Source organism: Eleginops maclovinus, chromosome 6 (assembly GCF_036324505.1).
Source record: "Eleginops maclovinus isolate JMC-PN-2008 ecotype Puerto Natales chromosome 6, JC_Emac_rtc_rv5, whole genome shotgun sequence".
NCBI classification, from domain to species: domain Eukaryota; kingdom Metazoa; phylum Chordata; class Actinopteri; order Perciformes; family Eleginopidae; genus Eleginops; species Eleginops maclovinus.
In genome coordinates, this window is record NC_086354.1 from 14,018,943 (window position 1) to 14,298,697 (window position 279,755).

General features: G+C 39.0%; 6 protein-coding genes across 9 annotated transcripts; 1 reads left to right on the forward strand and 5 right to left on the reverse strand.

Annotated features, from left to right (window-relative positions):
- The first annotated feature begins 4,906 nt into the window (after positions 1-4,906).
- Positions 4,907-35,275, forward strand: tnn (tenascin N). Of its 3 annotated transcripts, XM_063886786.1 has the most exons (19): positions 4,907-5,061; positions 10,849-11,046; positions 11,439-11,639; positions 11,974-12,348; positions 15,984-16,117; positions 16,223-16,352; positions 17,964-18,146; positions 18,826-18,915; positions 24,414-24,677; positions 26,422-26,685; positions 27,407-27,670; positions 29,105-29,368; positions 30,463-30,593; positions 31,154-31,292; positions 31,764-31,915; positions 32,264-32,360; positions 32,445-32,609; positions 33,106-33,269; positions 34,570-35,275. In XM_063886786.1, exons 2-19 carry the CDS (start codon positions 10,851-10,853, stop codon positions 34,717-34,719), a joined length of 3,363 nt encoding a protein of 1,120 aa, XP_063742856.1. In that variant the 5' UTR covers positions 4,907-5,061; positions 10,849-10,850; the 3' UTR covers positions 34,720-35,275. The 3 variants fall into 3 exon arrangements, with proteins under 3 accessions (XP_063742856.1, XP_063742857.1, XP_063742858.1); XM_063886787.1 differs by lacking the exon at positions 26,422-26,685; XM_063886788.1 differs by lacking the exons at positions 26,422-26,685; positions 27,407-27,670; positions 29,105-29,368.
- Positions 35,276-39,735: 4,460 nt separating this feature from the next.
- Positions 39,736-47,338, reverse strand: LOC134866019 (uncharacterized protein KIAA0040). The gene is made up of 2 exons (XM_063885910.1): positions 47,029-47,338; positions 39,736-43,785 (listed from the first exon to the last, which is right to left on the reverse strand). Exon 2 carries the CDS (start codon positions 43,168-43,170, stop codon positions 42,853-42,855), a length of 318 nt encoding a protein of 105 aa, XP_063741980.1. The 5' UTR covers positions 43,171-43,785; positions 47,029-47,338; the 3' UTR covers positions 39,736-42,852.
- A 10,792-nt stretch (positions 47,339-58,130) lies between these two features.
- Positions 58,131-205,339, reverse strand: tnr (tenascin R (restrictin, janusin)). Of its 2 annotated transcripts, none has more exons than XM_063885018.1 (30): positions 205,122-205,339; positions 157,929-157,982; positions 138,084-138,137; positions 122,223-122,343; positions 119,885-120,107; positions 119,641-119,741; positions 118,707-118,869; positions 117,503-117,979; positions 112,860-112,979; positions 112,583-112,726; positions 111,317-111,432; positions 108,263-108,413; positions 104,637-104,815; positions 104,192-104,282; positions 103,620-103,702; positions 102,312-102,414; positions 101,425-101,514; positions 99,261-99,394; positions 98,963-99,092; positions 93,111-93,230; positions 92,621-92,764; positions 85,003-85,122; positions 83,011-83,154; positions 75,306-75,436; positions 71,791-71,923; positions 70,297-70,448; positions 69,990-70,086; positions 65,651-65,812; positions 64,877-65,040; positions 58,131-62,294 (listed from the first exon to the last, which is right to left on the reverse strand). In XM_063885018.1, the coding sequence occupies exons 4-30, from the start codon at positions 122,304-122,306 to the stop codon at positions 62,172-62,174; spliced, it is 3,879 nt and encodes a 1,292-aa protein (XP_063741088.1). In that variant the 5' UTR covers positions 122,307-122,343; positions 138,084-138,137; positions 157,929-157,982; positions 205,122-205,339; the 3' UTR covers positions 58,131-62,171. The 2 variants fall into 2 exon arrangements, with proteins under 2 accessions (XP_063741088.1, XP_063741086.1); XM_063885016.1 differs by having other exon boundaries at positions 103,620-103,720.
- A 37,138-nt stretch (positions 205,340-242,477) lies between these two features.
- Positions 242,478-246,721, reverse strand: LOC134865535 (zinc finger protein with KRAB and SCAN domains 7-like). Its single transcript, XM_063885114.1, has 4 exons — positions 246,254-246,721; positions 245,038-245,183; positions 244,691-244,949; positions 242,478-243,958 (listed from the first exon to the last, which is right to left on the reverse strand). The coding sequence occupies exons 1-4, from the start codon at positions 246,542-246,544 to the stop codon at positions 242,876-242,878; spliced, it is 1,779 nt and encodes a 592-aa protein (XP_063741184.1). The 5' UTR covers positions 246,545-246,721; the 3' UTR covers positions 242,478-242,875.
- A 2,624-nt stretch (positions 246,722-249,345) lies between these two features.
- Positions 249,346-254,737, reverse strand: LOC134865660 (zinc finger protein 184-like). The gene is made up of 5 exons (XM_063885321.1): positions 254,341-254,737; positions 253,407-253,497; positions 253,201-253,297; positions 252,851-253,109; positions 249,346-252,329 (listed from the first exon to the last, which is right to left on the reverse strand). Exons 1-5 carry the CDS (start codon positions 254,620-254,622, stop codon positions 251,220-251,222), a joined length of 1,839 nt encoding a protein of 612 aa, XP_063741391.1. The 5' UTR covers positions 254,623-254,737; the 3' UTR covers positions 249,346-251,219.
- Positions 254,738-259,111: 4,374 nt separating this feature from the next.
- Positions 259,112-266,779, reverse strand: LOC134866124 (angiomotin-like 2a). Its single transcript, XM_063886108.1, has 10 exons — positions 266,594-266,779; positions 265,235-266,033; positions 264,591-264,759; positions 263,057-263,201; positions 262,860-262,949; positions 261,885-262,180; positions 261,605-261,780; positions 261,206-261,504; positions 260,938-261,069; positions 259,112-260,451 (listed from the first exon to the last, which is right to left on the reverse strand). The coding sequence occupies exons 2-10, from the start codon at positions 265,951-265,953 to the stop codon at positions 260,366-260,368; spliced, it is 2,112 nt and encodes a 703-aa protein (XP_063742178.1). The 5' UTR covers positions 265,954-266,033; positions 266,594-266,779; the 3' UTR covers positions 259,112-260,365.
- Positions 266,780-279,755: the final 12,976 nt, after the last annotated feature.

Genomic DNA, 279,755 nt, shown 5'->3' on the forward strand with positions numbered 1-279,755 from the left:
ATGTCCATTCTTTAAGGTAAAGTTCTCTTTGATAACACCCATTTGTTATAAAGGACAAACAGTTGGCGTTACTGGTAAAGTATCCCAGTATCATGTTGATTATAGCGGGACGTTATGTAGCTTAAATTCCTTTTTAAACAACACTTCTACCACTTCTCACATGTGGTAATTCTAAAAATATATGAGTATCACGAGGGCTGCTATTTATCTAAGCTGGCCGAAAAAACTAAATAGCAAAGAGCTGTAGCCGGCGATGAGGAGTTGACAATAAACTACTTCCTTTATTTAGAAAGCATTAAAACTCAAATCCAAAACATACTGAAGAGCATATTTTGGGAAGGAACATCGAGGTATGGTAGTAATGCTCTAAGGTACATTTATTTAATAAGATAGTGAGTTGGAAAACAGGAATGGACTGGTAAACTTTTAAACAACAAAATGACCAAGAATGTATTGAAATCATTTGAAAATAGTGTTGACCTTTTATCGTGAGGTTGTACAATTACAGTAAAGCGTTTAATTGAACTCTACCTACAGTACTTATGTTGCTCTCCTCTTGCAGCCTCATAGGAAAGAATGTTGTGTGTGGAAAATTGTAACAACGCTTTTAAAATGAGCAACACTGTAACTGTTGTTTCACAACCACAATGTCTTGCCTGCACTTTGTAGGAGGCTTCCTAGTCTGTAGCACAGCGACCAAGAGCAATGCCCAAAGACAACCTTGGTGATAAGCTGTCTGTGCTTTGTATTTACTGAGGTCAATAATCAGCAAATAAATATAAAACACGGTGATGAACATTCGATTACAACTAAACTCCTACCCTGATAATGATTTGACCGTCCCTGTGTTTGAAGCTTGTGACTACACTTAAAGTTTAAAGAACATGAGAAACAATGCAAACCACATGACATGGCCAGCCCTACTAACCAGATCCCAACCTAATTGAAAAGTAGATGCTAAAGTCTACAATGTCTACCACAATATGTTCTACTGTCATCCAGAGAACACAAGAAACAAGGGAATGAATCATAACAAAGTCTGGTTGTTATTGTGCAGCCCATCAGCAATTTCCAGACAGTTCCCTATATTTTTGCATTGTAAATCAGTCAGTATCAAATACCACAAGTTTTGTTTGTTTTTGTTTAGTGTGTTAAAATGAAACAAGACGGCTTTATCTATCAGATAGAGTAGAAGAAGGAGACTGCTTATGCTAAGGTGCTTCAAATCTAGGTAAAAAAAACATCACAGGGGAGAGGAAGCAGATCCACTTTTCCCCACATACAGTAATTATAGTTATAACTTTGCTTAATGAGGATATAAAGGCAGCAATAGACTAGTAAAAAGGAAGGATGAGGATGGTTAAAATCACCACCCAGCTTTTCACTTACAATTGGCGTGAACCAGATATGAAGCAGATTTTTTGACCTTTTATCTTGTCATGGTTTGCATTTTAAAAGTGTAAACTTCTTGTCTGGTAGTAAAAGAACAGGAATAACTCGAAGGGGAATTTAAGGTGCGTGGAAACTTCCATTAAGAGTTCAGCGAAACAGAGAACAGACATTGCATGACATTAAAGGAAACATAATTTAAAATGTGCCCCGCTGTGACTCCTGTGGGGGAGTTGTTGCATCTGCTGCTAATATGGGGTAAATTTCCCGACATGAGCTGAGACCGATACGCTCTTACAATGAGAAACAGTCACATTTCCCTAGAAGTGCATGCATCAAATAGTCTCTCATGAAGTGCAGTAAACGTCATAACAGCAGACCAGTGCATGAAGTTCAATGTGCCGATTTTACAATCTGTGTATCTGAAACCTTTTTCCACTGAGGAGTAGAATGCCAGGTGTTCTGTTAGGTTTGATTAAGAAATGTGTTAAATCTGAAAGATGAGGGAGTATGCATAGAAATAGTGGGAGAGTTTAATATGACGCCCTAATACATTCTTACTTTTAAAATGTAATGCAAAGTTACTACATTGCATTAAACTGTGGTTGAAGTTGTAACTCCACAGGAAGGTTGTTTTTTTGTTGTTATTGTGATTGGTTGTTATTTTTAACCAAACTACAAGGGACCGAAGTAACATATCTTTTTTTAAATGTTCCTTAAATTTGTAAAAGCACTTGGACGAGTTGTCAGCCGAAATGGAGACTTAACACATGTTGACACTTATGACAAACATGTTGGCAACTTTGTTATTTTGTGTGTGTGTGTGTGTGTGTGTGTGTGTGTGTGTGTGTGTGTGTGTGTGTGTGTGTGTGTGTGTGTGTGTGTGTGTGTGTGTGTGTGTGTGTGTGTGTTTGTGTTTTACTGCATTCCTCTGTGCTAGTTTGGAATCAGTTTGGCTCTATCCAGATCAAAAGTAATTGGCTCCAAACATTTGAAGCTGATGTCAGATAAGCAACCAACAGTCTGCTCTCATATCTACTCCCCGGACACAAACATGAAAGACACAAGTATTGGCAAAAGACATGCGGACTATGATACCAGTAAAGGTTATATGTGCGTCTGTTGCATCTAGTGTCGTATGTCTGTGTCACAGAATTTATGAGAAATGTTTCAGACTTCTATAAGTGTACCGCCTGATTCTCATTTAAAGACAAAGGTATTTCTTTAAATGCACTGCCCTATGACACTTTTCTTCAGTCATTGATTTTTGAAGTATAACCAATTTGGTGAATTATAATGCCTTATTGAGGCTGATGAGTTTTGGGGATATCATATCAGTGTTCCTTTCTTTCAAACAAACCTGAATCCAAATCATTTTACTCTCCACTCAAAGTCAAAGTTAATCAATACATCAGATTCCTCGTTCTTATGACAAAGCCTTAAGAGCTTTGTTTATGTTGAACACTATCTTTCATCATGATAAAATAAAAAAATCAAGGCCTCTTAATTATTTTTTTGTATTATTTATTCTGTCAGCATAGTATCTTTGAAAGAGTCCTATAGTTTCAAAGCTCTCTGATCATGGAAATAAGATGGGTAAGAAGCTCACCAAATCTGCTGCTGGACATTACTTGCACTGATGTTCCAAGGTTACTATTTTACTTTTGGAGAAAGTATTACGTTATGTAATGTCTGTTATGTCATTATGGAGCATTCAGGGATTCATCCATCTTTGTCCTCAGTCCAAGGAGCAGTTTGCTTCTGTATCTGAAAGACAGATATTATCTTTCAGGAGTTATGTCTCAGTGATACAAATATAATACCTGGTCCTTTTGCTTTGTTTTCTAAAGATTGGCAAATATATGATTACATTTCTTTGCCTCCTAAGAGGCAAATACTCAGTAATATTGAACAAAAACATAAATGAAATTAAAGCTAATGTTTCAGTGTTTGGCAGATGTTTAACAAGCAACCATTTACCAACAAGTTCGCGATATGGGTATCATATCAGTATTACATGTCTAATATATTTAATATAATGTAATGTAAAGCGCTTTGAGCACTCGGAACAGCGCTAAAATACATACCTTTAATTATTATTACATTAACTTGGGAGTGTCAATATTTGAATAACATCCTGTTCCCTTATATAATTTAAATTCCAGCACTTTCTTTCTCTTTATGTCTATTTTCAAAAACTGACATTTTACTTTCACCAGCCTTTCAGCTGCTAAACAGGTTCACTGCTATATCTCAGTATTGATTTAATTTTTAAATTCCTTCCTGGTTACTGAATGCTATGGTCCATCTTATCAGATTATGGGTCAAGACAGATTCATCTTTAGTTGTCCAACATGTAAAAGAGTGCAACTAAACATTTAAGCAGCGTTTTCTTTACAAACAACCACACCAGGCCCTGCAGCCTCAGCTCTAGTTTCACTTGGACAATCCCACTGTCCCCTTGGTTCCCACAGAAATTTGAACCCTTACTTATATATTTAGAGACAAACAGCCGCTGTCAGTGTAAAGTATTGCCAACCTTGACACCTGGGGTGATGGTCATGATGGTATATGGAGATGCTTGTGATCTTTTTGTATACATTAACTTAGTAATCTGCCTACTTAAACATTTCAGAGCATACATACAAACTTACCAGAAATTGAAACTGGAACTTTTTCTTTGTAACTTTAAAGTGACCATAATGCAGTCTGAGGGGATTGTGTGGTTTTTCTGTCAGCTTGAAGGAATTATCCTGCCATGTGTCCTCAAAGCATGCTTACTGGAGGTTTGTTTTCACAGAAGGAGGAACATTTTGGAGAGAAAAGTCTGTAAATGTCAGATCAAATCAAAGCTTTTGGTTGTCTTACTGCCAGTCATCCAACCAATAATAATAAATGCTCAAAAGGACAGATTATTATCACCATTGTCAAACACAATCACATGCAGGATGTTTCATTCCGGTGGTGTTTCTTGTTCTTTAATATGATCTACAGGGCAGTAGATGTACTCACGTCATTAACTATAATGTGCCCTTTATTTTAAGTGTTTTCTTTTTATAGAATTTTAAAATGTATTTCTTTATATCAAAAACCTCTCCCCTGTGTTTCCTTCTATCCGTATCCGACTCTACATTTACTTTGGCTTCTGTCTTGCTCCCTTGATTTCTACTTTTAACGTTCAAGTCCCCACACGCCTTCTGCTAAAGTGATTCCTTTCAGTAACCAAACGCATACAGGCAGAGGAAACGATTAAAATAAATTATTAAAATAAACTAAGGTGTTGATATGATGAATGAGCCAGGTTAGAGGTATGATTAAACCACAGGGGAAACAAGTATTAAGAGCTGCTCATTATCTCTGCTCCTCCTCCTCCTCCTCCTCCTCCTCCTCCTCCTCCTCCTCCTCCTCCCCCTCTCCCTTTTCTTCAATCACTTCAGGAGAGGAGACCCTCCCAAACTAACTACTCATTGGCCTATAGGCATTAGGGAGAGATTTGAGCAATTGAAGAGGGAGGGAGAGAGCAAAAGTAACAGGCAGTGTTGAGGTTTTTCAATCATTGGCCAAGGCCTGTCAACAGGTGGCAGAGGGAGAGGCTTTGTGACGCTCAGTCCTTCAGAGAAAAGGAGAAAGAAAGAGAGTAGAGGAGGAAAACGTTAAAGAAAACTCTCAAGGGTAAGGCAACATTTTAGTATTAGCCTTCTCTGTCATTCTTATTGATTTAAGCATGCCACTTAATGTGTACTGTCCTCAATATGTCATGTTTTTGCAAATGATTTAATTTAGTGGTAGTTATAAGTCTAATTAACCTGTAGGTGTGTTTCTGGTTCAGAATCGTTTTAACATATATGATTACATTCAAGCTATTTTCATCAACAGAAGAAACATGCTGTTAATTTCAAATTGTTATTTTTGTTGTGCTCTTGAAAATTCTATATCATCTCAGCTCCATTATGTGTTAACGCTTTTGGTTGTTAATCTTTTTATACATCAAAGTTATTGTTGGTAATGTTTTAGACATTCTAAACAAATGGACATTGATTTTTGCCCAATTGTTCAGCTTGTCTTCCTCTCCTATCTCCCTTTCTTCCTCTCCATCTAAACTCCCTGTCTTTCTCTCACTACCTCATTTGCACTTTATCCCTGTCGCACCTCTTTTTCTACATCTACCAGTCTATGATCAGATGGATGGTAGGACTTTGGTTAAACAGCCCACATATGCAACCTTTCATCTGAACTTTGCTTGAAGTTGCATGACATTTTAAAGTTGAACTTGACACCTGGAATTTATGAAGTTTCACCCGACAGAAGCTGTTCCCGTGTTTGTTTGCATGGCAACAAGAAAGAAGTGGAAATCTTGGTCAGTGATGAATATTTATGTGATGGGGTTTGGCACACTTGTAAGTAAGTAATATAAGCATTCAAGTGTTGTGAAGTTGTGAAGCCATGTTTTTCTGCATTTATAAGGAAGGGCTGTTTTTTGTCCACTGGTGGAAAGTAGACCTGAAGTACAAATGTGTAGTCTTTATATTTGTATTTCATGCTACTATCCAGCTAGCATTCAAAGGAACATGTTGTTATCATGTTGTTAGTCCAGCAGTGGCTCAGTAAGTAGGGGCTTGGACTGGGAATCGTAGGGTCACCGGTTCAAGTCCCCGAACAGACTTGAAATATGGAAAGTGGACTGCTACTTGGAGAGGTCCCAGTTCACCTCCTAGGCCCTGCTGTGGTGCCCTTGGGCAAGGCACCTCCAATCCCCCTCCCCATTGGGTTAAATGCAGAGGACCAATTTCACTGTGTGTGCTCTGCTGTGTGCATGTATGTGACCAATAAAGAGGGTTTCATCCTCCGATTCTATCTATCTTATCAGTTACTTTAAAAATGAAGATGTTATCTATAAAACAAATAACTATTTAATTAAAAATATCCATTCTCATAGATTTAATTATTAATTACAGCACTACCTGTTAATGCATTAATAATAAATCTTACAAAATGTATCCAGTTTTATGATAATGTTCAACTGAGCATTTTCCCTTAGGTAACATTTTGATGGCATGACTTTTTTTACTTGTAACGGAGTATTTTCATAATGTTGTATTGCTACTTTAACTTATGTGTTTTGTTGACTGAATAATGATTAAAGATGAAGAAAATAGAAATACTTTATTAAAACACATTATATTAAATTAGCTTCTCTAAAAATATTTGTACATTTTGATCAGTTCAAAGCTAGTCTGAGCTTTTGTAAATGTAAACATAATTACAAAAATCTGAGTTTTTCCCTTCAGAGCTGCTGTAAGCTTTTATTTCTGCATTTATTTATGATTTGTAAATCTAGTTCCCCATTGTTGTACATAATCCTACTTTATATGTCAACATAGCTGCCAGCACAAATGTTCTTCTATGATAATAACATAAATATTTATAATAACTATGTGCAGGGTTGATGGATATTCTCACAGGGTTGTCGATCCAGTAGATTTACCTTTAATGCTACTGTGCTGGCTCAGGGGATACACAGAAGCCCCCAGAAAAAAGAGCTACAGATGTTGGCCCTCAGCCATGCAAAACGATAGAGGGATACAGAGAGTGAAGGAGGGAGAAAGAGAGAGAGAGAAAGACACACACAACCACGAGTGGGTATAGCTAAAAGAAAATGTTCATATTGCATAACGTGACTGCTTTCATGGAAACCTCACAACTCCAGTTTTTTTCATTAACTTTCACTGATTGAAAATAGCCCCTGGGCTCATGAAAGCTACTCAAAACACGCTTTATTATTACAAAAATGTATCTCTGTCAGAACTTAGGCTTAGGATTTATTAATGCTCGGGTTATGTTATTTTTCTTTCTGCTCAGTTGGTTAGGTTTTCATCTGACAACCCCACAAAGGGGATTAAAGCCTCTATGTTTCTGATAAAGTCAAGGCCTTATCAAGGGCTACTTGTGGTCAGCAAAGCAGCGGGAGGCCGACGGTTTCGTGACGATTTGAGCTTTGCTCTCAGACGATAATTGCTTTCAGCTTCGTTTTATTCATTTTCCCCTTTCTGTCTGCAAGCTGGGGAGAGGAAAGCAAGGGAAAAGGAACGTCTACAAGTTTGTGACCGCACTTAAATGCAGGACCTAGCTGCTGGTATATTTAAACCCTCTGCTATTCTCTCCTGAGGCTTATTGGTTTGGCCTAATGAGACTCGCCTTGAGTTGAGACTTGGTGAAAAAGTCTACCTTCTGGCTGAAGCTTAATGTCCTTCTACAAAGGATATGAGCCTTTGCATATCTCTTTTTGAGTGTATCTGCATTCCCAAAACTATACTTTTCTACGGCTGTTGATCTATGTTTCACCTGTTGACCTCCGATCCATATCTAGAGTTATAGAAACACAAATATCGCTTGACAACAAGCCTTTATTGAAGGTGTCTGTGGCTCCAGACAGCATTGTCTGCTGGTGATTAAAGTGCTGTTGTTACAGTACATGTGGAGGCAATCCCCCCTTGTCTCTCTAAGCTATAAATAACATGTTTTACTCACATACTGTACACACATGGTCGGAGCCCCACGCACTTCTTTCTTCATATAAAAGAGTGAACACACATCACAGGTAGTGAACAAACATTTTACAGGCCCATTGACATAGCTTTGCTTTGACATGGAGAAGTTATTGTCAGGAAGGAATTTTTACCAGTATTTATGGACATGTTGAATTTTACTTGAGGGTTTGAAAGCCAGACTGAAATGCTATCTGGATGGCGGATATGCTGAGTGAGACTGCCACTGGACTGAAGCGATTCTGTCTTCCTATTTTGTGTATTGACTTACAGTGACTCATGACAGTCAACTGCTTTCAGATCATGAGCCCTGGATTTGATGCCAACCCTGAGTTCAACATCTTTATGTTACTGGTGGTTTGGAAAATACCCATCAAGTACTTTATTATATGTGATGTAAAATCCTTACAATATTGGAGGATATAACTAATTCAATCAATCCACGGATCGATCCATCCATCCATCCATCCATCAACCGACCAACTATTTTTTCACCTTAATCGTCCGGCAAACCCCCAAAATCTCTCTGGCAGTAACTCTCAAATGTGACTGCCCCACCTTCTTCTCTATTCCCCCATTTCCTCTCTCCATTAATCCCTCCATCTGTCTCTCTTTCCCTACACCGGGACATTCTTAGTCCTCAGTAGTGGCCGTCTGCTATGCTTGGAAGGTCACAGTGCTATCTCTTCCAAAAGAAATAAGGAAAGGGCCTGAAAATGGCAAGCATCAAATAAAAACCTTGACAGGAAGCTATAAACATGCTTGTTAAGCATCTCAATGTGCCAGTTCTCAGTGCATTCCACAGGGCTATAGCATAGTGCCGGTAATGTGGCTAACTGCTAGACTGTCACTGACTCAAACACACTCTCTTCATCATTCCCTCTCTTACCTGTTCACTCTCTCTCACTCACTAAATCTCTATCAATCTATTTTTGTTCATGTTTCCCCATACTTTCCTTTGTCGCAGTCCATCCCCTTCTCCTAATATATCTTTTACCTCATCGCTGGTTTGGTCTCCAAAGTCTTGGCCATTGATAAAACATCCACTAGGCTGTGGCCCTCACATTGGGTCATAAAAGCAATTTCCCAGTGAAGTCATAGCTTGAATTTCTTGCACAGGCACCAGTCTCCAACCTCAAGCTTTTGACCAACAGCAACCAAATACAATAAAATAACCAGACAAGTTCAGCTGTATTTCATTTGGAGAGGTAAGAAAAAAAGTTCATGGTAATTGCATGTCTTTTTAAAAGCCTGGAGACTTTTTAATCGCAGAACTACTTGAGTTACAACCTGTGTAAATCATTGGAGGAAGGATTCATGCAGTAAACCAAAGATTATTTTACTGAAAACAAATTGAGTCCAATTGAGTAAGTGAAGTACCTTTCCATCTCTTACATATTTAAAGGTTCAGGTTTTCTCAACCACTCACAGTCTCACTTAATCTGATAATGGTATCATTGGATCTGCAGGATTTAGATCTACTTGTTGACATTTTAATTTTCTGGCAAATGTTCCCAGTGTCTTCTGGGAATTTCAGGATCTGTTTCTCTCCCTGCTCATTTTCTACTTTTCCATCTGTTTCTGTCTTTGATGCTCAAGAGGCAAATGTTTAGGTTTCCTTTTGGTTGATGTCTCCCATTCAGAGTTGCGCTTAACAAACATATTTAAAATCAGCATCATTAAACTAAATTACATAGATATTTCACTTTTATAGTCTTTGCTCAAAATAACAGTGATTATTGTTTATCACAATATCATGCTTGTAAAGTCTGGGATACTTTTTTGTGTCTTTTTCCTATTGCTGTCTTTTATGGTTATATGCAGTATAAGTGCAGTATTGTTTCAACACTTGGCTTTTGCAGAGCATGCATATTCCATTGAATAATCCTGTATCATTTCAAATAAATCCAACGTATTTATTTAAGCATGAAAGATATAATATAGCAGTGCGGTCATACAACACAGCAGGACCCACAACATTTTATTACTGGGTTTTCTTTTCTGTCACTCCATTATAGGGTTTGTGTTTCCATAGACCACACACACTCAGCAAAGTTAGATCAAAAGTTTATTCGGCAGCAATTCCAACTTTTACATCAGAATGTTAAATTAAGATCAAAGTTTTATATGGCTTACTATTTTGAAAGCATGTAATTTGGTTTTCCGGGGAAGCCTCTTGCTGCTACAAGGTTTAAGTTCACATGACATCGCTGTCATTAAACACAATTACATCATCACTGAGGGCACGTTTCTGAGGCTCTGAAACGCCTGACTGAGCACAATTTATGGTTTAGTGCGAATCTCTGAGCGATCTTTGGCAAAGTCATAACTGCTTACTTTCTGCTGCTATACTGTGGAATGAGGGGCAGGACACACATACACACAAACACCACAGTGACACAATGGTTCAGGTTGCCTGAAATTAAATATACAGCAGCGTACCTCACTAAATGTAATATAACTTCTGCATTCTACAGATAGTATTTTGGCCCTCCGCTCTGTAAACACTGTCTGGAAAACACAAATGTGACCCTCTTTCAACCAGGAGACTCAGATTCAAACAGCTATAATGACTAACATCTAAAGTTTCAGAAGTCCTTGCCATAGATGCAATCTCTTTGAGGCCTATGAACTTGCACCTAAAAAACAGATGTGATATATATTTCATGATGGTATCAAGAATTGTGTTGGGTCCCACTGTTTGAGAATCTTAAAAGTGTATTTGATTTGAGGACTTTAGTTTTAATTCTATAGTTGTTTCTATAATTTAAGACAACAGTATGCTCATATACACATGCATAGAGGATCCCTAAGTGATGGTCCTTATAGACCCGTATCATTTCTATGGTAGAATGCAAAATAAACAACAACAACAGTGTGGCAGATCACATTATGCTCTTATCTCGTCCTCTAGCCATGACCACCAGTCTCCTGTGGAGGGCCCCGTGCCTGCTGGTGATACTCTGCACTGTGTCACACTTCAGCGCCGCCACTAACCACCCCGGCCCCTCAGCTCCAGAGCAGGGAGTCACCTTCAGCCACGTCTATAAAATCGACATCCCTGGGACTTCCAGTTGTAAAGTTGAGAGCCTACCAACCGAGGACAAAACAGGTCATAAACAATAATAAGAATTACAACGAGAAAGTATGCAACTGAGAATAATTACTGAAACATGAGTGGTGTATGAGTGTGTATGTAGAAAGCTAAGTGAAAAGGATGAAAATCTGTAAACGAGAAGAGCTGAAGAAACTTTTTCTGTAAGAAATATGATATGAATTTGAACCCTTTCAACATAGGGATAGGAAATCATGTATTTAATTGAAAGAGTTGATAAAGGTTACACTACCCGCATTATTTAACCTCACACTCAGGTTCGAAATGACAGAAGTAAGAAAGGTTCACCTTCTTGTTTTGTTTTTATGCTGAATAAACCGTATCATTGTGTGTGAGGATTGTGACCCACCGTAGTATCTAAAGTATTGAATTTATGTTGGATTCTGTAGGTCTGCAGACTGAGACCACTACAAATGGAGAGAATGACATCACCTTCAGACACAACATCAGGCTGCACACACCGAAGTGTGACTGTGAGGAGTCTGAAAGCTTCATGTCACTCTTGTACAGAGTCAATGGGCTGGAGGAAGAAGTCAACTACCTAAAGACCCAATGTACTCAGGGATGTTGTGGAAGTGGTGGAGCTGCAGGTAAGCAGTGCCACATCCATGGATTATATACAGTTTATAAAAACCACAACCCAATATTGACCCACAAACCATAGTCCATGGACAAGAAGTATAATCATTAACTTAAGTAAAAGTAGCAATACCATTTAGAAATAGGCTAGAACCAGTAAAAGTCCTGCATTCAAGATTCGGCTTCAGTAATAGTAGGTGCCTACATAGTTAAACAGAGGATTTGATATATTGATTGTTGTCAGGATGTAAAATATTTATCAACAAACATAACAAAGCACAGTTCTTGAGGATAAATGTAGCCTACTTAGCTGTATACTTTCTTATATCTCTTATCTTTCTCAAGGAGTGGACACAAGCTGTAGTGGGCATGGTACCTATCAACCGGAGACCTGCAGCTGCCTCTGTAACCCAGGATGGGAAGGCCCAGATTGCTCCGTGTCCTCCTGCCCTGACGAGTGCAATGACAATGGCCGATGTGTTGATGGGAAGTGTGTGTGTCTTCAGGGCTACGCAGGCGAGGACTGTAGCCAGCTGATATGTCCAGACGATTGCAATGACAAAGGGGAATGTGTGGATGGCAAATGTGTGTGTTTCCCACACTTCACCGGTGAGGATTGCAGCATCCAGAAGTGTCCCAATGACTGCATTGGTAAAGGCCAGTGTGTGGATGGCCAGTGCATCTGTGAAGAAGGCTTTTATGGCGAAGACTGCTCGTTAGGTAAGCTATTAAAATGCCTAACAACACAAATGCTATCAGGCTGGGAGTCTTTCCTGGGCTTAGCCTGCATTACTTTGTGAACTAGTTAACATTAAAACGGTGAAGTGAGATTTAGATTAGATATTCAAAAGACATTTACTCCGAACTGTCAGTGTTTAAAGATACTGAAGATCATTCATACCTGTTTTGTTCTAAATCCCATAGAAATAAATGGCATCTGAGTAAGCATGTTCCACTAAAACCTTTTTTCAGGGTGATTTGTATATGTAGGGTGCAGCTTAATGACCCAGGTTTTGATCTGTGTTTCTTGTGAGGATTAGGATTCCCACCTCATCTTTTTTTTTAGTCACCTCTACAGCTCTGCTGACATTAAGCTGTGAATGTTAACTGCCATCTTATGGTAAACACAGATGCTACAAGGAGCTATGGGACCATTAAAAATATAGCACTTGCCCCTAAAGCCCAGTTCACCCTCAAATACATTTCCTTCCTATTGCATTTAATGAAAACTTTTAGTATGACACTGAATACATGCTTAAGGATTGCTATATTCATTTGGTTCATTCTGCACCATCCTTGACTATTCAACATATGTGCAATAAGTCTTTTTTTTTTTAATTGAACGAAAAGCTAGCCAAGTGTTACTAATAACTTGATAATGGCTGTTTAGTACAGTAAGCCATAGCAGTGTGCCAGTGTGCTAGCATGAACTATACCAGGACCCTCAAACCAAAGTAGCTAAATGTGATTCATCAACCATTTATTATATTTTCTGTAGAAATTTGCCCCCTGCAACGCTCAATCCGAACCTTACTGTACCAATGACATTGGTTTCTCAACCAACACTACTTTTTCTTTTGTTATGAGGCTTTTTATACTGTTGACTTTTCAATTATATAATCATTTATAACTTGTTAGCCAAATTGATATCCTACTTATTTGTAATAAATAGTGACCTAAACTAAAGTAATATAAGTTATTATGATGGCCACAGTGACCTAGTTGTGGGGAATTTAAAGCATCTCCCCAACAGTTATTTCAGATAGAGCAGCTGATGGGGCCTAACCAGTGGGCTGACCGTGTGACCACTGACAGCTATGGCCTCTAGACAACATATGACATAAGGTCACAAACTGTATTACACTACCGCTGGAAAATAGGAACACACATCAGTCTTTTAGACCGCCACCTTGCAGTGACCCCCATGAAGAATGATCACCTTTCCTGCTTAATGCACTGTTTACCAAAACGCTATTACTGTACGGCCTCAGGAGCAGAGTGCGAAATTGCATTTTATGGCAATTTAAGGCCAGGCATGCAGAAAGGTGCACAGCAGCAGCCAGGTCAGTTCAATCTACTCAGTTCATACCGTGACAGCCATTTCTAAAGATATCTTGAAGAATCAGCCTCAGAGGTTTTACTCAAAATGTAGCTTTTTACAGTGTTTATCTCTGGGACTGCAAACAAAGTTTCAAAATAATATTCATTGAAACTTTTAGCTATGTGTCTATGGCGTTTCATCCTCTACATTTAACTCAGATCACATACTTTAAGCAGGAGATTTTAATGTAAGCTACACGTGGATCGACCACAAGAAAAGCTTAACAACCAATTACAGGTCCTGAACCACAGTCTTTAGATTAGCCGCCAGGTCAGCTATGTCAAACTATTCATGGTTATTTAGTTTCGCCACATTGTATTTGGCTCGGCAGGCTCATACGTAGGTGATGTTGATTGGAGTCCAACATTAATAGGGAAGCCGTGTCAGAGGAAAAATCAGGGAGGAAGAGAAAGTGGGTGGTAAGAAAAAAAAAATAGATAATATTGTTTTTAGCTTATGTAATAACAGTGGTAATACGCCAAGGGAGAAGAAGAGACATCCTTTGTTTTATTTGGCTACTTGCCATTTTAGAACCAGAATGATGGATGTCAATCTGCTCCATGGGTGAGGACATGACTTTTGAAGTGTGGATTTAAAAATACTTATCATCCGGTAAAGCAGCGGTAGTTCCTTGCCGTCAATGTTAATATAGCTTCTACATTATTATTTTTTCTTGCCATAATCAAAGGCAGATGCCACATGGTTTAGAGAATCAGTGGTGCTTCAACAATGAATATAATAGTTTTGTAGCTTAAACTCTATCCATCACGTTAGATTTGAAAAGTGGGAAATTTAGCGACCACATCCAATAAGATAATCTTTACACAAAGCGGTTGAGATTATGAAAAGTGAAGAGAGTAAATTCTGTAGAGCTATTTCAACACAATGCAGATGCTTTGGATTTAGGATTCTTACTGTGGCTCCTTTGACTGTCTCAAAAAAAGAAGAAGATTACAGTCCACATAATGTACCCTTTGAGTTAGGTTCTCAAATCAAAACCATATTTGGCAATTTTTTCGTGTTCAGTGAATAAAGGAAGTTTCTCAGAGTCTCTTATTTACAAATGGATGCTAATACTACACAAAGGTCCAGTAGTCTGAACTCCTATTTCATTTGTCCCTCACAATATTACCAGTGATACTGCCTTAGGGCTCACTTGCTGCAGATTTATAGCCTTTACAAGAAGTACAAACATGTTATTCTAATATTTTTTTCCTCAAAAGAGACCCAAATCACTATTAGTTTCCACAGTTTACAATGTTAATATGTTAATGTATCCTCCCCAGCTGTTCTGAAATATTATTCTAGTGTAAAGCCTGTTGATAGTCGAGCCTAGAGTAGCAACTGGGGGGATATTAACTGCTACTGGATGGAAAGGATTGCTGCATTTGAGAAGAAAAAAAAACATTTGGCTTCCTGAAGGTTTTTTTCAGCCTTGTGGAATGGCATTTGAACCTGTTGTGAAATCCTTCCCTGCCAAAGTTATGGTTGCTTCCTTCAACACCCATCCCACTTGTATGTTGAAAGCCTTGTTCCACAACACTGCTGACTTGCTGTCTTTTGCTTTTGGCAGCTTTTTGTTATTGTACTCTACCGTAGTTTAATACGATGTTATTCACACCCTGCCATATTTTTCTTCCATCATCACCTTCTCTTGGGCCTTTTATAACCAATGAAAAATGATTTCTTTGGATTTCCATCTGAGATTGCTTGTTTATGGTTCATGATTCCTTGGTTTAATTATAATTTTATGGATTTAAATGTGTATGTGAAGCCTGAAGTGTCCAACCAGTAAACAATACGGACTAAACTGTCACCAGAAACTGAATAATTTATTATTAGATATTTTACCTCCAATATTTATTACATAAAAAGTTCACATATATAGACTGTGGTATGCAGTAAAAAAAGTTCAGCAGTTAAGTATTAAATGGGTCCAAATATTTAAAAACATATACATTTCTCCTATCAAAATGTTAATATTGTTGCATTGTTTGTTTTTTTGTTTGTTGTAGTTTGATAGATAGGTATGGGGGTTAATATCTCGTACTATTACAAACAGAAATTTTCATTTTTTTGCTTGCAACTGTATTATGACCATTTTTTCTCACAAAAGAGGGACTTCAGGTGTTATAGAGAAAAATTACAGAAGATAAAAGTGAAGCAGTCAAAGATGTGATCAAAGTGATAGAACAATGCATTACAATGTGCTTCAACCTCTGTTAAACTCTTCCTCTCTGTATTTCTCTTTCAGTCCTCGGCCCTCAGGGTCTGCAGCTGGTCCAGGTGACGGACACATCTCTCCTGGTTGAGTGGGAGTCAGTTCGTGGGGCAGAGTATTACATTCTGACATACCATCCCAAAGATGATGAGAGTGCCCTGAATCAAGTATGTTGTAGATGTTCTTTATCTGTATAGAGTTGTCAAATAGATACAGTAGAACCATATTATCTCACTTCTATAACACCTTTGCTTCAACCCACTGTATCTTAGGTTAAGGTTCCCAACACAGAGAACTCCTACCTTATTACAGGGTTGAGTCCCGGGGTCACATACATTGTCCAAGTTTATGCCGTCATCAAAGAAATCCAAAGTGAAGCAGACAAGATCGAGGCTACCACAGGTAAGCACAGTGCACTAGAGTACATCTGAAAAAACAACAATGAGGCCTTAAAAGTTTTTTTAATTAAATGAACATGACACAGATTGAGATCCATGACTGGTGAAGCAGAACTGGGCTGGATGCAGCATGTTGCCCTTTAAATGTGTCTGTGGTGTAGCTTTAAAGTCATATGTGACCATTTAAAAACCGATGTGCCTGGGCAGATTTAGATTTTCTAGAGTTACACATTGCAAAATCATTTAAATGTTTTAGTTAACCGGCCACTATACCACATTTGTAACATTATATTTCCAGATTAAAACAATAATAATTAGTTTTGACTGTTTTTATCACTTTGTAATGTGGACGGTCACATGATTAGAGTATATATCCAAGCTTGGTTAAACAGTCTGTTCCATTTATGCTAAATAATTTGCAGTGATTTGTGCAAGATGTGAAGTTTCCTGTATTTAAACCTACCGTAAAGGTCTTTTACGGAAATGCTTTGCTGGAAAGTAATGAACAAGCTAAAGCCTGTCATTACAACGTGTTTCATTAAGCATTGGTTTGTTCGCCATTAAATTGAAAGGTAATTACAAGGAAATGGCTACACGGATGTGTTTAATGGAAATCGGACTTGATTACAGATGTGCTGGAGACAGATGTGAAGAGCAACAGTTTACTAGACCGGATTGGTGGGCAGGAGCGAGAAAGACAGACAGAGGGAGAGATTGAGTTTAACTCTGATGTGTGGTTAGCCTGGTTAGCCATTAAAAAAAAACCGCACAAAGCATGGGATTCCCAAATGGGCCTGAGAAAACACGGCCTCATCTGGCTTATGGTTGTAGTAGTACATAGCATGAGGCAGAATGGTTGCATAGTTTTCAACTTCAAAAGATGGTCTACTTCAAAAGAGGGTTTAAGTGAATGTTTTTCTTTTTCCTTTACAAAAACCCAATAGCTGGCATCAAAAAATTCTAACACTTTTCATTTGGTTCAATTTTTTGTCACTTTGTTCTGTGTATTTTCACCATATGCTATGATTTTGACGTCCCTCCTGGGTATATTAATATCATAAATGGAACATTTGTATTTCATATATTTTTATCTAATGGCATATGTGTGAAAAAGCCTTTAATGCTCCTAATCTTTTGAAAATACCTCGGTCTAGGAGTGGTATAGTTAGTATAGTACAGTCACAGTATCATAGAGGAGAGTATCATGTTCAATGAGTATTGCTAACATATCATTTCTATCTTACTCAGAATGTCTCCTGATCAACATTATTTATATATGTGCTAGTATTTGTTTATTCATACATAGACAACAGTGGGCCATTTTTATACCATTTAGGGCAGACACTGTATGTCGTCGGACAAGGTGTGATTTTTTTAGCCAAGCACAAATGTGCTTATATCACGTATTATATTTTCCTGACAGCAAAAAGAAAACATTCTGAATGACTCCCTCACATTTCAGGGTAAAATGGATCCATTATCTAGCTCAAGCACATGGCAGTATAGTAAAGCAGATGCTTGTGATTACAGGGGCTTTAATTTAAGCTTTCCAGTGTAAGGGTCACGTCTGAACTCCCTGTTCCACCTTGCTGTCCAACACTTGTATCCTTCCCAGATGTCTCCACTATTGATGGTATCAGAGTTCTTGGCCAGACAGAAGTCTCCATCAACGTGGACTGGAAGAACCCACGATCTGAGGTGGATCACTTCAGGCTCACACACATTGACCCAGCAGGACAGGAGGAGGAGCTGAACGTCAAGAGGAGCCAAGAGGCGCGCACCAAACACACTATTGTCGGTAAGTGTTGTAACAGACAGAAAAACAAGCTTGAAAACAAGACTTAGGAGGCTGTGCCTTTGCTGCGCCAGAATTAGGTGCTAATTTACCTCTCAATATCCGATTATCCTATGCAGAAATATAGAAACAATGTATGCTCTACTGATATTTTCCCCCTGTTATTATACAATTTATGTTCCTCTGTTTTGTTTCTCTAGTGTTTGTAACTATCCTGCTGTTTGATATTTGGTGTGATGTGCTTTTAATACAAATAATTAAAGTTTTGAATGTCGCTACATTTTTATACTATCAATATAGTATAACATACAGAATCACAGGAAATGAAGCATGTAATGCAAATGTATTAAATTGCAGAATGCATCTTATCATTTGCTGGTCACTTTTCATCATACCAGATATACATTTAAATACAGATAATTATCTATTACTATAGGTAAATAACAGCTGCTCCCCAGTATTTTGCTGTGTAAGTCTCTAAAATTAAACATTTCTGCTTGAAAAGTTCCATCAGAGAGTATGGCTTTAGCTTGGTTTAACCAAAAGTTATTTCCCTCGCATATGACACAGGTAAGGGATTTTTAGGCCTAGCAAAATTCAAGTAATCAGTCTTAGTCAAAACAATAAAGAGAATAGTTTGACTGAAATATTTTAGAGATTAAAAATGTTTTTCTTTCTGCAGGTCTGTTTCCAGGAACAGAGTACCAGATATCAGTGCAGGCCTTCAAAGGAACCTCTGAGGGAAAAGCTTCCTCTATCAAGGGAGCCACAGGTCAGTGTCAACACAAACCCTCCATGATCCATTTAACCTAATCTGTAACTGAGGGAGAATTCTGTAAGTTATCAGTAAGCACAAAATGGGACAAATTGTCGACTGCTGGATGGAAATTGCAGAGATTTGTGTTTGTGCTTACACCAAGTGTCTGAATTGGATGACACTTAAAATGATGGATCAGCCACTTGTTGAACTGAAACACATTAAAGAAAAAGTGAGGACATCCATATTTCACTTCTTCATTGGGTGAAGCATCAAATACAGCTCTTACTTCTTGTCAAGCAACGAGCAATTCCCTACTGGTTTAAACGTGATAGGAAAAACACATAATCTGTCATACACAATGAGATATGATACAACCTGGTATTACCAATGATGCACAGCCAATGATAATGATGTAATGATGACAGCCAGCAAGAAGCGTGATCTTGGGTTAATGATGGAGTGCAAGAGTTTACAGCCTCATAACCCAGACAGGTCGTAATGGCTGTGGTGAGCCTAACACCAAGAGGAAACATGAGATGGACGGTGTTACGACCACACTGATGTTCGTGGTTTGAAGGTCCATAATTTACAGATTCCATATGGTAATGTTGGATTTTAGCGGTAAGGCATTGAGTGTATTGCATTTAGTTTAGTATTTGTTTTTTCAGGACATGAGGAGGAATTCATTTTACAGCTTTACTTTAACAGCTGGTCATATCATTCAGTTTCGTTACCGATAATATTTAAGTTACAAACAAATTGTCCACATTGGAACATCATGTTTTCAATTTCTCACAATATTCTGCTCAATATTCGTTAAATGTTTTCTTACTTTTTTTTAACTCCTTTTCCATTCTCATTCACCTTCAGAGTTTATTAGGTTCAAAAGCAGTCTCCAGGTTGATGGCTCTTCGGTTTTTACACCCTAAGGCAGCCAATTTAATGGTTTTTATTCATCAGAGTTAGCTTGGTATTTTCAAGACTCACCTTGCTCTTTTGCAGCCAGCCAGGTACTCAAGGGCCCCCGTCACTGCTAATCTTTCAATGTGGGAGTGTGCTACTTACTTGTGTTGTACGTGTGTGTGTGTATGTCTGCGTGTGTGCGTGCTTGCGTGTGTGCTAATCTACACCAGGCAGAGAGAGGCTTGTCTTCACTTCAGTAGCTACAATCCTTCATTTTAGGTGTTGCATGAAAAGGCTTAGAGGTGATTGAGGAGGATAGTCCTTAGCTCAGCTTGCCAGCGAGGATGCACTGGTTTCAGGAACCACACTCCCCTATTTATCTCTCCGAACATGCTGTTTGCCATGGGCCAGTGTGGTTGGATTCAAGAAGAGATAGAAGGAAGATGTGGAAGATGTGTAAAAAAAAGAGCAACAGTAGTTAGGTAATGAAGACAGTAAATGGTAGTTACAGCAAGACATTAGGGTTAATCAAGAGCAAGACTAAGACAGGATATACAAATGAATGAACCCCAGAGAGACAATTTCAGTATATAATATAAGATATAGCAAAGCGTAATGCATTAATGTGTAGCTACTGTTATTATATGAAACTGAGCTTATCTCCATAGAGGATATACTGTGGAAGGTCTTTTCTATATCTTCTATAGGTCTTCCACTCTTTCTCACTTTTATTTCCTTTATCTGCCTGTTTAAGTCTTTACGGACTTTACTTCACATAAAATATATTAAATAATAATGTGTTTAATGTGGAAATGCACTCATGTTGTTTCTTCAAGATAACAAAGTTATTCGGGAACCTGAACGCATGTATTTACCAGGCAGTGAATGGTGGTCATTATGGCCTTGGCCTTGTGAATTGTATGTAGAAAGGGAATGGCACTACATTAAATATTTACGGCTTGCCTGATCCACATATGTGCATCCAGTTTGGTTCTATAAATCTTCCTCTCATCTTTACTGCCATCAGTAAAGGAGAACCCAAGAGTCAAACTTGAAACGCACATTTCTCACTCACTAACCTGCCAAAAGTTCATAAGGTGTAAAACACAACATACCACTGCTGCTACTGCTGATTCTGATTCAATAAAGTAGCCACCAAGGCACATATAACCAAAAGCAGATGGACTTGGCTTTAGACGAGATGAATGCTTAGTCTTTATGTTATCAGGCCATACTAAAAAATCCCATGGGGCCCAGTGGGAGTCTCAAGTCTGCTCAGACTTGTCCATCAGCATTTTCTCCCTGCAGTAAAAGAAGTGAAAATGCTAGAAGGGAAATCTGATGGAGATAATAAACTATGACCCTTTTTTTGCAGTTTTATTAAATTGGTGTTAAAGTGACAGCTTTTTTGGCTTGTACATGTGTGTCTGTAGCGACAAGGCTCAGTTCCCGGAGATATACTGATTTCTATTGTGCAAATTCGCAGGAAGAAATGCAATTTATGCACTTATTTATAGATACTGTAATACAGCTATGGTAATAATATATTAATACCATTAGTTAAGTTGACAGCAAGTTCATCTACATTTGGAAAAAAACCTCTAATGATGAAAAAATAATGGTGTAATTTCTCAAAACGGTGAAAATGGCATGCCTATGGTACTTCTACCTCTACATGTGGTGAAATAAACTGATCAGTTCTATCAGAAGAAGAATTATTACCTGCTTGTAGAACAAACAGATTGTTGGACAACCATGAAAAGCATGTGGCAGCCAGAGGACTCAACTTCAAAACATAAGTAACACCTGATATACTGTGGTGTCTAAAAGAATGGCACCTATTGACTCATAATATCCTCTCGGCGACATCCGCTGACCTACATGGCTCTAAAGTATGGTGAGGCTGTAAATAATGAAAGGCAGCCTGTTACTGTGCACCTTGTGGTCGATGCCTCTGCTGAACATGCCGTAATGGATAAGCTGTTTTCCAAATCACCAAAGCCACAGCTCATGTTCTGCAGCCCGGTAGCCACTGTCACTGTGCAGCTAGTGAAGTAGAACGTCTGGAGAAACTCAATCCATAACACACAGTTCTAGAGCACATGCAAGGCACCCTTTAGAAAGTAGCGGTGCTTGGAAAAAGATCTAATAACATATACGCAGCTATACCGCTTATTTAAGGCTAGAATCAGAATCAGAAATAGTTTACTCTGATTCTGAACTGAAAAGTATAAAAAAACATTCAAAACTAAAACAAAGGGGCAGAGGGAACGTTGGTTTTGAAGGAGAACAAGAGGGATAAAACGCAAAACACCACTATATCTTCAGTTTGTCATTCATTAAACTAACTGCTATTGAACAAGAGGTCATCTGTTGCATCACTTTGGTTTTAAAGATAACAAAAATAAAAGCAGGGTTCATTCTCTTCTGAAGAAAATCACAGTTTGTGGTACAAATGTTACAATTTATCAATGGTTGTCAAAGAGGTCTGCTGTTTTCAGTGTAGTGTTTCCTTCACAGTGGATTATAGCAAGAACGTTCTGTCGGATGTCTGGCTGTATAGAAAAACAATACCACTATAGAGTTTGGAGGCAATATTTATTGGTGATTAAACCTTTTTTTTTTTGAACTTGGCACATGAAGTAGGTAGGTTTTGCTTTACCTCACTCTACAACTTGTCCACTGGACTATTACTGTGCATGTGCATTTTTTAGATATAATTTCTAAGCTACTGCTAGTGCCACTGAAATGAAATTTCTACCAGAATGTGTGAAAACCACTTTGCAGTTTCTGCCAAAATTACAACATGCCAATAAAATCTGCCTGGTGGCCTATGCTTCTGTTTGTGTGTCATACTCACAGTTATGTGTGTCATTCTCACAGTGTGAAATTACGAGGTGTAATAGAAAAAAGCACACCGTCTGTGTAAACATTCAGCCTGCCACAAATGTGTGGGACCTTTGAATGGAAGAAAATAAAAACTCCCTGAAGTCCAATGAAAACAAGATGAAAAGGGTTGCGTTCTAAAGATCCAGCATTGAGCTCACTTGGTCACATGACATTAAAGCTATTGAAACAAACTAAACTCTTTAATACGTTTCAATAAAATATTCCTATGAAATGGAAAAAGTGGGATTGTAACAGACCAAACAACATGTGATAGATGTTAGATTGATTTAGTAAATGCTATTAAAGTCACCAATATTGTATTCAAATAAATTAAACATATAGATGGAAGCCTAACATGCTTGGCCATTTCTACATGTGGTTTCAGATGCTTTCTGAGCTCTGTTAGTAGCACTAAGGTGATTTGACTAGGGATTGACCTCTAATTTTCTTGGCCTGGGTGAAAACACTTATAACATGGAGCTATTATAAATTCTTTCTATGGTTAAGCTCATGACAGACTGTCAAGCAGTGCAGCCACAAGGACGGAAAAGTGACAAAGGGAGAAGAGAGACAAAGAATGGGTATAGAGTTGGACAGATGCGCGGTTCCTTTCTTCTCCTGCAAGCATCATCAATCAATTTTCATGATGCAGACTGCGCACTGACACAACACTGACCTCCACTGAGCCGCTGCCACAGAAGAATCATCCTAAATGATGATTGCTTTTACATCTCCCTTCACTTCCTCTGTGTCTCTCTTTTTAGGCCTCTGTGACTCTTTTATTTGCTGTCTCCTTCCCTTTCTTTGCTGCTCTCTCACTTTGCTTTCATCGAGATCCGTCGGCAGACTAACACCCAAGCACCACCAACTGCTCCGCCTGCGCTCCCATGTGTCTCCTGTGACTCCCCAAGCTGACTGATTTCGCTAAGAGAGGCTTTCCCTGTGTCCTCATCCCTTTGCAGCTCATCCTGAGGAGTTCAATTTTCAGGACCAAACTATGGGTTGTGTGGTAGTAATGTTCTCCACAGAGCTCTTTCTTTGAGACGTTGGATCATTTTTCATCCACAGTGTCTATACAAAAACAGTATCTGGATAACTGGCTTACTGCATACACTTTCCGTTAGATGATAAAAAAATAAAACAGCAATAAGTGAAATCTTGTTTTATCATTCATTCTTGACAAACAATGCTGGTTCTGGATTTAACTCACATCACTTCCAAACACAGCGATATAATGATAGCCATACTCTACATTAAACTATTCTCATCCTGCAACATGCTATTTGATTCAAACGCACCCTGGTTTAGTTGAGGCTGTCCTCTGAAGAAGTGCCTTGAGTCTTTTCAGCTCAGAACATGTGTTTAGTTGACAAAGCCCTCTGGTGACCGTGGTTGTTATGAGGGAAGCAAAGGAGGAAGTCAGGTGATGTTATTGTAGAGCCGCAGAGGGAGGAAGGAAGGGCCAACAACTTGAGACTTTAACATGGGAGACCACTCTTCGTTTCAGTCAGTATTAAGGTTTATTTTTAAAGCTCGAACTTCATTGTTACTAAACTTAAATCAGATTTATATCATTATAAGGTCCCCAAAATGTGGAGACAGGATGTGAATAATTTGACAAGTTTGAATTGACTAGAAGGATTGATGAAGAACAATTCATTGTTTTGTTACTTGTAGGCTTGTCTCCCATTCATTGATTGCTCTCTCTTCTTCTTCAGACATTGATTCTCCTACCAACCTGGTCACCACTGAAGTAACAGAGGACACGGCAACAGTGTCATGGGATCGTGTCCAGGCAGAAATAGAGGGCTACATGTTAAGCTACACCTCTGCTGAGGGTTCCAGCACCGACATCCCTGTAGGTCGTGAGAGCACGTCATACAGGCTAGTTGGCTTGAAGCCTGGAGTTCTCCACACTGTCTACATCTGGGCCTTCAAGGGAGATAAAGTCAGCAAGAAGAGTTCAACAGAAGCTGAAACAGGTAAACTTTGAATGGTACCCTGGTTCAAGTGTCTCCAAAATCAATTCATATGAAACTTATATAAATGCTCGACAGATAAGTTAAAGGGTCATGGTATTTTATATGAAGCTTACAAAGAATTAACAGAAAGTCAGGCATGAAAGAAAAATTACTAAGTCTTTTGATTGACCACAATGGTAAATGTAAAATCAAACAGACCTGTGAATCTCAATATGTTGAGTGTACCCGGGCAACAAGTTTCTTTCTCTTTTCTTCCTTCTTTAAAGCCAGCAAGTGGAGGGAAATATATTTGAAGTATCTCTTTTTCTTAAGGACTTTTGTATGGGAAGCTTAAATGGATCTTATATGCAATTCACCAATCACTTCACCTTGATCTTCTTTCTGTAGATTATCTGCACATTTTTTTAAATTAGCACTTACTGACCCCTCTTAGATAATGTGCCAAGAGGAAATCTTGAATTTAATGGAAAAAGGCTATTAAACATAATTAGGCGTGAGACCTCAATTAATGTAGGTTAAGTTAACCAGGGGGCTGAATGTCTTTGAGAAGTTTAAGTTCATTTTTTTAACAAAGCCAGGAATGTTGTTTCTCTCATTTCTCCTGTTTGGAAGGTTAGCAGCTGTTGCTGCCTTTATGTCTCTAAAGAAAGGCAGAGGAAAAGCTCTTTTGAGTACTGACTGGTGTACAGTGTATCCACATTGCTCTATAAATTGAAAACATGTAGGACATTTTAGCAGTAAAGAAAAGAGAACGAATAAAAGACAGTCCTCGCATTTGTATTGTTTTGATTGTTTAAAGCCAATATTATAAATGTTTCTCAGGAATTAAGAGAGCAGCACATTTTAAATCTCAAAGCTCGAACCAAACTCACTGTTATTATTGGTTTATAATTTATAACATTTTGAGTTTAGACTTTTCATTCTTGCCCTTCTGCAGGTTTATGATTTATGGTAAGGCCACCATTAGTCTGGCCACATGGGGAATATTAACTCCTTTGAGTTGCTGTGTTTGTTGAACATATCTGTACACATCTACATTTTTTTTCCATTAAGGGTTCAGCTTTCAGGTTTTTCCTGGTTACTTTTGATGAGGGGAGCAGACATGTTAGCTTCAATAAGCTCACTCATACATCAACCAGCAGGAGTGCTCAAGGAATCAAATATCTGAAGTGGCTTGAAACTCACTTTGCTACCGGTGATCTTAACAATTGTAACCCCTTATTGATTTATAAAATGGGAAACATGTGAAGAGTAACTATTGATATTAGTTGTCCAAATGGCTTTGGAAAACCAACATCAATGGTTCAGGTTTTTCTTATCTGTAACCACGCTCAGTCACCATCTTTTGTTTGCAATAGTAGTTTGCATGTTCTTGAATTAACATAGATTGTAGTATACTTATAGTAGTTCTGCTTACATAACAATGTGATATGATGTCAAACTTGGATTAAGGACCTTAAGACAAAAGATTCGTCTAATGAAGACTAGTTTCTTAAGGTAAAAAGGAAATTATTTCAAACAGTAATTCATTATTTCAGAACATCTGTCATATTCTTGATAAAAAAACTATTAGTTTTGATTGAAGAACACCCCAAAAACATCAAACCCCTCCAAACACATAAATCAAAGTTTGATGTTTCACAGTAACTGAATGTGAAAGAGGTATCTGTGTTTAGTTGTTGTTATGTTTGCACTTGTATTGGTGTTTTTTAATAGTCTAAGCTAACCATAACTCCCCATGCAGAGCTGGATGCTCCGACTAACTTGTTGGCCCGAGATGAAACAGAGTCCAGTTTCAGGGTGTCCTGGGATCACACCAAGGCCAAAATCGATGGCTACGTGCTTAGCTACAGCTCCTCTGAGGGCTTAAGTGAGGAAATTCCTGTCGGGTCTGAGAGTTCTTCATACGTGCTGACTGGCCTCAGACCTGGTGTCATCTACACTGTCCACATCTGGGCCATCAAGGGGATCAAAACGAGCAGCAAGATATCCACACAAGCAGAGACAGGTTTCAATATGTATTTCTGTTCAAATTCAAAGAACTTAACTGTCTGATTAGCTATTGTCTAAAATGCTCATCTATTAGTATGTTTATGAAATATATGTTTTAAAAGCTTTTTATTTTCATAGACCTGGTTGTTGGATATAGTTTTCAACCAATGTGTAATTAGGTCTGATCCCAACTCTCTTACTTTGGCCCTCACTCTAGTTTTTGAGTACCATTGACACAGTGTTGGCTCTTCAGAGCTGAGCCATGAGAGGTTGGGGTTGAATTATTTACCTTGGAAAAGGGAAACCACTCGTTATGACATCATTAGCCGATAAACAAAGTAACTTTTTAAATATTTGTTTAAAAAGGACATGAAAATATCTTTATTCACACTCTTAAATCAGGGAATTTTCTTTGATGACTACAATTTGGGATCTGCATCTGAAAGCGCTTCGTTTCTCAGAATCCAAAAGGAAACCGGACATTTTAGCATGCATGGTGGCATGCAAAACGAAGAAGAGGGCCCAAATTAGGGGGGAGGGGAATCTAGCTTTAGTCTGTTACATAATCCACAACTCTTTATCTTAAACTACTGTGCAAGCTATCTGCAAAGGGGAAACAGAGTCCGGCTTCAGTGTATCATGAGACCTGCAGGTCTAGGAATACCTTATTGATTGGTCTTGAGGCTTTAGTTTGCCTCAGTTGTTTATTAATATCCTCTACCACCATCTTCCTCTAGACCTGGATGCTCCCGCTAACCTCTTAGCCCGAGATGAAACAGAGACCAGCTTCAGCGTGTCATGGGATCCAGTCAAGGCAGAAATTGATGGCTACATCCTCACCTACAGCTCCTCTGAGGGCTCTAGTGAGGAATTCCTAGTTGGTTCTGACAGCACCTCTCACAGCCTGACTGGCCTGAAGCCTGGTGTCCTCTACACTGTCTACATCTGGGCCATCAAGGGGAGCAAAGCCAGCAAGAAAATCTCAACAGAAGCCCAGACAGGTCTCAAATCTACAATTTTCTGTCAAACTGACCAATTAAAGCTATGCCTAGATTGAAATTGAAGTACTTAACGCACACATTTTTTTTTTTTTGGGACTGGGTTTATTTTGTATTCTTATTTTTCATACAGTTATTTAGACAAAAATACTCTCTTTTAAAACCCAAAAGAAAAAAAAAGTTCACACATGGTGGAGTAATCTGCTTGTAGGGACGTTTAAAAATGTATTCATCCATCACTTCATCCATCTACTTGCCAATTTTCTTGTGCGTTTCACAGCCAGCAAAGCAGAGCAGAAAATCTTTTTTCCCCGATAATTTACTCCAGTTCTTCAAGTCTTGTACCAGCTCAGAGGTGTGATCCTTTCTTTCCATGCAACCTACACACCTCTACCTGCTACTCTGCAAGAACCTCATCTCAGTCTCTTGTATCCAACAATGTGGTCATTTCAGTTACATCTGCCAATGTCTGTGACCACAGATGGAGGATTGAAGAGATGGAAAACTTAAAGCATTAAGACACTTCTTTCCAACTTTGACAGCCTTCTTCACTCCTGTTGTCCACCACCACCACCTTTCATGGGTCATCCCAATAAACATCAATCTACACCTTCTAACTACAGCTTTTCACAGCTGCTTGTATGATAGGGGAATGAAACAGAGTCCATTGTGTGAAGAACCTATGATTGAATAGAAGACCAATTGACTTGGAGATGGGAATTTAAATAGTCTGGCCAGGGATACCAGGCCTATTCAGCTAACTCAGAGGGCCAAATGTTGGGACCAATCAAAGTTTTCATCCTTTCAACATCAGGCTCACTAGAGTCTAGGATGGATATGATAAGATTAAGCAGTAGATCAGGCTTTTTCTCTCACAGTCCCAATTTTCCCAGTCCTTACAATTTGGCAACCAGGTATTGTCTGAAACCTTTAACATTCCTGGATGAGCTCCAAGGTTCATGCGACCACATGGGCTCTCATGTAGAAGTTTCCTTATCTCTTGCTATAACTGTGACTCCATATGCAGAACTTGGTGCTCCAACTAAACTTTTGGCCCATCATCAACATGTCGTGAGACACAGTGCGGTCAAAAATGAATAAAAACTCTGATGTAAGCTCAAGCGCAAAGAAAAAAATGGGAATCATGCTGACTCTGACAAGCTTACAGCGTCTTGTTTTCTAATGTCACTTATATCGTCTACATTTGGGCAGGGAGGATGATTTCAGTCTCATATGTTTAGAGGGTATCTTATTTGTTTTATGATGTATTATACATGAAAGTACACATCATTCTTATCCTTGTAATTCTCATCATATGACTAATGTTTGGTAGCAAATGCATGCCAGAATATTGTATGACAATGCATCTTTGCATCAGTAGATCTTGTAGTTTGCATCTGTAGTATAATAACCACCTCCACTAACATCTTCCTTTAGACTTGGATGCTCCTGCTAACCTCTTAGCCCGAGATGAAACAGAGTCCAGCTTCAGCGTGTCATGGGATCCTGTCCAGGCAGAAATTGATGGCTACATCCTCACCTACAGCTCCTCTGAGGGCTCTAGTGAGCAAATCCCAGTCCGGTCTGACAGCCCCTCTTACAGGCTGACTGGCCTGAGGCCTGGTGTCCTTTACACTGTCTACATCTGGGCCATCAAGGGGAGCAAAGCCAGCAGAAAAATCTCAACAAAAGCTGAGACAGGTTAATATGCAACCAACAGGAAGGATTTCTTATGGTTTGGGTTGTTTCCTTGGGACAGAGAGTCACCTGTGGGGCTTGCATCATCTGTGAGACATATCTAGATTAACTGCTTGATATGTGAACCCCAAAATTGCTGATTGAGTTGAATTAAATTAATGATCTACCACATTATGTTGACACCTGCTAAACAAAATTAACTGAAAAATGCTGTATTATTTATTTAATAATGATAAAAACCTTTTTTTAAATATATATATTCAACACTAAAAAGCAATACATCATTTCTCATGCCCTAAAGATGTTTAATTTATTGAACTGTAGATTTCTTACAGATACCAAAACGGGTTATTCTTAACTTTAAAACTATGAGGGAGAACCAAAACTCCTCCTCTGGCAGGAAATTTCCCGGAGGCTGAAGCCAGGTCACTGGGTATGTCTGGTATCTTAGTGAGGGGTAAAAATAGCAGTGGCAGCACATGGTGAACGGGTTACAACAGGAGTTTCTTTGTGTGAGCTAGATGATCTGTAAAATCACCTGGGAGCTTTAAGTGAAGGCGGGAACTTTTTCAATTAGGCAGAAAATGGCCAAGTTTTGGATTATTTACTTGTCTCATCGTTACTCATTTTGATACGCTTTAGTGGCTACAGACCAACACCATGCTGGGTTCAGATAGGAAAGCCATTGTGTCACCAGATATCATCTGGGACCCATAAAAGTGTGTGTTATTCCATTTGTGATTTTATTGGACCTCATAACAAGCACCATTTATCTGTCAGTTTAGACTTAAACCAACATCAGTGTGTTTCACAGCATTGCTTTCAAAAAATGATATCACCAATGGCACCCCTAAATCTGTCACTGTTTACACTTTTGTCCCATTACAATTTCATTAGCTGAATATAATAAAATATTGTATGGGTTTTTGCCCGTTCTTCTTGGGGTCTCTCCTAAGTTGATTATTACCATAAATTTAAGTTAACAAACTCAAGTAAAAGAAGCACCGAAGATAATATTCTGTTTTTAATCAAATAAAGATGTATCACATAAACCGTGTTCTCGTGCTGTAATCTCTCTGATTTACATCAAATCACAGAAATTGATGCCCCCAAGGACCTGAAGGCAACTGATGTGTTGCCAGAGTCTGCCCTTATGACCTGGGTTCCTCCTCTCGCTGATATTGAGGGGTACATCCTCACCTACAGAGATGAGGATGGCAACATGGAGGTAACTTAGATTTATTTTATCTCTCAAAAATTGTAGACACAACTGCAAAATGTATTCGAATATGCTACAACTGAGTTATACAATTGATTTGTCATACAACTGTTACATTGAGTTTCAAAGAACGTATAGAAAGCTGAATTTGACCATACGATGGTGGACAATTTTTAAAAATTCTTTATTGAATAAAAAAAGAATATGTTTTCTGCACTTCATTTCCGAAAACTGTGGCCAAATGACAACGTTCAACTTAAACATGCAGATTTAAACTCTACTTTTGTATTAACAAGCAAACAATTACCCGTTAAACATGCTGAGCTAGAATAAAAGTAAATTTAAGCTCTGTAGAACGCTGACCTCTTGTGGTCAAACATAAAATTAATCTACTGGGAGTATTTTAAACTACAGGCGGTGATCGATCTTTTTCTTGATACATTTTAAATACCTCATAATAATAAAAAATGAATCTCCTTAATGCATGTCTTTATTGAAGCTTAAGACAATGTCATCTTTCATAAAGAGAGTGCTCAGTCAGATTAAATGCAAATGTGTATTGTGTTCAGACGGTTGAAAGGCAGATTGGGGCAAGCGAGAGCAGTTTTGCTATATCCAGTTTGGAGATGGGGAAGAAATACATCGTCACAATCATCGCCTACAGGGGGAGCAAGAGGAGCAAGATGGTACAGACCTTCTTCAAAACAGGTAACTGAGTCACTACTGCTTTCTGTGTATGGTACTCTTTTTCTGTTATTTTAATATTTTATGTCAGTTTGTCTGAGATTTATGCTGTCGTGTTGTTGCGCTGTAACGTCACATTGTGAGTATTGAATAGGTAATACCCATTTGTGCCCAAAGACTACAATTGGTATAATAAGCAAAAGGCCAATTATTCAATTAGTCTAAACTTTTGAGTTCTGGTACGAACATACTCTGGTCAGGTATGAGGATAAGTAAACCTTTGAAATATTAAGATCACATGAATGATCACACTTTTATCCAGTAAAATTCAAGATGTTCGTAAAATCGGGGAAAAATGTCAACTTTGCGCCTCTATGGCCACAAATGATTAAAGATCTAATTCACTGTGACTTCACAACACATGTTTTTTTCCATAACAAATAATGTAAATGCTACTTAAGATGCGTTAACAACACCGTCACATCTCTTCTCAAGTTGGCCTCCTGTATCCCTTCCCCGTGGACTGCATCCAGATCATGAGGAATGGCAATACTAGGAGTGGCATATACACCCTCTACCTTAACAACGACCACTCCAAACCGTTTGAGGCTTTCTGCGACATGGAGACTGATGGAGGCGGCTGGCTGGTATGAATAACTTCCACTTACAAAAATACAGAGATTAGATTTAAGTCAATATTAAAGGAATATTCCAATGACTCACACAGCCTGAGAGAAGTTGTATAATGTTATTTTTTTACTTTACAAGTTCGGAAAAATGACCCTGGAAATGTCCACATTTACGATATTCAACACCTTTGATGCTTAGTTTGATTTGTGTCCCCAAACTATATAGAAATGCAGTTGTATTAATACCCATGAATTATAGTAGTTGCTGCTTCTAGAATGTTAGTGATGGAGATGGTTACCACAGAAAACATTTTGAAAGATTTGTGTAACAGATGTTAGTGATCATCCTGTGCTTGCTGCGTTCAGATGCTGCAGCGACGTAACACCGGCAAACTGGACTTCATGAAACGCTGGAAACAGTGCATAGCCGGCTTTGGCAACTTGACAGAGGAGTTCTGGATTGGTGAGCAGCGGTTCTCAGCAGAAATTGAAGCATGCACATCTGAACATTAATGGAGCATGTCCTCTTGTCTGGCTGTTCCCTCAGGTTTGGATAAGATATATGAGCTCACCAACACTCCAACTAAGTATGAACTGAGGGTGGACTTGGGACTTGGCGCTGAGAGAGCCTATGCTGTATACGACAACTTTCAGATTGCACCGGTCAAGCAGAAGTTCAAACTCACTATCGGCAAATACAGCGGGACAGCAGGTGGGCCTCTCTTCCAAACTACCAGCTATACAATTGACAGCATATGGAGCTTACTCTATGTATATTCTCTCAGACACTTCCCTCAAATAGAAAAAGGAAAGAGAACAAGCAGTATGCAGCCAACCCATTATTCTGAGGGGTGCTGAGAAAGCTATTCACACTAAGAAAAGATGGAATATTTTTTGAGAAACTATGTATATTCAGTCAGTTATAGACAGGAGCTATCTGGAGAAAGTGTTTTCTGAAAAGGCAGGGCTTTACTGGGGTTTGAAGCCGGACAGATGCAGACACACAGCGAGTGGGACGCATACCACAGTGTGCTGAAACAACATATATCTCTCTATTTCTGTACTCTTATTACATTTCTTCCATCAGGGAAGAACAAGAAGTGAGCAGAATAACTGTTGATAGAGAGCATTTTGAACTGCATGCAGACTATCCTGTATTATATAAACATTTAGACTCTAGTTACTGTTTTATTTCTAATGATCCCCAGGTGATGCTATGACCTACCACCAAGGCCGGCCCTGGACTACCGTTGATAACGATAATGACATCGCCCTTGGTAACTGTGCCCTGACCCACCGCGGCGCCTGGTGGTACAAGAACTGTCACCTGGCCAACCTCAATGGAAGATGGGGAGACACCAGGCACAGTTTGGTGAGTGAGCAATGAGGCAGTCCTGCACTGATGTACATAGGGAGCTATCCTGCCATAACTGTGGATCCAGGCTTTTGGGGTTTCAAAAGTCGAAAAAGTAATAAAAAAGACAAATCAGGAAGCTGGGGGTTCATCCAGTACCCGTAGGGACTTGAATCAGCATTCATGCACAGTATCAGTGTAATTATGTATATTGTTTGCAAGAACACTTCAAACATAACCGATCTTTTGCTAAATTGTCAAGAACAATGTGTTGACGTTAACTAGGAATATGAAATGGAGTCTATAATGTGATGACCTAAGTTACCAGTTAACTGTCTAAGGATCTTTGAAATAAGGCTATTTACTCTCATTTCTACACTATTTTCCTTAATTTGCGTTAACAAGTTTAGCCACACTGAAGTATTTTGTCCTGAATGAAAGTAGATCTTACATTGTTTATTTTCTGAGTCTCCTTCAGTTCAAAATGTCGATCAAGCAAATCCAATTTTCATTGAGCGAGAGTTTTAATTAATTTTAAAGGTTTCAATAGAGAGGCATGCTTTTCTTTTATATTTGTTTTTAATTGTGCATTTCTCTTACTGCTGAAGGAAATATATTTAGCAGATGTACAATTACCCCTTAGAACAAACTGATTTCCACTTTATACATTTGCTAGTGCTTAAATAGCTCAGCAAATACAACTTACAATCATAATACAAAATGGAATCACTTTTGGTATTGAGGTTCAATCAAAACATACTTACCAAAAGAAAATTGAAGAAAGCGTGCTTACCAGGAAGCTGTTCCCTGGTCAGCAATCAAAGACAGCTTCACCCCAGCCCTCTCTCAGTGGTTTTGTTTTAGATTGTTGAGATGAAGCACAAATGGCTTGAATCCATCAGCAGTGATGAGAAAACACATTTCTCACACCAGCTATAAAGCATAAGTGTTTTTTTACCAGGCTGATAGGATAACAACAACAGTTATTATGTTTAAGGGAGTCTGATACTGAAGAAAATGCCAGGGGAATGTTTCTGCTGTTGACGAGATTTCATCCATAACATTGTCGCTGCAGATGTCTGCCGCAATGTTTGTCGGCGAGATGCAATAACAGTCAAAACAAGTTTGTACTTACATGAAATGAAGCCAGAGGCTGGTGTTTATTAGTGTTTGTCATTCTGCCTGTCTGTCATTGTCGCCTGCCCATTTCTCTCACCCTTTTCTTGTCTCCCTCATTTCCACTCTCCCTTCTATTTCATCACTCCAATGTATACCCAGACTTAACTCTTCAATCTCTTCCTGCTCAATCTGCTTTCAGGGAGTGAACTGGGAACCGTGGAAGGGCCACCTGGTGTCCCTGGACTTCACAGAGATGAAGATCCGTCCTGTGGGAGCCATGTCCAGCAGGAAGAGGCGTTCATTGATGGCCAGAGAGAAGAGCAGAGCCACGCACCTCCAAAAGAAGTAATAATGCATCTCCCACTGAAACCACAGCCGTCATCACCAGTCCCATTAACCCCGCATCCCGCTAGACTTGGGGGTTTTTGTACATTTGTTCATACTTATGTCCCTACATGCCTCTATGTGTCTCAACTCTTGGACAATATGTTCACACACTGAAAGAAATCCGGATATGCAATAGTAACTTATTACCTCTTTGTATACAATGAGATGAATCAGAAACTCCTAGGTTTAGTGTGTTAGTGGGAAAGACAAATGCCATGGTGTTGTTTTGAGTGAACTGAAGTTGAATACATTTATCAGTTATACTGCAATTGTTATTTTTCCAAACTCCCGTTTCACTGATTCTGGTAGTAACTTCATTTATAGATCAGGAAACAGAAGATTTAAGTTGAATTGGGAGGCAAAATTCTAATTTTTCTTCAATTACTTCATTAGCTTTCTTTTTAAGCCTCAGGGCAGCAGCCCAGATTATTTGTATTATATTTGTTTATTTGATGTCCTATGAAGATTTGAGCAGCAGCCTTCAACATAAATGTAAAAATAAAACATGTGAAAAAGCCTAGTGTGGTTTGTTTTAAGATCAGCTGTGAACAGTTAGTGTCCTGAGTTTATTGACATTGAAGTTGGCTGGCTGTGTCACATTCAGCTGTCTCTGCCTAGCAAACACTGTCACATCACATCAGTCTGTGCAGGACGAGCCAGAGAATAACAATGGACGGCTGTCTTGAACGACCATACTGCTCCTGCTTTACATGAATTTGATACCGACAGCACATATCAATCAACGCAATGTACCGACATCAAACACCAATATGGATGAAGTGTCTTTGCACCATCCTGAAGGACTTAATGAACAAACTGTTGTTTTCAATCTGGAAAGCTGACAAAGGTTATTAATACTACTATGACTTTGACTTCATGTATAATTGCATTTTTTACACTTTTATTACAAACTGTTGGTTTATGAGACAGGGATTGAGCGCATTAATCAACTTTTCTGATGATTTGACAGAATTCATCTACAAGTACCCTGCTCCTCCATAAATTTTACACTGACTTAATGTCTTTTCTTAAATCCTTCATGGCTCATAAGATTTTATCTGAACAGATCTTCAATCAGGATTTTCAAGGTCAGAAATTAGGACCAATGCTAAATTATTACAAACCTGTATATGTCCGTTATGTTTTACAAATGTTTCAATCACACCAACATTACAGCTGCAAATTTATATTTTTGCCACGCGCTCACACAATAATTCAATAAATAAATAGGTTTTTGTTACAGGAAGACCACTAGGGATAAAGTTGGGACAAAACACTAATCATTTATCTTTTCACAGAGGTTAAAGTTGAACATTTCAATGGGAATATCAGTAAGGGGTTATTGATTTGAACTAGTGCTCGATTTCTGTATCAAAGCATTGATGCATCTTGAGATAACAGAAGATTTGTATAAACATGCAGCTCTTAGGCGCTTTTAACAAAATCCGAATCTTCCTCACGGAGTTTGCTCAGTTAAGAATCACATTATTCAACTCTTGTGACACTTGAGTATTTAAAAATATACTCAGTGAGTGCTGACTCTCTAGGTTCTGTAGACTGCACAATTCCCCCAGTGCAACATTTTCATCATACTCAATTGAGCAACTTGCAGGGAATGATGACTGTTTGCCGTCTGGTCTCACAACAGTTTCCCAATTCTTTATCTCATAATCTGTAGACAGCAACAGCTTACTGGCTGTCTGAGTGGGAACCCATTTTCCACTGCTGCTAAGGATATTTGGAAAGGATACAAATAGCACAACATACCATTTAAACACAAATCAAGATATCAATTTTAAACCATCACAGCACAACCTTGAGAATGCCACTCCTTCCTCAAAAGCCAAAGATATAGTGAAACGGAAATGTTTTGAGCATACATTTATCAGAATCAAATGAGTGAGAGAAGGCTCCAGCAAAAAATATTTGGCAGAAAATATTTCAATATTTCATTTCAACTTTGAAATGAATGTCACAAAAGCTCATTGATGCGAAAGGCCTTTTCAGCCACAGTGATTGCAAATTACTTTAAGGAGATTGGTTCCTGCCATTGCTCTGCAAAGCAAGTGGTTTGTTTGTTGCCAGCATAAACAGAGAGAGGAGCTTCTCTCTCTCTCTCTGTCTCTGTGTCTCTCTCTCTCTCTCTCTCTCTCTCTCTCTCTCTCTCTCTCTCTCTCTCTCTTTCTGTCTGTCTGTCTCCCCTGTGTCGCTACATACTGTACAGTATACGCTTGCACACATAACACTTACACCGGGGGTTGAGCATGATGGGCTTTTTCCATGAGAGAACTAGGTAGTGTTGTAACAAGGGAGTGTTTGTGTTAAGAGGAGGCGTGTGAGCTGTTGATGGAAAAGAGAGAAGTACAGACCAGACAGAAGAGAAGAGAGAGAGAGAATAAACTTTGAATTACAGTTACTTCTCTCATCATTTGTCAAAATGCAACTGCAAATGACTCAACCCAATATAAAAAGTGTTGCATTATTGGACACATTATGGATAAGGTGTGAGTTCACTGAAAGACACGTTTCTAAAAGCATACACTAACAGTGGCCCTTCTATCAATATGTTCTGTCTATCGAGAGCGATACTTAGCTTTATATCATAAGAAATTACAATAGATTATCAAAATATACTTTAGCAGCAGGAGTGGCGTAATATAAAAGAGGAGCATTATTTTTAAAGGGTAATTTCTATATATTTTAAAAGGTCTCTCTAAGATATTATAATTTAGTATCAGATTGTGTTTCCCACATTCTTAAAGCACATGTGTGTGCCCCTGTCTGGATTGATTGGAAACGTTTGGCTATACTACAGCCTGACTTCTGCGTTCACAGATGAACCTCCTCCGACAGTGAGGTGTGTGGGCCTTGTGACTGTCCTTGACAATGACTCCTGATGAGACTGCGGGGTACAGCCTTTATATTTAACCTGCGGAGCCTCATTCAGCTGAAAATACTTTGAATTTCATAGATTAGCGCAGTGGGACAGAGAGGCAGAGTGAACTGCTTACATCAGGCTTTGAGAGTGAACAAGCAGAGAAGTTGAACATGGAGCAGACTGTGGAAAACTTTGCAGCGCTCAAGAGTTGCAGACTGACAGGTGAGTACAAAAATAAAACCATTGCGTTGCCTAGCAACACAGGTGCTCTGCAGCTTCTCCCTTCTGTGTGATTGTGGGCTATATTCTCTATAACTTTAATATACAGTTCATCACTGTGTTTGCTGCTTTGGTGTTTTTTTCTTTTGTTTGTTATTAAATAGGCCTCAGGTTATCTCATTTATTACATTGGATGTTACTTGTGAGATACTTTTATCCAAAGCGACTTACATACATTCCATAATGTGGACAATCCCCACAGGAGCAATTTTAGGATTAAGTGCCTTACCCAGGGACACAACAACATGCTGACTTCAGTGGGACTCGAACCTACTCTCCCCTGATTCAAAGGTTTCTTGTTTGTTTGTCAATTTGTCTCAGTTATATCCTCTTTTCTGGTTAGGTGTAGTGAGCAGTGTTGCCACAGTTACTTCGAAAGAGTAATCTGATTACTGATTACTCCTTTAAAAAGTAACTTAGTTACTTTACTGATTACTTGATTTTAAAAGTAACGTAAGTTAGATTACAAGTTACTTTATTAGTTACTTTCAGCAGCTGCCAACAATAGGTGAGGGGGGGGGTGGTGCATCACTGGTAGTGAGTCCATACAGAGCAGGGCACTCTTACAGGCCTGTTTATATTTGATAGTCAATTGTTTCCAGAGGCTTCAGTGCTTTCTGCTGTTTTTAACCTCAGGGCTCTGTGGGGCTCCTCCATGGATTGTGACATTTAGTATGTAGCTTAAATGATCTTTAGTTTGACAGTGGTATCACACACACTTTCGTTTTAAGGCTTACTTTTACTGGAGTAAACATTGTTGTACTCTTTTCGTCCCTGCAACAGCACACCTTTGAGATGCCTGTAATCCCAACACAGCCAAATGTTTGGTGTTTTGTTCATTTTTCTCACAACTGAGCGAAAATGTCAATAGCATCAGTTTGGTTTACATTTAATTCAAAGTCCCGTGTGACCTGAATGTGGATATTTTCATATGCTTCTATTCTCAGTCACAAATGTGCCAATAGATAGCTGTCGTTGTCAGATGAAGCATGACGTGGTGAGCACTCAAATATCGAGAAACACTCAACTGAACGTGTTAAAAAATCAACTCATTGATTGTTGTTTAGAAATGATCTTATCTTTGCTAAGCACATCAGTGAAAAGAAAAATGTTTCATGGAGTTGGATACACCTCCTGAACGGATGAAAGATGCCTTACACTTTACGTCACGGTAAAGAGATGACAAGATGTGAAGGATCATTTTCACACCCAGACCTTTCAGTATGAAATAAACAAACCTTTGTTTATGTTTACACTGAGAGTTAAGTTATGCTAGAACTGACAAACCCAAAATATCACACACTCGTTAAGAATTACGATCCACAGGATACATTTCCCAAAGTGCATGTCAGAGCATTGATAAAGTCAAAGATGAATTGCTCCTCAGGCAGACTGATTACTTGCATCAAACATTGCTCTGCTACGGCCATCAAAGCAATAATGAAAATCACATGTTCATGAAGATCACTAGAGGCAGAAGTGCTTATTAACTGCATTGCCTCTGTAGCTTTCAGTCCTGTTTATTCACAACGTTTATGCCATAAGCAACCATCCCGTACTGCTTTTATCTACTTATTTTTAACCTCGCTGCAGTTAAAGTTGATTTTACTGTGAAAAGAATATTTTTCAGCATATGTCATGCTGTATATAGATGTACCACAAACAAATGTGGCTCGTAGTTTCCTTGTTATTCTCACATTTGTTCTATACAGCTTGTGCAATATATGACATGTTCACACACAAAGATAATGATGTTTTGTCACAACTCAAAGGCTCTGTTAACTTCAGTTTACATCAGAAACAGAAAGATGAAATTGCAGAAAAAGCTAAAAAAAATACTTTATTTTTCTCCCTGTCATCTTTCACATTGAGCTGTCTTCATCAGTGTATCTCTATGTTTCAGGATAAATAATTCATGCAAAGCCCATCGAGGCATTTCATTTGAAAAACAAAAAGAATCACTTCAGCATTTTTCAATCTGTAAAACAACAGAAAATATGCCCTGAATATACGATCATGCATAATTGGATGGAATCAAAAAAGATATGCTATCATATCTAGCCTAAAACTTTCAAGAACGGCAGGTTTGTTGTTCAAACAGATGACAAATCTTCCCTTTTCTGTTTCCTGTGATCACAGCAAACTGACAAAGGGAAAAACATACCTTTCATTTTTGCTACCTTTCGACTCCGGAAGCTGATTTACATACTTCCTCTAAAAATTATATTATGATCTGTTGAAAGTGAGAGAAGTGAGAACAGAGTGCGGCACATCATCAACAATATGGCTTAACAGGTGTTAGAGAAATGTGTGAATGGTGTGAACATGTTAACAGGAAACAAAGTGATCTCTGATTAATGCAACCAACACCTCAGCATAATATACATTCACAGCACATGGCGGTAAAAACAGCCCCAATACTGTATGATGGATTGGAAAAGAAATAATGAATATCAGTAAATTATGGTCAACTTGTAACTTATTGCAGCAGGGGGGAGACTGAGAAGTAATCAATAAGAACAATATTTGCATTCATACCTGAATAATTGATCGCTTTAAGAAGAATCAGAAAGTCATTATTTTCTTGCCCATAATTCCTTTAAAACTGTTTAAATTGTTCATTTATATTTTGCTTTAGACATTGCTTGTTAGTTTACTCTTGTTTCAAGGAGTAGTTAACCAGCAACATGTTGACATTGACATTTCCTCTAACTCTCTGCAAGAAAGCATGCAAAGTGTCACCCAAAATGTTGAACCATTCCTTTAAGAAAGATAACATTGAATGATTATCTTACCTATTTCATTTCATTGTTTGATTTTAATATGTATGCTGTTAACAAGGCTTGTGACAGTCTGCAATAATTGATAGAAACTTGGTAAACTAAACTTGTGGCTGACGTCATCTGTTGGCAGTCCTTACAGTGTGGGCGAGAGCATTTGTTAGTGATTAAGTATTGCTACAGACACTTTTATTTTGCAGGGCAGGCTTTCAAAGTACAGTCTCTCTCCGAACATGAAGCATAAGAGACAAACCCCAGCTGCCACATGGGAATGTAACTGTCTGATCAGTAATGAAATGACTTGGTGCCTGTTTGCAGCAGCACTTGAGCAAGAAGATCAACTTAGTGCCAGTGTACACTAATTCCTGAACACAATGATACTGCTGAGACCCCTCTGCTTAATTGAGCTTTGAGATGTTGTGTGCTTAAACAAAGTATGAGCCTTCCGGCACAATCCACCAGCCCAAAATCATTTGATTATTTCAAAGTGTCTTGTCTCTGAATATTTAACAGGAAATAACTTTTTTACCTCGTTTTTTTGACTCTATGCATATTGTATGATTATTACTTAGATATAACATTTTAACTTTGTTGTTTTTTTTCTGAAATTAATGTTTAAAATGCAGTATGCTGTACATGTTTTATTGATTTTGACGAAACTTGGACTGTACTTATCAAACGTCTAAGAATTACGTTACACTTTTTTTCTATTTTTTTATTAAAACAATAAACTGGCACAATTTCTAAATGTTATTACATTTTGCTCAGTGATATGTTTTCTGCAAAGTACATTTGAATGTGTAGCACTAAAATATTTTTAGTTACAACAAAAGCTAAAATGATCAGCTAAATAACAATCTTATTTTATGTAGGGATTATAAAGCACACAAATCCTAAATCAGGACCACACTGACATGCACACAATGAAGATGACGATCTCTTAAATTTTGAATATTTGTTTTACTTTGGATTGTGTATTTTGCCTCTCATTCACACTGGATCTGAATACTGCGACTGCATCTCAAAAACCAAATCTAAGAGAAGTGTCTCTCGATGGCACACTCTGTATCATATTTTTAAAATAAAGTAAGAGGAGGAAAAACAAATCTAAATAAGAGAAGTTTGAGATATCCTCTGCATCCTTTGAGTTAAACTTGGCCGTTGGTAAAGCATTTTTGAAAGCGAGAGCGTTTCATGGGTCTAGATTGAAGTATGAATGTGAAAAGAAGGCAGTATAACAGTCATGAACGCTGGGCAGGCTTTAAATTGGCTCGCTCCCCTGAATACAGACTCAATGAATTTCACATGGGAGCTCTAAAAACAAAGTGCTCTCAATAACACTGTACTTCTCTCTTACACACACTCTCTCTCTCTCTCTCTGACCTGCTCATTGACACATGCACACACACTCACGCACGCACCCCCCCCCCCCACACACACACACACACACACACACAAATGCATACACATTTTGACGTATGTATGTGCCTCTGCAATGTTTTCCCGTTATGTACCACACACTTAAAAGCTTATACAAAATGTTGTAAACCTTCTCACAAACAACATTATGCAAAATGACAAAAATCTGTACAGTGTTTACATTGTTCAACTAAATCTGTACCCATTACAATGGAGCATCTTTCCCAAAAGTTTGAAGGGGCCCTATTATGCTCCTTTTCAGGTTTCAGAATTTTATTTTGTGCCTCTACCTCGACATGTTTCCATGCTTTAATGTTCAAAAAGTGCTTAATTTCACCTCTTTTCACCCTCCGTCTGAAACCAGAGCCCAGTCTGCTCTGATTGGTTAGCTGGCCAGCTCTGTTGTGATTTGTCAACAGCTTAGAGATGTCCTGCCCCATAACGCTATTCAATAGAAGTGCGCTTGTTACATAGTGATTTCACTATGTTACGAAAATAAACAAAAGAGTCTAATGGAGGCGTTTCAGGCAGGGGGGCAGTGAGTTGGAGAGGAACTCCCACTGGAGGGAACTTTGGGTTTTAATTCTTTGCAGACAATTTACATGCAGAACCTATGTAACATTACAGGAAAGGGAAAACCCCAAAAAGCATAATAGGACCCCTTGAAACAAGGTCCTTTTGAGCTGAGTTGTTCAAGACACTCCATCAGCTCCTCTGCACTGAAATAAAGAACAGTTTCCTACTCCATGGCCAGGGCGACCCTGTCAGGCGTCATCGGCCCCGTCTTGACGGAGATCCACAAGTCCTCACTGGAGTTCTTTTTCTTCTTCGTTTCTGACCTTGCAGTTGCCATTGTGTCCTTGCAACAGCAGCAGTTGGCATGGCGACAGCAGCAGCAGTGGCAGCACACGACCAAAGTGGTAAGGAGGACGAGCAGGGGCAGAGTTAGGAGCACCACCAGGCACACTGTGTTGTACACCCCCTGGTTGTGTTTCTCTGTAGCAAAGCTCCAAAATTGGTGGAAAAAATCCCGGATGCTGTCTGTTCCCTCATCCATGGCGCTTCGGTATGGAGTCGTGGCTCCTTCTAATTAAGTTTGTCTGGCAGTTGTAAAGTTTTAATAAATCCTTTAGAGGGTTGTGAAGTTTGCAAGTCAGTTAATGTGTGTATTAGCCAGCTGGAGACACTCACATAATTACGAAATGGTGTTCATTTAAGTTGAACGTTTTTTTTTTTTATGCAGTATGGTTTCAGCTTTAAAGTTTTCAGTCTGTCGGGTTCGATTATTTTGGTGACTTGACGTTGAACTTTCATGTGCTCCTGCTTTCTACTTCTAAAGAATTTACAGCACTATCTGATGAGGCTTGCACTCAGGCTTGTTTTGTTTATGTCAAATGGAAACACTGGAATCATGCAGGGTGACTTCATGTATGTCTACTTCCTTGAAGTGCCCCAAGCATTCTTTAAACAAATCCAGAAGACCAAAAGCTCATTTGTTTATAGCAAAGTTTTCTTTGAAATATCCCAGTTGTAACAATCTTGATGTTGAAGAAAAAGCCCAAATCTGCTCTCCAGCCAAGTTTGTTTATGCTGCTTAGTATTCCTCAAAAAGTATGCCTCTGTCGCCCTTTTCAGTTACGTTTTTTAGGGATGAGGTCCAATGGGGGTGTGTCTGTGGAACAAAAGAAAGAGAAAGTAAACATGGATAGAAATGAGCTTTTCAGCAGACTGCTGTTCCTCCCTTTTTCCCAACACAGCCTTCCAATCCATCTTTCTGCCTCTGTCTTTAAACGTCTTTACTCCTGCTCTCCCCCGCTTGTCAATGTCAGCTTCAGATTTTCAGCTTCCTCTCTCATTAATACTGCAAAGGACTCATTCAGGATTCAGGACAAATCTCGCTGAGTCCTGCTGAGGGAGACCGGGGCAAAGAAGAAGAGGATAGGGAGATTGTGTCTGAGGGAAGCCAAGACAGAGATAAAGGTAACCAATCTTTCTAAGAGTCCCGCTGAGGCAGAAAGTGTCAGGGAAAAAAAGGAGAGACGTAGGCTAGAGAGACAGAGACGTGCTGCAAGAGATTCATCTGAATGTACGCAGATAATTGCTCCCATCGGAGGAAATAGATGGAGTCTGTTTTAAGTTTCATAAATGTCTGATTGTAACGCTTTCCTCTGGCCTCAGATAAAATCTCCTAAATGCTCTACTGGAGAAGAAAAAATGAGGTGAGAGCCTTCAATGGGGGAAGTAGGTCTGCAAAAGAAGAAATAAAAGAAGTAAAAGTAATACTGTTCCTTTTCTCTTTGAGACAATTTGATTAAGACTAAAGCCTTGAGGCAAAGTCTTTATTTAAATTGTGTTAAACCACCAGTTTTCACGAATAATTTCAAATACCAATCGACTCAAGTACGTCCTCTAGATTCTCTTTGCTCACGGCTTCAGAGCCTCTTTGTATTCTCGATGCAAGCGAGAGAAGAGATTTTTCTCACATTAGGCTGGAAGAGAGAGGAAGATGCACCTGCGAGTGGAGAGCAAATAGATTTGATGTGGCTGTCATCGTTCGTTGCGTCTCGTGTGAAATTGGTTTACCGGCAGAGAGCCTGCTAACTTCCCCCCTGCTCGTTTGCTCAACAGGAAGCTGAGCGCTTAAGCTAAGTAAAGCCGAAGTCATCTGAGACCTTAAAGTTAGAGATGAGAAAGACTACTTTCGCAAGCCTAGAATAAATCAGCACATTTTAAACTGTGCTGGTTACTATTTGTATGTTTGGTTATGATTTAGTTTTTCTTATCAGGCTAATTTAATAAAGGTTGAAAAAGACATTAGCTGTATCCTAATTCTATTCAACATACTTCCTCAACTGTAAACAGTACAGTTTTATTTATACTTCATAGGCCTTCTGCACTCAGAAAAAAACTAAATATTTTTGTTTGATAAAAACAGAAAATGATGCAATACTTCAAACTACAACTTCAATTGTAAATACAAAATACTGAAATTTCCTTTGTGCATTGCTTTGCGGAATAACTTTGTTCTATTATTTTTGTGTGTATTCTTCGCATGTGACCTTATTTTTGGCTCTACAGTTTTACTTTAGAGTAAAACCCTAACTACATACAAACGATCACTGTATGTAATCAGTGACAAGGGTTGGCCACTCTTGCAATTGCACTAAACGTTTTGTTTGAAATCAAACCGTAAACTGAACTAAAGAATGTACACATTGTTGGCAGCCCCAGAGTCACTTCCATGTTATTGTTGGTCTTTTCCTCTGCTGTAGGTACATCATGTTGTGATGAGCTTGGCTGAGCAGCAGCACCTTTGTGTAAACTCTGATCTCCCTCACATAATGAAAACACTGTCAACGCGACAAGCCACAGTCACTGAACAATAAGTCTGTAGGAGAGAAACAAAGGCCGGTAACAGTACAGAGCTGTGATAGCTTTGAAAGAGATGACTAATAATGCATCAGTGGTAAAGTCATTGAATGGAATGGATAAGTCATCAAGTGGTATGATAATTATAGTCTCTTGCCGATATGAATGATCATTGTGAGTTAGGTCTAACATGTACAAATTATAAAAAAGGATCTTAGATCATCAATGATAATTGAATTTGTTCTGTTTGTGCTCAAATAGAAAGGCATGAAACAGTTATATGTTATATTAAATAAAATACTTTCAAAATTTGACTTTCTTGAGGTAGACACTGTAATTGTCAGTATTACTCTGCCAAGATCCCTTTCTCAGCAGGTCATTTGTAGTATGTAATGGAGGGTGTTCATGCTGATTGTATACGTCTGAACTGAAGTGAGTTTTTGGCTTAGCAAAGGTGCAGAACAAAATTAATCATTTTACAAAGAAAAAAAGCCATGCTTAATCACTTCATTTAACTATATTTTAAATGAGGCCACATGCTTTAAATGTTTGCCTTGTTCATATGATCTCACTGAAATGCCTTTCTAAGATTGGGTACTTCACTTTCTCATGACATTGTGCTCTCAAGGAGCCATTCATATACAGGAAAAGGCCACACTGGGGCACACAAAGCCAGGAAGGGGCTGAGAAAAAATGTTATGATTGCAATTACTTAGCCCTTGCTGCTTTTTAAGGAACATGTGCGACCTAAAAGACAAAGTTGTGACAGAAGGCAAAGCAGGAATCTTTAATGACTTGCCCCGAGCACGTCAGAACACAGCCTCCATCAGTCTGTATTAATAGAAAGCATGGATGACATTTTTAGCTTAAATTTAGTCAGCCTACAACAAACTATTAAAGACATACTTGAGTTTTTTTGTTATTGTTGCTGAAAACACAAGCTACGTCACATCACTGTGTAGCCTGGGTAGCTACAGGCCTGTTGACAGCCTGGAGGAGTGCATTTCTCTGGAGTGATCAAGAACAAGTGCACAAGCCCATTACAGTTCAGACTTGTGTCAACTCGATCCTGACTGAGTGAAATGAGCAAAGTTGAGGACATTGAGAAAAGAAGGAAGAGACACTAAAACCAGCATCAGGTTAAGAGCAAAAAAAACTCCATTGAACAGGGTGACAGAAAGTTATTCTGAAAGAGGTTGAAGCAGCAAATGCAGAGATTAGAATAAATTAACCTATTTTATAAACTGGGACTTTAATCAAATGTTATATTTTAAAAAGTCAAGAAGATAACTATAAGAGAACATCATAGTGACACTTCATCACACTATATGGAAGGAAGAAATGTATAATGTTATCCTTGTAAATTAATCTAATCTCTTATAAAGAACAACACTTTTGTAATAGTCTTCACCAGGGGCAGCACTTTTGCCCCAGTTTAACCCCTGGTCATACAAGAAAACGCATCAACAGCTTATATAAACCACTCAGAACAGTTTCAAAGAATCTCAAATTGGCACTCAAGATCTCTTGGAAAGCGGCACCTTACCCCCGCAGGCACATGTGAAGTGGCAGGTCAGCTCGCCCTGCTCTCTAATCCCGTCAGCTGCTCAGACTTCAGTTGTTTCTGTTTTGGCATCAGGCTTCTTCTCTGTTCTGGTCCCCCTCACCCAGACATCTTGACAAGTCTTCACTTTCTGTTCCTGTTTCCCTCTTTACCCTTGTTTCCCTTTTCCCATTCTCCTCCTCCTCCTCTTCCTCCTCCTCTCTATGAGTGAGCGTGTGTTTTGGTCACAACGTCACTGCACCCTGCCCACTTTGTGTAAGAATGGGCCCTCTGTCTGTGCTGCTGTGTTTCCTGCATGAGAAACTGAATTCTTGTGGTTGCTTTACTCAACTCAGACAAGCCCAGGGTGATGTCAGACAGGAAGGGGGAGGTCATGTAAACTGAATACAAAATGAAATCACAACTTTATTAAACTCAAAACAACTCCTCATGTTAGGATATTAAAAGACAGTCTGCTCTACATGCACCAATGTGAGAAACCATGTACCAGCCTGAGTTGTAGGCAATGTTGTAGCATTTTACTTAATAACACTTAATCATAGTAAGAACCACTCCACCCATCTCAGAGTCCTGTTAAGGGAATAAGAAAAAGGGGAAATGAAAGCTGTTTAAGGGTGTGTGGCACCACCAGGTGTAAGAGTCGGATGCAGATATAAAAGAGTAAGGTCATGTGAACGGCACACAAACACATGCACACACATTCTTACTATGCCTGTGGCATTATGGTCAGTGCCCTTTCATTTCAGTCAGGCAAAAGAAAAGAGGATTTTTTATTCAAGTAAGAAAAAAAAGGAAAGAGGTGTTCTGCTGACATTAAAAAGCCGCAGTCTATTTACTCTCTCTCTCTTCGGAAAGCGGAAGTTATGAGTGCGCTGACTGTACATGAACTCTCAATATGATGTGTGCCTGTGAACATACAATATGTCATAGAGTGGTTTGTGTTAGCCTGCATCGTCTGACCTCAAAGACAAAAAAGAGTTTGTGTGAGAAAAAACTTCCTTTTTTATAACATCAGTTTCCCATTTCAGCTACTTAAGAATTTAGAAAATAAGAGAAATGCTGTGTTTTTTTTTCATAATAATGATTTAGAAATCGTGATTAGATATACTGTGCTGTTTTGTATTATTCTAGTGATGCTACATTCTGTCAGATACCTTCACCTGACCATCTGACTGACTGAACATGCAGAGTGTCTTTTTGTTGCTACGGGGCATGGTTACATGAAAATTGATGAGACAAGCCTCGCCATGTCTGCAGCAATGTCTGAGCCATGTAAGACAAAAAACAACCAACTGCTCGCCCACACACACACATGCACGCACGCACACACCCAGGCACACACACACACACACACACACACACACACACACACACACACACACACACACACACACACACACACACACTCACAAACAGAGGGTGCAGGCTGACTGGCAGGCCGTGTAGTTCTCCACAGTGAAGCTATATCACAGCTGTTGTTGAGGCACTACAGGGTCCAGTCACCTGGAGCAAGTGTTGATTAATGACCTCAGTGTAGCGGCACTTCCCTTGATGGAAATCCTTTTTTACAGTCGTTTATATGAGAATGATTTCATTATATTTTGTACTTGCTGCTTTTGATTGCTACTGCAGACGTTCCTGCATATAGATTGAACTATGCTGCAGGGGTCATTTGGAAATCTTGATTTTGATTCGAAAACATGAGGAGGGTCTGAAAAAGCTGTACAATATTATGCACCATGTGCTCTTCAGGTCTGAGTCTATTTATTTCTTATATTATAAGGATCCTATTATAGCTTCCCTTCCCTCTAACTATACCTTATGTTCAAATGACACTGCAGTGGCCCTTATACCCGTCCCATTTCCTCCAAGGAAACCTTATTCTCAATACATATTTCCTTGTGCTATATAGGGCGTATCTTCCATCTGGTTTATAGAAACCTTATTTTCAGGCAAGCTCAGCTACGAGGGAAACCTACAACAATATATCCCTTTATCCAGCCCGGGTCTGTAGCTGAACAAATTGTAGGAAAGACCAGTAAGTTCGTGCTGGATCACCGATCATACAATCATGGTAGCAAAGAGGTGACTGTGACATTACCAGTAGCATTAAAGAAAGCTTCATGGGATCACTGGACTGAGAGGGTATAACCAAACGTGGGGCACTCTGTGACTTCTTGAATAAGAGCGCTAATGAAAAGTGACTAAAGGTTTGCTGTAGTGGAATCTGACAAGTGTCCAGAAATAGTCTGCTAATAAATCCCGTCCCCCCAGGGGCAAACCTTAGCAGTTATTCAGTCCTGTAAAATGACGCTGTGAAAACAGGGAGTAAGAGACGGGTAAAGACTCTATTAGTCTATATAAGGTATTGCCTATTGCTCTGAAGGAAAAAGCCCTCATTGAAGAGCTGTTAGCTGGCATGTAAACTTAGGCTTTTACAGGAACACCTAATTGCACTTTTAAGCTATGAGGTCAGTCTGAGCTATTTTTACATTTATTTATGTAATAATTTCAGCATAGCTATCATATGACACAGGCTGTATTTTAAGACTGGACATTATAAAACATCTATTTCTTGGTCTGTGAGAACATAACTGTGGTCAATTCTGCTGTATAAATAAATAAAGGGCGTCTCTGTAAGCCAACAGTAAAGGAAATATTTTCCAAAGTGCTTAAATATATTCAACAGGGACTTTCTTAGTTCCTCTTTGCTCCCCAGTATATCCATATACAGAATAAGCTAAGGGAATCACTGTGGGAAAATCACTAAAGCTAGTCAACATTTTGGGTTGCCATGTCAATCAGTTGCCAAATATGAGTGTGAGGTTGGACAATAAAAGATGACTCAAAAAGAAACTGCTAAAAGCAGCTCCTGGCCTCTCAGTTCAGATAGGACAGTTAAGTGTTGAAGCAATAGTTTTGGAAAATACCCTCAATTAGATGAGCGTTGATGATGCCATCTCCCTCACCCTCCACACTGCCCTCTCCCACCTGGACCAGAGGAACACTTATGTGAGAATGCTGTTCATTGACTACAGTTCAGCATTCAACACCATTGTGCCCTCCAAGCTCATCATTAAGCTCAGGGACCTTGGGCTCAACAGCGCCCTCTGTGACTGGATCATGAGCTTCCTAACGGGCAGATCCCAGGCAGTGCGGATGGGGAACATCACATCCTCCACCTTGACCCTCAACACCGGAGCCCCTCAGGGTTGTGTGCTCAGCCCTCTCCTCTACTCCCTGTTCACGCACGACTGCGTGGCCACACACAGCTCCAACACCATCATCAAGTTTGCTGACGACACGACCATCATCGGCCTGATCACAGACGGCGACGAGACGGCGTACAGAGAGGAGGTCAGAGCCCTGACATCTTGGTGCCAGGACAACAACCTCCATCTCAACGTCAGCAAAACAAAGGAGCTGATTGTGGACTACAGGAAGAGGCAGAGAGAGGCACACACACCCATCACCATCGACGGGACTCCTGTGGAGAGAGTCAGCAGCTTCAGGTTCCTCGGGGTAAACATCAGTGAGGACCTGACATGGACACATCACACCAGGGTCATATCCAAGACGGCTCGACAGCGGCTCTTCTTCCTCCGCAGGCTGCGGAAGTTCAACATGGACTCCAGGATACTCTGCAACTTCTACAGGTGCACCATCGAGAGTATCCTGACTGGCTGCATCACCGCCTGGTATGGCAGTTGCACCGCCCTCAACCGTAAGACTCTACAGAGGGTGGTGAAAACTGCTCAGCACATCACCAGGACGGAGCTGCCATCCATGGAGGACCTCTACACCCAGCGGTGTAGGAAGAAGGCCGGTAGGATATTAAAGGACCCCCATCACCCCAGCAACAGTCTGTTCTGTCTGCTGCCGTCTGGCAGACGGTACCGCAGCATCCGGACCAAGACTACCAGACTCAGAGACAGTTTTATACCACAGGCTATAAGACTGCTGAACTCCTGAGCTCTGTGAATGTCTACTCACATCTGTTTATAGTACACACATACATATATATATATATATATATATATATTATACACATCTGCCATACATATCTGTTTATAGTACACATATCTATATATTATACATATCTGCCATATACATCTGCTATTCATAATATATGCATCTGTCCATACCTCCTCATTCAACAGTGTAAAGTATTTAAATACTTTCAATGTATTCCACATATGTATATATTTCACATCCTCAAATCTTTATTGTTGTTATTGTAAATATTCTTCTCTCTTTTTGCACTATTTTATTTATCTTATTTGCACCATGTATGTGGAGTTGTTGGAGGAGCATGCGACATAAGATTTTCATTGCCAACATATACGTTGTATCTGCTGTGCATATGACCAATAAAACCTTGAAACCTTGAAACCTTATCACTGCCATGTTAGTGTCATCTTCATTATCTAAACCTCAGCAAAAACTCAAATCATTGAATTGTAACTTTTGAAAACAAAGTTGATGACATCCATAAAAGAGAGTTTCTGACTTCAAACAGGACAGCTGAGTGTTAAAGGGGCCCTATTTTGGTCATTTTCAGGTTCATATTTGTATTCTGTGCCTCTACAGTGACATGTTTCCATGCTTTAATGTTCAAAAAGGTGCCTGCCTGTGCTGTAGGACCTCTTTTCAACCGCTTAGAGTTGTCCCGCCCCTTAGTCATGTACTCTGTGTTGGAGCACTTACCAATAGAAGCACAAGTGTTACATAGTGATGTCACTGGCCAAAGTAAATAAAGGATTCCAATAGAGAAAACTCCCTCACAACGAAACTTTGGGATTAGAGCTTTTGCAGACCATTTATACGCACAAAACGATCACACTACAGGAAAGGGAAGACCCAAAAAAGAACAATAGGGCCCCGTTAAGGCAGAATAGCATGGCCACATGTACGTATATCATTCCCATTCTATTCACTTCTATTCTATTGGAGTGAAGTGCAAATTTGCATCTTCAGGATGCGTCAAGGCAAACTTTGGTGAACTGCATCTGCACATGTTTGCCTGTGCCTTCATGCTTCATAAACATTGCTGCGTCTTTATCTCTCACTGACAGGCTTTGGCTTTTGTTTCCTAGAAACAGAAATATCTGATAGTCTTACTTGACCGACAGTGGCCTGACCTTGTATGCTCGTTAGATAGCCAAAATATGATATAGTGTATTCCGCTGTTTTTGTTGTGAGTGTTATAAATGACTTCTATGTATTGTAACAGCTGAAGTAAAAATTATATCAGATTTCAATTCAAATGTGAAACTACGGGAACATTTAGGGCAAAGAAATTACACATTTTACTGGAACACGACACGGCAAGCACGATCAATTAGGAATGCTCGCCCTGCAGTGACGAGAAAGAAAGAAAACAACTATTCTTTTAAACACGTCTCAAGCGCAATTAATATCAACACGACAGTAATAGCATTTTTTGCTAGCATTAATCTCCTCTATGTGTCACATCTCATTATTATCTCCGTAGCTATTCCCATCTCCCTTAATCAATGTCACCTGTTAACAGAATAGACTGGTGTCTCACTACAGAACACCTCAGGAGAGCATTATACTTCATAGTGGCTCCTGTAGAGAACAAGACTGTGCCAAGCAAATTACTTTTTACTCACTGAGCCAAAGAGATATAGCAAAAACACCCTTTGCTGTTGATGTTGACCCTAATGTGCCTTTTGTTTATTTGGATTTTAATAAAAGGTTGCCTGATACAAATAAAATGTTTCTCAAGCCTGAAGAAATGCATATTCTGTTATTTAAGACCTGTTTGTATTTCTGAAATAGGGTTGCAAACTACAAAGAAAAGTTAAACTGAAAATATATTTTGTTCTAAATAATAAAAAGACTTTGTTTAATTGAATCATAAAACAAGTCTCAAATAAATCCTTCTTACTACGTTTTTCATTTTTGTGTCTTTGCATCTTTTATACAGCCAATGACTGTAAAAAGTATATTTTGCCCTCTGCTGTATTAAAAGATCATTGCGATTAATTTTTCATCCCACCCATTTAAATCTTTACATATTTGCATTGCTATTTCTTGCAATGTACTGATACATCATACATGCAGTTTTCTTCACGTGCCATTACAGCATTGTTCTCATTCAAACTGTGCATCAATGCGTGTGTGCATTGAATTAAATCTGTAATGCACTCAGTGAAAGCAAATGTGGTCCTACTCTCTTACAAACACATAACACACTGTGGCTGTACCTTATGTACAAAATCCCAAATTCTTGAGCTTGTACCACTGCTGTCCCTGTAGGTGATGTAATAAAGTAGAGACTCTGCTGAGCTCGCGCCTCAGGTCACTGCAGCCCTGAGAGACACTTCCATATGTGTGTCAGCTCTCATATCTGAATGGCTCCTGAGGACTTTTGTGTAGCCTAGTTCAGCTGATGCAGGGGGTGGGGGGGGGGGGGGGCATTAAAGAGCGCTCCTGGCACACAGCAAAAATCCAACCCCATTTTCTATTTGGCCTCAAATCATGAATACAGAATGGCAAGGCATTTCGTTGGTGCAGGGAAAAAATGATTGAAGAAAAACTTTGACAACAGTCCAAGTCCAGAAAGTGCAGCTAAAGTCTCGCTAAACAAACGTGGTGTCTGTAAAGGGAGGAGACAGTAGACCTTATGTAAATCAGTGAAGCCAGAGGATGATTCTGAAGACACCCGAGAGAACATGGAGACGTTGTGGAGTTCACCTTATTTTAAAGTTGATCAATAACATAAACACCTATTTGTGTTTGTGCACAAACATAGGTCTGTAAGTGTAATTTTTTTCACAATAACTACAAACCATGAGGTACGTCTTTAGAAATGTCCTTAGAAAAAGTAATAGTTATGTATGTGAAAGACAATTAACATCTCTTGATAAAATATATAAGAAAAATGTGGAAAGATGTAATTATATGACAGTATGTCCTTAAAAATGTCCTTAGAAAACTCATAATACAGTATGTCACAAAACATCATAGCATAGTATACAATAATGTCAATAAAAACATGTGACATGTTAATATAAATGTTCTCAATAAGCCATAGAATAGTTGGTATGTAATCAAAAATGTGTACAAAAACCATAGCAATAAAAAGAGAACGTTATTAGAAATATAATTAATAAAATGCAAAAAAGTAAAAATAAAAACACATTTACAAAATGTCATAATAGAGTTAAAAAATATATATAGAAGTGGTTAATTTTTGGAGCCCAGACTGACGTCACTGTTAGAACCGGCTCACACTCACATTTAAAGTCCTGCCCATTCAGGAGGTAGAGGCAGAGTGTGGGGATTTAGTGATTGCTTTATGGGTTGCATTAGAGGACGCGCAGCTGCAGAAAGGAAAGACTTAGTTAGAGGGAAATGAAATCTAAAACATAAGCATAATTGGTGAATCAGAACATTTTCATTAAGCAGCATTGCGATTTCAGGAGCTACATTGATGCAATCATTAATTAATTACAAGTGTTCAAGAGTGCTGAAACCCATAAATGAATGCTTAGATCATTGCAACAATCTTGTTCACTTGTAATCCTCTAATTAGAACAAACAAACAAAGAAAAGGAAGACGAAGTTGTGAATCTCAAACAGCACATGAAGTCTTACCTCACATCCGACTGCGGTGATGTAGGGAACAGTTAGATCTTCTCGTCTCTGTGATCTGTGAGGCCCTGTGTAGGTTTCCCCTCTCCAACTCATGGAGCTCTGAGCATCAATAAATGGCTGATGAATATCAAGCTGCTAACCGGCCGGTTCCCAATAAGCCCTGGTGTGTACAACCCTGTCACAGAGAGACTCTAACTGGGACAACTGGGCTGTGCCTCCCTCTTATTCAGATGCCTGCCAGGGCTTGTTAACTTTCTGGATTCAGTGAGATGTAAAGAGACTCTAGGAGCGCATGGGAGGCTGGGGATGGCTCACAACGCCGCTTTTCATCAGCTTCACCACGTCACTTTCTGTGCTCAATCCTGTGGAGAGCTGTGGAGGCATTGAGTGGATGGAGTGAAGAGAGGAGGAGAGCATTTCTGACAATTATGCAGCATGTTCAGCCTTTTATTGACTAAGTATGCAAAGGGAAAACTAAGAGATTTCTATTTAAATAAAATTATGTAACAACTAGTTCTACTGAACTAAAATACATTATTTTTCATTAGTTTGTAGTTTTGGGTGTATTTTGGTCACAATAAAATAATGGTATTTGTTTGGTTCCTAATTTGCTAATGGATGAATATTGCAATTATGGAATATAATGTGGATGGATAGTATTGACAGCTCTAACTGGCAAATGAATTGATAAACGGTATTTACTTTCTGGAAAAACATTAAAAAGTTTGTGTTCAAGCTACCGGGAAGTAAGAATTTACCCCATCTGCTGGTTGGAATTAAAGACAATACTCTTACTCCACTCAATATGTATTACATTTATGATAATTTCTTCTAGCAACATATCAAAAAAGTCAAACAAGACTCTTTACACACATGCAAAAGTTTGAGATGTTCTCATCAAGAGTACCTATAATCCCAGCTGTACTGTGGCAGCAGTGTCATACACACAGCAGGGCTTGTTGTCTCTTCATTTAATCAGACAGTATAATCATGTTGTGTCTTTTTAATTGTCCAACATGACACATTTTAAACTCAAACCACGGCACCCTGTAGAGCTCTGTTTTTGGTTAAAGGACAAGTCACACACAGAGCATTTTTACGGTTTTAGATTCCCTTGTTCTGAAAGGGAAAAGCAGAGACAAGTTTCTGAAGCTTCTCTCACAAGTTTCTGTTACAGTTAAACTCAAACTTTATGACGGACAGAGAATATGTCAAACTTTGAGCATTGTTTTCATGACGCAGCCGTTCATAGGAAGTGTTTTCTTTTGATAAAGGCTGAACATGAGCTTACCTCTCTGACCTTTACCACTATAAAGTGCTGTGTTTCTCATTTATTTGTGTCTGACTCTAATGTATTCACCAACCTTATGCAGGCTCATTATTTACCAAGTGGATTCTGCTGACCAGACATTTAAATGGATAATTATTAGATAATTAGAAGAGGCCGTAATTAAACAATGAATCTCAGAAAACTGCTGAATAGAGAATTATAGTATTTTTTTCAGTATCAAATCTGTACCTTCTATTATATGCATTGTGTAGCTGTGCACAGCTTTCATGCATCAGTCAAGGTGCTCTAACTAGTGCTGTTCAAAAGTCGTGTGTAACCTATTAGAGTCCGTTTTTGTCACTGAGAGGACATTCTTTTATGACTTACTAACTCATTATTATGACTTTATGTCATTATTTTGGACTGACTGTGTCATTATAATTAACTCTCTCATTATTTACACTTATTATCTCATTAAAATGACAAACTATCTCATTTTTTGACATTTTAACTCATTATAACGACTTAATGGGAAATGGTCTTCAGCAGTTGGGCTGCCATGGGTGTGCCTGCACTTGACGGCTCTAACACATACACGTAGCCATTTGTGATCATTTAAACTGACTGATGTTAAGTAGCACATTCACTATAGTTAAATCTGAAACTGATCCCTTTTGGATCTAAAGCCATGTCCGTCTGGCTACTGTAAGTCACACATGAAGCTAACAAAACAAAGCTGTATGAAGCTGCCATTATTTATGCACAATCTCATTGCGAATGCAGGATAAGCTGTGGTTTAGGACTACAATTGAAGTTCCATTAACAGAATGTTACAAACTAAACCACAATAAAAAATGGCATCTGCTCTGCCCTTGTTGCTGAACATTTTCCCATGGTCATTCTCATATCACATGAATAATATAACAAACAGCTTCACTGTTACATTGCTCGCAGGCAATTCGTCTGCCTTTTCCCTTGCCAAGAGCCAGCTCGGGGTGAGGATTTGGCGGATTCTGGCCAGCTCTGCGTCACCGTAGGGCAGGGGTGCATGCAAATGAACGGTGCACATTTGCCAGGGTACTTGCTCTTTTTCAGCAGGTGAGGGAGGTTTATGTTCACGAAAGACGTATCTAAAGGTAAAAATATGGAAATTGGCCAAATACATGTATAAACATGCAAATACATATATAAATTGCCATTGGGGAGTACTAAGGAAAAAAGTGCTAGTATTTGCAGAGAACCCCCTTATGTGCATTTAGTACTTCAAAATAACATTTCTGATAATGTCTTCTCTGCTTCAAATGGCAACACACTACACTGAGCTATTCCTTAAGGTCCCGTGATACTGTGATAACACCATGTTTCCATTTAAACTTTGTTTTTGTGTAAATTATCTAATCAGAACAAGCTGGATGGGAAAGACAACTCCAGCAAAACTATTTCCAGAGCTGTCAAACACACTGCTGACCCTTTAGGGGAGACTATGATTAAAGAAACACATTATCCATCTTGCCTCATAAGCAAGAAATACTGTCTTAGGGCTGAAACAGAAAAGAGTCATTGCATGATACATCACCAAAAGTCATAGTATTGTCTGTCATAAGAAGTCTTATAGTATGCCATAAACTAAAACAACCATTTTAGGAAATACTTTTCATGAATTAAAATGCAGCTTTTCTGTAATCCTGACAGTCTAACCGCCTAAAATTGGGCTCTTTCTGACAGATCGCTCTCTACAACCACTTCTTTGAAGATGAAAAAATAACAAATGTTTGTCCAATATGATGTCTTCAGAAGTGTTTTCATGTCTCTGTGTGTGGGCATAAATATAAAGTCCTGGCACCAAACTGGAAGGCCCTTATGACTCCACTTTTACTGTTCATTTGTAAGTGCTGCTGGCCTGACTTCAGTCTTTAATGGCTCCCAAATTAGAGGTGAAGATACTTTGAAAGGTTAATGACATGGAGTCAGTTGGCTTTTGCTATGCACTTCATTATTTCATAGGAGTAAAAAGGGGGAGCAGTTGCAGTAATCACAGCTCTATTTTTATATAAAACTTTAAACAGATTGAACCCAGGCTTTGTTCATGCTAAGATGTTGTACATAGAGGGCCTCGTGACACACATCTTACACACAACAGCATGTAGCGAGCACACACCACACCTAAGAAACAAATAACACAGTATCAGACTATTTGAATATTTTATTAATATGTAGAAAATGTATTAAAAAAGGAACTATATAGTACATGTTTAAGTCAAACTAGAGCTAAATTTGACAGTAATATCCAAGGTTATTCAACAACAAATCCTTAGTTTCAGTATATATAAGCTTCTCGAACAGTCAACAACGCATTTTCAACATTTACATTTCATGGCAAGACTTCAAATTAATGCAGTTTGAGTTTCTGGCTCATATTGGAAACGTCAACAAACGTGGTGTTTTTATAACTTAATTGAACTTTTAAAGCAAACCCAAATATCACATTTTCTTTTTGATATCTTAGAGGACCATTTGTCATTATTAGATGAAATCGTTTTTCACAATGTTGCATCAGTAACAGAGAAATTAGAAAGTAAATACAAGTTAAATAAATAAGGGGAACATGTTTCCTGTTCTGTAGGAGGCTCAGTATACATACATAGAAATACAGTGTGATACTCGGTTTTATGTTTAAATAATGGAGAAGGTTTTCTATTTTAAAACCATTTCCCTCCATTTAAAAAAAAAAATACTGTAGTTGGCTTGAAATAAAGAAAACAAATGATTTGGTCTTAACATTAGACAGACTGTCATCATCATATCAAGAACATATTGAGGCTCTTTAGTCCATGGCAGGGGTGTCCAAACGCTTTTCACTGACTGCCACATACAGAAAAACATACGAAGGGCTGGGCCCCTCACTAGAGGTATATTGCCTTATAGGTTAAGTTATAAGTTAGAAATCAATCAAATGTTGGTAAATAATGTTTGATATTTGAAAATGTATTAAGAAAGAAAACAGCCAACATCATAGCTCTCCATAGGGTTTCATTTATTTAGGCGGCAGCTCCTTCCTTAAAACAAAAGTCTCAGTTGAATTATAATAAGGGGAAATATGAAGGGTATATTTCAAGCTTCTTATGCAAATAAGTTATTGGGATTTTTTCTCATCAACTAAGATGTTTTAGAAAATGTTTTCAACTTTAAATGACTGAATTTATTTGAGATTGGGCTTATTACCACATGATTACTACTGTGTAATATATTTTTACGTATATATTTAACAAGTACATTTTAAGACAAGCACAAGTTTCATTCCATTATAATTCTGGAATTTACTGAGGGCCAATTCAAAATGGAGCACGGGCCCATTTGGCCCCCTGGCCGTAGTTTGGACACCCCTGGTCTATGGAATTTCAAGCATTTGTTTTTTCATTACACAAGGGTTGCATTTGCTCAATTTCATAATAAATAATACAATCAATGAATTAACAAACTGAAAATGTAAGACAGGACAGGACCTTGACAATGCAAGACGTGACTTCTTTTTTCTCACTGATTGACAAAAAATGGTTGAAATGATTGGAAACATTTGCAAATGAACAATATTATAGCATATCAGCATTGCTCTGACTTAAGAGCACCTTATATTTTGCCATGAGTAAATCCCCTCACAATACAAATAACATTCTGCTCCTTTTCTGCAAAGCTTCATGACCTTTTGTTCAAAAGCACTGAGGCAAACTTCATCTAAGTAGTTAATGAAATAAGTACACGGAGAATTCCCTACGCTACTATAAATCACAGAGGGAGGTGGAGTGCATGAGAGGCTCTGAAACAGTCACTTTGACACAGAGACATAAATCAGACTGGGAAAGGTCACATGTTGAAACAGTTTGTTAATATTACATTTTAGGTTATGCTTGTTTTTATTTTACCCTTGAAGGGCAATTTTACTGTTTTTCACAACAGTTTAGAGGCCTGATAAATCTATATTATACCAACATCTACTCTTTACAAACTATTCCAAGGGCACCTACCCAGATAAGCAAAGAAATAGGTCAATACAAACACAAACGTCTTGCTATGACATTTGTTATTTACCATCAGGTTCTTGAATGCAATTCAGTCAACATGCATCAGGCTTCATCCGCCCTCGAACACAACAATGGTTAAAAATATATTTGTTAAATGGGGAAATGTTTCTGAATTAGTTTGCATCTAAAGGGGAACACATCAAAAGTCACATTATCTTCATCTCTATATCTACATGAGTATATTAGTAGTTTATAGAGGGGAGAGTCACCAATGTTTTCAAGTCTACAAGAGGAAAACAATGAAAAATGTACACAGTCGTTTAACACAATCCAGATTTCCTGGTTTGCTTAAAACAAAAAATAAATAAAGAAACTGACAGGAGTACATAAGAGATCTCCAGCTGGTAATAATTGAAATATTGAATATATACCAGACAACATGTTGCTTGCAGGGATGGTAGAATTGTTTTCAATTGATTGTAATGTAGAATAAAAACATTTATTTATCGATAGCATGAAACCAGAAAGGAGATTTAGCCTGTTAAGTGATTTGACTTCAAACTCCACAGAGATCATTTTCCTCCAACAGAGGAGGCGGGAGACTAAAATAAGTTCTGTTTCCAGAAACCGCAGTCGACTAAACTCACTGGCACTGAACGCTGTGTGCGACAGTGTGAACACTAAATAAAAAACAAAATGCTTGGTGGGCATGCTGCAGATTACGCCCGCCCCAGTAAAAGAAACGTTCTCTGTCATGTTTGCTGATTTTATTGTTTCACTGGGGAGCTTCAAAAGCGAGCTAGTTAAGAACGGCAGAGAAGAAAGAGTTGGCTCCTCTCCACCCACTGTACTGCTTCCTTTGTCAGGTTCACTTCAGTGTGCAGTGGGGGAGAGGCCAGGCAAAAATCTGCACTATGCCCACCCTGACTTTCTTTTGCATAGAATTTAGTGTTCACATTGCATAAACGCACACTGCCAGGGGACACGATTACCATAAAAGTCCCTGAAAAGTGAGAATCTATTAATGCAGGAAAATGCTGCTTCAGTGACTTTGGTGACAAAACTGACTGGCGTCTTTCCAAACTGCGGGCCGGAGCTCTATTATGCAGATCTTTGGTTACACCTCTCAGCACCATCTCTGCAAGCAATCGCTGCGTATACAGAAGGAGGGGACACACACAGATATTAAGCATTTATTGTTTGAAAATAAATTCCAGGAAATAACCTTTTAAAAGCCCACGAACGACTGAAGAATTCATTTAGTTGAATGAACAAGAATAGCTTTGCTGTGTTCCCACTCGTAGTGCAAATACTGTCTCAGTGTGGCTACCAAAAATAATATAGATACTCTTCCTGCTTCAATGATTAACACAAATGACACTGTGGTGACAGTAACACAGAGGAATATGATAAATTAAATAGGTGGTAATAAAGCTGTTGCTGGTGCACGGCTTTGTGAATGTCTGGATGTTTAGTTTAGTTTTTTAAAGTTAATTTAATCTCTTATGTCCTTTATTTGTAATAACATTAACTTAATATAGGTTCCAATACCAAGGCATCGAATCATACTAAATAGATGGATTTTGCCACAATATTAGTTATAAAAATATATTTATCTTACAGTTAAGGGTTTTAAGGGCATATACATTATATTTTTTTTGTTAAAAGTGTTATTATTTCGGTTAAAATAACGTTAGCTCTTGCAGTCTTGAGGGCATTTCTGAGCACATTTCCTCGCATCCCAGGGAAAGGCAAATCACAGCATTAAAGAAAGAAAAAAGCTTCTTGGTTTGCCTTTCCATTTTTTTTTTTTACAGCAAATCGAACCATTGTCATTCAAAGTGTTTAATAAATTACATACAGCGTCTTCTTTCATCTTAAGTACAGCGGGGGGGGGGGGTGCTAAAGCTGGGCAGAGATAAACAGAGCTCGGACAGTGTTTGTTATCTGCTATGTCATGTTCTCATTGATGGTAAGAAAGTGTTTCTGCATGTTGGATATATATTATTAATAATGGGTTTTATTATTTTACAACAGAAGATTAATAAAATATTAGTATCTTGTGTCATATCCCTTTCTTTTTCTTTGCAGCTTCACTAAAAGGCTTTAAAGGGCACATCAGTGCGGTACACAGATAGCAGAAACTCATCAGTAAACATCGTCCGACCTGCGTTTATCCGTGACTCTGGGCCGGGGTGGACGGGGTTTGTTTACAACACTGGGGCGGACCGCCTCCTCTTGCTGCTGATGCTGCGGAAGTTGAATGGCCTCATCTTCATCTCCACGGCAGGGATAGAGAACTCATGGCCTTTCCAGTGGTACCAGTTAATACCCTGTAAGAGGAGCAAGAGTGATTTCAGAAACAGCTTCAATCAACAGGGCTTTTAAGGTGAGGGCGTTTCAGAAAATGACAGAAAATGTAAAATAAAAGGAGAGTCTGAAGTCATGGAAATGTTACAAACTGAGGAAAGTGCAAAAATCCTTACTTAAGAGCTAGCACTAGCATGAATTCAGTGTAATTATAGTCTCACTCTATCCCCGCTAATCCCGCCACCGCTAAAACCTTCCAATTTGCAGCTCAACACTGAGAGGCATTTCTCCCTGCATGTCTTTCTGCCTGTCCATCTCTGCTCCCACCTGGTCTCATTTCATGTCATCACACAACAAAGACGGCGGTCAAGAGCACAGAGGGAGAAGCAGTGGTGCTCCAGGGGCTTTGTGCTTCAGTCTAATCACGGCTTCACATAACACCTCACTCTCTTTGTCCAGCCATTACAGCACTGAGCTGAAAGAGAGCTACATCACACACTCGTCAAAAAGAAATAGACAAGCACTCAACTTTCGCTGCCACATCACATGGAGAGAGCACAAAAACACCTATCAGCCTGCATGCTGTGCATGTTGTTGGTTTTCCTTCCACATGGTTCTATAATTTGAATACTTTATGCTGCAATTTTTAAACATTTCTTTAAGTCTATTTTTTGCATTCATGCATGCCTGGATTACCAAAGAGGGGTCATCTCATCATTTTGACTCTATATTCAACATTTATATTCAAATATACCCATGCATTTTGTGACAACTCAAATGTGAATTTGGTTTGTGACACTAAACTAACCTTTTTTCCTTTCATTCAACTCTTAAACCACTTTATATGAGTTGTAAACCTGCAAAATGTCCCTAAATGAAATGCTTAGGTGTTTCTTTTAGAACTAATTCTCATGCTGACCACCATGTGACTAGATAAAAACATATTCTTGTCAGTGTTTAGGCTGCAAATTGGACCTCATCAGTTCCTTTGCTTAGAAAGGTAAGGATGCCACCATGCACGTCCTGCTGGGAAGAGACCATCGGGCAGACCCAGGACCAGGTGGAGGGATTATATCTCCCTACTACTCTGACTACCTAATGCCCGAGCTTATTTTTATTGTTGTTGTTTTTAAATGTATTTTAAATCTTGTAATTGCATTGTTGAGGAACCTGTGGTGCAAGTTTTTCATTCATTACATACTACATCCTAGTTGTGTATCTGATATGACTTAAACCTTTGAATCTTAAAAAATGTGGTTGCAAATTAATACATTTAAATTTAAATAATAACATTCATATTCAGTTGTTCTTCCATAATTATAGAAGGTTAATAATAATATATTTAAAACAATGTGATTCAATTTCAGACATCTTTAAACATCTTTTTAATTTTACTGTCTGAATCAAAGCATTAACCTCCAACAGCTGACCCTCAAATTATGAGTCTCCATCTCACTGAGTTTAATCAAAATTGGTGTGACAGCATAAGCCTCTTTTGTTTTTGACCTTTCATGACAGTTCCTTGTTCAGGCCAATCAATTTAACCAAGTAATGGATGTCTACAGCAAATATCATGTAAATTAATTGTATTATTAGTCCTTTAAATTGAGAAATGTTATCCTTTCCATCACACTGCCGTAATTGTTTATGTGGATTTTGTAAATGCCACAATACAGAGCCTGTTTCAGGGGAGATCAGCTAGTTTTAAGTTGTGTGCGTTGTGTTCAGTTTTAGTGACACCATCTGAGTTTATGCTGTCTAACCTTGAATGTGCCGGCACATAATACAGAAGGGTCTCTGAATATGTGGACTGCATCTAAGACACACTTACAGTATTTAAATGTAAGTGTAGTCTAATAGAGTGCTTTCTGATCCTGTTCTTTAAAAGATTCATTATTAAAGCACTTCACTTACTTACATTACTTGCACCAAAAATCTTTAATAGGACATTTGTGGAGCTTGAAGAAACAAGGAAACACATTTAAAACACCTAACAGCAATGTGTATTTCCAGACACTGTATCCACTTCAACATGCTTTGAATAATCCTCCGAAATTGTAGTCAGCATTTCTAGGAACTACTTTCTACCAATGGAGTTCCTACCCCTCCTCAATTCCTTCCACTCAGTTCTTTAAGCTGAAATGCACCCTGGCCTCAGACACCCTGTGTAGTAATTAGATTAACACAAATGTATTTATGGATATGAAAGAGCTCAAAACTAAAATAACGATGATAGGGGCCGCCACTTTCCTTCAACCTGGACCACAAGTTTGGGTAATAAAGCTCACCCACCTCCAGGCCCTTATCATGTCATATTAATGTGCTTCGGTGCTGCATATTCCCAAACAGAATTTCAATTTAATTAGCGCAAATGAGTTTACACACAGCTACACCTGGAGTTCTGGGGCAGCTGTCTACTTTGCCATGCTGTTAATCAATCCTCGTCTTGTATCCGCCCTAGACTCAGTCCACCAAAGTGGGAGGGGTCTTTTTGTAAATTGGATAAACAAACCCTTACCTTTTCATCACAAAATCTGTTTTGACTTAACGATAAGAATATGAGCTTCTTGCTCTTTTATTGATCACGTTTTATGGGATGACTGACCTGACTGTGTCTTGACTCGCCGTATTTGCCATTGAGGTTGGCCCGGTGGCAGTTCTTGTACCACCAGGCTCCTTTGTAAGACAAGGCACAGTTAGTGACAGCGATGTCGTTGTCTCGGTCTTTTGTAGAGAAGGGCCGGCCCTGGTGATAGCTCAGAGAGTCACCTGGGATCAGAGGAAAGAGAGAGAATGAGTGAGAAACCTTAAACATCCACGTATGCTGCATTTGCATATGGCTGCAGTGAATAACGGCATGATGAGGAGACATAAACGACCAGGCAGGCATGGGGGGAACGGGAGAGACATGAGAGGAAATACATCCTGCTACAGGCACTCTCAATTTACTAAGGCAGAGAGAAATATAATTATAAACATCAGAGGGTGACGGGTGATTCTGGCATATGGTCATGTTGACAGACTGAGAGATACATGGAGAGCGAGGACTTCAGTGGAAATGTGGAGGAGTGCTGATGCAGGTTTCAGACATAAAGGAGAAGAAAAACGATGGAGGGATAAGGAGGAAGGAGATAAAATGGCAGATGGCAGAGAAGGGATGGGAGAGCATTTATACTTAAAGGTTGGAGACAGCACATTTTTGATATATACAAGTATAGTGGAGTTGTTTCGAAAAAACAGCTCAATATCACATGGAGTTGTGGATGTTGAAGTCATTACAGGTCATTTCTAAGGTTGATCACGGGGCCAAATATCAATGTATGTTAACTTAAACACATTCAATCCTGTAGTTTTCACTACGATGTATTTAACCACGTACCAGCGGTGCCATTGTACTCTCCTATCCTGAGCTTGTAGAGGTTTCTCGCGTCTCCAAGGGAGAATTTGTCATAGTTGGCGTAGACTGTCTCCTGTCCGTCCCTCATGTCAATCCTCAGCTCATAGCGACCCTGACCAGCAATCTTCTGTATGTTGTCAAGACCTGTGCAGAAACAACACACATTGTATTTATTAACTAAAGAAAGACCAGGGTTATAATCACACTGACGTTAAAGCTCCAGAGGCATATCTGAAAGTTATCACCCTCACACGGATATGGATTACGTGTATATCATTATTGAAAACTCCACAGCGAACCTTTAAAGAAAGACTCCACTTAACTGCATAATGAAGTGCTACACATGACTCTATCGGCCCAGAAATTGTATATACATGTAACATGTAAATAGTACAATTGCAATACGGATTGATAACATGACAGTATAAAGTAAATAAGATGGAAATGTCAATATTTGATTGATCGATTTGTATTATTATTATTGTGTCGCGCATAAATAACATGCCCAGCCAATACAGGCTTACAATACACAGACATTTAGAAAAAAATACTAGTATACAGGAGCATGAATTAAAAATAATAATGAATAAATAACTCATCCTGACATCCTACAAAGGTAGCCGATCCTTTAAGCATTGGAATAAATGAACCTTTCTATTCTGGGTATCAAAACATTTCTGGAGTTCAAACAAACCTTTATTTTATATAAATATTCCAAATAAATCACAATAAAGTGTAAACAGAGCAAAATGTGAAACATCTCTTTTATATTTATAAGTATTTATAAGAATATTGATCAGAGAGAATGTTAAACCATTTCACAAATAATGTAATATTGATTTCTGTGATGTACTGAATGCACCATGTACGTTCACTAAATCAGACGGTTTGTTCCCACTTGAAGCTTTGTGGGTTAAAGGTTTTAAATCCTGATAAGCACAGTGGCCGACGTCTTTGTCAGCTGGTTTTACTGAAGAGTGAGATTGACATTTTTCGAGAGCCGTGGACACTGTCACCACCGGCCCCCCTTCAAATGCCACATGCAGCAAAATTGTGCGATTTGCGGCTTTGCTCTCTATCTCCAAGGTAGCAGACATGAGACTCGTTTTAACCCTGACAGGCGATAAGACCCCACACCGACCTGAGAGATTGGTACTGCCTGCACGATCAGATTACAACAAGCACCCATTTGGAAAAGAGTCTATTTCCCTGCTTAACCTCCAGCAGGAGCATCACACACTTCTTTTTTTTCAACTCTGGGAAAATTAGAAGAAAATCCTCCATTGCTGATAAGGAGTAGGACGTGGAAATACAAGAGAGGAAGGAAACTAAGAGTGCTGTAATACATCAATGGCAAGCAAAAAAAATAAATGAAACAAACCAGAGGCATTTAAGGTGACAGGGGAAAAGTAATCGTTTCAATAAAATGGTGTTTAATTCTCAATCATTTCTAATTTCCATTATATTATATCATTGTATTATCAGCAATTAATATAGCAGCCATCATTTTTTTTTTTACTGTGTTCTCCTCCAACAGTTTTATGGGATCAGACTGCTCTATTTCAAACTGCAGCGATTAAAGAATACATTTTGACACACTATTGCACTCTTGCCTTATTATACTACCAATATTACCGTCTCGTCACATTTTATTACCAGCCTTTCTCTCTCACTTAAACAGGAGACACAGGAGGGGGGAGGGGGGGATTAAAAAAGAAAGAGTATGGGATAATGATCACAATCTGGCACACTGCTTCCCCGGATTCTCTGTTAAAACATCATCAAACTGACTTTGTGTTCGGCACGAAAACTGGCCGAGGTCAGTGAGTAGGGAGAATAGATTGCCCCAGAGCAGCAATAAAAACGTCAGTTTTTTTTAAAGTGTATCAGATAATAATGAAAGCTTCATTTTCATATTCTTTACTGCTGACCAGTTAAGCATCTCTTCTTTTCTGTCTGAGTGGATTTAATATCCATGTTTATGGTTCTATACTGTCCAATATATTACTGTTTCTGTGTGAGGGTGCGGTAATTAACTACATGGTCACAATAATAGCTCTCCACGGGCTATGACAGCGACCAACTCTGTAGAAAGAAGAGTGAAGGACAAATCGTTTCACAGTGCAGTAACCATCTGTGATAACACCATTTATTTTCTATAGGGAAAACAAGTGGACCCTTCTGGCACTGTCACTGCTAAAAATGCACTGCAAATTCTAGTCCTGATAGAAGAAATGTCTTGATTTAACCATTTAAATATACTTTATATTATGAATTTACAATATGTATGTCCATAAACAACGCCACTGTTATTAGTTAGCTATTAGTAACACTTTCCTTTTCCCCTTTGAGCAACGAGTCAGTAGTTCCCTGCTAACAGAGAACTAGTTTAACAAACTAACAGGTCAGTTTCCTATGGAAACTGGGGCTTGATATGTGTGCCGTACTCTGAGGCTACTGTGATCCCTGCTGGCTTGTTATCTGTAATCATGAGGAAAAGCTTTCACAAAGCCGCTCTTGATGCTCCACACCCTGAGGTAACATTAAGATGCTTTTATGCACTGAGAGAACAGAGTACAGTACAAGTAAAAGAAGAAGGACGCGGGAAGTGAGACCTAGGAGACACTTATAAAAAGTATAGCGGGACCTTAGAGATTGAAGGAGCTGCCCTTGACTAGCATACCTCCAAAAGTGGTGAGAGGGCAGATTACTGCTGATTCAGCTGAAGTGGAAATGGGTCAGCAGTAATATTTGGACTAACTGAACCACATTTGCTCTAGTGTTTTTGGATTTTATTGTAGGGGAAAGTCAATATATATCTGCAAGATGTGAAATATGTGCTATGATGCTGCAACACGATGCCTTCAGGTCTCAGTCAGAGACTACTAAAAGACTGACTTTATAGCTCACTATCTTTGCTTTATAGTGCACAGTATGCACAGCAGGGATTTCTTTTCTGTTTGGTGTAACCGTACAGACATGTTTGTAGAATATTTTTTATCTTGCCTCCATCGCTTCAGTGAATAATTCCCTGCACTTTTCCCATTGAAATACAGAAACAAATTATACATTTATAGCAGCAGACAGCAATCATTTTCTGCTCTGATAACAAGTTAAGAGCTACCTTTGAACACCCTCCCTGTGGTGTTGAACTAAAGCAAGAAGACCAGCTGGCATTATTATTCGTTTCACCTCATAACACTGCAAATAACTTTAAAAAATAATCAGTGAGAAATAATCTGACACTCAGGAAGAAATGCCTTTGAACCGGACTGCATTATATTGTCAGCTCCTGATTATGATGGGTTGGATTCAAAAACTCTTTCGCTTTCACCTATAACAGTGTGTTTAGTCACTAATGGACTACGGCATGCCACAAACTATCTTGTGTTATGATCCAATATGTGTCAGCTGCAGAGTAACAGCCTTCCCTCTGTGATAACGTGCTGATAATGCAACGCCATCAAATTTCCCCCCAGTGTTATTCAATTCCTCTAATCAAAAAGTTCAGAACAGATTCTTCTCAAGGTTCTGATTCACTTAATGAAATATTCATGTAATACTTTCCTTTAATCATCTGCACCAAAACAATAACACAAAATGTGGCCCATGAACAAACATGACTCATTTGCACATTTTCTAATGAATATAATTATTGTTTTCTAATGACATTTTAAGGGGGAGGGGAGAATATATTCAGCAGTTCGTCAAAACAGTGAGGCGGTTTGTCTTTGAATCAGACAGACGCTGAAACAATTTTCAACTCATTTCAGGGACAGACGAGCTTTCAGAGAATCCAGTTATGAATCGATCAGATTTTGTGAAGTAATGAAAGATGAGATGAGCAGGACAAGAAAAAAGTGCATCCTCAGGGTTCTCTGTCTTCTGATATGGGGAAAAATCCAACAAAAATGGCTATACCGCCCGGACAAGATATGGGAAAATCTTTCCCCCTGTAAAATAGATGTATCAATGAAACCAACTGAAAGCTGCCAACCTCTATCGATGAAATCCATTTCAGTCATGGAGAAGGTGTGCACATATAGTAAAGGCTTTCACAAAAATGAACAAAAAGTCTTAATACCAGCGTGCAGCCCACAAAACGTAGCTGAAATATAATGTGCATGGTGACCAAAAATGTGAATTATGCAGTAGCATACTTGACCTTACCTGTGAATTTCATAATACAAATGTTTTGCAGTATGATCATTATGTTTATCTTATCCAGTAAAATAAGCTGTTGTTGTGCCAGACCTCATAAAGTGGACATGATGCATAGGTTAATCCCTCTACATTCGTTATCTGAGATTAAGACTCTTACCAAGCCAGAATTCATCCTCGAGGTTTCCGAAGCCAACCCGATAGTCACTCCACTTCCTGGAAAAGTCTGTGAGTCCGTTCTGACGACGCTGGAAAACCTGATACCGAAATATAACAACGTGACAAGATCAGAAAAATACAATTTTCAAATATACAATTTAAGTGTTCAGACAAAATAAATCGGTACTGTGACTAAAGGGACCTTCAGTATTATGTGGTGAAACAAAACCTCCTCTTCTCTTCTTCTTGTTTTAGTTTATTGCATTATAGTAAATCAAGTGCTTTAGAAAGGCTTCAGAGCTACTTACAACCCAGCCTCCTTCATCAGTGGTCATGTCACAGTACACCTGCACGCCCTGGCTGGGGTCTCTGTTGATGTAGATGGTGTAGACGCCGCTCAGCGTCTCTCCATTCAGCAGGTGTTGGGCACAATTCTGAGGAGTTGCAAATAGACGACTCCCTGGAGATAAGCAGAAGAGGTATGACGACAGATTATAAATTGTTTGCTTTTGACCATCGTTTCTATTTGAGTTATCCGTAGACGGTACAGGAATTTGACAACAATCATTTGAATTATTGCATCAACAATCCAAATCTTAAAGCACCATGTGTTTTAAGATCAAAAGCCATGGATAATGATTTACCGCTTGCTGTTTACAGCCCATAACGTTACTTTTTAGCAGACAGTTGTTTTAGTGGAAAAGCTCTGATCAACCAACTGTATGCTATCTGCACAACCTCAAATGACAGACATACCCGTTAAAGAGCAAATTCCCCTCAGGAGAGAGGAGAAAACTAAAAGTAGAGCAAATATTGATTTAACATTCATTAGGCAAGCAGAAACACAGCTCTAAATAAAGGTTAATTTTCCTCCATTTCCATTTGATGAGTGTACTATTAAGTTTCCTATACATTTTATAAGGTTATAAATTCTAATAGTGTGCTTAAAGCTTATCCTGCTGCCTCGGTGTTAGTAATGCACAATGACTAGATGCACTTTATAAACACTTTAGATACAGAAAATACAGATTTAATATGACTATTAAAACCATTACATTTTGTTGCATTGTCAATACAGTTGCTAGACTGTTCCATGTTTTGCTGCTTGAACAGGCTGTCAAACTGAGTTTATGCATCATAAAATATGACAGCTAGAGCTTGTTGTGTGTTGATTAAACTGCAATGCTGGCATCTTACAGCAAGTTCATTAAAAAGGGAAATGCATGACCATGTTTGAAAATAAGCTGTGATTTGGAATAGCTTTTGAAGCTTTGAAAAAAAAACCATGAATTAAAAGTTTAGGATTAAAGTTAAACTGACAACCTGCAAAGCGCTCATTACACTGCTATGTCTCCAACTAACTGCTGGGTTGAAATGGTAGATATGTTTACTTTTGGGATGTTCACAGAATTTATCAAATGATTAGCAACTTCATAACTTTCTGACCCTTGTTTGAGGGACATACCCAGCATCTAATTATAGACTGGGCAGAAACATTGAAGATTAGAGCAATCTGCCCAGCTGTAGGATCTTAGACAGCCAACCTGCAGGTGCAGCCTACTGGGAAGTCTCCCTCACTTCGCTACAGGAAATGGAGATTATAATTGTGTCTGACGTTGGGAACCCATTACTGTGCAACTTGGCTATGGTGACACAGGATGTGAAATGCTGTGCAAAAAGGGGAAACAAATCGGGCCAAGAAAAACTCACCCTGTAAGAGTCTCTTTCCAAGTTTGAATCAAACAATACAAACAAATGATGTGTGTGTATGTGAGGGGATTATGTGTGTGTGTGTACTGCACCTGTAGTAAAGGTAGTAGAGACTACAGCGCTGGTGTCAAGTCCTCTTGCAGCCTGGAGCTTCACTGTGAACTCTGTCGTCTCAGCCAGACCCTCCAGTCGAATCCATGTGTCCTCTGAGTCAAGTATCAGCTCCTACCACACACACACACACACACACACACACACAAACACACACACACACACATTCATTCACATACAAAGTAAAAAAATATTAGATTGAGACATTGTTTTATATAAAAGCAATCATTTAATGTGATTTATGTGTAAACCTCAGGGTAGAAAACTAATTATATAAGAATCCCCACCAGTCACAGATAAAACATTGTATTTTGCTCGTGAGTTTTCAAAAGACTTGTGGCAACAAAGAGACCTTCAGGCTATTTTTGTTCAGGAAACACACGGCAGCTTGCTTTGTGTTCTTGTAGCACAATGTTATTTTAAACTGATGACTCAAAAAGATAAGGAGGAATTTAGGAGAATTGAAAAAAGGATATAAGTTCATTTAAATACTTTATTGGTGAATTTGTATAAGTTAGCTGTTGGTATATGAAACGTTCTTTTAATTGTTGATGATTTTTTTCCCCACATAAATCTTTAGTAAAATGGTGGCTTCTTGTACTTCTTTGTAAGATAGGCTGAATATTTGACAGGACAAATAAATAACAAAGTAGTAACTCTTGGACATGAAGAAAGGGACTAAGCCATAGAAAATAAAATAGGGGAAGACGAGATAAAAGAGTTTTATTGGACAGCCAAGTTGACACGCTATGAAGGAATCAGGGAATAAACACTTTCAATTTCTGTTAAAGAAGTCATAAAAGTACAAGACAGTTACTTCCCTCGGTTTGTGACACATGTTGTTTCATTGAGCCTGTCTAAAGGAGCCACGACATAAAGTACTTCCTGTGACACAGGTTTCTTAGATCAGACACACATTGCTTCAACTTTATGCCTGTTTTTGTATGCATGTATGTTACAGTTTGCCCTGGATACACATTAAATATGAAGAAGAATGAATGAAATATTCAGCAAGTTTGGAAAAAGAAATCACACATTTCCATGCAATGTGTCTACGTGAATTATGCATGGAAGCAGCTGGTAAATGTTGTCTCTCCGTCTCCGAGGAGCTAACATATTCCCACCATGTTTTCCAGGGTCAAGATACGATTTTCATTGAAAGCAAATCCTCCCTCCCTTTATATAGTACGCTCATTAACAATTGTTTCTGTGTGATGGACGTTTATTCATCCTTGTGTATGTTTTATTAGGGAGAACTTTATTATTCTAAGCACGAAAATAACCAACAATGATATATGCATTTACAAACTGGTAAGTAAATGTTAATCAGATAAAAAAAAATCTCAATTATCTGTAAATTGTAAGTCCATTATCACCGTCAAAGAGAAAGCTGAACAGCTGCAAGGCTGACAAATATGTGTTTAGATTACAGCCGAGGTAACGCTGCTACATATTTCCAGCCAAGACAGACCTCAAGTAAAGACAACAGGAGGAAAATCTCTCAAGGAGTTCTTCAATCTGCGGCCACAGCGGTCGGTGAAAGAACGCTATGACTCATTTTCTTTTTGAACAAAATGAGTGTGGCACTTGGTATTGATGCAGCTCACAGTAGCGAACAAAGATTTTAATAAAATCTAAAAGAACATTATCAAAGGTGGGGAGGAGAGTGAGACAAAAGAAAGATGTTCATACTGGGGTTACAGATTATTTTTTATAAATGATGAGAGCTTTATAGAAAATGTATTTATTTTTGCTTTTGTTGGTGAAAATATAAAAAATGCAATCTGTTACGAGCTATTGGCCAACAGTGGGTTTCTTTCCAGTCGTAGCGAGAGCCAACACACCAATATTATATTAACTGCTAACTTTTTGAGAATAGGTGCTTTAGATGACCAGCTAATTAGCTATCCAGCCTGCAAACTGTATTCTCTTGTTTGGTTGCCCATTCAGCTACTGGAAGTTTGCCCTCATTTGTTAGACAATTAAGCTGAATTTGATAGGAAGCATATATTAGTGACAAAGGTAATGTTTGTTGTCTGTGGCTCTTGTTTTGTGTAGCAGGCTGCTGTCTCGTTGTAAGTCAGTATGCCTATAATAAAGAAGGTGTTTATGCAGATATGTTTTATAAGAAACTACATAAATTGGCGATATGAAAACAACATTTTTTGTGAGCATTTAAAAGGAAATGACATATTGAAACCTAATAGTCTTAGATATGAATCTCTCCCTATTTGGTACTGGTTTGTATGCTACGTGTATGTGTATTATGCAGATATGTTTGTGGTAGTATATAAATAATTGTGAAAAATGTAATTTCTCTTTAACATGCAAATTTATACAGACTCTTGGAAATGGCATATAAAACGTTGATTTAAAATTATTCTTGTGTAAAAGCCATTATATTTCTAGGGAAAATGTTTCTCTTGAAACAAACCATTGTTTTGGAAAAAAGACGAAAAGGCAGAACGAGGAATGAATATCAAGATTAAGAAGAACACTGACGGCACTCGAAACAATTATAATCAAAAATGGGATACTGTTGCATTCTTTGTACATGAGTGACACCCGATGGTCAACCACAAAGCAGTACCACACATACAAGCTCAGTGTGTCTGTGTGTGTGTGTGTGTGTGTGTGTGTGTGTGTGTGTGTGTGTGTGTGTGTGTGTGTGTGTGCCTGACATTGGGTATTGAAGGGGACCATCTTTGAACATCTGGTTTCATGTGTGCGCTTGTGTGTAGGACACCTAATTGCCAATAAAAGGGAGGCTTTTGCAGGACATCATGGGAAAGGGTGCTAGTCAATTCGATAACAGGCGTGGTGCGTTCTACACAGAGCTTACTAATGGCCTTTATTACCATGAATCAGCCACAGGAAAATATTTAATCAAAATAAACAATGGCTCTACTGAGACACATTAAAGTTATATCTCCATTAGACAGTCAATTTCCCGGCTTGATTCACTGGTGTGTGTGTGTGTGTGTGTGTGTGTGTGTGTGTGTGTGTGTGTGTGTGTGTGTGTGTGTGTGTGTGTGTGTGTGTGTGTGTGTGTGTGTGTGTGTGTGTGTGAGTGTGAATCAATCTGTGGACTTGTGTGTCCCTGAATGCTTTCACACTCAACATCAAGGGATTTTAGATTAAAAGATAAAATGTGGATTTTGAAGTATGTGTCATAAAGTTCAGATTTTCTTTTCCTGAACATTGTTCAACACTGCAATAATAGGTTCAATAAACTGGGAACATTGTCTTCTTTGCAGTAATCCAAGAAGGTGTTTTCATGTGTCTCTAATATATGCAGTGTCTATTTTCAGGTGATTGGATTAGCAAAAGTACAGTTTATCTCCCTGACACATGATTGCAAATGTTTCATGGATACTCAACCGGAATTTAGAAAGTAGATAAGGAAACCTCAGATAAAACTTTAACATACATGTAATTACAGTATAGAAGATAACAGACACAGTTGAGACCGAGTTCTGCTTTGTGCACTACGTACTTTGCGGCTGCCGTCGGTTGCCTTGTAAGTGAGCATGTAATTGTCGATTTCGGCGATTGGTGGTTGCCAGGAGATGAGAGCGCTGCGGTGATTCACCTCACTGGCAGTCAGGTTCAGGGGCGCGTCCATGGCTGCCGGAGAGAAAAAGCATATCAATTAAGTGCCATACAAGGAATGCTTTCAGGACGCTTTATACATCCTCTCCGTACTGTAGTTATCAAATAATGACTGAGCTGTTGACCTGTCTAAACCCACTTTTGGCAAAAGGTTTTAATAAATGATACACATTGCAATCACGCTTTTTATAGATGCTCAGTTGTCGAGTGGATTGAGTGAATGTCTAAAACTGAAGAAGAAAAATGTTCTGTTGACTTATGGAGTTACTGTGACTTTCTCGCCATCTGAAGAGTGCCCAACAGTTCTAACATGGAGGATTCCATTAATTGTATGGTAGCAGTGGGTTGTTGTTTGCTTAAAGGCACAACAGCACTCTTCAGGTACAAGTCCACACTCCTTACTTGGAGTTGAAAAGCAGGTCTATAAAAATGTGTTTTTCTAAGAGATTTAAACAAAAATCATTGTTTCTGCAAGCCGTATCAGCAGACAGCTGACCTGAGGATCTGAGAATGCGGATTGGCTCATATGGGGTCAACATTTCTGCAATATTGCATCTGAAGGCCAAACCCTAAAATGCTTTAAAGGGATCTGTAAAGCCCGAAATAAATTCTTAATCGAACAAAGAGTTAATGTAGAGAAGCCAGGATTGGGGTTATTTGATCTTGCGAGTTAAAACCTGACCTACTTTGAGGTGAGATGTATAGTTGATGGCGGAAATGAGGCAGTTGCAGTAGTCAAGTTGTGAACATGGTTGTGTGAATGACATTTTCTAGGTCTGAGCGTGAGAGCATTGTGTCAATCCTCGTAATGGTTCTTATTCAAAGGAAGCCGGATCGGACACGTTTTTTTTTGATCTGTTGTTCAAAGCTTTCGTTTGAATGAAGTAGTACTTCCGCGTTTTGGCAAAAGACTTTTCATTAGCAAACAAACCACAGCTGATGTATGCAAACACTGATTTGCATGCAATATGCATAGCACAATTGGAAACAGAATGTTACTAAATGTACTAAATGTGCTGATAATTTATGTTCTAGATACATTTTATTCCTTTTTAGTTCTAATGTTTTATATTTTATTTGGCACTCCCTTAATGAGGCTAACTGGCAGAAAACTGAAACCTTATTGGACCTTTCTCTGAGGTTGGCACTCCTGCTGTTCTGCCTTGGCCACATTTTTCTCTCTCTGGACAGAACCAGCAAGAGATGTAACAAAGCGTCAAAGATCCCAACCTCCCCACAAAACTCTGTTGCTTAGATAAAATAAACCAGACAAATGTTATGCCAGTACTGCTGAAGGTCATCTTGAATTGATCTCTTTATTTCGATTTCTTTGCAACTTGAACCACAAGTGTGATGCTGCCTGAAGCAATCATACATATTTTTCTCCCCCTTAACAACTCTGATAAAGAGACCATGTGAACCATGTGCAAAACAAAGCATTGGCCCACATCTTAATATTTCTCCTGATTTTAGATTGTTTGCCTTTATTTGATAGTCTGAGGGACAGAGGCATTAGACTTCCACAACCTTGAAGTGTATAAAAACAAATCTATTGAAACATCTGCACACAAATCAATTGTTTGACATGTTTCACAATAGTGAGAACAACTAGGCACATATTTTGAATCTATTTCCGTTTAGCAAATGCTGCTAACGCCAGAGTTAATAGTGTAATTGGTGTAGACAATATTACTCTCTTTTTTTTAAATGTAATAATGTAATAGTTTTTGGACAATGCGAATCTATGACAAAGGGGAATTAGCTATGCTAGACTCTGGCTACAAAGGCAACACTTCTCAGTAAAAAAAAAATAATACTTACTTATTTATACTTTTGTCTTATTATGATTTGTAGATTAGGAGTATAATATTAACAATCTTATCCTTTAATGCGTGAAATCCAATGACAAACTAGTTAATATGGTCCTCATTAGGGATGAAAGCTGGACACTAAATTCATAGATGCGTGCCACAGGAACAAAAAGGAATATTTCTCATTCCAAATAAAACAACACAAAAAGAGCTTAGAATCTGTACTTTACAAGCAGTTAAAGGTGAAAACATAGGAAAGGAAAAGCACAGGTAACAAGGAATAGATTCCCTTTTGGACACTCTTGCACGTATACGGTAAATGTTCTCCATGAGAAGGGTACATTTTCTACGTCAGTTATCCTAAATCCCCACAGGACTGAGTGAGAGGAGCAGAGAGACAGTTTTCCATGTTTAGTCACACTGTGTCACCACCTCAAAAGCATTCAATCCCTTGATCGGTAAGCCCACCCAAGTTTTGCTGCACATTACATCACTCCATCCCAGTATATTCTTGGTGCCTCCACAGTTTAAACAAGGCTTGATTATAGTCTGTCTTGAGACCTTAACCACATCACAAGCACCTCAATTTCCCCACCTTACATCACCCTGCTTTAGTCAATATCTGATCTTCCGACATGGTGGCAGAAGCATTGACACGCTGTAACCTCATTTGAGAGCTTGATAGAAAATAGATGACCTTCATTTTTGAAATACCAGTTTCCAGGAGTTACATCATGGGTCTGGGGTACATTGTCAGCAAACAGCAGTCTGAGTATGGGAGGCAGGAGCTGAAACAACTGAAGTGCTGCGCTTTGTGTTATGTGCAATCCAATGTTCCCACGGTGAGTACAAGATAAAGATGTCCACAAACATTTCTGTCACTTTCTGTGATGTCAACAAACATGCACTTTTGTACACAGTTTTAACTTTTAACTTCTTAGGAGTACTCCTCCCTAACTTTTAGCTAAACAACTAACCCCTAATTGAACTCAGACTTTACACAACTCTCCACAAACTCATGCTGTCTTATTTAAATACTTGTCTGTGTGCACATTTGGAAAGATCAATGACAGCTCAGTAATTAACAGCATGTTCCCGCCTTGATAACCTCCTGAATTAAGTGGGGTGCCTTCCTTTTGGAGACAGTGATAGGCAGATTCACATTGTGTGGCGGGGGGATTTAGAGAGAGTGACAGAAATGGAACAAAGAGGTTTTTAGGAGTGCCAGGCTGAGCAGTGTGCTTGGAGATGAACACAGCACATTGCACATTGTGCTGAAGTTCTCCTCTCCTGCACCTTCTCTTTGTTGACCTCGCCTGAATCTCTTTTCTGCATTTCCTCCTCATCTTCTTTGTCTGTTCCATCGTATTCCCACATCAATCTGTGGTCTTCCTCTGCTTCACTCTCTTATCACTTGTTATCTCCATTGGTGCTTGTGTTTCTCTCTCCTTCCCATCCTTTGTCCACCTCTATTCTTGCTTATCTGACAGGCTGCCATTCTCACTCAATGTGCTAGAGAGTGAACCAGAGTTTATCTTTTTGTTTTTGTCTTCCTTTTGGCTTGATGTACACTCCTGCTACGTTATGCATTAGAGATAGGCGAGGGAAAGAATTGTCGGGAGGGGCATTTCATAAAAAAGGAAGGCCAGCAAACATCTGTATTTTCTTTACTTTCTCTAAATTAACAAATTAAACTATTTCCTTATCCTGTTCTCACTGACGCTCTCCCTCCAATTAAACCTTTGCATGGCGTGCGCCCAGGCAGGTGAGCAGGTGAGCAGGTGTCGGGAGTTACTGGCAGCTCTGAAGCTCCATTTTCAGACGAGGCGGTTTGAACAATGGCATTGAGATGAATGGGTTTGGCTTCATCTAATGTCTCATTAACACGCTGTGTAAACAATAGGAAGGTAAAAAAAAAAGAACACACACAGAGCAGCAGATGGGAAGGGCAGCACGGGCAGCAGTAATTTGTTGTAGAAAGACAGAGGGAGTTATTCTTCTGGAGTGGGAAAACACAACTCTATGCCAATTTGCAAGTGAATAACTCTGCCTGAATGATGTATAGGTAACTCCTTTGAAAACATGAAGCCCATTGAAGTTAACACAATGCTGCTTGGATGAATCTCACAGATGGTTTTTCAATGTTATACCTTGTTATTTTCTGTAAGAACACTCAAGAGCCTTGATTAGCGGCATGGACAATATTAAAAAGCCAAAAGGATCCTGACAAACCCCAATCAATGAGGATTACTTCAAACTTCTGCATACACTATTGCGTTTGAGAGCACTTCACTCCAGCAAGGTTCTTTTTGAATGTGTAGTGTGTTGAATTATTTCAACTAACCGTGTTTGTTTAGTTTTATAAGCAAAAAACACGAACAAAGGGGATGCCTTAAAGTCACAACCTTTTCTCAGCTTATCTTCAATTTGTCTCTACTCCCCTTTGCATACTCTTTTTGCCTCCTCATTCTCTTACTTCAGGGCAGACATTGACTCCTTCCATGACACCCCATAAAAACATTGATACTGCTGCTAGATAAGGATTGTTTCAACTATTATTAGTTTAGTCCATTTCTTTTAGAACCTGCTTTTAAATATATTGTAGGGACAGTACATTACTTGGCTTAACTCAATACAACTTTTTGTAATTATTAATAATGCCTTGCAAATCTAGTTCTGGATGTTTTGGCTTGATCCATTCTTCTTAATATGATATTTGAAACATCTTTGTACAAGGGATACCATATCAGAGAAGAGGAATGGTGATACGACTGATATAAAACCACACAGTTGTTACATATACTCTATTATACTTTAAATACTAAATTCAATATACCATGGTGAATCATTTTTAAAATAATAGAACCTTTTTAAATATCTTTATCCCTAAATATTCAAACTAATTCTTTAAGGTACATGAAACTGTCAAAAGGCAGCACGCTCAGTACTTGGTGAACATCTACAGCCCGAGCTCAGTAAAGCTGCCTGCAGCGAAGATCTCTGCTGTTTAAAAAACTTGCCAAACACTCTCTCAGCGGGCTCAGACACATCTGAGGCAGGAGAAAAGTCCCGGTGCTGCAGCCTGCAGGCTTATTGAGACACCCGTAGCAAAAACCCTTATTTTTCTAGCCCTGTAGCTTAGTATCAGCTGATGGAGAGTCAAACAGTCTTACTCTGGGTTGATCTCCTGAGGCATGGAGGCCAGACAATGAAACCACTCTGAGATGTGGTTAAGAGTCTTGGGAATCCACAAAGAAACTCCACCCTAAAAGAAACTGAATGGCTGAAAAGGTCTTGGACACATTTGAGCCAGACCCATTGCTTTTTCTTCTCTCCTTTTCATTTGTGCTGTGTGCAGCGGACATGTGGAGAGACCATCCGGACAGCGAGAGCCATCACTGACCCATCGACTCTTCTACATCACGCCTTTGGGTTGGCACAGTTGCTATACACCAGATGGACCATGAATGATTGTCCTCTCAAATAACCACTGTTCCAAGTGTTATAAAAATATATTTACAGTATATATGAATCTCAGAGATGTACTGTAAACTGAAAGCAGAGTTTCCAATAAATACATTGGTACGGACAAAAATGCTGCCTGTTAGATAAATAACACTGTTAGGCTTAGGCTAGCTAAGAAATAACACTTAAATAATGTTGTGTAATTTGACTGCTTTTTATCATTATTGATATCTAAGAAGATAAGAAGGATTTATCCCAACTTCTAATCAAAGTGTATACTCCACTATAAGACAAATTATGCACTATTTTTAAATGGCTTCTTAAGGCACACCCTTTTACAATTATCTTTGAGTCCCCTTATTATTAAATTATTATAATTGTGCATCCATTTATATTATTGCATTTTATTTGAAATGTCCCTGCAAAAGCACTCGCTGTTTTCTTATTTACATTTTCTAAAAAATAAATAAACTTGCCATCTCTCAGGATGGATACACCTTTTCAACCCACTGTTACCGGCTGCTTCTCAGGCCCGTCCATCTGAATAATTCTTAACACTGTGGCTCAGTAGAAAGACTGAGTGTGAGAGGCACACGCAAACAGAGCAGCAGACAGGGAGATGGTGACAACACCATACAGTAGCGGAGGCAGCAGCAGACCAAACCAATCAAGGGTCTCATCCTCGTTCACAACCTGTTCACAATGTGACATTTTCCACTGGAGCGGAACAGCCTGAGGAAAAACAAGCTGTGTGAGCGGAACTGAAACAGGCTTTAAGATTTCAATTAGGAAGTTTAATTAACGACACTAGAAGTTTCCTGTGAAGTTGGGGATGTCTAAGGCGCCCTGTAATCAGCATCTCTACAAAAGGGAAGACTCTACTGGTGTTTGTTAGTGTGTGCAAATACAGTACACACAAGATGTTTGTACACTGCACCCTCACAGCATGAATGTGCACTAGAAAGATGACATTTTAAAATAAACTGTTAATACCTTTATTTGCCAAAGAGTAGCGCCTAATTAAGTTCAGTGAAGATCCGTCAATCTTCCTTTATTTAATTTTAGTTTTTAGAAAAATACGAATAAATAAAATGTGAAAGTTATCTTTTTCGAAGGTCCTATTCTAGGACAATAAAAAAAGTAACATAAAAAAAACAGATCCTTTCATTGGAGTCTAACCGGGGAAGAAATACATGTTGTGTTTGTTCTCTGGACAAACGAGGTACATGACGTACTAGACGGCAGCATCTGTTTCCAAAATAGAATCACCTTAAACTGCCAACAATATTTGTTTATGTATGAGTTACTATATGTATTTATGGCATTGACATGGTTGTATGTATGCATAATTTTCCTTAGCCCCATTTATGTTTTGAAGTCTCTGCAGCGCTGTTCTCATACGCTGTTTGTTTCTGCTGCAGTGCAGGACAGGTAGCTCTGGTACTCCTTGGGGGATATGCCCTCCACTGCTGACTGAAAAGTTTTTTTACTGCAAGAACTCAGAAGTTTTCAGAGGTGCAACTCAGCTAAAGTGGAACAATTCCTTCACCCCTAACTTTGCTTTCGACAGATCAGCCAATAAATGTAAATATAGTTGGAGAGAGGGGTCACCTTGAGGTGAAGTAGGCAAAGTTAAAGGGCACACAAGTTTAATCCCCCCCCCCAGTTTATGTTATGACCATGTCAAAGTATCTAGGTACTGACCCTGCAGCGAGTGCTACACAGGGATTAAGGATCAAAGAATTCAAAGTGCACATACCGTGTACGTACTGTAAAAGTTTGATAATGATAATAGTACTCTGTATCTTTTTGTATATTTCTTGTACCCTTTTATCTATGTCTGCAAAATAAATTATATACTATACACTAACCACGCACACTGACACTTTTCATTTAGGTTTTTATATATAAACGCAGACATAACAAAATCACTTAGAGATGAGGGTTTCTAGACTTGTCCTGATGATGAGTAACAGGTAAAGTACATAGACACTGATTCTATTTTCTTTGAAGAGAGAGAAACACATCATCATTTGACTCATCTTGACTACTTTAGAAGCAATGTGAAGCAGCCATAGCCCTTGGTCAAGGACAATGACAGGAGAATTCCTACTTAACATACTTTTCTTTTTGCTGTGAATGAAACCCAGCACCCGGAGGAGACCCACGCAAAACACAGAACATTTTTTTCATTCCACACAGAAAGGCTCCAGCGGGGCCAGGAGGCGCGTCATGCTGTGATGCTTCAAAGCTAACCACAGAATCACGCACCTCCCACTGTACAGACACCAGCTGAATAAGATGAGCACTTACGCGTTTGGAGGTTGGTGATGACGGTGCCGCTGGTGAGGGGTCCTTTGGTGGCGTAGAGAGCTACAGAGTAGGTGGTGCTCGGCTTCAGATTGGACAGCTGGTGCTCTTGCTTGTTGCCTTCCACGAGGAAAGTGTCAGCTGTCACTGGAAAACATAAAAGGTTCATATGTTTACCACACTGCTCCTTTTATCAGTTTTCCCTGAAAAGACTGCATTCATTTGTCACTCTTTAGAAATAAGCTCCTTAGTATGGGAACAAAGTTGAAACTTAATCTCAAATGAATCCTGCACTGTTCGGCAACCTTTGGGGTCCTCTTTGAAGTTGAAAGATTTCTACACATATTATGCTTTGAGTTAAATTTGCTTTTGGGGGCCACTCTGCATAAATGAAGCACACAATAAATATCTATTGCTCTAAAATGTGACTGAATATACAAGAAATGCAAGGCTAATAAAACATCTTCTCATCTAATTTAATATTCCAGATTAAAATCAGTTTAAGGTATTTGCATGGCTCATATAATATTTGAATTATCTACACATTTAAATGTGGAGGAATTATCATTTGGTTACCACTTTATATCAATGAATGAACTGTGTAAATTGAGCAAGAATTTAATTTGACTGGAATATACATTTAATATAACGTTGTCAGCGTATATGTCCATGCCAGAGTATTAACCTATACAGAAAGTTTCAGTTTTATGAGGTTGTGCCGATAAAATTCTGTTTTGTAATGCAGGACAGTACCCGAGGAAATATGAAATTTATTGACCTTGATGTGACACACTGCCACTCAAGGGAATTGTCCACACCTTCACAATCACACTGTACTAAACCCTGGCTGGGGATGCTTTCCAACTATGTGTTCAGCATAAAGAAACTGTGTGTGTATCTGAGATGATCTGGCTGCAGTCCAGTCAGGCAGGGTGTAGGGACAAATTGAGTCAGAGAGTTCAGTTATACAGATTCCTCTGGATAACTCCAGGCTGAGACAGTGGGGTCATGTGCAAATGAGAAATATCCCTCCCATAAAATCTAATCCAGACGGCTTCTAAAAGTCAGGAGGGAAAACATTGGTTGAGTTCAAGTTCCAAACATTTAACTGGCTAGTTTAGAAAAAGAAAATGACTGAGAAAGTGGGGTTGATGTTTGTGCAAAAGACACAATTTCCTCTAAAACCTTTTTATACTTTCATATTTCAGCACCCTGGCTGTGTATGTCGAGATGTTTTATCTGTGGCTGTCTTACCTACTGTAACTTGGCAGTCATCCACATGGTTCAGGGAGCAAATTATTAACTGACTCCAATGGGCGAAGCAATATGGCTATCTGTTACCTATCTGGATATGGCTGTCAGACAGTGAATACATGGGCTGCATCAGAAACATATGCCCTGTAAAAACCACAATTTGTTTCAAGGCTAAGTACTTCAACCGAGCATAATGAACTCTCTGGAGCCAAGACAAATCGATCCATATTGCTTTCAAGGATCGTACTGATCTCACCTTCTTATTGGAAAAACCTTGACGTTACCTAACATATCACCACACGTTGCACATGAATGAACAAAAACAAATCTGCTCGCCATGCGCTGACTCTGCTGTCTGACCTTACAGCAGTCTGTGCTATCACTCTATAAAACTTAAAGCAATTCATTGTGCAGAGAGCTGCTATCAATAATAATTTGGCAAGTGCTTGAACAGTGCTATTCACAATCGAGGTCAATGAGTACTTCACAACACACAAACATGACACCTATAAATGGCAGCATAAGATAAAAAGCAATTTTTTTAAAATGTGAATCACAGTTTGAACTAAAGCAGTCAAGTGACATCCACAAAAGTGAGGCATTAACAAGAAAAGAGCGTTGATGATTTTGTGCAAATGCTTTAGTTAGTATAATTCCCAGCTATGGTGGTGCTTAATCAAGCCATTTACTCCCTGTCTAATTAACAGCAAATGCCTCTCAATGGCTGTTCAGATTACTCACCCTGGTTGTGTGTGAGGGTCAGCACGAAGTTGTCGACACTGGAAATGGGTGGATTCCACCGCAACAGAGCTCCTTGTGGAGTGATGTTGAGCGCTGTCAACTCAGCCGGCATGTCCATCGCTAGGATTAAATCACCACAAATATATACGCCCAGTGTATTGACATCAACAACAACAACAACAACAACAACAACAACAACAGTATTTTCGGTATTACCTCTCGGTATTAAGTAAACATGTTGGCTACATATCACCAAAACAAAGATATAAACATTTTTACAATTCTGAAGCTGAAACCAAAGTCTGTTTGGCATGTTTGCATGAAAAAAGTTTGAAAGTTTTTATCAATTATGAAAGTAGTTAATTGATTTAATGTTACCTTTACTTATTGATTGATCAGATATTTTATTCAGGTCAAGGCAAACAATTCTTAACTTGCCATTTTTTGATTCAGAAGGTTCCCACATTCAAATCATAAAAGATAAATGGTCTACTTCGTTATCATTTGCCAGATATTCTGGAAAACTAAATTATCAGAATTTGTTCACAAACTGTAGAGCTGTGTAATTGTCACTTTCATACATAAAGACATTGTCATTCTGTACACAATGCGTCGAAATAATTGTAAAAACACACGGAATGCCAATTACACCTAGACCATTCAGTACAATTCAAAATGGAAAACCATTATTCAGTCCACATCTTAGTTGTAATTATACAAATCGAGAGACAGAAGAGCATTGCATTTACACTGATTAATTATGACTCTCTTGCCATTTTGATCACCTTTTCCTCAATTCTTAGACACATCAAAGAGAAATTATGCAGTCAAAAGGCTGTAGAAAGTCTCAGATACTCTCCTGAGCCTGACGCTTCCCCATCCTTTTCCTAATTTCATTCTCAAACTGCTGGACATTGCAAAATTGAGTTTGAATTTAATTATACCTTTGACCTCAGTGTTTCAACCCCATTTCTCCTCAGGCATGTTATTTCTGCGCGTTAGAGACCGTGGCAGGAAACACACAACACCGCATGTGTTCCAAAGCTCTGCGCAGACGAGGTAATTAATACTGCCCTGCCCTCATCAGAGAAAAAAAAAAGTTCTGCTCATTAGCACAACGAAGGGAGTTTGACTCTTCCTTATCCCTGCAATAGATGAACAAACCTGATTAAAATCATGACTTTAATTGCAAAAAAGGTTTAAGTGAATTTAATGGAGACCTGCCAAGTCAATTAGTTTGGCAATGGAGATGGAGTTGAGATGGCCAATAAAGAAATAAATAAACAGGTCACCCACCTTCAACAGCCCCTGTGATAATCCAATCATCAGTCTCCATCTCCTGATTGCATTGCTGGATCGCAGATTGAGCCAAATACATCACTCTCGTACTCAAGGTGCTTAAGATTCAGAAAAGGAACAAAAGGCTGCTGTGGGGCATAAAGCTGCGTTGCAGTCCCATGCTGATGGGAAGCTCTGCTCAATTAAACCTCCAGAAATACAAGAAAGCCTGAGCATTGACACTATTATCATGTGAACCTGCTGTTTCCAGTAACACATACATCACTGACAGCAGAGCAAATCCAAATGCCAATTACACAATAGATCAAGTACAACCTCCTTTCATATTCCTATAAGAGCTGTGATGGTAAATGTGAGGACAAACTCAATACATTGTTCGGTTGTGCTTCTAAAGCTAATTGTAGTGTTTGCAAGGGTTGCCTTTAAGGGGGTCAAATGGGCCAACAAGTACTTTCTATAGGGTTCTTCCCAGGGGGTTAAATAAACAATACTGTAGACACTGAACACCAGGTCAAAACTGAAATGAATATTAACAATATATGAGAAATTATATTGGTCAAACTAGATCAGACATGCAGTATAACTTTGATTCCTGTTCAATTGCAAGTCAAAAATAGAAAAACTTCTCTTTGTCTTACCAAGGTTTTAATCTGCCACTGTAAACACAATTAATTCAGTAGTTTCTTAAAGTCGGCCTCAGAGAATTTGATAATGTCTCTGTATCTATAAAATCAGACCAATTTGATGATGTCTGTTCCTGTGATGCTTAACATTACTTTTCATTATTATAATGATCATACGGATAAGTGCAATAATATTTAATAATATAAGAGCAGGGAATTTACTGAATGCAATTATCTGCTAATAGATGGTCGCGTCAGAAGATTGGAGCTAAAGATATTAAATCTCAAACGGATTATGTTGGGAACTCCCAGTCTCCTCTTGACATTAGATCATTCTGGCTGAGGATGTGGCTGTGGTGGAGGATTACAAGTACCTTGGAGTGCACCTCGACAATGGACTGAACTGGAGGGCCAACACTGATGCTGTTTACAAGAAGGGGATGAGCCGACTCTATTTCCTGAGGAAGCTGAGATCCTTCAACGTGTGCAGCAAGATGTTGGAGATCTTTTACCAGTCTGTTGTTGCTAGTGCACTCTTCTTTGCTGCCGTCTGCTGGGGGGGGGCAGCATCAGACACGGTGACACCAGCAGAATCAATAAACTGATCAGGAAAGTTGGCTCAGTCATGGGCATCGAAATGGACAATGGTGGCAGTGGTGGAGAGGAGGACCCTGAACAAACTGTTGTTCATCATGGATAACCCCACCCACCCTCTCCACCTGCAGCTGGACAGACAGCGGAGCTCCTTCTCCAACAGACTGCTCCAGCTCCGCTGTCACAAGGACAGGTGCAGGAGAACATTCCTGCCCATTGCAATAACTCTGTACAATAATACCCCTCTGGCTGGCAGACAACTCACTGCTCCATAGCCTCTCTGTAAACTGGACTTAACATGCACAACTTCACACTTAACATTGTACATTTACACTATATTATTATTATTGCCTTTTTGTACATTTGTATATTTCATTTTCATTTTTATTCATTTTCATTCATTTTTATTTTTGCTTCATTTTTTAGTTTTAATTAGTTGTATTTGTTTTGCTTCTCTTTGTATTTCGCTGCTGCAATGCAAAAACAATTTGGGGGATAAATAAAGTACTTCTGATTCTGATTCTAAGATCAGGATTTACGACGGAGTATTAGGGCCACATATGAAGAAAACATTTTTTTTTGCCGTGACGAGATTAAAGTCGACACGGCGACTTTAAAGTCAACATGTCGACATTAAACTCGAAATGTCGAGAATAAAGTTGAAATGTCATGTCGACTTTAATCTCGACGTGTCGAGGTTCGCTAAAACAGCGAGGATCTCTTTATTGTTAAATCCAATTCGGAAGTATAATTTGACCAAATGATCTACACAAGCCATTTCGGATTCAGTGCAGGACCTGTGGGAGCGGTTGCTATGTCTCCCAACTAATTTCAACTATATTCTCGACATTTCGAGTTTTATCTCGACATGTCGAGATTAAACTCGACATGACATTTCAACTTTCATAAAGTCAACATGTCGACATGTTGACTTTAAAGTCGCCGTGTCGACTTTAAAGTCGCCGTGTCGACTTTAATCTCGTCACGGCAAAAAAAAAAATGTTCTTCATATGTGGCCCTAGTACTCCGTCGTAGGATTTGTATAAGGTTAAAGAGTGGTTTTCCCTCTCCAGTGCAGTGCACAGCTTATTCACAAAATGAATGCTGACAACTTTCATTTGTCCTTGATTATAGGGAGAAAATACGGCACAGGAAAGTTGTGTGTGCTAATACAGTATGTGTGAATAAATCTCAGCAATACTTCAGGAAAAATGTTTTACATTGCGTATTTGTGCTTTGCTGGAAAGGGTGTTTTTAGAAAAACTTTAGATGTGACGGTTGACCGTGAGGTCAGTCTGCTGTGTGCTGTGGCTGTGGCCATTATATACGCCAGACCGCAGCAGACAGTGCAGTTAGAGAGACACATTGGACCATTTTACTCCCCAGTCTACCTCTGCATCCCCGCTCATTACAACGGAAGCAGCACTGCCTCACTGTACAGAAGAAGCAGGTTTTCAGTGTGTGTTCTCTATACAGCCTCACTGGAAGGGTGACATGTAACCACTGTTCCTAATGATGGTCTGCTGAATGGAAGTTGTACAGCTATACAGCTACATGGAACCTTTTCACTGGTCATTTTTTAATGGGAATGTATTGCATGTGTAGGTGAAACCACATTTACAAAAACACTGATTTACCGCTCATTATCATAATACTTTATTCAAAGAAATTCTGAAATGACTTGTAAGCTACTGTATTACCTAAGTAGTGGTTTTCAGCTGATTTGCTCGCACCTGCTGTGCCTTTGTATCAAGTGTCTTAACTATTGTGTTAACAACTGCACAATAATAGCCCACTGACGCACCTTTAATTTGTCATTATGGAAGTGTAGCTCTTACTGTAGGTAGACATGTTACGCTGAGACTGTGACTTGATGTGTAGAAGCGGCAAAATGTGTTACACTGAGAAAACTGCAGACGGTTACACAACAAAGGCAAATGTAGCCTAACAAGAAGGCTCTCTGACGAAGAAAAGAAAGGTATTTGAAGATGAAAACCATGCACTGTATCTTTAGAATAGCTTTGTGTTGTGCTAACAAAGAATTTAAAATAGAAATGTACAATCCCTTATCTATTTCTCTTTGAAATATCAAGTATGAATATTGTGAGTAAAACCGAAAGGACTGTCAAGGTCTGTTTCCGAGCAGTTTTGGGACAAGTGAGACTTTAGTAGGTGTCCTGCCACTTTGGTAATGAGCGCCGTTATTAGCCTTTTGTTAAACGGACCTAAATATAGTCCATTTATTTTCAACCCTCCAAAATCCATCTGAGATTAGCAGCACCTGCTGTGTTAGCTTAATGAAATATCGCTCCCTGCTTTTTCATCCCCCCCTGACAATTATTGATTATGGAAGGGAAGTAAGTGGCAATTGCAACGTTATTCAAGTCATTACATAGTTGGCCTGGCAATGCTGGATTACTTTTCTAAATCCCCTGTTTATGTATTGTTGTTTAAAGGCGGAATTAGAAAGTCCCTGGTTGGGCATTGTGTGATGTGAGGAAATGTTTTTTACCTTTTCTAACAAGCTTGACATTAGAGTTATGTTATGTTGAGGCTATTACAGCCCCAACAGCTCTGCTCATTGTGCACTGGGATTGTTAAAAAAAAAAAAAGGAGGCTGATGATAGAGAACTGCAGGGGAACAGCAAGACATACAAGTGGAAATAAGAGAGAGAAAGGGAATATTGTGCTTCTTTTTTTCTCACTGGAGTTTTAAACCTGGCAGCTCCTGGTTAATCAGGTCTCATTTGCATTCAAACTCACCTCCTGCTCTTTTTCTCATTCCTATCCAGGGCTCTCTTTAGCTCTCTTTCTTTTCCCCCTTTGACACATACAGTCTCACACACACACACACACACACACACACACACACACACACACACACACACACACACACACACACACACACACACACACACACACACACACACACACACACACACACACACACACACACACACACACACACACTGAAGATTATGCATCTGGGTGAGTGTTTATATTAGGTTAGTGGAAGAACGGCGTCCCATATTTACTTGCTTGTTTGCATGCAAGTGAGTGTTTCCTAACTTGTGATTTAGTAAGTTGTAGTTAGTAAGGAGTCTGAAAAAGCAAAAAACTCTGAAAGCAAAAGAGTCGGAGCGTTCTGATCTTTTGTCATGTATTTGGAAGAAATAGGGTGGGTAGACACTATAGAAAGAGGATGAAAGCAGAAAAAGGATGAAGCAGAGAAGAAATGGAAAGAGAACAGAAAGATGGCAGATAAAGGGAACTGAGAGAAGAATAGGGGAACAATGCAGCTGAACAGAGGTGAGGAAAAAGTATAAAGGGATAGAAAAAGGCTATGGTATGGTAGGTTACCAATTACTGGGTCAGAGAGTGGACAGCTTCATCTATTTCAGCGGCAACGATTGCACCTCCTGCAATGTCAGCTGTACCCTTAGATTTTGCCTGACGTCTGTATCTGTGTGTGTTGCTCTTTTTAGCACATAAGTCCCAATGCGCAGCTGTTTTTGGGAAAGAACAATTGGTCTGAGAGTCTAACAGAGAAAAGAGGGATTCCTCATACAGATCACATGGCAACCACTATGTTTCTGCGCCGCTCCCTCTCCAAGAAGGGCGTTTATCGAAGAGTCGAGGGAGCCCGGAGAGTGGTTTTATTGTAGATAGATTTCCTAATGTCATTAAGAGAACATGAGGACAGCATCAAAAGTATATTAAAGGGCCCCTATTATGCAAAATACTAGGTGCCTGCTGTCTTTTATACATAAATATGTGTCCCTGGTGTGTAAGGAGACTCACAAAGTGTCAGAAAATACAACCCTCTCTCTTTTCCAAAACAGGGGTACAAACGAGCTGATCAAGATTTGCTGCAGATATGACGTCATAACCTAAATGTGGGCTGGCTTAACATTGAACTCCTGTCAACGTCCCGTCCATGTGATACGTCCCAACCTTTCGTCAGCAATATACAGCCGCAAGCTGAATCCCATCTGCAGCACCTCTGTGTCTCTGTGTGTTCAGCAGGATGTCTGCAGGAGGGACTTAGAGTTGTTGTATATATAATACATATAACATCAGTGTTCTAGTAGTAAACACTGAGAAGGGTTTCAGAAATAATGCTTGATGTAGTTTTGAACATAATATGGTGTTTAACTTTAATCACGGCCCTGTTTAGCTGAGTTTCTCTGTTAGAAACTTCTCTCTTCAGACAGAGAGCTGGCGCCAGCTTCAGCTCAGCTCAAATTTAAAGCGACAGTCACAGAATCAGCACTTCAGGAACAGGGCTGGAATAGAGGGGGTATGAGGCATGGCTACAATGTGTGGTCTGTTTGGTATTTTGAGCAAAACACTTCACAGACATGGTTTGTATAGATATGGTTCTACAATATAATGTTCAAATATAGCATAATAGGAGACCTTAAGTGTTTAGCTAGAACATTTGCAGTTTAATTGGTTCATATAGCTCAAACTAAAGCATTATAATGCAGTAATCCTGCAATAAATTGGTCCTTCATAAAAGTATTATGTTTGTACTAAAAGTGTGAAGTGATGATCTACTTCTCAGGCTATGTATTGCGTTCTTCTGACTGATGTTTCTATTATTTTGTCCATCCCATTTACTGTATATCTCACTCCCTGTCCGTGGTATCTAGAGTTGTAACAAAGAAATAAACCAAAAAACCCCAGATACTCTCAACTCTCCCAACCAACCTACGGCCAATCCAACATTGAAAAATCAAAGCATGTTCTCTTACCTGCTCCACTCCATCACTGTGTGACTGATGGTCCCGAGGAGAGAATAGAAACAAGGTTTTTTTGTTTTCAGTACCTGCACTGTGCAGATGTAGCCTGCTACTGACCTCTAAAATTGTTCACTTCATCTCTGACTTGTTCAGCAATTTATTAATTCATGACAACAGAAAAATTTCAAGTGTGAGTGACATGGACACAGCTCCACAGATTGCTCTAGTGACTAGTTACTGATGGTAAGGGTAACACAAGCTGGATAAATGAAGAGATTTGATGCCGCTGTAGTTTCTTTTGTTGCATGGCTTCCTCTTAATATACAGTCCCAGCCATGTTTCCATATGCACTCCTACCTGTGAAGACCGCGGTGCTGACTACTTTGCTCTCCTGACTTCCTCTGACAGTGCTGATGCTGATCTCGTATTCAGTAGCAGGGAACAGGCTGGACAATGTATAGTTGGTCACATCGCTGTCAATCACCACGCTGTCCACTCGACCTGCACAGAGATCGGAACAGCCGCCGTCACCCTGATCTTAAATTTATCAGGTAAAGGGCATACTACTGCAAGTTTTACATCAAAGGGTAAATAATTAATCAATACAACATTTTAATTAAAAATTCAATTACATTCCACTGATAAAATGTTATCAATTAATTACAGCTACAACAATGTGTGTAACAGTGTTTCCTTCTACAAATAATCTTACATCAGAGAGACTCGCTGCAACAAATGCAATGTTCATTTAACTGCAACATGAAAACAAAGTGCTACAGCACACATGCTGATATATTGAATTCCTTCTTTTGAAAATACATTGAAGAGAAAGTAAAGAGTTGGTTACCTCTGGCTGATTGGTAGGACAGCTTATAATATTCAAATGGGGCCATTGGTTTGATCCAAGAGATAGTCACTGAGTCTTCAGTCACATCTGACATCGTCATCTCTTTCGGTGGGTCCATGCCTAGAAGGGAGAGTGTTAGCATAGGATCAAAATGGTCCACAATGGATAACATGGGAGAATTTATTCTGATCCCAGAAAAGCGCATTATGTGGTATACTAGGCAAATAGGGGAATTTACATACAAATCTAAAAGATTCAGTGCCCTTGAAACCCGGGGTATTTCATAAATCCTTGCTTTTTCCATTGTTAATCTGCTCTTCATTACATTTGCACAAACAGACCTGCCCCTGGTCTGCAGAAGCCTAGCATATTAAATAAATAAACACCATCAAAAGATATTCCAGAAGAAATCTATCTGGTAAAGAACACAACGGGCGGCATTAGCATTGAGACTGAGCAGGGCTTACTCGGAGGAGATTTACGCCCCAGCTGACCATTTGTTTTATGTGTCTCCTGAGAATATCGAGCTGCCACGGAAAAGGTTATGGCCAAAACAATGTGAGCAAACAATTAAATTGAGGACAGGTCCTTAGCTGCTAGAGAAAGAAATAGAGGGATAAAGAAAGTTAGAAACGGGGAAACAAAAAGACAAAAAACTGAAAAGGAAGGGATAAAGAGATAACCTCTATTTGTCTGTGTGGATAAGACGAGAAACGAGCAGCACATAAAACAACAACTCCACGCCCTGCTGAAGAATAATGGCTATTATTCACAAGCAGAGGGGGCAATTTATTACTCCTGGCTTTGAAGTCATTTGAATTAAACTTGTATGACATACAGTACTTTCATTTACATATGTTTTACATATTATTCATGAATGCATATCTTACTAATTATGTTTACTTTGGTAAAAATAATGGCTGAAAAAATAAGAGCTGCTTGAGGTTCTGAATGGGAACAGTTTTAGAACAGGTCTGTCAGTGAAATATACTGCTATTGATCTGATCCTCCTTAAAGATCACAATTCAATTTGCACTTTGTAAGCTAATAAATGAATGTGGCCCTCAGGCTGAGTTACACTTAGGCGCTGTTTGAACTGACCGGCAAACAGCAAACCATCAACTCAAACTGGTCAAAAACAGAGAGTTCTGAGCATCTTAAATGTGTAAAATGTAACACACAAAAAAAAAAAAACGTAATCAAAAAGTAAGGCAGAGTGCAGTCTCTAATCTGTACTCACATTGACATGAACAGGATCAAAGCATTACAACCATTCTAAAGACAGGTGCAAGAAATACTGTACAGCCATCACAAAATCCACATCCAATTTCACCCTCCGAATGTGCTTATAATCATGTGTGGGTGAACGTAAAGAGGGAGTGCTTGTGACTGCCAAGGTTTTATGTTAAACTGGCACAGTTATCAGATGACAGCTTGCAGGTGTCTCTGGCACTGATGCAAAGTTAATATCTCGGTTGTTCAATGCTGACTTTCGCCTTTCCTCTAATAGTCTTCAGTCCTCTCTTTTGATTTACTTTTTGTCCTGATTTTTTTTTATTGCTTTGCCCACTGTCTCTTTCTCAGGCAGGTTACTTGACTGACCCTCCTTTTATTCATTCTCTTCCCAAATGTGAATAGCACACTTATAATCAAAAGAAATGATTCAAGAGCTCCTTCTATCAAAAAGCCAATTAGCGTGAAATGACACAGTGATACTGTATTACGTATTAACAAAGAGAGAAAGATGTGGACCATCTTTGCAGCGCGGTTGGAGGAAAAACATTTTACTCAAAAGACACGGAAAGAAATGATAGAGAAACCTTGAAATAACAGAAGAGAATAAATAAAGAGAACGGAACATATTAATCTCATATTAGGAAAAAATAGTACAAAGCATCAGCAGATATCTTTAACTTACAGTAACACTGCCCATGTCCTCCTCTCTCATTCTTTTTCTCTCTGTCTTTCACTGTATTAGCATTTTTCAGAAATGTCTCAAATATCACCTAAAGTTACGATTGCGTATGAGTTTATTATAAACATGACATAGCACTTGTTCATTTAACACTGGCTGTTGACTCAAAGGCCATCTATGTGGGGAATCTCAGCCATATGACAACACATAAGAATAAAACTTGTATTGTTAGTACTAAGTCTTACAGAGAAATAGAAAGAAAAAAGCTCCCAGGCAGATCTGTAATTATTAACAATAATCCTGCTGTGGGTCTGTGCAAATGAAATGCTAAAACAGCATATTTTGCAAATCCATATTTAATTTAAAATCACTTTGAATTTCCATTTTTCCCTTTTTCATCCCATTTCCTTTCTCACTGTACATCAAACTTGCTACAATGTTCTTTCTTTTCTTGGTTACTGTGTGAAAAATACTGGAAAATAGTAAAAACACATTTTTATTATCTCTTGATTATTGAATTTCTCTTGTGAAAAAAGGGAATATACGGGAATTATAGCTTCTCCATTGCCAGGATTTGTTGCTTTTGTAGTCTCATGTGATAGTACATTGCAAATCCTTGGATTGTCAGGCATTAGAATATGATTAATGATGGCCAATTTTCACTTTTTCCTGACCTTTCATAGATCAAAAAAATTACTCAATTTGTAGATCAATCAAAATGTAAATAATTGTTAGTTGAAACCTTAAACGTAGTCAAATGTTAATTACAGAGGTACAGAACAATCATATCATGTAAATCCAAATAGTAAGAAGCAAGAATACCTTACTACTGAAACAGGTCTCAAATACTGAAGCCTTAAGCCTTAACTCTGCTGATCATGATCATCAATCGTTGCGTGTTATCCCCGATTAACCTCTGATACCACTGTTGCATGAAACCAAGCAGCTCACCTGTAGTGAGGGATGCCGTAATTGGCTCAGAGGTAACGTCCCCCTGTATTGTGATTAGACTGACGGTGTACTGAGTGGACGGCAGCAGACCCTGGACCAGCGACCTCGTCTTCGAGCCATCCAGCGTCACCTTGGAGGTGTCGGTCCCATCTGCAGAGCTGTAGCTCAGGATGAAGAGGTCAGCAGGCGGAGCTGGGGAGCTCCACGCCACCAACACCGAGTCCGAAGTCACCTCTGACAAGTAGAGGTGGGTGACGGGCCTGATTCCTGGAGGAACGGGGGTTTAAGATCACCGGAGAGTTCTCAAGGACAGATAAAAAGCTGCCCTCAAGCAGGAAACGGCGATGAACAAAGAGAGGAAAGCAGCTGCCGTCATTATGGAGATGACGGATAAGAAATTCGATGACTGATGGAAGCAGTCCAGGATGGTATAATAGATCATTTATTATACAGTTGAGAAAATTAGCCTTTGGTGAAATGTTGATGAGGCAGGTGAGAGTGAGAGAAAACCACAGTCATGGGAAGTGATGAGTTAATTGGTCATAAAAAAAAGAATGAATGAGTTTATCCGCAGTAAAGTGGAGGTGGTGATGAGACTGTTAACTACAAGAAAAAAGAGAAATGATGATGATGATAGCAGATGCTGTTGTCAAAATGTGTGACCTGATCAAGAGATGATGTAATGAATACCAACCAGTAAAGCAGATGACACAGCAACACTTGCCGGATCATTTGAATTTAATTAGCCATGTGTGGATGTATAAATAGCAGGGAAGGTGCAGCATCATTGATGTCTCTTTTTCTGACTCATCAAGATTAGTTTACTTTGTAATCAATTATTATTGGAAGCCTGTGTTGTTTACACTTGTCTGTAATTATGATCTTCTCCTCTTTTATTGATGAACAGCTGCCTTTTTATAGCAACATTTCCTTCTCCAACTATCGACATGCATTACCGCTTTGTGCAGTCAGCGGGAAATTTGTATCCGGTAAAAACCCCGATAGTTACGGTCTGCATCTGTGTACTTGTGATTACAAGACATGACACAAATAACACACACCCATCCAGACATGGCTCTGTAGCACCGATGGTGGAGAAAAAACTCCACATGGCATGACAGACATTGCAGAAGGAGTGTCTGACTGATGTGAAGGCAATGCCGGTGATGGTTGTGATGAAGATGTTGCTGATGAAGATGACTGTGAAGTCTTTTGTAGAGTTAGTAATGATTAGAAAGAAAGGCAGTGACAACGACTGCAAGGAGGAAATGCAGTTTGAATGATAACGTGGTGAGTCCCATTCTGTATCTAGGTCTTAATGATACTTTTGGATTTCATAGCACAGATGCAATAACATCACAAATGATGTTAATGAACTTTAGCAGATTAGGAAGTTTGTGCCAGATAGAATTACATTTCCTGCAGGCTTTCCTGAGGTATAATTTTCAAGAGAATAAACAGACTTTAGTTCACAGTGACTTTGGCTCCTGACCACTAAATTCTAATCAGTGCATCCTTGAGTCCAAGTGGAGGTTTGTGCCAAATTGAAGAAATACCCTCCAGGTGTTTCTGAAATATCGAGTTCACGACAATGTAACAGACAACCAGAAAAATCGCTTGCAATTGAGGGGCCAATGCATAATAACAAGAGGATGCAGATGACTACATCCAGGAAGTAGTACTGACAAAGGCACAAACTGAAATAGAAGTAATGCTTAAAATGCAGCCTGGGATATATTTTTAATGACAGTTTATGATCAAATGTCTAGATTTTTTCCTAATAAAGAGAGCACCTACGCGATTAACAGATGTTTCCAATATGTCGACGTGAACATTGGAGGAGTATCTGACAGGTAATTAATTATTTTTCCACTGATTCCCTTCATCTCTCATTTGAAGATTCTGTCATCTCTCCTCTCCAGATGGTTGAAGTGGTGTTACTTAAAAAAGCCACAGATGACAAACGATGATGAATGCGATGATGATGGTTTTGAAGGTCAGAGTGAAGAAGCAAAGAGATAATGATGGTGATGAAACGCGAAGAAAGAATGATAAATCGGATTGCGAGAACGAGCATGCCAATCAATTTGTCACCATCCTTTGTGCAACTGAAAATCACATCAAGCTAAATACCAAAGAAACAACAGGGTGGGTAGGATTGACAGAAACCCCACAAATAGTTGGATGGATGCAAACACGTCTGGGGAAAAGAGAACTTTGCTGTGATTGATATTCTCGGACATCAAGATGAGAAAGAGGAAGAGCGGTGCAAACTGACACTAACGAGTGTGACAGCGAAACCGAGAGAATCACACACCGGTATATTAAGGTGAAAAAACATAGGTGCAATCAGGGAACACTTTTAACATGCTCATTAGCTTACGTGAACAATTAACTGCTGCTAATTGCATCTTAAGAGTATTATAAGGACCCTCCATTTTCTTTTAGTGTGACTCACCTTACCTGCTGCCACAATTTGGTCCATTTATACACCGTTAAAGTTTATTATGCGCCACTGTTGTTTAAAACCTTCTCCAAAGTTGTGCAGTCATGGGCTGATCTTTAATTTCTTTATCTGAGCCGAGAAAACATTCTAGAGTAAATGCCTCATAGATTTGCCTGATAATTGAGAGGATTCAATTGACTCAAATCTAGACACTCCACAAAAGTTTATATAGCACTATAGCAAAGACAGCCACCGCCACTGCGGCAGGTAACTTCCGATTCAGACCGGCTGCTCATATTTATATGCCAGACACTTTGAATTATAAGCACTGACTCAGTGGTACATTACCTTACCAATTCCTGACTTTTATTAACTAAGAAATTGCTATGGTGGCAGGTGTGCTGATGTTTTACATGCCACATGGAAAAGTTACCTCTGTATTTGGCAGGTGCTTTATTATTGCCTTCAAAGGACAAACCGCTCTCCTTATACAACACTGTGTACCTGTTCGAGTATGTAAAAATTGACTATTCTCCATACCAGTGAAGGCGTCTATAGTAGCTGCAGTGCTCTGCTGTCTTCCTCTTCTCGCTGCCACAGTGATGCTGTACTCAGTTCCTGGCTCAAGGTCGGTCAGAGTGGTGGTAGTAACATCTTTAGGCACCGTCAGCTGAAAAAGAAGACACAGTTAAGCATAAATTCAATAGGATTTCTTCAGACACAAAAGGTCACCGCCATGTGGGTCCTTGGATGTTTGTTGTCTTGTCCCTTTGTACAGTATTATTAAAAGTATGTTTTATCTATTATTCATTAGGTATTCATCTGTCCTTTTCTTCACCTCAGTAGAGACACCAGACGAGGATGTGTAGGTGACCTTGTAATGGTCGATGGGACCCTGGACCAAGCCCCACACCATAGTAATGGTGTTGTCTGTAGAGGCCGTCACAGTGAGATCCATTGGAACATCCAAACCTAATATCGAGGAGACAAGATTTTAGGTAATACACAGTATTTTCATCTGGAGAAAATTCAAGAAAAAGTTATTTAGGCCTTTATTTTGTTTCTTACATGTTTTACTTGTTTTTTAACATTGATGTTACCCTCCCTTTCAAATTCAACCAGTAGGTACACAAGCTTAATGTAATGAATACTTAAATTCTCTGTTGACTTACTCACAAGTTATAATCTCATGTTATGTTGTAGGATGCTTTCTGTTTATTGCTATACTGTCCGACCCTCTTGTGTTTCATACTGTACAAGTATTTCTAAGACACTCTCACGTTACAGTCCCCTCTTCCGCTGTAGCAAAAACATTCACGTCTAACATTTAGATGCCGACCCAACTAATGACAGTGTCCAGACAGGCAGTTGTTTCATGTCACATGCTTACATTTTCCTCCAATAAATTGAGTTGATTAAAACCTTTGGGTTGTTAACATTTCAGCGATCTGCCCCAAAATTGTGCAACATTTAACAAAAAATATGTCATTCTGTATTCTAATTTATTCTATAGACTATGCTTTGGTGCAGCACTGACAGAAAAAGCAGGACTGTTGCTCATAATGATGTTGCATACTGCTCCGTATTATCATAATGATTCCACATTCTGTGTTTAATCTTTTTGTTTTTGTTTTGGTCTTAAGTTTGTCTTTTTATTTCCTGCAGCAATGACCCAAGTTGCCCACTAGATCATCAATGTTTAATTCTCCTTTAATCCTCTACCGCAAATGTTTTTGGAGATTATTGTGAAATAGATTTTTTGAGGCTAAAGTGAGACTCAAAGTACTTCGACTGAAGCCACTGATAATGGAAATGATGCTTTTAGCTTTCAGCAACATGAGCACTGCTGTGAGCTGGCCAGAGAAGAGTTGTTGTCATATTATTTAAAGCTTTTGGAGAAATATGTGATAGCTGTAGTGCATTTTTAAAGTTCAAAGAGTGCACCAAATAGTTGGATAGAAAGTGCTTGTTCGTAAAATTGAGGCATCATTTCGTAAAGTGCAAAATACCTTCAGCCATTAAAATGATTGCAACTGGAGGGAAGATGTGCTTGACATTCAACATGATGGGAAAGATTAGCAAAGCACCTCCACCCACTAACATTTGAACAGAAGGTTAAATGTTTTTTATAACACAAAAAAAACACAATAAAAATTCTAACAGCTGATAATGATATGAGACAAAGAGGGCCATTACCAGTCAATGGTTTACATTATTACAGCTTTAAAATGCAGTAATGACAACTTTGGCCCCAGCAGGTTTTATAAAACATCTCCCTTAAATAGCACACGTCTTGCTTAATCTCACTAAAATTGCTTTAAATCGTTGGAACAGGAGCAATGACCCACAGCACAAACTAAAAGTTACAAGTATAATAGCTAACAAGATGCTGGGAAGCTGGTATTGCTGCAACGCTGCTGTGATCCACTTAGAAGAAAATGTCACCATCAAAATATCCATTGAAACATAATTTACTCAATGCATGTATCTTTCAAATCCTAGATTTTTTCTTGTATGACTGTACAGTGAAGGTATCGACTTAAACCGAGTAAGTCCTTAATGAAATAGCATACAGGGTTTTATAAGAGCAACACTACATGAAAACCTTGGTTTACAAACTCTCACGCCACACATCCAGTACAATAATGATGAATAACTTTCATTTATCCAGTTATTTGCTCAATAATAAACACATAAATTTTTTCTCCTTGTTTACACTGCACAAGTCATGTGAATATTGCTAAACGGATGTACCAATTTAGTTCTGCAATTTTTAAACAACGCTTCTATTTACTGCACATCATCAAGACTGTTTATCGTTTCTAGCTTCTCAGTTCACTGTGGAGGCCTGCAAGAAAATCTGTTCTTCAAAACACGTTCAGTAATTGATATACAAATTAAATTGTGTATAACAATTATTTTGTATTTTATAGTCATTTCAAGGGTGAAGTATTCTTTTAATCTGTTTTACATCAGTGGAGTATGAGCAGTAATTTGCTCACCTGTCCTGGCGTTCATTGTTGCTGGTGTACTCTGGTTGATACCTTTCATGGCAGAAATACCAATGCCGTACTCGGTGCCTGGCAGCAGGTCTAAGGCACAAAGACAGAGAGGGAATCCGTTACTAATTTAAAACACCATACAGCAAAACTAAACACAACACATACCTGTTTCATACTCTCGTTCTCAAGCAGAGTGCATGTCAATTAGATGGAGTTTTTCATAGCAGCCCAATTAGCTCTACATTCGTGATGAGGTCAGGTCAAATTTACATGTACATCAGTATAATTTCTGTGAAAATAAACTATTTTTAATGCCAACAGCATAACTGATCAGTTTCAAATGAATTCAGTATGTCCACAGTGAGTTTCATCAGTTACAGGAATAAGATAATGAGGAATGGAAATGAGCGAGGGAGTGACAGAGGTTATTAGTAGAGAGAAAGTGAGAGTGACATGAAGGAATGAGGGTGGAGGCAGCATCGATTGCAATGGCCCAACAAAATAACACAAGGACCTTTTGCTTCTATTCTTATGCTGGCTGTGCCCTTTCCAGCGCTGTGGCCTTTCAGAAAAAACATACCAGCCGACCCTTCCTTTCTGACAGCCTTTCAATACGCCCGCAGGACAACAAGCGTTTCTACAGATACAATCAGTAGCCCTGTCAGCCAAATGTTAGCTCTGGAGATAATCCTGCCATGTAAAACACACAGGCACTTCCAGCTTCCTCCGCATACATTAGATGCTCAGCGATAAAACTGGAGACACAAGGAGAAAACCTCGCACTGAGCAAAACCACCCTACAGATGTTCATAAATAATTCAATATACATGAACTAGATTACAAATGAAGAAATAAATTAAAGAAAAGCAGCACCGCTTTTTCCTTACCTGTGAGGGTGGTCTTAGTGGTTGCTCCCTCATTGCGTGGTACAATGACTTTATCATACTGGTCTCCTGCTAAAGTACTGTACACCACCTGGTAGCCCTCCGTCTGGATTTAAACAAATACATTAAAACATTAAGAACACCAACAACAAGGGAACGTTTTACATTTTAAACAAAATGAAGAAAATGCAAGGCTTTAAACCAAAGCAGTTGGATCACAGAATAAATGAATTATGTTGCATTAGCCCAGCATGATATTACTCTCTCTGTTGTGCAGGATCAGGGGATGAATACATTTGTAGTTCTAAGAAGCAACAATACAGATTATCTCTTATGTCTGTTTGTGTAGTTATTAGGGTCAGGCGTTTGAATCATGAAGATATTCGCTATCAGTAATTGGGTTGGGAGAGAGAGAGAGAGAGAGAGAGAGAGAGAGAGAGAGAGAGAGAGAGAGAGAGAGAGCGGTGAAAAACAGTGCTTAGATTCAGAATATTATCACATCTAACTGGCTGAACTTAAGGTTTATATCCATGAGCCAGGGTTGGTGACTCTTGGACGAGTGGTGAAACTCAAGCAAGGTGGTTGTGGATGTTGGGCTGACGGAGGCAGGTTACACAAATGCAATACATCAGCCAAGAATAGTAGCTAGGAAGCCCTTGTAATACCCATTATGAGTACAGAGTGAAACAACATGATTTACTAGATTTCCATTCACAGTAAATCGTCGGTGACCACTTGAACCCAATGCTTTTGTTTGCTACATTTTCTGTATTGGCATTTACCAAGCTGACAAAATGCACACCGACCTGTCTGTGATGATAAAGTGCTCAATACAACAAGACAGAGCTTAGAGAAATGGAAGGAATGAAAAATCCACTTTAGGGTGGGTAGTATGCAGGAAGGATCCAGGAAACATGGATAAGGTCAAGGGATTAAAGACAAATGAGTTGTTTTCACGAAATCTTTTCAATTAAATACGGGACACCTGAGGTTGAGATCATGTTGAATCTATAAAGTATTTCAGATTATTCTAATACACATATTTGAATAATTAACAAAAGTAGAAAACAAAAAAATAAGTTTTCAGAAGAGACCATATAGCTGTATATTACATTGAATATGTTTGGCATGAAAAGCTTGTGAAGGTATTCAGACTCTTTACTTATTATATAGTTATTATAATATAATTTAGTTCCTATTCTCTGTGAAGTAAATATATAACATTGTATTACATTGTATATGCTATTCAAATGTTGTTTTGTAAAGTCATAAAAATGAAATGATAAGGCTATTCAGTCATCATTTATTTACCTCAGCCTCACTGTTGTCCCATTCAAGCTCCAGGGAGGTGGAAGTCTTGGACATGAGCCGCAGGTTCTTAGGGGCATCGATCTCTGAGAAGAACGATAAAGCTGACAATGTTGGGGACACTGAGACCAATTCTCAGGGATTGCGAAACAAGCAAACATCAGCGGTTTACACATCAGACACAGATACTGCTAGTGGGCAACTGTTAATTACTACAGTTGATTTATGTATGAATATATTATTAACATCCGTTGCATCACATATTCATTTGTAACAATGTATAGTTCATTATTAAGTCTATGCATATTATATTACATACATATGAATTTATTCAAAAAATGACACTTTGTGCTGCATTCAAGACAAATAAGTATAGAGTTTCCACAAATAATCCACAAACTACACACTGCAGCCATAATTAATCTGACCAGATGTGCACTATGCAATATAGATAAACATTATGCTTTACATTAGGCCATATGTCAACAACTTTCCTATCCTCAGAGGCAGGCACAGGATCCCACACACACAAACACACACTGTTATCACCACATCTGCCTGCTGTCAGACCTCACCAGTAGTAAATTCAGTGGAAATAGATCCGCTCTCATTTCCTTTACGCACTCCGCTCACAGACGCCTCGTAACGTGAGCCAGGACGCAGAACCTGTGAGAAAAAAAAAAGAAAACAGGGACGGTTAGGTCTGTTTAATCTCTTTGCATGGATTGTTTCATTTGTTTTATGTTGAATCTCTCAACACAGACGGGTGGCAGACTTTGGGAATAGATAATATTAACAAGCATGATAACAGTACACACACACACACACAGCAGAAAACACTATACCTGTGAGTACAAAGTAATAACACCAAAGCCAACTATCAATCAAAAGATAAATGGTTTAAGTTGTGAGGACGGGCTTTTCTGTCCCCAGATGGCAGGTGAGTTCACATGATGTGTGTGTATGATGAGATCTATGACACTGCAACGTGATAAATTGCACACACGCCATACCACTCACCTGCAGGGAGTATTGACTGAGTGTTGGCTGGAGGCGGAAGGTGGTTCGTGGACCCTCTCCTCCCACCAGGCCGTATCGTAACACGATCTGATCAATCTTTGCCTTCGGTGGTGTCCACTCCACAAAAGCTACGGTGTCTGACACATCCCGCACAATCAGCTGAGTGGGGCCATCAATCACTGCATACAAAAAAAGGAAGAAAGAAGGAGAATTATCGACCGTCCTGTTGCTGTGTGTGGTCACTTTGTCAACCTTGCCAACAATTTTTTTAACTTGGTCGATTTTTTGTTTTCAAAGTTTAACAATGTTTTTAAATTGGACCTGATTGTTTACTTGGATGCCAAAACATTCTTAGGTAAAGATGCTACCAACAATTCTTTATATGGTCACTAAAAGGTAAGAAAATTGTAAGAAATCGATGAAGCCTCAGGGGATGTCAATAAATTGCTTTTTTGTCCAAAACAAACTCTCGAAACCCCAACATAATCTGTTCCCCATCACATAAGACATGCTTCTCTGTCTTTTTTGGCTTGTAACAAATACAAAAATAGTAATAGTAAGTGCCAAAAGCCTAAACAGATTCAATGTCTTATCTTCTTGCATTGACTAATTTGAATACATTTCAGTCAGACAACTCACGTGTTTCATTAATCTGTTTATTAGAAGCAGTATATAGTTTGAGTTGTGTTTAGGCTCGGGCCTCATCACTCTACATATTAACATAGAACACTGAGTGATGATTACATATCTAACCCCCGAGCCTCCAGGTGGAAGCTGGGGTGGAAGCAGGGGTGGTGGTGGGGAAGGCGAGCATCGCCAACGTGAACACATTAGCAGCGAGGAAACAGCAGTAGCGGCAGCAGCATGAGAGGTAGGCAGATCCAACAGCTTAAATAGAGCGCCAGATTTAAGAGACTATGTTTGGTTGGTTGCAAGAGTGACGAGGGGCGTTATGTGCGAATGTATCATTGGTGCTCGAGTTGACTGCCTGAGCTAGCTCGCAGGCTTCACTCCATTTGTGTGAATATGACAAACAACTTTTCTAAATTTGTCTAAAAAGATCATATTTTCTTCCATTAATTAAAATAAGATTACTTGTCAGTTGGTAAATGTTGTCTAACCACAAGCAGCTCAACAAGCATAATTTTATAAATAAAATACAGTAACATCGAATTATGTTTGAACTGAACAAAATGAAAAGATAGAATTATTACGATTCGTAATTTGACTTAATGTTTGAAGCCAACTTTTGTTTTGAACACATTTCAGTCAGTCTAAAATGAAGAGAGGAAAGCTCATGTTAATACTGCTAGAGGCCAATGCAGTGGTAGATTTTGATTAGTTATCAGGAAAAGCTGTTCGCTGACAGCCAAGCATGTACTGTAGAGCTTATCAGACCCAACACATGCTGAGACAATAGGCTTTATCTGTGCGAGGTGTAAAACATAAGCCGCGATTAAAGTCTCTCTATGCCGATTGCTGGAAAACAGCATATAGTAGGGTTAAAGAACTAAAACACATTGTGTTTGTGGGGAAACAAACATTTCAAAAGAAAATAGCTCCCCGTGTCGAAGATACACAAAACCCTCCACCACAATAAGGTGGTGTTTCTCAGAGGGGAGCACAATCTGAACCGGTGCTTTGTTATGTTGATTTATAGGACTGTGCTCGTCATGAAATATCCATCCAACAGACATCATGTTCAAGCACAGGGTGATCCATGCATAACTGTAACTGGTACCATCATAGGCCCAAAATATATGATCAAATGTGTGGCCGTAACATAAACTCTCTGGTTTTATTGTATAAACACTCAGTTCCTGGTTATTAATGAGTGTAGCCAAAGCTTTGGATTTACCAGTTTTTATTACCCGAATAGCAACCACAGTCGTGGATACAGCTCTTTCAAAAAATGGCCAGATTAAAGAAGAGGGATTCATAAAGTATTGCTCTGCATGCTCTCATTGGTTGGGAATCAATGTCAATATAAAGACATTTCAGTCATGGAAATGGAACTTTAAAGAATGTGACAATAAGCGCTCTGCTTCATTAACCTGTGGATTACCTTTTCCCACTGAAGCTATGGTGTGACATCTGTTGCTTTAACAGATTGTGGGGGAAATGCAGGTACTTTTGATCTCCGAATCAACACTTATCTTGAATAATTTTCACTGCAGTTTAACAGGTCTCACATAAACAATTTAAAGGAAAAAGAAAATCACAGTTTATGATACATTAGTCCTATATCATCCACAATATGTTTGGAAAAAGAGAAAATTATTATCAACCAGTTAAAATAGCACATGGTACAATGCTCAGTTGTAATTAAATTGAAGACCCATTCTGTGCCGTTGAGCAAAATGATTCTCTGTCGATGTCCCCAGGGCCAACTTATGTAAATTAAATATATCAAACAGTAAGCGAAACAGGAACATGAAGTCTTTCTTAAAGCTTTTGAGATCTAAATAAGTCTTAGACTAAGGCTACACATATTGCAGGTCCACCCCGATCCTTGATGTATTAGAAATTGGGCCCATGGGTCTTGTCCTAGAAAACATCCTGAGGAAGACAGCTGCTGAGAACCTGTTCTCACATCAGTTCTCCTCTCCCTCTGGTTTTCCTCTGACTCCTCAGCACACTCACTCCATCTCAGAAGAAGGATAAATCTTTGTCATTAATAATTGAGTAACTTCAAATTTGTCTTTTCTTCTTTCTTTATCCAATAAGGTGTCCTGCAGTGGGCCGCCGTAAAAAAATAATGACAGTATGCCATGAATTATTAATCATTATTTAATTACTCCCCACAATATGAACAGAGATTTGACAGGACAATTGATGGTGTTTTGACTACAGACATCAGAGTTTGAATTGTTACGAAAGAGGTTTGAATTGCCTCTATTACAGATGTCTAGTAATTATGGCAGCTGGGTGAGGAGTGGGGCAATATCTCAGTGAGGGTTACATTGGGGACATTAATAATGGCAGACCATCCCATACGTCAAGGTGACATTCATGGCTTTTTCCATGGTATTTAGCTCTACATTTTTTTGTGGGTGTTTGTGTGGAGGGAAAACTATGCTACAGGTCCCAAAATGAGAAGTTGATAGAGAAAATGAATTGCTGACAGTTGTAAAAATCACTTAATTATATAAGCCTTTAATCAGGCAAATAAGCAAACATTTGCTTCTTTCAGCTTCTTAGTTTGATGTTATTTAATCACTGTAAAACTAATATCTTTGGAATTTGGACAGTTGTTTCTGCAAAACAAGGACTCGAGAGATATCCTTTTAGGTGGGCTTTAACTGACAGATTCATAAATAATAATACAATAGTTTAGTAGCAGTGCTTTTCACATTTAATATTAATATTAAATAATTGTTTTGATTAAATATGCAAATGTGTAACGAAAACGGTGGTGACAAGTTAACAATATGCCTCCTTATGGCACAACTTATCTAAAAACGTTATTATATCATTATTGCTTTAAATATGTTTAACTAAATGAACAACAATCAAGTAGTTTATTATTACTAAATGGGAGGTTGGAAAACAACCTGGCAACAAAGGCAAACTTGAATCACATTTTGTGTAAATGCTGTTTCTTTAGAGTTTCAATTAATACATACGTGTTGTGACAGTCGCAGTGAACGGCTGGCTTCGACCCTGGTCTCGGAGCGCCACCAGATTAACTGTATACTCCTCCCCCGGCCTCAGACCACTCTGCACAAACGAAGTGATGGTGCTGGGCAGCTGTGCAGTCATCCCTCCTTCATTGTCCTTTGAAAAAACAAAAAGAGACAGATATGATGAGAATGCAACTTCATATTTTGAGAAAGTGCCAGCTTCTTTGTGGCTTAAACTTCATGTCTCAGTGGAGATAAGGTACCTGGCAGATGCAAACTATCTCCAACATATACAAATAAACAGTGACTCGTGCAGTGAAATTGTATGCAGTAGATTTTCTGAACTGTATATTTCCTTTGACTGATTTGTTTTCAGATGAATTAGCACATTAAGAAGCTTGTTGGGTATGCATGAGTCAGTGATATTTCTTAGTGTTCTGCAGAGGCAGCACTTTGTACATATCTAAAGGCCTGTCACTCATCCATATGGAGCCACTGCTTTTCCCAGCTGTTCTAAGACAGCAAGTGTTGCACATGAACTTCCTGCCAACAGACAGATGTTCCACCTACTGCTGCTCCAAGATTCCCAAAAGCCTGCGCTACGAAGGCACGTATTAAAACAGAACATAGAACAGCTTGCTGCTTTCCTGAATCAAAACTGTAATTAGAGATGTAATCCATTTAATCACCTCAGCTAAATTACCAGGGTGGGCAGTAACACACAGCGGTAATGTTCCAATAACAATTGGTCCTCAATCTCAATAATAATACAGTTAAATGCTAAATTATACTAAATGAATCACCATAACAGTATATCCACTCTCATCTCCGACGCCAGTTTGCTCGTAATTAGTCATCATTCTTTCTGACAAGGTCGCTGAGAAGAGGAATGACAAAAGAGTTTTTTTGGAGGTATTTTTATCACTTTAATTTAACACTGAGGATTTTTATCTGTTTGATTTGTTCTTGGTTACTTATAACGGTAATTTAGCTTTTGTAGTAAGACAGCATGTAATTATATGTCCCTCTAAAAAGTGTCATGAAGTGCTTCTAATAATCCTCTTACTATCACAAAAAGCAATATAATAATGTTACGTTTTAAATGTATTACAGCAGTGAATAAAACTTTAATACCTTTACTGCAAAAACGAATGAAGCACCATATTTTTTTAAATAACTACATGGCTGGATATAACTAGAGGCAAGGGAAACATCTATTGTGTAATGACACGTTGTTTCAGGCCTATAAATAATGTATATGTAGTATATGTATATCTGTCTGGTATCCAGGGGGTTTACCTCCCATTTAATCACCAGATTTCTTATACAGTACAGCACCTGACACAGCTTCAGAGGCTCAAATCAGCAATACAGATAGATGTTTAGTTATTACCTGGCACAGTCTCCTCTTCCCAGGAGTGAAAGAGAAAGTCACAAAGTGCATCGTAACAGTGGTTTGAGCATAATCGAACACCAATTCAGGTTTGTGATGATCATTAAGGACACTACTGCAGATTATCAGAGCCTCATCATGAGGACTGACCTGTACACTGTGACAATGTGTTTGAATATTCAGCATGAATCCTAAGCCAGAGATACTTCAGGTAAACCCTGATCGTTATGCATGGTCATGTGCGTGTTTCCATGTGTGTTAATCTCTCCCTAGAAACATACATACAGCTTTTCTAACAATTGAAAAAACTAAAACATTTTAAGACAGACCTTCCATGAAACAAGTCTGGTATCTTTGAAATTATTTAAATGAAAATAGATTTAATGGCCGTATATGACCATAAACTATTATTATACCACTATTATTTAATAATAGTACTGTGCTACTGGCAGCAAAATTGATTGAATGATCACTTTACAGCTACAACAAGCCCAAAATATAACACATGGGTATGGTGTGGGTATGTGCTAGCAGTGTGAAGTTTCATTGTAGTGGCAGATATTAGATATATGTAGCTGTTTCTAACAGCGTTAACAACAAGTCCGAATCTTACCCTGCTCCTCCTCATCTCTCTGTTTCCTTTATGACAGAGAGTTCTGTGTTTTTTCGCATAGCTTTCATGCCTACTTCCATTACAAGATTGTCAAAATTCACAATCCCCATTGCTGGATTAAATCCACGGGGGGCGGGACTGCCAACTCATAATATGATTTCCCCCGTGGATGGAGCAAGGGGAGGGAAAGCAAGGAAGGATACAGGAGGAGAGGATGAGACAGGAGAAGAAGAAAGAAAGGGTTGAAGGGTACCGTCAAGGGTAGAGAGGAAGAGAGTCAGATATTTTGACAGAGGTGGTGGATGGAAATAGAAACAAGAGATTAAGAGGCATAGAGGATTGGGGAGAAAGAGAGAAGATGGCTGAAAGCAATACAATTAAATTAGGAATCCCGCTGCTTTTTTTCCCATTTGGAAATGCTCTATCCGTTAAGGGCTTGAAATAAATAAGAAAAAAAAGCATCTTAACATCAGATTTGAGGCTGGACCAAAGGCTATCTCCCCCCGAGAACACCTTAAAGGAGAAAACCAATTACTGTGAGAGAGCACGAGATTAGAGTTCAGAGTACCTGTGTTTACGGCGGGAATCAGGAAGAGAAAGGTTTTTGCTTTCTGGCTTTGAACCTGGCCCTGCTATGGTTTCACGATGGGGTTATTCCGGAAAAGGGTTTATTGGCTCATCCACCTAATAGCCAATAAGCTTAAGACAATCCGCTTGTCTAATTTGGTATGGGCCTCAAGTTGAGCAAAACCCCCAATAAATCCATCCAGTTATTTTCTTCCTGTTTCTTCACAGAAAGTCAGTTTGAAAAAAGAACATTTTGTTTTTTTAACAAGCAAGATAAATTAAAAAAATACTGTGTGTGTGTGTGCGTGTGTGTGTGTGTGTGTGTGTGTGTGTGTGTGTGTGTGTGTGTGCGTGTGTGCGTGTGTGCCGGAGAGAGAAAAAGTCAGTAATTTGCACTTGCGTTACAGCGTGCGATAGTGCTGTAGTTTTGCATTGGGACTGACAGCGATCACATGCGCTGAGTGTTCACACAGCTTTACTCTACCTTGGGGATGAAGCTGATCTCCCATCCATCGAAGGAATAGTAGAAGGGTAACCACTGGACCTCCACTGACGTCTCTGTGATGGATTTGAAGATTAAACCATCTGGATTGGAGAGATCTGTAGAGGTAGCCAGAGACGTGTTATTGTCTTCAGTGACCCACACAGCCCATAAATCACAACTCCGCCATGCTGAGGTGTCTACTTTTCTCTTTGACATTTATTTTTGTGTCCTGTTCCCTCTGTAATACTTCAAAATAACCATCAATAATAGAGGGTAAGTTAGTGTTTTACTGCTAAAATAGTACAAAGGCACACATTTCCTTTAATCAAGGGGATTGTTTAAAAGTGTAACCCCCTGCTAATAAATGTATTTCTTACTGGTAAACAATATTTTTTTCTGCCTATACATGCAATGTCTTCCAGGAGTACTGATGAGAACATTAGTGCCTTGGTTTAAAACAAATGACTCGTACTTTTATTTAGCAAAATACCAAAATTACTTTTTCACAGGCAGCCGTGTCCTCATAAATCTTTCCAGATAATCAAATACTTCATTTCATAATTAAGTTTTGCAAAGACAACCCAACAAATCATATCACACATGAATAATGGTTGCACCAAACTTAATTGCCTTAAATTCACTTTATAACTCCAAATGTTGCTATCACTGAAATTAAAGTCACTTATCTGTAAAATGGAGGATAATTTTACCAGCCAAGACTGATGGCATCACAGCGCACGGTATGTAACCAGCTGAGTGTTTGCCTTTGAAAATAAGCTAATACCATTCAGGGGTTCAGTGAGTTTGCATACCTATAATAAGCAGGGGATCGTGTTTCTCTTTTAGATCAGGTGCCCTGGTATTAACACAGATGAAGAGTTTAATACTCAGAAGGTGTTCATATTTATGTGTTTGTGTATTTGAGTGTGAGTGACACCAAGCAGGTGCTTCAGGTAGGAATCATAGCCAGTTGGCACAGAGCAGCAGGTGGTATTCTCACTCTATTGACACTGAGAAACATCTTGGGAAGGACTTTTAAAAAAAAACAAAAAAGGTGACAGACAGGGTGTGTGCATCGCAGGAACGGTTGATTTCATGTACGAATGCAAGCACAGCATTGAATGAGACGCTGGACATTGAACAAGGTACTGGATTAAGGTATTACATTTATATTCTGTTGGTCATGAACCAAGCATGGCCTCAGTGAAATATCCTTTACTGTTCCCGTGAGAACATTTTGTCACAACAGCCGCGAGCTGCACTTACAGGTCGAAACAGTGATGCTGGCGGGGACACTGATACTGTTGTTAATGACAGCGAACACGTTGATGTTGTACTCCAAGCCTGCCTCCAGGCCTGAGATACTGCAGGTGGTGGTATTGCCTGGAATCCTTATCTCCAGTTGCACACCTGACAGGAAGGCAGGTAGAAAGATACAATGGTATATATTTTTTCAAAGATGTATATGCCTTAAGACATTTTTAATAAACCGAAACTGAAATGACAACTTTCCCTCTAAAGGCCAGCATATCTCTGTGCATACCTCCCGGGCTGCTTGGTGTGTAGGTCACTAAGAAATCCGTCAGAACAACTGACCCCTCCCACTCCACGTCGATGGTGCGGTCAGTCACGCCTCGGATTTTCACGTTCATGGCGGGTGCCACTGTTGAGAAGGAATCCAACACAAATGATGTTTTATTGATTTACAATTACAATTATAAAGGGTTTTGCTACAGAAATCACTTGGGAGTAACTTGTTAGTATAGTGCATGTGTCACAAGAACTCAGTTAGCAATTGTCTACCTTAGTGGGAATACTGAAAAAAAAATCAAGGTTCAATGGTTTTAATTATCAGATGCACAGTAGCTACAGTGTAGTTATGGCAATGAAAATCTCAAACCCATAATTAACTATTTCAGTGTTTTGTGTTAGCTGGCAAAGTGATGCATTTTTGGTAACATGTATCAACTCATTTCATGCTGCAAAAACTAAAATATGGCTGCATGGCTCGGGAATTGATGGCCAGTGCTTCAACTACCTACTACGCACAAATAATATGAATCAAATTGAAGTAGACTTTTTAGTTTATTTTATTTGAAACCACACAATTATACATATCTGAATTAAATGTGAAGCATGTTAATATACTCATAATGATTTTGAACTACAGCAAGCACAAGTCAGTAGCATTAGATCTAGTCTGGTGATCTCGAGCTTCCACAACCCTATTAAAGTGACCATTGAGATACTCAGGGCAGGGATCCAGACTAACTTTTACATTGATTACAACAGGGAAATATCATCTCTAATGGGCACACACATTTTTGGAAACCCCTCTTCCCCAATTTAAAATGAATAAAGCGTCTCTGATGGATGAGGCTTCTAACCGGGGAGATGTGAGCCATATAGTGGAGCAGATACCTCCGTTGATGATGTCAGGTCTGGGGACTGCTGTAACCGGCACCAAAACAATCTGACAAAAACGTCATTTTAAATTACCGTTATGTTTGAGGTTGTGGGGGTGCTTGAGGGAAAAAACAGGGCTCGTACACACACACACACACACACACACACACACACACACACACACACACACACACACACACACACACACACACACACACACACACACACACACACACACACACACACACACACACACACACACACACACACACACACACACACACAGAGACACACCTGCTAAAGACGCACTGGTGTTAACAATGAACATATTAAGTTGCACCCTGGAGCCCTAATTCAGAATTGTACACAATACTGAGTCGTTCTTGTATGGCTCTATCCTTCAAAGAGGCACACGGTTCTCTCTGACTGCGGCACCTCGTAGTAAGCCCCTGGGAGAAATCATAGTCTCTATACCGCCAATACAATTAGGATCGGCAGGGTTGTGACAAGGAGTAATTGTGGAGAGTTCACCTTTCTCTGCATTATTAGGGGATGGAAAAAGGACCAGGACAATGGATGTATCCTGACAATAACAAAGGCAAATTATAGTCACGAGCGCCTTATCAATTTGCTTTATTCCCCCTTTCTCTGTATGATGTGCCATTCACGGTAAAAAAAGGTAGAATAAATAACATTAGAGATGTTTACATTGCTTGTGCCAACTCACACAACTTTGCTACATTTGTGGTTATATCACTTCATGCATACAAGTTATAACATGAGAACAGGCTACACTGCAATGTGTATGTGTGTTCCAGTCACTAAAAGAAGCAAGAGCTTGTGGCAACAAGAGGCTGAGTGTTTACATGAGAGGGAGGAGCACTGTCATTCACTCAGGCTGAAGTAGAGATCGTCAAGCATAAGCCCTGAAAGGTGGTGTTGAATGTCAATGTGGAGGCATAAACAACAGTGTTTACAGCTCCCACTGCCAAAAACAGGAGGAGAGGGGAAGGCAGGTGAAGGACATAAAGGAGGAGAAGACAAGACAAAAGGTACAAACAGTTTGAGTCAAAGAGCCAAGAGAGATTCAAAGACAGAAGGAGGAGAAAAAGGCAAGAAAAAGAGGAGCCTCAGGAGAGTAAATGACAAACAAAGACAGACGGTTAAATGAGAGGAAAAAAAAGGGTGACTTAGGAAACGAGAGAGAAAAAGAGCAAATTGAGTGTGATAGCGTGATAAACAACCCCTCACACTCTCATCATCTCTACATCCTGTGACACAGGACTCTACAGCACAGCACTGAGACCATCTCAGGGGAACCTTTGGACACACTAGAAGCTGTTCAGCTCTTTCCGCACACTCTCAACAGATGGGCCCATGCTGCACAGTAGTCTGCTCATTTCGAAACAGTGAGCCTGCACTGGGGACAGATCCTGCAGCATTCAATTAGCTAGATTTATTTCTTCGATTAGACTCAGCTTTTTCACGTATATGAAGGTAATAACAAATCAAAAGAAGGAGCTATAATCCACGGTATACAAAGTAAAGACTTTCTCTTCCATAGAAAATGAAGGGGAAATTCTCGATAGGGCACTTCGGAAAAAGGTTCTTTTATATAAATATTAGACAAAAGAAGCGTTTGACTTAATATACATCAAAGATAGAGGAGCGGTGAGCATCTCACCTAGCTGTTGATACATTAAAGGTTGTTAACTGCCAGGTAATTCAAATGCAGATATATTATTTCCTCTATCCTCACCAAGGACGGGTTGATTCTTACATGCTATCAACATTTCTCTAGAGAGTTTCTGACCTTTTTGATTGGGATAATGTCCAACTTCAGGAGCAGTTGTCCGTGCCTACCTTGAAGTCTTTGTTTTATTTTTTATAACTTAAGCACATCTTGTTCTTGGGCTGCTCACAAGGAGGTGTGATGTCAAACAGTTTTAACTGTTTCCCCCGACAGAAAAATAATCATCATATATGAAAAGATGAATCTGAACACAAGTGGACAAGGCCAGATGTATCCCTTCAGTCAAACACTACAATTGTTTGACACAATCATGACGTGTTGCATGCTTATCTGCATTACCGGGATCTTACAAATGCACTGGTTGTATAAATTATATCACTTATTCAAATGCAGGGAGAATTCGCTAGCATGTGTCTTCACAAACGTTTGTTTTAAAAGAGCAACTTGCTAAAGGATATTAAGGAATCTCTCTACATTTGTTGGCGGTCATACAGTTTTATTCTCACTGAAACAAGTTAACAAAATACATTTTTAGATGTTAAAACAAACTATTAATGTAAAGACTCCACAGTTTGAATGAAAACCTTCTGAGCGCTGAGACCGCCTACTATGTGAAGATTGTGAATGTCAGTTGTCACCACGAGCAGTCTCTAGGGATGTACCCGCCACTTTTTCAACTGCGGAATCAAGACTCATTGAAATGATTGTGGAAAATGTCTCTGTTGTCAAGATTAAATGCCACTCTACAGCAAAAGCTGATATTTTCTTTGTGTTTTCAGAAATATTTATATGTAAAGATATACTGTATCCTATCCATACGCCTGAAACATCCCATTTAAATTCAACAGCCTCTATTATTTCTCACAGTGGGAGAATATAGGCCACCATAATTGAGGCAAAAAATACATCCCGCTTTCTTCAGCTTTTGATAACATGAAACACTTAAGCCTGTCACCCTACAGGTCTCTGGTAATTGAACTGCTTCGTTTTGTATTCAGCAAACTATCCGCTACAAGCATTGGCTATTTTAGTCTCTAATTGCAAAGAAATAAGCAATTCGGACCCCCTCACTAGGTATAGATATTAAAGGGGAGGGCAGCACGGAAGAATGAGCCTCAGTAATATGATTTCCCTTCTCTGTCTTTCTTTCGCTCACTCTTCTGCCTGTCATCATCTTTCACGTTGTTGACAGCAGCTTTAGAAGTGAGAGGAGCATCTGTTATTTTGGTATGAAGAGCTGGGTGTGAACAAAAGGCGAGCACAACTCAGAAACTGTCTCAGATGCAGTTAATGTGACAGCTCTCTGGTCGACTGAATGTGACTTTTGACAATTTAGGATTGTTACACCTTCTGCTGTCCAGCAAGTCAAGCGTCCTGCCACCTGGATTTGAAGCACAGGGGGGATGTTTTTAAGGGCCGCAGGATGCTTAGAATGATGGGCCTGAGTTTTTAGACCTGTGTACCACACTGCTGTAGCAGAGAATAAGAGGAAACTTTGCATTGAAACATCTATAGCTCTAATCAGATCTCTCTAGCTGCTTGGTAGAGTTCAGATAGGCCATCATGTATCATGGAGCATCATTTATAAGAAAGTTTACATTCTATCCAAACACTACACTCAGTGGTCAAATTCCTTTCTATTATCTGTTATCTGTGTGCAAACTGTCAGCACTCCATGGAACATGAATGCCATTACCCACTGTGATGTATTTAAAGTTTCTGTGCTATAATGTATTTTGTGCTTTTTGAGCAAATAGATGCTCACATGACAATGAGTTGCTCTTGGAAATGTAGAAATACCATCTATTGTTGCTGCTTTATTGTAAAGAAACCTGATCGCACAAAAAGTTCAAACTAATCGGCCTCAAGGTCACAAAGTGAGATGTTTTAAAGCTGGGTTTCCTTTTTGAGTTACTGAGCAATTGTAAAGGGAGTTTCCACTTTGGGAAATTGAACCATAAATGTCTTACAAAGTACTTTATGTTCAAGAGGATCAAACTGACTGAAATGATTGAGTAATAGCCTACCAGAGTTGCAGTCATCTCCTGCAAAGCCATCCTGGCACACACAGAATCCCTCCTTGCAGACCCCCTTCTTGCTGCAGTTGTTGGCACAGTAGACCATAGAGCAGTCCTCTCCCACGTACCCCGGCCTGCACTGGCACGTCCCGTTGACGCACTGCCCCTGGTCTGAGCAGTCGTTCAGACACCTCCCGACCATGCAGTCTTCGCCGGTGAAGGATTCTTCGCAAACACAATCTCCGTCGATGCATAGCCCGCGACCCGAGCAGTCTGAAGGGCACCTCGGCTCTGAGCAGTTGTCGCCTCCAAAGTCACGGTCGCACACACACACCCCCTCCAAACACACGCCCTGGTTGGAGCAGTCGTCCGGGCAGCGAGACTCTGAGCAGTTTTTGCCGGCCCAGCCTTCCTCACAAATGCAGCCGCACAGGTCAAAGCTGAAGCTGCCATGGCCACTGCAGCCTGGCACAAAGTCCAAATGACCTGGGCAAAATAAGGGACAAAAATCTCTTGGTTCAAATATCATCATAAATTAAAACCTAAAATGAATCAGTTTTGGGTTAAAGTTCAAATTAGAAATGAACACATATAATCCTTTCCATCTTGACATCCACAAAATGTCGTATCCGTCTATGATTGACGAAACAGAAGGCAAGACATCAATGCAAAGCTCTCTCATTTCATGCATTTCCATCCCACCGCCGTCCTCCACAGCTGAACATTTCATCCTCATTCGGATTCACATCCTGACTGCAGGAGATAATCATATTCCCACAGAAGAGATTGAGCGTATTCAGAAAATATTTGAATAGGGTGATGGTGTCAATGGAGCAGATCCTTTAACCATAATATATCCTATAACTCTATCCATTCTAATCCCCTCATATTATAATCGAGCATCTTCTGAATAGTGGACTTCATTTTTACCAGTCGCAAAATGTTCTCCCCACATTTTAAACCGTGAACAAAAAGTCCCCCTCAAGCATCAATATTCTGCTGCCGTCTGTCTCTCCCATTCACGGTATAAACAGTTTTTTCTAAATCTTTTACTACCTTTCTTTTTCTATTTGCCACATAATAAATTGTAACTTAAAACAATTCTAGTGTCTCATGGTTGATACCAAAGGGTTTTTAGCGCAAAGATCTTAGGTAAAAGAGCTTATATTTACAGAAAACAACATCCGGCTTTATCTATATACTCTTTTCTCACCCATGGCTGAGCTTTCCCCACAGCATCCAGAGCCGCACTGAGCTCTGAGCAGGGAGACTTCTCTCTCCAGCATCTCGACTCTGGTAGCAAGTTGCTGGATTGTGGTTGTTGCCGTACAACCACATGCGGCCTTTGGGATGTTGATGCGGTGAGTGAATGTTACCTGTAGTAGAAAACATTTGTTGTTAAGAATTGCATTTAGGCACCTAATGGCATTGAATACTCTTTTTTAATCACAATAATGTGAACATTAGAATTAAGTTAAGTCTTTTGAGTATCAGACACTTTTATTTAGCCTTGTAGATTCAAAACGTGGCAGAATAACTAATCAAATACCCATCATCAGCTTTCATGATTTACTAAAAGAAGGAATCCAAATCTCTATAGGAACTAATCTAACCCTTTCCAACAGCAAGATACAAAGGTGGCATCGGTGAGTGTTTAACATGAATGTTTGAAAAATGTGTGTGTTTTTATGTATAATAAAAAACAGGGATCTCCTTTAAACATCTTGGAGAATTTTGAAATGTAATAATCTAAATATGCTGCAGTGGTGATTTAACAGAACTTAATCATCATCTTAATTATGTTACTTTTCTTTTAATAAACTGGTTACTTTTACCAGCTGTTATGGACTAGAATTCACAAGGACCACAGCCTTTACTATAATATTTGTAGGTACTCAAACAATATGTCCTGCTTTTGCTTTGGTTTGGGTGATGTGTCTCTTTTAAATATTCCTAGGCAGCACAACATCAACGTGAATATCAGTAGGTAAATGACGATGTGTGATGAAACAGATGTTTCCCTTCCTCATGAGACAGTCTGCCTAAATCACTCACAAACAGGCTATCACATCTCACTCTCACAGTCTAAATGCTTCACTGCTCTCTATGCCTTACTACTACTAAAAAATCATTGCTAATACCCCTACCTGGCTGTCAGCATCCAGCGTCTGCTCAGTGTATTCTGTTGGACCATTGGGAAACATTGGACCCTCCATAGAAGGTCTGGACCCCAACTCAGCATAAGAGCCTTTGAAAAAAAGAAAAGGTTGTTTAAAAGTATCTAAATACAGCATGTATGTCTCTATGTGAACAAAAGATGGCTCCAGGACAGCAGATAAGAGGACTACAGAGAGTTTCATCAAAAACACTCGATCGATCAGAAGACCTCACCATCACCCGGGGCAGGTGGTGCGTTGGCGTCTAGGTCGACGGAGCACAGAGACTCCAAGGGTACATTGATGTTGTAGACGTGGTTAAAGACCACTGGTTGATCCCGCAGGGTCTCGTTGTCTGGGGAAGTGGAGGGGGGCTGATCCCTCCCAGAGGTCTGTCTCCTCACTCTGGTGGTACGAACCAGCTTGCTGTCTCCTGAAGGAGCAGCGTTGGCAGCACCCTGGAGAGAGAGACGATGTGAAACAAAAAACACTGCACGCGGTTTTGGACTTGGGATTTGTTTTTTTTCCTTTATGTCTTGTGTTTACAGAATATGATGGATTAAAAAAACAAAGAAAACTCCCCAGGGGGGACACAAAACAATATGACACTATAACATAGTATATCAAGGATTTTCTCAGTGACTGCAACAATGACGATACCCTTTTCAAGTTAGAAATGTGGGGCATAGCTTATTCTTTCTCTCTCTAGGTTACAAAGAAAAGATCATTTCTAACAAAAGATAAAGTAACATTTCAAGGGAAAAATAATGATAAGCAGAAAATAAAGCCTCAGGCAGACACCACGGCATCAACCGGGGATTGTATTTATGATGTCACCTTGTTGAATATCAACTTTCTAATGCTACCTGTGCGCAAACCCAATTACTGATCCCAGTGTGGCAACCGTAACCAGGCACCAGGCATTTTGATGTGTGCGTGCATGGAGCTGTAGTTGAATAATACTCTACATGTAAAGAGTTTGACGAGTGTATGACTTAAAGGGGTCATATTATGCTACTTTTTCAGGTTCATATATGTATTTTGTAGCTCCACTAAAGCATGTTTACATGTTTTAATGCTTTAAAAGCGCTTTATTTTCCTCACACTGCCTGTGCATTAAGTACTACTTTTCACTCTGTCTGAAAACGCTCTGAAGAGCCCATGCCCCCACCTTTACAAAAGCGCACTCTGCTCTGATTGTTAGCTGGCGGCTTCGCTGTGTTTGGTCAACCGCTTAGAGATGTTTCGAAAATGTCCCGCCACTAAAATTAAACTGTGAAAAAATGGCATCGCTTGTTGCGCCGTACCAGTTTATTACAAATAAATAATGATGGATGATCAGTAATCATTTCAAAGTGACACAGAGACACTGGATTAACCCTCATCAGCGTTTGTATGCCCTTGAACACAACTTTTGATCACAAACAGCAAAGGTAAGACGTGTTTATAGTTATGGCTCTGTAAAGTGAAGCGGTTTTCTTGCTCTTTCTTGGCTGCTAGTTCAGTTTTGGTCATACAGTGATGAGACGTATACCAATGGAATCTGTGGAATCTCAGGTTTCATATGATATGTTGTTTGTGCAGAGAGCATGAAGTAATAAAATTGCCATCGCTCACTCATGTGCTATGTAGCGTTAGCTCGTTTTCGTTAAGTGCTGATTTAGACGCTTGGTGTTGGAATTATGTTTTGTTAAGGTAAAAATGGTTAATATCGTCTGGTAGCTGAGTTTCTTCCCGTTTAGTGGGTATGCCACATTAATAGGTTGTTAAATGTTAACATGCCCTGAGACGCTGTTTCTTACAAGTTGCTGCATCTGCCCCTGCCCGTGTCCAAGGAGAAGATCATTAACTAGATGTGCTGTGGGGTTATAAGTTACAGATATCCGAGGTGTAGTTTTTGTCACTGTGTTGAAGCCGGGCTTGGGAATCGTTAGAGGTCAGGCTATCACTAACACCTCTTTCTTGCTCTTTGAGGAAATTTAACCCCAGCAACTACAGCCAATGTAACTCAAGCTAAGGTTAATTTGACCAAATAAATTGGTTAGGCCTCATACTAAAAGCCTCTAACATAATGAATGAACATTATCATTTCTAATACAGGGAACTTTTGCCCAAAATGTACATTCAATCTCCCATTTTTAAAATAATAATGACTTTTTAATTGTTAATCTCTATCTTTTTTTCTTTACTTTGCACCGATACAACTCTTTCAAAACGAGTCAGCTGAAAACATTACAAATTCAGCTAGAGACATAATTTTCAAATCCTCAAGCTAATAGTAACACGCTGTTGAGTAAAACCTCGTTGAACCTACCTACTTAAGTTATTTTAGCCAACAACATTAGTGGTAACTGGGTAGAAATGTAAAATCTTCTTTTGTCTCAGTTAACAATAAGTTGTCATATTTTGTTCTTGGTTTATTTCTAACTAAAAAATCAGATTTGTAGGAGAAAACTCATGGCGGGCTAAAAAAGTAGATTAGAAATAAATAATAAATATGAGTGGGAAAAAAGCCGTGGGCACCGTAACTCAGGAAAAATGGACAGGGCTAATTTGTACCGAACAATTTTTACCTGCAGAGCGAGAAACAGAGCCAAAGCCAGGACCCAGCCTGCTGTGGGCACAGTGGCCCTGTGATGGTGCTGTGCCAGAGGCATGCTGGGATTAAACCTCACCACTCCTGTACACTCACACCTGTGGAAGAATGGAGAGAAGAAAAGTAGAAGAGAAAAAACAGTCAGTGAGGTTGTTGGACATAAAATACAAAATGAAGCTGTTCCAGTGTAGTGCGCTGTCATGGATCTGTTCATGTGTGTGTGTTTCTGTGCATGTCTCGGCAGTCTCGCTGCAGCTTATCCTTATCCTCTGTAAATGGTAAATAAACGCCTTTGATCTGATGTAAAATAAATGACTTTGAGAATAGAAACTCCTCTTTGGATTGTGGAACTGGCTTTGAATGTATTTCACTAGGCAATACCAAATATTTGATCTTTCCACTTGGGAGGAATACGGAAATATTGCTCAGGGAGAGAGTTGACAGATGGATTTCAGTAGAGAAATGCATTGAGTGATGCCACTGTAATCCCCTCTCCATTGAGTGGGGAAGAGAGAATGCTGAACCAAAAGCGACACAGAGGAAAAACTGACGTGGATCCTTCTAGCCGACTGTCACATATCAGCACAAATAAAAGAGTGCAGAGCCGAAGTTTGTCTTTATTGTGGCTATTTCAATTTATTGAGTTTTGTCACTATCAGCCGAATCAAACATCTTACTACGACTGCAGAGGTTCTATCCTGTAAGTGTGGGGAAAGCTGGTATCTTGAAAGTATAGTGATGAGACTGAAAAGCAATTATATCTGTGGTAGAGGTGTGTGTGATTGTGTGAGCTTGTGTGTGTCTTTCTAATTTAAAGCACAATTCCCTTGAGTTTTTGCATGTCCCTTTCTCTGTGTGTAAGATGAGCCTGTGTAGTCGATTTTCAAAAGGTTCTTTTATCACAACAATGCATCTGATGTTGTTGAGGTAGGCTGCTGCTCTCAGCTAGCGCCTTTTATGAAAGCCTGATGGAAATGTTCCTATCACACCTAACTGACTCTGCCTTTTTTTTATCATTTAGGGTGGACATGTTGAAACCTGTGTATTTGCACATAAATGAGAAACACAAAGAATCCCAGTGAATATAAGCAATGCATCCTTTTAAGTTTATCTCATTGAAGGGAAATAAAATGTGTTCTTTAGAGTGATGCATACTCAGACGCCCCTCTCACATAGACACACTTTACTTTCAAGATCACCTGAGCACATCCTTCATTTCAAGGCAAAATGGAAGAAAACCCTCTGTGGGGTTGTGGTTTTTTATGTGTGCTGAACAGAAACACTGTTGACACATACATTACATCATAAAGACCCACAGGGGAAAGATAGCTGGTCATACGTTGCAATATACAGCATGCATCGCTTCATACGTTGCAGCCAATGCTTTTAACAATGACTTTGGCCTTGCTGAAATCGACTCCCAACCAATGCCTACTGCTCCACGCTGAAGAGATGGCAAATGTTCTACTTGGAAACCCTCCCCTCAAGCATGCTGCTGTCTGACACAAGCAGTTTATATGGTGAATTCACCAAACAAATGAGAAGCAAGCTGATGATGAAGGTTTTGCGATGGACAAAGCCAAGCGGAACCATCTCGTTCACAGCCATTAGCACAAGCAGCGGCCTTTCTCTTAGCTTCAGTAGACGGCTTGCATGCATGCCTAAAACACGGGATGATGATAAATGGGTCTTCATGGTGGATGTTGCACTCACTTCCTGGCATAATGGAAAAAAAGCTCTTGAAGTATATGAGGCCAATTCAATCCACTAACAATATATCTCTATATTCTTTTTGCTAAACACCATTATACTGATGATGATGATGATGATGATGCTTTAAACTTTAGAGGTTTGTAATTAACCATTTTTACTCATAATTGTCAAGAAATCTCCTGAAATAAATGTGTTTTGTTATAAAATGACGAGGCATTATAATCATCTTTTAAAGAAAAACTTATTTTAGTGTAAAACAATTATTTATTTGGTAATCACTGATAATTTGAGACATTATTTTTACATAAAGAACATTATGAAAAATATAATGCTTGTCTCTCTAGGATGTCTGACAAGCTATGCACTGACTCTTAAGTATGCTTACTTACATTATTACTGATAAAGCTTTTATTTCCTGATTTTAAATTTGTATGTTTCGCATGTTTATTTAAAAGATAATCCTTTAAAAAAAGTCAGGCATTGTCACTGCAAATATGATTGCATACAGAAATTAACCTTCTGTGACTAAAGAAGTGCTACTCATATATAAGCCAGACTCTAATATATATTACACCAGGTTCTTAAACCTATTTTCTATGACACAGAAGGTAAAAATAGATCTGTTATGTGAGAAAGGTGGCATGCAACCTTTTCATCGCACTATAGACAAAAGAGATAAAGGTTTTGCTTTAAGGCATGCTGCTTTTACACTCATACCAAATATAGAACCATGCAGTACATGAACACAACCCTATACACAGTTTTACATTGATAGTGGTTAAAGTTTCAAAGAGTTTCAAAGTCACAGAGTGATATTTTACAGCATTGGGTCATGGTGCAAACTGATGCCCAGAAGCATTTCATCGCACAACGCAAAGAGGTTTTTCATGGAGGCGCAATTAAGGACAGAGCCACTCATTCAGAGTGAAGAGAATCAACATGCTTCAGGCACTAAGACTGGTTTCATTATTCACTTTTTTTTTCTTCCAGGAGAGAGAACACACGCACACAAGCACATTATCTAACACAAAGCCAAATTCACTGATACATAAGCCTTCAAATCTACAGTACTGCTAAATTCACAGTCATATCCATATATACGCATATGAAAATACACAAAAAAGTTCAACATCGCACTGTCACGTATCAGGCGTTTCTAAAGCCCTTCAATGACTCTGTGTGAAAAGCTCCGAAACAATGCTGTCACTTTATGTACTACCTGGTGATTTCCTTGAGACAAATTGGATGAGTTCCCCCCCTGTGGGGCTAAAATGAAACTGCCTGTTCCAATTATAATAAAAACCATCAAGAAACTTTATGCAGCAGCACAGAGGGGAGGTAAAATATTCAGCGTATACAATAGAAAGAGGCCTCTGAGCAAGGAGCCCAACTGTAAAATGAAACACAAAAACCAGAACAGTTAAAAAAGTTTTATGTAAAAGATAATCACTTTGATCGTATCTGTCTAACTCTCTTCATCTCTGTTAAATTAAATTTCTCTCTGAGGTGAGGTTTTTCTGTATTGAATCTATGGCAATATCTTTCTCTTTCATCCATACTGTGGTTTACGGGCATAAAAAGTCGATATCAAAAGAGAATTTAATGTGTTTAATGCAAAGTGTAACTACACCGATATACCAAATCCAATCTTTGTCATGTGGCTGCTTCAAAAAATATTTTTATCACATGCTGCGTTTACAGATGTTCTGCTGGATATAAGGACAGCAAGGGCTACATGTCAAAGAGGTATATCATCAGGTTTTATAATTAAAATAATTACCTGATGTAAATTTGGTTATATTTGTAATGTCTATATAATTAATGTGAAGCCTTTCAACTGGTCCATAAGGCTGACAGAAGTGTCACTAACCTCAAGGATCAGAAAATGAATGTTATTCTGCAGGCACAGTGTGCTCTTCAGACTAAAACTAATTTCAACAACTCCAACCACACACAGAGGTGTTTCTATGTTGCCCCAGTGACACATTATTGATTTAAATGAAACAGTTTGGCATTTTGGTAGCTCACCATGAACGTTTAGTGCAGTGAAGTGTTAGGAGAGGTGTCCGTAACGCTAAGGCAGTGCAATGCAAATGTAACTTCAGGGATTACTTGGATTTGTGGTTGCAGACTACAGGTCAGAAGCTCACACTGCAAAGGGTTTTATGCAGCCTTGAGGCTTCAGGAGACATTTCTCATGCTTATAACCCAATCCTGATTTCAAAGGTTGCTTTTTTAGTATTACATATTAACCTACCTGACCTTTATATACACTCTGTAAACACTTACATAGGTTAACCTAGCTGGTGGTTGACAGTTTTCTTAAGGAAAATTGTTCAATCAATGTTGAATCTTAAATCGATTTGGTTCCTGTATGATGTTATCACTGGTTCCAAACGATGACTTTCCTGCTTCATCACCAAACCTGAGCAGACAACAGATGTCCCTGAATCATCCAGGGATGACTCACTTTGTCCCGAGTAAAGTCTATACAATGTCACTTCACTGTGCAGTAACCTCGGCTCACACCGTGCATCTAGCTGATTATATCTTTAGTGTAGCAACAACTGAACCTCCTGACCCTGTCTGCATACTTAATATATTCATTTGCAGTCACATTATTCACTGTTTGGATTAGCTGGCAGTTTGAATTAACGAGTGAGTTTACATTATAGAGGTGCCCAGGACTCTACGTCCTTCATGCTGGAGAAAACAGTTAATTTTGTTCTGATTTTGTAACTATATATCAATGTGACTGTGTTTTGACTGTCACTCAATGCAGTGTGGATGATAAGTGTCAGGCTGCATGTTTCATAGGTTGTGAAGAGGTGTTTCGATCTGCCTCTGAAACAGGTAATTGTATCTCACCTCAGAGGTAAAATACTTTAACGTGTTGGGAGATGTTAGGGCTGGCAACAATAACAAAATATATTAGTTAATTTGTCTCTCGTTTCCTAATTTCCTTACAATGTGTGTGACTCTATGCCCTTAGCCCTCTGGTTCCTTTGAAAATGTAAATACAAAGAAACGTTTGAAAAAATACATTTCATTTTCCATTAAATTATTCAATATGTGTTATACTTATGACAAATGTTTCTTCTGAAATTGGATTATATTGTTTGTTTTTTTTGCATAATTTTAGTCATAGATTAATTTAGGAGTCTAGCTTGTATTCACAACTACTCAAAATAACCTACAAATCATTATATGGTAATTTTAAAAATAAAAGAAACCAGGACATCCAGTGCAACACCTTCATTGATGTGTTTTTTCTTATGTGCTGGACAGAAACAGAGCTGAGAGATATGTTGTATTTATGGAAGTACATGCATTTGGGTTTAGAGGAGAAAAAGGGCAACTCAAGTGTTGACAATATTATACAGGGACCCATGGTGCTGTACTACATGTTCTTAGATGTTGCTGTTGGTGTGAAGAGTTGTCTTTTATAATGCCAACAAAAGATGACAGCTTGTTATTACCACACCAGAATTAACATCTGCTGTGAGCTATTCCCGCCCTCATCCATAATGATTCCATCACCACCGATGAGTGAAAGGAGCCACGACTGGGTGTTATGTGGGAGTGTAATGTGTTGTCAGCTCTTTATTAGGGCCTAAGGGATGGCAATTGTCATAATGGGACACGACTTTTCCTTACCTCTGGGCTTTCTCTAAAAACACGATGTACAGATTTACCAAACATCTACAGTACCAATATACAATGTACTCAATTATGTATATTAGGATACATTTATGTATATAAGGTCCATGTGCAGACCAGATCAAATGAAAAAAATGTAGCCTTTTGAAATTTGAAAACAACAATATTATACAAAAGGAGTGAGAGTAATATCATAGCGGGACAAATGAGAAGAAGGTTTGAGAGACTGACAAAAGAAAGTGAAGGCCCCAGCCAGCCGTGGCACGACTGGCTGGGGCACCTGCACCGTACGCCGGCGACCCGGGTTCGTTTCCCGACCCGTGGTCCTTTCCGGATCCCACCCCGACTCTCTCTCCTACTTTCCTGTCACTCTCCACTGTCCTATCTGATTAAAGGCAAAAAGCCCCCCAAAAATATCTTAAGAAAAAAAAAAAAAAAGAAAAGAAAGTTAAACAAAAAGAGCATAGAGCTCAACAAGCTCTCTCATCCAACCAGCTGCAACATGAAACAAGAAGCAGCCACTGAACGCCTCCCTCCCACACACTGCTCTCTGATCACAGCCTCTGAATACATAGGTGTGTGTATCCCTGTGTTTTAGCAGTTTTACCCACAAGAGAGTTGCATCCCCATTGGATTATGGACCAGGTACGCACTGGAAAAGCTTCATTAACTCTCACTGTGTGTGTGTGTGTGTGTGTGTGTGTGTGTGTGTGTGTGTGTGTGTGTGTGTGTGTGTGTGTGTGTGTGTGTGTGTGTGTGTGTGTGTGTGTGTGTGTGTGTGTGTGTGTGTGTGTGTGTGTGTGTGTGTGTAGCTCACTTTCCATGTCCAAAGGGCTTTTTAGACTGTAGCCTCCCGACTAAGTGCTCGCTGTCTGCCCTAAAGACATATGTCTCAATCTGTGTATGTGGTCTTGTTCCCCTCTGTGGCCCTCGGGAGGGGGGGTGGCTCAGTGAGAACAGATAAGTCAGCCTTGGGAGCAGCTCATTGAAACCTTCCCTTTTAAGAGTCGAGAGGAGGACAGTGAAAACGCTTAATGAAGCTATCGCCTTCTGTAATCCAGCTGTGATGGTAATCACCAGTGCCCTCCCAGCTGCTGATACATGCAAGAGCTCAGAAAGACACTGTGTGATCATGAGCAGACAAAGGGAAAGAAGGCATCTGCTGCTTCTGGTTTAAGATGCTGCAGGCTGGATGTCAGTCTCAAGGCTGAACTGGTACCAGTGAGACAGGAAGCATCAGACTACGGAGTCACACTGTGTCAATGTGTGAGGAGTCAGGAGAGAGGAGAGTGGACAAGTGGACATTTTTGCCCTGCTCACGATTTCTTTCATCCGTAATTTCTCAAAGAATGACCTCCACTCTCAGCTGGTCCATCTTCTCCTATTTGCAGCTCTCATTTTTCATTATCTCTACTTGTCATTTTCGCCATCTCTCTTATCTCTCTGACAGGTTTTTCATTTGCTCTCTTTCTTTCTCTGAGGATTTTCTTTATCCATGCAAGTCATTTTCTCCACTCTGTACGGCAAATCTGTTGTTCCAGAGATGTGCTGTATAATCACACATCCATGGTGGATTTTCCAGCAGAAAGCAACATACTGTAGATATGGAAAGACTGACTATTTCTCTGCTTTTTCACTGCTCTCTCTCTTTTTGTGGCAGCAACCCTTGTTGTCCCCTCCTTGCTCACCCTTAGGAAGTAAAGCCATAACCTCCATTTGCACAGGTTAATGTGCAGCCACCTCAACATGAGCACAAAACCAATACCAGGCCTTCTTGCGTGGGTGATCGCTTACTCTCTCTCTCTCTCTCTCTCTCTCTCTCTCTCTCTCTCTCTCTCTCTCTCTCTCTCTCTCTCTCTCTCTCTCTCTCTCTCTCTCTCTCTCTCTCTCTCTCTCTCTCTCTCTCTCTCTCTCTCTCTCTTAGCTGTTCCTTTATTCCTTCTTCGTCCCTGTTTCCCTTTTAGCTCTCCCTGTCTTTCTCTCTCTCTCTACCTTTTAAATTGGACTCTGGCAACATTACGATGCTTTTCTCATTATACCCATCACTCTGGCCAAATTGCCTTGTCTTTCAGGACCATTGGGCTCTGTTCATTGGCTGCTCCCGCAAACCTGAGGGCTGCACAAGTCTTTTCCTCTTTCTCTGGGCTGTTTCAGAGCAAAGATGGGACCATGAAATGGGTTTTATTCTACAGCAAATAATACAACCGCAGGCCACTGATGCCAACTGCACACTGGGACCCATTTATCCAGGGAGATGTAAACAAATGTTCACAGGAAGCACTGAGATAACATGCGGTGAAGAAACGCTTCAACAGCGTCAGTTTTCTGTACGCAAACCTCTTATCTGTTATTCCTGGGAAATCCAGTTTTTTTCTTTATTTCTAATTAAAGGATTTAATGTACCCCTTTTTTTCTGCTAATAAATAAAGTATTCCCAGTCAGAGACGGCAATGGAATAAAGGAAAGGCAAACAATAAATACATTATTTATAGAATGTAATGTTAAGGAGCTTATTATCTATAGCCTCATATACAGTATGTACACAAGTACAGTATCACCGTTACATCATCACCCTTCAGTTGATTTTCTTTTTTCGGGGGCTCATTTTAGATGGGCGACATTAAATTGTGTATTTATTGTAACGTTCATAGCACCATAAATGATCCAATCTTCTTCACAAGTGAAATTATTTTAATTGTAGACAATAATACGTCAACATCAACTATTATTAAAGTGTAGCCAGAGGTCGATATAGCTCTGTGCAACATAGAGTCAAGGAACCCTACCTGTTTTTGTAACTTCTTATCTAATTGGTATATATCGATTCTCTGCTGCCCGAGTATGTGACGGGTGTTCATGATGACAAGTGCAACCAATTATAGGAAGGTTGTCATTTACGGTGCTATTTAAATCCCACTGTAGTGTCACCAGCATTTGTATGCAAGCAAGTACCATATTGCGATTTAAAATCTGTGCACTGCTCCGTATATTACTGTTTATTGTCTGAACCTGAATGATTGCCTGATTTTATTAATAAGGTTTATGTGACAGGTAACACTCGTAACTCAACTCACCAGGGAAAATAATTTAATCATTATTGGTTACATCCTAGCCTGAGTTCGGTCTTGGAGTCGGCTGGGGTGGTCTTTGCTTCATCTGTGGTGTGGCCTCGGCAGAAATATAATTGGTCTCAATACACATTTAGAAACGACAGAGACAGAACAAAGGAAGCATTCAAACAGACAGACAGGCAGAAAAAAGAACTGACTCAAAGTCAGAGAGAGCAAAAAAAAAGCTATCGGAGGGCAGTGATACGAAGTGGTCGAGATAGAGCTAGAAAAAAGGGCACAGGAGACGGAGAGAGCGAGATACAGAGCAGACAGATGAAAGAGTGTGACAAGACAGTTAAAAATTTAGAGAGTGGAGGTAAATGCTTAAATCCTTTTCAGTTCACCAAGCTATGAGTTAGGAAGAATTGAATGTTTTTTCTCTCTCTCACTGTCTGCTGCTGCTGAATACCCACTGCTCTTCCATTTTTCTCCTGACACAAAACGTGGCTTTTAGCAAACTCATTTTCTGTTTCAGACCTGCCCTCTGGGTCATTTTTAGAATGGACAGAAATAATCAAACAAAAATCAGAAAGATGGTAAATGCTTGCAAATTAAATTAAAAGTTTCTTTGCATTTCAGACATGAGATTCAAGCATCATAACTAATTCAGAATGCACAAACAAAATGTATTTGGCTTTTAATCACAATAGTGTCTTTGCTTCAGTATTTCTGCTATTTTATTTGTAGTAGTCACACGACATATGTTCAAGGTTTTAAAGAGCAGTGCTATTTTCCAAATTGTCTCTCCACTGCAGAGTATGGTACCTACATAACACACATCAAACAGCCTGTCAGTGCCTGACTTTGACATACACTTGTAATCCTCCGACTACCTCTCTTATAATTCTCTTCCCCTATCTTTTTGCTCAAGCATGACCTAAAACAAAAAATGGACTCAAACCATCAAAAAACCTTCTATCCGTCCCTCCAAAAGCTCTCTGTTGGGCTCTCTCCTTTCAAGCAACCATTTTCTGTCCTTTAATCTTCACCTTTCAAAGGCTTCTGTTGCTTAGGGGACAGAAATGCTTTCTCCTGTGGCTTTCATATAAAGTAAAAGGGTGGGGAAAAGTCAGCCTACTACCACCTGTGCTATCTGTTTTTCTCTCTCTTCTATAATTCGAAGGTGGGTTGAAATGACACACGAACCACAGCAACAATCCAATACCATAAGCTGTGCAGACACGATAAAGTAACTATGGAGGATCAAAAGGATTGACACGTTCTTATGTTGCTGCTGTCTGTTCAATGCCATGACAGTGAGGGAAGAAAAGATGTTCATGGGGCGACGTCGGGATTGTATTCAATTACCGAATAAACAGCTCAATGGCAGAGAACCACAAAGCTGGTTATTTTAAAGCCTGCACGGCATTTTGTCTTATTGACAGGCATTGGAACATGGATCTGCTTGTGTTTGTAGTGACATTTTGCCTGTTTGTAAATGACAGCTTCTCTTTGAAATGTGAATAACCTACTATATCGATGAGTAGTAGTGATATTTTACCCCTGTTGAAACTGTCAATTACTTTTTTCTTATTTTAGGGTCTTTTTTTGTCAATTATTTGTAATTATTAGTTGGGAAATGTGCTGGTTTAGCGCAAAGTAAAGGGATACATAATGACGTATATTGATTTCGTTTTGTAGATGTTATTGTTATATCCACACTATTAAGCTGTATAAGGTAAAAGTTAGTGAGTAGTTACATAGTACATTTATTACGAGCATATGTGTCATTTGGTCACACTTTTTGTACTGGCCTTCCTGGAAACTAATATCAACTACCAAATTGTGTAACTTTTCTAATTACATACTGATAGAAGTGTTTGATTGGTTGGACTTCCATTATTGACTGAGGTTGGCTTGATATGAGTAGCATTGGTAAAACATAAATTATTATTATTACTATCAAGCTGCAATTGGACTTGTGAGATTTGTATTATTGATTTAGCTACAAACTGTTGGGACAGGTTGGAGAGTTATTCATTACTGATCATACTGAAGAAAGATTGGTCAGACTTTAATCATTGAAGGGATATGACAAAGCCATGAAATGTAACACTAACAATCTGATTGGCCAAATCCCTTGACTATCATTTTATGAGAGAGGCCTCTTCTGGCACAAACCTGCAGGTAAGACATTACTCTTTTAACCACATGCTACTTACAGAACTTTCAAAAGTATCAAGGATACATCAATCTTTAAAAGTTGGATTCAACCCGCCTTGTGAAAAGCTTACTATTATAGAAGACTAGCCCTGAACCTGACTTGATTGGCTACCAGTGCAAAGAAGGACTGATCTAGAAATGTTACTCATTACCTTACAGACACGTTTTGGACAAGTGCCTAGCTGTATCTGAGCTTTTAAGTTCTCATGAACCTAAGCACAGCATGAGATCTAGAGGCAGTGCTGCTCTGAACATGTTTCATTCTTGTCGGACGTTTACAGATTACCCAGCTTTCTCCGTCAGAGCTCGAGCAGACTCTTTGAACAACCTGTCTCTTTAAAAACCTTCTTTGAGCAACTGTGATTTCTCCAACTGCAGTATGCTGGTCTGCATCTGATTGTTACGGTTCTGACTGCTTTGTGCTTTTCAGTATGGATTTTAGATTCAAAACACACAGGAAAAGAAAAATAAATACAGAAAGAAACAAAGAAAAGATGGTAAAGATTTATGATAATCAAACCACTTCTCGAGAAATGTGTTATGCATTTCTTTAAAAGAATACTTCTTTATGGCCTGTTTCTTACAACAGTCCTCAAAACGTTCTGCACACTTGTTGGTTATTAATGGTCCTACGAAAAGTATTTTCAACTGAACTGTCAGAGCTTTAATCATTAGTTGCTCAAACCCTTTAAAAGTGATTACTTAAGGAACTTAGACTAGAACATATCGCACCCTATAAATGTTCTTGATTATTCTATCTGTTTCTTGTTTTATTAATTTCAAGTGTTCTTTAATGCACTTTTATCCATTGTTTGCCACCACCTTTTGTATGTGATACTCCCTTTTGTGGACTGTGATTTTGTATTTGATTGCTTTTGTTTTATTTAAGATGCAATTTGTAACAGTAGTTTTAAAATGTGCTGTATAAGGTATGGTACTTTTATCAAAATATTTTTGCTATTTATTTATAAGCCATTATACATTTAGAAACAATGCTTATAGCACCTGAGCATAATGACAGTGAAGAACACCAATCAGGCATCACTATCACAATCTAAATGAAGTTCAGCTTTTAAAGAGGTGGGTCAGCCTGTTAAGACATCCAGTATTGATTGCGCTTACACAAGGTCAAATTGTCCAAGCTTCCCGAACAGAGAGAGGTAAGGTCAGATTGGATGGGTTATCTTGGCTGCATCTCTGTACCAGACATCAGATTTTGGTACTATCAGTTCCAGGAATAGCCTAGTGAACAGGGGATACAAAGGTCCAGTTCATTAGCAGAGAGCCCACAGTGACAGATTGCTCCGACTGCTTTCTGCTGCACAGTCTCAATGCCAAAGTAGTAGTAGAGTAAAACAGCGGAACAGTTATAAATAAGAAAGAAATATCATGTAAGGGACGGTTAAATGTGTTAATTAGACATTATTTGTCTTCAAATGACTTTCTGTTAGAACTGTAAAAAAAGTGGGTGATATAGTTTTGTTGTGTGGGAAAACAGTTTGCTGGTACACGTGGGACAGTTGGATTACACTCCTGGTTGAAAAATAGATGCAAAATACATTTTCAAGAGGTTTTAACTATATACTATTACCATTTGAAGCTTTACTCATAGGACAGATCTGAATGGACACATTCTACCAGGAGGGGCCTATAGGTCATGTGTATCACCAATGAGCCATGGCTATAAAATGTACACATACCAAAATATGTCCCAATTGAACATAAAATGCCTCGTGCCAGTATATTCAAAAGATTCAAGCCTTAAGCCTTCAGTTTCCAGCGAACTCTCAGGGTTTTATCTAAACCGGGTAACAGGGGAGTTGTACCTCCTTACTTGTGGGGTGCGTCGTCATACCAAAATGGCAATTTTCCCCATAAAATGTTAAAGGGATGCCAGAAAACAATATTTTAGTTTGTCCAAAACTATATTATTACTCCCAAAAATATGAAAATAGTGTGAAATAGACCGTCAGATGTCACAGACAGGTTTGTTTTTACGGAGCTCCGATGTTGCGTGTCATTTACATCCACGGTGCCATCTTGTGTACGGGCGTCAGGTTCTCTTGAGAATTTATATATCTTATATACAAGATCAGCGCCACAGTATTGCCCTCATACCCCTGAACTCTCACATGTAAGTTCAATTCTTTCTTTGTAATAATGCCATACCCATCCATACAACACAAAAACCAAACAATGGAAAACTGCATCATCTCTGTTTAAATGCAGGAAACTGTGAGAATAATATGCATAATAAGTCATTATCAAAAAGCTGTCACATCAAACGTCAGTAAAATCCTGACATCTTTACTCCCTCGATATACAAATACAAATACTCGAAATACATCTGCTGTCAGTGGAAGTTGAAAGACTTCACACTCAAAGATTTGAAAGTTGTTCTCCAGGGTCTGTCTGTCCTCGCGTTGCAGTTTATAGTCTTCTGTTCATATGATTTCCTGCGTTGTGTATCCACAATGTTTACTCCCTACAGTGAAACACACAGCAACACTGCCTGCATATTACAGTCACAATGTAGCACTTTGGTTTACTAGGTGTGACAGCTGAGACCGTCACTGCAGACTATATTTGGGGGTAATGAAGATTTATGCGCTGGGGTTTTATTCACAGTTTTCTATATTCTAAACGAATATTCCTGTGGAATTTCTGAGTCCTGTCGAACAGCTTCGAGGTGATCAGATGTATCTCGACAGTGTTTCTGGGAACAGCTCTGTTCAGTACAAGAAGCTGTTTATACTCTTCTCGATGCACCACTGTCTGCCAGCGCTGCAGCCATAATCAGGTCTGACACAGGCACACAGACTATAATCCCCATTGATTAGAAACCTAAGATCAAAGGCTTCCCCTGCTGTCACTCTCACCTTCTGTCTCCACTTTGATTAAGCTGCTTCTTTCTTCGCCTCTCTTTGTCCATGCTCTGTGTTTGCATGTTTTCTTTTCTGCAGCTCCTTTCTGTTTCAACAGCTTCTGTACTTTGACAAGGAGCTTTCATCTTTCAATAACCAGAAGCCCAAATCATGACACCTCAGTCAAAATAAACTGGCTCATTCAGAGACAAATTTCATGATGTTTAGTACCTTTGTTTATTCTAGATTAGGAATGGTACTGTGGGCCGTTTGCACTCTTATGTTTAATGACTGCAAGACTAATAAAACGGTTTAATCAGTTGAAAGGTTAGCTTTAAAAGAATAACAAAGCAATTGGCAGCCAACATCTCACTTTATCTGTTCAGCCTTCTGTCCTTCTCCATCTTCCTCCAATCCGCTATTCTATCTTCCCTCTCTGCTTCAATCGATGCTGGCTTTCAGTTTGCCATTGAGACAATGTAGATACTTTACCCCTAAACCGCTCTTCCTATTCATTCAACTCTAAATTCCCTTCAGTGGAATGAAAATCTATGAATATATTTGCAGACACACCAATGCACCAGGACGTGCTCTTCGTTGTTAACCTCATATATTTGAGATCAAACCACTGACAAAAGAAATATCTGAGAATCAAGGAGAATCTGAGACGTTTATACACACAATATAACAAAGCTGCACTGCCAAACCAGCTCGAACAGCAAGGTGATGATCCCACATCGGGTGATTTTTAACTGCTTGATGTAAAAGTTGAAATTTGCAGGCATGGTTAGAGCCAATGTGTTTTTACAAATGAAAGAAAATGTCAGCCATGTGGTAGTATTTCAATTTCTTGGATAAAGATCAGCGTCATGCAGTCTGTTAAACATGTTTCTAACCAGTAATGTGACCACCCTCTGATATTGGAGAAACTCTGAGCTCCATGCAGGGACAGCGAGCGGCTGTTCAGCTCTGCATCTCACATGTTGAGAAAAAGCTGCGTCACAGCAGGGATGCTTGAAGTGTGCTCGTTAGGAGTTAAAACTGCTTTAGATGAGCAGGCTAAAAAAAAATCCTCCTTCTTTCCTTGTAAAGAGGGCTATGTTAGAGGTTATTTAATATATTGTATTATTGCTTTTTTTCTTGTGCAAATAAAGAGATAATAAATGAAAACAACTAAAAACATTGCCATCTGTTATCATTCATATTCTTATCTCAAGCATCAGTTTTGGAACACACAAAGTACACTAATAATAATGATGTTTACACAACTAAATATATATGTATATATTTTTTTTTCTTCTACTGAGAAAATTGTGTTTTGGAGCTTGGGACTTATCCTGAGGACAATCCTGATTATCAAACTGAAATATGTGTGGAAGTGTTTGTAAATAAACACAGGAGGTTGTGTACCTACTTTGTCAAATCCCAGAGCTGGAATTGTAATTAAGTGATGAAGGTACCCTAGCTGTTTAACCCATGCCTAATTACAGAGGAGTGTAGCATATGCAGTGATGCAGATGAACCGCACGTATCATTTCTAAAGCTGTGTGTTCTACAAGACGCATCGCACATTAATAAGGTTCTGTGATTTCAGCAACTTAGTATATGGGGCTCTGTGTGTGCCTTTAAAACTTAAAAAATGGTTTGAACAAATTAAAATTGTATCTTAATTTGGTGCAAAAGCAACAAATCATACAATGATACTCAGACTATTGCTATCTTTAAACCAGCACAAACTGAGTCTCTGTGCCTGGCTTTATTTCTCGTGTACATTTGTTATGATTTTGGGTATTAGTCTTTTGAACTTGAAAAATGACAGCCGTGAGTAACACTTACTAAGCCATCCCTCAGTAGACTAGAACACACTTTGTAGTGAATCAAGACTGCATTAGAGAATTTAACTGTGCAGCCTCAGTTGGTCAATTGTCAGTTTTATTTGTCGGGGTTTGATGCTGCTAAGCTTTAATCTCTTTGTCCATACAGAGACAAAGACAGATAGATAAAATAAGATGTGGGGTTGTGTGTCTGTATGTGTGTGTTATAGAGAAGTGACAATTCATTTGTGTTCCTATTAGAGCAGCAGTTATGGTGATGAATACATACATGAAAATTAGCCCAAGATGAGGGCTAATTGTCTGATTAGATGTGCTTCAGGTTGATAGATGCACAGTAAGTCCATGCACATAAAGCAGTCATTAAGGAACATTAGACCATTAAATTGAACATTACACTATAACTAGAGGGGAAAATATGGATGTGTCTCTACACATAGGAGTGTGCGTGCGTGCGTGCGTGCGTGCGTGCGTGCGTGCGTGCGTGCGTGCGTACCTTTTTCTGTGAGTACTTTCTTCTTTAGTTGCCAGACTCCCTATAACTCTGCACCTGTCCCGGAGAGGGGAGAGATTAAAATACCATTAAACGAATTACACATTTGAACTGCCTTTTCAGTGTCTAAAAAACACAACCGTTTCCTAGGAAGAGTTGCAAATTGCTTTGTGTTAAAGACATATGCGCCGTGGAGCCTCAGACATAGCAGAAGTGTTGATTACTTTCACACACTAAGATGTTTACAATCCACCTGTGGATAAACATGTTCACCCTTTTATGTCTCATAGCTCCTATAGCTTGACAGTATATATAAGTGTCTAGATAGTATTTATAATTACCAATGTAAAGTAGACTGAATTTATATTCAAGGAGCAAACAAGCTTCTGATGCCTCTTTTATAACCATAGCAGGAAACAACAACTGCGGGAAAATTGAAGGCAGACACATGCAGCCACACACAAACAGAGACTTAAGTACATACTCTTTGTCCTGCTGATAAGGAACATATCGGGGCTCTTCTATCAACACAGAAGAAGTACTCATTTGCTTTCCCCGTCTGCTGTGCTGCTGAGGGTTTGTTTTTTTGTTACAGAACACCTCCTGAGGCAAGCTCATTTAAACACACACACGCCCTCGCAGACACAAAACCGAGCACGGTTTGCTCTTGAGGGTGCCTCGCTCACCCACTGAGAGTTAAAATGACATGTTTAGCTGGCCTGGGTTGTTTTCAGCTCATAGGAATTGCAAATTCTCTGAAAACGGTGTCATTTTCACTTTGGTTTCCTCCAGCAAAGAAGGTTGATTAGATAAACAAAACAATTGTCCGCTGTTGGTTCTTCAAACACAGAAAGAGGAAAAGTTACTCAGCTCCTTATCTCTTCTTCATAAGGAAAATTATTCATTTCTGGAAAAGAAATTAGATCACTTCATAGTTCTTTTAACTAAAACTATAAACTGCTCTAGACAACAAGGTCTCTTAACTAAGTGGTTAATAGCATTCACATATGGCACCCTTTTTGGGGGAAAATATTCAAGAATGAATTTACATTTAAGGCATCAGATCAGTCGCATCAACTTTCCCATTACAATAAGATATTTTTGAGGTTGAGAAAAAAGCAAACACTTTTGCAAGCCTTATGGGTACATGCATTCAATAATATGGAGATGGGGAAATATGGATTCATAAACCCATATTCTACAGTTTTGCACCACAGACATCGCAACAGACATCTAAGAATGATCTGCAATACCACACACATAAAAAAGGCAGAGGCTTCTCTGTTACTTCTGTATGCTTTCCTACGGAGAGGAGAAAGTAACAGATGATCCCGTTTCCTCCTTCTGACAGCTTTGTAGTTGTGAGAGCAAAACAGAGGAGTGCTTTTCAGTGTAAATCATATTATGCTCCCGCAGTTTATTCCCCGGTCCAGCAGCCACAAAAAAAAAGGTGCTGCAATCGGAAAAAATCTGAGCACACATAAAGAAGAGGACGGAAATAAATGTGTATAATAAATAATTTGCATTCCTCCATGTTGGTCTGTGCTTAGACAAACGATAGCAAAAAAAAGTTATATGAAAAACTTTGGGAGAATAAACTACTGATGCTGATGATACTGATGCAAGTGTATTGTTCCCATAAAACCGGATGGGAATGAAAAACTATTTTTTGGCTCACAAATCTCATAGAGCCTTTGAAAACATACAACTCTCACAGTGTGGTGTAAATGAAGAGGCTAAAGGGATTTGGTGTCCCCGGCTAGCTGCCTTTGTTTGCAGCTTTTATCTACTGTACAGTAGTCTTGTGTCCATTCTTGTATGCAATTAGTTCAATAAAAGTTTCAGTTGTGAGCTACATTCAAGATTCATGCATGCACTATTGTTTTAATAAGTAACCAAACTAAGTGTAATTATTATAGACTTTAATCTATATCTATATATATTTATTCAATTCAAGCATTTTTGTGTGTCTTTCCTATTACTCAGCAGCAGTCTCAAACAAACAAAGTAAAGCTACACATTTCACGGCGGCCGAATGGTCTGTTTAGCTTAGGGTTGCTTATGAGGGGAATGGCCCAGAAATATTAAGTGGCATTCATTATAATGGCTGAAGTTATATGAATGCCAAGGAAAGGTTCTTCAATGCTTCCTTTTGTATGTCTTTTAACATAGAATAAACCGGACCATCCTTCATGAAAGGAAAGGACGTAATGCCGTCTAACAATACCTGTCAGCAGCACACTGCTGTTATATCGTTCACTATGGATACATTAAAAACTCCCTTTTTTGAAGGTTTGATTTTGTTTTAGACCAAACAGCAATTGGATTGTATAGCATTGAGTTTTGTTCTGAGCTCTGTCCTTCCAAAATCCTAAACATCTTTATATGACCGCAGTGTGGATTATACAGCATTAAACACTTTTCTGGTTATTTTTCAGGAACTGGCAGCACTTGGTTAAGGTAAGATGGATATCAGGGTCTGGTTGAGTACAGAAAAGTAAGCAGTAACTACAGACAAAATAAGTTGACATTTACACAAAAGAACAGTCTTTCGAACTCCTGAACGGATGAATATTGTCGATATGCTTACAAGTTCAATGATATAATGACACAGAAAAGTCCGTTCTCTAGATATACTGTATGTACTTGAGGGTTTCACATCACACTTGTATAAGTTGCAAACTGTCAAACTCTGCACATACATAGTTCTGCAAAGTGAAGCTCAAGCATTCAAACTAAGTCAGAATAAGCAGGAAGCTGCATCCTGACAGACTTATGAATAAAATACAATTCCATATAATGTGAATGAATTTCCCAAATGGAAAACTTGGGGGATATTCAGTGATAACAGAGTGGTATCAAACTGTCTGGAGAATATTCCCTTTTCCCTAATATTTTCATGTGCACTGAATTCAAAAACAAATACCTTAATGTATATTATTGTCAATATCCCTAAACCTCAACATTATTCTATACCAAAGCTGCCGAGCCACTACATAAATCATGCCGCCTTATTGAATTTAGAAAGTATGAAATATCTCAGATGATAGATAGTTGGTATTTAGTCTGCATGGCCCACAGCCATAAGTGAATTTTATTGTGTGTGTGTGTGTGTGTGTGTGTGTGTGTGTGTGTGTGTGTGTGTGTGTGTGTGTGTGTGTGTGTGTGTGTGTGTGTGTGTGTGTGTGTGTGTGTGTGTGTGTGTAAAAATGGGAAAAAAAAAACTAATTTGAGACAAAAAGACACAGATGAAAGAAATTCTCTCTTTCTCTTCCAACACACACACACACACACACACACACACACACACACACACACACACACACACACACACACACACACACACACACACACACACACACACACACACACACACACACACACACACACACACACACTGTTTTTGTCTACAGTGACTTTAGGTCTCGTGTGTGAATTAAGCTCATCTCTATGAGTGCCATTTTTTTTTTATCGGTGGATGATCCCATTTCCGTTCGTGTTGATGCAGCAGATGGATTCCTTCCCACTAACCATTCATCACTTGCCACATAAGACCTGCCTTTGCCCCCTTTACTACAATGAAAAATGGGTTTTGTGCCGTCTTTTTCCTCAAGAAAATAAAAGTCGTTTACCACGTCATCAAACAGGTTTCATCTCATGGTGGCTACTGGAGCTTTTGAGCATGAACATATCGTATTTTGTGTTTCCCATCACAGGATGCCAAGGGGCAACGAGGAAACTTGAAATTGCAATGATCATCAGTAGAAGAACACAAAGGAGAGTGGAGGGCCGACCTCTAAAATCCATTTCAATTTAAGTAACGGTTATAAGAAATTGTAACCTTGCCTGTTCATGGAAAGCCTGCTACCTAAATAAATGTATATGTTCATTAATAAGTAATTGCAATTACCGTCTTGAAAAACCCATTGTGGGATTATATATTTTGCTTGGGAAAAAAAACATGATTTACGTGTTTTAAATTATTCCATGCATAATTATTTACATGAAAAGGGGGAAGATTTCATTTATGAAAACAATATTAAAAAGTCATGCCAACATTGACAAAGGCAGAGGGACAAAGATATATTATTTTTCTCTGTACACCGACGTGATTAGTCGACAATTGAAATTACGTAGATGTGTTACAAATGCCAGGGTTAATTTAGAAAATCGTTTCAGTGTGTCTGAAAAAATAATGAAGCCAACGTTGTTAGTAACACTGTCAGTGCAATGAGCTCATTTATGGGAGTGAGGGCGGCTGGAAATGAGAAATTTGCTATCTTTGCAAGGGAAATTAAATTGGAAGTTAACTACACTGACAAGAGGGTTACTGCTGCTGCACTGTGCATGTGTGATTTAAAACTTTGGGGTTACAAGGAACATCTTTGATTTGTAGTTTAAGTTTTCCTATATTTAGTGAATATTTCAACAAAGTATGAAACAATATTTTTTTACTTACTTATTTTTGTTTGTTATGTCCGGATTACCAAGATTCTCAAATTTTGATTTTATTTTTGTCATTTTTTGCAAATAAAGCAACCTTGTCATCACACAAGGTAATACAAAATCACCCTCTCTATAAATGATGTAATAGATTATTCATATAAATCTCTTTGTGGGCATAATCAAACTGCTGCATGGTACTGCAACAGCCCACCTGCAGTTCTTTCAATGACAAAACACGGCACTAGATTATGACAAAAAGTTGTGTGGGTTTTGTTTAACATGTGAATAATGGAAGCTGCAACAAAACTGAAGCCAACATACTTCATGCTTATGGGTGTATGGGATACCCCAACTGAGAAAGGATGCATACAAAAACTCCTTTCCTCTCTGCTTTATAGTTCCTCTTTCACTGCAGCCATGTTTGACAAAATCACAATGTGCTAGATCAGCTAAATGTAACAAAGAAGCTAAAATAGAAGCTGTCAGCATGGAATCTGATTAATTTAGTTGTCACATATCTTAGCGTTTGGTAGATGCTTGTATACTTGCTGCCTGAGACAAATAGAAAGTATTGAGTTTAAATAGTGACTTTGCTGTTGTTGACAAAACTGTTGCTGCACTAAAAAATGAAATATTAGACATGTTGTAATTCTAATCCTGTTCTTAGTTTTAAATGATATTGATGAAAAAGCTCTAATTTAGCTATAATAACCAATAAGAGTGTTGATAAAAGGCAGTCCTCTTTATAACAGAAGCTAATCTGCAATGTTGGAAAAATATCTTTGACTATTGACAATCAGACTGTGGAGAGTGCCAGCTTATTAAGCATAACACAGTTTACATACAAGTAAAGTAAGTAAAAATCAGTAATTTATGATAAATATTCTCCATAAAGTCAACTGAATATACTTCAGCAAAACTCAGGCAAAGCTGCAATGACTTCTTTCAAGATACATATACATTTTAGACCAGTGAAATAACACGTTATTTTCTCTTCCTTATTCTTGTTTCTTTTTCCTTTCACCCTTTCATTTACTGCCAGGCTCTTCATTCCTTGCCCCTTAAAATGATTTTCTTTCACTAAATGACAGAAAAAGGTCAAAACGCTAGTTATTTCAGTTGTCACACCGACTGAGGTTCCTTTTGTGCAGGTAAATATTTCAAATGAAAAAGTCAAATTTACCTTTTGACTGGCACGACATCATAACAAATGTAGGAACATCTAATAGTTGTCAGGCCTTTTAGGTTTAGAAATAGGACATTATTCATTTCAAGCAACACTTTGTGTTGTTCAATATATCAACAGGGTGTGAAGGAGAATTAAGAGCTGAAATTATGAGCTACTGTACATATAAAGACCTCCCACCTGCCAAAGCAACAGAGGTTCAATCAAGTAGTGTTACAAACTCCCTTGTGAAAAATAACAAAATCGATCAACTCTGTTGTGTCCTTTTCATTAAGAGCCTCAGCAAACGTGTTTGTGTTGCATGTTGTGTTGTTCTTTCACTGTGATATGCGATAAACACCTCAAGTGAATAACTTTCTAGGCATTGGACGCTTTTTTCTGTTTTTGTGACAATTAGTATTTGTGTTAGAAGAGTGCCTCGTGTTCTTCCCACTGGAGCTTTCCTGCATCTAATAAGTATGCTCTGTTATAACAATGAACAATGTAATAAAACCATAATTATTATTGACGTATTTATTTCAATATGAATAGTGTCAATGGAAATTAACAAACAACATAGAGCACAATCACTTCTGTAAGCCAAACCAAAAAGCCATTGCTGCCGCGGATACAGAAATGTCACAATGAGTATTTTGACGTTAGCCCGGCAGTGTGACACAGTGTCAGTCAATCACTTTTCCTCCAACAGTGGAGGAAAGTGACATAAAGTGAGTGGTTATATAAAACATAAGCTATGTGATCACACTGTGTGAGTGCTTATATCACATTGTGTTTCCTTCAACTACTTCAATGTGCTTTTTTAAATTGCATACTAAAAAATCGGAGTAGAGACAAGAAATGTGAAAACAAAAAGACAAACTATCACAAAAGATAAGGGAGGGGTTTACTAATATAGAAGGGATGCGACGTGGTGTAGAATCATTGTTCGAAAATTAAAGGTACCATGATGTGAATGACACAAGTGACTAAAAGATTTAATATACATAAGACCAAAAGTGGTGGCACACAAAATCTAATCTCTGTGGGGTGATGAGGAAACTGAACGTTCCTCAAAATAATATAAAAAAAACCAAATGCAATATTTTATGTCGTTTTGTTCTGCCATCTTTTTCTGAAATGGTTAGATGGTGTTTGACATGGGACATTAGAACCACCGGCTTACACTCTTGGTGCACTAAAGTCTTAACATTCAAATAACACTGGTTGCGGGAACAAGAATTGAACTTGTAATTGCTGGGTACTAATGGAAATTGAGTTAAAGTTTGCACTGCATCTGGAAAAGTAACAAACATCTACCAAACACTACAGAAATGGCACCAGTAGAAATTGCTAAACCAATGTCTTATATCAAAATGCAGGCTACATTTGTTGAGAACAGATTTGCACACTATCACCTTTAAAACAGGATAAGTCTAGGACAAAGGTTTTAGCGTCCCTTTGGCAAGAACCACTTGTTGTGTCACGTTGCTCTCTGTTGGCTGCACAGCTACACTGTGTCGTCCAGTCGCCTACATTTACTGCGTATCACGCTTTAAATCCCCAAAGGCCTCCATCCCTCAGTCAGTCTCTTTATTCATTTATCTCTCTTGAGCACACACACTCTCATCAGTGTTCAAAGACAGCGCAGTGAGAGCGGAGCAGAGAGGTTAGGGCTGCGGGCCTGGCCCCGGATATCCTGCAGGATGGCTGGGATTGTGAAGGGAGCGTGAGAGAGACGCGGTGAGCACCACTCAATCAATTTCTATTGAATCTCACTCCAGTGGCAACATGATAAGCGATACAGACCTGAGGGATAAAACAAGCCTGTGCATTTCTTTAGATCTGAGGGAAAACATCCAACGGGGCTTACACTAAATGGGAAATTGCTTCAAAGTACTCTTAATCTTAATCTGCCTGTTGGATCCTGAGTGAAGTAATTCTTCTAACAGCGAACTAGCAACCGTTTCACACGCTGTAATTAAAATCAAAAGGAGACCAATGGGAACGAGAGTGTAGTGAAAACACAACTGTGCCTTTGTTTTTTCTTTGATCACATTAGACATACATTATGTAAACATTGACCAATTTGGAGCCATTTATATTATTTTTCCTCAAAACAGAATGCTTGTTAGAGCTGTCAGAGAGAAGAACAAACACTGAATTAGAGGTTTTGTGGCAAGAAAATGAAGAAAATTACACAGTACAAAAAAATAACAAGAAAATCTGAGAAGAAAAAGCATTTAAACCTTTTAAAATTTGCTAAGTTATGTAAATGCAGTGTTAACCATGGACATACCCTGCATGTTAAGCAGATACAAATGTAAAACCCACAACAATGTTGGCATGAAATTAGTGAATTAGGTCCCAGGAAGGTTAATCATATTCCAAATGCAGCAAAATTAGAAAATGAAGCAGCTGAAACCGTAGTGTTACTATACTCATCATGATAATCATTTCTGTAATAATGTTAAAGTGGTAATTATTCTTAGTTTAATGATCACATTTTAAAAGACCGAAATGTATTCTGACTGCTACAGCTGTGGTTTATAAATGCAACAATAACTTTTGAGGCTGCAGAGAAAGTGTAAAATGCTAAACTGGAAACCTTAAAGTGAATTTTGGGGCAATTGAGATTGAAAGATTTGATCAAATTTGAACTGCAAGAAACACAATAAAACCAGATTACTGCATATTAAATGTTACCCCGCATTCATAGGAGGGCTGAAATATAATGAGTTGTCAGTCAGGTGTGCTTCAATCATGAAACATGGCAACATTTATCAGACTCCATGGCGATTTGCGTGACAGAGAAAGTAATGGTTACATTTCCAACTTGTTTGTGTTGGGCAAAAATAGAGAAAATAATTGTGAGATGCATCCATAGACCTGTTTAAGATCGTTCAAATGCTTCAAATATCACCAATTATTCCGTTTGCTTGTCAGCCCGTAATATAACATTTTAAAAAATGTCAGAAAAAAAAAAGCCTGAAAGAGACTTGTATGTTGAATTTACATGTTGAAAAGAATCTCTGAAAAAAATATTGGTTTAGAATTAGGTGCCAATGTGCACCTTTAATGTGTAATTTGACTCGAAAGGTCAAAGGCAACACTTACAGAATTAAGGAGAACTTCATTATCAGAACTTCAATAGGGGCCCCCTGAAGAACACAAGCTTAATCACACTGGTAGCAAACTCTGATTCATACTTGATGTAAACATCTACAAGTTAAAGGTCATTACTCGATCATACCCTCTGAAAAACTCTTGAGGTTGATACAACAACAGGTTCTGATTTCTAGCTGGTTTTACTTTGGAATTAATCCTGCAACATAGCTTTAAACGCTATCGCTAAATGGATAGTAAGGTACAGAAGAAAGAGAGATGCATGTTAGTATGAGTACTGCACTGCGTGCTTTAATTTTCAATAACAAACTTTACAATAATATCAGAAGATGGCTCTGCTTGCCATTGAGGAATACTGCCGCTTGAAGTAAGAGGGAGCTTTGATAAAAGTTTTTCTATTACCACAGTTACTCAAGCAAAACAGGCATATCAACTCTCATTGAATCCCGGGAATCGGCTTGAATACTGATTAATATTTCCGCCAAAAAGCCAATAAGTGTTTCTATAGGAAAGGTTTCAAGAGCTGGCTGAGGAAAGGTTGTTTGCTCTCTCCACTATCATTTTATGTGCAGATAGGTAATAGTACTACACACACTACATTGTAAAGATAAATTGATGTTGTGGTTAATCTTAATATAACATAAATACTATCTTCAAAAAAATACCTTTGACATTGCTGTCATCAACAGTAGCACATGTACACGTGTAAGCAAACTGAATATGAAAATGGTAAAGACCAATGTTTGAACTAGTTTGAACTGATATTACCTGAAACATAAATGAATTACCTGATGTAAACCTTGCCATTCAACAATGCTGTTTTAGAAAGTAAATATACTGCCTATTGTCAGGTTTATATTTATCTTAAAACAAGAACTAGTCTGCTCTAATTGGTTAGCTGGCCGGCTCTGTTGTGATTGCTCAACCACTTAAAGAAGTCCCGCCCGTTAGCCTATCACGTACAATGTGGTGGAGCGTTAGCCAATAGAAGTGCAACAGTGAAATAGTGACGTCTATATGTAACAGAAGAAAACAAAGGAGTATAACAGAGGCGTTTTAAGGCGGGGGGGGGGGGGGGGGGGGCGTGAGAGAAACTCCCAGTGGCATGAACTTTGAGAGCCAAGCCTTTTCAGACCGTTTGCATCCAAAAGGAAAAAAAAACCTTTATAACACACTACAGGAAACGGAAAATCCCAAAAAGAATAATAGGGACCCTTTAAATGCAGCAACTAACTAATGTTTACTCCAAAATGTGTCTATTAATATTTGAGGCGTCTATCTTGAATTGTTTCTCTGCTCAGTATGGGATGTCTGGTCTGTTGTCCCAGTTAGAGAGACGCCTCTACGCATGAAATTCACCTAAAGATTTGGCCTGTCTCAGATTCAAAATACCCAAAATAATATCCCAGATGATAAATTTGTACATGCTTCACTTTTGTTTATGTTTTTCTTTTAGCTCTCCCTTGCTCCTTCTCCAGAGTTGCCTATTTCTATGCTGTCATCTTGCTTCAGTGGTATTTGTTGCACAGAGAACAGAAATCAAGAGTGCTTCTGCATTGATTCTTTTGCTTTGTTATGACACTAAATTCAGCCTCGGTGCTCTCTCCTAAATGAACAAGCCACACATATGCGCATGCACACACACGCACAATGGCACAATATGACAGATAGCTATGAGCGAATAACTTGATGGCCGATGATTTGTTATTTTGAGACTATTGATTTGTGAGTTATGAAATGAAACGAGCCTCTTTCAGAAGCATCCCTACAGCAATCAATTTTAACATGCTTTTACTTTCATTGCATACTAATGACACGATCGATACAGTTTTCTAGGATGCTGACTACACAGAAATACAGCGAGAATACAAAAAATACAAACGCGTACAAATATGACAAGAACACTATTGTGAGCTGACAGTGTTTTACATGTTTGGTTCCCAAACCCAAGACTGTGGGAGCACACTGCTTCCCCGAATATCATCCATCATCCAAACATCTAGCAAAAAGACGAATACATTATTCTATTTTTAGAGGGATATTTCCACACTATATGCCTCCATTATCTTGCAACAAAAAATGGTCTGGTTACTATGCAAGGCAGCAAGTTATCCTATCAGCAGGGAACATCATCTACAGATGGGGTCACGAGTAATGGAAAGTCATTTTTACCAGAGGCTGTTTTCCATGTAGGGGAGCTGCTGCGCTGCCAGCTCATCTAGGACAAATGACTGCCTCTTGCCCAACTCATTACTGTAACCTAAACTAAGTAGCTGAGCAGCCCCAGATGAGGGCTTTGGATGTCTGAATGTTTCCCTTGACCATTGCCTCACTGCTGTCTGAACAACCTGCAGCAGGAATTACAAAGCAAGCGAGCTGTGAACATAAGGTTTCATTGAGCCCTGTTTTTTTTAAGGAAACTACTGATTGAATGTGGGTATATTTTTCAAAGCAGGGGGTTTACACAAGTGTTATACTGATTAAATCATTAACTTTATTTAAGTATTGTGTTTGTGATGATGTGTAGTTAAAGAACCCATTTAAATGCATTTCAAGAAGTTACAGTTGAATGACAGATCCATGAGTTTGAATGCTCCTCAGAGGCCAAAACACTACACGTTTTTTTACATTTGTAAACAGTATTTAAAGCCACCTTTACTCACAGTCCATATTGTGTTTTCTTTGTAACGCCATCTATCATTAATTTGGGCTTGTTTTTATTTGATTGGCCACCGCAGTGCCATGTCGGATGATATCACTTTTCTTCTACAAAAATAATGAGGAGGCTCAGTGTTAGAGTCAGTTTAAATGCTGTTTGAGATACAGCAGACGCTGGGTGGCTAATGAGTGACTGGCTCCCACATGGGAGGGAGGGAGGGAGGGAGAGAGAAGGGGTGAGGAGCTAGAAACTGGTTTGAGAGAATTATTTGATTGAGGACAGATTAAGAGTAGCTTTTGTAATAGAGTGAGTTTGAAGACTTGTGAAGTGTAATGAGTTTTCTTGTACCTAAAAAATGATGATGACAGCGTTGACTGGTGATGCATTAATGCTTTACTGGGCATTTTAATTAGACACGATTACTAAATAGCTTACCTTTAGTCGGCTCTGGGTGGTACAGGCAAAAATGCTTCCAAAAGTTAATTTTCTCTTTGGAATTACTTCCTTGTAAGAGCGAAACTTTACATTGTGCATGACATGAAAAATGAAATTTGTATTAGGGGCTACAACAGTCAACTCTTTCTGGCAGTAATTCATAAAGTGGTCTCAGTCAGACCTTTTAACACTCTTTTGTTATCTGAGGATTTTCATACAGAATATGTACACAGACTATTTGTTTATATTTCTAAAATGTCCAAAATACATCCAGCCGGTCTTCCAGTGCCTTTAATCAATAGAAGTAATAAACTCCACACAGTTGCGGTAAATAAAGCAAAATAAAGCTTCCTTTGAATTAAAAGTCATGAATGGTTTAACTACATAATAAGAGTCTCTTAACAGTTAAGCAGTAAAGCAAGTAATTGCTTTTTCATGGACTCAAGATTTTGAATTTCTACCATGTGGTTGCACTAACCAAATCCAATCAGATGGATTGCAATTAAACTCTTCAGTGAACTCCTGACATGGTTCAGTTCCAAGGTAATCACATAAATTACTCTGATACATACTTAATTTCCTCCCAGGATGTCAATGATGTTCTCTGCACGTAGCGTAGCTAAAGTCATGTACTGTCTGGCATGTATAGCACCTGCGACTCTATATAACCAATAAGAGTTAATAACAAAATAGTTGGAGTTTGATGCAGTCAAATATAAATGTGTGCACTGAAAGAAACCCCACAACTCTGACTTAAGCCTAAAAGAAGTAAGGGATCAAGTGCAGCGAGGCGGTCATTATGGGGAGAAGAACATCCAACAGAGTGATCACAGAGCCCGACATGAAGCTGAGGGATTTTGATCAGCTTGAACGGTGCTCTTTTTCCCATAATGACCAACTCGCTGTACATTATCCCGCTTATTACACGGTCGGATACTAAACTAACGTATCCCAATATTAATTGAAATTATTTTATTGACTTTAAAATGATCGTATTTCTAACGCTATGAAATTTTTAAAAACTCTGTTCCACGGTGCACCAACAGCTGGAACTGCTACAGCAACAACTTTACGGCAGCACTGATTGAGGTTTTGTGTAACTTTTCAAGTCTGTTAACAGTTTCTGAACCACTAACAAATCCTTAAACACTGCAGTTAGTGTTTACTTCCTGTCTGCTTTCTTCTGTTAATTTATCTGAAGTCGAGCACTCCATCTTCTAGCAACTTTTCCTTTCTCTATTTTGATCCTCCAAAGCAACGGTCAATAGTCCATGACAGCGATCTGTACTACTGTATTAATAATCTGTCACATGTTCTGTATTAACCAATCAAAATCGAGTATACAACTAAGCCGTGTAATAAAGGGATATATTCTGAGTGGGAACTATATATTGCAGGTTATAGTGTAGAAAGGATGTGTCTGTATAAAGTAATTTAATTTTATCAACAGTCTTATGTGACTGTATATATTATTTTGTAGCAACACAGACGTTCCTTAGTTTATGTAACTTTTCCATGTATCTCTTTTATTTCTATGTTCTCGAAAATGTACAACATTCCAGTGTCTTTCAATGAAATTGCTTCAAAACTCTTAAATACCATTTTTAAGTACTTGATATTGTAATCTCCTTTTAATGGGAAGCATAAAGGTTATTTCAATATATTTTCAATGTTTAAGTTGAATTAGTTTAGTGGTTTACACATCAGATTAGTTGTAGTTCATATTTAGACCTTAACGTCTGCATTAGGATATTTGACATCACTGTTTTTTGAGCTTAATGACATATTGTATATACAAGCATAATGTATTGAGACTAAACTGTGTTATAAAGGTTACAGATATTATATGATTTCTATAACATGCAAACTGTTCCACAATAGTCTAACTGGCACATTGAGACGTCATAATATATTGATCTCAAAGTAACAAATAATAATATACATAATACAGATGTTAAGTAACGTGTTGTTTTGTTGAGAAGCAGAGGCATTACAGAGAAGGACATGTTAGCTTAGCGTGGCCTAGGAAATAATGGGTCTGTTTCCAGTCAGTGACACAAAGCTGGGCCAAACACAGGAAGGAGCCAAGCATTGTTTTTGATTTCCTACTGTTTTTATTTTTGATCTGAGTCTGCTTCCATATGGAGGTCTGTCCGACAGCAAGAACAGATTGCATTACTGGACTGGTCACAGAGAATGGCTGCCTGCTAACAAGTTGTCGCTCCTCCCTGACCCTTGTTTGTGAGTGTGTTCCTGCGGTTGCCTGTGTGTGTACATGGATGTGAATTTATGTATGTGTGTGTGTGCCTTTGCATGTGCTTGCGAGCGTGACCCCAAGTGACTTGTTTCCAATAAGGAAAGTAAATCCATTGTGGGATTTTTTTCCCCTCCCAGCGAACCATTTTCTTTTATTACTTCACCTGCACTTCCCTGAGCCACTGGGTGTGCTCCCACGCTGCACACAACTCGCAGACGAGCATCGGCAGCATCTATCTTGTGGACAGAAGTGCTGAGTGGCTATTACTTCTCAGCAGACCACATAAAAACCACAGCAATTAAACGCTATTGGGCCATTCGACTTTGTCCTCTTAGAGGGAAAAAAGGGAGTGAGTGAGCGAGAGAAGAAAGGCGGAGAAGAAAGCGATACTTCGACTGATCCTGCTTAACAGAGAGAACGATTTTTATGTCAGGAGCTTGAAATGCAGAAGGATAAATTAAAAAGTGTGAAAGTAGCTGTGAAATTTGAGCGGATGAATTACAGTAGCTGCCCTCAAAGGGACATCAGACAGCTCTTTAACTAAGGTAGAATGGAAAGTAAAAGTAGGTGCAGCATGGGAGTTACAGTTAGGTCTCCACTTTTAACTAGATTTATAGTTTAAGTGATTCTGCTCGAGCTGCATTGTTGTTCCGCCCTTCAGAAAGAAGCTTAAATCATATCCGCCGCATTTCAGACTGCTGTACTGAAAAACATTTTTTGAGTTATGTCTTTTCAAATCTATTTTGCAAAACTGAAGGAAATGGCTAAGATGGCAGAGTGCCAATGCTGTTGTGCAGGATTACAGAACACTTCTGGCCATCTGTATAGGATGTGTATTTACTCCTGGGGACGTATTTATAATCTCCAGAGACAAAACAGGAACTGAAAGAAATATCAACTAAAAAGTGGACTCAAAGATCATAACAAAAATAAAATCATATCAGATGTCAATATGGATTGAAACTGATGTCAGCCAGCTACTCATGAGGCTCCCGTGGGGAATGAGTTCAATGTAGATGAAAATACAATCAACCAAGTTCTGCCTGAATATACAGTCAAAGGTTTCTACAGCTTTGTTTTAATTAGTGAACATTTAGCAGTTATGTTCAGAAATGTTTCCTCACAATGTTGATAAAGAAATGTGATGGCTTTATTGTATTTATATCAACACAAACTTGTAATTAATGCAAAATGTAGTATGGTACAGTAAATATGACAGGTTATTACAGTATGTCTATTATCACGATAACTGTGACTTTAGTTAATTAATCCACAACAATATCTCCACAGAAATTCATCCTTCACTGAATAAAAAGATATCTCACTCTATTAGTTATTGTAATTGAGTAAAAAATAAATTAAACCCTTAGGCAGAACTAGCGGGTAGACAACTGGAGCAATAGCTATTTTTTTTTGTATTTCTCACTAAAATAACATGAAGAAAGAATCAAAGCATCTCACATTAGGACTGAAATGATCAAGAAACGCATTTTGGTTTTGGCTTCAAAAATGATCAATAATCTCACTCAAACGTCTTTATATAAGAGAAAGAACACGATTGCATTAACTCATATGTCACATACAGTATGTAGCCAAGTGACCTTTAGTATTTCTTCCCTTCTTCACTTTAGTTTGACCATCAGAATGAGAGATCCTCTGTTTCTACTGCAGTGGTGAAATGTACACCAAAGGTACAAATAGCAGTATTTTGAAACGTAAGTGAATTTATAAAATATAAAAAGAGCTGATAACGTTAATAGATTGTACAATAGTAAAGTGGTAATTTCCCATAAGTGTATATCGCATGTAAGCTGTTATTGCACAAGTGTTGATATTATATTATATATAGTTATTTACAGTGTAAAAGTGATATTGAACAACAGTGGTTTTATAGTTCAACAGACCAAACTTAGATCATCTACTATCATTGGGCCGACATGGAATTTGTTTAGTTTTTTTGTTGTTTTCTCAGCAGGAAACTCAGCGAATTTAAACTTAACTCAAAAGTAAGCAAAGCTCTGTTTTTCTCAGTGTGATGTATTGACAGCACTATTGCAAACATCCAGTCAATCCTGTGACTGTTGTTGCTGCCATAGTGGTGGACTCTCCCCATTCATCACGGTTCTTCTACCTACGTTTCAGGCAACTAAATAAACTTATCCAACCTCTCGGTAATCAGGATGAGGATGTAGGTACACAGCGCATGTAAAGTATGTCCAGAAGTGAACCAACACTGAAAATTAGGAATGGCTGCCTGTCTCATTACCTAAGCAAATCACATTAGGTATCCTTCAGAAGCTGATTATAGATGCTGCACTGTGGTCCTCTCCTCTACAATAAGTATTTCCATCCATCTTTCTCTGTCTCTTGATACATTTCTCTATTTCTGCCCTTTTTCAATAACTTTCTCTCTTCCTCCCTCACTTTCACTTTTTGTCCCTTTGCCTTTCTATACTTTGTCTCTGTCTCTGAGTGAGCCGCTTCGTCTTTGTCATGTTCTCTCTCTCTCTGCTGACCAGACAGATATATTTAAATGGAAGCTAAGGACAGAGTGTTGCATTATTCAAACCCCTCACAGAACAGTGTTGGAAACAATGACAAGGCAAATCCCATTAAAGCAGGCCATTTGCTGAGACAACTAATCCTGAGGCCACAAAGCAGCCACATGAAGATGCAACCCCAGTTAACTTTCACACAAATCATTTCTTTTTCTTCTTCTTAATGTAATCATATTTTCTAAGACAAAAATATCACAACTACAGTCCTCTGAGAATAGCCACTTTTTCAGCCTCACTAGAACTCGCTACATGTAACAAATGTCCAAACCTGTCGTTTTGAACGCCCACCACACAGTTAGTGTAGGCTAACATGTGCTTTGAGACCAGGGGGCAAAAAAACTGAGTAGCCAGTTATTCAGCCTGTCGTGAACCTCAGTGGAAATACCTGTCACATCACAAACTTAATGTGGAAAATCAAGGCCCTGGAACCAATATCCTGGATACAGCCGAGCTAGCTTACAAACACTCTGATGGAGCCCTCAGGGTTACATCGAACACTGTTCCAGATTCCTATAATCAGGATCCTGCTAACCTTACTGAGAAGTGCCGATGTTATACATGGGGGGTAAGCAGCCAGTTGTCTATTTGCAATAATTGTCCTTTATTACTTTCCACAAACATTTTGATATTAAAGTTAAGTAATATAGGGTGTGGCCTGATGATGTACATAGGGATTGCCTTTTGAGAGGTCCTGAAATAAGAGCTTTTTCAGAGTGCAGTTCTTTGACATGCTTTACCATTAACAAGAAAGCTCACAATTTGCAAGCATCTTTAAGTTTACAAAAATATAATTTGAAAAATAATTAAAAAGGAGTATTTGATCCTTTTAATGTGGCTAAATGCTAGTGCCAATCATGACATATCACACAGTGTAGGACTGCCGTTGCTGATTTTACTTTCCATCTAGTTTTTTTCTCAAAAATGATTTCTTCTTGCTCTTTATTGTTTGCACTTGATATATCAACATTCTAACATATACAATATCAGCATAATTAATTCAAAAATAAACCGGGGCTGTATTGAACTGTGGCATCACCTTACATTTTGTTACCAAAAATATTGACGGACACTAGCCGATAAATCGTAGCACTCTTTCTGACCTTCTGACATAGTGATCTGTTTAAACCACAGGGAGTGGAGTCTTGCGATTTTATCCAATGAGAACAAACATTTTGCCAATAGCTTTTGGCTGTCTGGATGTGCAAGTAAGCACATTGTTTCCCCCAGCCAGATCGATGTTTCTTGATTAGGCTGCCCGGGCCAAAAGGAATGCAGCAACTTTCCCTATTCGTCAGCTACTCAGCCTTATTTTCATTTAACGCATGCACACATAAGTATGCAGATACACACTCGCACAGGCAAGCACACACATTAAACACAAAAAGACAAACTGATGTTTCGGACATCACCGACACACACACGTCATTTGTCTCGTGGCATTTAGTACCAACGTCAGATAGTGTAGAGCCCAGCTAAAAATCGATGGGCATTTGCAACAATCAATGGCTGGGTTCCTATGAGAACTAATTAGAAAGGCAAACATGTGGCACCGCCTCCTTCCTCCTCTCTACCAACCACTGAGAGTTCCTAACTATGTGCTTCTCCACCATCAGGGTCAAACCGAAGCCTAATAAAACAGTGATTTTCAATGATGGTCATAGTTGTTTATACGGTTAAGCTTTAAGGCTTTTCAATGACCTTCAGAAGATGAAAATTAGCTCATTTGCTTTCATGTATTTTGTTACTTTGAAACATTACACATTTCAAATAGGTCACTATCAATGAAAGGATGAACTCGAAGTCTCCTGTTAAATTATCCTGAATATATTTTCACATCCTGTCTCCCCTTCTGAGTAATTAGTCCGTTAGTAATGTTTATCACTGAGTAACAATGATAATGACTTGCATCACTTTTCCTGTTAGACCCTGCAAGTTTAAACCAGGCTTTCATCATGATAGCTATGATGTGGATCATTAGACAGTTTGTTAGTTGATAGTTGTGTTGAATACTGACTAATTTTGACAATGCTAAGAGGAAAATATCTTCAATAGGATTTTAAATGTTGTTTTTAAATGTATTTTCCTAGGCTGTATATCTATTGATTCGCTTTATCTATCTACATGTCTCTTAGATCTTCTGAACGGTTAACCTTAATCCCCATTAACTCCAAACCCAATCCACCTGCTAACATTCTACGACTACCTACCGATCTATAGTATAAATCTCTGCCTCTTTGGGTATTACTGTACATTAGAACGTGCAGGGACTCTCTCATTGATATACTTGATGAATAAACTGAAGACTATGCTGCGAGGGAAATCAAGCAGTGTGGAGTCATCACTTTATACGTTGCTAATTCTTGACAACTCTGAGAAGGATTGTCTGCCCAGGGCCATTTCCGTAGCTAAAGAGAGGGCAGTAAATTTAGCTTCTGTTTGAAGGGCAGAAAAAAGGCATTAGATATTATCCTTTGGTTTAACCGTTCCTCAACTAAATCAGCCTTGATGAAAAATGAGAGTCAGTTGGATGGCAAACAAGTCAGGATATTAACAACACTGTACAGAAATCATTGGCTAAAAGGGACCGAACCTCGCGCCCTGCTGAATGGGAGAGTGACTAAGTACAGATGATATAGTGCTGCGGAAGTGGCAAGTTAATACATTACCTTATTGGAGTCAGCTACACAGTAAACCTATTGCAAAAAGAGTAATGGTGTCTCTAGATCACTGAGATATGTGGTACACAGCGATTGGAACAGCTCCTAAAGTATGTGCTTCAATGCTAATGTGGCTAAAGGGGGTATCCAGGGAAACAGACAGATAGCAAACCGGCCCTGGATTATCTGAACAAAAATGTCTAGTCGCTCAGAAAAAATCCAAGCTGTGATAACGTGGACGTGTTTCAGAAGACGTTTAAAACCATAGGAATAAGGTTTGCAGCAGCAGCAATCAAAGGAACATGTGTACAGTATATGCATGGAAAAGCAAGGAGTATGATTTTCTTTTCACACATTTAGATATTATTTTAGGTGTCAGGCTGAGTTGCTTTTCATTGCTGTGTGAATACATCTTGCACACTGTCTGGGTACACTCTGTACATAAAAGAGGGGAATAAGCATTTCATATTGAGGACAGAAGTGATCATTATTCACAAACACACGTCTCCAAGCACATAGGTAAACATGCATTTGAAAAGGCACCTCACCTTGAGAGCAGCAGCCAGAGTTGATCCTTTTAGTGTTGGTCTTCTGGGCTGCAGCTGTCAACAAAGAGGAGAGAGGTTGGGGATGTTTAAAAGATGTGAGGACTTTTGTACATGCTTTGGTATCTCCTTCTAAAGACAGCCTCGAGGGGAACAAGGGTACTAAATAATAAAATCTAACTGTATTCTCTGAAAAAAGCAATGATAAAAGTTGAATTGGTAGGGAGAACTGAGAAATACTCAAACATTACACACCAATTAAAAATGAGGGACATAAAAATGATCAGATAAAAAAAAACGAGCTTCATCTGAGGCTGCTGCAGTATGTCCTATAATTGCTTGCTTCCTGGCTTACCCCTATTGGTGCAATACAAAATTAAAAGTTATTAAACTAGGGATGTCACAAGCCCCTACCAAGCAATATTTGAAAATGTCTAAGTACTCACAGAAAGCTCACAGATATAACTATGTGTTCCACTCAGTACCCTTTTGATGTGTTAAAGCTTTAATTAGTAAAAAGGACTTTTGGTCAAAGGTAAATTATAATGTTGTCATGACCTGTTCAAACTAAATCTGGTCAAATGTATTATATGCAACAAATGCATAGTTTTCACAGCAATTCCAAATGAAGAGACCACTGCAGCATTATCAGTTTCTCTGGTTTTATTACTTATAGGTATGTCTTTCAGTTACATTTTTTATTTTTATTGTATGCTATACACTAGTGACACCATGTATTTGAGTTGGAATTCAACAGACACTGGAATGGCTGCCATACATGTCGAGATAAAGATTTAAGAAACATTTGGATTGGTCTGGATTGGATTTTTTCCAGAGCTGTAAGTGGGGGATTTATGACCTGATCATTACAACATATTGATCCGTTCCAAACAAAACCTTCTTCCTAGCGTTACTCTGAAGCAATGATCTGCTCTGTGTGTGTGACAACACTGCAAGCACGCACTGTACACAGACGTGAGGCAATTAGCATTTATAATGGTTTTGAAGGACACTAGAAATGACTCTCAGTGTACACTTGAGACATTAGCAAGCACTTGATAAAGAGACATGATATGACTCAGGGGATGCAGACATGTGTGTGTGTGTGTGTGTGTGTGTGTGTGTGTGTGTGTGTGTGTGTGTGTGTGTGTGTGTGTGTGTGTGTGTGTGTGTGTGTGTGTGTGTGTGTGTGTGTGTTCGTATTAGAGGATTATGATCTTTCCTGTTGCATAAGGCACTCGTCTTATGAGCTCTTCTCATCATCCTAATAGGCAGCCATATTATTTTGCGATCAGTCTAGTTCAAGTGTTTATTAAACATATGTGTAGAACGCCTGTGTGGCATACTGTGCATAAGCATGAACCTGCTCAGCGGTAGCTGTTGTCAATCTCTCTTGAGTGCTTTCAACTGACCAGGGGTCAAACTGTAAAGCTCCACACTCAGATTCACATTGTGCCTCCATGTTTAGGAATGAGACACAAAACTAATCATCTGCATGTACTATTCATAAGTGTGACGGTTTATTTGTCAGTCAGTATAGGTCAGACTCCAGTGTGAATTGAATATTTTTGTCTCTTAAAATATGTGCATTAAAAAAAAAAAGCTGCAACTGAAGTTGAAGATAGGAAACCGACTATGCAACGTTTTAGGATAGTGAGATTTTACATTAAAAGGTAGAATAAACAAATCCTTCATATCTATGTCAGCACGTTGGGATTGCTTTAATCTTAAACTGTCTCCGATTGTACCTTGTTTTACTGAATGAATCTTTGTATTAATGCCGCTTCATGCATGAGGTGTAATGTGTATCTGTTATGCTCAAAATCCCACAAATGAATCATAATATAAAAAAAAAATAAAAAAAGATTGGAAGGCAAACATGTCATAGATAGTGAAATGAAAAATGCTGAGAAGTATTAAAAGTTGAAGTGACAGGGTGTAGTTCTTCAGGAATCAGGGGGAGCATCGGCTCACATTTTAGGCATTGAAAAAACTCAAAAGCCACTTTGCTGAAAAAGAGATTTTGGAAAACAAACCAAGACTGGCTCAATCAGTATGAAAACACAGAATCAATCTGAAGCAAGAAGACAAATAGTGAAGACTTTAGATAGAGTTTCTCTTTAAAGGGATTTCGGACTCTATACAGCCCAAGTCATATGGTACCTGTTTATATATGTTCTTACTCTTGCATTAGTGTATATATTCTTTTTATATACTCATAATGTCTGCATCCATAGATATCTGTTGTTCTGTAGGGCTGTAGATGAAACTGTCTCCCAAATAAATGTGTCAATAAATATCCCAGTCACTTTGTTTAGCTAAGTATACAAAAGATAAAGCAACTCTAAACAGACTCAAAATGATAATACTAATTAAATAATGGCATAAATAAGGGAATATACAGATGGTGATTCTGAATTATAAATCCCATTACAAACTCAGAGGGAAAGAGGGAGAAGTGACAGCAATGACATACATCCAGTCACATCTGCTGTCCCAGCAGACAGACTGAGTGAAGAGAGTGTGTGTGCATGTGTGTGTGTGTGTGTGTGTGTGTGTGTGTGTGTGTGTGTGTGTGTGTGTGTGTGTGTGTGTGTGTGTGTGTGTGTGTGTGTGTGTGTGTTTGTGTATTATTATTTACACAGCATTCACTCCATCACTTATTTATTATTGGGAACATCTAACAGTTTGGAGGAGAGAGTGACAGACAAGAGAGCGAGATGAGAAAAGCACATGGGTGTAGGCGGTGAGACAATGACAAAAATCAAAGCTCAAAAGAAGAGAAAATAGTTGGTTGATTTTCACACCATCCAATTACTGAAAAGAATAGAAGAACACAGTGACACACGTGTGTCTGCACCCACAGTCATACGACGACCCTCCTTTTGGCTTCTCAGTCGCCACCATTCAAATCTGGCACTGGAAGCAGACAGCAGCTGCTACATGAGCCACACTCTACACACAGACTCTTTGTGTCATGCTCGCCCACACAAACACACTGACACACAACTCAAGTCACCGCCTATACTTGTCACTACCGTGTGAGCACAAAGGACGAGACAGGAAGCTACTGTAATGAATTAAATAATCAGACAAACACAGAAATCTATTATCATAAACAGTGGGCTTGTATTAGTCTATATAAACACAGTTATGGTGTGATACGTTGTCACCATCTGCATTTAGATCTTTACAAATACTGAAAGAAATGGTGTTATAATGAGTAAATGACAATGCTAATGTACATTACAAATTGGAATGTGGTTATGCATATAGAGGTAAATAGTTCAAAATAATAGACAAGAATACAGTACTGTGAAATATGCATGCAAAACTTGCCATGTCAAATTTTGCATGCTGGAGAAATGTGTAATCATCTAAATATCCAATTTGCATTCAATTATGTGAAAGTTGCATTCAATTTATTTTATCATAATTACTGGTTATCTTCTCAGGGTACACACAGGCTCACAATGAACTAGTTTAAATGAGAAAGATAACAAAAGTTTACTTTTCTGGTGGACGGATTCATTACTGTGGTTACCCTGATCATCCACACAGCGCTGGCACAGGGATGTAATTGCCAATTTTGAAGCAGAGCCGATAGTAAATGATATGACTTTTGAATCAGATGGCAAGTAATGAGTATCATCATGTTTTTTGTCAGAAAAAATCCTGTCACTGTTTGTGTGAGTAGACGGAGTGCACCCCAAGCAGTGTTGAATAAAGTGACGCGTATATGTAGATGGTGATTATGCTGCATATCAGCCAGAGACATTTTGGCTTTGAACTGGATTTTTAACTACTGATTTTCACCTATATCATTTAAATCAAGCAAGCAAATCAAACCCCTTTAAGTTTATTCAACCTCACCCTGTCGTAGTTCATTTCCCAATAATGACTCTCTGAACGTTATTCCGCTTTTTACACAGCTACTAATTAAAGTAATTAATAGTTTAACAAAAAATATTGAATGAAGACATTTTTGATTAATGAAAATGATCAATATAAACTGTGTTGTGTTGCTGCCAATCAAAATAAATATTCTCCTCGCCGTTTGAAGACAGAATTGCTTCAATAGCAACAATCTGTTACTCAAAGCAGCCATCTGTTGCCAATAAAAATAACAAACAAGATTTGAGTATTCAACAAAGTGGTAAAATACATTTCCCATACATTCTCATATTTAATACATGTTTATTACTTAAAGCATGTTTTGAGTTGCATACCATTACTAAACATTTCAGTGCTTTGATGTAACTTCACCCCCACTCTCCCCCACTCTCCCCCCTCTCCCTGAGGTGTCATGGTGAAGCAGAAATGTCACAGCTCTGAAAGTATTGCACTATGCATATTTCCCCGGCCAGCTGCAGACCCCTCTGTCAGACGACAAACTTCCCAGCTATTTGTCCTCATTACAGACCAGCCTCCGACTGCCCACCTTAATTCCCCGGCCCGTCTCTCGGGGGGCTCTTTTCCACCCCTGCCTGGCATGAGTCATTTTCACGACCACAATTTTCGCCCCCGTTGGCCGGGCTGCCTATGCTTTAAACCCAGCTAGGCGAGTAAATCTGCCAGATTTAATTAAAATAGCTTCTTTTGCAGCTCTTTCCCTCTCTCCGTCGTCTTGGACCTGATGACATAATGGTGCTGGGAAGTTCCTTCTGCAGAGCTGGCTCAAAAGGACTAACCCTTGGAAAAATGGAGGTGTGTTGGATTATTTTATGATGAGTAAGCAAGAACTAAGCCCCATCTCATTTTATCTGCTCATCATCTTACTTTGACCCGGTTTCCTGAGCGAAAAGATAATTATGAAGGTCATGGGCAGAGCGATAAGGAGTCTACATAAAACCTTTTTGAAAAAATTGAAATAAAAATCAATGAGCAAAAAACTTCCATCATGGTTTAATTGGCTGTGGAGTGACAAATAACGACCTTGCTGTCTTTCAAGGTCAGGCTTTCCTGGGAGAAGTAATGATTTGTGAGGCTAAATCATTGAAGCTCATTCGAGCCGTTTTCCTACATATTGTTCAGGGACTAACTTTGGTGCCATTGATTAGCTGATTTATAGCTTGCATCTGTTCTGGGCTCACAATGAATATGGAGACGCTCTTTACAGAATGTAGAGAAAGAAAAGAAGAGAATAAGAGGAGTACATACAGTGCACTTATAGATGTTTTATAACGTATCCAATGCGGTAAATATGCTCGGAAAGCTTACTTCAGCAATTTCAGTGTAGAGTTTATGCAAAAACAGTGTGATAACGAAGTTTCACACTTAGGGTCTCAAACAGCCTTGGGTTGTAAGGCCATTTTGTTGTCAATTGTCACTCGACAGAGAAAATTACCCTTTGTATTATCAGAATTTTGATACATGGGGTGAAAAAACAATACTCAGTTTCAAAGAGCCATGTCAGTCAAATATAATGATGCCATTCTTTAATTCAGGGAGCCATTGTGCATGTGCCCTATTAGCCCAAAAAGAGGAAGGAGTAAAAAAAGACAGAAAAACCAGCCAAGGACCTACATAGGGACACACTTCTTTTCCTACAATCCATGACTTAAACTGGCAACAAGATGGAGATTTTTTTACATTCTCTTAGGTTACATCATGTCTCAAATACTGATTGAAAGAACTGATCCGTCCTCCATTCTTGACATCTCTTTTCTCTCGTCTCCTAGCTCTACCTTGCTAGTCTACTAGCCTAATTTCCATCTTTTTCTTTCTTCCACTCATTAAACAGGCACTAGCCGCACTAACACCCCGCCCTTCTTTTCTTCTCCCCTCTTATTTCCTCTCCTTTCTTATCTGCACCCCTGAAGGGGTTGTCTGTCTCCTAACCAGCTGAAGCAAGGCTTCCGCTGGTCCGCGCCTGGCCCCTATTATCAGAGCATAACAAGGAGCTGCAGTGTCAACTTGTCAACCTAATAAACATCCTTTATGGCACCGCTTGGGTGTGTTTTAAGGGGATTCAGTCAGCCACCACGCAGTGGTTCATTGATTTCATGGATAGAGCACAGTGCTTACACTTCCACCCGTCTATTATGCAGTGGACAGGCTGCAATTGTTTTGCAATGCACAGCCATACTTATGACACTCGTACTCCTCAAGGCTTTCGGTTTTGTCTGAGACATTGTTGTAGATAGAAAGGCAGAAAGAGAAAAGAAGAGAATTAAATAAGGCTCCAACACAGGTCAAGTATAGCAGCACTCGGGGCAGCACAGCATATAATCATAGGCTGTCTGTTCAGACCTTTACCTAATAATGTTTGCTACATTAGTACTGCAGGTCAGGTTCAAACATGTTTTCATAATTTCTTTTTGTCTCCAATAGTTCCTTTCACATTTTGGTGCTTGAAAGGTGAGGAGTCAGGCAAAGGTCAAACGAGCCATTCGATCACTTACAATACACTCATCACACTTTTCTTTTTCTATTGCGGCACTTCAGCCATTCTGAGTAGCTGGAAACATTAACTGTTCCCCAAACGTTGTGAGAATGACAAAGCAATAAGATGAGAGAAGAAAGAAACAGGGAGACCGAGAGGAGAAGAGAGGCTGCCTCTCTTGAGAATAAGTGGACCACTAGTTCAGCACCATGGACAGCAACAGTTGGACAACCAATCAAAAAAGCTGAATCTGAGGCAGCAAGCCAACATCCAAAATTGCCTTTTTAGCCTTTGTACACTGTCATGGTATAAATATTCATAACAGGTGGGCATGCAGATATGTCATTTTGCAAGCAAGCAGTGTAGGCTCACACTGAAACTTCATTAATATCAAACAGGTGTGAAAAAGTATAAAATATTCATCTAATATTTCACAAAGCATGGACCAGACATATGCTGTTGTGTTTATCGAGCTATGGATCAGCGTTTATAGCATTTCTAAAAGATGTGAAAGCTTTTTAAAGCCTTTGTTCTTTTCACTGTCATTGCTTTTGACGGGGAAAAAAATCCCTCAGCTAAAAGCATATTGCCAGTTCCGTAATCCACTGAGAGCTTGTTAATTGATTTATGATCACTGACAGGTCACCTTGGTTATCTCAGTTATAGCAACCTAAATGACAAAAATAATTGTATATCATGTTTATCTCCAAGACAGTTTGACAAATACACAGGTTGTGCTTGAGGGGCTTTTAGGAGCAGAGTAAGCTACTTTGTATTATCAGAAACAACAGGCGGAGGTCACATTCGGTCTAATGCAGCTTTGATTGTGTTTACCATCTTTGGCCGTCTGTCACAATACAATGTGATCAGCAATGCTGGAAAAACAGTGTTCCAGAGCGATGTGAAGCAACGGCAGGAAGGCAGGCCAACCTGCCAACCCGTAAAACTGTCAGAGCGACCTTCACTTACCCTCAGTATTGATGGTCCAATCATATAAAGAATATGAATTAGTACCTTGGGGTATTTCTTAAAATGGGGCATAATTCTTGGATATGTCCAAAGAAAGAGGAATAAATCACGTTGTGACTGTATGGGATCACACAGAGAGCTGGAGAAGATGAATTTCAAAAACATGTTTCCCCTTACTCCACCCAACAGTACGGGATGTTGTGGTCAGAATAGTGAGAACAACATCCGACTGGGCAGACAACAAATACTGAACACATAAAAAAGGGATGCATCAGGACTGCACGGGGATGGAACATTTCAGAATATACATTTTGATGTTGAATTGATCGTTCCCATCCCCAGCTTTAATCCTTTTTTTTTTACCAAGGGAAACAGCAGCCTGACACAATCATTCAGTTCTAACCCCCTGAAGGCATTGTTTAAAGCTTTATTCTACATTTGTGTTTATAAATCTGCCAAAAAGGTAAAATGCCATATACTGAAAAATATGTTTTTAATTAAAAGACTGACCACATAAGTTTATTAGCGCCACCAGCTGTTCTTCTCTATGAGTCCCAATACTATATTTGCATTACAGAAGTGGAAGTAAACGTGCATTAATGTATTGTTTTGCATTGTGTGAGATACACTGGAAAATCAACCTTAAATGTTTGGAAACTCGCCCACAGTTTTGGTGATTTTTGCAAAAATAAAAAGGAATCTAAGAATAAAATATATAATACAATGATAAAAGAGAAAATCAAAACATGTTTTTAGCAGGAAGTTGTTTTGCAATAGATGTTGTGTGGTACAGGGTATGAAAGCTTTTTAAAAACAGTGCCAGAGGCTCTTCTGTCTCTCGCTCTTTGTTCAGCTTTCTATTCACCGTCTTTAGCTTTTTCCTCTATAAATAGATGTCAGTGTCCATTACTGTTTCTGGAGTCCTAAAAGACCCTGTTGTACTTTCCAAGCACATCTCTGTGACCATCCATATCTCTGCTTTGAGAAACTGAATGTATCCTACAAACATAATGTTTAATTTGTTTTAAAAAATCTGTTTATTTTGCAGAGTAAAAATCACAAATGAGTTGTCAACTCGAAAAACTTGAAAACATTTTCTCCAAAAGAAACTTCTATTCCGGTGTAGCAGTTTTTTGGATTAGACGACATGTTTCCCTAATATAAATTATATTTTGAATGCAAAATATACAATTCGGTAGACTAATGGTATTGTAGAGGCGAAAGAACAGTTCACAGTGATAACTACAGTTAACATGACCAAAATGTGTTAAAAAGATACATAATTTCATTTTGAAGGTCATATAATGGTTAAAAACGTTAAAAGCACACTAGAATTCATGTTTTATATGATTTGGTACATGTTGATAAAAAGGTGTACTTCCCCTTTAGACCGCATACATGCGCTAGATATTCTGTGGACAAGGGGAGCGTGCGGACAGTGCTTGAGAGCTGTGGAGGCAAACGGTTTTCTTACCTTCTTTTTAGTGAATAGTAAATAGTTACAACAAGTGTATTAGCCAGCCATATTTTTTGTAAGCAAATTATAACTTTGAAACTGAGTAATAAAACGGAGATTCCTATATTTTTCTTTATTACAACAACGTTTCTGAAGTGGACTTTTGTTGAACTGTACAGCTAGGCTAGCTATGGACACTGCCTGTGGAACGTAACTTCTTGCTAACAATAGACAACTGAGTAAGCCATTCCAAGATCTCAAGACACTTCAAACCTCTACATGTATCATATTTCATCAAAGCCCCAGAGAAAAGCTTAACATGTATTTACATTTGATTGAGATAGGAGTACTTTCTAGATAAAAGGGAAAAGGGATACATGTGAAGTTGTAAAAAACACTCAATAGGGATTTGAAACATTCATCTGTTACTATGCATGTTTGTGGGATGGAAGGACTTTTCGGCTGTTTTCCAAAGCATTATAAATGCACAGTACCATTACATTCATCTGCTGCACTAAGGCGATCTCTTATGAGTCATATAATGGATCTTGATAGAAAAAAAAGATAAGGCCATTATAACAACACACTTACACTATACTGATGGGGGAAAAAATAAAAGGAAAGGGAAGTCAGATATGGTAATCTGCAAGCCTCTTGGTGGGCTGCAGTGCATATTCCTGCTGTAATTGAATAATTCTGAGTGTGTTGATGTATTATCTATGATTATAAGGCACATGGACTGAATATAAATGGGTAAATAAAACATGGAAGTCAGAAACTAGGTACATGCATTACTTGTCACGACACAAATGTGGGAGCAGTGAGAAAACAGCACACCAACAAATAACCATCATGTAAGTGTGTACAGCTAATTTGTATTTTGACAGTGTTGTCAGACTTGCCATTTGAGTGTGACAGTTTGGTTAACACAGTGACAAGGACAGGATATTGGATTTAATGGAAATGCATGATAAATGACATTCATTTATCCAGTTTGCTAGCTACCCTACTGATGTCTTAAACGCATGTGTATCAAAGAGACACACACTGCCAAGCACACTGACACCTAAACAGAGGGGTCTGCTCGCGCGTAAACTCAGAGCAGGAACACAGAATTCCTGTCAAGTAAACGCACAGTTTTTCACATCACCTTAATACTGCACAAAACTATTTTCTACCAGGCAAACGGTATAGCAGCAATTCAAGAGTTCATTCACATTTAAGCTGTGAAAAAAGTCATGCTTTTCTTTGTATTTCATTGTCTCAATAATCCAGATAGGCTCCATTCTCTGCCAATAAGAGATTCTGAACTCATTCCTGATCAAGGTCTTCCCTCGCCTGGTGCCCTCTTTGGTCAAATAACCAACTGAACAATTCAGGGTTTTCTTCTTTTGCTGGAGGCCTCCGTTTTCTTGTGAAATGCTTTCGCTTCAAAATCTATTTTCACTGTGCAGTACCCTACCAACACTCAAAGGATCCACAAGCTTCTTTCTTTTCAGCTCCTTGGTAAAGGTTAAACTCTGAAATAAACAGATCTTGCACACATCTGTTTTCCTCTACCTATCTTCCTGACTTGAACTTGCCTCCTGACTAAGTCTCTTTGCCATCAAAAAGGACTAAAAAGTTGTAAATCATCTGAAATTACAAAATCAGACGCATAAGAGTTTAAAATGATTCACAGGGTCATTTAACAAATGGAAAAACCTATGACTCAATTATGATCATATGTTGACTAAAATCAAACACACTGACTGTGACTAATTATTTATATTTGGTTATATATTTTTAATGAGAGGAAGGCTATTCGTCAGAAATGTGTCAGCTTATGTCTAGATATTTTGGTGTTCACTTCTAAAAAGGTTGAATCATCACAGGCAAACAATCTCTTATCCAGTCAGCCCGTTCAAAAAGAGTCCCAGATGTATATCTGCTTTAAATTAACAAAGGCTGATGAATGGCTCTTTTGACATTGTTAAACTAGAGTTCCATTGATCTGAAATGTTGATTTATTGATTGACAGGAAGACAAATGAGCCTTAGGGTTTAATCAGGTTTAATTTTGACCTTTGTTCAGAGCAGAGTTACAAATAATTTAAACGGTTGCATTATTTCTTGTAACTTTTTCTATCACTGTGTCTATGATATTACAACTATGCTAAACAATCCCTGAGTTGCTGAAAACCAAACTTGAGATTTGCTGTTTACTGGTTCTTTGTGACAAGATGCCGCTGGATATGTTTTAGTTGAGGCCATACGCTTTATAGCCTATCCAAAAATGATATGACAGCTATTCTTAGTTGACACACTAGCAGCAGTTAGTTTTTTGGCTAATGTAGGCACCTATTTGGGTTTGGAGGGCGTAAGTTTTCAAAAAAGGGTCAAATATAATTTAGATAAGGTTTAGTCTAACAATAGTTGCATGATTTTTATCTGAAGGACAAATTGGTCACAAAAGTGGACCCCAATTCATCAATTATGTCTGTATCGCTCTCTTATGATTGACACGTCATTTTGAACAAAGCAGACCAGAGGCTCAAACTTCCTACCATAAGGACAAAAGGAAACACTGCAGAGCAACACAGGCTGAGGATCCTCTGAGAGACCCGAAGATCAATGAGTGTTTTTCCATTTTTTTTTTTCTTTTCAAACAGCAGGGTTGTGCTGCAGCATGAGGAGGAGATGATCTATGTAAATCTCATTAGCCCCCTATGATGACAGACGTACGACCGAATGATTAATGGACAGCTGGAGAAACAGGAGAATTATTGACGTGACCTTTGGGGATGCCTCTGTTCAGGAGGAAACAAAACCACATGTCTTCCACAGAAATGATCTTCTTTGACATTTCCATCATTTTCTACTTTGCCTTCCTCCCTCTCTCCCTCTGTGTTGAAAGCAGTCCAGGAAACGTATATCACATTATTCTCTGCCCTGTTCGGTTTTTTGTATATTTAAATGTGAAGAATAAGCAGTGAAATTGCACAGATGGTTCTAACATCCTGCACAGGAATAGATAATATTCTGTCCGTATTACAGTATTTGGTTTGCATTATTCGGTATTCATAATGTCCATAAAGGTGTTAAATTCACCTTTAATGAATCTCCGGTTGAATGGTCATCTGCGAATTGGATTTTATGGATACATCCTTTGTGGCGGGGGGAAAGAAAGTGAAAGTCAATAACGCTAGTGTCATCTCACATGATGAGGTTTTAATGATGGGGAGCCATCCAGTCACCTTTCCACCAACCCCGAGAGATAAAGGACCACCGGCGGTGAGCAGGAGCGCTGAAGGAATTAATTCAACATTTAGTACGTGTGTGAGTGCGCATGTATAAGTGTGTTTGAGGCAGTGAAGTGCTTGCAGTGGATGTACATGAGAAGCCAAAGAGAAAAGAACGGAGAAGAGAAGGAAGCAAAGGAAAAGGGAGGACACAAGAAGACAATCTGTGAACAATTTGTTCTGTATATTTCCATTATGTACAAGAAAAAAGGTGGGATAATTAAAGAGACAAGTGGGGGGGACTACAGAGATGGAGAGGAAAATGACATGCAAGGAGGGGAGGAAAGAGACAGATGGCAGATAAAAGGGCGAAAGACCGGCAGAGATGAAGATGAGGAGACGTCAAAGAACATTAATGAAGGAGGAGTGGATGGTGGGAAGCTTCACCGATCTGCGCCGTTACAAGGCCTTGCAATTAATTGGTTTGAAATAACACAGATGTTTGCATTTTGCCTGAGGCTCATGCTCACCTCCCCACTTTCTCTAGCTCCTCCAGCGGTCTAGATCCTAATCGATCGGGGGAGCTGCTGCCTGACTCATCTGGCTCAGTCTGAACATCCTGATGTGCCAGAGGAGGGACTCAGGAGCGACAGGAGCATTGATTTGACTTGTTCCATAGGGGGTGAATAAAGTCTTTTTGATGTCAAAGGGCAAAATGCACATAGATATACAAATAAGTAGCAGGCACTAACTTATTTTTGGATCAATGCAAAAATATGCCTTTTGTATTGATTACTTTTTACCACATTCAGAATAGTGTTTATAGTGAGACTGTTTTGCATATAAAAAACACACAATTTTAAAGTTGCAGAATTACAGATGCATCATATTACCCTGACCAAGGAGGCTATGTTTGGACCAATTTTCATTAAAAAAATAAGGAAGCGTTTAGAATTCATCAAGGACGAAACCCATAAAGTACAAGTTTTATTTTTCACTTATCAAAACACTCTTTGTGGAGGTTTATGCTCCCTGTTAGTGCTGCTAATGTTAAGATGATGCTGATTTTGAAAGGATATTTTTGCATCTAACTTCAATCTGTGTGGAGCTTCGACTTCATTAGTATTGAGTCATATCTGCTTACCATAGCTCTCATGCAAAGGCTGTGATCATGTAGCACCTCTTTAGAAGTGAGGAAATGTCAAGGTCGCAGGCAAAAGGTCTTGGACAAGCAGAAATAGGAGGTGCATAACAAGAGTTTGGATACCATTTTGCTCGACTTCTCGTAAAAAATGTAACAGTCCCTGCACCACAGCAGGAGCATTGTCCATAATCGAAACCAGCTTTAGCGAAAAGTGTCTACAAAACATAGAATCTGTGCAAAAAGTGTTAACTATGCACCTTTTCCTATAATATCCCACTTTAAATGCAAACTTAATGTAAGAAAGACAAGGTGAATGCAGAAATATGCAAATAAACAATGCATTATTTAACAAACCATGTAAGTTGAAATCAGTCTTCTAAAAACATTACACCGCGAGCAAACAAGTTCATCAATATATCCCTTAAGGAAAATAAACTAAAGGAACGTCTTAGATCATTAACTCCAAATTAAAAACACATTGTAAAGTGTGTTATGTTGTTTACAAATTCCTAAAGTTGGAATTTTTAGGTTGTTTTTTAAGTATGTTCTTTTAAACAACTTGCACTGACTGGCTAATACATCCTAATCCATCACAGCAATCATCAAGCTTACAATTGTCAGCTGCAAGGACATTAAAAAGTATCCTTGCTGGTGCATTCAAGGATATGTGGAATAATGGGCTTTTAGAAAGCAATGCACTAGCAAACAGTTTATTTGAAACTCAAATCAGAGGAGTTCTGAAAGAGGACAGAGTAAAAAAAAAAAAAAAGGAATTAAAAACAAGCTTTTTGAGCAAATGAGCCTCGATTTGTTTTAGCTTAATGGTCCCTAATATGCAAATCAATGGAATATGTTCAATGAAATACTTGAAAGCTGATGTTAAAGTGATCCATTTGAATAGATAAAGCACAAATGAAAACAGCTACATATACTTTATATACTGTAGGATGCTTTCCTGTGAATAATGCATGACATGTTTCTAGGCAGTCTTTCAGAAAAAGAAGTAATAAAGCTTGCGAAGATAGGCATATATCATACAGTTTTTTTTGCCAGGAGATACGTGATTTATTACAAGGCTGTAAACTTTGTTTGAAGTGTATTTTTATTAAGGTTTTCGCATGTCCAGTCTCGGAGCGGCCCTCATCTTTATTGACAAGCAATCCGGGAGTGATATGTCTAACTCTTCAATATAATGGGAGGCCTGGGGCTCGCTGGTGAGGCTCTGCCGCCTCGGACACACACCGTAATATTTCTGGTGTCAGGCAATTGAGTGTAGGTCCCAGTTGTGTCGTATCAACATCTTTATCTTTCTATCCATCTTTTCTATAACTTTCCTTCGCCATTAAATAGAGATGCCTCTAAAAACATACTACAACACAGTGTGGAGTGCTTGTTTTCATCTGCTTCGGCCTGAGTGCAGCTTGATTCAGCGAGAGCTTTCATTTTCGTAAAAAAAGAGCAAGTGTTTCTGTAGATACCCTGTCAGGCTTTTGAAAAAGAGCAAGGAAAAATTCAGTGGTGCTGGTTGGTTGTGTGCTCCCAGTAGTCTTTAATCAAAGCCCTGCTGTATGTCAATACTTCCTTGAGATGTGTTTTTTCTTAGTTTTTTATCTTTTCCTTTCCATTTCTTATGACTCACTAACAGCGCATGCCTCTGGAGGATAAGGGCTTTATGAGAGGAGATTTCATCTTTTCAAAGACAGTTGCCCAACCACAAGTAAAGTTATTTAAAAGGTGAGAAATCTGACAGAAAGATCCCTCCTCCACAAAATCAAAAGACCAGGGTTAGAAAATGCAAGCCAAACTAAAAAAGAACGTAGCTAACACACACATCCACTTTAAAGAATATAACTTTACCAAATGGATGCTGCATAGACATGTCAAACCATGAAAGCAACATCAATCAAGCTACAATGTGTTGCCATAATGTTAAAACATATAAATAAGAATATGCAGGTTCATATATGAATCACTTCTTTAGTTACATTTTCCATAAATCCAAAGATATTTACTTTCATAGGCTAACTTGCTGTACACATCACAAAGATGATGCTTTTCACACAGTAAATACAAAACGAAAAACTCATATAGCCCGGATATGAACCAAACCATGCCACGAGCACTGACAAAATGTGAGTAATAAATAGTATCAAAAATAATATTTGATATCTGAAGGATTATTGATTTAAATGAGGTTGCTTTTTTCGATTATCTGTATAGCAAGAGAAAATAAAACAACATCCTGCTTTATCAAACACCAGATAAAAGTGGACATTGGGTCGATGGGAGTTGATGAATGGCTCATCTGAGCCCATGAAAGGTCAGAGCTCTTATTATTTACAACATGGGATCTTTGTCACGGTTCGGTGACACTGACCTTGTCCCTCCGTCTGTCTATAACTGAGAGTGTATGAGTCTTCATATTCTCTATACGCTCACATACTACAGCTACAGAACACACACAAATCACACATGTACAAAGACACACACAAACACACTAAAAGCCCCGGTGACCTTGGTCTAAATTAACAACGTTCCTGGAGGAACAGACCTCATTTATAACTCCTCTGAGAGATCCACTGTGTATTTTTGTTGTTCTTCATCAGCATAGTTAGGCTGCACTGCATTGACATTTTGTAATCCACATAAAATCAATGGACATAACATACAGATGTTGTTAAAAACTAACAAACAAAAACCTTGAATTGAATTTGCTTAATTAGCTTTAGAGGCAAATGGCAGCCACCCAGTTTCAATCATCACAAACCCTGTATCTGGACGAAGGTTTTATATTTCTTCCGTATTCTAGGGCGGGTTTCAAGTTGTGAGGCCAAATGGAGGATGAAGAAAACTGTATTTGTACTGAGTATTCCCAGGAAGTCAGTAACCTCTTATAAGTAGGGATGCACCAATACATGGGTGAGACATCAGCCGATGTTAGCCCTATTTACCACCATCGGCACATCGGTAAAATAAGGTGACATCACCGATGGCAGTCGCTGATGTTTACGTTTTGCTACACGACCGGGAGCGGTCCTGCTAGCGTCGTTGTTTTTAAATCTGAGGGGCCAAATCTGAAGTCAGGGCATCATTTTAAAGGATTAGAACAGTGATTGTAGGTCTGCCATAACTTTAAAGTCATTCAGAGGGGGGGGTCGTCTCCTCTCCTCTGTGAGGAGTTGCTGCTGCCCGCTGCGCATGCTGCAGGACTTCTGCCCTGTGTACCGGGTGTCTGCAGGATCGGTAAGTTAAATCCATCCTACAGTGTTCTTTTATATTTGTGACTTTGTTATACTTACTGTCCAGCAGTGGCTCAGTCAGTAGGGGCTTGGACTGGGAATCGTAGGGTCGCCGGTTCAAGTCCCCCGAAATATGGAAAGTGGACTGCTACTTGGAGAGGTCCCAGTTCACCTCCTAGGCCCTGTTGTGGTGCCCTTGAGCAAGGCACCGGACACCTCCAATCCCCCCTCCCCATTGCTCCCCAGGCGCTGCACAATAGCTGCCCACTGCTCCTAGCACTAGGATGGGTTAAATGCAGAGGAGCAATTTCACTGTGTGTGCTCTGCTGTGTGCATGTATGTGACAAATAAAGAGGGTTTCATCTATCTATCTTACTGCTACTCCCGTTAACTTCCAGAAACGTACTATGGCTCGCTCAACCTCTCTCTCGCTCGCTCTTACACATGCACACACGTATCCCCCCACTCTCTCTCTTAAAGGGATAGGCTGCATTGTGCTACCATTACAGTTTACAGTAAGTAAAACATCGGCCATCGGCATCAGTATCAGCGAAATTGTTATTCTTAACATCGGTATCGGCCGACATTTTTGCAATCGGTGCATCCCTACTTATAAGCAATGGTAATTGTTATAATAAAGTGCATCAATGTAAAAGAAAGAACATAAAGAACAAACAGATATGTGCGTACTTTTTAATAATGTCACTGAATGACATTGAAGGACAGGCTTACTGCAGAGATGAACATATGCATCTCTCCATATAGGATCAAATCAAAGCTCAGCGCACTTTAAAACATGGGTTTAGGGAAGTTAAATGGCACAAGTTGTTTGCTTGCAATACCCTCACCCTTTTATTTATTTGCTTGAGTAAATTCAGGACCAATAATATACAAACAAAGCGAGATTGCTTTATGAATGCAAGGTATCAATCATCCCCGTTTAATATACAACGTTTACTACTGCTGGTGATTCATTAATCTGAGGATTTGTCTAATGATACTGCTGAGACAAGCGATCTCTGCAGGCTGATGCTGCACCCTGCCATTTCGTACAAGGCCAGCAAAGTTTAGATCGGCTGAATCCTCAATGTCAAAACCCTAGGTGTTGTTTTGATTTGGGACAAAACATGTCGTTGATGAGTTATGCCCTGCGGTGGCAGCCTTTTGGATTTATGGGTTGCGCCTAGGTGCCTGGAACACTGAAGAAAATGGCGAATCAGCATATAAATGACTGCGTTATTGAGAGTGCTAAGAAAAACATCATCCCACAAGTCCATTATAGTAATTGGAATCGCCCTCGCCGTGGCAGGCATGTCTCCGGTCAGACTGGGGTCGAGCGGTGATAAATGAAAGGCCGGGGCATGAATGTAGCCTGGGCCAATGATATAGCAGAATATGTGAACAACTGCCCCTTTTGTTTATTCTGACCTTGTAATTAATCAGAGGGAGAACAGTATGGAGGAAAATGTTGAGGAGTCAGGAGGGAGTTGGAGGAGGGGGATTTAAGCCCCCTAAGAAAAGACTACACAGGGAAATCCTGAGCAAACACTAACGTAGTCCTCGGTGCTTCCAAATGATCTTGATAAAGAGATGAAATATCACGGGGATCAAGGGTTTAACACTTTAAAGCGGGCTGCTAAGAGACATGGGGATTTAGCTTGTGTTTGTTTGTTCCCATTTCTCAAGCTTAGTGCTACAGAGTGTGGTGTCAGGCTCCAGGATGTTGCTGACAAATAGCAGAAATGTTTAAGCCTTCAGGAAAAATCTTACCATCTAACCTGTTTAAAGAATCATTTTTAGCCATACGTAATAGTCCGAAAATTACTTGGAGATTATTTTGATTGTTAACTAATCCTTTTTGTCACTTTTTTAAGTTTCTAAAAGGGCAGAGAAGACGTAAACATTTAATTCAACATGAAATATCCATAAAATGTCACCAAGTCAGAGGTGGCCAGTGTACTTAAAGATAGAAGTAGGGGTCAAGGGGTTTAAGGACAGGGTATAAGTATTTACTGCTATTGAAGACTCATAGCTACAGGGACGTACACATTGCAATGTGCAAAAGATGATATTCCTTTCTCATTTATTTAACTGATTTGGTACAAACTACAGCGGCCTTGACTTGTTTTTAAAGATGTTTCCTTTGTTATCTTAAAATAATTGTTCTTGAAGGGAACCACATCTGTATTCTTGAGTTTTTACTCGTCACACCTCTGCATCTGCCGACCAAACATATGAAGTGAGCGTCTTCTGTTCCGTGATTAAATCCGCTTCAATCGGCCCACTCTCTCAATGAAGGGAAAATATTGTGAGAAAGTTCCGGTGCAACACCTCTGTTATGCAAGAGCCCCGGTTAGACATGTTCATGCGACTCAGAAACATGTGAATGTATACATTTATATAGCTCTGTGTACTGTAAGCCTAAACACTTATACTGTGAATAAACACAATAATAAACTCATGATATATGCAACACAAACCCTAAGCATCAAGGCTCGAAAATGCATTTACTAAAAAACATTTAAAGATAGCTGCTGATCATTTGCATATGAAATAATGAGATTCACTTTTGCAATAATAAAAATGAATGGAATGTTAACACAATCATGGTCGACAGAAAACCAATGAAAAAAACAACTAAACACTGAATAAAAATACAACCTTAGTTCTGCTTTTTTATGCCTACTAGTTTTATTGCCGCTTTTAGCCGATGCCACCCATTATTCAAGGGGGCATCGTACAGAGGGGGGGATACAGGTTGATTTAGCAAACACTGGAGATGTATTTCAGCTCCACAAAAAACTGAAATATGGCACAGCTTTATAGCAAAGTCATAATTCAGCCGTGAGAAAAACAGATTCATGCACAATCTGATGCATTACAGGAATTTATAATCAGTTTCGCAGCTGTGGTCATTGACAAATATGCAGCTCGGAGTCGGGTGCTACAGTGTGTATTTCAACACGGAGGCTTGATAAACAGTATAATGCTACTGAAGGTGGGTTATTGTGCTAGGCAGTAAAGAAAAATGTAATCCACTGATTAACTCTGCAAAGTGCATTTGATAAGGAAAATGCACATCTATGTGGCATGCAGTAGCATGTTCTCGCAATTACTTCTCAATTTTTTAAATTTATTAACAGTACATTCTTCTCAGTCATGCACAATCACGTGTTGAGATTTATCAGGAGATGTTACTTTAGAAAAATCCTCCAGTCTTGTCTTTACAAAACCCTTTTCTCCCTTACAGTGAATCTATAATAGAACATATCACATTTTATTGTTTGAAACTACTTCCATCTTTATGTATCCAAAGAATAATGGACAAGATTCAAAAACTACTTCTTTTTAAATGCATAGAAACCAGAGGTATTATTGCAAACATCCTATATAGCCTCATCCAAAGTCTTTAAATCGTAAATATATCTTGAAAACTAGTGAGACAACCATTGTTTTTGCAGCATAGCACTTCCAAAAATGAAATGAGGGCTTTGCAGTTTGCCAGTAAAAAGCAGGCGCTGTTCATTTCCTAGACAGTTTTTATGAAACAAAAAACCATAATAACAAAACACTCCTATCCTGAGGGTGAAAAGTTTTCTAATATGCTGAACTGTTTACAATAAAAACTTCACATATTGACAAACTGTCAAAGTTCTCGCTGCGATCAGCCAATTTACTATTCACTGGCTCAGTACCTACAACAGTGAAGCAGGGCATGCTAGAGTTTGTTCCAGATACTTCAACTGCTCTGCCTTCCAAAGAGCTAAATCTGAATAATATTATTTTAATTTAATGAGAGAATACTTTTATTTAGCATATGTGGCCCCTAAAGAGTTTAAAACCCCTAACCACCTGAATATACAGTTGGATATTCACATTAATTATACTACCGCTTGCCTTGAATAAGCAGAGTGCATCCTGAGAGATTCACACAGGTTTACTCATCCACATGTTCCCATCTCTATTTGTTTTTATTCTCTCTTGTGTGTGCTCATGTGACGTCCACTATAGCTAGCCAGAGTAATGGAGTGGCCCCATCTGGACCTACCCAGCATATGGGTCTGACTGTCAGGGGATTAATGTGCTCCTGACACCGTGTGTGAGTGTGTGTTGCTGAAGTCGAGACAGAGGCACTGATTGGTCAGTCAGAAAGAGAGCTGAAAACCTGCATGTGCTTCCAAGATAGTTCAGAAAGAGATTGCAGAAGAAAAAGAGAGACACAGCTGAGAGCAAAGAGGTGGTGGAGATAAAAAAGATGGAGGGAGAAAGAGGAGGAGATGTGTGAACCCGGTTTGTTTGCCTGTCTGTGTACTTGCCTCTATGTCTCTGTTGTGCGCTTTGTGGATCACAACAACATGATCAAGGCCTAACTTTATTATGGTGGCAGCTTTTGGCCACCGCTGAAAAGACTGATCAATTTGGCTTCTTTCTCCGACGTAGCCCTGCCATGCTGCCCATGACTCCGCAAAACATTCAGCTGCCTGGCACCACAGATGGGGATGGCGGGCACCAAAAGAAATGTAGCTTTGCAAAATGAGGACTCCAGCACAATGAATGAGCTCATTTTCAGCCCCCTTGCACTGTCTCTTCTGTACTGCCACAATGCGTTGATGTATACTCAAAAACACTCTCCAACTTTTCATCAAAAATTATAACCAATACCACTTTATAGTATTCATAAATGTGTAGAATAGAGCCTATAAAGACGTTATTTTCTTTTATTATGATTTAAATCTGATGTTTTTTTCACAAAAGTTGTTTGTGTGGACACATTTGAAGAAGTAGAGCTCATAAAACATTGATGTATTGAGAATACCCAGTTAATTTCTCATATTGTCAGAAAAGCAGCAGACAAAAATAGCCAGGTGGCACCACCAGTTTAATAGACTAGACAGCCATTAAAATAGAGCTTCTTGTTAAATGTTGCTTGTGCATGAGATTATTCAGTCTGCCTTTCCAAATCCAAATACACACACTATATCACCTGCAACAATTCCCAACTCCAGGCTCCGAGTTTTGCTCTCCTCTCTCTATGCTGAAAGGTAATGAAACCTACACAAATTGCCTCTTAACAAACACTGAAGGCTGCACACTCACAGACACACACACATACTTACACTTATACAGCTACTTACACACACACACACACACACACACACACACACACACACACACACACACACACACACACACACACACACACACACACACACACACACAACACACACACACACACACACACACACACACACACACACACACACACACACACACACACACACACACACACACACACACACTGTCCCTTCCTCACATCAAGCATCCCCCTCAGGCACACTGACAAAATGGAGCTGCTGAGGTGGAATGATTTACCTGTTGAACAGGAGGATACGGTTTTGAGAGCCACCATTTTTCACCGGTGCCTGACACCATCTCCCAAAAAGTCATAAAGACACAGAGCATCATCCAGAGAGAAGTATAGCTCATGTCCATAACTGCTGCACTTTACGATGTTTTTCTAACATTGTTGGAACAAAATGTCTGTCATAAATACATGTGCGATGCAGGCTGAACACTAACATAAAGCAGATGGGGACAGAAACAAGTTACACTTATCTTATCTACCGTATTTAGTGAAGCTTATCTCTAAATATCCTAAATCTTAACAGTGCAGTTTTTTTTTGGTGATGTGACTCTCGTAAGGCCCTAAAGATTATGAACCATATCATATTAGATGCCATGATAAAGACTCTTACCTTAAAATATAACTGGCCTCAGGGTCTGTAATCATATTTTGGACAACGCAAGCTGCGATTCGTAGCATGAGATAATATCCTTTCTTCGTTTTGACTTATCGAAACAAACATAGCACAAATTTATAAACATGCAAAAGTTACAAATATGGCTGAAACTGTGCAAGAAACTATCATTTGGAAGATATGACCCTGCCCTTTATGCCATCTGCAGCGCTACTTTACGGGTCCCCAAATGACTAATAATGTTCCCTAAGAAAGAGCCGTGCAGCTTGGTGTCAATTACAGTGATTACAGAGACATTGTTTAATTGTTGCATTTCCATTTAACTGATTTCAATGAATTGCCTGCATAAGCTAGAAAATCTTGTTCACATTAAACATTTCAATTTAGTCTACTGGCAAGTACACAATGTAATAACATATACCTATTTTCTATTTACTTACTACATTTAAATAACTGCCACTGAACTTATTCTCCAGTTTAAATAATATTACAATTTTCTCTCAAGGATATTTGTTAGGGACTGTATTTGAAAATTACACTTGTAAAGAAAATAATACCCAAAGCTTTTGTGAAACATTACATAGAATTTCTGATTGAAATGCATGTTTACTTTTGTCTTTAATTAAAGGTATTAACACTAAACAAGCTAACTAACTAACAGTTAATAGGCATTCAACTGAATTTATATTTAAAACCTGAAGTGCAGCTTCCCCTGACTTTGTGTATCAGCATCAGGATGGTTCCTAACCTAGGTCTTGGCCACTGAACTGTATTCACTATCAACCTCTCCACTTAATCCTCTTTTTATTTGGTTTATAACCACTGGGAAATCTAAATCGTCTCTGCTTTGACCCGGCAGTAACAGCACCAGTGGGTGGTCGAGATTTTTCCCAACTCCAATCCCAGGCAGAGAAAAATACAGGAAGTCAGAGAGAGAGCAAAGGAGGACTGGGCACACAGTGGGTGTTGCAGAGCTGAGCTTTAGGAAAGAGCCAGTTGGACTTGCTGAGATGACTTGGCAGTGTCCGATTTGTTACATGATTTGGATGCAACAGATGCAAAATTACCTCATTTAAATTCAAGTGGGTTATTTTAGATCCTCTTCCCAGTCTGGAGTCAAGTTCATACAGGGTTTTTAGTAAGTTCATGGATGCTTCTGGGTTCTAGTTTTTTCCTCAACTGCTTTCAGTTACTACAGTTAAATCCCAAAGATGGGTGAAGAAATTACATTTAAAAAATGGTGCAATGTGGTTTAAATATTGGATTTAAAAAGTGTTTGTGCAAAATAATATTCTATTCATTATCGCAGAAACCTTTGACATCTGATTAATTTGATCAACAGCTGACTTTTGAACCAAAGTGCTACTAAATTCACACTGTTCAGCAGATCTTCAGCAGATGTTAGTGCTCTCCATAAACACAAGTGCTACCTCTGGAAATTACACATCGTCAAAGAGCTATGGTGATATTAGTTATTTCTCTAGGGGTGTTTTCAGACAAAAATGTGGTACTTGCCTCAGACACACAAGCTACACACACACACACACACACACACACACACACAGAATTCATTGTTTGCTTAAAGCCGATGTCTGTACACTCAGAACACTGGCTTGTTGTGGTGAATAAACACAAACTACACATACAGTCCAGTGGTCAAATTTCCGCAGTAATAGGAGAACAAATAAAAGAAGAAACACATCTGACAACCCTAACCCTAACCCTAACCCAGATCAATATTATATCAATGATGCAATATAAGAGTAGATATCGTCTTAGATTTTAGATATCTAATAATGGCATTAGTCCTGTCCATTTCTGCCTTTAAAAGCTACATAATCGTAAAAAAGTGAAGTCATTTTCTGAAAATACCTACACTGCCTTTAACCACAGTATTCACGTATCAGTATTAAGCTATTGACCAAAAATACTAGTGATATTTGTTTTTCTACGTATCGACCAGCCCTACTTGAAGTTGTTTGTGTAGATCAAAGATGTTTTCTCAGAGGCTGCCACCTTCATCAGACAAAGTTACAGATTTCCTTATAAAAGTTATAGGTTCGCCATCATCTTGTTGGCCATCTCTCTTCACTCGTCAGGTGATGAGTGAAACTGCTACTCAGTGCTACGAATCTCCTGCTGCAGTATTAAGAGTCTTTTAGTTCAAAATTGTAGAGGCCGTCACAACCAATGACAGGTAGCCCATATATTTGTCCAACTGCCAGACACTAGTGATTTTATTGCAAGAGAGCCTCTAGTTCACAAATTAGAGTTTTTATGAATGTGGATGCGAGCCTAATGTTTTTTATCTTCAAAACCCCAGTGAAGGGGGTGGGCAAAGAGAGCAATTGGTGAGTACTGTAATTTGACTTTGCCCAAACAACATAACAGACCAACTACAGCAGCAAGGCTCCTGACTGGTAGACGTTACAGTCACTCACACACCTGCAATTTTCAACCTAAAGCGCCCTTCATCTAGGCTCCAACACCTGTTCCCATGACAACACTATCAATAGGGGACCGGCTGGGGTCAGAAAGTCACCCTCTCTTTTTTTGTGCACAGGTCCTGACATTTGTAGCTCTTTTCTCACTGTTCTCCCCTGAACATTTTCCTGGTTGTACTTTATCTCATTTTATTGAATCGTCTTCATTTATCTTGTCCGAGCAAGTCCGTCTCAATAACACACACACACACACACCACACACACACACACACACACACACACACACACACACACACACACACACACACACACACACACACACACACACACACACACACACACACACACACACACACACACACACACACACACACACACACACACACACACACAAAAATATAATAAACTAGACTTTCTATATTAATTACTGTACAAAAAAAACTACATACAAATTATACTTCTCAATTGGAAAACTGTACTTTTTGCATTTTGCACAAAAACTTAACCTTGTTCAACCCTGCTTTGTATCGCTACAATAAATTAGAATTAGCCATTCCATACTAGCATTAATCTATACTCATATACCATGAATCTAGTAAATTTCAACGAAGCCATGAGTAATGAATTAGGAGAGACATTCAGGGATTTATTCAACTGGAACTCCAGTTTGTGGATTAGTGGAGATGGGCATAATTATGAAATGAATGCAACCGCATAATGGGCTTTGGCATTTTGGACAATACGTGGCTCGTAGAGTACTTTAATTAAAAAGAAAAAAAAGTATGAGACAAGAATTGAATGCACTGCTTCTTTTTCTTTATCATTGTGATTTTACTTTTCAATTGCCTTTTTTTCAATTAATATTATAATTACAAGATACATATTTTTGGAGCACAGTCTCTATAGCCGGTACCGACTGAGGAAGGTTCACAATTGTGTCAGTGTTCGGGGAGAGGATTAAATTAATTTGCAGGAAAATGCAGATGGATAAAACTGTTGTTAAAGTGTGTTTGCATCAACAAAAACGCAGAATAAATCAATCCCCATCCACCAATGACAAGCCAGATTCATCTCATGAGATATGCAAAGTGTGTTCTGTTAATCGGGACATGGTTAAGCATTTGTCAATAACAGTGTCTCTTTTTCCTCAACAAGGAACTGGAGTTCTGGCCTTAGCTAACCCGGTTCAATCCATCTCCCAGTGGTATACTGAAGAGTTGATCTGAGTCACACACTTCTGTTGGAGAGAATGCCAATGGCTGTCAGACAGCCACCTGCCCATGTGTGACTCTCTGCCTGGGGAAGGGCTGCCAGGACAAAACCCACTGATTAGGTTATTTCTGAATCTGATTTTCTCTCCACTCGGTTATACTTTTTAAGGGACAAATGGAGGAGGGATCTTTGGTTACAACGGGGAAGCAAATGAGAAAATCTCCACTTAGTCCTTTTTTCCTTCCCTGACTAAATGTGTTTCTACACAAGGCCTACTGAAAAGCTTATTATGAGAGAGGTCTGGGTTTACTGTATGGTTTCCTGAATAGCAACCAGAGATTCATCAGTCACAGGGACACAGCTGTTTGAAATGTCACTACTTGAAATTACTTTTCTCAATGTCACAACAAATTTGTTTTTTGACAACAGGGATACATTTCTGTTTTAAATAATCAGCAGTACAAGGCTGTGTTTTTAATCTAATAATAATGACAAAAGACTCATTAAAATATCTGTGACGGTATTGTTGCTGGATAAGTATAAACCCTTGTTTTATAGCAATTTGCAGTGTAGTATTATTTAATTTGTCCTAATAAATAAAGCAGGGAAGTCTGCCTTTCTCAGATGTTTTTTGTTTTTTTATGGTGTAACCTTGATGTTAAAAATATCAAAGCTAAATTTAGACCAAATAATAAAAGAAGTTAAAGTAAAAATGTAAAGTACAATTTTAAATAAAAAATACATTTGTATTTAAATAAAATGCATTAATTAATTAAAATTGTGCAATCAAATTATAAAAAAACAATATTTATGTAAATATAAGAGGTTATATTAAAAAAGCACAATAAAGACCAAATAAAATAGAATAATAATTAAAGGCAATGGTACATGCATGCATACACACACAAACACACACACACACACACACACGGACCTACACAGACAGCAACTTATTGATCGCTGTCAGATCTGTCTATAGACTGGAAACAAGCCTCTAAGCAACACAAAAATTAGGACACTGATGATTTGTTAGTTAAAACAGTCATGGCTGACACCCACCCACACACTCATTCACCAAACTGTTGCTCATTTTTGGCACACTTACACACATTCAGATAGAAGTGCCAATACCAATCTCCCCCCCCCACACACACACACACATTTACACCAAAGTAGACACAGTAATTGACTGATATGGAACAATGAACAAGGAGTTTTTGTCTGTTTTGGAATGATGTCTGGCGCTGGACAATTCTGGATGAGTCTGACAGAACAGACAGTGTGGGTGTCTGAGAGAGAAAGACAGAGAACAAGAGAAAGAATCAAGCATGGTGACTAGAAAAAATACAGGCAGAGAGGAGCGAACCGTGTGAACCCTACAACTCCCGCCCCAGGTCTCCATTGTGCTGCACCACAGCCACATTGGTCCAACAAAGCCATAAAATATGAACACACAAGCGGTAAATGAAGCAATTGGGCTCAGCCAAAGTGGAACCAAACGACTTCAGTTGTCTGGACGAGGCATCTTGAGTTTTGGACTCCTGTCTGGGCAACGAACTAACTGCGACACTAAGTGTGAAAGAAGGCGCCAGAAAAGTGGAGAGAGCAACGGGGAGGCAAGGAGTTAAAGACTCAATGAGAGAAAGAGGGTGTGAGAGAGAGGAAGAGGACAGATGCTGTTTCTGTGAATAATACCGGTACTAAATAACAGCCAAATGGCCCAAAAGAACAAGGGAAATAGTGTTTACAGTCACCAGGATGAACAGATTGACTCAGGTATGTGTGTGAGATGAGAAAGAATTGAAGCAATTATCTAAATCAGTCCGACAGGAATGAGCTGCAAATCATTCAGTTATTTGAAAAGGAGTTGGCAGCATCTTTATTTTGACTCTTGGAGAACTGTGTTTTATATGAGCGATTTCAGTTCCTTACTTTTGCAGTTTAGAGTAATCTGTTTCCTGAGTTGTTTAACCCTTTGAGAGCCAAGGTTGTTTATTATCATTATCTAAACTATGTAACCTTCAACTTGTCGTTTGACTTAACCGTAGAAAATACATTTTTTGGCACACAGGTTTCTTCAAAGTAATAACGATGCTGTTACACGATCAAGGCAAAGCAAGTTTAAATCAAATACCACCCAGTACTGCACAAACAATTGACATAAAGCCACACCGACATCTAACCTGTGCCCCCATAGCCCTTACAGATGAGTCTGAGCTCTCGTTCATGGAAACGCCTATCATGTTTTTTAGATGTACTTTAAACAGAATGATATTTAACACAATAAAGCATATAAAAGGTGGTACATGTACTATTACAGTAGGACCTTGAGATCAGAAGCTGAACATTTTGAATCATTCATACATTACTCTGAGAAGTGTTTTGATTTCATGTCCTGCGTCTAGCTGGCATTTTTATAAACAAATATGTGTGTAAATTCCAAAATCACTTTTGATGATGGAATTGAAAAGTGAAGACTTTATTTTGCCTGTATGTGTAACATCACTTCAGAAGATCTAAGGAGATGCCGTGGAGGGAAGAAAGATGTGTGAGGGTAGCAAGGAGTGAAACATATCAGGATAAAAAGATGACTCTAAAGCTGTGAATCACGGTTCTGAACAGAGAGGATGAGGAGGCAGCACAAACATGCCTTAAAAAGATACAAAATCACGCCATTACAACATGGGATGTCTTTACGATACTCAAGCCTATTTCTACACAGAGACAAAAACAAACTAAAAACGTTTACACCTTACCTTTAATTGCCTTTTTTGTTGCTTAACTATCCAAGTTATATTGAAGCCTACAATCCAAACTCTTGTTTTAATGTCGAACTAACTGGTCTTCTTAATTCCCATCAGGAAAAATGGAGGTATAGCTTACTCTCAAGATGACAAGGAACATTTGAATGGTTGATGAATTTTGAGTTCCCTGCTTGGCTCTGTTTCATCAGCAAGAGCAAATCAAATGCACCCAGAGTGTGCCTAAAGAAGAAGCCTAACACAATTTTCCCTGAGAGGTGATTTGCAACCGGAGACAGGATGAGCAATCTGAAAACACACGGGGTACACATACACACCTCCTAACACATTGTGTCTCCTAAATTTCATTTCATTGTCTCCATACAGCCATGGCCTTTACACCCCAGTAGGTTTCACTACTTCCTGATTGCACCTTTGTGTGCTAATATTAAAAATTACCGTCAGCCTGGGCAGAGTCAGTGACCTTTGAAGTAGAGTGAAGTAGAGTGGAAGGTGAAATATGGAGAGGGAAAAATTCAAATGCTTGAGAATACACTTGCACATTCACAATTATGTCATATGTATGCTAGTGTACACAACATCTGCATATTAGGCATGATATAAGCCCCTTGAAAAGAGGTCTTACTGTATATTTAGAGAACTCCATGGGACACTTTGACAGGAGCACCACAGTCAACAAAAGGTGAATGCAAAATCTCCCATGTTACGTTAATGGGTGATTCCACCCAATTTCAAGCATGGCCGCCTCAATAGGATTCCTGCATCCCATTTAAACGTTCCTCCAGAAATAACATTTATCCAATTTGTTTCATGGCTTCCCGCTTCATGCTCTCATCTCACACATGCCTGTGGCAGCCAACTCTAGTAGTCTGGTTGGTTGCAAGCAAAGCAAGGCTGGGAAGAAAGGGAATATTTGGTCCACTTCAGGAAACATTTGTCTGGTAATCCAGCATGACACGGCTTGATAATATAGAAGAGGCGATATTTGTGGAATGTACAGACTTACATTTAAATGTTCTAAACAATATGTGATACTGACTTTGTATTGTGTATATCTTAAGACAGTGAGAGTCTGCTTCAGGTGATATGTTCAGCATCTCTCTTGAGGAAGAGCACTTTACTCTGCTATACGCCTATTTATTCAGCATTTTTTCTGGCAATACTTCCCTGTGAGTCACCACGGATGGTGCTGCTGGATGCGCATCCACCACTGTTTCCAGGCATGGGGCCTATCTCAGCAGCAACACACGGCAAAACACAAAATCCATCCAGCTTACAACGACAATGACTCGCTATTCTGCTACATCCCCTGCACCCCTCGTCTCGCTAATTAGAAATGAACTAGGTAATTAACTACCTTGACTCATTGTTCGAGATGGAATATTTCACTCTCCCATCATGCAGAGCTTTTGTTGTCAACTTACAATGACAGCTTTTTCTGTTATTGTGTGGATCCCTCACTCCAATTTGAATAACTAACAACTCTAATGGGTCTATAGTTTAAAATTGTCTGGAACTTGGGATGGATGGAGATGAGGCAGAAAAGGGAAACATGTGGAAAAGCACTTTCTCTGTGATGGTTCTCTGCCTTATCGCAAAAATGCAGCTCTCGCTTTTGACACAACAACTTATCTCTGTTTACTGCAGCATTTTTACTTAAAGCAACTAAACAACCAGAAATCCAGTGTATTGTTGGTGCAGACAAGACACATCTCTTGTTTTCTATTATTAGGTGCATTTGGCAATTGTGGGATGAGTATGGATGAATATTTAGTGAGACTACCAGACATTACCTAAAGTTCCTAAAGAACTCAACCTCTTGCCTTGTTTTTTTAGGCCTGCAAATCATTTATTTGGGACACTTTTTTTTTTAAAGTCACTTATTACACATACAGTATACACAGATCATTCAGTTATATTGACAGACTGCATTCTGACGTTTATCAACACAGGTATATTGTGAACTGCTGAAATGAATGCACATTGTTCACCTTTGTACACCGAAGCCGTGCTCTGCTAATACTTTGGAGATTCTGAATATTACAGTGGGGCAAAAAAGTATTTAGTCAGCCACCAATTGTGCAAGTTCTCCCATTTAAAAAGATGAGAGACGCCTGTAATTTTTATCATAGGTAAACCTCAACTATGAGAGACAGAATGAGAAAAACAAATCCAGAAAATCACATTGTCTGATTTTGAAAGAATTTATTTTCCAATTATTGTGGAAAATAAGTATTTGGTCAATAACAAAAGTTCATCTCAATACTTTGTTATATACCCTTTGTTGGCAATGACAGAGGTCAAACGTTTTCTGTAAGTCTTCACAAGGTTTTCACACACTGTTGCTGGTATTTTGGCCCATTCCTCCATGCAGATCTCCTCTAAAGCAGTGATGTTTTGGGGCTGTCGTTGGGCAACACAGACTTTCAACTCCCTCCAAAGATTTTCTATGGGGTTGAGATCTGGAGACTGGCTAGGCCACTCCAGGACCTTGAAATGCTTCTTACGAAGCCACTCCTTCATTGCCCTGGCGGTGTGTTTGGGATGATTGTCATGCTGAAAGACCCAGCCACGCTTTATCTTCAGTGCCCTTGCTGATGGAAGGAGGTTTTCACTCAAATTCTCACGATACATGGCCCCATTCATTCTTTCCTTTACACGGATCAGTCGTCCTGGTCCCTTTGCAGAAAAACAGCCCCAAAGCATGATGTTTCCACCCCCATGCTTCACAGTAGGTATGGTGTTCTTTGGATGCAACTCTGCATTCTTTCTCCTCCAAACACGACGAGTTGAGTTTTTACCAAAAAGTTCTATTTTGGTTTCATCTGACCATATGACATTCTCCCAATCCTCTTCTGGATCATCCAAATGCCCTCTAGCAAACTTCAGACGGGCCTGGACATGTACTGGCTTAAGCAGGGGGACACGTCTGGAACTGCAGGATTTAAGTCCCTGGCGGCGTAGTGTGTTACTGATGGTAGCCTCTGTTACTTTGGTCCCAGCTCTCTGCAGGTCATTCACTAGGTCCCCCAGTGTGGTTCTGGGATTTTTGCTCACCGTTCTTGTGATCATTTTGACCCCACGGGGTGAGATCTTGCGTGGAGCCCCAGATCGAGGGAGATTAGCAGTGGTCTTTTATGTCTTCCATTTTCTAATAATTGCTCCCACAGTTGATTTCTTGACACCAAGCTGCTTACCTATTGCAGATTCAGTTTTCCCAGCCTGGTGCAGGTCTACAATTTTGTCTCTGGTCTCCTTTGACAGCTCTTTGGTCTTGGCCATAGTGGAGTTTGGAGTATGACTGTTTGAGGTTGTGGACAGGTGTCTTTTATACTGATAACGAGTTCAAAAAGGTGCCATTAATACAGGTAACGAGTGGAGGACAGAGGAGCCTCTTAAAGAAGAAGTTACAGGTCTGTGAGAGCCAGAAATCTTGCTTGTTTGTAGGTGACCAAATACTTATTTTACCGAGGAATTTACCAATTAATTCATTAAAAATCCTACAATGTGATTTCCTGGATTGTTTCCCCCATTCTGTCTCTCATAGTTGAAGTGTACCTATGATGACAATTACAGGCATCTCTCATCTTTTTAAATGGGAGAACTTGCACAATTGGTGGCTGACTAAATATTTTTTGCCCCACTGTATCTGAAATCAGAATGACCTTGTGGTTTACAGGAAAAACAGATTGAAAGTGATCACATTCATGAGAAATGATATTCATCCATTCCATTATCAACAGTGCAAACATCCAGTGCTGTACAAGTTTGTTTTTTTCGGCATCACTTGCAATTTTTATTTCACCTCTAAGAGATCAAGGCCAAATATTGGGAGTGAAAAAGCAACGGAGAAGTAGATAAAGTGTTATCTTGCATAAAGTAATGATAACAGGACTTTGCCTGCATTTAAGGTTAGAGACAAAGCCTGCGGTGATACGGATAGTTTTAATGAGGAATGTTTCAGAATTTCAGATGTGAAAGTTCAGTTTCCAATCCCAAGCATTTGTTTTACACCCCAGGATAATTTGGTCTCACTGAAAATCGGAATACTTTGACACAGTGGAGACCTGCAAAGTGAAAGTCCCTGTAATATTACCAAGAATTATTTTGAAGCAAAAGGAAAAATATGTAGTTTTCAGATCTATCATTTAGGCTTAGCATTTAACATTTAATATGCAGTACATCCAGTTTGAGAGTCACCATTACATTATGAATAGAGCAGTGTTATGTTGTTCTAGGACTAAACAATTGACAGTACTTACATTTAGACCACAGTTTTAATAGAATACATTTGTTGAATTGCAAAAGTAGCAATAAAACAAAGGTTTTGATTTTGTAAAAGCTATACAATTTTATCAACCAGGTTGTAAGGAAACAGCCTTTGATATGCCAGGCCTCATGAAAGCTTCGATGCTTGCAGCATTACAATTTTTTGAAATACTTTTACTTACTGAAGATCAGTAAGGTTCATATTTTGTGTTGTTTAAAATTCAAACTAGGCCTGTTGTTCTTAGTCATGAAAGAAAAAAACTTGCATAATAAATTCAAATCCAAATTAGACTATCTTCCCATATCGCTCAGCAGGTTGTACATTGACCAGACACACATTATATACAGTAAGAAGAATAGCAACATTTGTAGTAAGATCAAATTACTTAATATACCAACCTCTGGCCTCCGTGTGTTGTCCCTGAGGAGTACAGCAGCATCATGAAGCTTCAAAGAGGGGGGGTGCAGTGGATGATAAGTCGTACAAAGCCTCATTAACACCAGCTTTCCCAACAACCCTTTTAACTAAAACATGATCCTTTCCAAGGCCCATTATCTAAAAATGACAGTTTTAGTATATGTATTAAATATTTAGACTCCATTAAGCCACTGAGAATATCTGTTTTGTGAACAAAATGCACTTGCTGGGCATAGATACCCATGCAAGGATCACACAAGGAGTTTTCTGCAAAGTAACATTGAATGCAATCATAACTTTCGATTGTTTGCAAGAAAACTCCACAGGGCGCCTTTAAAGATTAAAATAATTGTTAGACTGTGGTCCTTTTAGCATTTGTATTAAATTGTCTCAAACTGTCATCAAGGAGAAATAAAAGATAATACATTCTCGAATTGCAATTCATCAAATTATCCAAACACAATAAGGGGTATGATCAAGTTTATAATTAGTAAAAAAAAACATTTTCTTTCAGACTGTAATAAGCCAGTGGAAGATTTTTCAATGAGCTATTCTGATCTGTGTCCAACAAGCGTGATTGCAGCAATGTTCTTTGCCAATTTCGGGCTGCAATATAAAGCCTTGAAAACTGACTGTAAAGTGTGACAACATGAAAGCGAAAGAGGGGGAAATGTACGGGACGGACAGAAAAGGAAAAGAATAGTTCATTGTGTGCTTTCTCTGGGGGGGCAATCTTGTGTAATGAGAAATATTAACCTTGCCAGACTTTTAGTCTTGTTTAAAAAAGAAAACCATCATGCTCACACAAAAGAGTGCCCCTAAAAGCCATCCAACCAATGAATGGCCTTTACAGGGAAGGCAGTGCATGGAGAGAATTATGTTCCCATACAGTTCAGTTCACCTGAAACATGCATTAGTAATACAAAGCATCATCTCCTAAGCGGTGTGTGGTTGAAAACAAGATTACAAGAAGCCACAGAAAAGGCCTTTGTACTGCATGTACAGTGAGCTTGTACAGTATTTATTTTTGTTACCATTTCATGAGCTATCCTGCTTTTTGTAGCGTTAGCTAATGAGTTAATATGCTTTTACGAGTACACGTAGCTATGACAAGCTTCAACGACAATGTATATTTTCTGTATAAAAGGCCAAAGTTTATGCTGTTTAAAATAAGAAAAACAATAGAATACACAATGGAGAGGCAGCGAGTAGAATAATCTCAGCAAGATGATTAAATCCTCCATGACATGAAAGCACAACCCTTTCTTCAATTGTGAAAATGTCAATTAGATTAGCTAACCATAAATATAGAGCTGCAGAGGAGAACCCAAGTAAGGCAACACTAGCATGAAAGCAGAATACAAATGAAAAAAGAGTTTGAAAGACCCTCTGAGGAAAGCTGGATGGCTATTATCACATGTGGTAAATACATCTGCTGTCAGCGAGTGTTTAGTAACCTTGAACATCACTACAGATGGAAAGATGCATTTTACCACAAAAACTTTAATGTCTTGTGTCTTTTGGACTGATTCACTGACATTGAGCCTCCTGATCATTTATCATTTAGCAGTAACACTAGGCTCTTTACAGGGCTTCACTTACTTAACGCTCATTATTAGGAGATGATCTATGACGGTGTACAAAGGTTTAATGACAACTTTCATAGGAACAAAGCTGTTAAACTGCTACAGTTTGGATGGGGGTTTTCTATAGGAATACTCTGCTACGGCAGCATGATGGCTACAATTTTGCATTTGCAATCACGGCGGGAAAAGAGTCTATTTGACTGGAACAGTTGTAAGGATTTTCTACCCCTCTGTAATATCCCATTTCAAAGTATAAGTCGAAAGCTATACTCAATGAAACATGGAATGACTATGGGTTTATGTTATTGCTGTTTTAAATATCTGAAACGTATCTCTAAAGACACGCTCTTCTCTGTAATTGTGGTATGATGTTTGGTTGTAAATACTACCATGAGCCTCAGCTGCTGCTGCTTTAAAGAAGAACCCAATCAGGGGATTGAATTAGAGCTATCTTATTCAAGACGCAATGCAACCGGGAACAACACACACTTAACAAATGTATCTAAAGTTAACCCAGTAATTGGACTGATTTAAATCACTGAATGTTTTATCCAGCTTCTAGTGTATCTTGGGCATTTACTAACCATACTGTAATTGGTGTATGGAAGACAATTTCAAGTTAAAGCGATCCAACGGAACTTGTCAAAAAGCCCATTATGGAGCTCCCCCTACAGGCTTGGAGGTAATGTACGTTTACGACACTGTCGGCCTCTCTCTTTCTCTTCCTTGCTTCATCAGTCAACGTCTTCTTTTTCTTCGGTGCCTCTGCCATGATGATGTACTGACAATGCTGCGCTTGCTTCTCCTTATACCTGGGTGCGTGGAGGGGGTCTATTTGTTATTGCGGTAGGTGTGCCAGAAAGCAAGTCGAAGTACTTCCGCTCATCTCCCGGCCCGGTCTAGCAAAGTTACATAGCGCAGTTATCTCACCTCAGACCCCCGATGGGCATGAAAGAGAGGCAAATCGTCATATTAAAAGTCATTCTAGCCGCTCAATTTTTTTTCAAGCTGTTATTTTAAGGTACAAATGCTACATTGGATCGCTTTAAGTGATTGTATGTTTCTTATCAATATGTGTCTTGGTCACAGTTCTCCATACATCTTGCACCTCTGACTTTTAATTGAAAATATTTCAGCTTTAAAAATACATGTGTTGGCTCCAAAATCAAAAATGTGCTTGGTTTTATGCTCTCTAGTGCGAGTTCCTGTAATAGCTGGCTCGTTCTCCTCTCCCACAGGGAACTAGAAGATCAACAACCACACAAGCTTACATTTGTTTTCCCTACTTCACACCAACTTATTTCAACAGTACATTAATTATCCCATCCCTTACCATTAATTAATTAATTTCAATTCTTACTGATACTATAAAATAAACCTTAATTTAGGGTTCCCTACTTATGAAGCAGCTTATTAATTTCTTGAAAGCACAGAGGACGCACACGCACCTCCTTGTGCCCTAAATTGTTCAAGCAGTAGGTGATTGTTTAGATTGACACTTTTACACACCACATTACACTGACACACACAATCATAATCTAGGACACACATTCTCATTCCCTTCGATCGCTCTGTCAATTACACAGAGGAAGTCAGGGAGGAAGAAAATCAAGGGAGTCAACAATGCATGGAACATCGATGTGTCCAACCACCACTGTCGGTTTAAGTGGAATTGACTTCTGCTCATTTCCCAAATTACGCATATCTGACTGGCCCAGCGCTGCAGGGGCTACAGGAAGCACAGGGACAGACAGGGAGTCGCTCTCATACGCTCTCTCTCCATTTCTCCATTTCTCTACAGGGAATCAATGATGTCTGCTTAATTATTGGGTGAATTTAATCAGCGGCACAGCAGTACTTACTGCCTTGTGACCCAGTAGCTGTCAGGAAGTCATTCGGTTTCCAACAGTTAGTGTTCGAATATCACCGTGATAATTAAGAGAACAACTATTTAATTGTTCCAGAGGTATAAATGTAAAAGAGGAACTTCCTCTGCATTGTGATACTATTCACCTACAGGTACCTGACAGCTGCTGCTTATATTCCTTGTTTTTGTGCTACAAGTGTTGCAAATCCCTGTGACCCAGGCGGCAGTGTACTGAAAAATGATAGATAATGTCTGGATTAGTGTCTCAAAAACAGTTATTTAACATTCTAGCCTGCTGAACTTTGGTCTTTAATGTCTAAAGTGTATAATCAGGAATGAACTGCTTCTTCTCATGCATGACTTGTTATAATGTAAATGTATTTACCTTTCACTCTGTAAAGACAAGACTGAGAAAATTGTTTGTTCTTAGTTTAATGATGTTGGGGAGTTAATAGGGTATGGTACTGTAGTTCCCAATTCAAAATGGTTATCTTGAAACCCCACAAATGTTATCAGATGCACAAATGTTCTTATGATTGAATTTTAAGCAATTTAAAATGTTTCTCTACTGTAACAGCGTTTTATCTTTAACACGCTTATTAATTAAAGCCACATGCAGATATTTGGGGGTGAAATTCATTGCAGATACAAAGTCAGAGCAGATAAACAAAGCTACAGTCTTCGTATTTCACCAGAAAAAACTATTAAATTATGCCAGCAGGAAGCGTTAGGAATCTTTGTTCATAATGATTTCATATCTATTTTGTGGGCAGAACAATGTCAACTCAGTCAGTCAAATCAGAAAAAAAAAACCTAAGCTGGGAGCTTAGGGTCAACCCTTTTTCGAGCCTTTGTTTTGAATCATTAGATTTTTTTTTAACCCTAAAGAAATAGTTTAGGAAAACACAACAACATGCACATATGCAGCTTTACCTACTGTAGTAGTGTCCATCTTGGCCTTGCTTAAAGCCTGCAGCCAAGGTAAGGCATCTAGCACTACTCTTTTTGAAGTAAAAAAATCCACCTCTAAACACTTCTAAGGTTCACAAATTTGTTAACAACTAGTTTATCTGTAAACACATTCAAACTTTCCAATTTTCCAGCCATTGATCGCGAAGCTAGAATGTCCTTGATGCTATGGGTCTTTGTTGAATTGCATTTGGTTGTAGCTCCCCATTCAAATTTGCAACATTAAAACTGTCCGGATAAATATACAACAATCAATGGATAAACAAATATTTTAGCCACAGAAGCACAGAATTTGATACTGCATCCAAATCATGTATCATGCTTAAAATGTTCCATTACCCCCAGGCTACCTTATTGGATTTCAGATGGTGACTCTGTCATATGAAAGTAGGTTGAAATATGTCTCATCACTCTCCAAAGGGATGGATATTGATTGGGAGAAATCAATGAACAGTTTGCAGAGTGTGGGTAATATCATCTGGGTTTTGGGCTGAAACCAAACAACAAACAGAAAACAGAGACTGTTTGTGTGTAACAACTGAGATTCTGCATTGATTTATGCATGTCCCTGTAGATTAATTGTTTTGAAATGGGAAATTATCTGATCTAAAAAATACAGCACAGTAGTTGTAGAAGCCTTCATTGAGACATATGCAAACTGGAAACCTCTTGCCATGGCTGCACCTCATTTTTTGTTTTAATAAAACAACTTTATAATAGCTAACAACATTCCTGGTTTTCTATCTATTTCAATTCCCAACAAAACAATTAGATGGAATATGAATGCCATATTAAAGTTAAAACAGTTTTGAGTAAAAGGAAATGTTTTAGTAATTGGAACACTAGGCACTGAACATACAGTACAACACTCCATTATAACAGTAGAAAGCACATAGTTTAAAAGTCAACCCCCAACCAGTGCTGCATAATCTGACAGTTTCCCTCAGGTGGCCTTTACATGGCATGACTATGATGTTCTTTTAAAAATGCCTGCTTCATGTCCTGTTGGTTTTAAGGTCCTTTTGGGTGTTAACAGTGCAGCCACTAATGATGAAAAAGGTGGGCATGTAACATTGCTACAACCTTTTGGAAAAGGTGAAATTGACATGCATCGTGTTTGGGTTATTTAATTGTAACAAGGCTGATATATTGATTGAAATATATGGGTATCTATGACCTATAGCCTTAAGCCAAATTCAGTGTTGCTCAGTCGAGCCAATTATTATCTCATGCAAACCTTCCCATAACACCTCCGTCGTGCATATTAAGGGGGAAATCTAATCTATCAGAAATGCATATTCTATGGAATTATGCAAATAGGACAACTGGAGCAGTAATAATTGCTCGGTGTGTGCTGCGAATGAGAATGGCTTTTCGTATGAGCTAAGGACAAATTAACTTAATGACACCATTCTGGTAAATGGCAGACAGATGGAAAGTTCACGGAGATAAAACGCTTTCTTAGTTCTTAATCACCTGTGCAATTAACTAGTGTATGAAGGTGCTGGTTTGATTTGCTTGTTGCAGCCGTTTTTCATTTAAAGTGATTTTTTAGAGTCAAATGAGTCTATATCCTGGAGCGAGCGACTGGTACAGAGAGATATTCCTCTTTTATCGCCAAAATGAACCAAGAAACAGTTGACAGCCGAAGGGAAATGGGCCAACGTGCACTGTGACACTAAGTTGAAGTTGGAAACAGGACAGTATACCAGATGACGTTATAAAATCCAGTGTTTTTTTTATTTTAATAAAGCTGCCTGTGTGCTTTTAATATCCATTGTTTGACACAAGGTCAATAGTGGGATTACGATATAGTGCAGAAACTCTGAAACAATGTCTGCAATCTGTCAGCTTCCACATATCAGAGTCCGGTAGGCTGGAAACTGTAAAAACACAGCTACAGTGTAAATCATTTACATACAATATAAGTTATTTTCCAATTTTAGACATTAAAGCAAAGCAGAGAACTAGTTTAAATTAACGTGACACCATAATTACATTTTACTCCTGTCCTGACAATTTCCTGATTCGACAACAGTCCCATCTCTTAAAAACCCCATTGATCAGCTACCCACTCAAATAAATACTAATTGTGTGGGGGATACTATTAAACCACATCTCACCCAGCCGATGACTGAACACATGTGAAGCACACAAGTTGGACTTCTTTTTAAAGTTGTCACGGCAAACTAATGTAACAATCAAACAGAACAGGGGTCAAACTTTGCTCTCAATTAGTTTATATCATGATGGTCCAATTAGATAATTTAATTCCTTAAGTTTTCAACTAGTATTTTACCTTGGTGCCATTTGTCTTTAACTCAGTGGAAAGATGAGTTGAATTGAGAGGACTTAGTTAAATGAATAGAATGTATCTTCTTTGGTTATTTACAGATACTTCATCAGTTGAGTGTCTTTCAGTAAAAGTTCAAACTAGACTACAAATATCATGTTTAAATAGCTTCATAAGCTATGCAAAAAGGACACATTATCAGAACACAGTAAACCACTCCTACTTCTGTATCATTCATGTATTCAAGGCAAATGTTGGCTTGCTAAATGAAGGTGGGATAAAGTTTGTGCCACGTTCCAAATTATTATACAAATTGGATTTAAGTGTCATACACATTACATTTTTTGTTTGTCAATTAAACTCATGGATGATATTGTGTCTCAGAGCTCTTTGGAGTATTGAAATCAATATCAGACACCTGTGTTAATTGGTTTGCCAGGTGAGCCCAATCAAAGGAAAACTACTTCCAGGATGTTCCACATTATTAAGCAGGCCACAGGTTTCAAGTAATATGGGAAAGAAAAAGGATCTCTCTGCTGCCGAAAAGCGTCAAATAGTGCAATACCTTGGACAAGGTATGAAAAAATGTGATATTTCACGAAAACTTAAGTGTGATCATCGTACTGTGAAGAGATTTGTGGCTGATTCAGAGCTCAGACGGGTTCATGCAGATAAAGGCATAATGAGGAAGGTTTCTGCCAGACAAATTCATTGGATTAGGAGAGCAGCTGCTAAAATGCCATTACGAAGCAGCAATCAGGTATTTGAAGCTGCTGGTGCCTCTGGAGTCCTGCGAACCTCAAGGTGTAGGATCCTCCAGAGGTTTGCAGTTGTGCACAAATCTAATATTCAGCCACCCCTAAACAATGCTCACAAGCAGAAATGTTTGCAGTGGGCTCAGAAATACATGAAGACTCATTTTCAAACAGTCTTGTTTACTGATGAGTACCGTGCAACCCTGGATGGTCCAGATGGATGGAGTAGTGGATGGTTGGTGGATGGCCACCATGTCCCAACAAGACTGCGACATCAGCAAGGAGGTGGCAGAGTCATGTTTTGGGCCGGAATCATGGGGAGAGACCTAGTAGGCCCCTTTAAGGTCTCTGAAGGTGTGAAAATGACCTCGGCAAAGTATATAGAGTTTCTGACTGACCACTTTCTTCCGTGGTACAAAAAGAAGAACCGTGCCTTCCGTAGTAAAACCATCTTCATGCATGACAATGCACCATCTCATGCTGCAAAGAATACCTCTCTGTCATTGGCTGCTATGGGCATAAAAGGAGAGAAACTCATGGTGTGGCCCCCATCTTCCCCTGACCTCAACCCTATTGAGAACCTTTGGAGCATCCTCAAGCAAAAGATCTAGGAGGCTATTTTGACATCCTGCAAAGAAATTCAACCAGAAACTCTCCAAAAACTCACAAGTTCAATGGATGCAAGAACTGTGAAGGTGATATCAAAGAAGGGGTCCTATGTTAACATGTAACCGGGCCTGTTAAGATGTTTTTGATTGAAATAGCTTTTGATTTCAGTAAATATGACCTCCTAATGCTGCAAATTCAACAAATGACCATGTTTAGTTCTTTACAACCAATAAAGTGTTTTGAAACTCTGTTGTGCATAATAATTTGGAACAGTGCATTTTGAGTTTTTTATTTTTGAAAAAATACTGTAATCATTGGGAGGTTTGGTCAAAAAAAATTGAATTATACTCTAACGGTTGATGGCTTGAAAATTATACTGACTGTCATTTGCATCGACTATTTAGGAAAATCTGAGAAAAATATCATTTGCATAATAATTTGGAACGCAGTGTACATTTAGATAAGCATCGATATGATGCAGGGACACCCGCCTGGACTGTACAGTTTAAGATTATCCTCGGTCAGCCAGGTATCACACAGCATCTGCCTCTAACTGCTGCACAGTTGTTGTATAAACAGACACAGAGCTTATTTACCCTTCACCTAAAAGGTGTCTCTTGAGTCAACACGTTTGTATATCTGAACATCCTTCACAGGCTGCCTGGAGGGGGATCAAGCCTGAACTTTAAGCTTTTTATTTCACAGTAGGGGCGAAAACTAGTATCAAAAGGTCACTTCCTTTTCTGGCAGGAAATACACACAGCACTGTGCACCTATATGATCACAAATATATGCATTCACTCAAATACAGGTACGCACAGGTACCCAGGGACCTGCACTGTGCAGTAAATATCTTTTTTAAATGTGTCTGCAGAGGAGGTTGAAAGAGATGGAAGACCTTTACAGACTATTTCCCAGCGTGGAAGAGTGATGGAGAAAAAAAGAAGATGAAAAAAATGTTGAGGGGTTGCAGAAAGAGGGCGGTGTGCAGTGAGAGATTGAAAGCGACAGACAGGGAAGAGAGAAGAACACCAAATGTTAAGTAGCGGTTGAAGTGGAAGAATTCCAGTTTGGATTCAAGCTCCTTGGCTAATGAGGATCATTAACACGGCCTGCCCAGATCCTCTAAACGCTGGGGAGTGCTGGAAGATAAGGGATAAAAATAAAACCTCTCAAGCACATCCCCACAAGATTCATAAAAAAAAAAAAAGGTAGAGCACATGCTGGCTGCGGATGGTAGTTCTTAATGCAATACCACATGCCAAGGATCCTGGGATACTTACCGTACAAGATCACTCGTTTGAACTCTGAACTCTTCAGAATGTGTCTCAAGCACAGCAACAATAGAAGCCATCTAGATGTGTGATTTCACAAATTCAACTAAGAAGTGGAATTTGACTCCAGTGCTATGTGATGTGACATAAATCAGAGGTTCGGAGAGTTCAACTATGTTGTCACATTTGGAAATCTGCCTTACAGTTACAGGATTGAAATTGGAAGACAATGACAGTTAAGTTGTCCTTCCATTCACATATATCCTCCATTATTTCAAGAGTTCACATTGTTGATCCTTTGGGCGTTATCATCCTGCTCTCTCACTGGCTGTTTAACGCACAGTAAAACAAAGCTCCCAAGAGGCTTAAAACAATCCAACCTCCTTTCTTGCTTCTATAATTTCATGATATACAGTACAGTACACATCTGTTTAGAGCCCTTGCAACCACGTCTACAGCATGATCAATTGTGTCGTTAAAACAGACAGCATCAAAACAGTTTGAAAAAACAAATGTCCTTCGTCAGTGGTCCAGAATCGAGCAGAGAGCTGCTTTATGGACATCCTGCCATCGATTCCTGTTTTTTCCTGCTCTCAGCACTGTCACTCTACACCATCGGGAGGGCTGCGTATGTGAAATTTACCACATCTTGCCCAATCAGGCCTTCCCAACAAGCAAATACTGCAAACGAACTGTTACATCAGCCCTTCAGTCACAGTGCGACTGATTTTCTCTTCATCTATATTTTTTTATTAGAGCGCAGAGAGACACACACTGCACTGTGTTAGACCCAAAGCTGTCAAACAAACAAGGGTCTTGATAGGATCCGCATAATTGAACACATTCATCAGTGTTTTGTTGATAAAGTACTTTGTGATGGAGAGATCAACAGAGAAGAGCTGTGATGTGCACTGTTGTCTGGGTTTGACAACAGAGCCTCAACTTAGTTAGTGTTGAATAGAAAAAAACTTTTAACAACAATATAAACCCCAATTAGGCTTTAGCAGACTTGTTTGTTGGGAAACAAATCCAGTTTTTAGTATTTCTGCATTGCATTTGTTTAAACCATGGCGAAATATACCTATAAAAAACTACTGATTTTCCAAACTGATCCAGAGTGATCTAATGCATTATTGTTAGCTTACACACAAAAATGTTTTGGCCCCATGGTTGGCAGAATATTCATCACAACCTTAATGAAGCCATTATCTCTTTTTGTTTATTAGCAAGGAGTACTGTACTTTCGTAAATCCCAAACAATTCAACACCTCTTCTCTCTAGCTGGTCCCCTCAGTTTTCAGGATGGCTTCCTCTAAATTGAATGTCCATTAATTTTACATCAACAATTGATGGTTTGTAGGTTTGAGCCAGAGCTTTCAATATTGGGATTGAGTAGCTTGTGGGGAAAATAAAGGAGGATATGGGACATTTAGAAGGAAAGGTATTCATAGACTAGAAAAATATTGAATATATATATATATATAACATGAATATATAATTTTTTTAAATGCAATGATTTGGACATGCTTGTAACAAGGCTGCCAAAAAACACTGTGTTTATGGTAATGTGGTTTATTTTATGTGTTTTCAGTACATTTTATCAAATATTTTGCAGAGTTTAACAAAGTTGTAATGGTTGCTGTGATGCTACAATACCATGACATTTTTGGCCACAATGATACTAGCATGTACATTTGGTATACATCCACACAGTACCATATACTATACACTATATGCCTGAAAATTAGAGTATAATTTATCTAGAGAGTAATCCCATGAGAAAAATGGAAGGAGAAGGAGAGAAGACAGCAGAGATAGAAAAGCAGGAAAGAAAGAAAGGAAACAGTTCACATTCAGACAGATGCCTACGTCTGGCTCCTCTGCCTTGGAAACATAAATCAGAGCAGTCTAGTTAGGATTTATCACAAAGACTGAGATGATCGCACAGGAGGCCACTGAGGAGGTGCTGCTTGAAAGATGAATGATGTGGAAGTACAGGAAAATGCTCCGTTCATTGAACTCTCCAAAGCTTTTAAAAGTGTACTAAGCCTCAGTAATGTATTAATAACACAAGTATGACTTTTCTAATAAAAAATGATGAGAATTGTTCCATGGGAAGATAACTAAAACAACTTTCCTGTATCTTAAGAACAAGAGCAGTAATCTAAGTTAAAGATTTCAGTCCCATCACTGCAGTTTTTTTATCAGCTACTGTTTTTAAATCCATGCAGTAACTGATGGACGATGCAGCCGCTAATGAGAGCTGGATATGTCCAAATGTTACTGTCTTCCTAACGATAAGTAATGATGGTAGCTTAGCTAACACAATTAACACAGGCGCAGAGAAAAATAAAATTCCCCAAGTATGAGGTATTATGTAAATTATTAATTACCACATACACGATTGCAATGTTGTTCAAATGCCCATTGGCAACAAAATAAATGTAAGTGATTTGGAAAACGAAGCAAGGAAAATACAGTGAGAATGCAAGAAAGATTCAACAAATACCACCTGCTCCTAAAGCAATTTATAGAAAACATTTGCATTTAACAACTTAACACAGAATGACTCTACAAAGAGTGAGAGTAAACATTAAAATAATTTGGCATTTTGTTGTTGTCAGTGAAATGTCACCACTATTTCAATTCCATAAATCCTGTGTATGCAGAAAGTGTAGATGCAATTCTATAAAAAAGGACAGGATCTCTCCCTCACAACCTTTATTACATTAAAAATAGAATATTACCACTGTATAGCAATCTGTATTTAATTTGAATTTCAATCACATGAGTTCTCACAATCTCATTCCACATTCAATGAGGGATGCATGTTTTATGAGCAGCAGTTTTCACAAATGCAGTTACACTTGTGTGAGTTTGGGTGTTTCTGCATATAAATGTGTGTGAGATGGAGAGGCAGAGAGTGAGTAATGAACAGATAAAGAGCCGGCAAAGGGCTAAAGACAAAAGACAGAGAGTGTGATGAGTGTCTGATGTATTCAGGAAGAGAAGGAGAGTCGGAGAGAGAAAGTGGTCTCTCTGATTCGGTGTCTCAGCTTAATGACACAGGATCCACATGGTGCGAGATATGATGATTTCAAAGACGGAAACCCTCAAACCTCTCACAACACACACACACACACACACACACACACACACACACACACACACACACACACACACACACACACACACACACACACAGTCTGAGATTAACTCTTCAGATTCTCTGTTTACAAGGTAACTGAATTGGTGGTTCTCTCCCTGCCTGTGTTCCACTACTTCCCTGCCTTTTTCCATCACTCTGTCGCTCTCAGGATACAATCACCACAGCTTCCAATAAGGTGTCAATACGTAGCACTGAAACCCCCCCAACCTGTTCCTCTGCTGCGACCATGAACAATACGTCTGGCTGACTTTGACAAATTAAACCAACTCGATATATGGAAATAACCTTCACAGGATGACATGGAGGGAAAGAGGGAAGTACGAGGGGGGGGGGGGGGGGGGGAGAAACAGAAACTGACAGAGGGATGGAGACACTTACAGATGGATGATGGGTTATACCGAGCCAATGAATTCAAATGGTACAGCATGAGAATACATGGAAGTGGCGCACATATAGACCGGTTTTCTAAATGTCACCATAGATACTAATTAGTCACTACAGCAGCCAAAACACACTGAAGTGTTTGTGCTGGAAAAGCAGGTTATTGGATTTAATAATTGTCCATATGCATTTTTGGGTTGGTTTTTTTTACTGGGCAATAACTGCAGCAACAACAAAAAGTCGAGTAGTGTATTCAGATGACAACTGATGGGAAAACACAATTTCTCATTTGCCATGCATAAGTTGATCCATTAGATTATTCATCGTATGAGTTTGACATCTAAAATATTTTTACCAAATAGTAAAGAAAGACAATTCAAATGTTATTTTCCCTACAACCAAACTCTGTTCCTGTTAAATAAGTGGAATTGTTCAGCTTCTCGAAAGATGCTAATTGTTTATCCCCAACTTAACAGTAACCATCCCAGAAAAAGGAAAAGTGTGTGTAGATGAATATCCTTTCTTTGCAGTAGTGACAATTTGTCATGCAACTACTTCCAACTAATGTGTTTTAAAGCATACTTTTGTAATGACTCTATTAATTGCCCAAGTAATTAGAATTCAGACACATTTCACCCGTGGAAAACCAAAAAATCTCCCCTCACGCATTTTAACTACAAAAGCATCAGCACATAGTGCAAATAAACACACAACCCAGCGGGAAGAGGTCGTTAAGCAGCTATTGTTGTGTTTCTCTCTGCTCAGCATGATAACGGCTTGATTGATACTGAGGTTCTCCAGCTAATCACCTGGCTTCCACTATAAATGAGCACTGTCTTGCAAGTGATGCCACAACTAAAACAGCGAAAAAGACACTCAGCACTAACACAAAGGCAAAAAAATATAAAACTGTGCATGGGTGAAGATACAGGGCTACGCACATACATATCTCGTCAGAATCTGAAAGCACCTGCCCAACATTTGTCCTCGTTCCTCACAAGAACAAGTTAACTCACCTGCTCCGAGTGACCAGCTGAAAGCTTTCAAATTGGCCTTGGATAATCTTCCTCCCTCTCGGTCTCTTTACTCTCTCGGTCCCTTTGGCACTCTCTCTCTCTGTGTGGCAGTACACAGACGTCCTACGGGCCACTCACCCTTCCTGTGTGGCTTGGCGTGCGTGCATCGATCTCTTGGCCAAGTGGTACGTTGTCCTGCTGTTTCCACGAGACTCAGATGTGCTCTCTCCTCTCCGCTCACTCTGCCTCGCACAGCTGCAGAGGGAAATGTGAGGACGGGCAACGTGGTTGAGTGCTGCTCCACTCTCCCTCTCTCTCTTTAGTGAGCTGGGATGCTCTCTCTCTCTCGCTCTCTCGCTCTCTTTCTCTTTCTGAGAGGTTTTCAGCTGTTACGATGCTCACTCCTACAATCTCTTCACTGCAACTCTGTCTTGCTGTACTCAACTGTATGCTATCTCACCATCTCTTTTTTGCCGGTCTTCCATTGATTGTTCTGTCTTTCTCTCTCTCTCCTTATTGATCTATGTATCTGTGTCTTTGCTTGTGCAGCCTCTAGTGGCTGCTTTCTCTTCATGCTGCTCACAGTCTATTTTACTCACAGAGAAGATGAAGCTGGGATGGAAAGTGGCACCACCATCAAAAAAAACAGATAGAAAATAATCATTCAAATAAACATGTAACAAGCACTGCATATTGATTATTTTCATGATGCATTTTTTACGATGAATAGATTAACATAAAGTGACGTCTTAAAGTAGCTTGTTTTGTCAAACTAACAATCCCCCGACAGTATGTACATTGATATGAGTTGGAATTCATAACATATTTGCAAAGTTTTCTTATCGTTCAAGAAAAAGCTGCAATTGTTAGTTTATTAATTGATTAGTCAATCAGGAAATTATTCAGAAAATGATTTGATAACCATTTTAATAATTGTTCAAGTAAAAATGCTTAACATTCACTTGATAGTTATCTGAATATCTTGAATTTCTTGAACTGGATTGATACAACAAGACCTTGAAGATGTAAACATTGACTCTAAATGAAATCCACATTGTCTGACGTGTTATAGACAAACAATAAATTGCTCATTTGAGAATATAGTCCTCAGCACTATACAGTAAGATTTGATTTGCATTCGATTTATGGAATATATTTTTTAATCTTACTTAATGAAGTGGAAACATTAATCCGTCTCTATGATGCATGCTATTCAAAACCTAGTAGGCCTAAGAGTGTAAAACCTAATAATTAAAATGAGATCATATTAAATTGATGGATGAAGAAGCCTTAATAAATACAAAACGTTTCCAGTGAAGGACTTAACAGTTAGTTTAACTTGGATAAGTAAGAAAAAAGCAGTAGTCGACAGCTATCCATTTGCTTATGTTGACAGGTAGCGAGCAGGTAGCGAGCTACAATTACGTTAGATTGCTATAGTTGGGTTAATAGGGCTAGTTTTGGTATATCTTGGGGTATTTACAAAGTTTGGAATACGGCCTTAAAATGTACGTCGGGAAAATAAGATCCAATGATGAAATTATTCAAAGTGGCACAGTAGACACAATATAACGCTACCTAGCTGTAATCTGAAGTAACGTTGCAACTCTCCCAAATCTTCAGTACGCTACGTAATCTTAAGGAAACTCACCAGAGTTAAAGTAGACACATCGCCAATCTTACAGATAGACATTTCTTGTGAGAAAAACACAGTTCATCCCAATAAAGTGCAGTTAATGGGAATAAGGTCAATCAAATAGCATAGCCTAATATCTGCAAGTGTGCTCATCCTAATGGCGTGTAGTGCCACTGCTGCCGCCGGTGTCTATAGGATGTACTGCAACAACATGGTTTGAATACTTGTGCCATTTCTTTACTCCAGTGCATGAACCGTATATATATATATAGCTCCAGTGTCAAAAAACATCATTGCTTAGGAAAATCAACACACGAAATATTTTACACTTTACATATACATATTATTACTTTAAGATACACCAGACCTCCCAGGTTATGACATGTACAAAATGTGTATGCATGGAAATCATGTCTAAGTGTGGAAGAAAAAAAAAGGAAGTTGTTATAAAAAGCGTACCACTAATTTGTTCATATTCTATTTGATCATTATTAGCATTGATCAATTTCGTTTAATTTGTGTTTACTAGAACATGTATCATACCATATTTGTTTTAGAAAAAGTCATTTATGAATGGCTTGTATTTTGGGTGTATGTGTTTAAATGTACACTACATCTAAAGGCATGTTTTGGCATTTGCCCTTATTCAATTCTGACAATATTGAAGGAGACAGGAAAAGAGTAGAGATGAAGGCTGAGTTGTAACACAGGCCCCAGAGTATTTTTCAACACATGCTGATGATAATACACTAAACTACACAATGCATTGTGACTCTCAAAATGTGCTACATGAAAGGTAATGCTTGCTGTGCACTGAAAAACAACATAACCTTCAATCACCTGTCTTACCGTAATAAGCCGTTTGTGCCAACTCTGACTGAGGAGTGTTTCTCCTCATGGCTGAAGTGTTTCTTGATGTTGTTCTGCACTGAATAAAAACCACAGTGTCATTCTGAGGGAGCATCTTCACAAACACATCAGCTAGAGTAGAGGGTGAAACGAACAGGAGCTCATCAACTGCTGATCAACTGCTGGACAGGAAAAGCTACTTTGCCTCAGTCAAGGAAAATGTTTGCAGGAAATAGTAACTGTGGAAGAAATGATCTCAAATGCAAAAGTACAAGTGCAGAACATGTTTTTTTTCATGTTGCTGATCTGTTTTTTGATGTGTTTGTCAGGTTATGATTAAGTAGGGACCCGGGAGGAATACTGATGTTTTATTTTTAGAGTTTCACATAGATGTTTTCACATGCTGACACATTTCAACTTGTGCTTACCTTCATCAAAACAAAACAGGAGTCAAAGCGTATTCACACCACAGGAGATGAACCAAAAATACCCTGGGCTTTCCAACAAACAGGACAGATAATAAGTGTGAGTTTGTGTGGGAAAGAATAATGTGTGGGCAGAATGGTAAAATGCTGGCCTACATAGAGATCCATAGGGTGCCATTAGCTTGGTCTAGAGGTGAACCTGATGCTGGATGTCACAGCTAAAGAACAGACTTCAGGACAGATCACTTGCCAGCTTGCACACGGATCATCATGTTTAGCTTAGGGCTAATTAGAAATGCTCTGGAAAAACAATAAACACAGTAAAAAAAGTACACCTCTATACATGTGCGTTTGCCTCTGATAGATAGACAGAATCGGAGGATGAAATTAGTCCTCTGCATTTAACCCATCCTAGTACTAGGAGCAGTGGGGAGGGGGGATTGGAGGTGTCCGGTGCCTTGCTCAAGGGCACCACAGCAGGGCCTAGGAGGTGAACTGGGCCCTCTCCAAGTAGCAGCCACTTTCCATATTTCAAGTCTGTTCGGGGACTTGAACCGGTGACCCTACGATTCTCAGTCCAAGCCCCTACTGACTGAGCCACTGCTGGACTGATAGGGACTGATTGATAGGGACACATGCTGATCCACCACCTGGCTGTGGGCACTTCTCCTGCTGTCAAATACTCTGGATTACATACTGCACAAATACTTTATATAGTCCGACCCTAATTTACATTTACTCACATTCTTTTTGCCTATCTTGTTCACATTAGACTTTCATTGATGCATTTTTTAGGAAAAAATGTTCATATAAATAAGAATGATACATGAGCAAGACATCTCTACTGTATATAAACCTTCAGAGTATGGATAGATTATACATAGGAATTAAACTGGAATGTTTGGTGTTTGTAGGTGTTGCTGTAATTGACATTTCTTGCTTCAAAGATGAACATTTTTTTTTAAATGCCGTCAGAAAAGGACCTTTATTTATTCCATGCATATTTTGGCAAGAAACTACAAAAGAAAGGGCTGAAATAAACTGTTTTAGCCTAGGAAATGTCAACCCTCCTTAGTTGATTGCTTTCATTAGAAGTATGTCTTAGATATTTGTATTGCAAAATGTTATGATAAATAGACATATTTAGTACAAATAACATTGAAATGTGTTATTTGGATGTTTTCTTACCTTGAGTCTGGAAGAAAACATGTTGTAAAACAACCAAAACTCCATATAGGAACAACACAAGTGGTGAGCAAAGAGTTTATGAACGTAAATGAATAACACTCTGCACCATGCACTGCTCACATTTCCATTATACTGTGATTGAACAACGAAATGCAGGCCTGAGCCTTCACACATTTCACACATATACAGACCTATATTTTTTAGAACGGTTGTTTATTTTTAGACGAAATGCTGATATTCCAATTCCATAAAGCTTTAATTGTGTTGTGTATAACTGTGCTGTGAAACAACACACTGTATAGATAAGATCTTTATGATCAAGCACACTTTATCCAGCTTCAACATCAAAGCAGGTTCACCCAATCTGAGAAACTTGATCAGAACAGGGGGCTTACATATTTAATGTAAATGTAACTTAATGTTTCTTCTTCCAGAGCTGAATATAACAACCATTTTTCACCAAACAGAAACAGCAATGTTGATTATTTTAGACAGCCATTTCAATGAAAAACGTAATAAAACATGCTGTACTTTGCAGCACTCAGCACTTGCTGCTTCTCCAGTGAGCATCCGATTTATTTACCTCTTGCAGAAGTAAGATTCATGAATGAATAAATGCAATGCCAATGACATTTCCAATATTGCACAGCCATTCATTGCAATATTGTTCTTTATGGGCCTGAGAAAGTGGGATATTTCATGAAAATGTAATGGTAAGGAATGATTTCAATCACATGTAGATAACCCATAGTGTGTTTCTGCTGCTCCCAATATTCTTCTTCCCACTTTGTCAAACAAGGCTAAACAGGTCTTATTCTTTATTTATGCAGCTGCATATCTTAAATGGCAAAGCCCCAGGCAACACTGTCTGTATTTACTTGAGATTGAATGTGATGCTAAACTAAATAAGGTTTTTAATCCCTTTTTTATCAACAACTTGGTTACCCTTAGCTCTGTAAACCCTATTTAGCTTTGCTGTGGAAAAGTCGCTGTTGAGTTAAAAGTCAGCATGCAGTCTACATGGTGAATGAAAAATAACACAAAGCTGTTGCCTGAGAAGCTAATTCCATTTCAGAGCCACATTATGATTCAAGACAGTCTTTCTTCTTGGGAAACGTAAAAGCAGCGGGCCTGTACTGAAGTAAGACCTTGGCTTATCATAAAACCGAGACAAGGGCATCACAAAAGGAATGCTATTCAGTACAATGTCCCTCCGAGACTCCCAGATCATCAGAGGTGCTGAGTGGCCATAAAGCCTCCCACAATTTAATCAATAAGGCTTTCCCATTGTTTAACATTAGTACTTGAGTGTGCCAATAATCCAATTAAAGCATGGTCTGGTTTGCACACATCATAACAGTGAGAAACTGGCTAGAGAGTTTGGCTGGTTTGATGTGAAGAACTTGGATGGTTTGGTTTTATTCTGCTATAAAACACCCTTCACATAACACACATACACACATATTCACAAAAACAAACTAAATCCAACATTGAAAACTAATAATAGCATATCACACAAACAAGGCTTTATACCAGAAATTGAAGCATGTACTTTTCACACACTCAATGAAAATACTAACATGGTATAATTCTTTACCATGCTCAACATTTAAGTTTAGCCTGCTAACATTTGCTAATTAACAGTTAACATAAACACAGCTTAGACTGATTGGAATATCATTCATTTTTAAGATATTTGATAATAAATCAGAACCAACGGACAAAAATGTGACCTTATTTAACTTAATGGCGGCTTTCAAAATGACAGTAGATGACCAAAGTTATTTTAACTCGTAATGAAGGAGAGATACATGCCTGCAACAAATTCCATGTCAAACAATCCAGACATTTCACAATTAATAGAAAATGTCGGAGGATCACTAAAGGAAGAAGATCTTTTGAGGATTTGAAATGCTCTGTAATGCGGAAGGTTATTGCATTGTTGCTTAATCAAAGGGGTACACATTGTCTGGTTGGTGGATGCACAGCCACTGTGGTGAAGACTTCATTGAGGACGAATGGGTCATTTTTCAAATAGACCCCCGTTGTTTGGAAAACCACTAATTGCAGAACTGACTAATGTAGGAATGACAGATTGGCGGGCCTCCATTTATGTAAAAGAAATTAAGTGCTGAGGATTAGAGAATTTTCTTAAGACATTTTTAGAAATGGGAACAGCATTTGAACATCTGTCACAGGAGTTTAATTGCAGAGGGAAAACATCTAGCCTTTTTTCTAAATGAAAGCTGGTATATCCATATCTTTACTTGATTAAACATGAAATGTTCTTTCTTCTAATTAAAGATCCACTGAGCTGGCCAACTGAAGTACTCTCAGATGTCTCCAACATTTCATTTCACTTCTTTTCAACACCCCGCCAGCACCGGGAGAGGGGTCTGTCAGTGACTATTTATCAGTGATAAACAAAGGGGGGACAACTTACTGAGGCACTTTGAAGTTTGGGCTGCATATTTTAGTTGAGAAAACTAACCAAAACGAAGTGCAGATGGGCAGGTGTTGAAAGATAACAGTAAATGTTATACAGAAGCTATTTGGTGCAACTAAATTGGAAGCACGTCACACAACATTACCAATACTTTAGTATCATTTCGAATGACAACATGGCTGACAACTTACAAATTGTTTAATGTAAAAGCCTGTGTAAAGGCAATTAGTTATCATTAACAATGAGTAACTAAAAATTATTCCAGACACACAATATAATTATATTTATTGTTTTGTGATTACATGAACAAGCCTTATGCGGTATGTTCGCAGCATTTACTATTTATACACTTGTCCTAATTATACTCAGGTTTAGTTCAGCTGGTCTAATTGCATTTGCAAATACAGATATTCACGTTCACACAGGAATTATAAATTATTATGTTTAATAATAATAATCAATTAAAAACATGAAATAAGCATGCTGAACCTGGCTGCGAAGAAGAAATGTGTATCGTTAGCAAGAAATAATTATTAGCAAGAAATACTTTGATATTTGCCATTGTTTGTGGCTTGTTAGATAAAAAAAACAAAACAAGGAGGCATAAATATTTGATTGAACAGTAATCATATTGGTTGTGTGACTGTACTGTTGCTTCAGTGATTATATACCTGTTGTTGGAGGAAAAGTTGTGTGTTCCTTGGGTCACATTTCTTAAAGACATCAGATTGACACTTAAAGTATAATTGTTCTGTAAGTTAAGTTAGAGCTGGTAGCCGTGTGCTTTGCTCAAAACAGCCTCGTCCTCAGCTCTTCAAGCTGTGGCCTTTATGGCAAGTCTACACATCTATTTTTAACCAAGACTTATTCTTCTGCTCACTGCAACAAAGACCCGGTAAGGGATTCTTGTGCTTTAATAGTAGATATAAACAGGGATATATAACAATTATCCTAAAATATTAATACCTGAAGGAGGTAAGCTTTACAAGCTGCAAGTCAACAATTAACAATATTACAAAGGGTTGAGCTGGCTTCAACTGTAACAACAGCAATCACCAGTTTTTTTTTCTGATATATAATTTGAAACATATTGATTTTAATTGTCATCCAAGCTCATAGCCATTTGTTATGGGGTAATAATTCAGAGCAACCTACAGACAGAATACAGAGGGATAGCGGTTTATCATGCTCTGACAAAGATGTTCATTGAAATGTTTCTGTGAGTGAACCTTTAGTCGCCTGAGTAGTTCGGAAAACTACTATTCGTGTGTTGAAGAATGAAGTTTTACCCACTAATAAGGCACTGTTCAATAAAACACTGACTAGCACTGAACTCCATGTCAAAAGCCTGTAAGAAAGGCAGTCAAAGACAACCAGAAAAGCCAAAGGGTTCAAAGCGGTTACAAATGTTAATGTTTCTAGGAATGTAAGAAAGCATCTCTTTCTGTGCACTACTGTAGGAGCAATTTCCTGATTATGATAACTGTTGAATTTTGCATTATGTATTTAAAACACTAAATGTATGCTGACAAAAGTGTAAACTGTCATATGCCTCTTAACAGGATGGTAAGGTCCTCCAGTGAAGTAACAATCTGCTAGGCTAAAAACAAGTCTTGCCAGTCTGTTGTTGGCCATATTTTGGCCTGTGATTTGGCACAAAATATTGAATCCACAGTAGGTAATTAATTCATTTTATGTCATTGATTCATTCAATACCAAACGTGTTATGGCCTACCAATGTTAGGCATGATATGAGGTAAATAAATCTTGTTTTTTGTTGTTGATATTTTCACCACCATGTTGAATGTAAGGAAGCCATGAGTTGCTTATCAAGAGATTTAAACGTTGTTTGTCTGAGAGGGCAGAGAGGGACACACCTGGCAAATATCCACAGTGAGGGCACTGTCTTGTTATTTTGGTTTTACGGTTTTCTTACTACACTGCACACCTTAAAATAAATGTGCATATATCATTTATCATACAGCTGGCCAGGCAGGTAGCACTAATGATAGGATAATTAGCAGGGGTGCAGGGCAGAGACACAAACTGAGGACCCCTAGTGGACAGGTGAGGATTATCTGGGTCAGAGGGGGGACTTTGTATTATACATAGCAGTATGAAACTTATTTCTGTCATGGTTCTGTTTCTGTTTCTCTTGCAAAGGTCATCGGCTTTTGTAAAAAATTCACATTTTCTTATTCTATTCTGGTGTATGAATTTAAATCACTTTTGAAAAAGGCCAAAAGGGTTATATTCAAACAGAGGAGAAAAAATACCTAATAACTATGCCTCCACATTCCCCCTCTAATTCATTTTTAAAATTAGGGTCAAGATTAGCAGTGTCAGCAACAATCTCATAAAGGGAAAGTCTAATTAGTGTGTTTCAGAAAAATACAATTATTAACACAAACAAAAGCTCAGGAGATGGGTTGTGTTTAAGAGTTTGTGTGTTTACAATTCAGTTTTTTAGGTGAAGAAGTCTGAATTGTACAGGTTCAACTTTAGAGGAAATAATATGGGACAAATCCAATCTTCAGTTAGTTTTTCAACAATACAAGTATATAAAACAACTTAATATAATAATAACCATAAGTAAAAAGCAAGATAAAAAAAGACTCCCTTTTCTCCTCTAAAAGGGAATTTTATTTATGCTCAACTCTTGAGTCACCGTTTTTTAGGTGGAGTGTAATCTTGTTCTGAAATAACCTCTGCAAGAGAAATGTTGTTAATCTAAACAACCCACATTTAGTGGATGGAAGTCAAGTTTAGTGTTGTATTGTCATCCATGTTACCTCCATTGCTTTAACAATGGTAAAATCCTTCCAGTAATTTGTATATTGTTAATAGTAGTACACAATCTTACATTCATACTCACTGCACTTGGATGCAATACTGACCATGTTTTTATCATTACTATCTATGGAGAAAATAGTGGCATGACACATTACAGTATGTTTCACAGTGACAGTGTGCTACATTATATGAACCCAGTGTAGCTGCTCATAAGACTACATCAGCTGGAGGAGCTACTAAATCAGTATTATCTTTTAAACATATAGTTTGAACTCACATTTATAAAGTTTCTCCTTCACGATCTATGCTATGCTTACATATCATTTAGATTGTATTACTATTTTTATTTATTGTATTCATTTCCTCCATGGTAAAGCTCCTTATAACTGTCTTTTGAAAAGCGCTAGCTAAATAAAAAAGATAAATGTGCTCAATGGTGAAATAGTCCTGTACCGGAGGGACTGAAATTGAATCAGACTGCACTCAGCCTTTACTTCAAGTGAAGGACAGTACGACAGTTTCAGCTCTTCACTGTTGGCAGCAACTGTCGCTGACTGTCAGACAGCACAGCCCACTCCTGAATGTTTTATCGTCGTGCTTGTGGCTCCGTGTGTTATATCCGGAGGTATGTCGTTTTCTTTTAGTGTCCTGCAGATTTAATCCCTGTCTTGCTCAGAGATTGGTTCACTCTTTTTCTCTGCCCTAAACTAAAACATCAACTCTCAAGTTTGCAATTAAACCTAGGATATGTGTGTTACAACAAGAAAAAAAACATGCTGAAGCAATTTCCATGTTGTCACAGTATGCATCTCTGACAATATTGTTCCTTTAAGTGCAAAGAGGTTTTTCACACCCTTTTTTGACACCCTTATGCAACCAGAATTGTAACTGCATAATTTACAAGATTATAAATTGTGTTATTTATTGTACGTCTGTCTGACAAAAAAAATCAAATCCAATACAAGAGAAACCTTTGCAAAAGTTTGTCACACTGAAAAAGAGCTGAATATTTTGATCTGCAGCTCCACTATAATCAGAAAACATGAGGATTATTCAGTTCCATTGAAGTGACAGCATTCAGCCTGTATGTTAGTGTGTGTTTGCTTGAATGCGTGTATGTCATTGTGTGTGTGTGTACCTGCCTGCACAGGTTTCTATGCAAATTGAATAGTAGTGTCCAATTAAAGTGCCTCCTCTCTGCGCCCCTGCTGCGTTTCCGTTGAAGTCCACAATGTTGACAGCAGCAGAGCTTTTTCTCACACAATGATTTCCTCAGTTGTGGAAGATGCTTTTGAAGTTTCCTTTTTGCAGAGTAGGCAACTTCTCAGCACAGCAAAGCCATACATATACATAAGCAAACGCATTACAAACTACAGCAATTATTCAAGCAAACACACAGAACACAAATATATCCAAGCTTGAAGAGGTTGTGTTTGAAATACTTAGTACAGACTTTCTTATAGTCCATGTTGCCTGCTAAGATAATGATTGAGTATGCCATGACCAGCAGATCTACATCAGATTGAGCTAATATTGGATGAGACTTGTTTATCGTAAATCAATATGACCTCTCGTGCTCAATTCAAGTAAATTACAATTAAAATGAAACTAAAAATGTTTTAATTAAATATGTTCTCTACAATACATTATATATGTGAGCTTCTGCTTGGCTGTTCCTTAACGTAGCTCGCCATCAATTGTGATTATTTTATCAAACAGTTAATTATTTGAACCATCTACCTTGCAGTCATGCATTGCATAAGAGAAGGTGATGCGTTTTGGGGCGGTTGTGTTTGTCCATAAAGCTCACATCTTATCTCTTATACTAAGAAATGATTGCTCAGTTGTTTACACCTGGGTATTTAATGCATACACGGAATCCACACACTATTGTTTCCTCGCACTACATATTACATTTTATGTTATATTTGAATAGTTTGTTAGTATGTCATTTATAACAGCAGTTATTTTAGATTGTATTTCTGTGGACAAGAGAGCGATCTTCACACAGAGAAATAGACAAAGAGAGAGAGTAAGTCTTACCACTGTAGGCGCCATAAGGTAAGGTGAAATTTTGGAGGTGTCTCCTCTCCCCTGTCATGTTTAACTCTGAGGCCACACAGGATTCAGTATCGGCAGACGGCTGTGTGAGGAGCAGTGAGCTGCACTGGGCATGACTGGAGTGCTGATGGCAAACAGTAAGCAGGCAGCTCAGAGGGAGAAGAGGAAATCATTGAACTTTGACCCCAAGGCTGAAAAACACTGCAATCTGCTGTGGGAATCAGAAATTGCCGTGTAATATTTCACATCTTCACATTACACATTCTTCTCATACGGTAGCCATAACAATAGATTTCTGGAAACATTTATGATCAAAAAATTAAGAAAATCCAAATAACGATGATGGTTAGTGGATAGTTTGAGTTCAGCAGCTTGTAAAATTGATTTTAAGTTGAAAAAGGTTATGAAATCCACTTTGAGTGTATCATTGTACTCCTTTTATGGCTGTGTGTTTGAAAAGATGTATGAGATTAGCCTGATATGGAAACTTAAATTAGGACAAAGGTAATAATACCTCACCTCTCTCAGGTATATGTATACATATACACACATTTAGATGTTCCTGTTTTATTTATTTGTTCATAGCTAATTAAAATCTCTGTGACATTCTTATGTTAATGAAAGGTCAACTTGTGTGAATCTGGTAATACTTTTATACTTTAAGTTAAAGTTAACATATTTCTACATTTAACCCGGTAGTTTTGAAATGTTCTTGTACATTTAAATAGTGTTAAGCATTTGATTGCACTTGTTTTAATACAGTGGGGCAAAAAAGTATTTAGTCAGCCACCAATTGTGCAAGTTCTCCCATTTAAAAAGATGAGAGAGGCCTGTAATTTTTATGATAGGTATACCTCAACTATGAGAGACAAAATGAGAAAAAAAAATCCAGGAAATCACATTGTCTGATTTTTAATGAATTTATTTTCAAATTATTGTGGAAAATAACTATTTGGTCAATAACAAAAGTTCATCTCAATACTTTGTTATATACCCTTTGTTGGCAATGACAGAGGTCAAAGGTTTTCTGTAAGTCTTCACAAGGTTTCCACACACTGTTGCTGGTATTTTGGCCCATTCCTCCATGCAGATCTCCTCTAAAGCAGTGATGTTTTGGGGCTGTCGCTGGGCAACATGGACTTTCAACTCCCTCCAAAGATTTTCTATGGGGTTGAGATCTGGAGACTGGCTAGGCCACTCCAGGACCTTGAAATGCTTCTTACGAAGCCACTCCTTCGTTGCCCTGTCGGTGTGTTTGGGATCATTGTTATGCTGAAAGACCCAGCCACGCTTCATCTTCAGTGCCCTTGCTGATGGAAGGAGGTTTTCCCTCAAAATCTCACGATACATGGCCCCATTCATTCTTTCCTTTACACGGATCAGTCGTCCTGGTCCCTTTGCAGAAAAACAGCCCCAAAGCATGATGTTTCCACCCCCATGCTTCACAGTAGGTATGGTGTTCTTTGGATGCAACTCTGCATTCTTTCTCCTCCAAACACGACGAGTTGAGTTTTTACCAAAAAGTTCTATTTTGGTTTCATCTGACCATATGACATTCTCCCAATCCTCTTCTGGATCATCCAAATGCCCTCTAGCAAACTTCAGACGGGCCTGGACATGTACTGGCTTAAGCAGGGGGACACGTCTGGAACTGCAGGATTTAAGTCCCTGGCGGCGTAGTGTGTTACTGATGGTAGCCTCTGTTACTTTGGTCCCAGCTCTCTGCAGGTCATTCACTAGGTCCCCCCGTGTGGTTCTGGGATTTTTGCTCACCGTTCTTGTGATCATTTTGACCCCACGGGGTGAGATCTTACGTGGAGCCCCAGATCGAGGGAGATTAGCAGTGGTCTTGTATGTCTTCCAGTTTCTAATAATTGCTCCCACAGTTGATTTATTCTTACCAAGCTGCTTACCTATTGCAGATTCAGTTTTCCCAGCCTGGTGCAGGTCTACAATTTTGTCTCTGGTCTCCTTTGACAGCTCTTTGGTCTTGGCCATAGTGGAGTTTGGAGTATGACTGTTTGAGGTTGTGGACAGGTGTCTTTTATACTGATAACGAGTTCAAAAAGGTGCCATTAATACAGGTAACGAGTGGAGGACAGAGGAGCCTCTTAAAGAAGAAGTTACAGGTCTGTGAGAGCCAGAAATCTTGCTTGTTTGTAGGTGACCAAATACTTAGTTTACCGAGGAATTTACCAATTAATTCATTAAAAATCCTACAATGTGATTTCCTGGATTTTTTTTTCTCATTCTGTCTCTCATAGTTGAAGTGTACCTATGATAAAAATTACAGGCCTCTCTCATCTTTTTAAATGGGAGAACTTGCACAATTGGTGGCTGACTAAATACTTTTTTGCCCCACTGTATATTCTAACAACAACACAACAGCCAATTAGTTATTTCTTTCTATCATATAAAATATCACAGCAAGACCTTTTCCATAGCTTTTATAAAGCTCTATTAAAATGTTCCCAGTTAGGAAGATACTAGAATATGGCAAAACAAAGCAGACATGCATTGTGCACATTTTGACCTTTTGACACAGAGATCCTTTACAACACAAGAAAAACACGTAATAATGCAGATTATGCCTATAGGCTCATACATTACGGTTAAAATGATGCTTCTGAGGTGCATATTCCCTAACAAATTTGCAATTAAGTCCAATTTCCCACAATTCAACAAATACACCATTAATACGGGCCTTCAGGGCTTGATTGGCTTGCGTGGTTCCATTGACAATCTAAATGTGAATATCTACATGAGACCCCAAAAATGTAACTCCCTGTTTAGTTTTCTCCAGAAGCAGGCCAGGTGTGCACTGAGCATCCTGCGACCTGCTGACATTCAGCTGCTCGCTCCCAGCTCAGGCTGACGTGCAGAAGAGGAGAGGGAGATGGAAATTAATTTCAGATGGGCTTGTTAGTATAATAAATATTCAAAGTATCACTGCACAGACAAAAGGACGGTTAGTGCATCATACATGTAGCTATGTTATATTATGTATGTATGTTATGCAAACTGCCTTGTGGGAGAGTTGTTAGTTCTGTTTGTTACCTCTTAGCACAGCAACCAGTGACAGTGTGTGTAAAAGGGAAAGCCTTATCCAAACAAAATCACACACAGTTCTGCAATCAAAAAAGGTTATAATTTCCTAATATTTTTGTACAAAAGATTTTTTCTGTCTATCCAGATATCTGGCAGTCGTTTTGGGTGCTTGCTGCAGCTACAGACAACACAGGAAACAAATGGGATCTATCGTGAATTCTGCACAACAAGAGTCCCTGCAGTGTGCAGTAACGGACCAGTTAGTAGCTTTGCACACAGCCGCTTTCAATCCGTCTATAATGTTATGCACATTATCTGTGTTTACCTAATAAATTAAAGTATAAGCTGTTTAATTTTATGTTCACCATCAATGAAGCTTTTAAATATATCCCTCCTATATTAGTTACTCTGCCCGTCTGTATTCTGACAAAATGAGCTAAATCAATTGAGTGCAAAAGTGATGAAAGATGAAAGGATGAGGATGAAATGAGGAGGATAAAAGAACAACTTAATAAAATGAGAGAAGTGAAGAGAAAACATGATTAAGAGAAAGGTATTAGGAAAGGAGCCAGGAGAAGTAACAGAAAGGGAGTGAAGAAATCAAATGAGAAAAAGATGAAAAAGAAGAACAGCAGAATGAGATGCGACTCAGAAGATGAGAGTTTAAAGAATATGATGAGGGAATATTATTAATGTGAGGACACCCGAGTGAAATAAGAAAATTAGAGGTTAAAAAGTGGGAGTAGATGGAGTAAATGACAAAAAGACACAATCATTTTCAACAATTCATCTCCTTTCATTCTGAAACTGATCACATCCTTTTTTGATGAGCACAGATTTGATCATTTAGGTCTATTGGATGAGCAGCAGTGTATGAGCGAGGGAAAAAGAGAGAATATCACAAAACATATCGGAGAGGAGAAGACTTGAGAGCAACATGAATTTCTTTCTGAGCAGCTTATAGTGATATGCCAGAGAGAGCTCACAGAAAGTAATTGGATTTCATTTTGGTCCGGAGGAAAAAAGAAAAATCCCCAAAAACAGATGCATGCTTTCTCCTTGGAGCTGCTGCTACAGGTATAATAAAGGCCGAAAAGTCCCTCGAGGAAATGGTATAGTGCACAAAGCCCAGCCACAGGAAGAGAAAACTCCTTTGATAAGGGAGGAAATTCCTTGGTGCCTCATAAAAATGCCCCTTACCTCTGCACACACAGAAGTAGACGTTTTGTTGTTTGTATGATCCAGTGATCACACGGTTATATACTGAAGTTGTATCAGCAGAATTGAGTAATAGTCAAGTAAAACCTGTTTACTCTACTTCCTTCAAAGTCAAATCCTTCAGTTCTGGTCAGTAATTCCTCACAATAAGCTGTTATTTGCTCATCAACACCTGTTGTTTACTCTGAGAGCAGGCTGTGTGCTGATGTGGTGGATTAATATGCATTAAAGACTTCTGCATTATCTGTTGCAGCCTAATGCGTCCTGTAATGATGACAACACAGTCAGAACTAAAACATCTGCATCAGAAGAAGCTGTCTATTCAAAGCATTTCACATGAATACGTTTTTATGCAATATCTTTTATATCACTATATGAAAATGGCTCATCCTAAAAGATCATACACATAATGAAAACATATTTAAAGATAATGTTCCCTTTCTGCTAATAGATCCCCATAAATGCTACACACTGGCCCTTTAATAAGGCTATTCTGCACGGCTGAAGAAAAATAGCTAGTTAGAAAAATATGACATAAAGTGGCCATCTAGGGACACACACATTTTTACAGTCTATTAATCTATCAATAATTAAAGGCTCTCAGTAACCCCAGAGGAGATTATGAAACCGTCTTCCATAATAAAGTAAATTGTTTAGTGGTGTTCACATGCTGCACAAACACAGTCTCTATTGTCAGGAGACTGTAAGCACAAAAAAAGAAACACCTGCGCACAAAAACACAGAACAAAATAGGTCAAACAAAGAAGCTCCATTTCTCCTGATATTGGTATCAATTAATTAGAAGCGACAAAAATATGCACGGTCCAGATTCCTCTCACTTGTTATTTATACTCCAAAGTGACAAGAGATTACTTTCCTTCCACTGGGGGAGATACTTTTTGTCACTTTTACACAGAAAAGTATTAAAATCATTTGTCATTATTCTGTCACAATCATAATGCAGCAGGATTGATGACACAGTTTCCAGTTTTGTGAGCAGAGAAGAGATGTCCAAACAACAGCTGTTATGGCTGCCTTGCTTGCTTTGAGATTTAAAATGCTCACTCGCAGTGCTGGTGACAGTAAACAAGTGCTTCTGCATGCAGATGATAAAAACAAATAGTTTCCAATCTCATCAAAGGCCAGAAATGGATTCAGAGCAGAGCTACTGTCAGCGTCAAGTGTCTCGCAAATAAAGCATTTCGCATTTTTCTTCACATTAATGGGTTTTCTGTTGTGGAAAAAAACTCTCCATTGTGACGACCAACTTATATTTGGATCTGCTGGATCAAATATAGGTTATAGATACTGATGTGAGGGCACTAATGATTGTTGTCATTATGTCGGTGAAAACAAACCACATTACGCTGAATAACAAATCAGCGTGATAAGAAGAAATTGAAATAAAACAACAAAACAAAATCCAAATAACTAAGCCTCACAATTAAAGTGAATACATGGAGATTGAAAGATGCTCAGAAAAGAGACACAGCAATCTTGAAAGTAACTCAAACATTTAGTGTTTTATTAGCTTCTTTTTTTTATGAATGCATGGAAACAGAGAAGAAAGGGAAGTGTGGGTCTAATAAGTATCCTGTGTCCTGTGATTAGATAAAATGCCTAACAGCAGTATTGGTCAGCTTGAGGAGGGTGATTGATTAAGCCCTATATAAAAGGATTATAGTTGTCCAAATGAGATTAAGGTAAGTGATCATACCTACAAAAAATAAAAAACTTAATTCAGGTTATAATCCTTAAAAGATATTACATGAATCTTGTCGTTTTTTTCAAACTACATTTGATTATTTCCCCTATGTCGGAAGTTTCTTTAATGGAAGAACAGCATCGCTATCAGGGGGAGCTGATCGAGAGCCATGTATGTTTTAAATTTCACTGTGCTGGTTTTCCTCTTTAGAGCAAAGTGGCCATTTAATCAGATTAAATCAAGTAAAGTTCTCTCAGCCGGGGCTTAGAATAATCCAATATGAGACCAATCTCTTCAATAGCATTGCGTAATATGATAATGTACTTTCAACTCTAAAGAAATTGGTAAACTGATTTTGATATACAGAGGTACTGTATCTGCACCGTCAATATTTCTGGGGTTAGATGATTGCAACGTCACAAGTCAATGAACAGGACGTTTTTTGTATCTTGCTTACATTTTTTGGGGGGGGTTTCTGAATTACAAAAAAGGGTGGTTTCAAAATTAAATGACCAGACCTAAATGTATGATATTTCAATTAGTTCCAATGTACCAAGAAAATTATATTATTATCTACACATCTGAATCTAAGCATTCAGGTTCTTATCGTTGATACTACAATTATACAAAAGGTGCATTAACATGATTTAAAAAAGACAATGACGCCTGCTGCTTGTTAATGATGGAAAACAAACAAATTACAAATCAATGATAACAGCGAAATGGCAGCGAGGCAATTGAGAATAATTCACTAAAACATAAAAAGATGAGAGCAGACCTTAATTGTTGACAGCTGATGTTTTGTATTGTCAAAGGCTAAAAAACAACAGGTGCAACTAAAAGCATGAACGATGGCTCTTTACCATTTGCTAATATCAGTGAGCCACTTGAACAACAGCAGAGCCCCATCATACTGGCACACATGAATAGAAAATAGACTAATGATGTTTGTGTGAAAAGTAGAAATCACTGAGAAGATTTTATAGTGGATGTGTTTTGATTGTGTTCAAGCTTTCTAAAAGCAAGTTCAGGATTGAGATGAAAGGGGAGGATGTTCAGACTGCCTGGTAAAAAAAACCAAATGCAACTTGCTGGCTCTCCACCTAGTCAGTAAAATATACAGTACATTTTGCTGTCTGTGAACGACTGTTTGGCAAAGAAAACAGATTTTCTCATGTTGAGAAAAAATGTGGACTTACCATTCGTATTTCTTTTTTTTTTTACATTTACCAGCATTCTGTGGAACTCCAAAAAATGGGTAAAGTAAACAAGAGAAAAGGGCCACAAGAAAGTTCAAAGTTCTTGTGCACCAGAGAGTAATGATGCAGAGGACAAACAAGGGTAGATTATTATAATAAGACATTGAAGCTTATAACTGCAAACATGGATTTTAGTTGAATATGACAATATGCACAAGATTAAACCAACGAATTAGACAGTACTGTCATTGTTAAAGATAAAAATGCTAGAAAGGAGAGAGCAGAAACTTTGTCTACAGTAGTCTCAGAACATTGTGAAACAGCCTCTCCTGACTTGCAATATGAACAATATTTCCTTACAATTGTATGTATTGGACAATCATACTTATCATCTTATCATCATGGTTGATGAACACCAGTTTAAACAACTCTAAACGTTTTATCGCTTTAACACAAAGCATTTAAAGTGTAAACATCTCACAAATGTATTCATGAAAAAAATGTCAAGGGAAACAGTTTCACAAAGTTACTGCAGACACTGCTTCATTTTTCTTCAGCATTATGGGGCAATTAGTTCCTTCCATTTATCACGTACTGGTTTCAGCAGAAAATCTTGAACATACACACACAGAACTACACACTGTGTGTAATGACAGGCATGCAGTTGGTGGTATCAGCATGGAGGCACCAGCACACACCTCAATTCTTACAGGATCAGCATATAATTTCACAGAATAAAGTGGAGCCCCTGTCAAGGAAGAGACAGGGAAGAAGAAGCAGCAGGTTTCTGGAGATGAGAAATATTTTCCTGAATTCTTGAAGATTGACATCTCCTGATGGAGCAAATAATTCAGCTGTAATTGGTTCAGATGTAACTGCGGTAAGAGGCTTCTTTGTTATTAACATGTTTATTTAGCAATTATATGATAGAATGGTGGTTTGGCAGTTCACAAACCCTGAAGGAAAGACAACCTTTACAGATAAAGTTGGCTGATAAACGTTACACCGGGGATGTCTTCAGGCGGTAACAGGCTTATATGGTTTAGTTATGGACAGAGAGATGGCATGTTTGGGCAACTGGAGCTCCTAGAGACTCCCAGGGGAGCTAATGTTCACACCTCCAAAATCCCAGCTCCCCATTATGTGTATCTGGGTTGATGGTTGGTTGAGCAGAGATGGATATCTACAAGCACCGAGGTTGGAGCTGCTTCCAACTATGAATTGATAAAGGCACCGAAAGCAAAAGCAGACAGACTGACTGTTTCATTTATTTTCCAGACAAAAGTTTGACAAGAGTTTTATTATGCTGGTTACTTCATTTTCTTACCAAATGTGAAGTGTAGTGTGCTTATTTTTCAAATAGTAAAACAAATATATCAATGAAGAACCTGTAGGCAACAGGAAATATTTTTGGTAACGTTTGATCTGGTTTAAGATTTAAGTACAAGTTGCATAGATATTCATTGCCATAGTTGCTAGGAAACAAAGAAATACTTAAGTTTAAACACTAACATTGGCATCACGAAATCAATGCTTTAATTACTGAATCTAATATCTTTATTTTTCACAACCCCCACATAAAAATACCGTAGCAGTGGTGTTGACCTTCTGAAATAACTCAGCAAGAACTCAAATTTGTGTATTCCCCTAAATGTTTTAAAAATGTTAAAGCCTGACACAGAATCACCATGCCTGATTATCAGAAGTGAACCTTGTGATGAAAGACATTTTTTTTTTTTAGAAAAGGTAATTTGAACTGTAATTCCATGCAACCACACACACTTCAAACAGCACACAATTGTGATTGCTAAGGAGTAACACTCTTCACTCACAGTGTGCAAATAATAGAGAAATCAGAAAACCCTTCACAGCAGAATTGAGCCAACTCGGCATGATTTGCATGAAGTGCTGACTGAAGACTCATCTCCTGAGAACGCAGCAATCTGCATGTGTAATTAGTGCAGATACACACAAGGATGTGCAGACCTGATAGGAAAGCTGATTTTATAGCTTGTTACAGAAATCATATAAGTAAGCAGGTGTCAAAGTGAGGAGAGTGGCTTTAATGTAGCAGATGGTGAGAGGATCCATAAAACTTCACAAATGCAAATGAGCATCTTACCTGGCTACAATATGCTGTACTGAATATCCAGAGCACAATAATTCTCAAATAATAATCAATTTAATTTTCCGATTCCCTTTTTGTAATGTTTTTCAATTTTATAAACACATATACATGCAATGTTTGCAAGGTGTTGCCAGTTAGTTGTGTTTTTAGGTCAGTGGAACTGCCATTATTTTTAGAGAGCACTGAAGCTGAGATCTAACAGCGGCCACTCTGATTCCAGCAGTGTTGTGTTGCCTCTGTGTTGAAGTGAGCAACAGGGATTTCTGCCACCATCCTATATCGCCGGAGGGCTTTTTCCACCCAGCAGTGGCTGACCGTGTAGATATGTGAGCTCTGTTTGGCCTCGTCTAGCCTTCTCAAAGCAACAACATGTACAGGATAAACACCCTTGACTGAACAAGCTCAACTGGATTATCTTTTACTACGTTGGAGACAAGCATTTGAACACGACAGCTTGTCTAGCTGCTTTTAGAATATAGTGATGATCTGATCAAATTCTGGTGTAAATCAAACAATTAAAGAGTAGTTATGCATTGTGGTAAATACTATTATTTGCTTCTTTACCAATGACTTCATAAGAACATACAACTTAGATTTGTACGGTATATGCAGCCACCAGGTCAGCTTAGTTTAGCTCAACGACAAACTACAGGTGAAAGTGTTAGCCTGGCCCAGCGCAGAGGTTAAAAACTCCACCTTGAAGCACCTCTAAATTCTAAAATCACTTATCAACATGTTACAACTTGGTCAATTCTTTAAAAAAAACAAGGAAGAAAATCAAGAAAATAGAGAGAGAAAAAAAGAAAAAAGTTTTAATGAATAAACACTGCATTTCTGAGCCTTGTGATATGATGTGTTAAACAATTGCGTTTTATCAAAATAGAGACACAGAAAGAGAAGAGTTTAAAGATTTCTCAAAATGCACAAGTGCAGTATAAAAAACTCAGACAGGTTTGTGTCTGCACTCCTTATGGAAGGTCACAGGATAAAACGTGGAGGAGTTAAGAACTGACACTTTCAGGAGAGAATAGGAGACAAAGTGATTAAAACATTCAACAGCCTTTGTCTGGAAGTTAAGTGTTCGCTAGCAGAGGAAGAGAAGAGAGAAGAGTTGAGTGGAGGGGAGGCGCAGCAGTCAAGGCCTCTGCCAGCCGCTCTGTTCTCACGTGGGATGGCTGTAATTAATTTGGACACTGGGCTGCTAGGTGGCATAAGCAATAATGTTGGTGTGTGTGCATGTGCAGAGGCTGTTTTTAGTGATGACATCCCCCCGCCCTCTTACTGTATGTTGCCCTTGAGGTGGCTATTTGCATTAGTGTCAGTGCAGGGCACATAAGCTAGCTGACACATTCATACTTAAATGAGAAGATACAGTAAGTAAGTTCTACAAATTTAAGAACATTTCAAATGTGATGTTGTACCATAAATATACATTATTAAATAGGATAAAGTCTGACTTTTAAGCTCCAATTTCTTTGCAAAAGTTGTCATTGATTTTTCTGTAGACCTGCAGTTTGAATATTAAACATTCCTATTAAAAATACATTCATGCCATTTCAGGGCCGTAGGGGGCTGGAGGGCTGCAGCCTATCCAGGAATATATTGAATATAAAGCAACACATTTTCCTGTATAACTCATCACCCCATCACAGAGCTAACATAAATAAACAATTAGGAGTTTATGTGAGTGATTGATCGACATGCAGTTCACCTGACCTGCATGACTGTGGATAGAGAGAGGACAGAGCAGACGAAGAACACCTCTATCACTCTATCACGTATAATATGTTGCTAAGTGACAGGAACACAAATAAACCCACAGACTCTGTGTGCAAAAGCAGACAAATCCACCATGCGAAAGATAATTATTTATTGATCATAATTTCTTTTGACTTTTGGGGGCAGGCCCACAGGCTGTAAACACTGATATATAACCACACAATTCATCATGTCAAGCATTTTATTTGCTTGTTTATGTATCAAAATCTCATGGAGTAACATTAATATGTTGGTATGGTTGTGGCCCCATGATATGCAGTATTGATATTTGCTCTGCTTTGGTCTCCACCAAGCCCTGAGGAAAATAGCATGTAGCCTTGTTCGCTGCCAACGCTGCACCATGCACACCAGCTAGCTTCTAAAAGAGGTGAGGGGCGTAAAACGAAACCAGCTAAAAGACATCAAACGGTGTAATAGTGCTGAGAGAAACTATACAGTAAAGGGATGATTCTGATTTTTTTTCACTAGCACCTTTAATAGTCCAGTTTGATTCATTATTATTGAATAGAAATAGTCATTAGTGCCGCTTTAACTCCTGCAAGAATTGATGGCCAGTAGCAGCCATCTCTTATTAAATGTCATGTAGTGTTGATGACCATCAGCACAAGAATATATAAAAGGGCAATGAGTGCAGCCAAGTGTAGCAGCAGTGTAAACCAACATCAGCCAAGCACTTTAGATGTAATTACAATATAGCAAGCTGCCACATAAACCCAGTGCTTTGAGTTAAAATGCATATCTAATGCTTGCCTGAATATAAAGGGTAACTTGGATGATAAAGTTTAGCTGAAGAAAAAATGCTTTTATAAAATTATTTAGCAATCCAGGGAGTAGATGCAAAACCATTGTATGCATTTCTTCCTTTCATCCAGGGGGTACACTGTTTCTTTACAGGGACAATTTTCAGCTGTTGGTGACAAAGATGTTTCAGTGGGGACTTTCCCAGCCGACACTGCAGCTGCAAATACGAATTTCACACCTTTTAAACTCAGTTACTTGGTGTCTGAAGTCAGTTTCATGCCATGCAGGCCATCAGAGAGAAGGAAAATCATGCAGAACATCTCCCACTGCCCCCTCTGGAGAGTACTGTCACCAAACCTATGATGTTGAATAAGGGTATCTGCCATTGAGTATTTCAACACACCGCAGTGTCAGAGGCTGTGTTCACCATACAGACGTGTTATTGTAGATGTCGCCCCTCCGGATCACTTGCGACAAATTGCTAATATGAATATAAGTAACCATACGTGGAGTAGGAAAGGTCACTGTCTGTGTTTTGGCTGCACATGTAATTGTTTTGATGTTGTTGGTTCTCTGTCTCTGTTGATTTACCAGCAAAAAGTTGGCCTGTCACATTTAGTGGGACAGGAATCAGCTTTCTCTGGATTTAATTCCTGGATTATGGAAAAAACTTCAGCAACTGCAATAATTACACATATTGTAATTGCTATTAGGATTTTTCATAATACCCAATACAATGTGGTCCCATATTTTGGATAATAAAAGAATGTAAATGTTGGTTAAACCAACCAAAGAAGTGAAATCCTGCTTCTTTCTGGACAGCGTCAAAAGCTTTGTCATTTTAGGTTGCCATTTTAGGGTTAAGCCACTTATTCTCTAAGGTGAGAGGAGCCACTTCAGGTGGCCCAGGCTCTTTGTAAGGCTATATTGTGGCCCCTTTTAACTGGAAGTGTCTGACTGGGATGTGCTGAACCTGAACACATTGGAGGGACTTCACAGGCGGCTTGAATCATCCAGCTAGCTCGGTTTAAAAATAAAAAACACTATATCTGGACGTATTTCAAGGTTTGCAGACTTGTCCTATTTGATGTTCTTGTCTGGTGATAGGAATGATTTACTCACTACTGAGACCTTGACCAAAATAGATGAAGAGGAAGATAATTCTTCCCATTTGAATGACCACTCAATTAGACCCAGCTATAAATGACACTTTAAATGAATGCTTACATGTTTCACCATGGCTGTAAAAAGGACTGCTGAAGGTTATTTAAAACAAAACAATGATGGGACTGTTCTTTTTACAGTCAATTGAAAACAAGTGTTAGATGAGGAAAATATCAATGTGTGTTCATTCGCATAAAGTAATGTTCTGTTAATAGAAACTCAAAATGGACTGTCATAGTGCCAAATACTAGACCTGGCTCTGCATCCTGCAGGGTTTATTATAGATATTCAGATTGCCAGTAATGGTCCAGGGGGGATCATGACAAGCTGTAATCGAGAGTGAATGTCGTTATTATTATACAGTATAATATGAAACAATATCTGCTGAAAATGTATGAAAAAAGGTACAGAAGCAGGGGTGGAAAAACTAAATAAAAATTAAGATGAATAAGAATAATGGAGGTAGAGAGGGAAGGGGAAAATGCGTATTTGCCACTGTCCTAATTAGTCAACCTTGGGCCGTCTGATGAAGGACAAACCATCGACAGAGGCAGCAATGTGCCTGCAGGCAGCTAGAAAGGGGAACACACGCTGACAAAAATATACGTACACCCCCTCACACACACAGCTTTAATTAAATTTACAGATGTCAAAGCTCTGATCACGAAAGCAACCCCCCCACCCCACCCCCATCTCCTGTCATTCACCCGTTCATCTCTCCCTGCGTCTGTCCCTTTATCCCTCCCATCCCGAGTCACACGGACAGCTCTCAGTGCTCCGTGGTTAACGCTGTGTCGTTCAGACCGGTTTTCTCTCTGTCACTCAAACACACACACACACTGACACACTCTCGCCTGCATGCACTCTGTCACGCACACACGTGAGAGAGTGACTCCAGACAGCTATTGATCTGTTTTATAGCCAATAGGACAGTAATGAACATCCTGCAGAACAAACGGCAGAAATCTGCTCCAAATGTCCTGCACATCAACGCTTTCCGTCTGATGTTTTTCTAAAAAGAAATGATATTCTACAGTGACTTTTTCTTTTTGTGAAAGCTTGTGTTGTTGCTGCTCTTACACTATCCAGCTGTTTAGTGTTATAATACATTAAGTGAATATGTTTTCTGATTATTGTCCTCACCAACGACAATATGGTAAAAGGAAATGTTTGAACTTTGATTTAACCATGCACTCTTCATTCTTCTTAGTTTCCCCATATGATAGTTTGCTCGTGGAGGCGCTGAAGCTAGACCAAAGTGATTATGAGCCGCTATGTACTCCATATCAGTGATGCCCAATTAGAGGTACGAGTACCCCAGGGGGTACTTCTGCAGGTAGCAGAGCATACGTGGAAAGATTGTGGAGTAACTCCGCTGATTAGGAAAATAGAGACTTCGATTTGTTTTTAACATTAACTATTGCTACACCTATATGTGTGTTTAGAAAAAGAAACAATCAAAGATACGATTACAAAGACGTTTCTCACAACAACCTGCATTGTTGATGTAAGATAAAGGGCAAAAGTTAAACATAAGAACTAGACGTCTCATTTAAAGTGCAAGTATAGTAAAAGTTGTTGATGTTATCTAAAAACATATATTTTATGTGCATGCAACATTTTAGAGTAACTGCATGTCAATTTTTATATACTTTTGAAAAGTTAGTTTAAAAACCATGTCTGCATTGAGGTCTGCATGAAAAGACTATGTGTATATTTAAAAAAGACCAGAAAAGACGTCCTTATATTGAGCTGAATGCCAGACATAGAAGCTGGTATCAACAAAGAAATATGTTCCCTGCAGACAAAGACATTCCATATTTACTGTGTGTATTTTTCATACATGCTTCCTATATAAAAATGGCTCTGCATTCTTTCTGTGCAGACCCGGTGGAGATGTTGGCCTGTTGGATTGAATTCTTCTCAATCTGATCAAAGAATCTTCCTTCCTGCTGTAACACCTGAAAATGATGAGCTATTTAGAGTAAAAACCTCAAAAGGATGAGGTGTACTTCACAAAGATACAAATTGATTTGTAAAATTCTGATTTTATATATATCAGAATACATGTTTGATTTTTTTTATACATTCCTTTAACGACAGATGTTAAGGACCTGGACATTTTTTTCTGCATATATACCGCCATCAGAGGCATTTATTTAAATCAAGAGGCGGATTCAGTCTCTGTTCGAACAAATATTACAGTGAAAAATAGTGGTTGCAAATCATCTTTATGTCAAATCCTGTCGGGAAGAGATGAGGAGTTTTGTTTTGAAACAAAATTTTGAACTGAGCCATGTTGGTTTTCAAAAAGCTGACTTTTCAAAATGAAACAGATCACTTTTGTTGACCAAACCAACCAAAACTGACATCAGCAAAAGGTACACACTAAATGGAAACGTAAATGTATGTTTACCACAATGCATTTTCTGAAAACAATCCAACGACAAATACACATTGTCGATAAGGTTTGTCCAATTCATGTCCTTTTTAGCCCATATAGTCCAACAAAATGTCCGGAAATGAAAAATGGATTATACATCTTCCCATCAAAATGCAGAAACACAAATCAGAAGCAGCATTGAATCGCAAAAGACTCAAACTCACCAGAATTGGCCCTGGAACAGGTGGTCTGACCTAGATTTTATATTCGGTATGCAATTGTTACGGTCCTCACATCTCAAAGAAACCCTGTGTTCTTCACATGGATGAGGTATCAGCATAAAAAAAGAACAAAATGCCTTACCTATTGTCATTGTAGGTGGGCAGGATCATACAAAAACTCCTCTGTTCTCATCCAAAAAGCATTTTATCTTTACCCCAGCCCAAACAATTCCACTTCCTTTGTTCTCTAGGCCACACCCTCCTTCACCTGTGACCCAGAAACAGGTGACCCTAGGAGTGTTAGCTACAGGAAGCTATTAATCTCAACACAATAAATGCATCGGTGTCAGGCTGTACTTTGGTAAGGATTTTTAGCAATAAGCCATCTTATTTATAAAAATCCTCGTTCACCTGTTGTATTATTTATATATTAATTACTAAAATGCCTAAAATACATGGTTTAAAATCCAGGTGATGATATAAAATCATTGAAATACTTGAATTGAAATGAGACAAAAAGGATAATTTCTGCCAACATTATTATACAAGAATGTTTATATCAGAAATTGTCTGCTTAAGAGTTGGTTCAACATTGACACCGAATATCTTTTTTAGAGGTGTTTCTTGGGCCAGAAAGTGTCTTTAGTAGAGATGTTTAGAGTTGAAAGGAGGAGACAGAGGGGAGCACATTGCCTGGATTTTCGAATGGCCCAGGATTCAAACCGGCTTACCAGTCAGCGGTGACTGCATATGGGCTGCCAGCTCTAACCACTGAGCTATTTGGCAGCCCTAACCTCAAATATCTTGACTTAAACTAATGATTTCGAATCATGGAGTTGCTTTATTAATGCAGATCTTGAGATTGACAGGATAGTTAAACAGAAATTGTTCTTTCAGACATTCATCTGAATCTGTTTTAGGCATTGATTCACTTTTAGTAGTCACCTAAGAAAATACAAACCACCTAATTTGTATTTGCTACTGTCTTTTCTTCTTACTGTATTTTCTTAATAGTGTATATTTAACCATTTGAAAAATCTCAAAAAGGAAATCAAAGTGGTTTGAATAGGTAACAGATATTGGATGTTGCTACCCTTCAGGGGATCAAAGGGTCTTTAATTATTAGATTCACAGAAATCAGTTCAACTCTCCAGGCTACTCACTGACCCTGAGCATTTCCCTTTAGCTCTATGGACCATTCTTCAGACATTTCCATGGATGACCTGGCGTGCTGATGAGCTCCAAATGACTCTAAAGTGAAATGAAATAACATGATAAGGACTGACCTTGCTTCTCCTCTTTTTACTGTGAAAAAAATAATAATCTACTTCTCTTTGTCTTTCTCTTCCACCCGTTCTCCTCTCTTCAGAGCTGTTTCACCATTAAGGTAATGAAGCACAGTCTGAGTGTGACAGAGGCACAGAGAGTATGCCCTAAATGCCCCTGCTACCTTCTCTGAATTCAGAAAGGAAACCATCAATCTTAATGTCCAGCAGCAGTGACACTACAGTATGTATTTGTGTGTGTGTGTGTGTGTGTGTGTGGTGTGTGTGTGTGTGTGTGTGTGTGTGTGTGTGTGTGTGTGTGTGTGTGTGTGTGTGTGTGTGTGTGTGTGTGTGTGTGTGTGTGTGTGTGTGTGTGTGTGTGTGTGTGTGTGTGCTTGTGAGTGTGTCCTGAAGGGACTTTCTGCTAGAGGGGAGATAAAGGGATGTAATGGAGGTGAGGCTTATACTTTTTTCTCTTTCTCTTTCTTCATCCCTCCTTCATACTACCTCTCTTAGACTTTCTTCAAAGTCTCCTCCTTTCAGACAGGCCTAAAACGTTTCAGTTTCTGACTGACAGAAAACGTTAATTCTGCGCCCTGGGCCGCAGCTCAGCGTAAATCTTAGATATTCCTCCAGGAAGAGCTGCCACCAAACATCGGCTTTAAGAGCAAGGGAGCAAGAATACATTTAATTTTCCAACCTCACTTCATGGGAAAACTGAATTCAAGCGGAATTTAAAAATATATTAATTCTGCCCGTCTGCTCTCTCCTACTTGACGATAACAAGCTCTTAATCCACTTAGCAGGGTTTTTTTTGTCAGTTAAAAACCCCACCAGTATTTTTTCAACTTGTCAGGGATCATTCACGCAGTCCCTCACAACATGGATAATCTCAAAGTTAAAAAACATGCCTCTTATCTAAAGTGTATACCCTCTAGAGATAGTGAGGAGAAAATAAACTGTGAAAACAGACTCAGATAATATACAGTTCACAGAAACACACACAGATGTATCATAAGTGCATGAATAAATGTATACACACAGAGAGAGCTTTAGAGGTTGTTTAATAAACAGGGATTTACCTTCAGGATTTATCATAAAAGCCCTGTAATAAGGCAACAGAGCGGGAGAGTAACAAATAGTAAACTATGAGCAGCACTGAGCTCTAGGTGAGAAGAAGCGAAGTGTCGGAAAAACCAAATTATAATTTCAAATAGTGCTTCCATTTATCCCCCCTCTTTCCTCCTTCTTCCTCTTCTAGCTTATTCTCAAACATCATCCCTCTCCTCCTCTACTCTCACTCTCCAGCCTGAAGTCAAACTCATATATCCGTGTTGCAAGGAAGCGATCTGAGGCTGGAAGGGTTGATGTAACTCATGAGCCAAATAGGACAGGCATTTTGGCGCCATGTCAATTACTTACAGCAGATCTGAAACTGCATGTGTTGTGCTGGCGCTGAGCCTTTTCACGTTCATTTCACAGAAAAGTGATAAAAAGATGCAACATATTTTGCATTTTGCTTAAATCTCAAGTGCTGAATATGTAATGTCCACCTCATATGCACAACCAGCTGCTCTTTTAATCACAGTGTGAGTGATTGAATATGTAAGCGTATTTCCAAGTGTTGCAATACGTTACATCACTCACCAATATACTCTAGACATTCAATCATAAATGTTTAAAGCAGCATATTCTTTAAGTAGAATTCAGGCGCATTAGAAATGACTGAAATTAGACTGTTACATATTGAAATCTTAAGTCAGAGATCACAAAAAGTTATTACAATTGATCCTGAGGGGGGAAATGAATGTCGATATGAAATATAATGAAAATCCATCTAATAGTTTTCAAGATATTTAGATTGAACAACCAAATAAAACCTCATGGTGGCAACATGGTTAAGCTAAGGACTGCAGATGGAAATGAGCTATTAACTCAATTCTGGCATTAATCATCTCTTCTCTTGTCTGAAATGAATGTATTTGTATGCATGGTCCTTGTTCAAATAAAAACATAAATTAAACTTAAGACTAAGTCAGGGGTTCATCAAAATGTTGCGTTTGTATATTTCATATTAAAAAGTCATGTAAAAATCGGAAAGAGTTGAAATTAAAGTGAAATTAAGTGAAAAGGGAAGTCTTTTTTTCATACACTTCTATACAAGCAGACGTAGTTTTTGCGACCAGAGGAGACAACCTCTTCACTCAAAATAATACAACTTTAAGGCACTTCTGCATAGGCTTCAACATCCCTAGGTCTTTACTAGTAAGTGGATCTTGGCTGAGGCTTGATTGTTAATATCTTGAATAAACTGGATCTGTTACGGTGGAACAGATGTGGTTTAAGTGCATTTTATGCCACTGGGAGCTGAGTGCTATTTATGCAACACACTCAAGCAAAACATTGCCTGCAAGTAATAGAGACAGGGCACTGGGAGGATGAAACAAAGATTTCCAGGAGCCACACAGTTCATTAAATATGTATAGCATAAGATGGATTCACTTCATAACCTCTGAACCTTGTGTCACTTGACAGTAACTGTTCAACTTAACTTTTTAGGTCTATTCTAAATTTTAAAGCAGGTGTACAGTACAAGTTCATCTGAGTGCAGAGCACTGGAAAGCAGTGTTATGCCAACAAGGTCAGGCCGGGCCAATGATAATCATTTTAGAGTGCTTATCAAACACCATTACACACACCATATATTCTTTTATATGATCTGTGAATGGACTTCAGGGAGGAGGATGTCCACTTTGTCCTTGGTTTAATGACACAGTAAGTTGATAGAGTCACTGCTACAGACACCATTATGTGCCTGATGTATCGTATTCCTCTCTCTCGCTCTGCACACTGTCGAGCAGCAGCAAGTATGCTTGTAAGGTCATCACCGTTATTTCACTGCAGGTGTTCAGTGTGACGAAAAGACCCAGGGACTTTAAATAGGTGTCGTTTGAGAGTAAATAATATTCAAGCTCTTCATATCACTCAACACTTCTATAAACCTTCAGGATGTAATAAGCAACATCAGGAGACATTGAAACAGGACATTTTGACAACAGTTATTGCAAACAATATTTTTAGCATACATTTGTGTGTTCAGCAATACCCATAATATTATTCAAAGTGATATTATAAAAGGAGAGGCGTCGGTCTTCCACATTTGCTTGGAGCAGTAACAGCCCCTCATGTCCTAACACGGCTGACCTCTATTATGAGAATAAGAATAAATCAGCAGTAGAAGTCAGCATGCACTACATGTATCTGAGTAACTGCATTGAGATGGAAAAATAACGGTGCTGTTTTCTTTAGTGTTTACTCTACTCAGCGGAGGTATTTAGTCTGACAACCCCTTGTTTGAAAACGATTGACATTTCATACATATTCATGATTCACATGATTTATCCTTCCAAGACCTTGGAATAACTAACTTATCTGCAGCGAATACGATCTTTCACATACACACACACATACACAAACACACACGCACACAGCCTTGACCTGAATAACATGTGCGGTAATAAAATAATGTAGTCAACAATGTCTATTGTTTTATCAAGCAGAGATGCACGATGAGACTTGGAGTGATGGATAGATAAAGAGGTAGACTTAAATCCAGATATAGAAAATGATACAATGAATTGGATGCTGGAAATGCATACAAAAGATAAAAGAACATCAAAGGGGACAGAGACCATTATTTTGAGAAGAAAGGCATCAATCCAGAAAGACATTTCACTGAAAAAACTGAATCGTTGATTTTAACCAAATGTATTATGTCAACAGATTTCACATAACTTTATTAGGTTAGTTGAAAGCAATAATATTACATTTAAATAAAAAAATGTAGGTTCAACTTAATATTGTTGCTTTAAGTTGAACCTAAGGTGCAAAATACAAATAAATAAAAAGACATCAAGACACAAGTTTTTTGCTTTAGCTTGCTTGAGTTTTTTGGAGGGATTCTGTCTTTATCTGCTGCAAAACCCAAACCAATTTCAACGTATTCCGGTCAGTTTAACTTTAAAATTCTTGAACGAAAGACTACCAAAGTCAGTAGGATTTATCCTCTGGGGGAAATGAATGTCTACACCAAATTAAATGGTGACCCAACTGGACCTTAGAGATCTTCCAACTGATTTACCATGAGACCAACATCGGCATCACTCTCTGCTAAAAAACACAAGTGACAAGATGTTTCAGCTCAGTGAGAAATGTGTATCCTTGTGAGTGAATTGTCTCCAGGTGATCAATATTTCAAAACAAAGTTGCACACAGAGAAAAGACAGCATCTATATACGTGTGACTCCTGGAGGGACATATTAATCTGTTGCGAGGCGAAGAGTGTAAATGTAACATGCCTGTTTCGATTTGGAGGAACACAGTGACTTGTACTGATAACTCTCAGTCTGGCAGTGTCACGGCCACTTGGGGGTTTCTGTCGCCTCTGATTTCCCACTGAGTGCCATTCTGCATGTGTGTGCTTGTGAGTAAAAGACTGATTCACTTTTAAGGGGTTGATTAAAAATGTAGATTCAAATGAACTTTCGAAAGGGAGGAGAAATAGGAAGCAGATGTCAGGTCTTACCAACATTCACAGCTCTCTCTCTCACTTCTTATCTTCCCATATTCATGCATACTCCCTCCTGTGAGAATAACGTTAAAATGTTTTACTTCTGATTTCTCACATTTTGAAGTATTACAAACTGTGCAGAAAAAAAAGGGCATTGACATTTATTTTCTTCCACTGCAAATCAAATGAGGAAAGAGTAAATGTTTAATGATCATGAGCATGAGTGAAAATACTTTAAAAAATCAGACTCACTAATAATAATAATATGAAAGACAGATATCTCACCAGTTTGGCCGTTATCATTAAACATGAGTTATAACTTTAAATGACTTCTCTTTCTGTTTCGCTTGCTCAGTCAAAGTACATTAGCAAGCCATTGAGTGCTAAATGTTTTTGTATCATGACTTTCCTTAGTGCTGGATTTCTTTATCTGCTTGTGTGTAAGTGTTTATCCCTGCTGAGGAGAGCCACAAATGAAGGCTCTATTCTGGAGATCCTGCATGGTGATATTATCTGTCAGGTATCAATGCTTTGACACTGGCATCTTGTCAGCCAAGAAAATCGATTGTACAGCTGTCCTTGTGAACTTCAAAAAGGACTAGGGAGCAAAAAACTTTTAAAAAGCACATTTCGGATTAAATAATTCCATTTTAAATCTTGACATTTTCATGACATGAATAGATTAAATAAGGCAAGCAATTACCGTGAGACAGCAACAAGTCGACCGTTGCTGGTGGTCAATACTTCTTGGATTGTTTAGGAATAAATGGGAAAGTAATCGTATCCCTCGTGTTTAAATTTGAAGCTAAATTCATGGTTTTGTATATCTGCTGTAAACAGTGTAGATGACAACCTGACAGTAAAACAGATGCTGTGACAGAATGTTTCTTTCACATTTGGATTTGAATTCAGAACTGACAACAGTAGGTTATGGATTTTTTTTGGCCCCTCTACCGTCAAATTTATGCTTGGCAGTGAGTAAGATCTAACACATCTCCCGACTCAGGGAGAAAACCCTCCGACAACTTTGACATACTACTCAGTCCCCGCTGGGTTGGATTGACGATGCCGCACTATGACAGAGAGAGCAAACGTATTCTTGCCAGTCAGCTGGATAGCAGCAGACAAGTGATTGCACTGTTGATGGGGGTAATTCTGCACAGATAGGGGGTGGACGAAGGGGGGCTACGATAAATAACAGAATACAAAAGCTGTGTGATTGATAAATACTGTATGACAGGACTGTTTTCCCTGTGAAACTACGCAAAGAACGATGCCATTCTAACTGAAGCTATCCTGCAGTTATCAAAGTTAACAGAGGAAGAGAGCAGCAGAACTTTTTTACCATCAAGTGAATAGTTTGACACATTGGGAAATATATTTACTTTCTTGTTTAGGTTTGGATCAGAATATTGATACAAGTATCATCCAGCAACTGTATATTTTAGCGTAGCTTAGCATAAAAACTGGTCTTGCTGCTGGCTTAAGTTACATGTTGAAAAGACAAATATTTTTGAATAACTGACATTTTCAACTTACTCTATATAAAGGCAAATAGCATCAGGACTGCACAATCCAATATTTTTATCATCCTTGTCAACGGAAGTCTATGAAATTGCTCTCAGGTATTTTACTTTTAACTAGATGAGAGAAAGCATCAGTTAAAAAAGATGTGACCTTCAATATCTTGTGGCTTTTGTGTTTACTTCAATTTTTATTTTGTTTGATAAAATAACTTTTTGGATCATTTTCTCTTATTTCCCTTTATTCAACAATCGCTTTCTTATATTAAAGCAGTATACTGAACACATTTTTTGTCTGTATTTACCAACGTTATTCAATATCTTTATTTCCTCAGGTATTGCAGCTCTAAAAGCATGTATCCGAAAAAATCCAAATATTTCGGATACAACTTTAGTGACCAGTGAATCCTCTCTGAAGTGTTTGCATAGCTTACAAGAAGCAACCTTTGGTAGAGGTTAATGTAACCAACTCACAAAAGTGTCATTTGAGAGAGAAAAAAAGGGACATAATGAGTAAAAGCAGTATTACTAACAAAATATGCTGTATTTCTGTGACTTATTAAAACAAATGAAATCCAAATAGCTGAAGAAATATCAGGTAAATATTAAATAACTCTACCAGAGAGCATTTCAACTGAACATGACATAGCTTAATATGTACAGAGGAGTCCGTAGACAGCACACAAGGCCACAGTGTCCTAACCCTGAACAAACTGTAGGAGAATAATCAGATGGAATTGTTTAGGAATCCTGTGGTTTCCTTTTCCTTTTCAGTACAAAGAAGAAGACCGAAAAAGATAACGGCCCAAAGGTGAGATTATTTAAATAAATACAAAGAAAAAAGTAATGTTGTCAGACAAAATGTCATTTGGCCTGAGTGGATATCTATCTGTTCGACAGACATTCAAGTCCTTGTGATGTTAATCCATTTTCAAATATGCTTACTAAAGCAAATAAAGAAACCATAAAACACCTTTTAAGTGGCTCTAGCTGCTTTTGGATATAATCTTATCTACCTAATCTCCACTCGTGTCCTTTCACCAATTTTCTTTTTCCTGATGTTCCCTTCCCTCTGACTGTTGGATATGAACTCTTACTGAGTGAATTCAGGATGCCATAAGAGTTATTTCCTCCACGACGCCCTCTTCATCTAAACTCTTCTCAAAGCATCAATCCAGTCTTCTGTCAACAGAGAGCAGCTCAGATTATCTAACTGCCATGTAACAAAGAAAAGCTTCAAATCATCAGCGCTACAGAGAGAGAGAGAGAGAGAGTTAAACTAGTTAAAAGAGGAGCAATAGATAGAGCAGAAAATATGAAAACAGCCATGACCTAATAAACAAACAAATTGAAAGAAGTAGAGAAAATAGCTGTCCTTGTAACGTTCGTAAATGACAGCGATTCTGCAGACCTCAGCAGATGCCCCTGATGTCTAAACTCTTGTTCAAAACTAACACACTCTTTGAGGGATGGATTTAGGATACCTGCAAGACCAGGAGGTCACCCATAGAGTGGAAATGGAAAGGGAGAGAGACTGCACTAAAAACCTAGTTTCTCCCAAGAGAAAACACTGGCTCCCAGGGTACAGGTACTGCAGCAGGAATAACAGTTACCACGGTAATTGTGTTGGACAGATGGCTGTGGCCTAACCCATTATTATGAAAAGAGAGTCAGGATTTGTGACACAAGGAGGACCTCTGGTGGTATTCCTTGAACTAACAGGACAGGATTATCACCTTGGACTAACAGAGACTGAAACCATTCCAACACGGGTTCAGTGTTTCAGCATATTTGATGTAAGGATCTCTAAAGATCAACTCTCACCTCGCATTACCCCTCTCTTAGGTGAGGAATAACGCTGCAATTGCAAAGGTGCGTTGAAGAGGAAATCTATGGATGCCACCTTGATTGAACAGTAATACGGTTTGATGACTGAGCCAATTTCTATATTAATTCCAAAATACAGAGTAACATTTAAATGAAATGTAACAAAGTACCTTGATGTGCTGATTTCAGAAGCCTGACTAGTTTCACTTTTATTCAATTATAAAAATGAATTAAAACAATATGCTAATCACCCTTTGGAGACTACTAAAGCTATAAGTGAAATATACAATTTGCTGAATTACTCTGTAATGCACACTGAACCAATTAGGTCTCTGCCTAGACTTCAAACCTCAGCAATGGAAAATTACTCATGGGCCAAAGGGCAATCTGACAAAAAACATTTGACTAAATTAAATTAAAATACTAACTCGGTGTGACAAATTCCCTGATACATGACAAAGTGATTAGACAAACCAAGAGGCTCACTTTGTGTTTTGTCTTTTTCCTTTGACCTTTATCAAAACTGCAGCTGAGTGGTAGTGTCTCACGAGGGCTTGTCATATATATTCAAAGCTTTAAATAAGCTTTCAAGTATTCGATTCACAGAACTGGTTAAATGAGAGGAGTTAAAATATAACGGATATCTACTGTACCTCTTGTGCACACATTTGTCACTCAGTAGCAGTTCAGCCTTAAAGTAAGTAGCCAGGTTGACAGCTCATTAAAGGTGTCAATAAATTATTATTTTTCAGTTCTCCAAACATTAGTCCACGATTAGAGCTGTAAACCTGTCTGCAATAGCTAATCCACAGCCTTGGGCTTGCCCAGCAACAGGCAAAGCTCAAGAAGTTTCCCTAACACTTATAAAAACTTGATGGGCCTTGAAGCAAGCTTAAGCACTGGCACACAGAGAGGGAGAGGATAAACATATAAGCCGGGGGATCCATTCAGGGCTTTTGATCAAAGTGGGGAATCTGAAACCAGAAACACATTTGAATTCAAGAATTAAAAGTAAACTGTTGGTTGTTTAGTATATTTGGCAAGATACTAAACCCACAGGAGCTACAACAGAGTTGACCAAAGTCCAGTTTGAGTGTTTTAATTGAATGTGAATCTTTCTCAACCACACTAAGCTAACGAACAAAGATAACAGACTCTCAATATCACGGTTTTGACACATTTATTTTGACATTAAATGTAAAAACCTGCAATGCCTTTAAGACCTTGACTAAGTATTTTGCAAACAACATCAGTAAAGTGCTGAATACTTTTATCGACTCAAGAGAAACCAAACCAGTTTTCTATGTCTTCTTTGTTTTCACAACAGCACAACCAAATGATATATTCAGATGTGTGTGTTTTAAGCATTTTTAGACCATATATTTCTTTTTTGTTCTTCCCTTGAGTTTCCCCTTGCTTTTACTGATGCTCTGGCTGCTGTACCTCCTTTTATTTGATGGTCTTCCTCAAGGTCTCCTTCTTATCCTCTTCTTTGCCCTCTGCCAGGTCAAAGGATAAGTCACTTTCTGATAGCTTGTCTTCACTTTTCTCATCACTGAAACCTGTTTTCCTATATTTTACAGTCTTAAGAGTTTGAACGTTTGCCTTTTTTTCCCCCTGCTACAACCAAGTTGCCTGCTGAATGTCTCTTAGGCATTTGTTTGGGACTTCCTGTGTTTGTCCTTTTTTGCGCATTTTTTCTTGCTATCTTCATCTCTTCTTCTGTATCTTCTTCTTCTTCCTCCACACACCTAAAGTCTGTGCCTCTCTTATTTCTACTGTCGTCCGGATCACCAGTGGTGCTGACTGTTTCAGTTAACTTACCCTTGTTCCGTCCACGTCCAGAGTTCGATAAGTGGTAACTCTGAAAATGACTCCTCAAGCTCACATTGTGATTGAAGCTTTTGTCACATTGTGGACACTTAAAAGGCCTCTCTCCTGTGTGCACACGCATGTGGGACTTCAGGTGGCCCGCCTGGTTAAAGCTGCGTTCGCACTCTGAACATTTATACGGTTTCAATCCTGTGTGCACGACAGAATGTCTCCGAAGATGATGTACATTCCTAAATTTAATCCCACAAACTCCACATCTGCTCTCCTTAGATCTGTGTTTTGCCAAGTGGATCCTGCGTCTTTTGTTGTTGGAAAATGTCTCTGGACAGTCAGGACATTTATAGGGATCTTTGCTATCTTGATGGGTCTGCTCGTGTTTAAGTTTGTCCACCTTTGTCTTGAAGGTAACGTGGCAGTATTTACAGGGATGATCATATGTTTCATCGTGGATTCTGCTGTGACATTTCAGAGACAGCTCAGTAATACATCTTTTGCCACATATGTTGCAGGAATAGGGCTTTTTTTTGTGCTCACATGTGTGAGACTTCGGAATAGTGAAAAAATGTCCACACTCTGTGCAGAGCTCATTTATTTTGAGGCCACCCAAGGAATAAAAAACGTGTTCCTCTCCGCTTTCTCTTTCAGTTTCCTCTTCAAACTCCTTTGTGAGCTTTTCAGAGAGCAAAAAATCCTCAGTTGGTTTCCATTCCCCATCTGAACTCACCCCACCTTCATCCCCTTCCTCTCCTTCATCTGACAAATCACTTTCTTCATCACTGAACGTAACAATCTCGGAGAGAACTGTGCTGCTGGCGTTGTCATCAGTAGACATTTTCTGTGAACAATACAACAACAATAATGACAACCTGGAATAGAAAAACTTTCTAAGTCTATGCAGCCCAGGATATTATGGACAAATTACCAAGAAGGAGGCAGTCCCATTTATGATTGATTATTCAAATAAATTCTATATGAGAAGTCAGCCAATGTGCAAACAGTTCAGGCCGTAATACACTGCCAGTTTAGGAAAACGCTCTGTAGATACTACAGATAAGAGAGATGATGTGACACTATACATTATGCATTTATTTCTCATCACTGCTTTCAAAATGAGCCCTGACAGTAGACTGTGTGAGCACAGCTGCAGCTGCTCGGTTCGGCTCTGAATATGCTTAGTACTCAGATTTGTAGAACCCTTGATGTTATAGACACGTCTACGGTAGCAGTGCTGAACTACTCTACAGCTATTTACATTAGCCAATAAACCTTATTCAGGCATTTTAATTTCCTTAAAGGATTTTAACCTACAGAGCTTCTTTTAGAGGAAACATGTATTAATACACCACAGAACTTCAGGAATACATTAACTTCAGCCAGAATAACCCCTCCATGTACTTAGTGTTACACAAGTAAAACTGTAAACTAATATGCTTAAGTCAAAAGCATAAAAACCAAAACATAGTGGCAGTCTACTCAATAATACATAACACTATACCAATCTTTCAATCAGTCTTTCTTTTAAGAGCACAAGAGTGTGCCTGGATATGTTGTCTGATTATAGTCCTACCTGTTGGGTCTCTGGCGTTACGTCTACCACTTCTGTCAGGGGTTGATCTTCAGCTGTGGGCACACTGGCATTGACTTGGCTTTTCCACTGGTATCCGTAGTCACACTGAAGACACTGTTGGTTCAAGATGATGAGCACACCACTGGTGACTTTCTCTGTCTGAAGTTTGCATCCACATGACGGGCACTTACGGCGGAACAACTGGAAGAGGCAGCTTTCATTCACAACATGCTTTGCTTTCACCTGTAGAAGACCAGCTCTGAAAGGAAAATAAAAAGATTGTTAAAAGTCAACCTAATGCAAACTGTAAGAAAGAATCAACAAACCGTTGAGAATGTTTAACTCACTCCTCGTTGTTCAGGTCAACATTCCTAACTTTGTACTGAATCTGGTGGGATCCAGTACAAACAGCATTCGAAACATCAGGTGACTTTAAAGTTGGATCATTTAGGTCACCAGACTGAGGAGCAGTACCTCTGCTATCCACAGGCTTCTACACAAATGACAAAAGTAAAAGCTTGTAGTTGAACAAAGATTTATACAACATAGACAGGTCCCTACCTTGCCTAATGGTAAAGTTTTTCCCTGGTGTTTGCAGCAAAACCACAGGCCAAGCATTCAGCCCATTTATAACATGGCTGAATGCTATTAAATTAAGACCACACTAAAAATGTGTTTCAGAGCACCTGAGAGTACCATGAATGTGTGTGCACTAACTGGACAATCTGTATACTAAACAACATCATGGTAAATGGCTACATTAGCCTGTAGATGTGGGCAGCGGGATAACACAGACTGGGCAGCAGTAACACGGTAAGTGCTCATTACACTGTGTGTAACCTCAACAGCACTGTGGGGATGATTCAAAGTGCCATTAAGCACCTGCCAGAGTACAAGCAGCCTTTAACCGGGCTGTGCAAGAACACACGATGAATAGATTAGCAAACTAATTTATGAATGTTAAAAAATGTGGACTTGATTTACTTCATATAGACCACATGTGGACAGTAAACAGCAAATCTGTTTTAAATGAAGGATGTTGATTTGCAAATGTCACTGTGGTTATTGCAGCATAAAGTATGTTGATTGTTTATGTGAATACAAAAAGGACTTAGTTACTTTAGTCATGTCATTTAATAGGTCTCAGACATGTGTTCTTAAGTGAAGTTTTACGATAAAAAAAGAGGTAGGGATGTTTACTCAGTACACAGCACTTTAATTAATTTAACAATTTAAACAGCATATTAAACTAAAGGAAAAGTATATGATTATTAGATTAACATTCTCCAAATATCCAGCTTTTTGGGAATGTCATGACTTCATTTGACACCTTAAAAAAACAACGTTAATGTAGATGTTATTGTGGCTCTGTCACTGAGTTGCCTTTAATGCACCTATGCATGAATTTGCTTGTATTTATTAAGATTAACAATAACTGGAAGCAGCTTTTGAGAATTAAATCAGTGTGCTCTTCGGGCCAAAAGAAGAATGTATCCAGCTGGATTTGTTTGACATGCATGGTGCATGGTGTTGTGTTGAAGGTAGATCTACGTGCAGACTCACCACATAGTGTGGGTTCTCCAACAGCTCGTCTGGCTCTGACTTGACACTCACTGATGGGACAGCACTGGGCTTCAGCTGGACCGTGTCTGCCGCCGTAGTCAGGTGCTCAAAACAGTCATCAGTAAAGTGTTCATTACAAATTGTGATTTCAGTCCAGCACGACTCTTTAAGTCGTTGCTTGTTTGCTTCAAAAAGAAACTGAACCCACTCCAGCCTCATCTCCGGATCCTCAGGTAACTTAAAGAGTTGTGCACGGCGACGCAAAGAACCACACCCGAGGAAGGAGCACATCCTGGGGTTAAACTCTGCCCTCCAGTTTTCAAAGTGGCCGGACAGTTTAATGTTTACTACAAGTTACCAGGACGTGACTGACTTCCAGTGCTAACAGGAGCAAGCTAGCAGCAGCACCTTTAGCTAGTGGCTGTGGTAACGGAGTGGGCGGAGTTGTATGGCTGGAGCTTGGCTGGGACAGCTTGGTTTGCTATTTGGCGTATCCCGGCTTTAGGTTCAATTGATTTGGGGTCATTGGGTAGGAAAACCACTAAAATATTATAGAGCTGTATCCTACTTGTCTAGTGTATACAGCATTGATTTGGAGTCAGTGGGTCACTTCGCGTGGAAGCTGTTATGTATAAAGAAATTAAATGTTTTAATATGGAAAATGTTGATATTCTAATAACAATGTTCATTGTTCAAGGATAGAATTCACTAGTGAGTGTGTCTTATTTATCCAGTTTAGTATCACAATCAGTGTCCGAACTACGGGGGGACTCGGGGGATCCGAGACCCCCTGAAACTGACACGAGACCCCCCGAAAACATGATTTGGGAAATGTTGGGGGGTCTCTAAAATAGTGTTTTCGAGATCCGCGCTCTGAGTCAAGCGCAAGAGCAAGCGCCCCCCCCCCCCCCGAGAGAAAAATGGGAACCCCCGAAAATCTCGGCATAGTTCGAACACTGATCACAATGCTGCATTGATTTGGTTGATTTGACTACTATTAAACCCCAAACCAGTGCAGAATTATAAAGCATTTCAAATTAAAATGTTAGAATTAAAATGTTAGACTTGCTTTATTTAACAACAGCATAAAATATTTATGTGGTATATTCAGGGCCGGCCCTGGGCATAGGTGAACAAGACGCCCCGCCTAGGGCGCCGAATTGGTGGGGGGCGCCCTTAAGCATAAATCGTTCTCTTAACCAGGGCCGGCCCTGGGCATAGGCAGTATAGGCGAATGCAAAGGAAACTACGCTAACATTGTATACAAAGCCAATCATGGCCCGTGTAGCCAGGTCCTCTGTATGTTTCACCAGTCTGTTGTCGCCAGTGTTATCTTTTATGCTGCGGTATGTTGGGGAGGCAGTATTAAGAAGGATGCTGGGCGAGTGGACAGGCTGGTAAAGAAAGCTAGCTCTGTTGCTGTCCTTGAACTGAAGGGTATCAGAGCTACTGCGGAGAAAAGGACACTGAACAGACTGCTTACCATTCTGGAAAATGATTGTCATGTACTTCACAGCACTTTCACAAAGCAGAGGAGCATGATCAGCTCAAGACTAAGGGCACTGTCATGCTCAACGGACAGACTGGGGAAGTCATTTGCACCCAGGGCTATACATCTCTACAGTGCGTAACTAAGGGGTAGAGGAGAGATTGACTTTTCTGCATAAGTCTGTTTCCCTCTCCGCCACTTCCATTTCCACTGCCACTTATAACAATGTTTGTTGTCTGACTGTCTACTGGCTATAGCCCATATGCACACACCCCTCCCTCCTTCCCCCAACCTGGACTGTGTCCTAACTTTTAACTTATTACACGGTCTACTTCACCATGGCACACATGCTCCTTGAGCACCTTACAATGCACACTGAATCACAGGGTCAGGCCCTGCCACTGCAAGCGTCCTATACCTATACTTTTTCTGTACATTCATGTGGATTTTTATATGATCCTTTTTTATGTTGTATAATGTTGTGTGTATTTAAGCTATTGCAGACCTTGAATTTCCCTCAGGATCAATAAAGCTACCTACCTACCAAGTTTTTCTTGATGACATGCTCATTATGGGACGCTCGGAGGAAGAACATCATCGCAACCTGCAGAAGGTCCTGCAACGCCTTCAAAAAATGGATTACGAGTGAAACGCTCCAAATGTGAGTTTGGCAAAGCTCGCGAGTACCTGGGCCATGTACTGGATGAGTATGGTGTCAAGCCTTCCAAGGAAAACGTGAGAGCCATACAGGAGGCACCTACTCCCACAAATGTCAAGTAGCTCCTAGCTTTCTTGAGACTTTACAACTATTATGGTAGATTTGTACCCCAGCAAAGCACAGTATTAGCTCCATTGTATAAACTGCTCAGAGCAAATGTTATGTGGAAGTGGACTGAGGTAGAACAGGTTGCTTTTGCTTAGTATAAAGAGCTACTTACTAGTGACCAGGTTTTAGCCCACTATGACTCCAGTCTTCCACTGACTTTAGCATGTGATGCCTCAGCATATGGCATCGGAGCAGTTATCCAACACACAATGCCTAATGGGGAGGTACGACCAATCGCGTACGCTTCCCGAACATTAAACCCAGCAGAGAAAAAACATTCTCAGATAGAGAAGGAAGCGCTAGGACTGATTTATGGAGTTAAGAAATTCCATCAGTATTTGTGGGGCAGACATTTTAACTTAGTGACTGACCATCACCCTCTTCTGTCACTGTTAGGAGAGTTTAAGAGTCTGCCTACACTAGCTTCTGCACGTATTCAGAGGTGGGCAATTATCTTATCTGCCTATGACTATCACATTGTCTACTGTAAGTCAGAGGAACACAGTAACACAGTAACACAGATGGTCTTTCACGTTGCCCTTTACCAGAAACCAGCAACACTGGGACTGCTGTTACTACAGCACTTGTCCACTCATTGCTGGAAGAGCACCTACAAGGCTAAATGCTACACAAGTTGCTAGGGTGACACGCATAGACAGTGAACTATCCAGAGTGTACAAGTATGTCATGGAAGGCTGGCCTAGCCAAGTAGAGGAACACTCAAAAGTGTTTTTCACAAAAAGAAATGAGCTCTCCACAGAGCAAGGCTGTGTTTTATGGAGGACCTGAGTCATCGTACCTTCAAAGATGAGAAAAATGTGTTAAAAGAGATTCACACTGGTCACCAAGGCATAGTAAATCTGGACGCTGATGTGGAGCAGGTCTGCAAAGAATGTGAAACTTGCCAGCTGGATCAGAAAATCAGCATGTCCCACTTCACCCAAGGGAGTTTCCAGGTGAGTCCTGGAAAAGACTTCACATTGACTTTGCTGGACCCTTTCTGAACAACATGTTCATGATCGTTGTGGATGCATATGCAAAATGGCTGGAAGTGTTTCGCATGTCACAAATCACAGCGCAGACTACCATCACAAGGCTGAGGAGATTATTTGCCTCCTATGGTCTGCCTGAGCAAATCGTCACAGGCACGATACCCCATTCACCTCGGAGGAGTTACAGACTTTTACCAGGCTGAATGGAATACTGCATACCACAAGTGCCCCGGGACATCCAGCAACAAATGGTCTGGCAGAGAGTCAGGTATGAAAAAGCTTACTAACACCTGCCTGATCATTGAAGACAAGATTTCAGTGTTTGTGTTGCAGTATCGATCAACACCAAAATGCACAACTGGACAATCCCCAGCAGATCTGTTTCTGCACAGAGACATCAGGACAAGACTGGATTTCCTTAAACCTTGCACAAAAGAGACTGCGAAAGAAACAATATCAACAAAAAGATCGCCATGACCTGCAGTGCGGCAGACCGATTCTTCAAAGAGGAACTCTGTGTATCTGCGAAGCACAGTGGGAGGAGATCACAAATGGATTCCAGGAATGGTTGTGAGACAGACTGGCCCTGTGTCATACGAAGTCTTAGAGCGGGACTCTGACACAGTGCACAGATGCCACGGAGATCAGCTACGTCCCCTCGCTGTTGCTGAGCCTGATGATACAGAACCACAGGCAGGACAGGATAATGGGCCTATTGGCAGCAGTTCTCTGGACATTATGGACTGTAACATGCCAGCACCAGAGCATCTCGAGCCTGAACCTGTGGCTATGAGACGCTCAAACAGAGAGACTAAACCACCTAAGCGATAAGAGAAAAATGTCATTAATGTGGAAATTGTCATTCCTCACACACACTCTTGATCACTCACACAACTGAAAATGCACACACACACTTTCATGACACTAACATACTGAAGCGCTGTAAGAAAAGTGTTGTTATGATGTTATGTTGTTTAAAGGAGTATACTTGTGTTATGGAAAATATTAGAGTTAAAACTGAGACCATATTGTGTTGGTTAATAACTACAATTGTGTTCAATTAAGGAAATAGGTCATTCATATTTCAGTGTTTTATTGTACGATTTTATTTGGAAGTTCTCAGCTAAAAGGGGGAGATAATGTGGTATATTGACCACATAATGTTTATTATGTTACAATGCAAACTGGTGTTTTTGGATCTTAGTGAATACGGTCCTGGTTAACCTGTTGTAGCGCGCATGCGCAGCCAAGTTGGAGTTCAACGTGGAGTTAAGATGTGAAAGACATAGCGGTGTCCGTCTCCTTAATAAACATACAATTCATTTGTAATCAGTTTGTCTCTATACACAACGGTGAACAGGATTCATGCAAGTAACTTGCATTGAAGTCATTAAGTCTTACCAGTGACAAACAATGAAGTTTGGAAGAAAAACTGTGTTTATACTTAAACTGTTTAAATATATCATGATAAACTGCAGACTTCTGTATGCCACTAAACTGATTTTGCAATTAAGAATACTCAAAAATTACCCTTTTTTTATGTTAGGTTTGTTCACTTCAATTCTTTCCTGGTCTTCCCTTTTTCCGTGCTTCCCTAATGTTTTATTGTTCTGGCTGCTGTGCCATTTATTTTTCTTTTCTTTGGGGTCAAAATCAGAGTCAATGTTTGGGGTCAATCTGAGTCTTTGTTGAGTCAAAGGACGTGTTGCTTTGTGTTGGCTCATTGTCACTTTCTTTTTCACTGCAGCGCCTTCTCTTCACTGGCCTTGCACTTTTCCCTTCATTTCTCTTTGGCCTTCCTATGGGTCTACCTGTGCTCCTCTTTTTACGTTTTGGCTTAACTGTTCTCCTCTTCTGCACCTCCTCTTCTTCATCATGTTCTTTTATATTGTTGTCTAACCCAGAGACTGTGTCTCTCTTGTTCCCATACTTCTCACCATCACCAGTGTTGCGTACAGTTTTTATTCTTTTAACCTTCTTCGGTTCAAGTCCTGAACTTGATGAGTGGTAACGCTGGACATGACTCTTCAGGCTCACATTGTGATTAAAACTTTGATCACACTGCTGGCATTGAAAAGGCCTCTCCCCTGTGTGAAGACGCATGTGGGATTTGAGGTGGCCTGCCTGGCTGAAGTCACGTTGGCACACTGAACACTTATACCGCTTCACTCCTGTGTGCACAGCTAAGTGCCTCTGAAGAGCAGTGGAATTGGTAAAGTCAAGATTGCAGATGTGACATTTTAAGTGGCCGTGATCTCTCAGGTGGATTCTGCGTTCCTTATTTGTGGTAAATGTCTCTGAACAGTCGGGACATTTGTATGGTTTTTCTTCCATTAGGTGGATCTGCTGGTGAGTGATTTTGTCCACCTTTGTTTTGAATGTAACATTGCAGTATTTGCATGGGTGTTCATAGTTTTCATCGTGGATTCTGCTGTGAGCATTTAGTGCAACATCACTAACACATCTCCTACCACAAATATTGCAAGCATAGGGTTTAGTTTTGTGTTCACATGTGTGAGGCTTCTGTTTATTAAAAAAAGTTCCACAATCTGTGCAGAGCTGACTGTGTTTGACGGCAAGTGGAGGACAAACCCCGTCTTCTTCCTCTTCATCTTCTGTTTCCCCCCCAGATTCTTCATGAAGCTGGTTCGGTAGTAAAAATTCCTCCTCAGGATCCCAATCCTTGTCTGAGTCCATGTTACTTTCATCACCTGACTCCTCCGTTTCCTCCATGGGATCCTCAGTAGTGTGGTTGTCTGGTGACATCGTCTAAAAGGTTTTAAGGACAAGAATGGGTAAGAGTAAAAGTGAACCTGTTCAGTACAGGATGAATATTACAGCGAGACAGAAAAAAGAGGCGATTAAATGATTTATCATTTGGTTTTTAAGTTATAAAATAATAGTAAAAAACTAGTTCTACTCACAACTGTCTAAAGCAACTCAAGGTCCAAAACCCAAAGATAGACAGGTAGAATCATCAAAACTTCTCTTTGAGAAGTTAAAGAATCTTTTCACTATCCGATTACCAAAAAAGTTGTTCAAAAAAATATATGTCAATTGACTGATTGTTTAAACCCTACCTATTTAGGCTACAAGAGCCCACACATAAATCAACTGCATACAATTCCAATAATAAAAAAGGTATAATCATGGATTTGTCAAATTATTGGAGTGTATCTTGCGTATGAATTTCAATTGAAACATTTTGGAATGCACAACTCTATTAAAAATGAGACTTATCTCTTAGCAGTATGTTTTTTTTTTTATTTGTCTGACAATTGAAGTCCCACCTGGGTCTCTGAAGTTGCATCTACTTCCACTACTACTTCTGTCAGGGGTTGATCTTCAGCTGTGGGGGCATTGATTTGGCTTTTCCATTGGTTCCTGTAATCACACTGAAGGCACTGTTGGTTCACAACGATGAGCACTCCATGGGTGACCTTCTCTGTCTTTACTTTAGAGCCACATGACGGGCACTTGGGGCTGAACAACTGGAGGAGACATTTTTCATTCACAGCGTACCTCCCTTTCATCTGCAGAGTTGCTGCTCTGAGAAATGAGTGAAGCAAAATTATGAGATACAACATTAGAAAAATCTCATCTAGTTTAATGAAAGGACAACAGTAACAAATTCACTAACTTTTTCCTAATCATCTCAATGTTCACAATGTTGTGTAGCATTTGACCATAATCAGACATCTCTGAAGCATAACTTGGCGCTGGGCTTTCTTGGGCATCTGCAAATGAAATGTAACATTCACCATGATATACAGGAAAGGAATACATTTGTTAATAACTAATACCAGTTTAGTGTTATAATAATTTAAATATAGTTAAATACCTTACCCCTTGAAATTAGTTCTGATTCTTCAGGATAGTAAGATGGACGATCACATGTTCTAAGTTGAGAAGCAATTTCTGTGGTTTCTTCAGGTATCTACACAAAGTAGCATACAGGGTTACACATAGGGTCTGAAATATGTGTCCTCCATGGCAGTGTGGTAACTGAACATTTCTGCCGTCCACTTACAAAATATTTTCCATCACTTCTGAAATCTATGCAGAATGCCTTAGAAATGTAAACACTGAATCAGTGGAAACCAGACAGCAGAAATGTACAATTTAAACCCAGGAATTGCTTTCAGAAAAGTGTGTTTCCTTTCACTGCTACATCCAACATTTATCCTGTATTTGACAGGTAGAAGTTGCTAATTTCATTCACTTTCTCCACCGAAGACACATGCTCAATATACAACATTCACCGTCATATAGGGGTTATTATAATGATTTGAGACATATCAATGTCTATCATCCCTATTCTGTGTTTCTGTTGTACTAAGGTTATTATTATAAAGACATTTGTACCTGTTATTATGTTTATTCATCTCTTTGATACTGTGATGGGGGATAACATCAAAACAAAATTATATTGGCACATTGATATAAAACTGGTTTGTTAGTGGTAGTTCCTTAAAAATTGCTTTTCTTGACCATTATATGTGTAGTGCGGGCCTGGCCTACTTTTAAATTATGAATATAAATTGTGTATTTATTGATTGAGAAATGAATGGTCATTTAAAAACCCTTTAAAAAAACCTGTTTATTAATATGAACAGTGCATAACAATCCTAGTATACACAGCCAGAGGTGTGTATTAAAACAAACACACCTGAAACTAAATAAATTTGGTCAAAAGTATTATGTGGCATTTCGTTGTTGTACTGTTAAATAGGAATGGGTAACTTGTGTATTTGTGTGTCTATTATAAATACAGACTCACCACATATTGTGGGCTCTCCAGAGGTTCCTCTGGTTCTGACTTGACACACACTGATGGGACAGCACTGGACCTGAGTTGGACCGTGCCACTCAGGTGTTCAAAACAGTCTTCATTAAAGTGTTCATTACAAATGGTAATTTCAGTCCAGCACGATTCTTTAAGTCGCTGTTCATTGGCTTCCAGGATGAACTGAACCCACTGCAATCTCCTCTCCGGATCCTCCGGTATCTTAAACCGTCTGGCATCTCGACGCCATGAATCACATCCGAGAACGGAGCACATCCTGGAGCTAAATTATCGCCTCCAGTTTTAATGTGGCGGGATAATGTAATGTTTACACGGACTGCAAGACCCGTAAGGTCCCAAACAGTCAGAAGCTAAGGGCTAGCCGACGTTGGCGGATGAATGGGCGGGGTTAAATAGCGGGGTTCGCTTGGTTTGGGTTAAGGCGTATCCTGGCTTGTTGGACTCAACGGAAATACCATTTTACAAGCACACCCCTGGCCCATTGTGTGTGTGTGTGTGTGTGTGTGTGTGTGTGTGTGTGTGTGTGTGTGTGTGTGTGTGTGTGTGTGTGTGTGTGTGTGTGTGTGTGTGTGTGTGTGTGTGTGTGTGTGTGTGTGTGTGTGTGTGTGTGTGTGTGTGTGCATAACAAGGAACAAGTGAATGTGTGTGCTTGAGGATAGATTATATGTAGGCCTATCTGGAAAGAACCACACTAGAAGTTTCCGCACAGATAAATGGAGAACATGCAGGTTTTTCAAGTTTCCAGCAGGTGGCGCTGTTTTTAAGCTTATGTATCGAGGCCTTAACTGCTGCCAGACAGTACCAGTTACCATAGTATGATGTTACTTCGTTGACTTTTTAAAGTCACCTGGCTTTCAAATAACTACAAACGGAATTTTAACTCCCAATTACAGCCCCTTGAGTTACCTAGTCAAACATTCCCAAAAGGTGACCTGTGTGTGTGTGTGTGTGTGTGTGTGTGTGTGTGTGTGTGTGTGTGTGTGTGTGTGTGTGTGTGTGTGTGTGTGTGTGTGTGTGTGTGTGTGTGTGTGTGTGTGTGTGTGTGTGTGGCTCTGTAAAGCAGTTAACAGATTTAATCCCCCTCAAGTCAAGAAACATATGTTTTCCATGAGGTGGAGCACATACTGTATCTACAGTACATGCCTCGTGTTTTGTGTCTCAGAGGAACTGTAAATGTTAAAAATACCCAAGAGTCAATAAATTCCATCTTTTAACTATTTAATGTCTATAGGGCCTTTTTTTAGGAGTCCAAAACATGCCAATTTATACACCCTTTTATAATCTTATTCATGTCCATCAATGTATTTTACTTAAATGTTTTGCTGAAGGTTCATTTCAACATATACAATATATGTGTTTTGAATCCTAAAATGGATATATATTGTGAAGAGCCGCAATTCGAGAGGAGATTTTTCACTTTTAAAAAGCATGTTTGTGTTGAACGGCTGTAACCTTAAGCACTCCTGCTTACTTTTCAATCAGTAGATATCTTGGCCTGATGTTACATCTTATAATATTGACTTCTCCCAACATGTGGCTAAAATATGTACTCAGGGTCAGGTCTCTGGGTTTAAACACACAGCACCTAAACAAACAGGAATGCCAATCAAACTGTAGCCTTTATAGCAGGCTTGTGTAGCAGGTGGTGACAAGTTACTCTCCTGAGTCCATCTGGGCATGACATCACCAATGTCCAAAAAACATACAAGGGCTTTATGACATCTGAAAGAAATGATAGGGCTTTGTGGATTGACTTACTTTCCCGCAGGGTGTTGGAGGATGTCTGCTTCCTGCAGATCTGACAAGTTGTTCCATGTGTCCATTAATCATAGCAACATATCCGCCCTGAGGTGGCCAGTCGATCAATACCTCATCACACTGCATCAACGTTAGAGCAGCAAAAATCTTGATGATCGATTAACATTTAGTCAGTTTCCTATGCAAAAACGGCAGAAAATGCTGTGTTCAGCCACTTAAATGAGATCTACTCTTTTTCTATGTTTTATTTCACAATGAAGTGAATATCAGATGCCCTATAGCTTATTTGGTAAAGCCAGTGGCCCATGTACCAATGCTTCTTACCACAGCGTCCCAGGATGAAATCTGAAATGTGGCCTTTTGTTGCATTTCGTAACCTCTCTCCTTGTTTCTATATATCTATATGTTATAATAAAGGGAGAAAGCCCCAAAATGTGGACATTTTATAGACCAAAGGTTTATTCAATTAATAAAGAATCAAATGAGCAGATTAATCAACAATAAAGATGATCATTAGTTGAAGCACTAATCACAATTCATTTGTATCGTTGTGTTTGATTATTTGCTTGTGATATGTAGACAGTACCTATTGCTTAGTCCACTGACTAATACTACGATAGAAATATGAGCCAAGGACAATTTGCATTTCAAAAACTCCGTTTTAACCCACTTACTTTGGTATCATCATTCCCCATCAGAATATTTGCTGAATGTGCTGGAACTTCAAAGGCTGATGCTTAGGAATGTGCTGTAAAACTGTAAACATTAGGATGGGGCAATAAACCCGTCAGTTCACACAAACACCCAGCGTGAGAAGATCATTTCCACGGTTTACACAGCAACAAACCCATCCCTTTTATGGTGATTGCGGCCAAAATTAAAATCCCATGTCACTGAAGCCGTAGAATGGAGGAAAAACTGTTGAGAATTGTAGAAAATTAAATTTATTTTGGTTGTTTGAGCACAACAGGAATTTGACCCCTGACTCCCATTTACGTTCTATCCTCCTTCATCATGTTAATTCTGAGAGAAAGAGCTGCAGTCGAAACATGTCAGCTGCCTTTCACATTCACAGAGGAATGTTGGCGTGTCCTCACGATGTTGTCAGTCAGTATGCCAAGATAAGAAGTCTGAGTTCATAAATAAGATTGATGGCGTTTCACATACCACCAGTTCCTGCTCTGTGTTTTCCCATGCAAGCATCCGCTCTATCTCACAAGTTCATATCCTCTCTGCCCAAGCCCAGGCATGCTTAGTGGTTTTAACATACTCCCCATCCAACTATCAAACCACAATGCAGGAGACATTTAGCCTTTGCTTGTTCAGGTGTGAATATGAATAGAAAAACTTTTCAACGCTGGCACAAAAATGAACATAGATAGATCAACTTTAAAAGGTTGTGTAAGGGCCCTGAGATGCCACTTTGTTCATTTTAATAAGGAGCCTTAAGAACAGTTTAGAAATAAAAAAATAGGGCCGTCGTATAGCTCAGTGGGTAGAGCAGGCAGCCATATACTGGGGTTTGATCCCCATGCGGTGGACCCAGGTTCGAATTTGGCCTGGGTCCCTTTGCCGTGCGTCTTCCCCTCTGTCTCCCTGTTTCTGACCTGCACTGTCACTACATTTAAGGCACTGGTTGCCCAAAAAATTATTTTAAAATAAAATAAAAAGCTCTGATTTGATATACAGTATATTCAACAAAGGTGTTTAGGATCAAAAGGAAATACAAATAACAGTACATTGTGTTAGTTACTCCCACAACCCAAGCTCTACAAGTCAAGTGTAAGTATATTACCAAGAGTGTCTGTTAGCTTTGTACTTGTGAATACAATAGATAATAAATCACCCTCACACTGGATTAAAGCTCCTTCACCGATAACATTTCAACCAACACACCTCTTTTTGTGTGTTGGGTTGAGTAGGAGTTGTGTTAGGTGGTTTTAAACATCACTAATAAGCTCAAATTCCAGCCTGCAAGTACTTTTCTAGTGTATTCTTATGATGATTTCATACTAAGATCCCACAGCTTTTGTGGATGTCCACATGTCAACTCTAGCCCTTTTTTATGTCTCTGTCTTTGTAATGAAAAACTAGGTATGCATGTTAAATGTTGATTAACTAATTAATCAATCAAATTCACATTTTTGAAAAGCCATCGATTCACAGACTTTCGTATATATTTTAAATTATATGAAATCTTTCTACCACAGGCACATTTTCTATTTCACACACATAATGCACGCAGTAGGATGACTGGTGAAACATCTGAGTGGACCTGGGTGACAGCATAACGTTCATTGTTATTCTCATTGTCCTGCTACATTGTGAGGTCTCATTGTCAGCCAGCGTTGCTCAACCGCCCCAAACTGGTACAAGTCGATATCGGTGGCTGTGTGTTTGTGTGTGTGTGGGAGAGAGAGAGGGAGAGAAAGAAAGAGAAGGATCCATCCTGAAACAGACACCACACAACAGAGCTCTCCATTCTCTCATGTTCATATCCAATGGCGTGTCCTGAAATAGTTCATAAACACCTCTGGGGTGAGTTCAAATGAAGGCAATAAAAGCGTTTATGAATGCAGCACATGTTAGCCAAGGTGGATGGAGGCACGCAGGAATTTCAAAAGGTATTAGCGGCTAATCTGGGAGAAACCTGTCTTTGTCACTTATTGGGTTACATGTCCCAATGAGAATGTGATCTATGTCAAGCATGCTCCTCATGGCAAGAAGAGAACAAGAGAGCAGGCCACCCGAGAAAGTTGAACCCAAAAGAATGTGGCGCTGGTATTCATTAATGAAGAGCACTCTTCTCTGTGGTCAAGCGAGCACAGGAATGAGGAGATAGGGCGAAGGGAGTGAAAAAGGAAGGTAACATTTACCAGAATAACTTTTTCTGAACAAGTATGAGCAGAGTTGAGATCCTCTTTATGTAAGAAAATAGAAAGATATTCCTCTTAATGAAAAAAAAAAATACAAGTCAATGAGCCAGTTAATGTATATTAGAATATTTTATTGCTTTATGAAATGTTGCATGAATTCAACTGTAAAAGCCTTCATATTGTTTGAAGTTCACAGAAATGTCTGTTTGAAGTCAACACTTGGTTGGTTGTGTACAGCTTGACATGACCGTGATTGTCGGCACATAACTTACGACAAACATACATAAACTCTTTGGCATTTGCTCAAAGCCCTATCGAACCTAAAATAACAATACAAACAAATCTGTAGAAAATATATAATAATAATAATAATAATAATAATAATAAACCTGTTTGTTAGTTCAAAGCTCACAGTAAATAAACAAAACAACACGGTGTAGTTTTTCAACTTTTATCCCACAATGGTGACCAAACCAGCAGAATCACCACATCAGGAAACACACTCACATACTGTAATCACACATGCAAACATACTTTGAGAAGGAAAAAGTCATCAGAAAAAGAGATGATGAAATCAACACCAAGATTCAACACCCTTTCAAACTCACAAACAACACCATGTCTGTTTCAGTTTGTATTTAATATATTATGCATCTCTCTGCTCACACAACTCTAAACCTTTGTAGAACCAGCTGCTCAGGCTTCAGCAATATAGACAGCGAGTGCATTTAAAATCAGCAGTGTCTTGGGTTATAAGCTTAAATTATTGAACACAGGGAAGTCTTACAAACAGATAAGATCCAAGTGATGGGAATGAGGTTACTCAGATTGACATTTCTTATTGGAGAAGGGGGGAATAGAGGTCACATAGAAAACCTTTAATTGAATATTTATCTTTAAGAGCAGGAGGCTTAAGTTAATATTTGGGGAATGATGTGGAAACCAGATAAGATAAATATGTAGCTTCTTAATTCACTGGGTTGGAAGAGGAGATAAAAGGGGGTTATGAAGGGGAAAAGCAGCAAATATATATATATTTATATAAATATTTTGGCATTCACTCTCTGAAAACATGTTGCCCTATTACAATCCACAATACTGTCCAAGTACCTCAGAAGATTCGTCTTTTCTCACCCAGCCGGGCAGACTGCCTGCAGCTGTCCAGCTTAGTGAGAGGGAGTGAGGCGGAGCACAGCTCTGTCTCTAATATTGTGAGAACGGTCCTCTTTTTTTTTTTCGTGCGTTGGCCTCTTTCCACGACATTCTTGAATCCAACATTCAATCCACTCTTTTTAAAGACTTGCGCTCTTCACAGATTTCCAGAATTGTTATTTTTCCTCATTCAAAATCCACCTCCTGGTTCTTTAAATGAAGATTTCCACTGCCTCTGAATCCAGCTCATCCAGGCCTCTGAAGGGGTTTAATAGCAACTTCTTAGGCGCTGCATTGTCTAGAAGAAAAAAAAAATAGAATGAATAATTGTACTAATGCTTTTAGGCCAGAACTGTGGAAAAATGTCCCAGATACAGCTCAGCTATTAATGACTAAAGGTTAACAGAGATTTTCCACACTCAAACAGACCACTCTGGTAAATATGCTCAGTCAACAGATCCAAATTATTTCCTAACCATGCACATTCCTCAAAGCCCACATTATGAACCATGACCTGGACAGATGGTATCTGATTGGCTGGTTAAGCAGCAGTGTGGTTAATCAATCTCAACATCCATGAAGCCGAGGTCCAAAGCTCCTTTCATGAAGAGTATTAAAAAGCTGTGTATGTGTATGCTTTGTGTAGCGGAGTCTGAGCTTGTGATTGCTTGTTTATTCATGTGTGCAAAACATTTATCATTCAAGTTTCATACTGAGAGCATTATCTGATGGTTTCTTGGCATCGTAAACAAACTCACTTATGCATATTTGATAGATTACTCACCACTGTTGAGCTTAGTCGTGCTGGCAGCCTCTTTGGCTTTCGTCCCCTCCACCTGCCGCTCTAGCGTTCCAGGCTCAGACTGAGCAGAGAACTGATGGCCTGGCAAAGTCTGATCATCTGAAAGACTCTTACCTAAAAGACAACGGTATCTGTCAGAAGTGCTTTTATCTTTTATCAATTAGCAACATTTTTACTCACAAATAGTACTTTTTATGTTTGTATTTAATAGAGTACAGAGATTACCCTTAGGCTATGTTACGCTGCTTACCTCGACTCCTTGTGTTGCTCAAGGCGGTGCTGATGGAGGGGGTGGAGAAGGCAGGTCGGAGAGAGGCCCCCGTTGTATTCAGGAGGTTTGTGCGGGGGTTGTGCTCATCCTTCCTCCCTTGGTCCTGGTGCAGCCGCTGGTTGAGGATCTTAATCACGGCGTCCTTTTCCAAGATCTGAGCGTAAAGAGCACGGATCCTGTTCTCCATCTCCTGATTCCTGTAGTCGGCAACCGGCAAGTCCTCGTTGAAGCTGTTGTTGGAGGAGTGGCAAGGCGAATGGTTAATGATGGTGGTGTCTCTGCAAAAGGAAATGACAACATCCAGATGTTAACTCGAATTCCAATGAGCATAAAAGTGTATTTGTAATGTTTTGACAAATGTGAAGCAAAGTTCTTTACCTCTGGGCAGCCGCAGTGGCAGCCACCTCCATGGCAAACTGTCTCATGGTGCTCTCTTCCAGGTACTTCTGCTCCCAGCGCACCATGTCAGCCTCAAGAGCTAGGATTCGCTCCTCGCGCTCATGCAGGCGCTCTTGGAGGGAGCTCATGGTCACTCCTGGTGGCTGAGTCTGCCTCTGAGGTGGAGAGAGAAAATATTTAATACAGATGCCAAGAAAAACTAAAACTATTCCTAAGGAAATCTCAGTTTTTCGTAGTTTTCCTAAGACAGGATGTTTACCTGTTGTGCCCTCAGAGTCCTCAGCTCCTGCTCTAGTCGCGTCCTCAGCTTCATCTCCAGGGTTTCCCTCTTCTCACAGGTGGACTGTAACTGAGCCAGCGCACTCTGAAGTCTCTCAACCTTCTCTACATAAGCCCTTTTCCTTCTCAACTCATCCTCAAGCTGGCGGCCTCGTCCACGAGCTGTGTCCAGCGCGTCCTCGAGATGTTTTGACCTGTTGTTCTGCTCCTCCACTGTGGATCGCAATCGCTCCAACTCCCGCTCTACACGCTCCTTCTCAAAGTTCTGCTCCTCATCTAAAAGTAGAGACAAAAAAAAGGTGGGACGTTAAGTTGCATGTTTGATAAACCTGGGCATGATTTTTTTACAGCAGTTTGGACAGGACTAGGAAATCAATTCTAATTTGCCTGAAGTTCCTCTCATATATCTGCATCAATCCTTTATTACTCCCTCCTAAGTCCAATCACAGTAATAAGTACCAGAGTTGCTACATGGTGGCCGGTGTTCTTCATTTAGCGAGGCACTCCTGGAATGCTGAGAGGAAGGAGGAGGAGGAAGGGGGAGAAAGCCGCCCTATCCCTTTGACCCACATAGCGCATTGCATTCCTCATGAAGGCCATACAAACACCAACACCCTGATGAGTCCAGTTCCTTAAACAGACAACATAAATGACACTAACAACAGGTGGGGGAACCTCTTTTCCACCACTTCCACTGCTGCTGTGTAATTTAGAGGCCACTCGTTTCCCTTTGCAAAGAGGTGTGTGGATTGAATTCCCTATAATCAAGCCTTCTCACTAAATAAGCCGAGGTTATGCAAGTGAAATTCCTTCATGCAGGATGCCCTCAGCTACAAAAAGGGCCTCATGCTATGCTACCATCTGATCCAATCAAGCCTGTTGATTACAAAGGAGGATGTAACAGAGAACCGGGGAGGAGGGAGGGGGGTCTAGCCAAACAGAAGGACATACTTACTTTGTTCAAGGAGTTTCGCCATGATGTGCTGGTTGTGGTCAGCTGCTTCGACCTCTTTAGCAACATTTGATCTGGCATTTTCCAAGTTTTCTGTATTGCAAAAAAAGTTTAAGAATTAGACATCGTAAACTGGATCTGATATTATGGCAGAATACTTTTCATAGCTTTGTGTATGCGCAGCAGACGTTTATCTATACCTCTTAGGTCTCTGTTGAAATCCTGTAGCCTCCTGATCTCAGACACTAGCCTCTTCCTCAGTGTCTGCTCCAGGTTTTCCCTCTTACAGCTGCCCTGCATCAGTGTCTCATAGGCCTCTGAAATACGCTGGATCTCCTGCTCCAACTGAAAAAGGGTAGAAAAAGTAGCAAAGAAAGAAGGGATAGGGAGGATTGGAGGAGAGGAGCGGAGAAAAGAAGATGGAGAAGTGGAATTTTTGGTTAACCTATTTCATATGCCAGGGAGGAGCTGGAATGTTAAATCGTGTTGTTACAGTACATACATATAGTATACATATAGGCACAGTATGGGTACATATGGGACTGTGTATACAGTACACTCAGTGTGTGTCTATGTGGTATAATTCTGAGAAGGAATTCAAGCCCGCACCACTCCCTGAGAGACTGATTTATATCTACATTCCTGAGGGCTGATAGCTCTAGTTCCAGGTGTGAGAGCGCACAGGAGCGTGCACGTACACAACGCAACGCACAAGTTAACACACAAGCACACAAACACACAGAGGTCTGGGAAGGCTGCCAGCAGAGGGAAGGTGTGCATGCCTGTGCCTGGGTTGTGGAAACGGCAAAGAGAAACCCACCATTATAGCAGTCACACAGGCATGTTTACTCAGGGCTGCGGCCTGACGGAGAAAACTTTCCAACCCTGGCAATTATCATTCTTTAAGGCTGAGACAAGGCAACGGCCATGTGACATAATTCCAAAAGAGAGCCGAGTGGATTTTACGAAGTTTGGCTGAGGTGTCAAATATCTCTGAAGCTGTTGTTCCACCATGTTAAACAAGAAATGCTTTCAATTAAGGCAAGATCCAACCAAAGGATAGAATTAAAAAAAGGGGGGGGGGAATTGTTGTTATTTGGTGGAAAAACAGGAGACCTTTCACTTTTTACACAGCAGCTCACCACCTGCCACGGACCCCCACCCCACCCCCAACAGCTGTGTGTGTGGGTCACAACCCAATCGACTGCTGTCTGACAAGCCATAGATTAGGCTGAAAATCTATGGCCTCCATGAAACTAAAGCACGCGCACACACTCTCTCTCTGGCCTCCACAAGGTCAGCTCCACAATGAGAGGAGTGTGTAAACACAGTAGCAGGCTGTGACCTCTGTTTGTGCCTCTGTGGTATGGAGGGTAGCAGCAGCTGATCTCATCTGTCCCCTCCAGATGAGGGAGTGTGCCTGGAGTTGGACGTTAGGGAGACAACTGCTGACCGGGGTTGTGTTTCGTAAACAGGTGGCTGAGTTTTTAGGATGATGTCTGTCTGGTCAACCATTTAATAATTTTGGATTATGTCCCTCTGGAATTGAATCGTGGTTGTGACAACCTTTAATTTTTTTAATGAGTTTGTGTGTTATTGTCTAGAGTAAAACTCCAATAAATGAAATGTAAATCTAGCTAGACTTTGCCTATTCTTACTCCTTCAGCAAGATCTGTGAGATATGTCAAATGCAATAAATAACATGATTGTATCTCTTGGATTCCCTCTTCTTACCTTCTGAATACGGCCAGTCTTCTCCCTGTGTGCTTCCAGCTCTTGTCTCAGCCTCTCATTCTCCATCAGCAGCAGCTCCACCTGGTTGGGCTCCTCCAAGCCAGCAGGTGGCAGGCTGGTGAATGTGCTGTAGCAGGGGAGTTCAGCTTGCTGAACAGACTGGACATATCTATGAGAGACACATTTCTCAGTAAATAAACAGATTGTAGCCAACTAAACGTTAAGGTATGAAAATTTCCTTTTTGAGCAAGACATGTGAAATATCACTTTATCACTTTTCCTCCTATCAGCGAGCAGACAAGCTGACTCCAGTGGCTGCAAAGAATGTCAAGGCCTATATGAGGAACATACTTTTGTAAAAGCATCCCAGGCAACACAAGCATGTGAAAATATCCTGTTCCACTATTTCAGGCATTACAAACACCTGCAGGGCTGGACTTGTTCTCCTGTGAAGTATTTCAAGAAGCCAATTGGTTCGCAGGCTATGGTGTGACTCGCATTGATAAGTATGTGTTTACGCATGTGAAACACCATGACGAGTACTAGTTGATTGGCTCTAGTACAAAAACTATTCCACACAATATGATGCAATGTTAAAGGAGTTAGAAAAACATGCACACACAATGACGAAGTCGTCTTAGTACCTGTGCTGCTGTGCTTGCACCGGCTCCTGGTTCTGGTGAGGAATAAATCCTTGGCCCTGGATGGGAGCGGAGTAGTCTGGAGGTGGGCTGCGTTTGTCCATACTCTGCCTGGGGCTCTGTAGGGCCGGCGGTGTGTAGTAAGGCAGCTCAGGGTAGCTGTGAGAGGTGCTCCTGAGGGCCTCTGCTTTAGCAGCTGCATCATTCCTCTCCAGAGATATCTGCATGCAATGCTCACTGAGAGACCGCACATGGCTGCACTTCAGCTCCATCAGATCTGCCTCTTCGTGGAAGGCCCCCTCATGCAGGAGCTCCTCATGGAGCTGCCTGACGGGGCCTGTAGGGGTCCAGTTAGAGGCCAGATACTGAGAGTGTACCTTGGCCTGCTCATATGTTGGCAGCTCCTCGCCGTGCAGCTGGTAGAGCTGGTAGCCACTTTCTGAGTGATGGTAGTCTCCCTGGTGCTCCTGGCCCTGGGGCTCCTGCCTCGCCGAGAGCTGAGGGAACTGAGGCTCCTCCTGGTTGAGACTCTCCAGAGAGGAGCGTGGGCTCCTGCCTAGTTCACATCCACTGCTGGGTCCACTGTTGCTTCCACTGCCTCCACGCAGGGCCTGCTGCTGGATGGCTAATAAGGTGCGGGTGTCTGTGGGGTTTCCATAGCGCAGCTGCTCCTGGATAAGCCGGTGCAGGACCGTGCCAGACGGTTCTTCAGTGGACGACATATTGTTTTGACTACGTTTATCTATTCTATCACTTGAGTTGAGCTTTTCTTGAAAATATATATTTGAAATCAGCTGTCAACCTGAAACAAAGCAAAAATAAAGTATGATCAGTCAACCATATAAATAAAACACGAGACAACTGAACAAAAAATATTAACACTAATTAAAGAATATAGAGAAGAAAGGCTATGTTTGAGGAATGTGGGACTTAAAACAACAACACTATCATCATTGACGTTATTAGGATAAAAATAGATTTCCTTTTTAGATCTAATTAATAAAAGCTCTGTGGTTGATGTTTTAGCTGGAGCATAACATTAAAACATTGTCTACTTTACAAACAGCGACAACACAGAGATGTGGAGACATGTTACACAGCAGGCAAAAAAAATGCATGCGCCAAAAATTCCGATCTCACGGGGGAGCAAAAGCACACAAAACCGCATTTTAAAATAACTTCATCGTTGGTGTTTAAACACAACCGTTCTTTTTTAACGAATGTGAACTGCTAGAAATTCCCTTACAACAAAGAAAAACTCTCCAAAACTCGAGCCAGAAGTTACGATGGAGCTACTTTCCTCATGTTTGTGATCGTTTGTTCTATTGTTGAAAAAGGCAGATTTAAACAGGCTTTTCTTACCGGCTCAAATTCTCATCATAACGAAACGTTGTTCTTGATCTCGAAGTAAAAAAAATCAGAGTAATTCCACTTTTTCCATGAGTTTATAGAGTCAAACGTGTCTCATGTTGCTCCCTCTCGACGGGCTGCTCTCTCGCTGTGAAATGAATGTGGAGAGCAGGCGGCGATAATAAGTAACCGAGGAGGGACTGAGGTCGGAATGCCAGGAATGTAAAACGCGAGGTCCCTCTGGGATCAAAAGCGTAAAACCACACGGAGGGGGAGGAGGCCGCATTGCGCGTATCATTACCAATGAGGAGTTAAAAAGAAGTTATAGGAGAGGATATTTGAGACTTGGAAATAAATGCTTTAATGCTCACTGAAAGGGAAACATAGCTGTGTTGTTATCTGGCACACAATCTACTTCCTTGCACCATTTGTGTTTATATGATGAACTAAAGCAGTTGTGGAAGGAGTATTCAGATAATTTAATTAAGTAATAGTTGGAATATCTCAACAATATTCGACTTAGTACAACACAAGTAGTGTAAAAGTATAAGTAAAAGTTCTCAATACACACAATGCCCCCTGTTAAAGCTCACATTTTTAATAACTGAGTATATTATATATGGTGTTGTTATTAATATAGTCTTTTAAAAAATATTTTTTTAAATGTCCTTATATATGTAGCATAAAGTAACATCAAATGGAAATACTGACCTAAAATTACCATTATGTAAAAAAAAAAAAGTGTTACCTTGGATCTTTATTACTGATAGATTTACTTGAATGTTAAGGTGAACCTAATTTGATATATAGACCGTTGTTGTTGTTTTTTCATCCAAATGTTATATATGAATCTTAATTTGAAAAGTAGTTACTGGCTGTTAATAGTTGAGTAAAGAAAACAAAATGTCTCTCTGAAAACTTGTAGTAAAAATATAGAGGCATAAAATGGACACACTAAAGCAAGAAACCAAACGCCTTACAACTTAGACCTTTGCACCCCTAACGTTTGGTTTCTTGTAATATACATTTAGTATCCTGGAGGAATTCAAGATCCTCTTCACTGCAGGACACAAGTAAAATGTCTTGTCTGTGAAAGTGTGTTGAGGCTCTGCATGCCTGAATGGTGTGTGTGTCCCTGCGTGGTGTGTGGCAGCTGTCCACTGGAATCTGAGGTCTGCATGTACCCCATTACTACAAACACAGTGGCTCTTTGTACCCGACATCACACTACATGGTGCAGAGCAGAGTCTGGAGAATGCCACACATAGGCACAAATCCCAAACATGCAGGGGTCGTGCTCCTGCTGAGACCAGGTTACTCAGAATCACAACATGTGTGGATGGCTGGGGGACAGCTAACCCTTTTTCCATTTACATATTAGGTCATGGCATTCACTAATTCCCAACCAGGGGTACTTGTACCCTGGGGGAATCCTCTAGATTACAGGAAGTAAATTTACAAATTGGGATCAGCAACTAATTTACAATAAATAGATCAATCTAAATAAAATACAAATCCACAGTCGAGTCGATACCAACAGACACACACCATGTGTAAATATGAGAAACAAAAAAGAGCGAAATGGTAAAATTATCCACTTAATATAATAGCCAAATGTAGTTAAAAAGCAGGGCTTATGCGCCCTTGAAAACATAAAATTGTTGTATCTATCACAACATTGTTTGAGACACGGATCAAGCACATTACCTTTATTGACTTGCTGCAGGCTCTGTATTGGGCCACATGAATGTCCTGTGGATTCTTAACAAGCCAGTCTTTGTAAAAGTCTTTGGTGAGCCACAAGTCCTTGAATTGCCATTTTCTATGCTTAGCCGTAGGTCGCCTTATTGTTAGCTTTGTTGCGTGCTTGCCTCTGTTTAACCCATATGGGGTTGCATCAGACCCGTAGGTTACATGTAAAAGGTATCAGTAAATAATTTAACAGTTAGCTCAAAGTAGCCTGATGGATAAAAGGTTGAAACTCCCAACTTGATCTGCCACTCTTATTGGTTGTAATATGAATGACAACATTCCGTCATTAAAATTGACAGTTCAAACCTATGAAAATCATAAAAATATTCATTATCATTTTATAATTTATAGGCAGTTTATCATAGACAAAGTTTGGAACATAACGGAGGTTGAGGGGGGCACGTCTGACACAATAGGTTGGTAAACCCATCTAATTAGTCATATAGTTTAATTTCTTGCTACATCTCCTCCAGATGATAGACCACACAACACCATGAACATCCATTTGAGTTTCCTTGAATATAAAAATTCCTACCTCGAGGGAGAAGCAAAGCTTTATGATAGGTCTTATTTATGTCCGAGCCAAAAGACGAGCTATTTATTACCCGCTTAAACCTAACAGCTATATTGAGGACTTTAGACAGGGCCTTTTACTGAGGGCCCTTTAAATAGCAGAGATTTTAGTCATAACAGACCAATCATGTCTTCAGGGAGTGGAGGAACAGAAAGAAAGCAACGAATAGGGAGGGTTGCGGATGCTATCCTGATTCTGCATAATCCACATTTTCCCCTCCAGAAGCCAACAGTCGATGCAAACACATGCACACTGAATTGGTTTAGAAATGGGTTAAATCAAAGCACAAATGTCATTGATTGTTTCTAAAGTATGTGGCTGCTGGCCTCAGGCTGACTATCTCATTAATCCCAAAAATCTATAGACCCAATGAGTTGCTACAAACACACCATGGTATGTGCCTTCATCATCTCTCTGGCCTTTTCCTTCTTAACACACTCACACACACACACGCACACACACGCACACACACACACACACACACACACACACACACACACACACACACACACACACACACACACACACACACACACACACACACACACACACACACACATTCCCCTCATGTTTCAGATGCTGCATACTCTTAAACGGGCTCCTTTTAAAAAACATGCAGACACTGCGTCTCTGTGGGCGGCACTCACATGGAGGCGACTGGTCAGCAAAGTGGAACATGTTTGCATTTCCCCTTCAGATCCAAACTGTGAAGCAGCACAGTCTCCACCTTTTTAAAAGTCTGGTCATGTCATTTAACACCATCTCACGACTTCCTCTATTCTGGTGTGTGGGTGTGTGTGTGTGTGTGTGTGTGTGTGTGTGTGTGTGTGTGTGTGTGTGTGTGTGTGTGTGTGTGTGTGTGTGTGTGTGTGTGTGTGTGTGTGTGTGTGTGTGTGTGTGTGTGTGTGTGTGTGTGTGCTGGTGGATAACGCCTCTGGCCATTTTGTCCTCCATTGTGCCACACTTCCTGTGAACTTCCAAAGGAATGCAAGGCTGACCCCCTTTGAAAATTATAGATGCTCTCAAAAAGTCATTACAGGAGATGAACGTCTAAAATGGTGTGCCACAAAAATACCTTTCTAACTGTCTGTAGAAAACCCCAAAGCAGACAAAACGTTCATGAGTTATGCCTTGTTTGTGAGAGGAAGAGTGGGTTGATGGAAAATAAAACAAAATTGTGTAAAATCATATTGCTCTTGAGGTTTTGGTGGAAACAAGAGCACAAATGAGGCAACAGTGAGAGTAGTCAAACTACCAGTTACACAATTGGAAACAGTCTGGGTCTAAATTTACTCGTCTGAGCCGTCTGTATAAAAATGTCTTTGTCAAAGGGAGGGAGACAGGAAGACAACATTTGTGTGGGGGAGCCCTTAAAGGCACAAACTACTTTTTCTGTTTTTGTAAATTTAAAGTAATTTTTCTTTTGTTTTTACATATTTAATTAGGTGTTGGAGGGAGCCTGACACTAAGGATTGTCATTGCCAACATCTACTGTAATTCACTGTAATTGTAGTGCATATGTTTAAAATATAGGTTACAAATAAAACTTGATTATGACACTTATAATGCATGAATTAAATAGGAATACTTTCAACTGTCACATGAAAAAATAATTTCTTCTAAATGTAAGATTGTTTGCTGCAGTTGAGGCTTCCCATGTAGAGATATGTATAGCACATGATGAATATGGCTATTACTCTCCTGTCAACTAGAGCTACAGTTGTTTAACCACATCAAGGTATTGAAAAACAATCCACCCTTTAAACTGTTGAGACAACAACTCAACAAGTGTGTAATACATATAACCTACACCCCATTGTAATTAAGATCTATTTTATGTTTTCTAATCTGGGAGGGTTTGAAAGGAGCTGCTCATATATCATAAAACGATATATAGAAGAAGAAAGCTGTTTCACTTGTCATATAGGATAAGTGGTTATTTAAAGAGAGATTAGTCATGGTGTTAAAGTGAAGACCAAACAACAAGATATTTGACTCATTATCTTTGTTGCTTTTGGTTCCCTCATGCATTTAAGATTAGATTACTCCTGACAATCTGAGAGTGACGGTATCTGGCTTGAGACAAGATTTAAAGGGACTGTTTATTTTAACAGGATGTATGTTACGGTGTCAGGCCGTGTGGGAAAGAATGACACAGAACAGCAGACAAGGTCATCCGATATGGCAGGATTGGTGAAGAATGTAACTGATAGTATTGGAAGGAGTGGGATGGATTCCTCTCCCTGGCTCTCACATCCATGGACGGCTTCCTCATTCACACAGTACACAATAGACAAGGACAAGGTGAGCTGCATTCAAGCGGTATCCTGTTCTCAGGAAACAACTGACAACCAGCTTCCCATGTATTCGTATTTCGCCACGGCCCGGGTTGTGAGGCCAGTGCTGATTTTCAGATGATTTTTTTCAAGGAAATCAGGCAGCAGCATGTTATTATATCATTAATACACCTGTGAAGAGTAGAAGTCAAATAAAAATAGTCCAGCGGTTAAGTATTCGTTTAAAGTGATGAGTCTGGGACTCTTTGCATGTTGCAGCAGGTAGAGCTGCATTCATGGGAATTTCCAGACATTCATAGCAAACAGACTTCAGACATGAGTCACGGAAGGTGAATCTGTTAAGTTTGCAAACTGTATAAAACAGATGTGAAGTCACAGAGGGCAGGTTAAGAGCTGATTGAAAGTGAGATGAAAGCAATCAATCTGATTCTGTACAACAGCCTTTTTGCAGAGAGTTGGATAAGACTCAGTTCAGTAAATATCAAGGTAGCCATACAGTTAGCTTAGCCTAGCAGAAATACTGGAAACAGCACATACTGTAACCCTTGAAGCCACAACAAAACATTTTTGGGAACAGTTGCTTCTTCCCCTCAAATAGAGTTGGTTTGATGTTCTCCTTGGATACGGATACACGTAAAACATAAAATATCGGCAAAACTATTATTGAACAAACTAAAAAGCCTTTATTGTCATGGCATGAAGATGAACTAAAAGTGTTAATTGGTCAAGTTAACAGGTGCTGGTAGATTTGGTTTACTCCAGCCTGTCAGTTTTCTCTTGATACATTAAATGTCTGGCTGTAGCTCCATATATTCAGAGAGTGTTATTGGTATTCTCATTAAATCCAAGAAAACAAAAAACAAAAAACTTTTGAATTTGGACATGACTGAGTATTGCTATGTACAACTAAGAATATATTACAGAAATAGTACATATTTATTACAAAATTATTATGTGTAAATCTACTATTATTGAATTCCTTCAGAAGACCCCATCTATAATGTTCAGGTGTGTTTTCATAGAGAACACCTAACCCCAACTGTTTGCTAAACCTGAAATTCCACATTTTTCCCCTCATTCATGATATTGGAGAAGTCGTCTTGTTACTGTTGATAGGCCAGTGTTACCAGCATTTAAAAGTGAAAGGACTAAATGAGATGTGCTACATTTGACTAAAAGCTAACAACGCTGTTGGGAACATCTTTAATTATGTTGGCAACAAAACACCGTAAAATTAACTAACAAAACACACGCTGGTTTCAGAAGTCAACTGTACAACAGAGAGGAGTAAGCTAGCTAGATCAGATGATCTACAGAAAGTATGGTCAAAGATATTACACATGCATTAGAAAACTTCCCCTGTATTCTGCTTTTTCAAAATGTCATGTGATACTGGCCACCCACTCCTTTAATGAATTGTTGCAAATGTAACATTTTGGTGGACCAAAACAAACAATACAAACATTTGAACATCTCTGGTGATCTGGTGAACTAATAATGGATGTTTTTATCACCATCGCTGTTTTACATACGATTTATAGGATTGTTTTCTATTGGGTCATTAAATGCTTAAATGTTGCCACTTAAACACATGAGATGTACTTGTTTACACTACCATGGCAACTTGACTAATTCTTTTCTGTCTCAAAACACATTGAATATTGGCCTCTTTCAGACACATTACTCATACAGCGCTGAGGGCAAATAGCTGAGTGTCACTGTAATCATGTTCCATTTTATTCCCATCCCTTTATTTCTCAAGCCTCTTTTATGTTAGTTCTCTTTGAGTTTACACAGCATAGCTTTGGGTTAACTGTATTTCTGATATGTGACAGGAGAATTGAAAGGTCAATTGTCAAGATGCTAACAAGTCATAAAGTTGTACAACAAAAGTGTTCTGCCCCAGGGCTAGCAGACAGACTTTGTTTGTTTTGTGACTAACAAATCAGTCTCTGGACCCACCTAAGTCTCAGTCATCTCGACCTTCAGGGCAAGACTGCACCAAAATGAGCAACATTAATCTGAGGCAAAGCCCTGAGTCCCTTTATAAATACCAGGCCCTCGCTGCCATTTAGAGGTGTGAAAATATATTTGCTGCCTTTGGCCCTCGAGACAACATGCCTTCTGCAGACAAATGACACAGCAACAAGCCCTGACACCCTGTCCTAAAACAGCCCTACACCCCGGCAGTCGGCTGCCATCCTGGGAGGTCACCAGAATGCCAGTCATTCATTCGGGCCTCAGCATGTGTGCCTCCAGCAAATAGCTGTGCTCCTGTGCTGCTGAGGCTGCACATAGCATGTGATCTGATGGCTGGCTTTGGCCAGCGGCACCGTGGAAAGAGAGAGAGGGGGCTCTGTGTCTGTATACGAGCTCAGCAGCTCTGAAAATGTACCAGGGGCTTTCCATGGTCCAGAAGCAATGAGGGGAATGCGGGGTGGGATGTTAAACTGGGTGTGGTGTTTGTTTGAGTGTGAGGGGAGAGACAGGTAGGTGATGAACATAGTAGACTGTTGAACAGTTTTAAGTAGTCACCATTTTATTTTACCACCTGCTGACTGTTTCACAGCGCAGGGGAAGTGTGTATCTTCTCAGGGACAAGGTGCACACCAAAGAATCTAGATTGACAAATCACATATTTCAGGAATTTTGAGTGCATTTAAATCTACCAATGCTTTTACTGGCCACTATTCAGCTATTTACACTCCTTCAACTGCCATACTGACATTGTGCAATACTGCATGGTTATATTGTGCAATGTCACATTACATACTAAGCCATCAAACTCTGAACAACCACTGGGTTCACTCCACATACTTGACCTGAACCGTTTTATTTTTACCAATTAGCTATTACAATACAACAAGACAAGTATTATATATAGACACCTGAAGACAAACGCATCAGTACACAAGAGTTCACTGAATAATTTAATGAGGATTAAACTGATGTAAATCATTTGCTATGGCATTCAAAGTCACCAAATCATCCCAACTGTTTATTTTTACTTTTCTTTGATTGACACTGGAAAGTACTTTGGTCCTTAAATGACACCTGGAACACTTACACACCACACAACTGTTGTAACATTTTACTCCCTCAATGGCAACTTGTTGTTCTTCTGCTTGATTTGCTTTAAGTATTGTGTAAACCAAAGAATTTCTTAAAGTATCAACTGGAAAAAATCTATTATCCTATGAATGACTTCCAGCTTTGGTGTTGCTGCCAGTAAGTGATGATGATTCAGCTGTGAGATATGCTAATGTAGGCAACTCAAGGCCTGGATGTGTCTGCTGACACACAAAGACAGCATTGTGTCGATTAAAAGAAGGGTATTGTCTTATTATGCACAGAATTTCTATTTTTAAGGCTGGGGGGGGGGGAAGCCAGAGGAAAACTTCTATTCTGAGACAAATTCAAGAAGCCATTAATACGAAATGGGAAAAAAAATCATTTGAAACACTTCAAAGTTAATGAAAATACACATTATGCATTAATACAGATGGATAACTTTGCACTGTGATGTTGTTGGAAAACAGAATCAGTAACATGCTTTCCATGCTGACAGAAAATCATTGAATCGTTCTGATATATAATTGTTATTAGTGTCTTTTACTATTCTGGAATCACTATTTAACTCAACTGACCCAAACTTTCTTAAACTTTCCAATGGTACTGTAACCAAATCAAGCGATGACATGACTAACAACAGATTATGTTTTATTCTCAGGTGATGCGTACCATCAGCTTTAAACACAACGCATCAAACATATCGACATGGCCTCAGTTATGTTACATTTGTTACGCAAGCTTTAAATCCTTCCATACAAATCAATTCAGTGTACAAATGATCATGACATTACATTTACCAAACAAACTTATTTTAACTCAAAAACATGGGTTGTGTAGTTTGGGTCATAAAGAATGACATATCAAACAGCCCTTCAAATTCTAAATTTAGTTTGAAATTATTGGATCATATTAAAACTGGCTGGGTAATCTTTTTGATTTCAGATATACAACTTTTTATTTAATTTGTTAGCAAACACATCCACCACCTGACCAATTTCCACCAACTTGAAATATCTGTCTCTTTTGACCATCAGCGTTTGGTTCTGTTTAGGCCTGCAGTTGGTTTTTAGACCGTTTTATAATAAAACACTTTTGGAAACAAGGATGATTAGAGACACTTAACAAGAGGTCATCAAAGTGTGGGGATTAGCATCATGTCGGGTGGGTAGAAAATACATTATTGATACCTTCCCCAAAGCCCAAAGAGCAGCAACAAAGTATGCAATAGTCAAAATATGCTGTTAAAAATGTGTGAAGAGTGCAGTGCGAATTGCCTGTCTTGCCTAAGCACTCCACTTAAGACTTATTACTAACAAAACAATAACTCGATCCCACCACTACTAAATGCTAAAGAGAGGGGATTTTAGTTTTACACAACCCTTTGTGGACCTGTCGAGTCAGCCAACACAGTGCACTCAGTGAAAGTCAATTCACTGGCTAGTCCTCTAAAAAATGATATGATTGAATTACATTTTCAGTATGAAAAAGCAGGACAAACATCTACTGTACTGACATGTACCTGCTGTCCACAGTTCACAGTTTGAAGAGGAATGTTCAACATCTGCTCGCCTCTATACCTCCTCCTATAATTCTTTCTCGGGACAGGGCCGTGATCACAGGAGACGCTGTTAGCACTGCTGTCCCAAAGGAAGAATGCAAACACTAGAGAAGCTCTTCCAAGAAATTCCCATTTGAGGATCTTTCTGGAATGTCCTAACGAGGTTTCTCCGTCGTGTTTACAGTTCCAGCCCGATGGCAACCCTGCAATCTGTGCTGCCAGCTTATCATTATCTGGCCTCCTCTGGGGACTCAGGAAGAGTTAGAGGAGCTTTCTTCTCCCTAAGTGGAGTTTTAGATGTTTGTCTTCGTTTTTGCTGTTTAGAGCAATATGGTCAGCTCTGAAGACAGAGACAAGAGGCGACTACAGACAGTAGTGGTGAATGAGTTCTAATAAATTGTTGGGCAATTAGTCAAATGTCTAGACAAATAGATGCTGGGCAGCCACTGTCATGCCACATTGCACTTTTGCGTCACAGTTACATAGTGTCATAGTTCTTGGCTGCTCTGCTTGGTGAAAAAGAAAAGATATTTAATGATTGTTTAGTCAACTAAAGTGGTTATAGTTTTTTGACTTGTGCCTTATGTTGAGCACCACTCAATCCAGGAAGACAAACTGAGGCTGACATTTTACAAAAAGTTGAAACTTCATGTCAGAAGAGAGAAGACAGTAAATGTTTCTTGGCAGACAGGCAAAAGCATGTGACACAGCTGTGTTGTTGGTGGAGTGAGTGCGTTCATGCGTTTGGCGTGCGTGCGTGCATTGGCAGTGTGTTCACCCCCAGCTCACATTATGTTCTGATATACTTCAGTGAGATCAGAAACACAAATAAGGACTCAGAGCTTATTGACTTCAGACCTCTCTTATGCAACGCAGGAACGTTGGACTGGACATTTCACTTGAAACAAACATTGCAGAGGAAACAGTAAAACTGAATTGCAGTCAAATTATAAAAGTTGAATTTTGTTTTTCTTATTTGCTTTAGCATTGAAAAAAATAACTAGCAACTAGTCAATGCAAAATTACTCCATTACAGATCAAATATAATTTTCTGTCAAAAGTTAAAATACTCACTTTGCAGATTGGCCCCTTTCAGTATGTTGCATTCATAATTATATTATATTACTGGATTATTAATGTTCAAGATTGTGATGAACAGCATGTTTTATTCAGTGGGGATGGGTGTTTGACAGCTTGATATACTGTTGGCTAGTTGACTGTTTAACAATGCATCACATTTTATGAATTGATATTATCTGAAAAGTCATTTTTTATTATTCTGTCATTAAATATTTTATTATTGAAAGTATTTATTAACTAGGCCTTCTGTGATTCCAGAGGAAGCATTAAGGCAAAACACTAACTGAAAAGCCTGTTTATAAAAAAAGACAGCTCTTTATTACTGACACTTAGAGAATGTAAATAATGATTGAAGCAACCTATCTAATAAACAACAATAGAAGTGGGTTCAAAAATATCACACCGTTTAAGAGCAAGTCCTACATTCTCTCCAAAAGGGGGCAATAAAAATGACCCTCAAGTCACTGCTTTGTAGAAAAATATGTTGACGAAAAAGGGACCTTTAGTTTGGAAGATTTTTCACATATTGTGAAAAAGTTAGACTTACAAATATTGTACTACTGCAATGTAACTTCCAAAGTTTTCCAGTCCTTATGACTTGGTGGTGGTTCAGGGACGTTATACTTTCTGCTCTGAAGATTGAGCCAAGACAATGGAGGGCTTCTCACAGTTTCCTGCCCACAACAATAGTATGAAGGAAAAACAAAGGGTCCTGACTGGAAGTGTAGGCTTCACTTCTCAGACCAGCAGAAGCACAGCAGGAACAAACACTGGACAGCTGCCCACACTTATGAAGTGCACAAAAATGTGAGGAGAGGATGCCCAAAGCGTGGGAATTTCATCTATTACATTTCTCCAAAGGATTCCTCGCCTGTGACCAATAGAGTTGTAATAGGATATGTGTGTTCAAGGAATTTATCCATCACCCTGACACAGAAACTGACTGTTTATACATGCCTTACTAATATTATGTTAACTCCCGCTTTTTAACTTTCCAAACAAGAGAAGGTCATCTGAGAATCACTCAGCCTCCCAATATAAATTCTAAAATATTTCTTTACACTAATGACAGGGACAGGATGTACATGTTAAGAGATTTACACTAAGCATGTTGGACGTGTTGTGTATTTTCTTCATTGTTTAACCATTACCATATTTTAAAAATCTGTGTATTGAAGTCTTTAAATTTGTACTTTTTTTTTTTAAGTTATTTTTTGGGGGCTTTTTGCCTTTAATCGGATAGGACAGTGGAGAGTGACAGGAAAGTGGGAGAAAGAGTCGGGGTGGGATCAGGAAAGGACCACGGGTCGGGAGTCGAACCCGGGTCAGCCGGCGGACGGTGCAGGTGCCCCAGCCAGTTGCGCCACGGCCGGGGCCTAAATTTGTACTTTTGACATAAAAATGTGTGAGCTTTAGAAGTTTTGTTGAGGTCTCTTGGAAAGAAAGCGGGGGGCACATTTCCCTCAATGTCAAAATGTTTCTTCAAAGCAGCATCAGGCAAAAGTGCGTACATGATGACTGAGGTTATGGACGTCACATACTCTTGGTGACATGTCTGTTTCATTAGACATCATAGAGGAATGCGGTGGGGCGGGAAATAAGATATGCAAGATTAGAAGGAAGACATGATGCAACAGAGGTGATAAGCAAGAATCAGTCCTAACACAAAGTACATGATATACTCTGAGGGTATACCAAATGTCTATGCTATTATACACCATATTTATCCACTCAGACTTCTAAATACTTTAAAACATCAGTAGGAAGCAGCACAGAAAAAATAGATATATATGCATATATAATATATTTTACAACAATGCAATATATATATTTCAATAAATAAGTACAAAAGAATAAGGAGCATAACATTTAAAAGTAAACACTTGTTTGCTAAGACAGCAGCCTATTTCAGAGCATTGTGTTATTGTTATTACTGATGCATCAATATATTTACTGTATATTGCATTTTAGGTCTTAGAATTCAATGTTCCCAAATGAAATCTATTAAATTAGACAAACACAAAGTAGCATTCAAAACATATATCGTTTATTTGTTTGAAATAGTTGTGATAAGTAGCTCTTTATTTTTGATTAAATCTGGGTAATTCCCACAACTCAACAAACACAAACATTGTTTTGTAAAAGGAAATCATTTCCTTATCAGTGTGATGGTTGCTTGAGTTCAGTGAGGTATTGCAGAATAAACGAGTGTTACTCTCCATCAATCACAGATGGATGCCACCTAGTGGTTAGAAGGGCTCTACATCTTTTTCCCTCTGAAAAGAGAGGGAGCTTTCCATGTGGTCTCAAGCAGTACACAACTAAAATGAGGAGAAAGCTGCGTAATAGGCAAGCAGGAGTCATGATTAAAACGTATAATAGGCCTAAAGGAAATCGTGTATGCAGGTTTTGTGCAACTAAAAATGAGCCAGAAAGAGAAATAATGTTAATTTAGACACCTACTATACTACTATACTACTACTATGGCAGTGCTAACTAACATTTACACACAATGGAATTCAATGTATGTCAGATTTCCTCTATATGAAAGATTAAATAAAAATTCTGTATATCTGTGATGTTGCTTTCCCTGCAGGGATCCAGAGCCCTCAAGTATGCAGGATGTTTCATGAACCATTTAGAAAGTGGATTCATAAACAAACAGAGACACACATGCGCACACACACACTGGAACATGTTTATCATCCTCTGTTTTGAGCCTGTAGGAGCTGAGAGCCATGGCAACCGAATACCAAGGGGAGAAAAATCTGCCTGGCCGAGCTCCATCTCTCTGGCAGTCATGCTAAAACTCTTGAATCCCATGACAAAAACAACATTCCA

Coding starts and splice junctions, on each gene's coding strand:
- tnn (XM_063886786.1), top strand. CDS start 10,851: ATGACCACCAGTCTCCTGTGGAGGGCCCCGTGCCTGCTGGTGATACTC. Junction 27,671..29,104: donor CTCAACAGAAGCCCAGACAG/GTCTCAAATCTA, acceptor ATCTTCCTTTAG/ACTTGGATGCTCCTGCTAAC. Junction 31,293..31,763: donor ACAGACCTTCTTCAAAACAG/GTAACTGAGTCA, acceptor TCTCTTCTCAAG/TTGGCCTCCTGTATCCCTTC.
- LOC134866019 (XM_063885910.1), bottom strand. CDS start 43,170: ATGGATGAGGGAACAGACAGCATCCGGGATTTTTTCCACCAATTTTGG.
- tnr (XM_063885016.1), bottom strand. CDS start 122,306: ATGCCTCTGGCACAGCACCATCACAGGGCCACTGTGCCCACAGCAGGC. Junction 104,816..108,262: donor CACTGCGACTGTCACAACAC/GTATGTATTAAT, acceptor TTTTGTATGCAG/TGATTGATGGCCCCACTCAG. Junction 102,415..103,619: donor GGGACAACAGTGAGGCTGAG/GTAAATAAATGA, acceptor GTTTAAATCCAG/ACGGAGGGCTACCAGGTGGT.
- LOC134865535 (XM_063885114.1), bottom strand. CDS start 246,544: ATGTGCTCCTTCCTCGGGTGTGGTTCTTTGCGTCGCCGTGCACAACTC. Junction 245,184..246,253: donor TGGAGAACCCACACTATGTG/GTGAGTCTGCAC, acceptor TCATTTGTGTAG/AAGCCTGTGGATAGCAGAGG. Junction 243,959..244,690: donor TAACGCCAGAGACCCAACAG/GTAGGACTATAA, acceptor TATTGTTCACAG/AAAATGTCTACTGATGACAA.
- LOC134865660 (XM_063885321.1), bottom strand. CDS start 254,622: ATGTGCTCCGTTCTCGGATGTGATTCATGGCGTCGAGATGCCAGACGG. Junction 253,298..253,406: donor ATCAGAACTAATTTCAAGGG/GTAAGGTATTTA, acceptor TTTCATTTGCAG/ATGCCCAAGAAAGCCCAGCG. Junction 252,330..252,850: donor ATGCAACTTCAGAGACCCAG/GTGGGACTTCAA, acceptor AAAACCTTTTAG/ACGATGTCACCAGACAACCA.
- LOC134866124 (XM_063886108.1), bottom strand. CDS start 265,953: ATGTCGTCCACTGAAGAACCGTCTGGCACGGTCCTGCACCGGCTTATC. Junction 262,181..262,859: donor GGCGAAACTCCTTGAACAAA/GTAAGTATGTCC, acceptor CTCTACTTTTAG/ATGAGGAGCAGAACTTTGAG. Junction 261,505..261,604: donor GCCACTGCGGCTGCCCAGAG/GTAAAGAACTTT, acceptor TTCCTTTTGCAG/AGACACCACCATCATTAACC.